Here is a 267,836-nt window from a genome sequence, read left to right as displayed (position 1 = left end):
TTGCAACCTATATAACAATACAGAACATTTTTTAAGGGGTTTTGTCACGCAGTGACAATGTCACCCCAATACAGAACATGAAAAACTTTATTCCGTGTCAGTTGGTGTCAGAAAACAACATGTTCAAATCGCTCTTTCAACCACTTTAAAAGGCACTTGTATCTAACCCCATTGGCCCATTTAGACCTAAAACTAAAAAAGAGGCCTTGTACAAACTCTATGTTTTAAGCAAATTAAAATTGGATTTGTATTGGTTATGGAGACATGGACCTCAACATAATCAATAGCATCCCGAGCGGGTGAAACCTCGTAAAGTGGTTAAGCGCGATGTGTAATGAGCCCCCGTGGACGTCAGCTGCCGTTCTGTTGGTGGGTGGCTGAGGAACGGCATCCACTCACGTAAAGAAAGCATAAAAAAGTAATAAATTTAGTCATCGCCTCCCGATTGTAACTTTGTCAGAAGATTGTTGAGGAATTACTACTGTCATGCAACGAAATACTACACATTTATACGAATAACTTAATTATGTCACTAATTTATACGAACCGAATAAGTTATATACGAGTAATAAGTTTTTGGCAAAAATTTCATTTTTGGTACAAGCTTTTATCGCTGACTGTACTTTTTTTTCCACAGGCAACTTGTACTTTTCTTACGACATACAACTAATACTCATCGAGACAATTCTAAAAACCCAAACACAATTAGGTTTAGTTTGTTTAATCACAGAGTTTCTGTGGCCACCTCCGGTCTCCATCATCAGATCAGCTCGATGACACCATAATATTGCATTGTCATCCGATTTATACATGCATGCAAAATTTCAGCTCAATCGGAAACCGGGAAGTGGGTCAAATTTAACTTGCAAGATTTGATTACACACAGACAGACAGACAATGGTCAGATGAAACTAAATAAAAACTTGTAAAATAGGTAGGTAGGTACCTATTTAATTGTTTAAAGTTAAGGTATAAATGATATAATATTTTTGTTTATTCATATTTACAGTGAAACCTGGCGGCTTAGCACGGTAGCCTTTTTATCGCTTGTCACCATGCCTGTCACGTTCTAACAAGTATGTAAGTGCGAAAGGGACGCGCATAGTGATAGTCGATAAAAATGGAACCGTGCTGCGCCCGCTGGTTAAGTGGGACCTGGATAAGTGAGAAACCTCTATAGCTGGGACGCATGGTGCGGTCCCGACACTTTAGCACTGAATTACCTCTGTTACTGAGAAAAAACGAACCTCTATAACTGGGATTCGTTGTTGTGATTTTATAGTCACATTTACCTCTATAATTGAGACAGAGAGTGTATTTTACCTCTTTTACTGAGACTATATTTATAAGATTACATTTTCCTAATTGTTTTTTAGAATTTTATAGGGAATTGACCTCTGTATCTGAGATAACGTCAATCTATGACCTCTCTAACTTGGACTTCATTGAACAATTTCCGTATTCTTACTAACTCTTAGTCTATCCACTAATTCCGCATTTGCCTAGTTGTGTCTAAATAACTTCAAGTTTGATTAATTAATTTATGTAAGTAGTTAAAACTATCGAAACGAAAGCTGAAATTTCGATAAGTAACACGAAAAAATAAAATTTCATTTATTAAATTTCTAATAGGTACGCAATGAAGTCTGTATCAAATTTCATTTAATTTTGAAATATCTATCCTTCGAAGAATCATTCAAAATAAATTCAAAGATTTAAACAGACTTAAAAGATATTTAGGGACAAGGATTATTTTACCTTATTTATTTTTAAAGATAATCACTAAATACCTTATTAACCACCTCTATAACTGAAATATACTCTATTCTCACCTCTATTAATGGAACCCTCTATAAATGAGACAAAAATTTATTTGTACCTGGCTAACTGGGAGCCTGGGTAAGTGGTAAACCTCTTTAAGTGAGACAAATTTGCTCGTCCCTTGAGATCCCACTTATCCAGGTTTCACTGTAATTTGATTTATTTAATTTAATAGCTTTATTATTTCCAGCCTCATATACTTTAGCTTGTGGCTGTTGTGAATTAACTCCCTCGTTTTTAATCTTGAATATCTTTACAATAAATTTACAAAAAAATACGGTTTTCATATTCCTAGATTCATTTTGTGTTGTTGAACTTGAGTAGGTATTTAACCCTTATCTTGGCATTGTAACACTAAAGGAGCCCACTGATTATCAGTCCACCGGACGGTATCGGCCTGTCAGTTGTTCGGAACTGTCAAAATTTTGTTCTAACTGACAGGCCGATACCGTCCGGCGGACTGTTAATCAGTGGGCCCCTTAACACTCGGGATACATGGGACAAATCTAGCAAGTTCACTTTATTACTTACCTAACAAACTAAATCTTATGTCGTACATTATAGAACAAAATAGTGCACATAAGGGCCCACCAGCCACATTTTATACAAATGTAACGAAAAGAAAGTAATTCAAAATCGGCCCATAATCAGCAGTCGGTATAACGAGTGAATTCATCAAAGCGTCATCACGCGGTAGACAGCATTACGTCCCTTTGTTTGCGATGAGCCCTCCGTTGACGACAGACCGACAGACATGTGCGTTTGCTCTATATTGTGTCCAAATCCCCATTAATCTCAAACTTTTATGAGCTTTTGTTCACCCCCTTTCTATTTTTTTCCCAAACTTACCCATTAAATATAATATGAAATAAACCCTATTTCGTTCATTGAAAGTTCATTTTCAATTGCAGCTAGCGTGACCACAATGCCATGCTATTTTGAAGGGTACTGTATAGAGAATATAGTTGGTTTTCTAGTGGATTAGGAAACAGGGTTAACTTTTGAGTTTATAGACTTTCGGTCGCGTCAATTTGTGAATTGTCATTTTGACATAATAGCGTGCCATCCCTAGCTTATTGGTCGAAACCCGAGGACAGTCTTTACAAATACGCTTCGGTCTCCTTTTCTAGCAGGGAGTCAGATAGAGATGGAGATATAATAATAGAAATAAAAAGCTACTTAGCGAAATATGGCTTTATTATTGAGTGAATTTGATGAAGTATAATAGGGATGGGCTTTTATTCAGACGTCAGATCGGACGTGATGTTTTGAACTGACTTTATTGTCACGGATAAGCGACCCTAAATATCTGTGACCGATTTTGTAGTCATTTTTTGTGTGTATGTAATTATTTCCGTTAACTTTTTTTTTGAATAACATAGGGTTTGTAAGAAGTCATTGGGGCAAGAATTGTAAGGATTTAACCAGTGCGTAATAAGTTACATGACAAATATAATGATACAGAATCGCTAGTTCACTTAAAACAATTCTGTGGGTTCCAAGATTCTTTTTTTATTATTACATAATTGGGTTTTATTTTTGAATTATGTTTAGGGAAGTGGTTATAATAATTAAGCATATTTAAAGACGTAACTATGATGACAAATTGTCAATGTAATGTAATGTATAACACGGATGTTAGAGACCGAAGGTGGCCACGAGTTTATAATGATTGTTTTATAACATAAGCTTATAATATAATCTCATAGGTAGGTACTTATATGGTACTTAGGTAATGGCAATGACAAAAATGTTATATTATGGGGTGTAAGTAGTATTAAAACAAATGATAAAATAAAGTTATTTATTTTATTTATATATATCACTACCTACCTATATTCTAGTCTAGTAGATGGTCGGCTTATATGTAGTAGTTACTGAATTAAATTATATTATAGATAAGTTTATTTAGTACACGATTAATTTATTGAACTAACTACCTACTATAAATATCAAATATTTATTAAAATTTTACACACAACAAAAATAAAATACATACAAGGCTGTTATTTGTAATACAGACAAAGAAACATGTGGGCGTTTTCAGAAATAAATATTGAAAACCTGATTCTTCTACATCTGGACGTTCTTGGGCTCATTCTACTCAGAATCGACAGCATTCTCCATCCCACCATTAAAAAATCCGGCAAGTGTGAGTCGGACTCGCGCACGAAGGGTTCCGTACCATAATGCAAAAAAAAAACAAAAAAAAACGGTCACCCATCCAAGTACTGACCACTCGACTCCCGACGTTGCTTAACTTTGGTCAAAAATCACGTTTGTTGTATGGGAGCCCCATTTAAATCTTTATTTTATTCTGTTTTTAGTATTTGTTGTTATAGCGGCAACAGAAATACATCATCTGTGAAAATTTCAACTGTTATCACGGTTCGTGAGATACAGCCTGGTGACAGACGGACGGACGGACGGAAGGACGGACGGACGGACAACGAAGTCTTAGTAATAGGGTCCCGTTTTACCCTTTGGGTACGGAACCCTAAAAAAGATGTCCCAAAATGTCCATTCCATTACGTCACGTTTTAGTATGAAAATAATTTTCACTTGTATGTGCGTGACGTAGTGGAATGTACAATTTTCATACAAATGTTTGGAACATTTTATTTTATAATCAGAATTGAATATGCTAGTGATTCTGAGTTGAAAGAACCCAAAAACACCGGGATCTGTGAGAATCGGGTTTTCGATATTTATTTCGATATTTATTTCTGTGAGTCAACCTGCATAGTCGCAAATATATGGGACTAATACTAATTACTGTTAGCTATCATTTATTATTACATAGCTACCTACTACGAGGATTTATTATATTTTTTTAGTAATTTCTATTTCTCTGTCGTTTCTAGTCAAAACCGTAAACATCATAGTGTATAGGTACCTACTAATTACGTGATTAATGTAATATACATTATCGGACGGATGAATATATTGACATTACAATCGGAATTCTGTTATTATGACAATATTGACAATTTGCGACTTTGACATAAAACCTGTTTTTATACAACAACTGGGGGCCTAGCCAAGATGACAGACGTTGATAGAAAACGCCTGATATTTAGTATGACAAACGCGAAGTTATCCCAGCTCTTCCAGCTAACCTTTGAGGAAATGTTTGTCATCTTGGCTAAACGCCTGGGAAAGTACAACATTACAAGTATTCATAAGTGTAAAATGAGCTTTTAAACTAATATATAACTGGGATACAGTGAAACAGGCGGATCCATGATCCACACTAAGGTAAATATCATCATTTTAAACATCGCAATCATACCTAAACCTAATAAAAAAATACCTATTATCACTTGAAAATTTTACTCATGCCAATCGTATGTTACGTGCCAAATATACCTTGTTAATTTGGTAGGTACCTACTGACTTAATTTACGTTACAAGGGATAAGGCAATTAATTTATTAATACGAAATCCTATTAGTAATCTACCTACTAATATTATAAATTAGAATGTAACCGCTGAACTTATCGATGAAATGTGTCGTGGAGATAGTGTGAGGCATGGACACAGGATATTTGGCACACTTTCATAGAGTCTGAGGGGCTACCGCGAAAACTGAAATCCGCAAATTGCGGGGATCTTTCTCTTTTATTCCAATGAAGGCGTAATAAGACTGACAGAGAAAAATGCCTGCAATTTGCGAACTTCGATTTTCGCGGTTATAGCCCTGTACGGTTACCATCAGTTTGTCACTGACATAAACGCCGTCGAGAACGTAATTTACTTTCTATACATCCCGTTTGCACTAATATGCGAGTGCGAGCGAGATGTATAGAAAGTAAATTACGTTCTCGACGGCGTTTATGTCAGTGACAAACTGATGGTAACCGTACTGTTCGGAAAGAGAAGAGTCTTCTCTTTCCGCACATACTCCATAAAATGTGAGTAAAATATACAAATATTCTTTTTCACCACACCAGCTCGTAAAGGTTCTCTTTATTATTCAAAAACTATTGAGAAAATTGCATTTCATCCATATCCGAGACGACATGAGCGAAAATCGATTTCTAGAAGACTTTTCTTTCGCTGGCCTGATGTCTACTATTATGATTACTGCAAACTTTATCATGAATAGGTACTTCTTTGTATCAAAGAAAGTTACCCTTAAATTTACAATAGAGTCTTAATTTGTTTCATACATTAATATTAATCTTTTAAGAATCAGTAAATAAACTACTGTTAACGTAATTTATTAAACAAACGGCTGACCCAAGCAACGAGACTTGGAAAATACTAGGATTACAGAATGCTGTAGGATATATGACTCAACAGTTGGTCTATTCGCGATTAAAATTTTAATTTGGTAATAGATTGTAATCGTATTGTTTCATGCGTACCCGCGCGAAACTTAATGTTATGGTAAGCGACGTACTGATAGATTGAATTGGAATGACATTTGGATTTATTAGTATTGCTAGAATGTTGCCTTGGAAACTGTTTCAGCCTTCTAGACTAGTTCGTGTTCGTACTGTCTGTTAAATCTGATAGATGGCGTATTTGAGGGCGAAAAAAGTAAAACGGAAAGGTAAAGTTATTGATTTTTCAGCGGCCATTCTACATAACCTCAAAGCAGAAACAATATTCGAATTTTGAGTATGAAAGCTATTTAATAACTGATATATAGCTGCTGCCTTCAAGTAATTTAATTACCGTTTAGTTATTTCTACACTTGGGGTTATTCTTCTCGTGTGTTTTGGTATTTGGAATCGCTCTTAGTGTGGTATGAAGTCCTAGTACTTTTTTCACTGCATGACGTGTAAACCCCTTTTAACCTATCAAGGTTTGCCAACTAACGGCGCATAGGTATGCAATTTTAAATTAAGAACAAGGGGTTAAAAATTGTAGTAGAAGTACTTAGTAATTAATTAGCACCAACAACTCCATAAGCTAAGTACTTTTAATATATCTAACGATCAATCTGACTTTCGAATATTTTCAACATACTCGTATACTTATATACAAATAGACTTTACCTATTTTCATTCACTCATCAAAATCATTCACATGTCTAGGTTTTTTTAATCTGTACATATTTGCATTAATAGTCTGTCAATCTCAGTGAACGCATATATTTAGTAGTCAATCTATTTCCGTTAGTAGAATAAAGCGGCTAATTTAAATAAAACCGGGCAAGTGCGAGTCGGACTCGCGCACGAAGGGTTCCGTACCATAATGCAAAAAAAAAGCAAAAAAAGAAAACGGTCACCCATCCAAATACTGATCACTCCCGACGTTGCTTAACTTTGGTCAAAAATCACGTTTGTTGTATGGGAGCCCTATTTAAATCTTTATTTTATTCTGTTTTTAGTATTTGTTGTTATAGCGGCAACAGAAATACATCATCTGTGAAAATTTCAACTGTCTAGCTATCACGGTTCGTGAGATACAGCCTGGTGACAGACGGACGGACGGACGGACGGACAGCGAAGTCTTAGTAATAGGGTCCCGTTTTACCCTTTGGGTACGGAACCCTAAAAACGTAGCAAAGTCTGCAGCGATTTTGATAGCCAACGCAGTGCAAGTGTCATAATTATGAAAGTAGTGATAGTGTTTGAAATTATGACGTGTAAATAACACGTGCACTGCGTGGGCTATCAAAATCGCTGCAGACTTTTCTTGGTCTAACTCTAGGCTCGTAAGGTTATCGTCCCGAAGAAAATTGAATTTCGCGCCTTTTTCTACTGACTAAGTTGCTTGGCTGGCTATAATACCTTGCTGTTATGTGTACTATTATTAAAATATGATTTTTGACATAAAAAGTATATATCGCATCCTCGTATCGTAAGTTCATACATCAATAACAACAGGTGTATATTGCTAAATGACTACTCGGTATCCTTTCCCGTCCTATACATGTCGCTGATTATCCTCTCTATAGGGATGTCCCCAATGGTGGCTCTGAAGAACAGCTCGACGATGGCGTCGCTCGGCACCCGCCTCATGCTGGGCAGCAGTTGAACCAGCTGGCTGGCTCGGGATGTGTCTAATGGGTATGTCCTCAATGTGTACTGGAAAAGAACGAATTGCTTGGGAATTATGACCGATTACGTGACCCTACGGTCGGTGTTGCAGATGGATACATAGGACATATCACTAAGGCCGATGTTTGAGCGAGACAACGCTAAGAGTATGTGTGTATTACAGCGACCTCCCGCTCGCACATCGCAGCGACGTGCGAATCGCATCCAGTGTAATAAGGCCACTGAACTGATAGGTCACATAGAAGTAAAGCACTTCTTCGTTTACTCTAGACTAGATATTTTCAAGATCTTAGAAGCGATTTTGAACTTAAATCCACTATTATACAGGATGCAACTAATATCAAACAAATTACAAAAGTAAATTCAGCAAGTCTGTGGAATTATGTCAAAGATCTTCAAAGACCGGTTAAGAGCTTAGATTAATTTAATCTGCTCGTAAACTCACCTCATTGAGAACGACTTGTGAATGATCCTGCAACGCAGCAACCGCAGGCAAGTCCTGTAGTCTTCTAAAACCCTGGCCATGCTTCTCGCCCACCGTCCTAAATAAAGCCACGGCCCTAAGACACGCAAACTCATTGCTATCCGGTCGCAGCTTTGCCACTTCAGCTAGCACTTTCTCGAATTCCTCTATTTCTTTTTCTACCGCAGTATTCTTGAAATTCATTAATACTTTCAAATCTAAAGGGTATAGAAACTGAGCCGCCCCTATGATGAACAGATCCCGCCATGATTCCTCTAATAGAAGCAGTCTGTCGGGTAAGGATAGGGACGTGAACGCTGGGACGTTCTTTGCCCATTTTACGTTCATGAATAATAGTCTCGCGGCAGCTTCACATATGGTTTCAGGGTCTGATGGGGTTAGAAGCGATGGAGTGATCGGCGGTGGGGACGGAGCTTTAGGAGAGCAGTGGCTTATAGGCATCATGAGTCTGTTGTACGCGTAAGGGTGGAAGAGAGTCATAGGTGCAGGCGGTATCATGGTGTGTTTCGGTAGTGCTAAGTCTAGGGCCGGTGGTGTTAACGCGATGTCTGGTGAGGGCATGGCAGGGTCTTTTAGAAAGAGCGCCATTTGCCGGCGGATGGTGGAGTTGCGGGGACCACGCTCATGCTGGACTGCTGTTGGGGATTAAAAATAATGGTGTTAAAATACTGCTAGAGCTGATGATAATAAGACAATGTGGTTAACGTACAAGACAGGAAAACAGCTGATATTTCGTGCGTTCAAATGCCAGGTTTAGGTCTTATTAAAAAAACAAATCCCTTTGTTTGTGGTGTTTAAAACTTAAAGCTCACAGCTGGGAGCGCTAATAGTAACCATGTCCAATAAGCATGTTATCTATAAATAGAAACTTGTCAACAAAAATATCTCACCATCTTTATTCATCCCCGCATCGAGACACTTGGAGAGCCTGCACGCCCGGCACTGGTTCCTATGCGCCTTGTCCACCAGACAGGCGCCCGGGCTGCGCGCTTTGCACGCGTAGCGGCGGTCGCGGCGCACGGACCGCTTGAAGAATCCCGCGCAGCCATCGCATGCGAATACGCCGTAGTGCTTGCCCGAGGAGTGGTCGCGGCAGACGGCGCAGGGTACGTCGTAGAGGATGCGACCTGGTGACACATATTCCTTACTACGTTTATAGATTTGACAGTAGACATTACGTTTAAAAAAAGTGCGTTTAGATCTGGCGAATGACTGCTCATCGTACTACATATCTAATGCTTGATGCACATAACGGTACCTAAATGGCTGACCGTCGCATGGGTTGTCTGTAGAGTGCTTGTTAAAGTATCATAAAATTACCATCTACCTACTCAATTGCAATTCAATCGTAAATTTTCTTTATGTTAACCATATTTTAAAATTTGATTACATTATGATTTAAGGTTTTTCTCATTCGGTAATTAATAAAATTGTTTTGTTTGAATAGTTACAAAGTTGTCCAATCGTCCCTAGTCCTTTCATATCGATGACACTTCTAACTAAACGTTCCTATTACAAAACAAAACCGAAAGCCCTCAAGCCGAATCACATAACGGTCATAAAAGCAATAAATCAGTACTCAGTAAAAGTGTCACAATTATGTGATCACGGGGGCACACGCTCCGCCCAAACGCGCCCCTTCTACAAAATGTTCTTATTCTAAACAGACGTATGTCACTACAAGGCATACAGCATCGGACGCCGCGTTTTCGCAGTGGGATGTTTTCGTTTTGAATGCAATTTTGAAAGGCGCGATGGGCAATTAGAATGCGCTTTTAGATTTTACAATCTTGGGTATTTTGATTGATTGCCGGACGATTTTGAGTGTCATTGGTGAACTAAGAGGAAGGTTTGTGATAAAAAAAATGGTATATAATACAGGTCTTATTTATCAGAATGTGCATATGATTTATAGACGGAACGATTTGATCCCTTAAGTTTAATTTAAACGTGATATTATTGTTTTAAATAGTTTCTAATCGGAAGCTACCTCTAAAAGTCATTTAGTAATTAAATACCGTCTTTACCCCATAATTTCAACTCGCCAAAATCTCATCTCCGACTTTATCCCAAAAAAGTCATCCGAGCTTTCATTCAACGAATTCCAATGCATTTTTTCAACCTCATTCGCTCGCAAACACGGTCCCACGAGCAAGATAATACGTCTTTATAACTACGAGTATTTAAGGCAAGTCACAAAGGCATCTCCTTTCAATAGCATCCGAATAATACGCACTTGCGCGGCAGGAAGCGCGGTGTCTGGTTCAAAAAGAAAAAAACTACCATAGACAATCCTGAACCGACTCGAACAATTTAATACGTCTTAAGCAGGATAATGACAGATCGAGGATAACTTGAAAAACCCCATAACGCAATCGTAAAACGACCTTGACGCTTTATATTAAAGTTTAAAATGCATAATAAAGAATGTCGCGTTGTCTAAAGACTCCGTTTAAAGCCCAGTAAATAAGTTTTTGGTATTCAATGGTTATAGAGTTTATTTGAGTTTGATTTTTGATGAAGTTATGACATCTGCCGGTCTTGGGTCCATTGTTATAGAGTCAATAAATAGAGATGTGCGAAAATATTTATTTAGAAAGATAATTTAACAATAGTAGTTGAGGCGGATCGTTTTATATGGAAATTTAAATGAAACTATGTTACTAATATATAGACGGTCAAGCAAATCTTGTCCGTAAAAAAAGGCGCGAAATTCAAATTTTCTATGAGACGATATCCCTTCGCGCCTACATTTTTCAAATTTGCCGCCTTTTTCTACTGACAAGATCTGCTTGACCAAGTATACTTAGGTATGAAAGCAAAGTCTAAGTTCAGAATATGAGTAGGTTTTACTTTTCATATCTTAATATTACCTACTTATATGACGATATTTACACAAAATAAGGATGTTTTACAAAAAAACGGTAGTGATTATTTACTTAATATACTACCTAGGTACACTTTGGGCCTTTATTGCGCTATATTATTGTTCTCTAATCAGCCACCGATCCCTATTCATTTAAAACGGTTCTAAATTTAAAAACGTTCATTATTAGCCCATAAACAAACCCTAATCATCCTTGTCGATGGTATCATCATCACCCCGTGTGACCGGTCACCTGTGTTCCAACATTGCGTGTCGGTTAACAAACTTATTCGGGCCGACGGACAAAAGCAAAACTAACATCCCCTACGTACTAATTTCATACTAACTACGAGACATTAGCGCCGCGATGGGTGTTGTTGATAAATTTGTAATTAGCAAACTAGGGATGGGTTTAAATATTTTTTAAATTTGGATGTGGGAACATCTATCGCGTGATATTTAGTGGCTGATTGCCATTATGACTGGTTGTGAGAGAATTGCCGATTATTAATGTTGCATGATACTGCGTGGGATGCTTGCACCCTTCACTTTGTAGGTTGGCACTTTACTTATTAGTCATACAATAAATTATTGTTTTAGTAGATTTTGATTAACTAATTTTTTATACTGAATATCAGTTTTACATTCGAAACATACACTTAATAATAATGCTTAAATAAGGTTTAGTCAAAAATCAAATTTATAATAGGTACCTATATGCCACACGCTTTTATAGCTCACTGTTCTTTTCTTTTGCACCTCAATTAGTTTATATATTTCTTTTTCTATAAATTCGATATATACTTGGTCAAGCAGATCTTGTCAGTAGAAAAAGGCGGCAAATTTGAAAAATGTAGACGCGAAGGCATAGGTATTGTCTAATAGAATATTTGAATTTCGCGCCTTTTTTTACTGACAAGATTTGTTTGACCTACTATTTTTTTTTCACTACTAACAGAGACAAATTAATTGTTTCCTGCCAGTGAGAATAATCGGAAACAAACGAGAGTTGTCATCGGGCAGATGCGCTCGTGGGAATCGATGGCAAATTAGTCCTCGGTGTACGCATCTAGTTATCAAGGGGTAGTCGTGGCTACTGGCCCTTTTATATTAGCACCTAATAAGGTAAGTAAGCTTTAATAAATACGAGTATTTATTATTGGATTAGTTTGTATGTACTAGCTTTTGCTCGTTTGCACAAATGGATAATTTGTATCATGATTAAAACTATCCTGTCCTCCCCGGGATTCAAATGCAAGAGTTAGGTTCATACACAATTATTTGGTATGTATTACAATACAATACAATACAATACTCTTTATTGCACACCTCACATACACGTAGTTTACAATAAATGGACAATAACATAAACAAAGACAGTAGAGGTAACAACAGGCGGTCTTATCGCTTAAGAGCGATCTCTTCCAGACAACCTTTGGGTATCGGTATATGTATTGTATATTTAAAAACTATGTCGGGATCAGTTTTGAGCGGTGTACCGAGGATACATAGGTACCTACCTTATGTTATGTATACTTTTAACTTATGCGTACAGAAGTAACTGTTAGGTATGCTGGTTGATTTAAACTTGTTCAACACATTAATAATAACTAATGAGGTACATTTTAAGCTTAGATATACGCATAAGCAGGTACGTATGCGATTAAGTGTTATTTTTAATTAATTTTTATGAGGTTTTATTCTAATGTTATCATTTAACTCGTATCGGCAATCGAAATTAATATGAAATCGATCAATAAGTAGTACTTACTCGACGAAGTTGGCATTGACTGCATCTCCATACTGGCCGGTTAGCTAAAACAAAAAAGAAACCAACAATTAAAAAAGTTCACATTAAGCTTGGTTCACACCGTGCGAACCAAATTGAAGAAACCACAAGTGCACTTGAAAGTAAGAAAATAATCGAAACGCAACAATTGTATTAAAAATAAGTCTTTTGTTGTGTTCGGCATCTTTGAGGGACAATGGTAAGTAGTGCTCGTAGGTAGATTGTTCTAGTGTTCGCGACCATGGCAGGAGTGCACTTCAGACCCTAACTTAGCGCTCGTGTGACCGATTGATGTTTCGTTGTTCAACAATAATTAACGTCTTTTGGCACTGCTTTGTTACTTTGTGGTTTTATAAATTGAAGTAAGTACCTAAATGTGAAAAGAATTCTGATGAAACCATTTTCATAACTATTCCAATCATTATTTTTGATCACAATTTTCAAATAAATTAGAAAAAAAATGTGAATAATTCGTCACATAAATATCATATGCAATTGATATGCAGATAAAGAAGCCTACTTAGATATCTTTAGGGACAAACAATGGAAGGTTCACTAAAAATAAACTAGTGCATAAAACTTTCTCGTATTAAGAAGATTTTGTAAATATTAGAAGGACCGCAGAGCGAATTCCAAAGAAATTCTTTATTCAGATACAGAAGCAAACCACATACTAAAGTAATGTTTCTCCGAACACTAAGCTTGCGTCAACCGGTAGCGAAATCAGTCGGCCGCTCAGATGTTTGCAAAAACATCTCTCTTTTACCATTAAAGTTTAAAATTTGAGTTTTAACAGGTAATTAGGCCTGGATAATCCTCGGCGAGGACAAAAGCTGAACCATAGGCCCGGTGGGACGCAACAAAGGAGGGATAATAACATCGCAAAGTCGGTAGCTTCTGCCAAAAAAAATGGCGTAAAAACTGTTGTTGGTTGTTGGCATTGTGATTTCACGCAGCTGGCTTTGAGAATGCTATCTGTTTATTGGCAATGCTGACCTCTTGGTGTTTAGTATATGCGAATTTGATGAACTGAAAGGAAAATATGAGTAAACAAGACTAGTCGGTACAATTATTATAAAACTTGTATTCAAACTTTTTTACTTTCCTTTTCTTAATTTTTATGACAAGAGTAAGTATGTAATTCCCATAAATTCATATCGGACGTACAAATACCTACTGATTGTATGCAGGGCGGTCACCTCTCTCGGCAACTGACTGGACATATCATAGGTAATAGGAATTTATAAATATATTCAAGATGTTTTTTTTTCTGTACACATTTTTACATGCAATGCATGCATCCCAACTATTTGTGTTTGTCATTACTTTTTTCAGGTTTAAGAATCTTTATTCTCACAAGAAGATATTATATACAAAACTTCACTTAACCCTTCAAAACTCAAACATATACCCTTCCTACTATAAATATCTTATAACAACGACATAAGATCCAATACTGACATCATATGGTGTCAATGGGCACCACCGAGGGGTTAAATGAGAAATAGACATTAATGTACCTAAATAAATAAAAAATCCTTTAAATTTCCGAACTTATTTGGCTTAAAGGACTCGCATCCAGGCCCAAATGGTATTAAAAAAAATCTGAACTTACTTTTTAATTTGTACAGACGTTTTTCACTAGAAAACTCTCGTGGACAAATTAACTTCCAGCCCGCGGAACCGCTACGCATTAAAGACGCCTTTAACGACTTCACAAGTAAGTGAAAATTAATTTTAACATTAACCAGTGCTGTTTATGGTTTTCAATATGGATTTAATTTAACGCTAGGCGCGGGAGATTACAATTGCGTCATGATATGAGGTTGATTAGATATTTGCTGAATTGTTAACAAGCTATTAATTGTAAGATGTTAAAATACATGAAATACTAGCTTTTAACTTGCCCGCGACTTCGCCTGCGTGTAATGATGATTATGACGATTGATAAAAACTATACCTACAAAATGATATCAACTATATATACTATTTATGTTCCTACTCCGGTCCTCAAACTATATTCATTCCTAATTTGATCTAACTCGGTTCAGCGGAAGAGGTAACAAAAAGATGGACAGATAGCGTTAAATACTTTCGCATTTTTATTATTAATATAATAATGTGGTGTAGTAGGGATTGTACCTATTTACCTACAATTGAAAAAAGTATCTAAGTATTATTTCACATGTTTCTGACATACTGACGGACCTGGCACGAAAAAGTGATAAGATTCTGGCCACGCTAACTTTGCACTACCTCTGCAGTAAGAATGCATACACCCTTAAGGATTCTTACTTGACGTAGCACTTGGCATGGAAACAGCGTGGTCCTGTCAGGGGCGTAATACCCTAGGGTCGTCCGTGCTATGGTCCGGGGCGCCAATCTGCCAAGGGCGGTGTACGCCACCCTTGGCGGATTGCATTTTGTATTCCTTCCTTGACTTTTGGGGCGGCGAAACTTATTGGCCCGGGGCGCCGAATTTAAAAATACGCCCCTGGGTATTTGTTTAGTTACCTAACTACAGCCCCAAAAAAGGTCAATGATCTATTGACTAAAATTTCATCTCATTATCAATCTCAAGTTTCATTTTCACTAAACAATATGCCTTTTAATAGTCCTCGAGACCCGCATACTCCAGTAGAAGCAGTTGACAGTTGAGTAGACCCACCGCGCTGCCGCCCAGGAGGTCTGTCATAAATCCAAAATGTTTAGGAATGCCTCTGGTTATAGTAAGTAATACTAGACTTATATCGATCGGAATATGGACCGTGACTACCTTTTTTAATCTAAATCAAAAAAGGAGGAGGTTATCAATTCGGCTGTATTTTATTTCTTTTTTCGTATGCATGTTACCTCATAACTCCGTCATTGGTGAACAGATTTGAAAAAATATTTTTTTGTTTGAAAGTTACAGATAAAGTTGTAAGTTCCAAGTCGTCCCATTTTTATCATATCCCAGTTCTGATGATGGGATCTATAAGGAATCCAGAGAACTCCTCGAATCTAATAGGCATACATATTAAAGCGATTTTTGTTTTTTTTTCATGAACAAACTAAGCATTTACAATTAAAAAGTGCCAATTGATAAAGTGAAACTGCTGTTGAAGACTCTTGAAGTCGGTTTTACTTTTTTTTAAAGATTAATTATTATCCCGGTCTAAAAATAAAAATTATTTTTTTTGACATTATTTTAAGGAATAATGGAAAGCCATAGCAAAATCATAATAATATTATAGTTATACCGGGTGTGGCCCGTAATATGAGCAAACAATTAAACTGTAGGCTGTACTCCTCATACTGACCAACATTTGTTCAGCGACTTTTAAAAATAACTTGTGGTTTGATTTTTAATACACTTTAAAATTTATCCTAAGACGCAATGTATTGCGAATTTTGTTATTTTTAAGGCGTGACAAGCAACGTCAATCAAAATAATATGGCGTGGCGATGGAGTCCATTGAAGGCAATATTTATTTTGTATGAAAAATAGGGAGTCTAAATACTTTATAATTTTTAAAAGTTGTTGAACATAAGTGTCACCCTTTGAGGAGTACAATTTATATTTTAATTATTTGCTCGTGTTACAGGCCACACCCGGTATATGTCTTATAGTTTTCCTGTGAAATAATTCAATTGAAGTTATTAATTATTATTCCACTTACATTTCCTCATGGTTTAGTCTCGAGTCACAATAACATAAAAAAATATATCACATTTTTGTTAAATATTATGCCTTTAAACTAAAATCGGTAGACTAATTAGTCCGCACATTTTTCACAAAGCTAAGTTCATTGATGATGATGTCTTTAATGTAGGAAATTAGATACCTTCTAAAAAACTAAGCGTCAAGTCCAAACAGCACAGGCATTTAAACAATATCCAAATAAATTGATATGTTTTGAGCGTTTGTGATGATAATATTAGGTACACTAACAAAATCAATTTAAAAATTGTGATTTTGTGGGTAGATGTTTTTTTTTTGGTTTATGCCTACCCTCTGTTATGCAATTAAGTAGATATATTTCGGTAAATGTTGTATGAGTGGGACATTTTTTTATCTGTGACCGATTAAAGGCCTGTGCACACCGGCTGCGTGTGCGTGACGTGCATGCGCGCGTGCGGCGTTCTAGTATACTTACGGATTCTTATGAGAGACGGCGTACACCGCTTGCGTGTCGTGTTCGGCTCCAAGTTTTTAGCGCACGCGCACGCGCACGTCACGCACACGCAAGCCGGTGTGCACAGGCCTTAAGAGTAAGTACAAGCCGGCAGCGCAGGAGTAAAATGTGTCCCTTCGGGCGTTATTAATTTATCGCCAGTCGTTGCGAATTCCGTATTCACGCACTTGTATCGTAATTGTCTATACTAAAAAAATTGCGTTGTAATAAAATACTCATTTTTTTAATAACTTATACGGAATTAATTTATAAAAACTTAGTTAACCGTTAATTATGGTGATATTCGCTTAAGCGTTGTGAAACTTAAGTAAGTATAATTCCTTTCCTCAATATCAATTAATAAACCTTCAATAACATTGAACGATTTTTTTATACATAGGCACCGGTTATAATAACGTTTTATATAGGTAACGCACAACATAATGGGCGGATTAAGACGAAACAGGAGCTAAGTTTTAAATATTTTAGGTAAATATACCCGTCTCGTTAACGGAAGCGGCACCTAAAAGTAGTAGGTAGTGCGATAAGGACAAGGCGAAAAATCCTGCTTAAAAATCTCAAAAATCGAGGTTTCGTACTCCTCTGTTTCCTCCTCCAAAACTTAACCAATCGTAACCAAATTTGGAAATCTAAATGATTATGAAATTATCTGTTTCGGACCTTTTTGCTTTTTTGGCTAATTGATATCAGTTTTACTGGAGTCAGTTACGGATCGCTGCCATATATGACCCAAAAATTTTTTATTAAGCTATGAGCTTCATCACATATGATCTCTGAGTAATTCTAAGCATTTCTAGCCTCGGAGGCGATAAGAAGCGTGCGTCTAGTCGAGGAGGGCGGGGTACAAAGATGGCCGCCACCCGTCATCATTCAAAAAAATCTGTTCTGGTCTTAGTGGCTACTAGGGCAAGTTTGGTATCATTTTCGTATAAACCGAAGACGTAGAATTCATTGCTGATATTTGTTTTTTTCAGTTTCATAGTAATTTTGCAAGAAAAACGTAAAAAGATAAAAGTTTGGGATGGAGGTTTTTGCTTTGAGAGCTAATAACTTTTGTATAGTGGCCAAAAGTGTCATACAAAAAATACTATAATAAAGCGCAATTCATGCAGCTTCTAAACATATACATGTTTGGTAATATTCTACTGCAAAAAGATGGTGAAAAAATTATTAAATGACCGCAGCGCGGGTAGTTGGACTCTCGCTAGGCGGCATTTATCTTACAAAATGGTCGAGTACGAGTATCTAAGTAGGGAACTATGCTTACTTTGCTAGATTTTATGATGACGAATAAAATGCTTTCTGTATATTTAATGTCCGCAGTTTCCAGTACACAGACATAATTCTGGTATAGGTTAAAAAAATAGACACAGGTATCCCCATGTCTAAAGAGGAGGGCGGCTCGCTTAACAAATAAGATCATGTACAACCGCAATTTCAGGTTGGGTTAGGTTAGGTTCGTTAGTTACCTTTTATCCCTCAGAGCAGAAAATAGAAGCCCCGCGAGGCGGGGCTTCGTTGGTTTGTCACCAAGTCATACTTGCATAACCTATATTAGTATGACAAATATACAATATACATAGCTGTTATTATTTCTAAATGTAAGCTCTCCGCATAATAGTTATTTGTTTTACAAGGGGGCAAAGTTGTTGTTTAACCGCTCGTGCTAATATTGATACCCGATCAAGCGAAAGATTTCAAAATTGAACCACGAGCGTAGTAAGTGGTTCGAAAAATGGAATCTTGAGCGTTGTAAGGGTTTCAAAGAACGAGGTTTAAACAAAATTTGCCGCCGAGTGAAACACAGAATTAAATGTAAAATATCAAACAAAATCAAACCAAATCAAATCCAAATGAATGTTATGTGCAGGTTGAAGTTATTTATTAAAAACAACAAGTAAGTACCTATAAAATTACTTAAAGTGAGTTATAGCATGAAAATTATCGTGAAAATAAATATTTTGCCTCTTCCTAAGTAGTACAATTTCTCTCATAAATAGTGTTTTAATATTATCAGCAAAAATAAGAGCGCTATTTTATTAGAATAATTTCATTTATAATAGTTATTTCTCGGACCCAATTTCGGACCCGGGTATATCCTTAAACTACGTTCAAAAGAGAGGTATGGGCACTGTAAATGTCATCTCGCTTTGTGTGGTAGGGCACAGCACAGCGGATGTCATTCCAGATCTATCCGAGCAAAGCCCAACTGGGGAAGTACGTACTTACCTCCACCTTACAGAAAACACCGGTCAAATAACACTAGGCCCCACTCAAATCGTTGCAAGTGCATTAAAATTAAAGTGCATAAAATTATGTCTGTATGATGAATTATGTCTGGATGAAAGTATTTTATTCGTCATCATAAAATCTAGCAAAGTAAGCATACCTACGTAGATACTCGTACTCGATCATTTTGTAAGATAAACGACGGTCCGCAAGATAAACGAAAGTCCAACTACCCGCGCTGCGGTCATTTAATAATTTTTTCACCATCTTTTTGCAGTAGGATATTACTCAACGTGTATATGTTTAGAATCTGCATGAATTACGCTTTATTATAGTATTTTTTATACGATATTTTTGGCTACTATACAAAAGTTATTAGCTCTCAAAGCAAATATCTCCATCCTAAATTTTCATCTTTTTACGTTTTTCTTGTAAAATTACTATGAAGCTGAAAAAAACAAATATCAGCAATGAATTCTACGTCTTCGGTTTATACGAAAATGATACCAAACATGCCCTAGTAGCCACCAGGACCAGAACAGATTTTTTTGAATGATGACGGGTGGCGGCCATCTTTGTACCCCCCCTCCCTTTATGGCCTCCCAGGCTTGAAATGTTTAGAATTACTCAAAGATCATATGTGATGAAGCTCATAGCTTAATAAAAAAATTTTGGGTCAACTTCATAACTGACTCCGCTATTTTGAATGCCACGCCTCTCATTGCGGCATAGTCAATTAGGCCATTTTTGAAGGGCTCTAGCGCCTTAAAAAACAAAAATATCAAAAAAAGCAAAACGGTTCGACACAGATATTGACAATATTAATCTATGTTGAAAAAATCATTGCTCTAGCTTCAAAAACCACGGAGGAAACCGAGGAGTACGTTTGTATGGAGAAATGACCACTCCTGTTGGCTCTGGTAACTATGACAGCCCCGCATTAAGTATTTGTTGTTCCGTAGGACCGTAGCACTACGTGGTGCTACGTGCTACGAACGAAGCGACATGACTCGCTAAAATACTTGACAGTAGAGATGCCACTAATATTCGGCAACTATTCGGTATTCGGCCTATTAGCCGTTTGCCGTTTGCCGAATATTTTGTATTCGGCCGAATAATAGGCATCATCTGGATAGGAATCTGTTGCAGCTAAATAAAAGGAAACGGTTTTGTTGGCGACCAGTTTTCATAACAATTATGACTCAAAAATTCGCATCTCGTGCCCAATATTCGAAGCTTCAGCTGAGAAAGGGGCCGAATATTCGGTACTTGGCCATATATAATATACATAATATATAATAACTCCACGGCCGACTTGGCCATAACCACTATTCAGGGTTCAATGGAATCTCTATTTGGGCATTTTTATAAGGAGTAAAGCTGTCACGTGAAATGTTTATATAATACATACATTTTTTGGAAATTTAGCATATTAATTAATTTATTTTGAAGTGTACCTAACAGTTAAGTAATAAATAATATAAATATACGGTAAAAACATATATCTTTTTTTTTAAATTAAGCCCATTCAAAAGAGACTTGAAGGAACTGTCATAGCCAGCATCAACGCGAGAGCTATGGTATATGTAGTTTAAAAAATGCACAGCAATATAACTACATTCACCTCGGCACCATGCCAAAGGGGCCCAATTACTTAGATATATTTTAATTTTATCTTATTTTATTTAGTATTAGTTTTTAGTTTTAATTTAGTTTTATTTTATAGATAAATTAGTTTATTTTCATTTTTAATATTTGTATCTACCTTATCAATAAACATTTTCAGAATAACGAAAAAAAAAAAAACTACATTCATACCAACTTATTCATAAAAAGAACATTATAAGCCTCAACTAGTTAATTTATGTTTTATCCCTTTTTAACAAATAAATAAATCAAAACGACAAATTAAGACAATCGATTGTTAATTAGTGATTTGAAGCTTGTAGCCCGTCCATGAATAACGCCAATGGTAATTAAATAAATACTAAATATAAAACATATTTTATATAAACAAAGGCTTTAAATATAAGAATATATTTTATGTAAACAAAGGCTTTATTTACATATATAGGTATATCTATAATATTTATTATAGTAAAACACTCGCTAGCAAACACTCGCACTGCATAAATAATTTAAAAGAGTTAAATAATAATATAGTACCTATTAATAACTAAATTCGCAATTTAATTAAAATAAATACTTACATGTCAAACTTGGAACATCACTAAACTCACACTAAATATCCGCTACAAATAAAACTCAAATCGCACTACCTACTTAACTTTTGTCGTAACTATAAAGCTTTATTTTTGTCTAAAGCGTAAAAAAAAGAAAAAAATGTCCCGCGAATATATTCCAAATTTGAATTTGAATTGTTGTGTTTACGTCAGAGGCGGTTGACTAAGTGACGCTTGCGCAGCGCCCGGGGATGACGCGGGGTGGTAGGGATGATAAGCTCATTCGGGAAATGGGCTTATAGCGTCGACTGCGAATTTTAATTTTCATGTATTAGTGGTTCTGATGTAGGTACTTACTTCGTTTTATTTAGGCTAGAGCCGAGCTAAATAATTAGAAAAATGGTGAACAATCTTGACATGTCTTTTTTTTGAAAAACACTTTTGAATAATAAGTTACAGCAAATATGTTTACATTCTTTTAATTTTATAAGTAATAGTTACTATTTATTTTAAAGCGGTTTACAATAAAAATATACTTACGTATTGTTTACCCTTTTTTGTGGTTAAAATAACAAGTGTGGGTTGAATTTACTTTGGCTTTTTGTAAGTAAGTACCTAGAGTTAGAACTTAAATGTTTTTTTACCTGTTTACCTACCTAAAAGTATATTAGAATACTTTTCAAATCCAGATAAAGACGTTTTCTCTACATGTGATGGTTTGAAATAAAGATGGTTGATTTTTAGTCAGGCAATCTTCAAAAAAATTCCAAAAGCACTTATAGTTATGTCTTATGTCGGAAGGAAGAGGTGCGAATTAAACTTACATAGGTACAGTCACCTGCAATAATATGTTACTTTTCGAAGCCACAAAAATATGTGCCACGCTCTTATGGCTCTACAAATAAAATAGTGTCAGATATGTTTGCGTCCTTCGTTGTGTAACAGCAGTTATTGCAGGTGGATGTACAAGAACAAAGTCTAAGCTCCCTAACTCTGGCTGTCTATTTTTTTAGATTTAGATGAGATTTGGTATGGAGTTTGAGCCCGAGGAAGAACATACCTAGAATAGATAGTTTTTAGCAGTAGGTATTCTATCAGTCAGTCCTCATCCCAAGCAGACGAAGTCGCGGGCAGAAGTGAGTATTATATAAATAGACATATTTACGGGAGTTACGGGGTAAAAAACATCCGGTTCCAATTTTGACTGACTGGTATTAGCCCTTAAATGCATAGTGTAGGATGCAGCCTACACAAAAAACATCAAATTTTGTACTCGTAATTATGTACATAATTATAAAAACCTATACATGTCTATTTATTTATATATTATTTCAATAGTAAAACTAATCCTTTTTCCGATTTTTTATATAAATATACGCAATATTTAGATTTATAAAAATTACATTCGTTTTAAGACGAAATGTCAGAAAAATTTCAAAAATCCAGAATTTGATGATTTTTTGTATGTTATTTTGGGGTTTGTAATTATTTTACATTTAAAAACTCTATCATAGGTATCTATCATGAAAGAAAAAATCATGCATTTAAGGGTTAATTCAAAATTGACCGCTGACTATAATAGCAAACATGGCATTGTTGAAATCGCAAACGAAGGGCTCATACAGATAATAATATCCCATTGGCATTTAAAATGGCAAGTTGTTCACTAAAAAAAGAACATACTTACGTCCTTTTACGATAAAGGCTTCCATGATACGGTGCCATCTTTGAATCAGTTCCATAACTGAATAGCATGACGTCACGTGCGTGCGGCGCTGTGATTGGCTGACAGTTGACACGCAAGGGGAGGCGCTTTTATTTTTAATTTATGGCCACTTGGCGAGGCACAGATTACCCTTTGTCATTCTGACTCTGGGGCTGCTTTGTGACCGGCCAGTCAGTGATTTGGGAGTAAAGATATGATATGATATAATGCCATAAACCGTCGGGTCAAATTATACACGGTTAATTATTTTCGGTGTACTTACTTGTCGTTCAGCTGTATTGATTAAGGCCAATGTGGCTAATTCCGTCATACACGCGTATTCGGGAAACGAGATAATCACAAGATCTAGAGACGATATAGAGATCAACTAGATTTACATTAGATATCGAGTAGATGTGACTGGGATATCTAAGTCATAACTTGTCGAAATCGTTCAAAAGGACCTCCAGAATCGCGGAAACGTCAAATTTGACATATCTATCTTAGAAATATCTTTAAATTATCCATATCGTAACTTGTTGAGGTCTAGTAGAGATCTAATTCATTTTCCGAATCGAGCCGTTAGAGGCTATTCCATCCACTAGCGTTTTTCGCGAACAACGAACAACATTGAAATTCTGTCAAAAGCAAATGTTTTTTTTGTTACGATTGAAAATCAAAGAAATATAACTCGTGGACGGAATAGGCCCTATGACGGCATTAGCCACATTGACCTTAATTATAAGATTTTGTGTTGTAATAAATAATAATTACCCGTGTTCTTCCTCTTACATCCTACATCCATCAATTAGTGTAGTAAATAAAGGTAGTGGACCCCGCAGTAATTCCTCAGCCAGAAAAAATTTACAGTATGATAAAGTATCAATAAATAAAAAGTATTGTACAAATTTCCAAAGAATAATAATAATAGAATTAAAGTAAATACCTGAAGTCTTAAATCGTTAATAACTTTTTACGGAAAAATGCTCCGTTCAAACTTTTTTCACCAGACATATTCATGTAACGTATTGCAACAATATATGAAATATCAAAAAAAATATCCCAGCAGAAATACCAGTATTAATAAAATATATTTTTTTGGCGTGTCTTGGACCGGAAAATTGCTCAGTCTATTTTTTTCACTGGAATGCCATTTTATTGCCGTTTTATACCTACAAAATGAAAATCTAAAAATTTTCTACTCTCTGTTTTTAATAGTACTATAATACATACATTTGGGTACGCATTTTTTTTGGATTTTTTTACCCACTGCGCCAAATTATATTCTAAGATCATATAAGAAGAAAAAAATGACAGTGCAAATTTTCCGATGAAAATGAGCGTCATAAAAAGGAATTACCTATCATAAAAAAATATTCTCATGTTTGACAAAACTTTTAGATTTTTTTCTAGTATCACATACTGATACAAATAACTTATTTTGTAAAATAATTTTGGACAGAGGAATTACTCGGTTCAATATACGAGTATAATCAGATTTGTTTTTACTTGACTTAGGAGTGTTTTTTTTTTGGATATTTATATGTTAGTCTCGGCTCATACTATACAATAACCAAGCTAAATTTCATCGACTGAGAAATTAATGCATGGGTCTCCATACAACAACTTGCTTCATTTACTACACTAAATATTGACACATTTTTTAATATCGCAAATTAATTATCTCGATTTGAATTCGTCATTGTACCTATAGGGTAGGAACGGTAGGAAATTAAAAAAGTAAAGAAAGTAGACTTAAACATTGTTTTATTAATAAGATAAAAATGTAATAAGTTTACAAATATAATTTAATTACACTAAAATGCATCTAAACCCTCTATCCTTGAAACTCTCGCAACACTCAAAATTCCACTTTTCGAGCCACTCGCTACGCTTAGCGGGTATTAATGCTACCACGAGGGGTTAACAACAACATCTCCCCATTTAAAACAAATAACCATCTCGCACTACATCATAATAAATTAAAAAATGTTATGCAGTTACAACCAGTGTTGCCAGCTCGGATTTTGAAAAAATGCTAGACTTATGTCTAGATTATGCCAAAATTATGCCAAAGCTTTTTTAAATATGCTAAAAAAATGCTTAAATGTCAACTTGAAATTAGATACTTAAAACACATACATTTTTCAAATTTGCTGCCTTTTTCTACAGACAAGATCTGCTTGACCAACTTTATATAATCCGTCGACGTCCATCCGTCCACAAAAGTCAAAATTCATATGAAAATATGAACCACATAAGGCGATGGCGCATGTTGTTGCTGCCAATTTGGTGCAAACTTAGCTTAGACTAAATTATGCAAAAAAATATGCCAGATGCTAAATGGAAAATTTTGGTGCCAAAGCAAGTGAAAATATGCCAGATCTGGCATCAATTATGCCAAGTTGGCAACACTGGTTACAACTAGAGTCGCACCAAGAAAAGTCTGTAGCGGATTTGATAGCCCACGCAATGTAAGTGTTATTTATACGTCATAATTTCATAGAAGTTTGACGTTTAAAATGACCCTTGCACTGCGTGGGCTATCAAAATCGCTGCAGACTTTTCACGGTGTGACTCTATGTTAGATATAACAATGGAACAACTGGGACACACATACATACAACGCGGTTCCTAAACACATCATAGAGAGATGAGCTTATTTTATGTTCAGGAACCGACATGAACAGTCAGCAGCAGAAGTCGCTATACACTCCAGGTGCTCAAAGAGAGGTAAACGTTTAAACTGTCAAAAAGTGGTTGACTGTCATGGTAGTATTTACTTGTGAGCGCTCAACGTGTCACAAATATGTTAACAGTCGCTATTCATTAATTTCTACACTTACAACAAGTCATTGATACCTTAGCTGTCAAAAAACCAATGGTATCTAAGCGGTCAACGTGTCAAATATATCTGAACAATATGGAAAAATAGACTTTAAAGCATACAAGTATGGTTGAATATTGAATAAAAGATAGCCATGCTAATTTCAGGTAAAGCGTTTTGACAATCATCGAAAGCAGTACAGTCTTGTCATCACATACATCTATCTCACGTTTTGCCCTTCAACCATTTGACAGGAGCCTCTCGGTCAACTTACTGCAAACTATTTCTTTTAACAGAATCGTCAAGACGAATGACACATAGCAAAAGCTAACTGAAGCCGAATTTAGAGCCAATTGTCAAGGCACGTCGTGGTCTCAGTAACAGGCGTTTGCTTTACAAAGCAGAGACCGCGGGTTCAAATCTCAGTCGCACGCCCCTAGAGATTACAGGTTTTTGTTTTTTTTTGGGTTTCATTTCTATTATTAATTTGTGTCTTCTGGTTTTATGTTAATTTCGCATTTTTTTGTTGATTAGAGACTTGGGGCGGCGTCTACGTGACAGAGGAGGCGATCCCCGTTCAGGCTCCTATCTAGTCCAACAGATATCGCTTGCCATCCAGCGCGGTAATGCCGCTAGCATCTTTGGCACTTTTGGGCTGGACGGGGGTCGGAATGGGGCTGATAGTGTAAGTAGGATAGTATATTAGTAATATGTTTAGATTTTAAGTTAGGAAATTGTATGATTTGTATGTAAATTATTTAAGTAGATTTTAAGATTGACTTTGATTTGTATTTGATGAATAAATTTCGCATTAGTTTATATAATTTTTGAAGATAATGTCACATGTAGCGTATGTACGACTTTCTATCAGGACGTTGTAGGTTTGAACTCGCAGTGGGCGTTACTTAGATTACTCCTGTGCGGAATGCCATTTGATATTTACTACTCAAAAATCACGTTTGTTGTATGGGAGCCCCACTTAAATCTTTATTTTATTCTGTTTTTAGTATTTCTTGTTACTTATAATAGCGGCAACAGAAATACATCATTTGTGAAAATTTCAACTGTCTAGGTCTATCACGGTTCCTGAGATACAGCCTGGTGACAGACGGACGGACGGACGGATGGATGGACAGACGGACGGACAGCAGAGTAGCAGAGTAATAGGGTCCCGTTTTACCCTTTGGGTACGGAACCCTAAAAATGCTGGTCTCTTCGAAAACTGACTAAATTAAATTAAAGGATATGAAAACAATGCATTTTATTAATTTCAGACATCATGTTTCATAGTAACATTTATTGCTTAAGACCTACACAATCGCTATCTAAATAGAAATAGTCTTAGTTTTATTTTTCAAAACGTTCGGGGTTCGATTCCGGAGCTGAGTACACATTTTTTTTAATGTATGAATGCAGTTTTTCGTGTTACTAAAATCGATGACATGATTCCTAAGAAGAGATCGGTGTATATCTTATAGTATCAGATTTTCCCATACTGGCCGATCTAAATGGGCCACCCTGTATAGTATATTTTACTACAATAAGTGGGCTAAATAAATATATTAACATTGGTATATAATAAGCTCTAAGGTTTGGAAGAACAGCCGCATATGACAGTTAAAATAAAAAAACCGACCATTCTAGTCTTCGAGCAACACCGGCTTCCGACACGTCGGGAGGGAGGGGCCCAAGCGATATCTCACCGTACAAATCATTCTGCCATTTTTCGCGGGGGGAAGGTGCACACAGTCGCACTTCTCACACACTTACATACAAAATCCAATCAAAGGCCCTACCGCGAACCACGTTCGACGTGTTGCCTCTCTATGGCACTTGTAAATTCATACGTGAGTGTGACAGGGAGGCAACACGTCGAACGTGGTTTGCGGTAGGCCCTCTGTAATGACGACACAAATACATAGAAAATGACACACGTCAAAGACAAATCTTGCAAACCTCGATCTCTTTTTGTGTACGGACGAGTGACTAGTGTCACAACACGTACACTAACACATTTTCTTTGAAGTATGTCATTGTATTCTGAGAGATGAGAAGTCGGATTTGTCGCTCGACCGATCCGCAATTTGTACTAAGCGAGTAAAATCGATAAATCCAACAATTACTTGAGACTAAAATATAATAATTGTATTTAAATGTAATTAAACGTATGATATGTAAAAAAAAATATTACATGTGAAATGTAACACTTTCTTTTTGTAAATTTGATGTCCCCGACCTCTTTTTATAACAAAAAACCGAGCAAACAGGCATTTTTGTGCAGCAGTGTTCACGCGCGCATCTGGACTCAGTCTAGTGAAAAATCCAAGTGCAACTAGTTTTATTACCCGCGCTAGATTTTATTGACGCGCTAATCTTGTACCTCGGCAGAGGGGAAATAGTGCGAATGCCGCCTCCCTTCCGTGTTGCTCGAAGATTCTAGTAGAACCTACTTATTTATTGTATAAGTTTGACACTTAACGATAAAATACTTCTTTAAGAAAGGAGGTGTCAATTCGTAGTGCTACAGTATTTAAACAGATTAAACAGTTCAGTTAAACAGATAAAATGTTGATGCTTAGTTACCATTGAAATAACAACTGCTTAGCAACTGGTGGCACCCTGGCTGCTGACGTACGTGATTGGCAGTGCGTGTAGGTATTAATGACAACAGCTTGAATTTGATTGCTTAGTTACCACTGACTTTTTAACCGTTATTGTCATTGTGATTAAATAAGGGTGTATGTGTTAAAGAAAAACTCAGAAGTTAAGGTATTTGTGACGAACTGAAAGCCTACGTGAAAATGACGTCTTAGATGTCCTTATTTTTGTGACGATTGAAGTGTATATGTTTTCGTGGACACCTTGCCCGCTCAGGTATATCTGCTGCTGACTGAACCACTACCACCAGTTTTGACACTGACATACACTCGCGTCTAAGTAACTTACTTTCTATGCATCTCGCTCGTACTCGCATATTAGTGCAAGCGAGATGTATAGAAAGTAATTTACGTAGACGCGAGCGTATCTGTCAATGACAAAACTGGTGGTAGCCGTAATGGATCGGCAGGAATCGGCATGTTACGACCGCAATTGGCTACTTTCCTACTAGTCAAATCAGCTTCTTTTTTAGAACTGTCAAAACGATTTGCTAATATGGAATTTATATGAAAACGTGTGTAGTGACGTCACAGTCAACTCAGAATCCTCTCAGACTCCCAAGGTCGTCCGTTTAAAATGAATCCTCAGCCTGCAAGTAGCTACTTCCGAGCCTCGACAATAATGTACTATTAAAACAATAACTGCTATCTATGTTTTTTCTAATAATGATCTTTATTTCGTGCACGATGTGAAATAAATTATTTTAAGTAAGTAGAGGAAAGTACCCAATTGCATCATTTAATTTCACACCGCTTGGAATTGACATTTCATTTCTAATAGAATGTCATCTCGACTGATACTAGAAATGAGATCAAATACAAATTCCTTTGTTATTCAGAGATGTTCGGAGTCTTTATTATGTCATTACTAAATCAGATTTTCACATCAGATAAAGGCATTTGTTCTTACAAAATAGTTTATCTTTATGCTGGCCTTAATTTCAGGATTTTGAATGCATTGTAGCTATAGGTTTATAGTTGCACCAATAAAAATCTACACCGGATTTGATAGCCCACGCCGTGTAAGTGTTATTTATAATTTAAACGTCATAATTTCATAGAAGTTTGACGTTTAAAATGACACTTGCACTGCGTGGGCATCAAAATCGCTGCAGACTTTTTACGGCCTAAATATAGATACATTATTTATCGTTATTGTAAACTAAACTTTATGATTACCTACGTATGCCCACACCAACTAAGACTTGAAATCGTTCTGGTGTGGGGCTGTCCATAAATTACGTCATCGATTTTTGACGAGTTTTGACCCCTCCCCCCCCCCCCTATAATCATCCAAAAATCATGCTTCAAATGACCCCATTTCCTCCTACTTCATGCTACCGTCATCCGATGCCCAGACCCCCCCCCACCCCTACATTGAAATGACATAATTTATGAATAGCCCCTGTGTCGTAAGCATGTAGTGCCTTTAATTCTTGCTCCTTATTGCCTCATAAAATTATGTAATAAAATATAAAAAAAATATGTCATGCGATATACTCGTATAGGATGTCTCCCGTAACAACTAACAAGATAATCATTTTAAAAAGAAGCCTTGGGCCATGTTTCAATTAAATATTTTATAAAAAATTTATAATCGTTAAGTCTATCTGTAGACCTGTTCTCGCAAGGCACATCATTCACACTATAGATATTTCGTAATTTACCATCACGCTCCGCGATTGCTGAGCCATTTAGGGTCCTAGGTAAATTAAATTGGAATGTCTAATTTAGCTAGAACCTTAAATCGCATAATAATCATGAAGTGTGACTGTAGATATACCTACTTACCATTACCACGTTAAAACTGTTTTATGATATATGTAAATAAAGCCTGACTAGTAATATATGATCATTGTCAAGAGGGCGCTGCTATTCTCATGCAGGTAGGTGTAGGTATAGGCTGACAGTTCAGTATAGTATTAAAAATTAGTTCCTGTAAAATTCCGCAACATGGCGCGAGATCTGATTATATTCGTGGTCAAGCTTTATATTATTAGACACAAATTACATGGAGGAACAAGGTACCTACATTTTATAACACTTATTTCACAATAAATGAGTTTTCTCTTTTAGACATCACCAAGATAGGCACTCATTCTTACTACCTTAACCACTTAAGTAAACCAAATCACACACATAAAAATAAAATGTGAATTTATTAAATGACACAATTAACACTAGTTATAAGCTTATTCTGTGGTTTGTCTTTATTTACATTTTTAGTCACCAGTAGGTACAGTCGGCATCAGATAAAACGGAGCGGCTGAGGTTCTCAAAAATATCTGAACAAGCACTTTAATGCCTTTACAATAGAGGCGAGTATAGTTATTTTTAGCGCTTTGGTCGCTTTGATATACCTACCTCATGGCGACTGCACTTAAGAAAACGCACATCAGCAAGAACCGACTACAACAGTTCAAATCACTTTATGTACAGTCAGCCAAGAAATGGTCTACCATTTTTCGACTCTTTGACTTTAATAGAGTAGAAATTAAAAGTGGTAGACCACTTTCTTGGCTGACCGTACCTATGACATGTATAGTCTGTTTTTTTTACTATAAAGTAGGTACACTCATTTGTTTTTTGCACAGAGAATGTATGGAGCAGTGTAGTACTTTATAGTTATAAAAACAGACAACTGTTCTTTTCATTTAGGTATAAAATATCTCATCGTAATAACTAAATATAGGTATGTAGATAAACCTCTTACTTCATGAAAACTATCAACATCATTCATAAAATCTCATTTTTAACACCACAATATAAATGTACAAATATTAGATAAAATATATAGAGGTGTAGTTTGCAGCAGAAGTTGCTAAGCGGGTGAGGTGTTCAAAATTACATTGACACGCTCTTATTCTCTCATGCTAATTAGCAATTACATCATTTTGAACACCTCGCCCGCTTAGCAATTTCTGCTGCTGACTGCACCTTCTTATTCATATACAAGGGTTTCCTTGTACACCTTTTACATTACCTAAAGGATTAAAAATAAACTAGAGCTGCCATCTTGCAAGTAACATTCTTGCAATGTACTTTTAACGTTTTAGTGGAAACATGAACAAAAAAAATTTTGGTCTCGATCGTATTTTATTTTTAATTGTAAATATGTCAGAACAATATCGCATTGCCAACCATTAGATTGCCACGCAAACATTTTTGTGTGATATTTCTTATTAATTTTCGACGCAGTCTTAGTTAACTTAAATCAATTTGGGGATGAAACACGAGCAAAAAGGAGAGCTTATTGTTGGTTTTAAGTATTTTATAGCGGTCGTATCGTAGCGGAGTGTTGGAGGAGTTTCACGAAGGTCGTCTAAAGTAGATTTCAATATCTACGAGACCGAGTTTTGCTTTTAGATAAGACCTAGCTAGATCGATTTATCGCCCCTGTATAGCAAATTTCGTTGAAATCGTTAGAGCCGTTTCCGAGATCGCCGAAATATATATGTATACTAATAAATAAACAAGAATTGCTCGTTTAAAGGTACTAGTAGAGTCTGGCCAGCAAATCGTGTCACAAGCATAGATTTATAAGGCATAGATGCCTAGTTCGTACACCCCACCCCAGTGAAGCCATTTCAAGTGCGACGTCACGTCACACTCGCATCATCGTATTCGAACGGCCCTCGCAGTACTCAAAGTCAAATCGGTTTGTGTACACCTCCCGTTTAAAAATCAAAAACTACAGGAAAGATGGTTGTTTGTACAGTGAATGGGTGTCACAACACATCATATAATAAAAACAAACCGCCTGATATTACATTTCACGCGTAAGTATCGAGATTAATGTGATATTTTTACATAATCGTAAATACAAAAATCCAAATTTTCGTCAGCCGCCATTTCTTCTAAATGTTGCCAGTGTAGTGAATATGTTTTCCTCCAAATGGGACATGACGTCTACATTCTAAAATAAATACGCTCAATCAAATTTCATTGTATAATTATAGAAAATTATGATTAAGTTAATTATTTAGGTAAGTATTTACTTTTTTCTTATTTTTATTTTGTGTCATGTTCGTTTCAGTTTTCTGACTGATCTACTTCTGTCTGCGAGATGGAAGGAAAAAAATAGACTAAATCGGAATGACGCAATATGGAAACATTGGAAACGGACTAAACACAGTCGAATATGCTCTGTCCTATTTAAATTTATTCTTAGATTATTATTTTATGCACATTTGTTAAATAAATAAAAATAGTAAAAACTTATCAGCTATTTATTTAATCCTCCTTATTTCACAAAGTACAGAAATGAAACAAATCCCAAAATAAACAAAAAGCTTTTGCTACAAAATCGAATCTACACACTTCCAAATTATTAATAACCAAGTGTGGATGTTGTTAAAATTCCTCTACTTTGAGAGAAGTAAATGAATACTGGCAACATATTTTGTATATATGTGTGTGTTTGCTGAGCGTAAAACACGAGCGTTCCACGCACACATCGATCGTGTTTCGGCTTCACTTTTGGCAGGGTAGCCGTATGGGGACTATCTGTCTATGCGTTATTAGTTTAAGGTCACAAGCTATTTTTAAAAATTCTTTATATGGCAACTTTTTTTCCTATCAAATAATCTGTCATTTTCAAGCTGTCATTTAATTTCATAGTAATTTTATTGCCAGGTGCGGTTTTTATTGAAATTCCCCCGTTTTCTTGTGCCTCGATTCGTTGGCCAGACTCTATTAGATAGATATCTTTAGCCGTAGACTACGCACGTGCACCGCGCGGTCACTGCCAGCAGTGCCAGCCCTGTCGGCTATCGGGTTTAACTTACTTATCCTCGTTATCTTGTACATGAATTATTTACGTTATACAAACTGAGTTTGGTCCGTTTGAAGCCCTGCGGCGTACTTAATACCACATATATAGGTATGTGTTTTTTTACAGATAGTGACAGCGCGAATCATGAGACAACGTTTCACACTAGGTAATATGTCCACTGTGACGTTATGATTAAATTCCTATCAAGAAGAGGATTAGATTCTTACCAAGTTTTAGTTTAAAATGCACAAACATAAAATTAAGTTAAAAAAAAAAAAATAGTAAAACAGTAAATAGATAAAATACATTAAGAAATAATAGTATGTAGGTACCTAAACGTTACCAAGTTTGTAATTAACTGAAATTAAAGGAAATATTTTTTTTAAATTTATTTATAATAAACTTTTTTTTTTGCGTTCCCATAAATTTGTCCATGAGTATAGGTAGTTGGTACAACAATGTTTCTTTGATATCATCATCATCATTAGGCCTTGTGCATCTTTACAGATGATTTAAGCAGCATCTATGACTGATATAGATACGGCGATATCACAATCACAACATTGTCATTATCACGGTGACAAATACGACCATCATTACGGCTACCACCAGTGTTGACATTGACAGATACGCTCGCGTCTACGTAAATTACTTTCTATACATCTGGCTTGCACTAATATGCGAGTAGGTACGAGCGAGATGCATAGAAAGTAAGTTACTTAGACGCGAGCGTATCTGTCAGTGTCAAAACTGGTGACAGTAGTTCATATCATATCCGACTCAAATTAGGCCCATAATATTTATAGTGATAAAGTTATCATAGGTACCTACAGTGCCATCAGATTTATCAGAGCGGCCAAGGTGCTTACAAATATCTGAACACGCCAATATTATCAAGACTTAAGTAATGTCTTTCTAAGATATGTTTTAGCATCTTGCCCGCTTCGATATATCTGTGTGGCTACCACCAGATTGGCATTGACATAAACGGTATCGAGAACGTAACTTACTTTCTATGCATCTCGCTCGTACTCGCATATTAGTGCGACTGAGATGTATGGAAAGTAAATTACGTAGACGTTAGCACGTATGTCAGTTTTGACACTGTCATAGACGTCATGGTACGGGTACTTCTAGCGACTGTACATAAGTAACAAGACTCCTCACAAATATCATTTTCCCTGCATTTAAATCACACCGTCACAACCTCACTTTCGTTCACTTCGTACTTAGAAATATTATATGAGCTCTACCTTGGATACAATAAGAGTCACCTACTACAATAAATACACAAAAAACGACATAGTTGGTTAACATGTAATTTGGATATTAATCTTACCTTATAAACTATCTTTATTGTTTTAAGAACGCCTAAGTGGTAATTCTAAATTTTTAATAAGTAACCGGACAAAATGATGAGTACATTAAATGTGTACTATTTACACATTGGCTCTATTGGTGTACACATTCACATAGTTATAGTTTATAGCTTCAAAATGCAAAATGTCCATATAACATCACGCTCCGCGATTATTGCGCCATATAGGCCCAAGCTATTCTTCTGGTTCTTCAATACTAGAATAGAATTTCCAATTTATCAAGAATCCTAAATGGCATAACAACCACGTGTGGTGACTGTATACTTGTACAAAACTCTGGCAAAACTCACTCGGTCACCCTTGAAAATAAATCAAAATATTTAGATGGTCAAGCAAATCTTGTCAGTAGAAAAAGGCGCGAAATTCAAATTTTCTATGAGATGATATCCGCGCGCCTACATTTTTCAAATTTGCCGCCCTTTTCTACTGACAAGATCTGCTTGACCAAGTATAATTAACAATTTAATTAAGACTCATTCTAGCTAAACGCTATATCTAGTGTCTAAACAAGTCTAGACATACTAATAAGTGTCGTAGAGCGGGATTTTGTATTTTCCATCATAAATCTGATTTGTTGATTTGTACAGGTGAGTACTTAAGGGCCACTTCCACCACTACCCCGGGGTTAACCGGTTAAACCTGGAGTTTACATGGTTACGTACAATTTGACACTGGGTTAACGGTTTAATCGGTTAACCCCGGGATACTGGGATGGTGCAAGTGGCGCTAAGTTGGAGCACTTTAATATGTGTCTATTCCGTTTAGCAAAAATATTCTAGAAATAATTTAAACGCGAAATGGAAATGCAAGTCAATGAAGAGTTTAATCCTTGAGATTCTGTAACGTAACGATATTGCTTCGCTGTTATCCATATGTGTCGAAATCTAGTTAAAGGACCCACTCTGTTGCTTACCATTTGCTTGTACCATTTGGTTATACGAATAACCTATCAAACCGTCCTTATGGCAAGCGGCTAAGTGGGATTTTTTACTTGGACGCGACACATATTTCCTCCATATAACCATTAACAAAACAAATCATTTTGCTATTTCAAATTTCCCAAGTAATTTGGACGAGACGTGCAAGCTAGTCTGTATGGAAAGCCCAAGCCTTCCAAAACTGAAAACCAAAATAAAAGTCGATTTTTAATCCTTCGGCAATGCACTGTCGCTTTTCCCTCTAGAATACACCCGGTAAGCCGTCTTCGTTCCCAGCATGCGGTCCAGCAGGCTGTGCTTGGCACGGCGCCGGAGCTGGAGTACCTCGCGGCACAGGTCCTGGAAGACCTCGCTCACTTGGACCACCTGTTCGGCTGCCGCGACCTCACGGAAACTGCACTCGAAGTCTTTTGCCAGGATCTCGCCTTCGTCGGGGCTCACCTGGAAGCAAAGGTTACAAGAAGATTCAGTACTATTCTAAGAGTTCGAAAACGAGTGTCAGCGAGTTCTTTGAGTGACATATTTTAGTTTTGTTCTATCTTAGGCAGGGTGGACCCTATAACGCCGACAGATATTAATATCTATTAAATATTATAAGCCTTTATTGCCCACTAGTGTGTGTGGTACGTCTGGCTGTAGGCTCTGCTTGGCGCGCCGCACGAAGTTGAACGACTGTCGGTCCGTGATAGAGTACACTAGGCGTATACCATCCGCCCACTGTGCGATGTTATGCGTTGATAGATCCTCTGCGCTCTGTGCTAAACATTATCGTAGCTGTACTAACCTGTCTCAGATGCACCATGGCAGCCTTATTGCCCACTAGCGTGAGTGGTACGTGTGGCTGCAGGCTCTGCTTGGCGCGCCGCACGAAGTTGAACGACTGCCGGTCCGTAATAGGCACATACCGTCCGCCCACTGTGCGATATCATGCGTTGATGGATCCTCTGCGCTCTGTGCTAAACATTATCGTAGCTGTACTAACCTGTCTCAGATGCACCATGTCAGCCTTATTGCCCACTAGCGTGAGTGGTACGTGTGGCTGCAGGCTCTGCTTGGCGCGCCGCACGAAGTTGAACGACTGCCGGTCCGTAATAGAGTACACTAGGCACATACCGTCCGCCCACTGTGCGATATCATGCGTTGATGGATCCTCTGCGCTCTGTGCTAAACATTATCGTAGCTGTACTAACCTGTCTCAGATGCACCATGGCAGCCTTATTGCCCACTAGCGTGAGTGGTACGTGTGGCTGCAGGCTCTGCTTGGCGCGCCGCACGAAGTTGAACGACTGCCGGTCCGTAATAGAGTACACTAGGCACATACCGTCCGCCCACTGTGCGATATCATGCGTTGATGGATCCTCTGCGCTCTGTGCTAAACATTATCGTAGCTGTACTAACCTGTCTCAGATGCACCATGTCAGCCTTATTGCCCACTAGCGTCAGTGGTACGTCTGGCTGTAGGCTCTGCTTGGCGCGCCGCACGAAGTTGAACGACTGCCGGTCCGTGATAGAGTACACTAGGCACAGGCCGTCTGCCCACTGTGCGATGTCATGCGTTGGAAGATCCTCTGTGCTCTATAAAGTACAGGAAACAAAATATTAGGGAGTCAATGTACGAAATTTGTCGAGCTTAGCGTTCTTACTTTATCTATTTATCATTAATAGCTGCATGATGCTTGCTTCTAAGTCTTATAGGTTATATAGGTACCTAATAACAATAATCGAAAAATCGTTAAATAAAGGAGCATAGCCAGCGAGGCGACACTCCTCCTTTCGGGCATTTGCGGCTCCGTTCAGCTCAGCATTGCTTCAAGCAATTATTAGGGTTGGCGCAACTTGACCTCCCTTTGCGTGCATGACCACAGATAAGATAATGACTTGAATTTTGACAACCCTAAATGCCGAAAGGTATAGTACCATACATAGCATGATTCGTCCCTGAATCGCTGTCAAACTTCAGTTTTGTAGGAATTGTCCTTTCTGTACGGTAGTACTTTTATTTATGCTGTGGCATAGCATAGCTATGGCCATTATATGAAATTGAATTTAAATTAATTGTGTAGAAAAAAATCCCATAATGTGAATATCCAGGGAGAAAAATAGGCACCAAGTTTGTATGGAGCAGAGGTCTGATGGTCTAAGAGCAGAGGTCTAAGTGAGATAACTGACCTTTGGGCACGTGTCCAAGATCTCAAACAAGATCGGGTCGCCGTCCAGTAACACTTCATGCTTGTACTTGCTGTCTGTAATAAAACAAATACAAGTTGGTACAGGCACACAGGCAGGCAGGCAGGCAGGGTCTGAAAATATCGATACGGGCAAAGTTTCAAAAATGTACACTACCTTAATTTATGGGCAATAAGGTCGTGTATATTTTTGGCACTTTGTCCGTGTCGATATTTTTAGACGTGACTGTAGGCCTAGCACATGATTGGCGCGACAGTATCTCGTGGCGAGATAGACTACCCGCCTTTTTCTAACTTAGTTAACAAAAGAGGGACGGGTAGTCTATCTCGCCGCGAGATACTGTCGCGCCAATCCTGTGCTAGCCCGACTGCAGTAGTTTTTAATTAAAATCCTGGCTATTCAAATAAAAGATTTACAATGAGTGTGATAGGGAAGCCATCGGGGATATTAATATTTCATAAGTGCTGAAGAGGCACAAATGAAAAAAACGTTAATTTTTATTGAGGTGCATAGCAGCCGCTAATAAGCGGCCGCTTGAATTATACTAAAACATAAGTTGCCTGGAAAATACAAAAACTTGTATTTTAGAGATACACTTGTGATTACAGACAGGCAAGTTACTACATATATAATAGTTGGTACCAAGGAAACGAAAAGAGCAAAAGGTATTAAAGTAGGTATGCTAATTGCTATTATACCTTGTTGATGATCATATTCGCCGATGTATCTTTTTGTTAGAAATCGAACCGTCAGAGCTGAAACGAAAAAAAATATCGTTAGTAAATCATTTTGTATGCATTCATTGCCATTGTTTATATTACGAGTAATAACATTAGTTACAAACATTTTGATCTATTTTATAAATATTTGAATAGGTGCGTGTGCCACCCTGTATACAAATGCCATAACATCTCATAATTCTCAGCCCCGCTAATGAATCTCAAGTACCTACTCTCCGGTCGACGTCGTGTTTACGAAACAAACGCACACAGAACAGTTCAACGCCAGTATCTCAGCTTGCAGGCCACTCTGTATACTTTGCACAGGAGCCAAAAGCCCTAAGTGGGGCCGTAGCTAAGGGCTTGAAGTATAGAGTAAAAGGTTAAAAGTGTCAGCTGTAAATAATAGTTCCAAATTTCTCCAGAGTAGCGCTAGAGTAGCTAAGGACGTAGGCGTTATTGACGGAGTGAAGTGCGCTGCCAATTATTTGTTTTTTTTTTAGGTAAATATTCTATGTAGTGTAGTGCCACAAACAGACACTTTTTGATACATGGAGATTGTTTTACCTTCAATAGCTAAAGTCGATCAGACCGTGAAAAGTCTGCAGCGATTTTGATAGCCCACGCAGTGCAAGTGTCATTTTAAACGTCGTACTTTTATGAAATTATGACGTATAAATAACACTTACACTACGTGGGCTATCAAATCCGCTGCATACTTTTCTTGGTGCGACTCTAATAGTTTGTGGCTACTTACTTACACTTTTTACTAGTGTGTGTGTATGAAATGTTATAGCATCTCCCAATTACTTCTTGTTCACCTTTAGAAATAGTGCCCGGTCATCAGAAATCCTTTTGTTATTAGGAACCGCGGCCTCCGATAGATAGCAACTTGAAAAAAACCGGGCAAGTGCGAGTCGGACTCGCGCACGAAGGGTTCCGTACCATAATGCAACAAAAAAAAACAAAAAAAAAAGCAAAAAGAACGGTCACCCATCCAAGTACTGACCTCTCCCGACGTTGCTTAACTTTGGTCAAAAATCACGTTTGTTGTATGGGAGCCCCATTTAAATCTTTATTTTATTCTGTTTTTATATATTTGTTGTTATAGCGGCAACAGAAATACATCATCTGTGAAAATTTCAACTGTCTAGCTATCACGGTTCGTGAGATACAGCCTGGTGACAGACGGACGGACGGACGGACAGCGAAGTCTTAGTAATAGGGTCCCGTTTTACCCTTTGGGTACGGAACCCTAAAAAGGATAATGTAACAAAACAAGGCCTTCAGCTAATCAGTTCTTTGTGACATTATGCTTTTCGAGTGCCAATATTCTACGCATCATGTTACGAGCTAGCACAAAAACACGTCAAACTTCCCTCTCGATTAAGACTTCATACGCAAATGTAGTCAACGTACTGAATGCATGCACCGCACCCACAATAGATACAACGCATAGCGTAAACAACAGGAATAGTGCAATCATTCGTTTTACATTCAATTTAGATACCTTTGCGTCACGATTCTAAAATTAATGTGAGGTCGGCTTTTTACACGGATGATATTTGTTTTGACAACGAGCATGCCATTCCTAAAATAGTCTAGCGGGAAGCGAACGAAAAGTTTTTTTAGAAATGGATTTTCGCTCATGTAGTCTCGGATATGGGTGAATATGGTATCATTAGACCAAGTATAGAAAATGTTACAGTATGTTATATATTTGTGATCTACTCACAAAGCCCTTTCATTTGGTACCCGACATGGTATGTTTAAAAGAAAAAAACCGGGCAAGTGCGAGTCGGACTCGCGCACGAAGAGTTCCGTACCATAATGCAAAAAAAAAAACAAAAAAAAGCAAAAAGAAAACGGTCACCCATCCAAGTACTGACCCCTCCCGACGTTGCTTAACTTTGGTCAAAAATCACGTTTGTTGTATGGGAGCCCCATTAAAATCTTTATTTTATTCTGTTTTTAGTATTTGTTGTTATAGCGGCAACAGAAATACATCATCTATCACGGTTCGTGAGATACAGCCTGGTGACAGACGGACGGACGGACGGACGGACACCGAAGTCTTAGTAATAGGGTCCCGTTTTACCCTTTGGGTACGGAACCCTAAAAAAAAGGTTTGTACTGCCGACTTTATGACGTCACAGCAACTACCCCCACCACTTTCGCGCTTGTCATCTCATATATTTGTGTTGAGAGCATTACACTGAATGCATCGATACCATATTTACCCATATCCGAGACGACATGAGCGAGAACTAACCTAAAGCCTGTGCCACTGCTGTACTAAAAGTCATATGTCTGTAACCGAGTGTCTATAAGCTTTATACTTTTGATACATACTGCCGTATTGGAACTTCAAGATATTCACAAGAGACGACACGTACTAGCTAGATCCATTCTATAGATACGTTATAGTTTAGATATCAACTAGGTCTCTTTTGCAGCGCAATTCGGGCAACCAATGTCATTTTTACGTTAGATAGAGTATAAATATCTATTAGTGTGAATTGGATCTCTACCTATAAGTCATATCCTGTGGAAATAGTTCAAGAGTATCTCCAGAATCGCGCAAATGCAAAGGCCTCCCACCAGGAATGAGTTACTGACTATATTTTCCAACTTCCTAAAAGTTAAGAATGCCTATGTTTTATCCCTTAAATCCCTTTCTTACTAATACATAAGTCAAAATGGTATAAGGACAAACGATTGTTAGGTAATTGAAGTTTGTAGCGCGTTTATGAATAAGGGGGTTAATCTAAGCGTTTTTTTTGCCAATACGTTCCAAATCCGTGATACCGCCCATTTTTTTAAATTGGAGGGACGAAAGTGTTAGCTCTAATCATGAAATGATTAGATACTCGTACTATGGTAAAGCCCCCTCCAGACTATGCGCGTGAATCGCGGGCGAAGCCACGAACGCGAGTGTGGAGTCGATTTCGCTGTCTGCGAAAATCGACTCCACACTCGCGTTCGCGGCTTCGCCCGCGATTCACGCGCATAGTCTGGAGGGGGCTTAAGGTGGGGTAAGACCATAGAGGTACAATAATATAGAGATGAAACGGGGGAGGGGCTAAATGACCGAACGAGATACACTTATAGAACTTTCAGTAGGAGTAGCAGAGAAAGCGGTATTATTGCTTCTCTCACAGTCTCACTTTTAGTTTGTTCCCCACCATAAATTTAGTACGGTTTATGGTGGGCAACAAATAACCCGACCGAATTACGTACATTGTTTTTGGTATAATGCAGGAACGTTAAAACGTGTTTTTAATATTGTCGCATTGCGTAAGTCTTGTCCCTCGCGGAGGCACGCGTATACCACTTCTATAGGATGCTACCTTCTATGGGTAAGATGAACATAGTTTATTTTACTTGTGGCGAGACAAAATTTGTCTATTACTATTTGTCTTGCCCCGATATTAGTCTTACCCCACCTTATGGCTCCTCTACACGATGGGCCAGCGCCAGCCACTCCAAGGGACGCATTTATGCGTTATAGGGAGCAAGTGATATTGCTATCTCATTCTACCGCATGGCTGCGTCCCTGGGAGTGGCCGGCGCTGGCCCATCGTGTAGAGGAGCCATTACCTATTGCAAGTGTTTGATGGGTTGTATTCACCCATCAGATCAGAGCATAGTTGGACGGTACTTTATGATTAAATTATCAATTTAGTTAATCCGACAGTTCATAACTTTATATGACGATATATCAACATTAAAGTCGCACAATGTCAAAACATTTCCAATCGTAACATTCGTAATTATAATGTTAATTTATCTGGAGGTTGGGTGTAGACGTGTGCGCCGATTAAAAAATGATCGGCGGCGGCGTTTGCCAAAAAATCGGCGGCGGCGGCCGGCGGCGTGTTTTCGGCGTGAAATCGGCGTGACCTTGACTTTCAAGTTTCTTAAGAAAAATCATTAATATGTTGTATTTCTTGAAAATTTGATCAATGCAGGTTGCTGGTCAATGAACTACGTATAGTTTGAATATGCTGTGAGTAAAATAAGGTTTGTTAATGAATATAGGATAGGTATAATAACTTGATTGCCCTAGTAACTGGCTTTCATTAAGAGGTTTTCTGCTCCCAATGACCTTCGATCCAATCTGTAACTCTCCGTTTTCTCAAGCTTTCCATGGCTTATCATATTAAAATGACGTACTTTTTACTTTAACAAAACAGAACTCCATACATCCTTGACATTTGCTAGACATAGTAAACTGCTGTGGCTTCTTTTTAATGGTTTTCTTGTCGTACAAGCACCAGGCTTACTGAGACGTATCTTCTTTCTCGTTTTCTCATGGCCGAGGCTCGCGACCACATCTAATTTGTCCCCATTTCGTGCAGTCATAAGCCGTATGGACTGCACGGTGCAGACTGCTACAAGCCGACCTCTTCATAGCATTCGACCATCTCACACATGTTCCATCTCGAGCACGTTTGCCATTCATTCGGCTTAAATTAATGTGTTTCTCCACATCATGCGTTAGATAATATATCCGAAGAAGCTAAGGGCTCACCCATGGCATGTTTGGAATAGATGAGTGGCGATATAGAGCTCTTTCAGAATGGAGAAGTTTGTTCTTCTAGCTGTCCAAGGTATAAGCAGCACTAGCAGTAGGGTGGTTCAAAAGACATTTTTTTTTATTTTCCGACGGGCCACCCCCTTATTTTGTTACACTTATTATGCTGATAAAATACACCAAGTTTCGTAATTTTATCTCAACTACAAGGGGGTGCTCAACCACTTTGAAAATTTTGTATGTTGTATGAAAACCAAAAAAAACAAGTATTTATTATTCAAAATTTTATTTAAGTATCTGTTTTCACATTATTTGCACATGTGATTTATAAGTTTTTAAGTAGAAAAACATTTTTATTTCAATTTTTTATAATTTTTCAAAAGTAAGATTTTTTGAATTTCACCTAAAAAAATCATAAAAAATAGAAATAAAAATGGTTTTTCACCAAATAACTTTTAAATCACACTTTCAAATAATGTGAAAACTACTACTTACATAAAACTCAAAAAAATAATAACTTAATTTTTTTGGATTTCATACAACTTTGAAAAATTTCAAAGTGTTTGAGCACCCCCTTGTAGTTGAGATAAGATTACAAAACTTGGCATATTTAGTCAATAAAACAAGTGTAACAAAATGGGAGGGTGCCGCTTCTTCTAGCTAGAGTTTGAATTTTTCCCATACAAACGTGAACCACCCTAACTAGCAGCAGTCTTCTTTCGTTCGTTAACAGTTGACGATGACTACTTAAGGTTACTCAGTTACTTTAATTGGTGTGTCTAATAGTTTCTGCAACTGGCTATTCAGGTTCATTTAATTAATGATTGATGTATATTTGACAACTGTAACATAAATAATACAAAAAAATCTATATTGTAATTCAAAAACCAACTTAGAATAGCTAATTAACAACACTCAAGGTCACGCCGATTTCACGCCGATCATTTATCGGCGGCGGCGGCGTGGTCAAAAAACCCGGCGGCGGCGGCGCGCCGGCGCGGCGCACACGTCTAGTTGGGTGGCGATTTGGCCCGATTTGCGGCCCGAAATAACTTTTATTTATACATCGAGTGCGATTGCAAACCGATACACAATGTTACGCACTTCTGTGTCTATCGTTTGGTACAACAAACACTGGTAGACGTAGACTGTACAGTCTATTGGTATTTTACACAGACCATTATATTGAACTAGACTACCTACTTTAAGGTGACGTTCGGATGTCAACAGCTGTTGCGGGATCGTTGTTGCCGCTGCTAACTTGTTTTAATAAAATGTGACGGAATGAACGTCATAATCGCGGCAGTAATGCGGCGGCAAACGTCACTCATTTTGTGAAGGAAATTGATTGGCACTACAGCCGTGGCAGCAACGACACCGCAACAGTAATGCAGGTGCAGTTGATACTTGAACGTCACCTTATTAATCAACTAAACAATGATTTGAAATTAGTCGTTGACATGATCGGTATCGGCATTTTATTTGACTATACATGATGTACGTAAGCTGCTTGCAGCTATACTATCTCAGGGCCAAATAGAATCTTGTCAGGCTATATATGTATGTATGTATTTAATTGACTTTATTGTACATAGAAATACCTAGTAAGTAGTAGTACTATATACCTAGTAAGGAAACATTTGTTGTGTCCCATAGACATAATATATATATATAGACGGTGTCTCAGCGAGCTGTCACTGTTGCCACTTTTGTTTAGTGTACGATTAACAATTTAACACCACCTTGCTGTAGCCATGTTGATAAAGTCATATCGATAAACTATCGACATTTCTTACAATTTTAATTTTACTTCAAAGGTTTGACGATATCTAAAATGAACAAAAACGCTTTTATTCTTTATTGTGGTTATCAGATCACAATTTTATCGTCACGCCCCAGCAGGGAACCAAGGGAAAGTTCAGATATTTAATTAAAATACATAAATACCTACTAAGATATGTGTTCCGCAATAATTGAAATATTTTATTATATTCTAATATATTTATTATTCATTAGCATTTCAATTATGTATATGTTTAACGAAGATATTGAAGCTTCAATTAATAGCTATTTCGTTCCGCTGTGTAGCGTTTATCGATATATAACATGATTAAAATCGACTTTTCACATCCCTAAAAGAGCACACATACACGTTTTTACGCACACATACACAGCCTGGATGCATCAAAAAAGGCAACACTTGATTTGAAGTTCACCTTGTCAACAGTATAGTTGTCCTTTTTTGACAAATGGCATTTTAAAAGAGCGAGGAGAGAGAAATGATACTAGTTGCTGCGCCGTCAAATAGAACAATAAACGTAGGGGCCTTGTTGTGTCCCATGCAGCGCGCTTTCCGCACAGTCGCGCTTCCTTTCCATGCGTTCAGATAATGCATCATTGCACCATTACATAATTGACTGTAGGTACAAACTCAACCAAAACTCAAAGAAAGAAAGTTATTCAACACAAAATTGCGTCATAGTGTTATACAAGATCAACACGTTATTTTTCGGACGCTTGCCACGTCTAGCTCAATCTACCTGGTCTGTGGTTTTGTAATCTACGGGAACGGTGAAGCCGAGCGTGACGATTGATAATAAATACTCAACCTACATAGTAATAGTCAGAGTAGATTTATGGTGGATCAACTCTCGTGTTGTTGTTCTGTCTCCTCAGACTACAGTTACCATAGTTGTAGGAAGGGTAGAGGCAAGGAGAAAACTCTTTTATGGGAGAATATTTGCAAACGTGTCCAGCTCTCAGCTATACTGATCACGTGATGCTTTCTATGAAAATTAAAGTACCGGACGCCTCGGCCCGGACCCGGGCCGTTCTAGCGTGACTCATCCTTAATGCTTGGCGTGAAAACTTGGAGTGGTCGGACTCTGCTTACCAATTACACAAAACAAAGGTCAATCAAATTACAAAGCGATCGAGCGAAGCGAATTACAGAGCGAAGTAATTAAGCAAAATCAATGTAAAAGCTAAACCATTCTTAATTTCCATCATCACGGTTCCGCGAAAAGTAACAATTAGGGGCCAAATTCGACACGCACAACTGTCAGATTTCGCATCCACGTCAAAACAACAGTTGATTTATCGCATACTGAGTTATGAATGTTATGATTCCATCAACGGTGGATAATATCATTTGGTACAAACAAAACTCCACTCTAAACTAAGGGTGGTTCGGTTTGGTTTGCTTGTCACCCTAACTGTGGATTGTTAATGTCAAATTTTGACATTGTACGTATTCGAGAACTTATGATTTTTCCCACATCAACGGGAGATCAACACGATACGTCAAACGTCGCTTGTCGAATAGGGGTCTAGGTCATTAAATCTAGCATTGTTTACGATAATACAAAGAAAAGCTTCAATTACAAGTGTTAATGGACGCCGATACGGGAATGGGAATTCCTGTAATTCCTGTAATGCAATAATAGACCGAATGCAATAACTTCCTCAGCCCACGGGAAACGTAGTGAAGGGCTATTCGTTAGCACAAGGACGTATTTCCGGAAAATATGTGTGTTTCAGCACTTGAAACTCTTTCCTTCATACTTACCTATGACAAAATGACATTCAAGTGACCTTCATATTCATATTATGTCATTTCAAGTTAGAAAGTATTTCTATTCTCTCTGTCCCGTATTTATACGTCCATAATTTCATAGAAGATTGACGTTCAAAATAACACTTGCACTGCGTAGGCTATCAAATCCGCTGCAGACTTTTCTTGGTCTGACTCTGTTTTCACTTGTGAGGTGAAAATTTGTATGTACAACACGAAAAAACTATTTTGCATCCTCGCGAAACTTTATTTGCCAAAAAGGTACCGATAGTAGTATTTTTGAGCAAGTATTTTAATAGCAATACCCTTGGTAAAACAAGCGCTGGTGGCCTAGCGGTGAGAGCGTACGACTTGCAATCTGGAGGTCGCGGGTTCAAACCCCGGCTCGTACCAATGAGTTTTTCGGAACTTATGTACGAAATATCATTTGATACTTACCAGTCGCTTTTCGGTGAAGGAAAACATCGTGAGGAAACCGGACTAATCCCAATAAGGCCTAGTTTACCCTCTGGGTTGGAAGGTCAGATGGCAGTCGCTTTCGTAAAAACTAGTGCCTACGTCAAATCATAGATTAGTTATCAAGCGGACCCCAGGCTCTCATGAGCCGTGGCGAAATGCCGGGATAACGCGAGGAAGAAGAAGAAGACCCTTGGTATATAAAACATACTTTTAAGAATTTTCCGGGAATGCACGTAAAGGAACATCACTAGCAACCGCTATAAAAGCCGCCGATCCCTCTAATGACGGTTTTAAGTAAACAACCGAGCAATGCAACCCCTAGTAGGTATTGCAGCGTTACGCTTTGGTAGAAACCTTTTTTTAACCGACTTCCATTTCATAGAAGGAGGAGGTTCTGTATTCGGTTGTGGCTATTTTTTTTTTTTTCTATGTACGTTCACCGATTACTCCGACATCCGTAGTCCGATTTGAGTAATTATTTTTTTGTTTGAAAGGAGCTACCTCCGAGTTGGTCCCATTTTAATTTGGTTCTGTTCTGATGATGGGATCCATGAGGAATTGAGGGAACTCCTCAATTTTTAAAGGCACATGCATGGTGATTTGGGTGTTTTCTTAAGCAACTCGAGCATTTTCTCCCGAAAACCACCACTTTGATGAAGTAGACCTGATGATGATGATTGTTTTGATGATAATGATGATGATTTTTTAAATGTAGTATGTTCAGCGATTACGCCGGCACCTGTGATCCGATTTGAGTAATTCTTTTTTTGTTTGGAAGGAGTTACCTCCACGGTGTTTCCGTATTATTTTTGGTTCTGGTCTGATGATGGAATCCATGAGGAATTGAGGGAACTCCTCAATTTTTAAAGGCACATGCATGGTGATTTGGGTGTTTTCTTAAGCAACTCGAGCATTTTCTCCCGAAAACCACCACTTTGATGAAGTAGACCAGATGATGATGATTGTTTTGATGATAATGATGATGATTTTTTTAAATGTAGTATGTTCAGCAATTACTTCGGCACCTGTGATCCGATTTGAGTAATTCTTTTTTTGTTTGGAAGGAGTTACCTCCAAGGTGTTTCCGTATTATTTTTGGTTCTGGTCTGATGATGGAATCCATGAGGAATTGAGGGAACTCCTCAGTTTTTAAAGGCACGTGTAAAGTGATTTCGGTGTTTTCTAAAGTAACTCGAGCATTTGCTTCCGAAAACCGCCAATTTGATGTAGTGCAAGTGTAGCCAAGTGTAGCCTTACCACGAGTTTGACATTGACATATTCGCTAAGTTAGCGACGCTAACGTCTTCGTAACTTACTATTTATGCATCTCGCTCGCAATATGCCAGTACGAGCGAGATGCAAATAAAGTAAGTTACACATACGCTAGCGAATAAATCAATGTCAAACTCTTGGTAAGCTGGTAAGGCTACTGATCGGGGGTTAGGGTTAGGAGTTAAGGCGAAGCGAAGTTAAGGGAATGGCGGTTGAAGGGCTGCTGGTTCAGGGTCGAGGGGTTCATGGATCAGGGGTTGATGCGCTGTGAGGTAGAGTGATCGGGGAGTTGAGGGATTGGGTCAGTGGCGGGGCGGAGGATGGATTTAGTGTAGTGACAGGAATTATAATTTCCCAGACGGACTCGAAAAAATACCTGATTAAGTACATATTTATTAAAGTAGGTACACCAATTTTGTGTTAATCATGATGTTGTTTTTTATTCATGCGTCGCGCACTTAACAATGCGTTAAAAACTAAAAATGGAAAAATAAAAACTTTTTACAAAAAAAAGAAAACCGACTTCAAAAAGGATGAAATAAAATATTATCCTTTTTAAGTCTATGCGTTACCAACTGATATGTTTGAAGTCGGTGCCAAGCCAAGTAGTAACAATACCCGTCAAAAATAATCAGCTTTAAACCCCATTAGAACTGTACTAATGAGTATTATAAATGTGTAAGTAATTCTGTCTGCCTCTTTGTCGCCTTTTCATGGCTAAACAACTGAACCGCTTTAGGTGAAATTTGGCAAGAACGTAAATTCCTTGATTTGTTTTATATTTTGAAATGTAGTCCTCTGAATAAGGGACGGGAAATAACTCAGTCCCAATCCCACGCTTGCGTGCCGACAAACATGGTACGGACTGTACCAAGAAGGTTTGATCGTGTGTTCTTAGGTACAGTCGACGTCAAAGATATGTTTACACTTTTGCACCGTACTCCTTTGTAATATGTAATATAAGACGAAAAGTGTAAACATATTTTTAACGACGATTGTACCTACAGAAAGTACGTTCATTGTTGTCGTGTAAGGCAATCCAACGTAAATCATTATAGAATCGCACCAAAATCATGGTATGCTTCAAAAGTTGGCTTGGCACCGACTTCAAACATATCAGTTGGTAACGCATAGACTTAAAAAGGATAATATTTTATTTCATCCTTTTTGAAGTCGGTTTTCTTTTTTTTGTAAAAAGTTTTTATTTATGAGTCAATTCCCGACGGCTGGTTTGACAAGTGACAAAAAAGAAAAATAAAAGAACGGGACGTCAACGTAAGAGGATATTTTATGCATAATTTCAAAAGCTTTCCATGAAATAGAATTAATTTGGCTTATATCGATGGCAAAAGTTTTAAACGGCCACTAAGTATCGCTTTAGTAATTGGGAAAACCGCTTTTTGTCGCGGGTAAGTCCGTTTGCATCTTTTATTTTATTATCTTATTTGTTTTCATATCTTTACTTTAGCGTGGCTCTTCTCTTCGTTCGCAGTTTTCTTATTCGGGGAATATTTTTACAATTGCGTTTGTGGACACGGACCAAGGCACATGCTATGTTACCGCGCATAGTTCATTCTACTATTTCAACCCGAGCCAACAATTCCAGCCTGTGTGTGGACTGTGCACCATAGGTCTAAGCCTATTATTCTCGACATCAGTCTGAGCGTGAGCAGTACACCAGAGACCTGAGCCTGTTCCTGCTAAACCATTCGACGACTCACTTTGTATATTTCTCTAGATTAAATTATTGCCCGTAGCCTCTGTTCCTGTCTGGTACCAGTAGAACACATAGCCTGCTAGGAAGTTTTTTTATTAGTTTATAAGGTAGATTTCGGTGACAGTGCTTATATTGTTACTTAATTGATTTCGGTGGCACGGTGCTTATTAAAAATTACCTATATTATTACTTAGCTGATTTCGGTGGCACGTTGCTTTTTAAAAATTACCTATATTGTTACTTAGTTGATTTCGGTGGCACGGTGCTTATTAAAAATTACCTATATTGTTGCTTAGCTGATTTCGGTGGCAGTTACCTTTTTTTTAAAACTATCAAGGCAAGGTGTTTATCCTTTTAAATTGTAAATAAAACGTTTTATCACGTGGCAATTTTGGTATATTTTATTTTAGTACTAACTATGCTACAGTATATACTCGTATTAGGCCCCCCCCACATCTGGCGTCTTTCGAGCGTCGGCGTCTACAATTCTATGGCCGACCGACGCAACGTCGACGCAGCGTCGACGCAACTGCGCAGCGACGTCATTTTCCATAGCGCTGGACCGACGCCGACAGACGCCGACGCTCGAAAGACGCCATATGTGGGGGGGCCCTTACTCGAATATACCTACTAGGAGACGAAATTGAATACAGTAAAATTCGCATAAAAGGAAAGGGGATAACCGCATCTCCATACAAACGTACTGCGAAAAACAAATTCCATAAAATTTTCAAAAGCTCCTGACTCCTAATAGTATTAAAATAATCGGAAAAAGGCAAACGAAGGGGCATAGTCGTGCTTAATGTACACTTGTATAGTAAGCTCCAAATATATAGTAGGGCAAACAAATGTCCATGCAGGGGGGTCAGTTTATGATCAATTGATCACCGATCACGCATCATAGAAAATAAAATCGTCGGGTGACAAGCAAAAGTCACTAAGTACTTTCAATAAATTTAAGTAACAATGCACTTTATTATACTTGTAACACGGTTTATTGTCCAATAATTTCAATGGTGTTAGTTAGTGATTTTTGCTTGTCACCCGACGAAATGTCAGATGCCACGGCGTTCTAGCGTGAGTCATCCGGCGTGGAGTCTACATGATATAGGGCCCGATTCGGATTTTGAAATAGACATCTATTAGACATCACCAAGATACGATAACGATATGTTTAAGATCTAACCTGGCAAATTTGACATTTGCGCGATTCTGGAGATACTCTTGAACGATTTCCACAGGATATGACTTAGAGATCCAATTCACATCTAAATAGATATCTTATTCTATCTAACGTAAAGTGACATTGGTTGCCCGAATTGCGCTTCAAAAGAGAACTAGTTGATATCTAAACTATATCGTATCTAGAATGGATCTAGTACGTGTCGTCTCTTGTGAATATCTTGAAGTTCGAATACGGCAGATAGTCTGTCCATTATGTAACTATAGGCCAAATGGTTCGTCACAACGACAGCGTTGGATAACCCGACACGGCATGTCGCAGTCGCAGCTGTGCCCTGTTCTACCGAAACACCGGCAATGTCACCCAGAAACATTATCACGTTACTTCTGTCTAAAACAAACACTCTTTTGTTTTTTTAATATATATTTATTGCTTTTAACCAAGGACTTTATGTATTTATTCAATATTTTAAATCAGGCAACTATAGGCCCTTATCAAAGCATAAATAATAGTACTAGGTACGAAAGACTCACTCTCTAACAAAACGCGTCTGTTACGATCAGGACAGATATGGCCGCTAGGTGGCGACAGCGCCACGCGCGGCTTATGGCTAGCCACCAAAATTGGTGTGGAATAGATGTACTTTTAGCTACCTGTAGCAAAGCGACGAAATCGCGTAGTGATCCACGCCTGCCCTTTTAGACTAACATATATTTGCATTTTATAAACTTAAAAACTAAAGCGAAGCTAGCAAGCACAGCTAGTGCTTAAATTATTATGAAAATTGAGAAAGTGAAAGTATCAGATAGGTATCAGAATGCACAATGTATTAAAAATCCATTTACACCCAAATTTCAATTGCTTATCGTAAAAAAAATATTAATTCGTACTCAGAGGCGTAGCTAGAGGATATGGCGCCAGGGGCAGGCACCAAATTTGCGCCCCCCCCCCCCCCACACAAACGAAATGAACTACAAAAGGGTTACTTTTTTTTTAACTAAAATTTACTTTTAATTTAGACAATACAGTGTATATGTGTTTTTTTAATACATCGGCAGGCGTGGCTCACTCCGCGATGTTGTCGCTTTGCTACAGGCAGTTAAAAGTCCATCCGTTCGACCCCAATTTTGGGGTTTGCCATAAGCCGCGCGTGGCGCTGTCGCCACCTAGCGGCCATATCTGCGCTGATCGTGACAGACGCGTTTTGTTAGAGAGTGAGTCTTCTGTACCTAGTACTATTATTTATTCTGTGACATCGGTGGGTAACATGTTTACGACCCACCTGATGGTAAGTGGTCACCGCATCATATGGACGTCTACACTCCAAAAGAGTTACAAGCGCGTTGCCGACCATTTTAAAACTTATGCACTTTTTTGGAGATCTCCATACTGTAGCCTCTCGAGAAAAAGGAACTTAATCAATTTATTGTGGAATGAGCTCCCTTTTTTCGACAAATTTCCTCCCGACCACTGTGGAAGGAATTCCTCTTAAACCGCACAGTACGCGACCATTTAGGTTCTAGGCCTCTAGGGTGTGAGGATAAACACTCTGCCTATCCTAATACGGCGAGCGGTGCAGTGATGGCAAGCTGTCACCGTTGGCAACTAGGCAGCATGTCAAACAATTCTTCAGACAACAGCTCATTGTACTTACCTACGAGCGGTAGAGAACATCCTGTATACAGGGTGGCTAAAAAATAACTGTATTCCCGTTGCCAGGGAGGTTCTGGGATTATAATGAGCAACTTTTACTATGGGACCAACCCCTCAGTCGCGAAAAAAAAATTTGGCTGGTTCATACATTTTGGTTGGTCCATTTTCTGTGGGAGGGTAAACTTTTTTTTTGAGATTTCGGGGTTGGTCCCGTAGTAAAAGTTGCTCAGTATAATCCCAAAACCTCCCTGGCAACGGGAATGTAGTTATTTTTAACCAGCCTATATAGGAATCCCCGTACCTACTGTCGTCCGATAGACAACATGTCACAGATATGCAGCAGCAGCTATTGGAGTAGGTTCCGTCTACTACGGCTCATATATATGCGCCTGCCGGACAAAGGGCTAGGGATCCATTTGCATAGGTAGTCTCTTGGACTGTCCATAAAATGGTAACTTCCCGACAGGAGACCCCTGAGGGAAAAGACGCGCTAACACGGAACACAGCTCTGAACTCTCTGAAGCACTCGGCCCGCTCGCCTTATAAAATGAAAGCATAGCAACTCCTACCGAATATCCCTCTGCTTGATAGAAGTTTCTGGCATAGAGTATTCGCACTGAAGGATGGTGGGCGGTAGGGCGCTACCGTCGTCTTTTAAGGTCGAGTTCTAGGCAAAAAAGAGTACCTAAAAGATCGGCTTTCTCTTTGCTTTTCTGAGCTGTGGGCCAGATTACCAGGATGAGAGGTAGTCTTTTGCCCATTTTGGCGCCCCCCCCTTGGACGGCGCCCGGGGCACTTGCCCCCTCCAACCCCCCCCTAGTTACGCCTCTGTTCGTACTTGGAACCTAAAATGCTCTAGTGCAGAAACGAATAATTTTCTGCACAACTTTTAGAACAACAATAACCCTCTTTCAGAGCACGAGAAATGAAAATGAAATTTCGATTTACATTTTTCGCGGTCAGGCTAGTGTAGTTAGTAGGTACGCGCTTTAGCGGCCAAGGCGTAAAACACCAAAAGCGTGCATTTATTACCGGGGCACGATTAGGTAATAAACATGCGCGCGTGAATGCTTTTGCTATTTGTGAATGTGAATGGGTTTGATTGTGTTTACCTACGTTCAAAACAACTGGAGCAAATCCTGTGCAGGCATAACAACCGTAAGTGTCAGAAAACTCGTTCAATTGGTTACCGTATTCTCGCGTAATAAATGCCAAGTTTAAGTTTTTAAATGTGAGGGTTATACTTGGTGGGATAACATCCTGGTGCTACCAATTATCGATATTCGTCTTTAGCTTGCCCGAGTTCTGTTGCAAACAACGAACTAGAATACTATTATAGAAGTCTGACCTTAGCTCAAAAAATTACCCCATCTGAATGGGGTGGGCCAGTCGAGTATTTTACAGATGACGCCAGCATAAGCTAGATTGCATTCAACACATAAAATATGACTTTAAATGCCTATTATATTCTGACAAAAAAGAGTAGAAATTAAAAAAGTGGCAATACTGTAGTGTCGTCCATTTCAAATTGATCTATATCAGATAACGGACGACACTACAGTATTGCCACTTTTTAATTTCTACTGATTTATGTCAGACTGTACTGCCTTTTTCCTCATGTTGTTTTCGAAAGTAAGTAGGTAGGTAGCTTACGTCTGACGGTGCGGCAACCCTTTTTGGGTTTCAACAAAGATAATTATAATATTATAATTTAATATCTGGAAGACAGAGCTTTGCTCGCAAAACAATAAAAGTGCCCTTGTGGCCTATTTGCTGAATAAATGTTGATGTTGATGTTTTGAATTATAAAATCGCAAAAAAATTCTCAGAGTTTTCTCAGAGATAAGACCTAGCCAGGTCAATTTTTCGTTTTCGCCCCCGAAAATCCCCATTATATAGCAAATTTCATCGAAATCGTTAGAGCCGTTTCCGAGATTCCCGAAATATAAATTAATAAATAAATAAACAAGAATTGATCGTTTAAAGGTATAAGATGTAACTTATATAGTACCTACCTGTCATTTGGTTTCTGAGAATATCCTTTAAATTATTTTCCATTTTATCTACACTAAAACTCTCGTTTATTTTTAAAATAATGTGTAGGTACATGGTAAAAACATCAAAATGTATAATTTCAAAACATGTTTCCGATGATTGTCAGTCAGATGGCCCGTTTTTCGAAATTACAAATGTACTAAGAGCTGACTATTATTTATTCAGCTATAAGCATTTGCCCTTTGCCTACCGAAGTATATTTCAGGAAGCCTATATTATATACCTACTAAGAAGAATTTAGTCTACAATATAAAGTGAGTACTAAGTCCGGGAACTGCAATTACCTACAGTTTTCCTTTGAAAGATTTGCCCTTTCGCCGGCGTAGTAAACATAATGAAATTCTCAGTACCGACTGGCAATTGAAAGAGGAACTTTCAAGGATAAACTTAATAAGCGGAATAAAACAGCTTCATTTATTGTCAAGTTGTGACATGACGGCCATACTTATTGTGAAAAGTGGCTGTAGTATCGTCGGGCTTTAAAATTTAGATAGAGTGGGCCAACGCCGGCCACTCCAAGGGACGCATTTATACGTTTAAGGGGCCCACTGACTAACAGTCCGCCGGACGGTATCGGCCTGTCAGTTAGAACATAATTTTGACAGTTCCGAACAACTGACAGGCCGATACCGTCCGGCGGACTGTTAATCAGTGGGCCCCTTAAAGAGGGAGCAAGTGATATTGCTATCTCATTCTACCGCATGGCTGCGTCCCTTGGAGTGACCATAAATGAAAATTGGTCATCTATAGCCTATTTAATTAATAAATGTCAGGTGGGTGCGTGTTGTTTTTACTTCTGTTAGAAGCGGTATTGGATGCCCTGAGGCGTTTCTCAAATAAGACAATAATAATTATAATGAATATTGTTTTCACAAGGCCACATCTCAGTTAATTGCTGCATAAGAATATCAACCATATTTCAAGCTTACAAGGTTCAGTTTTGTATGAAATGAAAGATACAATACGAGTTCATAAAAGTCCCTGGCATTCCTGTTTTAAAACAAAGGGGTAATTAGCAGAATCAGAGACCTGTAAATATTAGGGAATACTAAATTCCATTACGAAGTTAAAAATAACACCGGCCTCTAGATTATGTCGAGCCATGCTTCGTGTAAGATTCCATGGAACCCTATCGATAAGATTTCGTTATGTGTTATAATAAGCACACTAAAAGGGGGGCTATTTCAGACAAGTGTCGCTGCTTTTTAAAAAAGTACTTTTGATAAAGCTATGAAACCGATATTTGGCATGACAACGTTTGATAACTTAGCTTTAAATTCAACGGTATATGTTATACAAATTCCTACAGGTTATTAAGGTAGCAGAACGCGTAATTGTAGCACGAGCGGTTAAACAACCACTTTGCCCCCTTGTAAAACAAAAACTATTATTTTAAAAAGTTGTCGAACTCGAGGTTTTATGTCAATTCAAAGCCGGAGAGTCAATGGTGTGAAAATAGAATTGAAAATCATTAACGCCATTTATATGGTCAGCCAATTCCCCGACAACGTAATACTTTGTGGAATTCCCCAGTCTTTACCGTTCGCTGGTCTCCCGTAATATGTGTGAAATACTGGCAAAACATCAAATAGATTCTTTAACATTCGCTGCGCGCAGTTATGGAATCGCGTGGCGTTGTCTATAATAAAATTAAAATTGTAACAATGAAACACGTTGTTCGCTTCATTAGCTGTTAGAATTTCTAGCATAATTTCGTATGTAGCATGCGTGATGGTTAGATTTGTACAGTTCGGTATATTATTAATATTAAAGCTTATTATGCTTTTATTTAATTAGCCGCTGTTAGGACCGGCGCCCACTATCCTTCGGCATAGGACTGAGGACGCCTCGGTAATATGCCGAAAGATCCCTCACCATGCTCATAGTGGGCACCGGGCCCTGACTAAAATCTTGTGGGCTAAATTAGAACAACGTTCTGATATTTAACCAATAACCGGTGGCAATATTAGATGACCAGAAGCTAAAATTTGATGTTCGATACCGAAAATGCCCGTTTGAAGTAGGTAACTGATCAAACTGATAAAGTAAAACTAAGTACCTCGTAAGGTAAATGGGGTGAAAGAAAATAGAATTGAAAGTCATTAACTCCATATATATGGACAAAGTCGTAGGCCAAGGCTACTAAGCGCCACTTAAGCCGGAGTTAACCGGTTAAACCCGGGTTAGTGAACGATATGAAATTAAAGTATTTGCAGTCTTCTTTGTTACTTTTATCTTTTAATTGGATGACTAGACAAGCCATTTTATTTTTTATTTTTACTTTACACGACTCCCACGTAAACGCTGAGCCTTACCTACGAGTATTATTATTTAATGCACAAATCTAAAACAGGTGGGTACTTATCTATTAATTAATAAAATCTTTTTACAAAAAAAAGAAAACCGACTTCAAAAAGGATGAAATAAAATATTATCCTTTTTAAGTCTATGCGTTACCAACTGATATGTTTGAAGTCGGTGCCAAGCCAACTTTTAAAGCATACCATGATTTTGGTGCGATTCGATAAGGATGTATGTTGGATTGCCTTACACGACGACAATGAACGTACTTTCTGTAGGTACAGTCGACGTTAAAAATATGTTTACACTTTTCGTCTTATTACAAAGGAGTAAGGTGCAAAAGTGTAAACATATCTTTGACGTCGAATGTACCTAAGAACCTCAAAACACACGATCAAATCTTCCTGGCACAGTATGTACCATGTTTGTCGGCACGCAAGCGTGGGATTGGGACTGAAGTTATTTCCCGTCCCTTATTCAGAGGACTACATTTCAAAATATAACACAATTCAAGGAATTTACTTTCTTGGCAAATTTCACCTAAAGCGGTTCAGTTGTTTAGCCATGAAAAGGCGACAAAGAGGCAGACATAATTACTTACACATTTATAATAGTTATTAGTACAGTTCTAATGGGATTTATAGTCATAAAGCTGATTATTTTTGACGGGTATTGGTACTACTTGGCTTGGCACCGACTTCAAACATATCAGTTGGTAACGCATAGACTTAAAAAGGATAATATTTTATTTCATCCTTTTTGAAGTCGGTTTTCTTTTTTTTGTAAAAAGTTTTTATTTTTCCATTTTTAGTTTTAACACATTGTTAAGAGCGCGACGCATAAATGAAAAACAACATCATGATTAAAATTCGTGTATCTACTTTAATAAATATGTAATCAGGAATTTTCTCGAGTCCGTCTGGGAAATTATAATTCCTGTCACTACACTAAATCCATCCTCCGCCCCGACACTGACCCAACCCTCAACCCTCCCGATCACTCTACCTCACAGCGTATCAACCCCTGATCCATGTACCCCTCGGCCCTGAACCAGCAGCCCCTTAACCACCATTACCCGACCCCTTAATCCTCGACCTCTTAACTCCTAACCCTAACCCCCGATCAGTAGCCTTACCAGCTTACCAAGAGTTTGACATTGATTTATTCGCGTGTGTGTAACTTACTTTCTTTGCATCTCGCTCGTAGTGGCCTATTAGTGCGAGCGAGATGCATAAAAAGTAAGTTACGAAGACGTTAGCGTCACTAACTTAGCGAATATGTCAATGTCAAACTCGTGGTAAGGCTACACTTGCACTACATCAAATTGGCGGTGTTCGGAAGCAAATGCTCGAGTTACTTTAGAAAACACCGAAATCACTTTACACGTGCCTTTAAAAACTGAGGAGTTCCCTCAATTCCTCATGGATTCCATCATCAGAACAGAACCAAAAATAATACGGAAATACCTTGGAGGCAACTCCTTTCAAACAAAAAAAGAATTACTCAAATCGGATCACAGGTGCCGGAGTAATCGCTGAACATACTACATTTAAAAAATCATCATCATTATCATCAAAACAATCATCATCATCAGGTCTACTTCATCAAAGTGGTGGTTTTTGGGAGAAAATGCTCGAGTTGCTTAAGAAAACACCCAAATCACCATACATGTGCCTTTAAAAATTGAGGAGTTCCCTCAATTCCTCATGGATTCCATCATCAGAACAGAACCAAATTAAAATGGGACCAACTCGGAGGTAGCTCCTTTCAAACAAAAAAAGAATTTCTCAAATCGGACTACGGATGTCGGAGTAATCGGTGAACGTACATAGAAAAAAAAAAATAGCCACAACCGAATACAGAACCTCCTCCTTCTATGAAATGGAAGTCGGTTAAAAACGCAGACTACGTGGGTACATAATTACTTAATATTCCACATTTTAAGCTTTCTGAAAAGACTATAAATACGTACATCTTTAAAAAGTTGCTGTCTAAATGTTTTACAAATGAACACTGGAACCAGTGTTTGCACAGTAACAAAATTAATTTTTTATTACTTACCTACTTACACATTAAAAATTGGGACTTCTGAACTATGTGTCACACCGGCCAAGAAAATAGGTTTTAGGATAGTGATCAAAAATAATGTATTACTTAAATTAAGTTATTTTTTGAAGTAGGTACTTAATAAATTCGGCATGTATTGTTTTGCATGTGCTTTGTAAAAAAAATACCGTGTAATTTTTTATATCTCGTCAGTGGCAAACAATCATACGGCGAGCCTGATGGTAAGCGATCATCTTGGCCTGCGGACGCCCGCAACTCCAGGGGTGTTACACGCGTGTTGTCGACCTACTCCTACCTTAACCTCTCTTCCATTGCATCCTAACGGAGCCTGAGGGGCACGCATATGGTAATTTTACTCCATGTTCGTGTCGAAAGTGTCTTTGTGTGACGTCCGTGTCTTTGAACGGACCAATCACGGCACGGGACTTCGCTCACCCCGTCCCGCGCACCCCCGCATTTTTGGCATCATCGGTTGCATGAAATAATTGCTCTAAACTCGGTCTAGAGGATTACTAGTCTATATTCTATTCCTTTAACACTATTTCGAATGCCAAAATGTATCTGATTTGGCTTCTAATAAAATAAACCTACGCAACTAATATTATTGAATCCGGCAGGACGTCTGGTTTTCACATAGTTAAAGCCACGACAGTGTTCTACGCGAACTGTAATAATAAACTAACCGATAAACTTTATTTTATTGCTTCTAATAAAAATTCACCTCCGCTCGTTCGACGTTACAAAAGTGACAATAGGGAGCGTGCATGAACTATAGGGGGCAGCACAGCAACCGTCAGATATTTAACAAATAAAAAAAATGTTTGTTTTGTTGTAAGTACCTACGTTCAAATCACAGACCAACGTTCAAACTCTGTTACCAAAAAATACTTCTTGAATATTAACAGCTTATGTCAGCTCTGGTTTACCCCTTTTAAATCTAGGGTAAACCCTCCAGTGAATGAACACCCCCCAGTAAATAAACAAAATCACGTTTTTCGTCTAAAATAAGAAATATAGCAATTTCTTCCACTTGTCTTATTTTTTTTCGTATTAACAACTCTATTTCCTATGCAATGACAACCCGTAATAAATTTATTTTCGACAAGTTAGGATGTGACTGGCGTTTGAAGTTTACGTGTTTCTGGATTTGAACTTTTGTATGAAAATATTAGATCCCAGATAAGAACAGTGTATGTTTGGAGGAACTTATGAAGTGCTTTTTTAATTATTACCAGTACAAAGTTTAGTTATTTGGTTAGATTAAGAGTTGAACCTTCTATTTATGTACACTTTGTCGGCGTATTATGCGATTAAGTCTTTATTTTTTACAGTTCCATTACTGGCTCATCAAATGTTCTGAAACCAGTAAATGAACAGTGTGTTCATTTACTGGTGTCGCGTAGATTTCATTTTTTTCCCAAATGTATATGTAAACGAAATCGTATTAAGCTTATTTTTTGACATTCTGCATAGAAAACGATTCTCATTCATTTAGCCAGTATTGGAACAAACCAAATTTCTATAGTCCATTTACTAGATTTGTCATGCCTATGTATGAACAATACAAACTTTGGCTTGTTCATTTATTGGATTTCTACTAAATCTATGTATGAACAGTGTAACCACGAACAATGCAGTGACAAGTTTATTATTTTAAGCATTATTTGGTGAGCATGACCCCTTTCCATCAAAATATGCACGTTGGTTCTTGTTTTTTTATTTTTTCCTTTTAATATGTATCGGGTTTCTATGTTATTGGTGAATAACCATAATTTTATTACATTCTAATCGATTCGAAGTCAATATGGAGGGATAAAAAGATATAAACGCTATCGCTATACCTATTAAAATAGAGCCGGAAACGGTGTTTGTGATAAAAATGATTTTATTATGCAAATTAAAAAGAGTTAAATAATGTTCATTCACTGGGTTTTTCGGTGTTCATTCACTAGTTTTTATGTTCATTCATTAGGTTTTTGGGTAGTTTTTGGTAAATTCTGGTATAACTCAAAAACTATGAAAGTAATTAAAAATCGCAGAAATTACTTTCTTATATATTAAATGAGGATTGATTAAATTGCAGTTAATTATTCCAATTGTTAATGAATGCTGAGCAATGATTTTTCAAACTTGGATAATTGCTTAAGTGTTCATTCACTGGTGGTCTTACCCTACCTATTACAAACAAATAACTTACTAGAAATAACCTACAAATAACCTACAAATAGCTAACTTGGCACAAACTTGGTAAAGTACGAATGCATGCATACATAATACATAGTAGCTTCATACTTGAAGTTGCTGTTGGCGTGCTCCGACTCTAACGATACTCGCCGTTTAAAAACCGAATTCGGAGAGTGTTCATTTAAATAGAAGTCAAAGCAATTTTCTTAAAAATCACCAACAAAATGTACTGAAACGAATTCTTAAAGTGGGCTGTACGGCAGGTAAAAAGCTTCGGCCTTCGCATTTTCCATAGAACACTTCCTGCCCTCAAAGTCCAATAGCAGCAGCAGGGAGCATTCCACGGGCTGTCCCGTACAAAGGCATTTTATATCCTGTGTTGTGACATTTTTCGGCATTTAATTTTTCTGTGCATATTTTTGACCATTCGTCACAGAAAAGGAAACTCTTATACCTGCAAATCTTCTGAAAACTCGCGTTTGTACGAGACAAACGGTAGACAATTTCATGGAATGCTCCCTTGTCGCCCTAGAACTTGCAGGTAGGGTCACGGCTGCCGACCTAGCCTGACCTACTAGCGAGTGCGATAAACTGGATTGAACTCTTGGCACATGCATTTGACAACACAATTCAGGTCAAACTGTGTCGGATTTTTATACGATTTTGCAGTGTTGTGACCAAAGACGGCATTTGGCTATAGTTTTCTGATACATTGTATACAACCCAATTTTAAAATAGTCCGTTTTTCAAACATGACAGTCCGGTCACCATAATTTATGAATTTTATGATTATCCATGTAAAAGCAGGCGTGGCTCACTCCGCGATTTCGTCGCTTTGCTACAGGTAGCTAAATAAGTACATCCGTTCGACCCCAATTTTGGGGTTTGCCATAAGCCGCGCGTGGCGCTGTCGCCACCTAGCGGCCATATCTGTGCTGATCGTGACAGACGCGTTCAGTTAGAAGATACTTACGTTTTATTTGTCATAATTTGTAGATACGCTATAACAATTGAACTTGAGGTTCGAATAAACCGTATGAGGCTTTGCAGGTGTTTATTAAATCATTTAAAAGCAATATACAAGAGATGTTTATTAAAGAAGCTTAGATTTTCTTTTTACCAATTGTTTTTATGATATTAATGTACATTACAGGTAATTTAAAGCTTTTATACAAATGTAAACTTTTTATGGTATGATGTAAATATTACATGTCCCTTTTTAGGGTTCCGTACCTCAAAAGGAAAAAACGGAACCCTTATAGGATCACTCGTGCGTCTGTCTGTCCGTCTGTCCGTCTGTCACACCCAATTTGCTCCGAAACTACCGGACCAATTAAGTTGAAATTTGGTACACATATGTAAGTCTGTGACCCAAAGACGGATATGTAACGTCAACAAATGAATTCTAAACATAGGGGCTACTTTTGGGGGGTAAACGATAGAATTAAAAAACAAAGTTTTGAAAACTATATCTTGTTACATATCAAACGAAAGAGCTCATTTTGAGAATCTCAAATATATTTTTCTTATAAATTTTCGATAAACCGTTTAGAAGTTATTCAAGAAAATAGACAAAAAATGACCATTCCCCCCCCTCTATCTCCGAAACTACTGGGTCTAAAATTCTGAAAAAAATACACAAAATAGTCCTTTACCTAAAGATGTCAGGAAAACCTATCAGAAATCTAGAGTCAAGCGTGAGTCGGATTTAAGAACAAAAATGCGGTTAACGTTTTTTTAGGGACACAGCCGCAATGGTTTAAGTGAAACGTGATGTAGACAGCTATTGCGAAGACCATATCCGCATAAGGCCGAAGGCCCGAAGCTCCCCAAAGAGGCGTGACTTTAGCTTCAAGCGAGAGTCGGACTGAAGACAAAAAATGCGACTAGGCTGTATCTGGCACAGTCGCAATGGTACTTGTAGTACAGTCAACAGCAGAAGTTGCTAAGCGGCCGAGGTGTTCAAAATTACCTTGACATCCCAACTAGTAAAAAAGTCTCAGATTGCGCACTTTATAAGAGTAGTGAGCTTATAGCGCTCTTATTTTTGTTTTGAACTTATCATCGCTCTTATATTAGTCTTAGACAAGCTAATACGCACTTTAGTAAGTTTAGTCTTATTACCTAGTCTTATATATGTATATAAGAGCATTTTATAATACCATTATAAGCCTCTCGCTCTTACAATAACATTTACGAAGTCTCATTGAACTTGAGAGCACCTGGTCTTATATCCACATTCTCTTAGTTCATTTGATCTTATAATAGACTTTATAAATGCTATTATAAGAATGTAAGACTAATATCAACATGGCATAATACTATTATGAGCCTCTCGCTCTTACAATAACATTTACTAAGTCTCATTGAACTTGAGAGTACTTGGTCTTATATCCACATTCTCTAAGTTCATTTGATCTTATATTAGACTTTCTAAATGCTATTATAAGAATGTAAGGCTAATATCAACATAGCATAATACTATTATAAGCCTCTTGCTCTTACAACAACATTTACGAAGTCTCATTGAACTTGAGAGTACTTGGTCTTATACCCACATTCTCTAAGTTCATTTGATCTTATATTAGACTTTCTAAATGCTATTATAAGAATGTAAGACTAATATCAACATAGCATAATACTATTATAAGCCTCTTGCTCTTACAACAACATTTACTAAGTCTCATTGAACTTGAGAGTACGTGGTCTTATATCCACATTCTCTAAGTTCATTTGATCTTATATTAGACTTTATAAATGCTATTATAAGAATGTAAGACTAATATCAACATAGCATAATACTATTATAAGCCTCTTGCTCTTACAACAACATTTACGAAGTCTCATTGAACTTGAGAGTACTTGGTCTTATATCCACATTCTCTAAGTTCATTTGATCTTATATTAGACTTTCTAAATGCTATTATAAGAATGTAAGACTAATATCAACATAGCATGATACTATTATAAGCCTCTTGCTCTTACAACAACATTTACGAAGTCTCATTGAACTTGAGAGTACCTGGTCTTATATCCTCATTCTCTTAGTTAATTTGATTTTATATTAGATTTCTAAATGCTATTGTAAGAATGTAAGACGAATATTAACATAGCATAAGAACACTGTAAGTACGCACTTTTCTGATCTTACTAAAGCTATAATAAGATCAACAGCAGCACTTTAGTAAGATATTAGAGTGATATAAGATCAAAACACTTATATCACAAAAGAGAAGATCAATATAAGATGGTTTGATCTTAAATCGTTTTTGGGAACACTATTGTTAGTATAAGTAAAGAAAGGAACCGTAATTTATTCAACATGGCCACATCATTTGTATTCAGAATGCTTAAAATACTCTAATAGTGCGCTTGAAAAATGCACCTACATCAATGGCTGACTATCAATACAAAATAAAGAAATAAAATAATTATTAAAATATTCAAATACCATATTTGAGTAGGCGCATAAAGTTAGAAGTGTAAAACAGGGTCTACTTTACAATAAATAATATTTTCCCATGTGAATACTTACCCTGAAACATAAACAGACGATGATAAACAGCACGTTATTATATTTAAACATATTTCATAAAAAGTTTGATAAACACTTACACTAATATGTTTTTGTCACGTTGCAGTTAATTTCACCCGTATATTTATACTTCACAAATAGAATGTTTCAAACCAAAATAAGCTTATTTAGGCTTACAAGATTCTAACGTTTGACCAATATAAGCCTATGTAGGCTTACAAGATACTTACGTTCGACCAATATAAGCCTATGTAGGCTTACAAGATACTTACGTTCGACCAATATAAGCCTATGTAGGCTTACAAGATACTTACGTTCGACCAATATAAGCCTAGGCTTACAAGATACTTACGTAAAAGCGATATTAGCCTAAAGCAGCTTAATATAGTTTTGAAAAAGATTACTGTGAATGCAAACAACATTCAATTAGACTGATATTAGAACGTTATTAAAATAAATACGCTTATGCTTTGTGCCCAAACCCGGGCTTATACGATGATATAAAATCAATATAAGAGCGACAAAATTGTAGTCTAGAGACTGTTGTTAGCGTGATTTTGCTAGTTGGGATGGTCTTATTGTCTTAACTATAAAGTCGCGTCCAGATCATTTTAAACCACTCTCCCGCTTAGCAACTTCTGCTGCTGACTGTACTGATTGATTAGGTTACTATTGTTACGTGTTTTAAAAAGCAGTAGGTATACAGGGTGGCTAAAAAATAAACTAAGTGTATTCCCGTTGCCAACGTGCAATCTTGAAATCGCGAAGAAAAATTTGGCTGTTTCATACATTTTGGCTGGTCCGTTTTCTATGGGAGGATACTTCTATTTTCGCGATTTCGGGGTTGGTCCCATACTAAAAGTTGCTCAGTATAATCCCAAAATCTCCTTGGCTACGAGAATACACTTAGTTTTTGGTCACCCTGTAGGTATTATCTCTCTTCGGCCTTCGCTTTTAAAACACTTTCGGAAGTTGTAGGAAGCGCGACCCGTCGGACGCTCGAGTTTTCAGCTCTACGCATTTGGACACTTGTAGGTACTATTGTTCGGCATTTAATCTTCAGAGATGTAGAGATATGCCACCACGCCAGACAACTTCATGTTACATCTGGTTTTTGATTGACCCATTCGGGTTTTTCAAGACGTTTCACTCACGTCACGTTTCACGTATACAAAAAAATTTTTGAATATTGTGTGATGTACGGAACCCTTGAAACGCGAGTCCGACTCGCACTTGACCAGTTTTTTGTTTTTTAGGGTTCCATACCCAAAGGATCCCTATTAGTAAGACTCCACTGTCCGTCTGTCTGTCACCAGGCTGTATCTCAAGAACCGTGATAGCTAGACCGTTGAAATTTTCACACATGATGTATTTCTGTTGCCGCTATAACAACATATACTAAAAACAGAAAAACATAAATATTTAAAAACGTGATTTTTTGCTGTTTTTTGCGTAGGTAATGGTACGGAACCCTTCGTGCGCGAGTCAGACTCGCACTTGGCCGGTTTGTATAGGTGGTTTTACCAAGAAAGGGTTAGTGGTGTATGTACCTACTTACTATTTTAGTTGTAAGATCTATTGTAAAACCACAACACAATAAATAAATGAATTAATTATTGTTTCTTCCTAGTGTGTGATTGGCCAATTAGAGAAGTCTTCAGCAATCAGTGTGCAAAAGCTCGCAAGAAGAATAGTTGTCCAAGATTTTCTAATTATAAATGGATCTTAGGTGTTTTGAGTTGAACCCAATCTCAATACTGTAAAATTGCTAGCATTTGTTTCCGGGCCTGACATTAATCGGATTGTTTACTATACACTTGTCTTGTTTATTTATCACGGGAATCACTAATAAAATAAACACATAAAAATTGTTTCAGCCGCTTTTAAGATGTGTTACGTGGCATAGACCTTGTTTCTCATATTCAGATTGATACATATGACTCACTCCAATATTTGCGTACCAAAACCGCGGATGTGCCGATAGTTCTAAACGGGACGCATTCGGCTTTTTCGGGAGCGGTATGAATCTCGTATGCGTGGGAAAGTGATAAGATTAAAATATTACAACTGTTGATATTTTTAGAGAATACGTGTTGCTATTATGCGTATAACGCGCGCCGTTCGATCGGCTTTCAATATGTTGCGATATTCGTGGTGTGTTAATGTTGATTCAATGATTTATATAGCCTATTCAGCCGGCGTGTTATGGATGGCTTTATCCATCTTTATCCACCTGATAAAATAATAACTGTCCCTTTTTAACACCGTGGGATAGAAGTGACGGACCCCGTTTTATCACGCTGTCATGTAGACAAGAACGACCATTATATCCGTAACGTTGAATAACCGGGGCACAATTCTGTGTTTTGATAACCTGTGATATATAGTCGGACCAAGCTAACTCTGCACACTGCAAAGTGTGTCCATGTCATCATTAATGTCAAAATATCTGGGAGACCGATCTTTGCCCGGAGAACATGTAAAAACTCAAAAATGTGCATTTTCCCAAAGATAAGACCTAGATAGATCGATTTATCGCACAATTTTAAATATCCCATGACTGGTGCTGTTACTATAGTAGGGGTGTCGATTTTTTTTTGTAATTGCATAGTAAAACGAGGTATATTTTTTTAGGGTTTCGTACCTCATAAGGAAAAAACTGAACCCTTATAGGATCGCTCGTGTGTCTGTCTGTCTGTCCGACCATTCCCCCCTTTATCTCTGAAACTAACTGGGCCTAAAATTTTGAAAAAAATAGGTACCTACAGAAAATAGTACTTTACCTATAGATGACTGGAAAACCTATTAGAAATGTGCAGTCAAGCGTGAGTCGGACTTATGTACGGAACCCTTGGAACGCGAGTCCGACTCGCGCTTGACCAGTTTTTTTTCCTCAAGTAGTCATGAGCAGGTCCATCAGCTGGTGCCAGCCTATCGTTGAATTTTGGGACAGGTGGTGGATATAGTATATATGATGAATACAATTTATTATACATATATACCACCTACTTACTACATTACTGTAAATTATTTTTCACTACATTACCCCGTAAAGGTTCTCTATATTCTTCAAAACTGATGACGTTGCAAAGTATTTAGATGCAAATTTTGAATTGTCTTCGTGTTAGAATTGGCTCTCGCGTTATGATTTTGAATTATAAAAGTATTTAATATCGATATATTTTTTTCTTTTTTTATATCGATCATTTAAATTTGATTTGTAAACTATTTTATAGATAGTACCTACTCGTATTTTCCACGTGTTTGTGTGGTAAAAAATATTGATTCATTCGGTACCTATCAAAGTTTGTTTAACCCTCGTGTCTTGAAGCCCTCGCTACGCTCAAGATTCCACCTCTCGAACCGCTCGTGATTCAATTTTGAAAGCATTTGCTTGCTCGGGTATAAATAAATATAAAGACAAAAAAAAATAAAGATAGAAAGAATAAAGAGTAATAAAAAAACTTTGCCCCATTGTAAAACAAATAACTAGGTATTATTTTAGTGAAATTAATATTGTATGACACAAGATTTAAGCCTACGGTTGAATTAAGATGTTAATTAACCTTTTACTTTTGTTAGTATAATCTTATATAAAACGAAATAAAATTAATGTTAATTATTTACCAACTCGCATGGTACCTATTACAATTAACTAAATAAATAAAACAATTTATACTAAACATTTCTTTAACAAGCAGTTACAGCTTTGCGATCAATTTTGACTACTGATAAATAACGCTTAAAAAAACAAAAACTTAAAATAAACGTAAAGTAAATACCAAAAAATCGCCGATTGCATTAAATCGCACATTTACCACATACCACTTTTTCCAACAGATGGTGCGCCGACCACCGCAACTTTCACCTCCGAGAGAGAGGATTTCTTCCGCCTAATCCCGCGGGACGCCATGGCGAGTGGGGACGGGTCCACGTTCGCGCGCCGCGCGTGCACCGACACTACTCGACGACTGCCGTTCTAAAAATATTTGAAGCGACAGAAGATCGGGCGTGTTTAATGGGTCAAGATCTGTGGCCAAGATCACCGGCAGGGCTGGACCGGAGGATTTACCAGGGTAGTGCTGGAGCGAAAATATGTACGCGCTTTTGGTCATTTATTTTTACACGACTGCCCAAACAAAAAGAGTGTATTGTTTTCAGCGTTCATGTTTTTATTGCTTGTAAAAAAAATTCACCTGTAAAAGTATATGAATTTGAGTTGGGCACTTTAGCTTTTTTTTTTTTCAATTTACCCCGTGACTAAGTGACCGTGAATACCACTCGAAACAACTCCTATAAAGTTAAACGAATGCTATATGAGTCAGGGTCTAGAACGAAATGATTCATTTTATTTGTATAGATTTTTTTATTAACGCTAAGATTTTGTTCTCAAAATTTATACTTTTAGTACTTATAACAAAAAATATCTAAGTCTAAATATGTATTAAAATATAAATTAATTAACATAAAAAAGTTAACTTTTAATGAAATTAGACAAGGTTCACACAGTTCTAAGCATTTCTTCTTAATATAGTTTACCCTCCTTAGCGCCACTTTTGCACCATTCCACTAACCCGGGATTAACCGGTTAAACCTGGAGTTACCATGGTTACCAGTACGATTTGAGACTGGGTTAACGGCTTAAACGCTTAACCCCGGGTTAGTGGAAATGGCCCTTAGCGAGCTAAACGCAACTGTCACTGACGCACTAATATGGAAGAGTGATTCGATATTTAAAAAGCCGGTCAAGTGCGAGTCGGACTCGCCAACCGAGGATTCCATACAAAATTTTAGCTACATATTATAAAAAGTATTAAGAAATCTACAAGAACATTTGGTCACCCATACACTGAGCGAACGATTGGCATCTTGGCTACGCACCCTGAACTCACGGCGCCTTAATTGTGTTTCGGCTCTACAAAGCAGAAATTAAAAATAAAGTAACGAAACCTTTTTAATATAAGAAATACTAGGTATACCAGTTAATATACTCAATATAATAATCTTAAAATATCCTACACGAATTAATAATAATGTAACCGTAAAATCTTATAGAGGTTTCAGTCTCATATTCATTCACCAAATGATTTAACGATGACTTAAATTACGACTGTTTAATAGTCTTTGGCTCATATGCCATGCCACATTAGTATGCGATACAAATTACATTTTACTGCATAACATACTAAAACGTAAGTAGTAGCGGAAATAACGAGTGAATAACTGATAAAGAAGGATTACCTATATTTTTCAGTTTCAGGTTGTCTAATTATGTTTTCACTTCTGAGGTGAAAACTTGTATGTACAACATGAGATCAAAGTTATTTACATCTCGTGCACTTTTAAGTCCTTCCTTCGCTCAAGATTCAAAATAAGATTCACGTAGCGAGTATTGTAGAATCTTTCGCTTGCACGGGAGTTACGGGACTCAAAATAAGCACACGAAGAAATATCAAACTTTGATCTCGTGTTGTACAAATAACTATTGTACATTGCGCAATTTTTAAAATGTCATTGAATGATATTTCTCAAGTATTTATATATGCTCCAAACATAATTCCAAATAATGGGCACCTTTGCACCCGGTACAGCCCGCGGAGGCCTTTTAGATTAAAATATTTTAATATTTAGATATATTTAAGTTACTTTTGTATGATTATTTATGTACCATTAACCTTTTGTATAATATTTTTTTTTATTTTATTTTTTGTGAAAAAAAAAATCCAAATAAAATCTTGATGAATAAAATATTTCTACCCAATATTTCCACCAATCATTTTAGTGACTTTCACATCGTAGTTTTTGTAAATAATAATACAATATAAGTTCACAATAAATAAAGTATTTCATTTAAAATAAAAGAGGCGGCGGTCAACAACGCTCGATTCGATGTCACAGGGCCTACCGCGATATACGAAATTTCGTTATCTGCTTCTCTATCATACTTGCAAATTCGAACGAGTGAAATAAGAAGTTTCAATTTTCGTGTTTCGCGGTAGGCCTCCCGGTTTCAGTATTGACTACAATTTGCTTTTGTATTCGTTCACGTTATTGACTATCAATATTAAAGTTATTTGCTGTACAAGTTCACTGATTCTGTGATTTTCTAGCAGCGGTCGGCAACAAGCGGCCCGCGAGCCTCCCTGGTTAACTTGTATGTAATATTGACAAACGTCTAAGTCACAAATATTACCAAAGTGCGGCCCGCGTCAACTTCTTTAACTACTATGTGGCCCTTGGTAGCTAAAAGGCTGCCGACCGCTGTTCTAGAGTCAAGGGCGGAGCTTTATGACCAGGCGGCGTAGCACGGTCGCGTTTTTATCCCTTGTCACCATGCCTGTCACGTTCTAACAAGTATGTAAGTGCGAAAGGGACGCGCATAGTGATAGTCGATAAAAATGGAACCGTGCTGCGCCCGCTGGGTGGTCACATGGTCAAATTCTCGCGTTCCAGAGAAAAAGAGTTTCAGATAGATGGACAACAAAGTAAAAATGTAGCTTTGTGATCAATAGTGATATCATACGATCGCTAGCACGAGAGCGAATCGGATCACGATGAAAAATCCGTTGATATTTGAAATATTGCATTGATGTAAGCACACAAAATTGCACTTGACTCTTAGCCTGAGACGCAAAACGAAGTCACAAGAAATATTTTAAATAATATAGATATTTTAGTCTAATCAGATTCCCTACATGTTTTATGACTACCATTTAGATGCCATTGTGCGGTCAAATTAGCTCCCTAGAATTATAAGCGGCCTCATAACAGACTACAGAGGGCCTACCGCGAACTACGTTCGACGTATTGCCTCCCCATCACAGTTACGTACGAATTTACAAGTGCGACAGAGAAAACACGTCAAACGTGGTTCGCGGTAAACCTTCTGCACAATGGTGCTACGCCGTAGCCCGTAGCAAGATATTTCATATGTAGCAATTGTAGAGGTAGCAGAAGATTGTGGTAAGCGCGCGCGTTGGATAGTAACTACATGAAGCGAGATTCTGATTATGAAGTTGTAGCATGTTTTTGAAAAAGAAATTGCTGCATGCACTCGGAGTACAGAATTCCAGTCCATCGGAAAATGTCGGAATATACGTTCCACTTTTTAGTACTTTGAAGGGTATTTTATGTAAAGTATTGAGCATGTTACAGGAAACTGTATTGTATAAAAACAAAGAAGAAATTAACTGTAGCAGAAATGTAAAGTCTAAAGTAAAAGTGCCCTTAAGTTTGACTGCTGGACTAGATGGCGCTACTCGATTACCTATACATCGTCATAGGTTGTACCAGTAGTAAAAAATGTTTAGTAGCTATAATCTATATACTTATTAAGTCATCTCACAGAGTACGGCAGTATCTTGAAATGAAAATATTTGTAATGGTGACATAATCGCTACACCCCGTTTTTATAGACTACAATAATAGGTTGTCAATAGCATCTCTAGGTCATCTGTACTTGACAGACTTGTAGAGAAAAAGGTATTGCTTGTAGAAAAAGTGTAAACATGGAAATATCGTGCCCCAGTATTATGAAATAACAGTTTTCTCTTAACGGTCTCTGCCCACTACACCGTATCATACCATGACCGTGCTGTGAACGTATCAGGCACGGAATGTAACGCGATACGGCCTACTATGCCCACTACACCATGTCCGCACATTGTTTCATATAGTACCCGCGTTTTATTCACGAGAGCAATACTCGTCAGAAAGAGCGAGCAAATAGTTATCAGACTGGCAAGAGCAAGCAAGAAATATGACAACACGTTTATAACGGGCTTAGAACGGTCACCATGAACGGTTGTAACCCGTATGCTCACCGTTTCGCCGCCTGCAAGCACCGTTCTTGCAACGTTGCGTACCGTGCACGGAGCGTTTCGGCACCCCGGCGAAATATCCTCGCCGACTTTTTTTGACGGTCTGTGCATGACACGCGACGGGTACGGTCGGTGCCGGAACGGGCTAGTGGGCATAGTCTCATACTTTTTAATACAAAGTAAGTATGAGACGGTCATGGTAGGTATGATACGGTGTAGTGGGCAGAGACCTTAACGGTCTATCTCTGAACTCTGTCACAGTGTAAAAAGTAACAGTGGACCGACCCTTTGATATTTGCGTTAATGCTGACACCGCAGAAGAACGCAGTAGGGTTGTCACAGACTTTTATACAACTGCCCAAGACTTACACTTGACTTACTATAAGACACGCTAGCCCTGTAAGTAGTACCGAGCTACTAACAATGACGATGTATGCAGCTCGGGTGCGCTTGACCCACCCCTTGCCCCTCGCAAGATTAACCTGTCTAGTAGACATGTGTTCACGAGTGAGTGATTTAAATGAACGATATATTTTGATTTAACTCGCTCACTCTTCAACTCACTGATGATTTAACTCGCTCAGTCGCTCACCTATCTCACAGTGTTCCTTGTTACGCTCTTTCCCACTCATGATTCGAATGAGCCGGCCGAGCGTGACGAGCGAGTGAGGGAGTGAGAGGATGCGAATAGGTTTCGGAGCGGTTCGGAAGAATTCGGAGGGTGTCGGAACAAACAGGCGGGATCGTATCGCATGAATCGCTATCTTGGTCGCACTTATGGCTGTGTGTATCTGATTGATTGATATTTCCCTCTACTCACTCTTGAACAGTATAGTCTACAGATCCACTGAGCGAAGTGAGCGAAATGAGTGATACATATCACTGCGAGCGAAAGATTTGAATCGATCTTTTCAACTCAGTGAAGCGTTTTGCGCATCTCTACTGTCGAGCTAGACGGTTTCGTCAAATGTATTGTTTTATAGTCTGTGACTCTCTGGTTATTTTATTAGGTACGAACGAATGTTTTAAATTAATGTAGGTGTAACTGCCATGCAAGTTGATTTGTCGTATATACATAATTTAAATAGCATGTGTTAATAAAGTTTTACAGCATTTCTAACGTAGCTTGACAGTTATGATACCTACATATTTTCAGCATTTCTACGTATAGCAATAACTGCCATCGGAAAGTGCATTCCATTGTTAACCCTATTCCCGTGCAATTAATTCTAAATTCAAATTGATTGTCCAATGTCTCTTACGCCTGTTACGAACTGGGGCAGACTTTAAGACCTGATAATTACAACCATAATTCTTTCGCGTCAACAACTTTGATAATAAATAATAATATATTTCATTTCTTTGCATTGCAATATACATTATCTTAGCACTAGCTTCTGCCACCGACTTGGTTTGCGTGAAAAACTAGCCTATGGCCTTCCCTGTGCGTGTTTGTTATGGAGAGATAGATAGTAGCAAATTTAGTTTAATAAGAAATAGTTTTAGTTTAATTTATTGTATTAATTATGTAATGTAATTATTGTAATGTAAGGATCTTGTTATTCGAAATAAATATACATATATTAAATTAAATTATACCAAGTGGGGGATCCTATTTTAGAGTTCAATTTTCATTTATACCTATGTATGTGTTTTTATTTTACTACGTTATGGCGTTAAAGAAACGTATATTCTTTTATTTATTGATATTAAGTACAGCCCTAGCCATCGCCACGTCACTCTTCCTCATACGCGTGGCCGCAAGCCAAACTTTTCTACCGCCACCGAAATCAAAACCGAGTATGTATCTACGAATCTAGTTTACATTTCGCACGTTCTGGTTCTAGTGTGCTGGCCAGGCCGTTAATACCACGGCCAAGAACTCTTCAATAGGTGTCAGAGACAGCTGATTAGCCGCTACACGTAAAATTATGACTAATAAATACAAGCCAATTACAGTCTAATGCTAATCAATTAGGAATCAGAATAGAATGTGACTTTGTGAATAAAATAAGATATCTAACCGACTAATAGGTAGATTCGTCACGTCTTGTAATATGATATTAACGTAATCTAGTTTCAACGCATGTTTTACATGATAAAATTATGACTAATTTTTTAAACTGTTGATTATTTCTGAGATTTAAACTAATTATGGACTCGAAACTATCAAAATCGGTTAAGCGTGAAGGAGTAACCTAGACAGACGGACAGACAGATAATCTTTTAGAGGGATTTAACACGGATTTACAGACAAAAGTAACCTACTCTTGGTTTTGATCATTTCTTCTAGGCTCATATCGCAATTCCCAACAAATTGAATTTGAATACCATTTTTTTAACTTCAGTGGCAAGTTGTCATTTAAATGGCAAATTACGCGCCTAAACCCATTTAGCCTAAATATAGTATAATGCGACAGCGTTATGTTGTGAAACGCAACTCGAAGAGTGACAGCACACGTTATTAAACGAAAGCGGCCTTAATTAAGTTATAAAATGCGGGGACGCGCCAAAAAACGCTAAATACGCCTTTATTTACGCGCTTCTGAGGCGATTTGGGAACGAGTCTCCTGTACCACAAATTGCAACTATCTTCGCAAGTGCGCATAAACGCTTTAGTTGTCATTGGAAGAGTCACCTTGTCCATTCTTGTTATGGTTTGTTTTTAAGTGGCATATACGGAGCGAAAGGAGTTTTTGAAAGTTGCAATATGAATGGCATGTTGGACGCATGCCAGGGGAATCACACACCGGTTCTTTTAATTGTGCGTAAAGTGTTAAACGAGATATTGACACGCTCTGGGGTTTCGGACGGCACTACGCTAATTGACGGCCTTGGAAATAAACTCGGGCATCACAAATCACAATACAAACACAGGTTTTTTATATATAGTATGTCATTAACTTTGGAATCTAGGACGCTTACCGACCTCGTAGTCATTATCTAAGTATATTGTAGAAAACTCGGGAAAATTAATTCTTCTGAAACTAGCTGCACGCCTCCCACATCTACGACTCGAACTGTGTTAACTCAATCGACATGTCAAAGATCTTTTTCTGCACTTAGTACGTATGAATAGTCCTTTTTTTGGCTTTGCCGTAGTCGGTGTAGATCCGATGAAAACCATATTTATCAACTACTTAATTATATTTTCAGTGTCAATTTAAGTGAAATTAGTTAAAAATAGAAGTTCGTACGCATCCATTCTGTGACGCTCAGGGTATTCTTGCCTTTCATGACTTGTCCAATATGTTCTAGGGCAGGCGTGGCTCATTCCGCGATTTCGTCGTTTTGCTACAGGTAGCTAAAAGTACATCCGTTCCACACCAATTTTGGTGGCTAGCCATAAGCCGCGCGTGGCGCTGTCGCCACCTAGCGGACACATCTGGTCTGATCGTAACAGACGCGCTTTGTTCAGTCTTCGGTACCTAGTACTATTATTTATTCTCTGCCTAGGTGGAGCAGTCAGCGCCCCGTTCGCCATTCGCCGACAACTCGTTCTCTCTTGGGCTGCGTGCTTCGCCTCGGGTCATGATAGCCCGATAGCCGTCAACTCGGATGCCCCTGAGCGCCGCCAGGATTGTTTCGGACAGTATTCTAGTTGGCTAAATTCGAACAATATTCTGTTATTCGGTAAAATGAATGTTGAATCAATTCACTATTTTCGTGAACGGTTTTTACTTGGCAAGGGCCGAGTAAATTCCTAATTTATCATGTACACACGCACGATCAATGTACCACAACTATTTTCACACTGCACCGAAAATTGGCACCGATATCACATGATAAGGATCATTACGGCTGTCCACGGTAGGTACCTCCAGATAATATGTATTTACCTATCTAAGTAGTATCTTCCAGTCATTATCATAACTTAAGATATCTGCTCTTGACGGCGGAGCTGCGACGAATCGCGCGATTCGGGAAATTAATGAGAGATTAACTAGCTACGATATAGTAAAGATATGTGACGTCCCATGGGTAAAGGTACCTTTGGCGGTTGGTGCTTATACGCTATTATTGACGCCGCTCCAATATTATTGCGGCGCTATGTAACGTAAGCTCCAGCCACCATAAGGTACCTTTTCCTTGGAACGTCACATATCTTCTCTATTTCATATCTAGTGAATCTCTAATTCATATTCCGAGTCACGGCGGCGCCAGCCGCCATAAGGTAACTTTTGCAGTGGAACGTCTCATATCTATACTATTTCTTGTGAGTCTTTAATTCATTTCCCGAATCGAGCCGGAATTATAAATGTAGTTAAAGCTCTAACATTTTTGACTTCGGAATACGGTCCATTCAGACGGTTCATACCCTTTCAAAACTGCAGACCTGGCTGGCCGGTAGCGGAGCTAAACTAAATCAACCCTTATCTGTATATTTCTGGCTTAATAAATCCTTTCAAAAAACTAAAAACACTTTTATTTATTTAATAAACGTAACCAGAAATTGGAAAGAAAACCACCATGTTGGTAATAATTTTGATTTATTTTGTACAATTTTATGAAAACAACTCTTAATAATTAGGAATTAAAAATGGTGATATCGAATTATTGCTGTATAAATTGAAAATGTCGGCGAATTTCAAATTTAGTCATATCCGATCGATATTGTCTTAATTTGTATCATATACTCTAGTGCACAAGGTTTGCATTCCGATGCAAAAATAAGGCTATGACTAAGATTGGAAAATACCGACACATTGTACGAATAAAAATGTAATTAATTTAAAAACTATGATTAACTAACTACCGCACCTACTTGCTATGTACATGTGATGACGTATGTGACTATTATTGTAAACCTTGCTGTAATGAGGTTAGGGTTGTCAACTAGTCATTATATCTAGTAACGCCCACCATGCAAAATTTTGTTTTATAATATTTTTCAAACTGGAAGGGTCCGATGACAGATGGCAACCTGAAAATACCAAATGTCGCAAAATTGTATGGAATTGACATCTATCATCGTACACTTCCAGTTTGAAAAATATCATATAGGGATCAAGTAAATAAAATGTCAATAATGATTGATTACTTTAGACCTAAAATGAAATGAGACATTCTAATGTCTGTCTTAAAAATTAAGATCATTACAGGCCATAAAACCACGTCACAGTTTTGACTAGTACGTTCACGTCTAAAAATATCGATACGGACAAGGTGCCAAATATGTATACACTACCTTAATACATGCATATATATTTTTGTCACCTGTATATATATTTTCAGACGTGACTATACGACTACCAAAATATGGCTTACAAAAACTTTCGATAGTATATAATACAATTTTTTCTAAAATCTGTTTGAGGTATGAATCTAGGTTTCACCGGTGCAACCTAGGTTTTACCGTACTTCGGGCCTTTACAGTAACGTACATATACACCGAGGAAAGAATAATCAAGGAAGGAAAGAATAAAACATCTCTTTAAAACATCTTTAAAATGTAAGATCCAGTGATCGGACAAATCATCGCAAAACCATCAAAAATCATTTATAACTCAATATAGGACAAGATTTATTAAACTCATATTATGTACATAGTATCATTATAAAATTTCCAGATTAAGCTCAACAACCGGGCAAGTGCGAGTCGGACTCGCGCACGAAGGGTTCCGTACCATAAAGCAAAAAAAAAACTACAAAATGCAAAAAGAAAACGGGCACCCATCCAAGTACTGGCCACGCCCGACGTTGCTTAACTTTGGTCAAAAATCACGTTTGCTGTATGGGAGCCCCACTTAAATCTTTTTCATCTCTCCTGTTCGGAAATTTCACCTTTCATATGCTGATAACCGGGTGGAAAATTTCATTTCCCACCCTAGGGTGGAAAGTAATTTTTTTTAATAATTTACTTCGAGCAACAGAATATTATTTAGTTAAAAGCTCTCATATTAGCTTCCACATGACTGAAATTGGCGCCGTTTACATTTTGATCGAAAAAAAATCGAAAACCATAGACAATCCGATCTTAAATTGGCATGTATCTGAAACGGCCTTAATGTATACGCGCCTTAAAAAAAGTAAAACTGTATTAATGAATGAATGTAATGTAATGATAATATTACCAATAATCAACCTACATTTCTTGTGTTTGACTTTCATTTCCTCATAGTCGAAATGAAAAGTAGAGTGTTTAACTCGGGTAAAAGTAACCATCTCACCCTCGAACTAATGGCGCTCTCTCTTCGTTCGAGCGCCAAAATATCTCGGGTGAAATGGATCACTTTCCACCCTTGGTTAACAATCTACTATATTCTGTTTTTAGTATTTGTTGTTATAGCGGCAACAGAAATACATCATCTGTGAAAATTTCAACTGTCTAGCTATCACGGTTCGTGACATACAGCCTGGTGACAGACAGACGGACAGACGGACGGACGGACGGACAGCGAAGTCTTAGTAATAGGGTCCCGTTTTACCCTTTGGGTACGGAACCCTAAAATTGTATCATGTTCCATACCATATTTATTTTTGCGATAAATTGTCCTAACTCTGGGCTAAGAACCTTTTGAAACGTCACGAAAAAATAATGACTTAATCCTAACTACAAAAAAATTACAACTTTAGTTGGTGTTCAACTCCCTGACCTAAATATCCCTGTAATAAAAATATGTTTTATAAATTTTTAGTTAGTTAGTTCGTGTACCTGGACCATTGTGTCGTGCATTTCTAGAATATAGATTAACAATAACAACATAAGAAGTGGCGGTATCGTCATGGGTCGTCCCATTCGTTTTTCGTCAAGTTCTTAAATTAGTCCTATTCTGCTTTCGTCACTCATTCTACATTGAAAGCCACCGACGATTGTGACGAATGTAGAATGAGTGACGAAAGCAGAATAGGACTAATTTAAGAACTTGACGAAAAACGAATGGGACGACCCAAGACGATACCGAAGTGCCTATGGCGAGGTGACGAGTTTATGCAAACTTAGAAAGACTATGCGTCTTTGATCAACTCTGAGCCCTCTGAGGGCGAGCAGTACGGGCTTGCACATGCTTTAAGAAACCCTTACGGGAATAAAATATAGCGAGAGAGATGGTGCTGCCATCTATACAACTTTGGGAACAAATCAAATTATTTTATTAGAGATTTAGATTTATGTTTTTTAAGTAGTCACACTATTACATATCGATTATAAACTGAAATAGATGGCATATATTATATTACTAAAGAAAAAGAGACTATAGCCCAAGCCCTCTCGCGCTCGAGAGGAGGCCTGTGCCCAGCAGTGGGACGTATATAGGCTGAGATGATGATGATGATGAAAGAAAGAGAGACCAAGGCCACCAGTGGCGAAGGCCTACGGCAGCGGCAAATATTGATAATAGCGTGTACCTAAATGTCACCCAAGTCGGCTTATCTACCGGTATTTGTTATAAGTTATAAATTAGTTCTGCTCACAACTACTCTTAGGCCCACTTGCACCATTCCACTAACCCGGGATTAAGCGGTTAAACCGTTAACCTAGTATCAAATTGTACTGGTAACCATGGTAACGCCAGGTTTAACCGGCTAACCCCGGGTTACTGGAATGGTGCAAGTGGGCCTTACTAGCGTAGTAAATATCGAAAATAATTATTGGTCTGAGTCACTATGGATTTCAGGTACACATTATTTGATAATAAAAATATTTACACAAATTATACAACGAATGGAACAATTTCATAATTTATAAGGCGAACTAATGGAAAAAATCTCACAAACACTCTATTGAGGTGTAAATACAATGACTTAATTATTAATTAATTGCAAATTAATCTGGAATAGTTAAGGAAACAACCATGAAGTTACTAAATTTAAAAATATAGAGGTAGGTCCTTTGCCATATATAACATGCTAAACGTTGTACTGATAAGGGTCAATTCAATATTATAAGGTCACATCCAATTGCAGTAAGTTAGATGAATATGAAACCCAGAACAAGTACATGTTTACAGTTTTCTGCAAATATGAATAATATAAATGAAAGAATAGCTATTGACAATATGTACTTTCATGATGTCCATTTCGGGAGAAAACGGTTTCCACTACACTAACTAAATCTCAACATATCACTTTGATTTTGATGTCGATCACTTCAGCATAACATTACAAAGGTTTCGCTTTAAAATATATATAATTATTTCAAATGTTGAAAAAAGGAAAACCATAAACCTAGTCTTTCACTGTAACAATACCGACTCGGCCACGACATCGAGCGACTGGCGTCGGCGGCAGCGATAACCATAGGTTGGAGCGTGACACAGCGATCGGACCTTTTGCTCCATGGAGAATGGAATATAGAAATGGAAATAGTTATTTGTACAACAAGAGATCAAAGTTTGATATTTCTTCGAGTGCTTATTTTGAGTCCCGTGCAAGCGAAAGATTCTATAATAGAGAATCTAATTTAGAATCTTGAGCGTAGTAAGGGATTCAAAAGCGCACGAGATGTAAATAACTTTGATCTCGTGTAGTACACAACATTTTTCACCCTAAGCAGTGAGAACATACCTAGAGGGACAGAGATAATAGAACCCAAGTATATCGAACTTGTATTAGACCCCGCATGTTGAAATGACATTTGACTATAAAGGTCACTTGAATGACTTTTTGTCTCACTCAGTGAGCAAAATGCGATTTTGCTCACTCATACTGTCTCACTAAGTGAGCAAAATGCGATTTTGCTCACTGAGTAAGACAAAATGACTCAGTGAGCAAAATCGCATTTTGCTCACTGTTTTTAAGAAGCAAAGTACCCTTGTTCGAGCTGCTGAGGTGAAAAACATTTTCCTTTTTTGTATGGACGAGTACGTCGTATTCTTCCCGCTAAAGACCGATTTTATTGTTATGACAAGAGCAGTAACGTCAACAGAATAGATATACATACTAAAAACTGTACCTAACTAAATTTTCAGTAACCTTCATGACATTATACGATCAACTTTACTTTATTCAATAAGATATTAGTGACCCTACATAACGCAGTCAGTTCTTAGCCGTTTTCAGTCCGTTACGTAATGATGTCTATACCTTACAATTTAACTAAGAAAATTTCATACAAGATTTAAACCTATTGTATTAAACAAAGGATTTTAATTCGAGCGCACTGATCAGTGCTTAGACAGACGATAGGTAATGGCTCTGATTGATAATGTTATTAAATACTTACTATAAATCAGTTAATAAAGACAGTTAACAGTTAATTGTAATGGTTACACAATATTCCTCTTTAATCATATTCCATATCACTATCGAATATAGTACACTCAATAAAAAAAAGTTATCACTAAAAATGCAAAAAACACAAAATATTCGATTAAGAGAACCACTAAAAGTAATTAAGCATTAAATTATTTGAGTGTACTATTTCGACGCCGCTTCACATTTTGGTCCACTTTACATTATGAATGCAACTACATAATAATATTTTTTTAAAGGTCTGGCCGCAAAATTGTACTGTAACGAACATTTTGATGATTATTAACTTTTTGAACGTCATATGTCATATTCAAAATGCCACTCACACGCCTACATCATAGGCGCAAGCGTCAACGCCATTCCAATCATATTATTAAAAATTGGAACCATAATTTGCTTTACACAATATTGTAATCAATAAATGCTTTATAATTTTTCATTTTCAAGATTCCACGACTATGAACGTTCTTAGCGTTAAATACAGAAGGCTACTGTACAATTGTTGGTCAGACCCATAAGGGCCAGCGCCGACTTGAGCGTTCGCGCCAGTAAACGTTGCTCATATTTTTCGTTAACCAGCTCTGTGCGGGCCGGCGAGAGGCCTAACTACATCTAACTAGGACGGCGTCTGTACAGCGATCATGGTATTCCAAGATCATACTATTATATATTCATATAACTTTCTACTATCCTATAAATTTAAGAGTCCGAGAAAATACTAGCTAGATATTCATATGTGTTTGAAAGAGAAAGCCATTATAACTCGCAGTCAGGTAAAACAGAGAAACTGAAAATTTTAAACATCAAGTGACACCACTATCGCTCATTGACTTATATATTTATATAATATCTTCTAAATATAAAAAAGCTCGGGTTAGTTAGACCATTTATAACTCAAGAACGCTTGGATACATTTAAATGATTTCTGATTTATTGGATTCGTCTTTGTCCCGATTATTAGCAAAATAACTATTTAAATATCGGAAATAATCAGGAAAACAAATGGTTAATAACACACAAAGAATACATTTCTCAAGTCAAGTAAGTAAAATTTTATGCGCATTATTATTTCCAATTATATTTTATACGTCAGTTTTATCATTCATTACTATAATCGCTCGTACAGACTAGACGTATTGTGCTCCCAATACATACCAAAAATGTGAACTATTTATTAAAACTAAAACAAATATGCATTATGTGTCTATGCCCTTACAAATTCATTAGTGTATCCCATTAGGAAATAATAAGAATGTACGGTCGAGTTCACAAACATCTTTACCCTTTTAAGGCCCAGCCATACAATGAAAAATCCAGAATCAGCCCTTGAATTTTGAACCTTTAGTGCAGGGAATAAAGTTGATTTTGGTTTTGTTTGAAAATTTAACGACACAAAACAAATGCGACTCTGTTCCAATTGAACATGATTTAAATTTCATCGAACTGAATAAGTACTATAGGTAGGACCTTTGGGCCTTAGGACGTTACAAGCCAAACTTCAAAAACATGTTTACACGACCTTATTGTCAGTTTCTTAGAAGTGTGTACATATTTTGGGAACATTAGCTTGTAAAGACGTTTGCATCTCGACTGTTCAGCCAAAAATTTGATTCCATAGATAAAATATATTGTACCCGATTAACAGCATGGCCGAATCACATGATACTGGTTGCCTAGCCAAGATGCCAATCGTTCGCTCCATACCGAAACCGTAATTTCTCTTTATCACTCTTCCATAGTGCGGCCGAGACACATAAGCGTATCGTTTGTTACGGAGCGAACGATTGGCATTTTGGCTAGTCACCATGATTACAATATTTTAGGGTCGCAATGGAATAGACTATAGCAAGTCATCTGACATACACACACATACATGCATACATGTTTTAAACGCCAGGGTTTGTAGGTTATGTTGAACGATTTTTACTTCGGGTAACACATCCAGTCATATTGAATTTATATCATTAGGAATTACATACCTCTAACTGAACGACCGCTTCTAACTACACTTGCAAAGGTGGCACCATCACACTTAACAGCCGTAAGTTCCATCAATAAACAAGTTCAAACTACACTCGACGTCAAAAAAATCGCACCTCACCAAAAATTCGTTTCAAGCAAGTATAGCTCTTATCTGACGCATTGTACCCTGTCAATATTAGTATCATTTAAAAGAGCATTTAATGAACTTTAAAAAGATAAATCGTCACTGTCCGTAAAAACAACCATCGCCGAACATAGGCGTTTTGTTTAAAAAAGGGCCGAGATCCAATTTTAGTCGGTCCGTTGTTGTGCAATCCGGGACGGGTATAAAATGGAGGGTAAAGGTTAGTTATGGGTCATTCGCTCTCCAGAGATCACTGAGGTCACTAATGAACCATTACTGCAAGAAAAAACCCTTGGACATGAATACCAGACCAGAAGGAGCAGCTCAAGAGGTGGCACTGCCGCAAACAAGACTATGGCAGTAAGAAGTTGCTGAAAGATTTAACATAAGCGGTTTCCGAGTGCGTCGAGTCTTGCTGGGGTTCCAGGTGACTCGTGGTTACATCAGGAGGCCTGGACCTGGAAGACAACACTGCTCTTCCGCTAGAAACAACCGGTACATTGTATCGAACTCTTTGCAGAACCGTTTCTCCAAGGCTGTTGAGCTGCATCAGCAGCTTCAAGCACCTCAAAGAACAGCAGTAAGCATCTCTACGATCGGAAGAAAGCTGGAAGAGAAGAGGATGTTGCCCCGTAGAGCTGCTACAGGCCCCCAATTAAAGCAAGGGCATCGAATAGCCAGGAGGCAATTTTGCCGACTGCACGAAGATTGGACGTTTGAACAATAGAGGAATGTCCTCTTTTCCGACGAGATAAGGGTGTGCCTTTACACCAACGACAGGTGCAGGAGGGTGTATAGAATGCAGGAAGAGCAATTCACTCAAGCCTGCACTGAAGAAACCGTCTGCTAAGGGGACGGATCTCACAAGTTCTGGGACGACATTTCGATCGACGAGTAATCTGATCTGCTGTGCATTTTCCGCACTGAAGCTGGTCACAGCCAGGGATCCTGACTGCTCGGCGTTACATAACGGTGTTCTTGGAGGAGCATGTGATCCCATACGATGGTTTTGTTGGACCCAACTTCCAGTTTATGCATGACGACGCCCGCTGTCACACTGCGTTGTTTGTGTGAGACTAACTGTGGGAGGTTGGGATCACCGTAATGGAGTGGCCAGCAAGGATCCCTGACCTGAACCCAGTCGAACATCACTAGGTTTAGCTAAAACGGTGGGTTCGGTCGCCTGATCCTGCTCCTGCCACTCTCGACAGGGTTCAAAACACCATTATTAAGGTATGCAATAACTTTCCTCAAAAACGCATCGTGGCACTCATGACAGTCATGACTGATCGCATGGAAGCTACTCGGAGGGCAAGAGGAGGCATCACTCTAGGTTTTAAGTTTAGTTTTAAGTTTATTTTTTTCTGTATTTGTTGATTTTGTAGTGTTTTTATTCTTTGCAATTTTAAGCTAAATACACGTTGATTCGTTTTTCCTGAAAATTTTCTTTTTGTATGAGGTAGATCGTCCATTTTATGACATTTTCCAATAGAGAGTTTCACAACCTTTCAAATGAGGCCCCATAGTCTTATCTTGCCTTATATAATACATATAAGGTTTAAAACCGCTTGAAAGAAAAAAGTTAAGATGTGCGATTTTTTTGACGCTGAGTGTAGTATCTTAATGTCACGGCGTTAAGAGGAAAGAGGACGGCCGTTTCTCCATACAAACGTAGTCCCCATTTTGCTCTATGTATATTGACATTATGGATGATCATCATCATCATCATCATCATTTCAGCCTATATACGTCCCACTGCTGAGCCCCTATGGATAATATTTGTACATAATTTGATATTTAATTAACCAATAAAGCTATGACCCTAAGTTCATCATTATCATCATCTCAGCCATAAGACGTCCACTGCTGAACATAGGCCTCCCCCTTGGACCTCCATACATGTCGGTTGGAAGCGACCCGCATCCAGCGTCCCTAAGTTAGATTTTTTGATTATTGTAAAAATTAGGAGATATAAACAGATTTCATACAAAATTTTAAATGCCCCTAATGCTTATAATAATTAAACATAAAAAAAAATCAAACGTAGTGCCATTGCTGTGGTTGATATACAACAAATTGTATCAAAATATTTTCAATAATGTTAATACAGGGCACAGACAAAACATCCTCCAGACCGAGCATAGTAGCGCTACCCCCTCTGCCACGCATACGGTAATTTTACTCCATGTTCGAGTCGAAAGTGTCTTTGTGTGACGTCCGTCTGTTTGAACGGACCAATCACGGCACGGGATTTTCCTCACCTCGTTTGCACCCCCGCATTTTTGGCATCATCGGTTGCATGAAATAATTGCTCTAAACTCGGTCTAGAGGATTCCTAGTCTATGATACAGGGTTACGTTTGTATGAAAACACGATTTCGCGCACCCTCCACTTTCGTCTTAACTGTCTTAAGTGTGGCAGCGCTGAGTCAATAGAATGCTAAACATAAATAAAAAAAAACATGGCATTGAAATTTGCTTATTAAGTTTTCAAATACAATGATGGTGGCAAAGTCCCAAGCTATCTTCATAGTATAAAAACACAATGTTACCGCTATTTTAGGGTTCGTCTAATCCAGCGGTCAGCAACCTTTTAGCAGCCAAGGGCCACATAGCAGTTAACGAAGTGGACGCGGGCCGCACTTTGTTAATATTTGTGACTTTATCAGGCATTGTCATTTGTCAATATTACATACAAAGTAGCCAGAGAGGCTCGCGGGCCGCAAGTGAGAGGTTTGCGGGCCGCTGGTTGCCGACCGCTGGTCTAATCTAAACAATTATTGCACCAACTTTGACGGAACATAGGTACAGTGAAAGTGCCACTATGAACGTTATTGTCATATTAATTGACGGTGGCACTCCCACACTTTGTTCTGTCAAAATCGGTGCAAAGCTACAAGTTAGACCAAGACAAATCTGCAGCGATTTTGATACCACACGAAGTGCAAGTATTATTTATACGTCATAATTTCATATAAGTTTAACGTTTATAATAACACTCGCACTGCGTGTGCTATCAAAATCGTTGCAGACTTTTCTTGGTTTATCTCTAGCTTCCGCATCGGTACAAATTTTTCATGCACTTTAGCAGTCATAAACTCTATGGTACAAGGTATAAAACTAACTAGGAAAGCGGACGCTAGTCGGAATTGTACCCGTCCTGCATGAGAGGCACGGTGTCCTCTCGCTTCCTCTCGCCGCGGTGCGGTATCTTGGTCACTCCCTCTAGCACGCCAATTTCCGATAGGCTGAAAACGAAGGAATGGGTTTCAAATACTACTAATACTACTAGTACAGTCGCCATCAGATATATCGGAGCGGCCAAGGTGTTCACAAATATCTGAGCACGCCTCTATTGTCAAGGCGTTAGAGTGCGTGTTCAGATATTGTGAACACCTTGGCCGCTCCGATTTATCTGCTGGCGACTGTACTAGAACGGCCCCGTTGTCTATAGGGCAGGACGGTCGAGTAAGGGTGACTCACACGAGCGCGTCGTCCGACGTGTTGGGCGTGAAGTACGGGTTGGCGGCCGCGGGCCGGAACTTGTAGCCGGTCATCACGAAGAACACGAACGTTGCCAGCTCGCGCGACATCTCGTCTATCCACGAGTACTGGAACGGCACCGTTATCTGTGGGGCAGGACGGGGCACATATTAAACATAGACCTATATAGTCAGGCGACTGTTTTTATGTGATTATTTATTATTGTATTTGCATGGCTTTTGTCTATATTAGCAAATAAAGATCTGAATACTGAATACAACCAAAACTCACCATAACTATCACAAGTTTTGCTTTGTTTTGTTTTAGAATATATTTAATGCTATTCGTGCACTCTGTAAATAATGTACATACATAATGTTTGTTTGTATTTCTCTTTGTAAGTGAATTGTAATATTATTTTGGAGAAATAAATTCTTAAACCATAAGTTAATAGCCATAGTGAACCTGCTATACTACTACTACTAATACTGCCCTGCTAAGCCAAAGAGCGCTGTCTCAAAAGAAAATTCATTGCTAACTTATACTTTAGTTTCTATTACTGAGAATTCCATTTTCATAATCATTTGTTTTTGAGATAGCCCTATCCGGCTTAGGAGGGCAGCATATTACTTCCTAAATAAGGTTGATTTATGTTAAATATTTTTTTTTTGTAATTAGTGAGTTTTGCTTGTCACCTGACGATATAGGACCTTGACGTCCCTTTGCATGCACAACCACAGATAAGATAATTACTTGAATTTTGACAACCCTAATTAGATAATGACATACATTAGAAACGGACAGCGTGATTCGTCGCTGAACCGCTGTCAAACTTCAGTTTTGTAGGAAGTTTCTTTCATGTTCAATTAGTACTGTTACTTATTTTGTGACATAAGACATTAAGCCTAGAAGAGTTTTCAGGCAAATGTTATTAGGCTAAACTGTATATTTACATTTACCCATAGTCTAATAAAACATGGTCTTCTCTTCCCAGAGTGACAAGCCTACGTCACAATAACATTGCCACGTTATATAGCGCTATTGCATATTATTATATAGCGCTGTCGCATGATGACGTAGGCTTGTGTCGGTCACGTGGTCGGAAGAGAGTACCAGGCGGAGTATATTATTATACCATGTATTTTATGTATTTACCTTGAGCAGATAGACGATGAACCTGGTGAAGTATATGTAGCACACAACCATTATGTAGAAGTGTCGGAACAGCTTCAGTTTCCGCAGGTTGATCGCTGCTTTGCCGTCGGTGCTCGACGCGTCTTGCAAGTGACGTATCGACCTGAGAGCACAGAATAAATAATAGTACTAGCTACAGAAGACTCACTCTCTAACAAAACGCGTGTATTACGATCAGGACAGATATGACCGCTAGGTGGCGACAGCGCCACGCGCGGCTTATGGCTTTCCCCAAAATTGGGGTGGAACGGATGTACTTTTAGCTACCTGTAGCAAAGCGACGAAATCGCGGAGTGAGCCACGCCTGCTGAGAGGTAAAGAGCATTTCTTTAAAAGTTTGTACATTTCGATCACATCTTAGCTTTCTATAAAAATTGGTATTCTGATAAAGTACATGAAGCTGAAAAACTGTCCCAGAAAGTTTCTATGAAACATTCCTTTTTTGTTACCAAATGTGTAAGGAAATCTGGTAAGGGCCACTCCACACTAGCGTCTTTTGAGCGAACGTTGCGCCGAGCAGCAGCAATAGAGTTGACTAGACGCTGACGCTAGCGGGACGGTAGTGTGGGATGGCCCTATTGTTCGTTTTTTTATCATTAGAAAGAACTTCAAAGAAGGTAAGCGATCTTAACATGTCTTTTAATTGAAAAACGCTTTTTAAAAATCAATAACTATCAGTTATGAAAGCAGAAGAATATAAATGATCGTATTAGATTCATAATTGCCGTAACATATTTTTAAAATGCGATTTTCAATTATAAGACACATCAAGATTGCTTACCTTATTTCTAATTCAAAAAAAAAACAAACTATAAAAGTGTTACCACACGACAGGGAACAGAATGGCGCCGCAGCACAGCAGGTCCACCAAGATGAAGGTGTCGCTCCACGCGTTGTGCTCCGCCGCGCCCTCCTCGCTCTCCGCTATTATGATTTCCGCCACGTTCGCCACAACCTAACAATGGAGACATATCCATAATCAGAACCGTAAAAAGTAGTACGGCATTATCCATAGGGGCTATTCATAAATTGCGTCATTTCAAATTAGGGGGGGGGTCCGGAGATTAGATGATGGTAGCATGATGTAGGAGGAAACGGGGTCATTTGAAGCATGATTTTTGGATGATTTTAGGGGGGGGGGGGGGGTCAAAAATCGTCAAAAATAGATGTCGTAATTTATGAACAACCCCATATACGCACATGGATGAAGACTGAAACCGCGGGAAATTAATTGCATTGCGTATATAGTGCCTTAGACAGTGTGAATTATAGGCGCAAACATACGATTATTATGTATATGGACTGTTTGTCTCAAATAAACGTTACATTACATTAAAACAAGGAAAAAAAATATCTCCATTTAAAAACTATACGCTGCGCATAACTAGTAGTTACTAGACGTAATTATTGCAACAATTGCAATAGATTGTTTTAATAAACTAGTTATTTTGCTTTCGTGTTTTTTTCGGCTTTGGTTTACCAGATATTTGCTCAACTATACATTACCATAAAAATCAGCACCCACGTTCTGTGTTGTGTTCAATTTACTCTAAATATTTAACTGAGGGTGGTATTCGTATTTCACCTATCCAATGTCTTTGTCCAATGTTTATTGCGTCACACTTTTTGCTTAAATGAGAGAGATATTGTACAAAGAAATTGGAGAGGTGGAATACCACCCCGATGCAAAAAATGCTATTATTATAACTCGGACAGAGCGCAGCAAAACCATCGCAAGACAGTTGAAACTGGGAAATAGAACAAGATGTTTTAAAATAGATAGATTGTTGTTTAGATATCGTCTTGGGTCGTCCCATTCGTTTTTCGTCAAGTTCTTAAATTAGTCCTATTCTACTTTCGTCACTCATTCTACATTGAAAGCCACCGACGATTGTGACGAATGTAGAATGAGTGACGAAAGCAGAATAGGACTAATCTAAAAACTTGACGAAAAACGAATGGGACGACCCAAGACGATACCGTTGTTTACAGTGTTTTTTTAAATAATTGTTTTAATATTTTATTTTAATTCACAACACAGAACCGACCGGTCTGGCCTAGTGGGTAGTGAACATGCCTGCGAAGCCGATAGTCCTGGGTTCGAATCCCATTAAGGTCATTTATTTGTGTGATGAACACTAATATTTGTTCCTGAGTCATGGGTGTTTTCTATGTATATAAGTATGCATTTATCTATATAAGTATGTATATCATCGCCTAGCACCCATGGTACAAGCTTCGCTGATCTGTGTAAGATGTCCCAATAATTATTAAATTTATTTATTGAATACCTGGAGCGGTATGACGATCATGAACAGTTTTTTGTCCCGGTCAGCCAGGATGTGCTTGATGAAGTTCCAGCCCGTGCCGACCAGCACTATCGTCACGAACAACACCGCGCCTTTTAGCCTGTCAATCAAAACTATATTTTATTATCTCTTATAATATGTGTTATAACTATATGGTATAATAATATAGGCCGCCTGGTACTCTCTTTCGACCATGTGATTGACACAAGTCTACGTTATCATGTGACAGCGCTATATAATAGTATGCAATAGGTAGTGCTATATAAAATGGCAATGGTATTGTGACGTAGGCTTGTGTCACTCTGGGAAGAGAAGACCATGTTTTACTTTATTAGACTATGTCTTAAAAACAGTTGTGCTAGAAACTAATATTATCCATTATTCATAATTCAAAAGAATACCCTATTTCATTGACAGTATATTACGTGTGTAAAGTCTTATGTCGTTATTCATAAACATACATCGGGGTTTTCGGTGCGGGAATGTTTTACACTAGTCAAATAGAAACCAAATAGTCAGATAAGAACTGTAAAAAACGATATTAATTTAACATTTATAAGACCACATTTGGACCTTACTACCTACGTTTAATTTATAGTTGGGTAATTATTTACAATAAACGAAGTTATAAATACATGAAATCATTCCCGTACCGAAAACCTCAATGTATGTTCATAAACGTGTTACTGGCCTGAATTAGCTATGAATCCTTTGTTTTTATCAGTCATCTTGACTTATGTATTTGTAAGAAAGGAATAATAGTACATTATTGTCGAGGCTCGGAAGTAGCTACTTGCAGGCTGAGGATTCGTTTTAAACGGACGACCTTGGGAGTCCGTTTAATTGAATCTGAAGCCAGCAAGTAGCCTTCCAGTCGAGTCATATATAGTGCTTTTCTCAAAAATGGTGCAAGAAATATAAATATCATAGAAATATTTTACAAAAGCAACATTGTTACGTATATATTTTCACAGAAAAAAGCCCTTGCCGCCATTTTATTTTTTTTAATAAAAAAATAAAAGTGTATTTTTCTGCCGAAAATACGCCAACCTATTTGACTTATTTGAGACAACTAAATAGTCGCGGTACTAATCATCTGTTTGGCTGTTTAATGGGCCTGTGCCTTCACTTGATATGGCCATTTCAACTTTTAAAAAGTTTGGAACTCGACAAATAATGGAATTTGTATGCAACATTGCAGTCCCAAAATCGAGACTGCAATGTTTTTAACTTTTTAATTTTTGACTGACCCTAAACTACACGCTTCGCGACCTATTTTTTAGACGGCAAAGTCGACTTTGCCGTCCATTTTTGAGAAAACATAATTTAACTAAGTCTGTTAGCGCGCCCCACTAGAGGACTCGCAGGCCGGGTCCCCCGCCTCCCGCGTCCGCGCCCCGCGCCCCGCCGCCGCCGGCTGTCGTCTCATCGACGCGTCGGCCCGCATTCCTCCAGGGCTCGAGGCCGGAGCGCGCGCGCACCGCTAACAGTACCTTGCGATTTACTTGTCTTTTCACATTTTTGTAATTTAATCACTCAGATTCTGCCCTACTTATCGCATGTGCAGTACTTGCACGAAAAACATCGTTTAAATAAAGAACTTACTCAAAGAGAACAAGATAAACAATTGCATGTCTTTTCAACTGCGATTACTGCATAACTATGTTGTTAACACGGCAGGATTAATACATTAATTGTTAAACTGTAATTGGTGGTAAGTGCTGTAAGTGGTGTCGCCTTCATCATTTCCGAACCTTCGCCAACAAAATCAATCCCATAAAGTTTATGAATAAGGGGGTAAAATCTAAGACAGATTCGTGCTTGGAATTTGACAGCTTATTATTAGATTAGAAAGCTACAACCATGCTACAACATTTAAACGTATGCGTAGCGATTAAAGCGCCCAAACATATAAATACATCCGTCCCTGTCTGTTGTACGCGCTTGTCGCATAATGTGTGTTGTATGTGCTCACCCGTCTCTCTCTGAATACACCCATCTTTGTCAGCAGCAGTATAAGGCAGAAATACTATAGTGCTCGACGCTGCAGTAGTATTTGACATGGGCACTTTATGTCAAAATAATATAGATTAAATTTAAACAGCGAAAATTTTTCTGTATTCAAATTTAATTCTTGTCACTTTGACATAAAGTGCTCATGTCGAATACTAGTGCAGCGTCGAGCACCTTACCCAAAGGCCCCCGAAAGCAATAAGATAAGATTTAAGACAAGTTCGGCCTGGCCAGCCACATAAGGGCTCATGCTAGACAACGTCCATAATGTGTGTTTGTGGTCGCTGTCATCGAAAACGACGAGGACTATATATACTCACAGGTGAGTGATGTAGTATAGTATAGCCCAGGCCGTGACGTGCTCGCCCCGCGTCCTGATGAAGTAGTAGTTGATCCCGTGGAAGGCCAGCGACAGCGCCTTCAGGTACGCCAGCACGCACATGAGGATGTGTATCCGGTACACGGGGTGCTTGCTGCTCTTCAGGATGAAGGTCCAGAAGCCAGCAGACAGCAGGAATATAAGCGACATCGTGCTGTACAAGGCGGGGAGCGGCATCTCGCCCGCTGACAGGAAGTTACCGTCGTTGCTTTCGTATATTTCTATCTGAAATAGATTTTATCTTATACAGGGTGATTTGAGGGGAAATCGATTAACATTTTGAACGCCACAGACGGCAATTGACGTCAACGCTAAATCGTGACAACGACGCCAAAGACGACATTTGAAGTCGATCGTTTTTTGATGAAAATGTACTGAAAACACCCCACTTTTAGGTTGGCATTATTTATTCACAAAACTAAATTTTACCCCCGTGCAGTCAGTGGCACGGCAAATGGATGCGCCGTTTGGCGTTCAAAAGGTTAAAGATATACCAAAGCATGTATAGTTACGGTTTATTCTATTGAACCAGTAATAAACGTTGTTACTTACAACAAAGTTCATAGCGGGTGTGAGCCCCTTGTCGGTCTTCGGGCAGTTGTGGAAGTAGAGGTTGTAGAGCCCCTCCTCTCGCACGGATGCCACGTACATTGCGAACTGGGGACATAAAAGGACATCTGGACTCGAAGTGCAATAGGGAGTTAAAGTCTAACCTAAGATGCTTTATTTTTATACAGTTTAGTTTAGTGAATCAGCCGGGCTAACTCAAGATTGGCCCGATAGTTAGGGTTGCCATAATTAGTCAGAACTGATAAGGGACAGTGGTATTCCAGAGCGCTATTAATAAATAAATAGTATAGGACATTTTTACACAAATTGACTAAGCCCCACGGTAAGCTCAAGAAGGCTTGTGTTATGGGTACTCAGACAACGATATATAGGTATAATAGATAAATACTTAAATAGGTACATAGAAAACAACCATGACTCAGGAACAAATATCTGTATCATCATACAAATAAATGCCCTTACCAGGATTCGAACCCGGGAGCATCGGCTTCATAGGCAGGGTCACTACCCACTAGGCCAGTCCAGTGGTCAAAATACGGGGCAAAAACGGGACCGGTATAAATACGGGACGTGATACTTAAATACGGTGACAGTGCCATATATACGGGACGTATGGCAACCCCACCTATAGCGTGTGTCGCGGTGAGATAGACTACACATCCCTCTTTAATAAACATAGAAAAAGACGGGTAGTCTATCTCGCCGCGAGATATTGTCGCGCCAATCCTGTGCTTGGCCTACAGTAGCCAATAGAAAATCCGTTTCTGAACTCAGATGTGTCTTCAATTCTTTTCAATCACGCGTTACGAAAAAGGGTAATATTGTACAGAATTGTGAGATAATGGTGTCCCATATTAATTGTTCTTTGGTGTATTTAGGTAATAAATGTACACAGCGTTGCTAAATTACTGGAATTTATTCATAACGCATTTTTGCAGTTTGTTGTACCTACTGCATCGATGCAAAATGATGTCTTAGGCCCACTTTCATCATTCCACTAACCCGGGGTTAAGCGGTTAAACTATTAACCTTGTGTCAATTTGTATGGCTAACAATGGCATCTCCTGGTTTAACCGGTTAACTCCGGGTTAGTGGAATGATGCAAGTGGGCCTAATCTGAGCAAATGAAAAATGGTGTTATATGTGTATTAATATTATGCAAAATAATGTAACAACTCACACTGGTGTTATAATAGTCGAAGCCATTTTTCGTCTCTTTCGTTATCGGCAGATGGGCACATGAACAAGGCGGGACGCATTCCGGGCCCTCTGAAAAGTAAACACAAGTTTCGTAATGTTAATAAAGTGATGTTGAGTGTGCCATCACACTTTAGGGTACCTCTACACGATGGGCCAACGCCGGCCACTCCAAGGGACGCAGCCATGCGGTAGAATGAGATAGCAATATCACTTGCTCCCTCTAACGCATAAATGCGTCCCTTGGAGTGGCCGGCGTTGGCCCATCGTGTAGAGCAGCCATTATATAAGTAAAACATCACTTTATTAACATTACGCCAAGACCCAATGGTCATGTTTGCCAGGGCCGGCGTGGCCTCATACAACTTTCTTGTTCCCGACAGGAGCAAGGGTTTCCTACTTAGCTCAGAGGAGAGAGGGCACAGGGGGATTCAAAGAAACATAAGTTAATTCTGTAATATAACTTAGCGGGCTTTTATGCCGATATAATAATAAACTGTTATTGAGAATTAGATTACTTAAGTCTAGATGTCGAAGGTCACGCACGGCGCGGCGGTGACTAGATGTCGTGACGGGCTTAGGTTTGAAAATTCTCAAAGAAATAAAATCGTTTTTTTTTTCAGGACGTTTTGAAGATATCGTTTTGGTCCGTATTTTTCAGTTTTTTTGGAAAAGAAATGAATCTTTTTAACAAAACACAAGCTAAGCAGGTGTAGTATGGATCAAAAATAAATGGAAAAATTCACAAATCTTTTCAAAATGCGTTTTTTAAAATTTCTTATCTTTTTTTTTCGTAAAAATATATAAACTAAGTGACATGGTTTTTCTTTTCCAATAAAACTAAAAAAACATGGCTTTTAGAAAAAAACGGGGCCGGGGGGCTGGCGCGGTATTTAAGTTAACCGTAAGACGGGATAATTCGGTATCCCCAAAGGGGAGGGGAAGGGGGGTTGTTGGACGGGAACGGTAAGGAATTAGGGGTGAGTGCCACCCCAGGCGACTGGGGCAGGGGAGAGCAGACTACTGTACTCACTGTCAAGAGACCGCTTGGTGATGTAAGGATGTCGCCAGAAGCTACTCCGCTTGGCGCGGTCCAGCGGTATCTGCGATCGGTTCTGATACAGATGCATGGCTTTCAAGTCGCTCCCTTTGCAAGTTATGTTTAGCCTGAAACACGGAAAATGAAAAAACAGTCATCCTCATCCACAGCGCTATACCTAAGTTCTTTTTGCACTTACCATGGTATAATAATATACTCCGCCTGGTACTCTCTTCCGACCACGTGACTGACACAAGCCTATAGTTAGTTTTTTTTAGCATTAGAAAGAACTCCACAGAAGCAAGCGTGCAGCTTTTATCAGGCTCTTTAATTGTTAATAATTATTGAATTATCTAATGTAGCATGGTCAATACATATAATTTACTTCAAATTATTACCGCTAAAAGTGCCGGATTTGGAACCACAAGCTTACTTCTGCGAAGTTCTTTCTAATGCTAAAAAAAAACGGACTGTACGTCATCTATATAAAGTGGCAACGTTATTGTGATGTAGGCTTGTGTCACTCTGGGAAGAGAAGACTATAATTTATTAGACTATGGCACTTACATACTTATTACAAAGTGACAACAAATACAATATACGATAGAATATATATGTAGAATAGAATAGAATAGAATATGTCGACACCTATGCAATTAATCTTATTTGCAAACGCACTAACTATAAGAAGCCCCATAATTTAAATTTTCTTCTAGCATATTATCTATTTTTAAATAAATCACGTAAGCGAACAAATCCAGATGAGAATTACTGCCATGTGGCATGGGCTCATGAGATTGCTTATATGGCTGAAGTTTTAAACACAGAGGAAGTAAAGAAGTATCAAACATTGTATTAGTTCTATAACTGAAGTTCACCATCATCTCAGCCATAAGACGTCCACTGCTGACCATAGGCCTCCCCCTTGGACCTCCATACGTGCCGGTTGGAAGCGACCCGCATCCAGCGTCTTCCGGCGACCTTAACAAGGTCGTCCGTCCATCTTGTGGGTGGACGTCCTACGCTGCGCTTGCTAGTCCGTTCATATTTAACCATATTTTAATCCTAAACGGGTTGTTGAGACTCACTTCAAGTTGTTGAAGTCCATCTTAAGGAACACGATGGCGGGGTGCTGCGGGGACGTGTAGCTGCTCTCGCTGTCCTTCAGGAAGCACGTGTCGGAATGTGCCTCCAGGTACGGGCTGATGGCGTCGTTCACTGTGCGGTCGAGGGTGAACCCGTACTGGAAAGTATATATAACTAGTCAATATAAAGAAAACATAAAGATTTATTTTTATTTTTCAAGTAGACATATTACAATGCGCTTATGAACGTCAAATAAAAACTATATCATGCATTAAAGCCAAGTAATCTCGTATGTTGTCTATGAGCCAGGCCTTTTTTCATTCGTTCCGTATAAAATTACTAACATAAAACATAAAACCCAGTTTTCACCCCCAATAGGGTTGTAGTTCAAATATTTTTTTTGCTTGCTTACATTTGAAGAATATATATTTCATATTAAGATTCAAGGGTTTCGGTTGTACGTAGTTTATACAAATTATAAATTAACTACTCATTTGGAAAATTTCCATGCACTATAGCGGCTTAGTGTACAAACAGCAACACTGCTGACTGTACATCAGTGGACTTTATTACAAAAGGCATAAGGTCCACCGATGTACAGTTAACAGTATGGGCGATGGTATCTCTATCAATCAGATGATAGAGTCGAAAACTGGTAGACCACTTTCTTGGCTGACTGTACATACCTCTCCAGGTTCCACGTTTGAGGGTAGTTTGAAGTTGACCATGCGAACATCGAGCACCCCTCCTTGGAAGAACCCGAAGGTGGTCAGGTCCACATAGTGTCGGTAATCATCCTGGAACGTTACAATATTGACTTATTAAGATTCCCCACAACTGTCTTAAATAATGTAGAACTCATTACAGGAGTGACATCGTCAATGGGTGACTCTTCCTTCTCAACAAAGATTTTAAAAACTGGCCAAGTGTGAATCGGACTCGCGCACAAGGGTAATTTTGCAAAAACCGGCAAAAAAATCAAGTTTGTCGTATGGGAGCCCCACTTCAATAATTATTTCATTTCGTTTTTAGTACTTGTTGCTATAGCGGCAACATAAATACATCTATGAAAATTTCATAAATACATCTGTGAAAGTTATCATGGTTCAAGAGTTACAGCTTGGTGACAGACAGACGGACAGCAGAGTTTTAGTAAAAGGGTCTTGTTTTTACCCTTTGGATACCGAACTCTAAAAAAAATTAATTACTGTATCTTAGAAGGCGGCGGAGGCGTTACTACTTAAAAACCGCTCCTAAATAATTGAAGGTGCACTCTCATTTTAAAAGGCCATGCTTTAATTACATGGAACTTGGCTTGAACATTAACGTAATATATCTGGTACCGTAAAATCAGGTAACTTTAGTCCACAACTTACAACTATGGTCCAGATTCAAGTTCCAATATAATATATATAAGTATTTGTTTTTTAATCATGCTGAGCATATAATATACACTAAGCATTAGTGTATCTAACCTCCAAAATAAATGTAACAATTAGTATAAATCGTTTGGCTCGTTAAGAATCAACGTTAAAAACTAGGCCATAGTTGTACTTAAGGACTATACTTACCTGATTTTACGGCACAATAAAAAAATTTTTAGTTGTTAAAAATTGTTATGTTTACAAAGAAATTAGAGTGAGTATAAGTTCTGCTGAAGTTCAGGTTGTCCATACCAGAAGGTTAAGAAGGTTAAGGAGGAGGAGGAGGCAGAGGACCGGACGATTTAGAGATTGCTCCACCAACAAGAGCACAGCTCTTAAATATAAAGAAAGAAGAAAAGTTTTGCATGTGAAACTTCATCCACTCGCTCTTATTTGCATAACAATTTCTTTGACTTCTCGCGATTTTCTTACTAGTGCCATGAATAACGTTGCTCCGCAAGCATGATTATCTTAATGACTTTTTGTTATTTCGTGTCGCGACCAAGTACTAAACATCCAGTTTTAATCTACATCCAATAACCTAACTCTTGTACTTACTCTAATTATCATAAGATAAAATAATTCGCACTGACAGTCATATTTATGTTTTATTAAAGAAGTATCCTTAATTAGGCACTTTAAAGAAATGTATGTAGTGATGCAAACAAAATGACAGGAAGACATATAAATCAACCTCAAAAAAATGTAATACTTAAAGTAGTGTTTAAATAGGTACATGTTATTGTAAGTAAGTAGTTTAACATTTATTATGTAAGGATTTACATTTAAGTATTTGATAACTTTGCCGCTACATACCTTGTTACAGAGACAATTAATATAAAAGCCACTATAACAATTATTTTATTATTTTCGTCCAAATTAGCACAGAAATCCATTTCTTCAACCGTATGTTTTATGCTGTTGACCATACATATTGAATATCAGTATACAAAATCTTATAACTTTAAACGAGCAGTTTTGCATGACTAGGTATGACAAATGTTAATACATACAAAAAAAATAGATTCGCTCAGCAGCATGGACGCTGGTAGTAGGTAAGTATCGTTATATTTCAACAAATAGTGCTATAACTTTTGTTGATGTTATTGAACACAAATCTCTATGTATAATGTTTTCTTATTTTAACTATATACAAGCTGTATACACTATAATAGGGACTTATTTATATATTCACTAATGAAACTTATGTAAATGGCTATACTTACACTAAATTATGTAGTTTTACCTAAGTTTTACTGGCATGCACAATTTATAACTACCAACATAAATATTTGCAGATATATAATAATAATCCACCCCGCCAATAAGCGTTTCCTGGATACTGAATAAAATGGCACGAATAATTTAGCACAGCTCTGACAACAATAACCAACCAACCGCAAAGTTGATAGGCATTAATCCAATATACACATTCATGTTCACTTAATTTTAAATTATAAAATAAACGACACTGTTTGACATGGTTTACCGAATAAGTTTACATTCTGAAGCACGTTATTAAATATATTACTCCATTTAAACTAGCAGGAGCGACAGAAAATAGTAAAATATGTTTATTACCCTTACCGTAAGAGGCAACTTGTGTATTCTGGCTTTTACTGCAACAATAGCAGTTAGTACGATTACCGAAATTATCTTCATTAAATAAACCATGTTTCATGACTAGTCTCGTAATGTTTGGCGAAAAATAGTTTTAATAATTATGTTCTGTTAAATAAGTTATAATAATTTCATTTTCAATGCAATTTACTTGACTGACTGCGACTGTCTATTTGATTCTCCACAGATAACATTATATAATTTAAAAAATGAATTACTGCGCAGCTAAACTCGTTACCACATTTTGAAGCTTTCTGTATGAAATACGTATAGCCAACATTACACCAGAATGAAATTTATATAAAAGAAGTTTCCACAGAATAGATATAAAAATCAATTACGACATGACATCCACATCGAAAAAAAAAAATTTCAACCAGCAGAGGAAAGGAAAATGATTACGGAAATATTCGCGAAATTGTGAATTACAGAATTACACAAAATTAATCAGTTTCACTGATTTGGATTTTCTATCTAACGGATTTCTGTTCAAAAATAAATAAAATATAACTGTTAATACTGTTATTACAGTTAGTAAAATTATAAACTACTCTCTCGCATCTATAAATCAAAAATCACGCTAGAAATTGTGTTTTATTTTGTACAAGGTGTGTCTTCTTAAAATGAAACTAACGTGGCAATGCATGTTCTCGCCGAGACTCTACAAGATTTACAAGGAAGGTGCTAGAGATGTAAGTAATACAACAGTTGTAATACTTTTGTCTATTATGATATGTAAATTTCACTACTTCATGTTAATTGGTGAATGCTGTCTACATTACTAAGCATAAATTTTAGATATGACCGCAATTGTCGGCTAACAGTTTTTTTTAACAAGATAATGGTTATGTAGTCAAGTTGTAACTAATATTTTTTCGTTAATAATATAATATTAGGTTACAATATTATTATTACAACCTGTAACCATAAAAAATCATTTAAAACAAAACTACAAAAAATCTTAAATTATGTTTGTTGATTGGCTTTTTTTCACACAGGAACATATCAAGATATCATCTTTTTTGCATAGAGATAGTTTAATGTCCGGAGAGCAGTATAGGGTCTTATTTCCCAGACAACATGCTTGGTGTCCAAAGCGCTTACAAAATGTGCTTGCCTCTTGGCGAAATAATGCTGCTAGTATTTATTTTCTTTAATAGTTTTTTTAGCAGTGTTTTGTTTAAAAAAAAATATTTTAATATAAACCTAGCTAGCTGGCAATTAGTAGTATTTATTTATCATGTTGCAGTAAGTTTTATAAATAGGCTAGTCCACATAGAACAAGTCACCTCATGGAGAAATTGCCAAATTGCCGTGCAAAGCAGCTCAGTCTGTGTAAATGTCTCCAACATCCGAAATTTCCTCCCAAGGTGGCTCATTCTGTGTAGACCCGCCTAACGATCAGTCAACTGTATTAAGAATCTAAAATTTAGACACACACAACATACTACATATTACATTGGGGCGAATTTACACAATTCCCTTTAAGCCCTTTTTAACACTCTAATCACATTTTCTCTTCATTTCTCTCTTTTAGTAACAGAGATAGTTAAATTTTTCAGTACCATTCTTGCATACATAATTATTGTGCTTAATAAGAAATATTATTTTTTTGAGTAATTCAAACACTTTTGAACCATAGCAGGCGTGGCTCACTCCGTGATTTCGTCGCTTTGCTACAGGTAGCTAAAAGTACATCCGTTCAACCCCAATTTTGGGGAAAGCCATTAGCCGCATGTGGCGCTGTCACCACCTAGTGGCCATATCTGTGCTGATCGTAACAGACGCGTTTTATTAGAGAGTGAGTTTTCTGTACCTAGTACTATTATTCATTCTGTGACCATAGTGCGAATCTGAGTCTATATTGTCCTTAGCATAACAGTATAATTTACAGCTGCCCCTATTTTTTGTCTTACAGACTCTCTACCAACCAGAAGGAATGGAGAAATGGGGAGACAAAATCATCTCAACAGTAAGTTCAAAGTTAACTGACTTGCACTAATGGTAATATTAATATAGGCCGGTAGCTTGAACATGTCATGCTCGCTTAAAAGTCTTTGCTTACGGTGGCGTCGTTGATCGGGTCGCCACTTTCCCGAATGAAGGTTGAGGGAGGCGATGGCTGAGATACGCGTCATACTCGTGAACGGGTGCTGTTTGTGGAGACTGGTCTGTTTAAGCTAACACGAGCTATTATACTTAGTAACTTAATTTTTATTAATTAATTACAGTGAGACGCCTCATTCTGTTCTCGTATGTTTCTTTTCTCTTAATGAATGTATTAATTATACAGGATATTGACTCTTGGAGACCCTATACATCTCTAAGGATAACTTGATAAACTATATAATTTTATAGTTCTGACACCTAGAGACATTTACACCTCTAAATATTATAGATTTCTTTGTGTGTGTTTTTTTATCTGTATTTTGTATGTAATTTGACATTAAGAGACCATATACATCTCTTAGTAATTGTAATACGTTAGATTGAATTGTTAGTTTTATTTTATAAAATTGTTGATGTTATTATTTTTGCTTTTATGTAAATTCAATGTTGACGTGTAAAAGTGCCCTTGTGGCCTATTTGCTGAATAAATGTTGATATTTGATATTTGGTACTCATTTGGGGACAATTAATAGTAGGTTGTGCATTAATTGGGTCTTAATAGGTTAGTAATAGAAGTACATAGACATACTATAGATCGTTTTTTTAGCATTAGAAATAAGGTAAACAATCTTGATGAGTCTTAATTGAAAAACACGTTTTCAAAATAAGTTACGGCAAATATGTAACAATTACGAATCTAATACGATTATTTATATTCTTCTGCTTTCATAAGTAATACTTATTTATTTGTAAAAAGCGTTTTTCAATTAAAAGACATGTCAAGATCGGTTACCTTCTTTCAAGTTCTTTCTAATGCTAAAAAAAACGAACTATAGGGTAGAGAATTCTCTACCCTATAGTTCGTTGCAAACAATTTTTTTTTATAGAAATTACAGGCAAACCAGTGGTTGCATTTCCTGTACTAAAGAGTCAGAGTGAAAAGTCTTAGGTGATTGTACAGAATCATAGGACTACTAATGAATATAATTTAAATGGATGCATTTAAATTATATTGCTAATGCTATCTTGACTCTATCCTATATTATCTAGAATATTTTTTACCCAATGATATGTTGAGTGCTGTGCTTCCGGTGCACAGGATGGTTGAGTTTACAAACATCTTTACTATGCACATACTTTCCAAACACATATACACATTCATTGTCAACACGTCTGTACGACCAATAACATTATATATAACATTATTAGGTAGTACAAAATATTATTTATTGAAAACACATTTACATGACATTACAGTGTATAACTAATGCACCATGAAAGTGAGTTACATTTAAATTAAAGTATTATGATACATACATTTACAATTAAACTGTAACAATTGAAAAACAACTATAATCCGTCCTCTCACAAATCCTCAGACTTGCACTGCACATGCACTGCACTTCTAAGGGCTCCTCTACACGATGGGCCAACGCCGGCCACTCCAAGGGACGCATTTATGCGTTAGTGGGAGCAAGTCATATTGCTATCTCATTCTACCGCATAGCTGCGTCCCTTAGAGTGGCCGGCGCTGGCCCATCGTGTAGAGGAGCCATTAAAATGGCACTGTACTCTACATGAATGTGTTTCAGGCTAGCACCATCCTCAGCATCAGTCTATACACGTCGCCATTCATCTGCTTCTACGTCTACAAGCGCGGTTTCTTTTCCTTCGACGAGACCCGCGTACTTGTTCGGTACATCGGAGGCCTAAGTTGCCTCATCGCCCTATCATACATCCTGCGGGGCTTCGGACGGGCTAGTAACCCTAAATATGTTGAGTTCATGAGAGCGCTGAACACCCCTCTGACCGATCACAAGGCGTACCTGCAAGGGATTAGGAAGTACGATTTTGAATTCCAATACTGGCCCGCTACTTACTTGTTATCGAAGCAGAAAAACAGGTTAGTATTTTTTTTTTATTTATACGGGGAGCAATTTGAATTCTACTTAACTAAGATAAAAACGAAAGCTAAGAGCGGTTTTGAATAATTGCCTGCAAAATAAATCAGGAATAGGTTCATTGTAGTAAGCATCAAAATATATCCTTATTCCTGTGGTAACAATGACCATAACTTTCATTAAGATGCTGACTGTAGCTAACTACTTACATTGCTTTAACAAAATATTGCTATGCACAGTCAGTTGTCAATTTATAATATTGCTATGCACAGTCAGTTGTCAATTTATAATATTGCTATGCACAGTCAGTTGTCAATTTATAATATTGCTATGCACAGTCAGTTGTCAATTTATAATATTGCTATGCACAGTCAGTTGTCAATTTATAATATTGCTATGCACAGTCAGTTGTCAATTTATAATATTGCTATGCACAGTCAGTTGTCAATTTATAATATTGCTATGCACAGTCAGTTGTCAATTTATAATATTGCTATGCACAGTCAGTTGTTAATTTATAATATTGCTATGCACAGTCAGTTGTCAATTTATAATATTGTTATGCACAGTAAGTTGTCAATTTATAATATTGATATGCACAGTCAGTTGTCAATTTATAATAATATTTCTGCAATGGTGGTTCCTGCAGTTTTTTTTACAATGTATTCTTTCCTGTGACCATGTACCCAAACCGCGTATCCAAGTCAAGTTGTATATTTAAAAAAACATAGGTTGACGTTGAGAATTACCCACTTTGTATAAGAATTTCCAGTAATATTGACTTATTTTCAGTTCGACGTGGCTCGCCCGGCACCCTTTCGCCTCCTGCGCCAACCCCGAGCTGCCGGCGTACCAGCGGACGACCATACAGGTGCTGGCCTACGTGGCCACGCACACCTTCGCGCTCCGACTGATATATCCCGGCTCGCTGGGGCTCATACAGAATCTGCTGCGTATGTTTTACATTACATTTTTACTTATGTATTTAACACCAGTCACCCAATCACCGCAATGTATGATCTCTTACCATAATTTACCACTTTGGTACAGTTGTAGTGCATAATTATTTCCCGTTTTATTTTCACGGTAACGTATGTTCCTTGCTATTCAGTCAGTCTCGGTACATAAAGTACTGAGGTTGACTGAAGCACAGAAGAAATATTAGTACTACCGAACAGAAAGGACACTTCCTACAAACCCGAAGTTTGACAGGGGTCAGGGTCGAATCATGCTATCCCTTTCTAGTATATGGCACTATCCCTTTCGACTATTTAGGGTTGTCAAAATTCAAGTGATTATCTGGTATCGTCTTGGGTCGTCCCATTCGTTTTTCGTCAAGTTCTTAAATTAGTCCTATTCTGCTTTCGTCACTAATTCTACATTCGTCACAATCGTCGGTGGCTTTCAATGTAGAATGAGTGACGAAAGCAGAATAGGACTAATTTAAGAACTTGACGAAAAACGAATGGGACGACCCAAGACGATACCGATTATCTTATCTGTGGTCGTGCACGTACAAGGAAGTCAAGTGGTGCTAGGGTTGCCATATGGAAGAATTAAATGTCCTGATAAAAATCCGGACATCACGCTAAAAATCCGGACATTTCTTGTAACAGAGATTTGGCGTAACTTTAACGACGCCCCGGCGGTATACTCTTGGGTCGTCCCATTCGTTTTTTTTGTCAAGTTCTTAAATTAGAACCCCGAGTTGCCAGCGTACCAGCGGACCACAATACAGGTGCTGGCCTACGTGGCCACGCACACCTTCGCGCTCCGACTGATATATCCCGGCTCGCTGGGGCTCATACAGAATCTGCTGCGTATGTTTTACATTACATTTTTACTTATGTATTTAACACCAGTCACCCAATCACCGCAATGTATGATCTCTTACCATAATTTACCACTTTGGTACAGTTGTAGTGCATAATTATTTCCCGTTTTATTTTCACGGTAACGTATGTTCCTTGCTATTCAGTCAGTCTCGGTACATAAAGTACTGAGGTTGACTGAAGCACAGAAGAAATATTAGTACTACCGAACAGAAAGGACACTTCCTACAAACCCGAAGTTTGACAGCGGTTCAGGTTCGAATCATTCTATCCCTTTCTAGTATATGGCACTATCTCTTTCGACTATTTAGGGTTGTCAAAATTCAAGTGATTATCTGGTATCGTCTTGGGTCGTCCCATTCGTTTTTCGTCAAGTTCTTAAATTAGTCCTATTCTGCTTTCGTCACTAATTCTACATTCGTCACAATCGTCGGTGGCTTTCAATGTAGAATGAGTGACGAAAGCAGAATAGGACTAATTTAAGAACTTGACGAAAAACGAATGGGACGACCCAAGACGATACCGATTATCTTATCTGTGGTCGTGCACGTACAAGAAAGTCAAGTGGTGCTAGGGTTGCCATATGGAAGAATTAAATGTCCTGATAAAAATCCGGACATCACGCTAAAAATCCGGACATTTCTTGTAACAGAGATTTGGCGTAACTTTAACGACGCCCCGGCGGTATACTCTTGGGTCGTCCCATTCGTTTTTTTTTGTCAAGTTCTTAAATTAGAACCCCGAGTTGCCAGCGTACCAGCGGACCACAATACAGGTGCTGGCCTACGTGGCCACGCACACCTTCGCGCTCCGACTGATATATCCCGGCTCGCTGGGGCTCATACAGAATCTGCTGCGTATGTTTTACATTACATTTTTACTTATGTATTTAACACGAGTCACCCAATCACCGCAATGTATGATCTCTTACCATAATTTACCACTTTGGTACAGTTGTACTGCATAATTATTTCCCGTTTTATTTTCACGGTAACGTATGTGTCCTGCTATTCAGTCAGTCTCGGTACAAAAAGTACTGAGGTTGACTGAAGCACAGAAGAAATAATAGTACTACCGAACAGAAAGGACATTCTCACAAGAGGAACCGAGACTCTTAGCCACCGCAACTCGGTATTTCGAGTCGATCTCCACACCCACGACTATACCGTCATAGTTTAGTATTAGTAGATATTATTATTATTTGTATCTCCTTTTTTTGGAATCACGGGCCTGTAAATCCCGGTTTTTTTTTTATATAGGCTTGCGTGGGGACACAGATCCAACACGTAGAGGCCCCTTGGAGAGTTTTTATGTCATGTAGAACGCCTGCTGGAACCCGTTCACAGGTGCAACAATAGACACCCATGAACCGGTCTCAGCAGGCATTGGGACTATAGTAGAAAAAGAGAACAGTATACCGGTCTATGGATTGAAGTTTGGGTGGACTATGAGACTGGGTTATTACAAAGACGTACGGACACCTGCCATAACAATGTTTACACAAGTTATCGAGGCAGGCGGTGACTTGCCGCTAACTAGATGGGCCCCTGAAACTGCCGTCGCGAAGACGACCAGGAGCAACATCGGTGTGAGCGGCTCAGGGGTGTCGAGAGGTGTGCGCCGCTTTCTACCCAGTGGCTGTTAACAGCCACTGTGCCAACTCGCGTCTTATGCATCTTTCACTTCCACCCCTGGAGCATATAGCTCTAACGACTCCTCTCTGGACGGCCAATTAAGGCAAGCCAGAGCTGAGAGTCCTGCGGGTCCCCTTGGGGTCCACTCCGACCGACGAAGACACGCCGGAGACGGAGACCCTGACCGACTCTCGGGAGCACTCGGGTCCGTGGGGTCGTTACTTCCCAACAGCTCGCCACAAGCTGCCCTGCGGGCTTATTATTATTATTATTTGTATGTCTTTCCATATCTCGGGACCATGGGGTCCCGGACCTTTGGGAGGCATGCGTGGGGCCGAAGCCAACAGCACAGAGGCCCTTTAAGACAAGTTTGATGTTATGTAATACACCAGCTAGAACCCATCCACGGGTACAAATAGATACCCGTAAATCGGTCCCAGCTGGCATAGGAGCTATTGTAAATACAGTGGAGAAGAGTGCCGGTTATGGTGTTGAAGTTTGGCTGGTCAAAAGATTGGGCTATTGCAGAGAGGTCCGGACACCTGCCATAACAATGCTTCTACACGTTATCGAGGCAGGCGGTGACTTGCCACTAACTAGGTGGGCCCCTGAAACTGTCGTCGTAAAGACGACCAGGAGCAACACTGGTGTAGGCGGCTCAGGGGTGTCGAGAGGTGTGCGCCGCTTTCTACCCAGTGGCTGTTACCAGCCACTGTGCCAACTCGCGTCTTATGCATCTTTCACTTCCACCCCTGGAGCATATAGCTCTAGCGACTCCTCTCTGGACGGCCAATGAAGGCAAGCCAGAGCTAAGAGTCCTGCGGGTCTCCTTGGGGTCCACTCCGACCGACGAAGACACGCCGGAGACGGAGACCCTGACCGACTCTCGGGAGCACTCGGGTCCGTGGGGTCGTTACTCCCCAACAGCTCGCCACAAGCTGCCCTGCGGGCTTATTATTATTATTATTATATAATTATAGGCGAGCAGCTATTTAGCTGATGAGCCTATGTCACACAGTGTTCAGTACTCTATAGTTCAAAGTTTGTAAAGTCATATCACATCACTAGTAACATCAGTCTAACTTATTGTTTAAAAGCCACTTGTCCAATCTGTTTTTAAACACATTGACCGAAGGAGCAGTCACAACACTATCCGGTAGACGGTTCCAAGCCGCCACGACACGGTTGGACAAGGAATGATATGCAGCTTTAGTAGTAGTGGGAGTGCGAACAATTCTTAGGCTGTGACCTCGGGTCTCGCGGCTGATAGTTCTCATATTGATTAAATCGTGAATGTCAGGGAGGTTGTAACAATGGGTAACAATCTTAAAACACTCGATGAGGTCTCCTCTCGCTCTCCTGGCTTTGAGTGTGGGCAGTTTTAGTACCTTTAGCCTTTCTTCATAAGGTAGGCGTTTCAGCTTAAAAGGAATCTTGGTGGCTCTTCGCTGCGCACTCTCTAGAAGGTCAATGTCTTTGACAAAATAAGGATTCCATACTTGGAAAGCATATTCAAGCAAGGGGCGGACATATGTTTTATAAATTTTGATAAAAACTTCAACAGATATGCATTGAAATGAGCGTTTTATAACATACAAGAACGAGTTTGCCTTTTTGACTATGTTATTTATGTGCTCACCCCACTTCAGGTTATTTGTAACTGTCACACCGAGATCCTTTTGAGACGTCACCGCTGCAATTGGAGAGTTTCCTATCATGTATTGGACCATAGGATTTTTTTTACCGAGGTGCAGAACTGCGCATTTGTCAACATTCAATTTCAATATCCACTGCGAGGTCCACTCCGTTAACCGATCCAAGTCAGCTTGCAGCTGGCCCGAAGAAACATGAGGGTCAGCAAAGAACTTGCCATCATCTGCAAAAAAGCACGACTCCGACTCTATTAGTGCTATTAAGTCAGTCACAAATATTCCAAACAGAGTTGGAGAGAGGACAGATCCTTGAGGTACTCCACTCAGCACGTTTAGTGGTTGAGAGAGGCAGTCACCAACTCGCACACTGAAGGTTCTGTCTGACAGGTACCCTTCTATCCATTTTAGTAACTTTCCACGGATTCCAAAATGATCTAGTTTCAAAAGTAGTCTCTGATGAGGAACTTTGTCGAATGCACGTTCAAAATCTAAATATATAATATCTACCGGGAGGTTAAGGTCCATACTTTTGGTCCACGCATGTACACAGGTTAAGAGATTAGTGACTGTCGATCTTTTTTGTACAAAACCATGCTGCTTCACCGATATTAAATTTTCCCTATTGAGGAAACCCGTCAACTCCTTACATATAATTTTTTCCATACACTTGCAGATGATGCTTGTGAGACTTATTGGTCTAAATTTGGAAGGGTCGGTTTTGTCACCATTTTTAAAAATTGGGGTTACTAGAGCATGTTTCCAATCCCGGGGTATACAACCAGAGGTAAATGAGCAATTCATAACTTCTGACAGTTTCGGGGATATCACAGCAGCAGCTTGCTTCAATACAATGCTTGGAAAGCTATCAGGTCCAGCAGCCGAGTTAACATCCAAGGTATTCAGGACATCAAAAACTTGCTTTGGTGTGAAGAGTATATCACATAGTGCGGTCTGAACACGAGCCACCTTATCGACTACAGGATGAACAGTAAAATCCGGTTCCTGGGAGTATGCTTTCTGAAATTCAGCAGCAAAAGCGTTGGCAATGTCTATAGGGTTGGTAAGTAGATCTCCCCTGGGACTTTTAATTGCAGGCGGAATTTCCACTCTGGATGCACTGAGCCTACGAATGTGGGCATAGAATTTCTTGTCACCATTTGATAATATGTTATTTTCATACCGACTCCTACTTTTTCTGGTTTCAGCGACACATCGGTTATTAATGGCCCTGAACCGTTCATAATCCTCATCTGTCTTGCTTACTTTATAGGAGTCCCATCTTAATCGTTTTTCTTTAGTAAGAGCCACTATGTCTTTATTAATCCAAGGTTTGTTGTATTTATTCTGTTTTACTGTAACCAAAGGAGCGTGCTTTTGAATATTTTGTGTAAGAGTAACTTTAAATTCTGTCCATAATTGATCTAAAACAGGCTGACATGTAATAGGTAAGGCATCCAAATCCTTGCAAAGATCATGGTTAAATTTTTCATAGTCGATATGATGATAAAGCAACTTCTGCTTAATCCTAGGGGCATTTCTTTGAGCCAACAATTGCATTTTAAATGTCAGTACACAGTGGTCACTTTTTCCAATAGGAGGCTGATGAGTTATAGTAGAACAAAGAGAGCTATCATTGGTCATAACAAGGTCAAGCAGGGAAGGTGCATTATTGACGCGGAATCGAGTCGGTTCAGATACAAGCTGATGGAGGTTACTGTCCAGAAACATTTGTTGGAAAGTCTCAGCAGCTCCTGACAATTTCTGCACAGCGCACAGAGGCCAAACAATATCAGGGTAGTTAAAATCGCCAGCAATAATTATAGTGTTGTTTTCAGACGCCAAACGCAGATTTTCAAGTAACTTGGAGTCCCGCGTCTGCCAGTCGGGTTCGTTGTCCGAGCGATACACACCAACTAAAAGAAAGTGGTATGAGTCAAACCTAATATCCAAGTAGAGAGCTTCAGCTTCATCACACATGTAGTTCAGGTTTTTCCGAGCTATAATTGGAATGCCATTCAAAGAGTCTCTGACGTAAATAGCGACCCCACCACCTCGCGTTTTGCCGCCCTGCAACCTAGGGCGCCTTAGCCTATCCCGCCTATACAGACTATAATTAGGAATAGCAAAAGTGCAATTTCTATCTCCACTGTGCAGCCAAGTCTCTGATACGATTACAATAGTTGGATTGGTCCTGTTCACTTGCAGTAAGAATAAATCAAATTTCGAAGGAAGAGAGCATAAATTGGTATACATAAAGGTCAGGTCGTTGTATGGGTTGCGGTTGGCTAGTTTTTTATGTTAGTGATTTTTGGCACTCCGCTAACATATTTAATAGTAAGATTAGCCTCACCTCTCTCTGTCCGTTCCTTCAGCTTCTGCCGCAGGTCCGCAAGCTCTGCCCGCTGCAGGGGTGTTTTGTCATCGTATATTCTCACCTGCGGCTTGACCTTGGATTTGTTCTTGAGTACCTTGACCGCTTCCTGACGAGACTTTAGGATGACTTTGATCGGCCGATTCTTATTACTTTCACGACGTCCTAGGCGGACTGCCTTAACAAAACCGCCCTCGCTCGTTGCCTCGCTCAGAATCTCTCGCACAATAGAGTTGTCGCTTGAAGCAGCTACGTTGGTATCGTCTGAATCCGACTCAGTGACGCCTACTATAATGACATTGCACGATCTGCGTTCCCGGTCCATCATTTCAGCAATTATGTCGTTTGACCTTGAATGACAGGAGCTGCACTCGGAGCTGAAGATAACTGCTTCCTGATATCACACAACTCCTCACGCACCGCGTCATACGACTTTATAAGCTGAAGTACTTGGAACAAAGCCTCCCGACATGGAACACACAGAAAAAGCAGGGTTATTAGTCATGTATATAGTATATAGTAATACAATAATTTGTTATGTTTATAACTTACATGTTTGGTATACCTGTTAATGTAAGTTGTCAATAAATAAATAAATGAAAATGAAAATAAACTTCCTACAAACCCGAAGTTTGACAGTGATTCAGGGTCGAATCATGCTATCCTTTTCTAGTATATGGCACTATCCCTTTCGACTATTTAGGGTTGTCAAAATTCAAGTGATTATCTTATATTCTGTGGTCGTGCACGCACAAGGAAGTCGAGTGGTGCCAACCCTAATAATTGCTCGGAGCAATGCTGAGCCGAGCGGAGCCGAGTTCGCCCGAAGTCATGAGTTTCTGAACTGACTGAAGTAGCATGACAAATACGAACGTTTCCGAGAGAGTACGATGGAAAACAATTATGCACTACATCTGTAAATGGGTTCATGATTATTCGCAACTGGTAATAATAGATCTCATGGTTATTAATTATCTGGCCCATGCTTTACTGTATTACCTATTTAATGATCATAATATTCATAATATAAAGTCGTATTAGACCAGCGGTGGAACAAAAATGGGTTTTGATAACATTAAAGTTTTTTCTTTTTTGATATGTTATTGTAAGCATGTTAAATAACATTCATGTAAAAAGTTAGAAAATTCTAGGTGGAGCGTTCGGCCATATTTAAATATTTCAATTATTGCGAAATAACTATGTAAATATAAAATTAAAGTTACAAAAAACTTTAACATATTCAATAACACTTTAATTTATTCACAATATTCGGTTTTTAGAAATCTGGAACAGCTGCTTTCTGGTGAACGTAAAAACACGAATTATTATGTAAATACAGAATTAGAGTAGCTGATATTGCAAAATTACGATATTACCTATCAACTTAGTATACATGTAAAAAGTTAGAAATGTAGACAATGTGCTTGTCTAGATATTGATTTCTGGTTAAGCAGTATAGCCAATATGAATTAAAGTTTGTAGAGTTAATACTACACGGTCATAATAAAGATCTTACTTCTCACACAAAAGATTAGAAATATAAAATCACGGCGACACTAAATACTGATACGTAAGTATGCATTCCGAGCTTATATTAAGTTACATTTCAAACGCGGCGTTTTCGCGCGCCGCGCTGTGCGCCGGGGCAGGAGGCAGCGATCGACGGTCGCGGGCTAGCGGTTAGCGCGGTGACCTTAAAAATACGCAAAGCGTTTATAAAATTATTATCAATGGTAAACAGTTATTTTACACAGTACACTAATGGAAACTTACCTTTCCTTATTTATTTCTATATGTACTAGGGATTGCCCGCGGTTTCGTTTACGTAGAATTCGTTATCGTGTTAAGTATAGAAATAATAGATACATTTGAAAATTATTTTAGGTGCATTGTCATACAGATAACTACCCTTGTTAAAGTATTCTTCAAATTCAATACACAGGTGTCATTTCAATATAATTTTGCGTAATTTGGCGCTTTTAGGTTATAAATGACTAGCGACATATATTTTTTAAGAGCGATCATCTCCGATAATATTTACTTTATCATAAAATCAATTTCAAACTAACGATATTTATCATTTTAAAGTCAATATTACCAACCAACTGATCCAATTTACCTACGGAAACAACTCAAAATTTGCATCAAATTAAATGCCACTTTTCTTATCCGTTTGGAACAATCAAGAGGGCCTTTACGAGCTGATGTGATGAAAATTTTATTTAACCTTCGTCCCTCGAAACCTTCACTACGCTCAAGGTTCAATTTTACGAACCACTCGCTACGCTCGTGCTTCAATTTTAGAATGTTTGAATTTGTGAATGTACTTCCTGCCTCGCACAGCCAAACTGTGGAATGAACTGTCCGATACGACCTTCAAACCTTAAAAGACCCCCATCTTAAACGCGCGTCGGCAACGCGCTTGCAACCCTTCTGGTGTTGCGGGTGTCCATGGGCGGCGGTAATCGCTAACCACCAGGTGATCCGTCTGCTCGTTTGCCTTCTATTTAATAAAAAAAATGTTTCGCTTGTTTGGGTATCAATATTAGCACGAGCGGTTAATCAACAACTTTTCCCCTTGTAAAACAAATAAGGTAGGTGAAGTGCAGGCATATGAGGCCCGGCTGGTAACAAGGCCCAGCATTCAAAAATAACAATTGCTCCCTATTATTCCCAATTATTCTGAATTTGTACTTGTTGCTAAGAAGGCCCACTGTCAGTGCAGGTAAAAAGGTCCAGTCCCGGGCCTTATTGAACGTATGAGATGAAATATTAGATTAAAATATTTTAAGATAATTTTGAATATTTTTAATCTCTTATTAATAAGGTCGATTTGAAGAAACTTCTATAAAATTATGACTTATAAATAACACTTGCACTGCGTGGGCTGTCAAAATTGCTGCAGACTTTTCTTGGTCTAACTCTAATAATTTATCACTTGCTTTATTGACCTAAAGACGGTTATAGAATCAAAAAGTCTAATAACATTGAGGCACTTATACTTTTTAAAGGCAGTAACTATTTACAAGTGATTTTTTTTGTTAATACATAGGTAGGTATTTACGATAGAAGTGCGAAAAATAGATATTTTGCAACGAGTGACAAATTTTAACACACGGCCAAAGGGAGTGTTTTAATGTGCTTATTATAGCACCGGTGTCGTAATGTAGCACCAGATGTACTGTCAAAATTATGTTAAAAGATAATACTTATTTGTTACGAATAAATATTTATACTGTAAAAAATTATCCCACCAAACACATTTTCATGTAAATTGTTGCTAAGACGAAACCATAAGACTCGCACTGTCAAAAAGTTGTCAGATCTCTTGTCGAGCCAAGCTTCAAACTCTACAAGCCCTAACTTCACTAACTCTACACCTTAGTCAAAATATGTGGCTTGGCTGTTTCGCTACCGCCACATGGGCATAAGGTGAAAATTTTATTAAATTCATTATTTTTAGGGTTCCGTACCTCAAAAGGAAAAATACTGAACCCTTATAGGATCACTCGTGTGTCTGGCTGTCCGTCTGTCACAGCCTATTTGCTCCGTAACTACTGCACCAATAAGTTGAAATTTGGTATACACATGTAAGTCTATATAACCCAAGAACATACATGTAAAGTAAATAATAGAAATTCAAATAAAGGGGTCACTTTTGAGATGAATGATAAATAGAAGAAAAAAACACTATATCTTGTTATATATCAAATTAAGGGGCTCATTGTGAGAACCTCAGATATTTTTTTTAATAATTTTAAAATAAATAGTTTAGAAGTTATTTAAGAAAATACGCAAAAAATGACCATTCCCCCCCCTTTATCTCCGAAACTACTGGGTCTAAAATTATGAAAAAAATAGACATATTAGCTCTTTTCCTATAGATGCCAGAAAAACCTATTCGAAATGTGCAGTCAAGCGTGAGTCGGACTTAAGTACCTAGTTTTCCGATCCCTACGGGTTTTTTAAAGACATTTTACTCACTTTTCTCTAAAAAAAAAATATATTGTTAAAATTGTGTAATGTACGGAACCCTTGGAACGCGAGTCCGACTCGCATTTGGGCGGTTTTTGTATTATACTTACAATAGTTCTTGTAGAAACGAAACGACCAAGCCACATACTTTTGGTGTAGAGCTAGTAAAGTTAGAGGGCTTGTAGAGTTAGAAGCTTGGCAAGAGATCTGATAACTTTTTGACAGTGGTTTCGTTTCGGCAACATTTTACATCAAAAAGTTTTTAGTGGGATTTCACTTCTTTTTGTAAGATGCTTATGACAATCTTCCATGCCCTAATTTAAAGGGTTGGGGGTGATTTACTATTAAAAATCCTGAAATAAGTATCTGGGGGCATCTGTTACACAATGTACTTCTTACTGATTCCCTATATAAACCCTTCATCCCATAAGGGTAAACTTTGGGGTTGAAATCTGCCTTCACCCCGTAAGGGTAAACTTTGAGGTTGAAATCTATTCTATATCCTTCCCCATAACAATACCTATCTACATACCAAATTTCAACTAAATCGGTTCAGCGATTATTGATTCCCCATACAAAATTAAACCCCCTCTTCATCCCCTTAGGGATAAAAAATTAATTTCAAGTTTTTGAATTTATTTGTTGTTTGTGTACTAAAACTATCTTACATACCAAATTTCAGCTTCTTAGAGGACTTCAGGAAGTACCCGGTATTGATGATCATCAAGTGAGTGAGTCAGTGACGAAATAGAAGTTTTTAGATATGAATAAAATCTAAAGTATAAGAGCTATGCAATTGATATGCTTAATAAGTCCGAGAACTTTGTTTATCTGGTATAATCCAACCCCAAGTTATGAGGGTTCCAAAACACGACGAAGCGCTTCGAGAAAAGGTAGATAGTGCCCTTATGCTTTGCTCGTCTTGGCAGGGGCACTGCCGTGCCCCCAGATGTTAAAAGATGATACTACTGTAACTAATAAAGATTTATGTTTAGTTACCTACTATTTTCGCGTAAACTAGACAATTTTTATATCTTTAGTTATTAAGGCCCAAAATAATTATTTTCACTTATTATAAATAAATCCTCCTGTTATGAAGTATCAAATATTGTTATTTGTATATGTATAACTCTTAAGTTAAAAACAATAAAATCTGTTATTACCTACTGTCGAAATGATTATTTTTTGCGGGATTAAGTAATACACTGCTAGTGTTCAATAAGGCCCATAATAGGACTTTTAAGGTATATTTTCCAAGAGTATCGTAATATTTTTATAACTATTTTGGTATAATGAAGAAACTTAAATAAATGAGAAACCTATTTGAGTGAGTTTTTCATACTTCATATCCTGTTTATTAAAAAAAACCATTTTAATTTAAGGTGGGCTCTATCTATATAGGCATATACGGCCCACACGGAATATACAATAAGGTAAGTGGCCTCACTTACCTTATTGTATATTCAGGATGTATACCGTGTAATATTGAGCAGTTGGTTTATAATATACATATTATGATATTGACCTTGAATAGGACAGGACATGACAATAGGAACCAGAAATAGGTATAGTTGGTCAAACCATTTGTCAGTAAATAAAAACAAAAAACTATATTCATCCTTTTCTTTTGGGTGCTAGTACTAGTGTAAGTCAAAGATAGTATGATGATTCTCTCTGTCTATGTTTGAAATGAGACATTCCTTTGACAAACTATGTATAGTAAAAAATAGTTGTGAATATCTTGTACATTTTTATTACAATATTAGTCAAGATAATGAAATATAGCTGGTCAAGCAAATCTTGTCACAAAAAAAAGGCGCGAAACACAAATTTTCTATGGGACGATATCCCTTCGCGCCTACATTTTTCAAATTTGCCGCCTCTTTCTACTGCCAAGATCTGATTGACCAGCTGTAGGTATTTTTACGTAATAAGATATTTTAATTTCACGTAATGTCCGCATCTAATTTATATTTGTGCACGGTAAACAAACAAATGAATGATAAGAAAAGACAGACAGTGTTACTGAGCGGGAGGTGGGGCGAGGGGCGAAGTATAGGTAGGCTATGATAGGCTCTCGAGCGCCGCGCCGGCGACTGACGGACCAGCGCGGCGTATGTATGAATTTCGCGCCTTTTTAACTAGATTTTACTATTACAATGCAAGCTACACGCAGAAATTTCTTACTTTCCATAATATGGCTGCGTATATTATTTTATAGTAATAGACTTATTTTTACAGACTCTAATTCAATATTGGATCTTATAGGACAAAAAACGCATATTAATTCTAGAGCATATATCTTATTCTTCTAGCTTTTTAGCGTGCCTATTAACTTAAAAAATGAGATATGTTGTTGTGGATTTATTAAACTTTAATTCAATATCGACAAAATAATAAGCTAATTTGTAGTTTGACAAAGAAGCACGTTAAAAAAATTTCTAATAATTTTACATTATAAAGCGTCATACATATTATAAACAATGGAACTTAAACATTGCACTTTAATTCAATATTAAAAAATCATTACTAAAAATATATAAATACCTAATTTATATCTAACGCTCGTTCTAACTTTTCATCATATATTGCAAATATGCTTATAAATATGTCCCATATCAGATAAGTATCACTTTTTCAACTTTAGAATTATCAAAACTTATAGTGCAAAAATCCGGTCCCACTATTGAGCTATATAGTATTCGTATATATCGTAGTCTAATATAAATTATATTTTAATTTAATATTATGAAATAAATAAATCTAAATCATGATTATTTAGGTCTTTAAGTATGTCAAAACTAAAATCTAAATGTGAGTGACTCATAGGTGAAATAGAGCATAAAAGACAACTTCGAAAATAAGACCTACATATAGTTTGTGACGCATACTGCTTTGCGCAAATTCAAGTACAGATTTAAGACTCATTGTATGATATTCTTGCATTATGTACATATTTGTTTTGAAATAATTAGCCACAACAAACGCAATAGTAAAAAATATATAAATATATTAACCTACAAAACACAACATTTTCAATAATCGAATTTCAATGTGGGGAAGCACTGGTGGCCTAGCGGTAAGAGCGTGCGACTTGCAATCCGGAGGTCGCGGGTTCAAACCCCGGCTCGTACCAATGAGTTTTTCGGAACTTATGTACGAAATATCATTTGATATTTACTAGTCGCTTTTCGGTGAAGGAAAACATCGTGAGGAAACCGGACTAATCCCAATAAGGCCTAGTTTCCCCTCTGGGTTGGAAGGTCAGATGGCAGTCGCTTTCGTAAAAACTATAGTGCCTACGTCAAATCATGGGATTAGTTGTCAAGCGGACCCCAGGCTCCTATGTGAGCCGTGGCAAAATGCCGGGATAACGCGAGGAAGAAGAAGAATTTCAATGTTTAATTGACTCCTAATATTAATATAACTTTTTATTGACCTCACAAACCAGTGCCGCTATGCGAAAACCCAAAAATACTCTTAGAAGTAGACCAAGAACAGTCTACAATGATTTTAATAGCATACGCAGTGCGAGTATTATTTGTAAGTTATAATTAATAATAATAATTTCACAGAAATTAATAATGATTTCGCAGAAATTTAACGTTTATCAATTAATTAATTAAAGTTTATGATAACACTTGCACTGCGTGTGCTATCAAAATCGGTACAGACTTCTTGGTGTAGCTCTAATATTTTTCTAAATTTATTTAGCTAACACAAAGTGTTTCCAATTAAGCGAATTTTTAAAACCAAATGTGGGTCCATACTCGGTTGTAGTGTGTTTTATGGCTAAAAATAAATAAAAACCCTAAATAAAATAAGTTATTTTTAGCTAAAAAAACGTATTATTAACAAAAATCCACAAAAATGGACTCGCCGGAAGATCAGCGCCAACTGCCGGGTCAGCATTATGCTGAGGCGAGCCCATTTCGTGGTAAACAATGTGTACCTAATTATGTATGTCTACATTATCATGTTACTTTTGTATGTTAGACTAGTTTATCACGAAAAATAAATGTAACTATTATGATTTAACAGGCACAGCATTATTCCAAGGCCGCACTCAGCTGGTGGAAGCTTTCAACGGCCAGCGCGCCAAGCTGCGCTCTGCCGACGGTAACGACCTAGACACCATGTTCGTGGACAAACGCGAGGAGTCCCCTAAAGGGAAGACCCTGGTGGTGTGCTGCGAGGGAAACTCCGGCTTCTACGAGATCGGGATTATGACGACCCCGGTCAAGGCTGGCTTTTCAGCGCTTGGGTGGAACCATCCAGGATTTGGAGGCAGTACAGTAAGTAAAGGTTACTACATGGCCTGGCCCAGTTAACTATAGAGTAGGGCGCCCCCTGGGAACGGTGGGCTGACGACGTAGAAAAAACAGCAGGAAAAGACTGGCAAAACAAAGCAGGAGACCGTAAAATCTGGAGGCCTATACCTAGACAGGGGCCTTAACTTACTGAAACAACTTATAACTACATATTCAACCAAACGCAATTGAAAAATATTCGTAATTTAAGGAAAGAAAAAAGGCTAAATAAATTAATAACAGTAAGTAAATGTACCTAAAAGTGGTCTTATTTGTAATGGGACACGCATCTCATACATATTAATTTCCTCTATTCAGACGACGCCAAGATCTACGTTAGAGTCGGAACACGCTAATTTTTCATGCCACTTGCATATATTGCATACGTATTCTTACTGCCAAGTTTGTGTAATGTTAGAATGGTCAGTGTCTGTCATTGTGAAATTTAAGACAAATTCCAAATATTCTTTATTCAAGTAGGCCTATGCGGGCATGCCTAGCATCAACCATTTTCAAATAAAGTCCTAAATGACATTTATAAAAAAAATATTGTTCTAGCGCTTATAGGACTGGAACTATTAGTTATCGACAAGACGCGTTCTAGATAAATCTATGAACTCTAAATTGATAGCAGTCTGTTTGGCATTCGACTATGAATTAATGCACTCAGTTGTTACTTTAATTATTTTATTATATGATTTGCCTGTAACCTAAAACCATCGCAGGGCCTCCCGTACCCGCCGCAAGAACAGAACGCCATGGACGCCGTAATGCGATACGCCATCAACGAGCTAGGCTTCGAGCCGCACCAGATCGTCCTGTACGGCTGGTCTATAGGCGGCTATGCGGCTACGTGGGCCGCTGTTAACTACCCCGAGGTCAAAGCCCTGGTGAGACCTACACTTATAAATTGTAGACATGTTACCCCATAAATAAATGCCATAGCGAGGGCCAACTAATAAGTAGGCATGATCCTTTCTACCGAAAACCCATATAGCTTCTTCTTCTTATAGGGTGTTGGCAAGTCCTATAGACCCTATAGTTCGTTTTTTTAGCATTAGAAAAAAGGTAAACAATCTTGATGTGTTTTTTAATTGAAAAACACATTTTAAAAATATGTAACCATTATGAATCTAAGGCTCACTTGCACCATTCCACTAACCCGGGGTTAAGCGGTTAAACTATTAACCTAGTGTCAAATTGTATGGCTAACCATGGCAACTCCTGGTTTTACCGGTTAACCCCAGGTTAGTGGAATGGTGCAAGTGGGCCTAATACGATCGTTTATATTCATCTGCTTTCATAAGTAATACTTACTGATTTTTTAAAAGCGTTTTTCTATTAAAAGACATGTCAAGATCGCTTACCTTCTTTCAAGTTATTTCTAATGCTAAAAAAACGAACTATAGAACAAGAATATGTTTCCCCATAGATAAATGCCATAGCGAACTAATAAGTGTGTCGCTTAACTTCAAACTCTGGTAAATCCATTCGACCCTCTCAGCAAATATCTACCCTGTTACCTTTTCTTAATACCAAAATTGCATAATCTGACAGTTGGATTTACCCGAGTTTGAAGTTAGGCAAATTAAGGCTTTCTCTGCCTATACTCGTATATAGCTTAATATAAATTTAAATCATTATTTAATGGAACTCAAATGGACTCAAAATAAACTGTAAGAAAACCAAAATTCTGACCATCTCTAAACACCAATCTTTACACAATCCAATATTACTACAGAACACAGCAATAGAACAAGTTCAACAATATAAATACCTAGGAAGTATTATTACCAATGACTCCAGATGCACGGCGGACATCAAGCAGAGGATTGCAATGGCTAAAAAAGCATTCAATAGCAAAAAACACCTGCTCAAAGCACACATCTCGAAGAATGTCAAAAAACGCTTAGTTAAGGTGTATATCTGGAGCATCGCTTTATATGCGTGTGAGACGTGGACGCTAACACAACGGGACAGAGAGCGATTGGAGGCCTTTGAAATGTGGTGTTGGCGGAGGATGCTAAGGATTAGCTGGACAGAAAGGAAGACGAACGAAGAGGTCCTGAGCATGGCAGGAGAGAAGAGATGCCTGTTAGACACAATAGCTAACAGAAGGGGCAAGATGGTTGGCCACTTGATACGGCACGACAGATTCTTTTTAAACATCCTGGAGGGCAAGATTGAGGGGAAAAGAGGCAGAGGAAGACCCAGGCTCACATATCTCAGCCAAATAAAAGAAAAAGTTTCTGTCGTGTCGTACGAGGGAGTTAAAAGGCTGGCCCAGCAAAAAGAAGAGTGGCGATTACTCCACCGACAAGAGCATAGCTCTTAAATAATGATGATGATGATTTAATGGAACAGTGTTGCTTATTGTTAAGTTTGATTTCAAAACGAAACGGAAACGTTTCCGTGAAAATGCAATGGAAAACAATTATGCACTACATCTGTACATGTACTTACAGATGAAATGGAATATGCAAATATGCATGTTTGCATATACCATACTACCCTGCTAAGCCAAAGAGCGCTGTCTCAAAAGAAAAATCATTGCTAACTTATACTTTAGTTTCTATTACTGAGAATTCCATTTTCAAAATCATTTGTTTTTGAAATATTCGTAATAATGGCTTTTCTGCTACCAGGACACTTTGCCAATGTCAAGTACATATATTAGGGATTATATAACAGTAAGTGGTCGATATTCAGTCATCCGTCGAGGCCTTCACGATGCTCTGGAGGATAGCTGGAGCAGCAGTACAAAACATAATGGCGGCCGAGACCTCGAACCGCCGAATGATGTCCAAGGAATTCGTTATTCGTATTTCCAGAAGAATTCTTCATTAACTGCACCCATTGCGCTTGCCATTCACTGCATAATATCCTATCAAAATTATACATTAAACAGCAGAATGCAAATAATAAATAAAAATGGCTGGAGCACGATCCGCCATGTTCCGTGGATCATTCGAAAGTCCGTTTTTGAGATAGCCCTATTCGGCTTAGGAGGACAGCATAGTTCCAACTAGAAGCTCCATAACATCCCCTTTGTATCAGGTCCTGGACGCAACGTTCGACGATCTACTCCCGCTGGCCGAGAACCAGATGCCTTCGTCCTGGTCTCTCCTCGTGAAGGAGGTGGTCCGCTCGCATGTAGACCTCAACATTGGGGAGCTGTTGGCTCAGTACCGTGGGCCGGTGCAGCTGGTGCGCCGGACTGAGGACGAGATCATTTGCTTGCGGTGAGACTATATTAGGGAAATTACAAGACGCGACACTAAAGTGTATTCAACCTTACTTGTCTTCTCATGTAAACAAACACTTTTTGAAGACATTATTGCACTTTTCTCTGGAATATCACAATAATCTTATGTACTTAAAGAAACAAAGTATCGAAATCAACTAATGAATCACTGAAAAATATAATTTCTAATAAAATTTTCATCAATAGGGATGTTTCCACTACTTAAAATAAATTATTTCACACCATGCACGAAATAAAGCACATAGTTATTAGAAAAACCTAAACAGCAGTTATTTTTAAGCACAATTACTATTTAATAAATCGGATAGAAGTATAATAAGTGGGTGAGTTGACCGTGACGTCACTATACACGTTTTCATTTTAATTCCATATTAGCAAATCGTTTTGACAGTTCTAAAAAAGAAGCTGATTTGACTAGTGGGAAAGTAGCATGCAGTAACGAACGGATCACCTAAAAACTCTGACATTACGATGTCTAGATTGTCTATGAAACGTATTGTTGGATTGACAATTTGATGTCACGTTTGTTTACATGACAAGTAAGGATGAATACACTTTACGCACAAAAAAATACTTCCATATTTATTTGATTACCGTAAAATCAGGTTACTATAGTCCTTAAGTACAACTATGGTCCGTTATAACCTTGATTATTAACGAGCCTTTATGATTTGTACTCGATAGGTACATTTATTTTGGTGCTTCTATACACTAATGCTATTTCTATATTATATACCCAACATAATTTGAAAAGTACTTATACCTATTTTACTGAACCATAGTTGTAAGTTGTGAACTAAAGTTACCTGCTTTTACGGTACCTACAACGAATGAATCTGTTTTTGTTGATTAATTTTTGCATACCATTCATCTTTGTTACACTCGTATATGTGTGCTCGTTAGCACGTGCACATATCTCGCTTGCCTAGGCGCTTAGCGCTACTCAAGAGTAACTATACTAAAAGTACAATTTTAACTATTAATTCTATTTTGCAACGCCTAGTTATAGCCTATCAAGCTTTTGCCCGCGACTCCGTCAGCATGGAATTATTAACTTAGGTAGAAAGCTAACCTACCAAAATAATAATTTCACGATATTTTATTCAATCTGCGTTTTGTTGATTCCCCATACAAACTTCAACCCCCCTTTTCACCCCCTTAAAGGGGGATTTCTTGAATGAAAACTACCCTATGTCCTTCCCCGGGACTCAAACTATCTCTACCAAATTTCATCAAAAACGGTTCAGCGGTTTAAGCGTGACGAGGTATCAGACAGACAGACACACTTTCGCATTTATAATATTATATTATAATATGGATTGTCTTCTCAAAGTAACTTAAAGTTGGTCATTGGTCAAGCAGATCTTGTCAGTAGAAAAAGCCGGCAATTTTGAAAAATGCATGCGCGAAGGGATAGCGACTCATAGAAAATTTGAATTTCGCGCCTTTTTCTACTGACAAGATTTGCTTGACCATCTGTATGTTCGAACAGGGCCGGCCAGCTGTCGTCCAACCGCGGCAACCACCTCCTGGTGAAGTTGATCGAGTCGCGCCACGAGATGGCGCCCGAGGCGCTGGAGGCGGTGCGCAAGTACGCGGCGCTGCAGGAGAGCCAGCGGGCCGCGCTGCAGAGGCAGGATGTCGACGAGAATGTCAAGGCGCCTCTGAGGCTGGTACGTACCATACAGACCGTATTACCCATAGACCAGCGGTTTTTCTAAGTGGCCAGTCGAAGAATTTTCAGTAAGTATGTCCTTAGGAAATATATCAACATTTAAATCTTAACTTGTAGGTATTGTAACGTATGGGACTATTTTAATGTTTGGTAAAAAAATCCGACTAATGTGTTTGCTAAGATGGATTAGGTCCCATATCATTTGATTGGTCGCAAGAAACAAGATCGGCTGCCGTAAAAAAAAAACCAACAGTCACCAGCGAATAACCCTAAGTACATAATAATATATGATATTCTCAACCCCGAGTTCCAATCCCGAAATTAGGAAAAATTGTTCATGGACCCAAGCCCGCGAGCCTCCCTGGCTATTTTGTATGTAATATTGACATATGACAATGTCTGATAAAGTCATAAATATTAACAAACTGCGGCCTGCGACCACTTCGTTAACTGCTATGTAGCCCTTGGCTGTTAAAAGGTTGCCGAACGCTGCCATAGACTATAGACTTTTGGTTCCGTGGGGTGGGTAAACTCTGTGGGTTTTTAACCTCATCCTGAAGGGTTAAGAGAACAATGTTAGTACGATTCAAATTAATTCTGAAATCACAATGGACAGACACCGTAATATTTACAAAGCGATCACAAAGAGCGTGAGGGGAGAAGACTATACATAGTTAGGTACTTGCAAAATGTTATACGCCGCGACCAAGTGCTACTGCGTTGCATTCTACACCTATTTTTAGGGTTCCGTACCAAAAGGGTAAAACGGGACCCTAATACTAAGACTCCACTGTCCGTCTGTCTGTCACCTGGCTGTATCTCATGAGCCGTGAGAGTAGACAGTTGAAATTTTCACAGAGGATGTATTTCTGTTGCCGCTATAACAACAAATACTTAAAAAAAGTACGGAACCCTCGGTGGGCGAGTCCGACTCGCACTTGTCCGGTTTTTTTATATGTCATGTTGATCCTTAGAATTTTTATATATATTTTAAATGTACATGAATACAGGTAAACGTGGACGCAACAGAAATAATCACACGCCCTCCCAAACTAGCGTCTATGTATAGTGAATGAGTTGTATTTTTTTAGGGTTCCGTACCCAAAGGGTAAAACGGGACCTTATTACTAAAACTTCCCTGTCCGTCCGTCCGTCCGTCTGTCTGTCACCAGGCTGTATCTCACGAACCGTGATAGCTAGACAGTTGAAATTTTCACAGATGATGTATTTCTGTTGCCGCTATAACAACAAATACTAAAAACAGAATAAAATAAAGATTTAAGTGGGGCTCCCCTACAGCAAACGTGATTTTTGACCAAAGTTAAGCAACGTCGGGCGTGGTCAGTACTTGGATGGGTGACCGTTTTTTTTTGCGTTATGGTACGGAACCCTTCGTGCGCGAGTCCGACTCGCACTTGCCCGGTTTTTCTCTTCTATTTGAGGTAACAGAGGCGTAGTAAAGTAAAAACATTCTTTTTTTTAGATCTCAAAATACATGCGCGACTACCGCTCGAGCCACTGCACGCCGCTGCCCGAGGAGCACTTCGAGGCCATTATGGAGAGTCTCGCGGCCCGTCAGTAGCGGTGCGTTGTTGTTGTCATCCGTGGCGGCCTGCTCGTTCACAAGTGACGCTGTTAAACTGTACCAGGTGACCACACAGACGACGTGTTCTAAATATATGTGCAACTAACTTTGAGGCCATCGTGGAGAGTCGCCGCCCGTCAGCAGCGTTGCGTTGTCGTGGTAATTTATGACGGCACGCTTGTTCACAAGTGACGCTGTTAATATGTACAGAATTGGCGCCCTTCATAATTGTCTACCCGAGGAAACACTTGGAGGCCATCATTAATGGATTCTCGGCCCGTGCGTTGTTGTTGTCATCCGTGGCGGCCTGCTAGTTCACAAGTGACGCTGTTAATATGTACAGAATTGGCGCCCTTCATAATTGTCTACCCGAGGAAACACTTGGAGGCCATCATTAATGGATTCTCGGCCCGTGCGTTGTTGTTGTCATCCGTGGCGGCCTGCTAGTACACAAAGTGACGCTGTTAATATGTACAGAATAGGCGCCCTTCATAACGCTCGTCGTCTACTACTATAACTACTGAGAAAACTCAAAATATCCCTGATCAGATACCACTAGGGAATACTAATATTAGGATTTGGAGAGTCCCTTTTTCAGGGCTAAGAGATTTCTTATGTCTAACTCTAAACACAAACTACGTGGTCAAATATGCAGGGTAATTTGATGAAAATGAATAAATATAACTAAACATAAAGCATGTTGAATTTTTGACGGTCTAGAATTCCGTTATTGATATTTATGGAACTTATGTTATACTATTACCCTGCATACGGTTTACATTATGTGCTGTACTGTTGTGATTTTGGATGATTGTGTCAATAATTTTTAATTAATTTATTTATTTATAACCTTTAACGTTATAGCACTATTGGTTATAGTTAGAGTAACAAAGCAATTACTTCGATATTTTAAAAAAGCAAGGACAGTATGCATTTATTTCTTTGTATGATTTAAAAAAAAAAATTAAACTATGTGATTTCAGATTTACAGCAATTAATAAAATAATTATGTTAAAATTTGAGAGACTTGAAATATTAAAAATGAAAGTGTGTGTAATACATAGCAAAAGAAGGGGAAATTTACGGGCACATCCTTACTTCTAAGATAACAAAAGTGTGTTAAAACTTACAATACATTTGGGAAGTTATTCCCTTATTCATAAACCTTTATCTGTCATTTCACCTTATGTTTTTGTAAGAAAGGGATAAAACATAATTTAACTAAATCAGGCTGGTAAAGTTTTATGAATAAGGGGGTAAGTTTGTCGCTATCTGTTTCATGCTGACTGTACCGGGTAATAAAACTTTACAAGTACTTAAATATGCCTTTTCTTTTGCGATGTAGCTATTTATTAACTTCATTAAATTGAAGGGATGTTTACAAAAACAACATAACTGCTTAGAGCGGTTGACACTTTTTTAAGAACATTGTCAATCGTTTGAGGTGTCAACCAGTGTAGTCAGTTATGTTGTTTTTGTAAACATCCCTTCAATTTCTTAAGTAATGCGACTGATGTAAGATTTGATGTTTTTAAACATTTATATTGCTTTTATTTATCATTCCGATCTATATGTATATGGTATTACTGTTCTCTTCCTAATGCCGTTTAGAAGAGATTGTTTGCTGTAAATTTTCTTGGTAAAACAATAGCTCTAATACTTTTATTTTGTTTTGGTGATACCCACTAAAAATACCATATCCATTTTAGATACTCTGATACTTCAAGTATGAACTCGCGCGCGAGAACGCAACTAATGCTAGACCGCCTGGTGCGAGTGAGAACTGTACGGACCACCCGGCATAATACAATTAGTATGGGAAAAGTAGCATATTTTGCCGCCAAAATATGTACATCCATGAAACTTTGTTTATGCCCTTAATTTTGGCACTAAAAATGAGGATCTGCCGTGTCCTATCAAAATTTTGGCCTCCTAACACCTTTTCGGGGGGTATGTGCTGGGGGTTCATTTTTTTAAAACAGTTCCGAAAAGGGGTTAGGACGCCTAAATTTTTATAGGACTTGGCAGATCCTCATTTCTAGTGCTAATACACCGTGTTTTTTTTGATTTCCGTTAATTTCAAGGGTGCATTCCTGAGCTTAAATCAAGTAATTTTCTCAAAGACACCGATATTCTAATTAACTCCATTTCGGAGATAATCAATAATTTATTTTTTCCCTATAGTGCCTCTACAAGCGTGTACACTTGCCTTAGGGCCGGTTTACATATTGATTAGTGTTTAGAATGAGTTCATACATTTGCTACTAAACTTAAGTACAATCTCAGTCGATCAATATTCGAAATGACATTGATATGTCATAGATTTCAATTGTTTGGTTGAGTTAAATGTAATGCCTGTGTTACAACAACGCTATATGCTACATTTAATTACTTTTTAAACTTAATTTTTTTGACAATAAATATGAAAAAAAAAATTTTTTTTTGAAAATTAACTATGCCATTTAGTTATCTAAAACGTACTTAACCATACCCCGAAGTTAACGGAATTCAATAAAAACACGGTGTATAAAGATCATAAACTAATTTTAATTGATGTACATATTTTGCCGCCAAATGGCCATATTTAAGCTTATTTTACCCATAATAACTTAAATCAATTTATGAACTTGTTACCAATACATAGTATCCTATACAATATGCACTCATTGTTATTGATGTAGTTGCAGAATAATATTCAAATTGTTAATAATAACTATGATTTTATGATCCGAACAGCTAAGGCATGTTTAAAGGTATTGGAAATTTATTTATTCGTGGTTTACTAAGATTAAAGTAAAGATAATATAAATGAAAGTCATTAATATGGTTTTTCTTTCCTAATGGTTTTGATATTGGATGAGATTTTGCGATGGTCAAAAAAATTTATACAGTAGTTTATAAATATGTACCCATTTCTTCTCCTTATTTCAATGGATGGTGAAGATATGTAGACATATTTATGAACTCGACTGTTACATGTATATTTTATGTGAATAATAATTTTAACCCTTTTGAAGTCGGTATGGTATAATTTATTATCTTTGTATGTGTGGAAGAATTAACAGGTTACAGTGGCTTGAACTGACAGGATCTGCACTTGTTCACTGACCCTAAATCAGGCAGATACCATCAGGTTTATGTCATTACTAGCGACCCGCCCCGGCTTCGGTTCATAAGCACAGACAGACGAGCCGGGGGTCTTTGTTTTATAATGTGTAGGTAGTGTCAATGTAAAACCGGGAAGAGGGAAATTATAAAAGTATACACATCAGAATGCACGTTTATTTATTTTCAGAAAAGAATCACAATTTTTTAAAAGCGGGTCACGAGTCACACTTCCGTTTCTTTGGCTGTCACCGTTAAATAGATAAAACAAAAACACATGAAAAATCTTCCAAAAAATGTAGGTAAACAATTTTGTGCGTTTTATAAAAGTTTCCAAAGTTTCAACTATAGACCTAATGTAATAGATTAACTTATTGGGAGACGTTATTATGAGTGCATTATTAATTTGATTGTGATGTTTGTCTTACACTAGTTGATCCAGGCGGCCATTATGGTCGCGTCTTGATCACTTATCGCAGTAAATAAGCCGTCACCTTGCGCTTATGTACCAATTCATAGGAATGTGTCGGTTTTTATCGAGCGCGATAAGTGACAAAATGTGACCACAATATCCGTGCAGTGCGCTCGACGTGCATTTAGTCGACTGTCGACTATCTTGCTCTATAACTTAGTTACAATAATAATGATTACAAATTATGTGTTTGTTCATTAAACTGAGTTATAAACTACGTGTACACTTATACCGTATACTGACTACATTTTTATCAATAAAAATATTTTTTTATAAATGACAACTTAAAGGAATTCTGATAATACAAAATCAGTTGGCGGATACATTTCCTTAAAATAATTGCTGACTTGTCAAAACAACAAAGCATCAATACCAAAATCATTTAAACGTAAAATTAAATAACAAAATTATATTTACATTTTTATCAATAAATAATTACAAAAGAAGAATGATCTAAATATATTTATAGACGAAAATAAGCTCGTAACAAACCATAGTACATAAATTACATAATGGATTGTTTGCATAGAAATTTCTGGAATGGATTACAACCTTTTTTTTATTATTTTGATCGACTAGCATTTATAATTTTTATAAACATGCATCGAGTTGCGCGAAAAGACATAAAATAGAAATTGCGAAGCCTTTTCAAGCCTTGGCCCTTACTCTGCACGCTCAAATAGAGGTAGCGTGTTCATACAAATTATGTTACATTGCCGAGTACAAACAGCAGCCGTAGTTGCTAAGCGGACGAGGTGTTCAAAATTATCTTGACGCGGCGTTATTGTTAAGAGAATAAGAGCGCATCAAGGTCATTTTGAACACCTCGCCCGTTTAGCAACTTCTGCTGCTGACTGTACTGATATACATACACTCAATTGAAAAATACCGCAATGTAATGAAACTCGCATGCGAGCCCTTGCGACCACTAAATGAGCCTTAGTTACATGATTTTTGAACTTGTCAATAACATTTCCTTAGTTTAATTGTTTCATAATCATTGTGCATTATTTCATAATGTTATTGAGCTGGGGGCCGATTTTTGAAATTCGACCACTCGATTTCGTGTATTTTGTTAAATAATATCTCCACTACTAGGCATTTAAATTCTACTAATAGAATTGAAATCGAGTGGTCAATACCAATAGATTCCAAATTTCGATTGCACGTATTTCAAAAATTTTCATTTCGTCGTTTTCCACCCATTTTCGAGTGACGAAATCGAGTGATCGAAATTCAAAAATCGGCCCCCTGAACCGAAGTCAAACACTTACGTTACATGAATACATGAATAATCAATTGAAATCCAATAATAAACGATATCATCTAGAATCTTACATCAACTGGAATAAAAGTCATATAACTTTCAACAGGGTTTCACTGCCATCGATATTATCATGAGACAAATAACTGTGTTACAGTGTAAACTTTATAATACACTCAAGGGACCGGGCGTTTTTGACACTATAGAGAGTTTTCGTAATATAGAGCGAAATTAATATTAAAGTTAAGCAACAGCCAACAAATGTCGACGTTATAGGGAGTGAATCGTTATGCCGGCTGAACCCTCGGCGAGAGCCTCTCGCCGAGAGTCTAGAGCGAGAAGCTGTCGACGTGACCACACCATGTACACACGCGTTGAATCGTGACAAATACCTATTGTAGATTTCAAGAGTTTTACAGTTTAAGTAGTTCTTGGCCTGGAGTTTGAAATGTTATAGATCAGTTTCTTTATTGGTATTTAACAAGTTAAAAATTTAACAAAATCAAAGCTAATAAAATTTAGGTAAGTCGTGTAAGTTTGAGCTCGCCTCGTCGCTACGAATTGTATAAGCCTGACCAGTAATATAATCACCAGACCACCACCAGTAGTATATAATGATCACGCGCCATGTTGCGGAATTTCACTGGAACAAAAACGTTACATACTATACTGAATTGTCACCCTATACATGAGAATATCAGCCCCCTCTTGGCATCATATATATTACTGGTAAGGCTTTTAAATCTTGGATACATCAAGTTAGTAATTTTCATAGACAATAAGACCTATCTATTTAAATTTGGTACCAAATTCGTATTATATTCCAATTAACATGCGATAATCTGCAGTCCCTATTGAACGCCTAAGTTATAAGCAATGACATTTACTTTTACACGATTTGACACTTTAGATACGTTCCGAGAGCCAGGCTTGCGAAAATAATCAAGAAATGCAGAATAAATTGTCATCGGTCTCAGTAGGTAATGATGAAAAACACACGACAGATAGGGTCGCTAAAACAAAACTAACTTTATGGTAAGCCCATTTCGCACACACCTTTCTCGTCGGGTTTGCGAGATTCACCGCTTGCCCTTGGGTTGTAAATGTATGCGTGTCGCGCTTAAACACGATAAAATGGCGTGTTAGGAAATCAGTTTTATTTTAGCGGCCATACTTCTGGCTATCTTTTTAACAAAATATCAAATTACATTTTGAGCAAGGCTACCTGACCCTAGAGACGCGTATAATCTAACTATTTGCAACAAACGATACTAAACTTATTAACAATTACGCTGCTATATGCTGGATAACGAAGATAATTTTGCTTGTTATACTCTATACCCTTTAGAAAATTATAAATTTAAGTTGACTTTTACCGGAATCTTCCATATAATACCTGTGTAAAGTAAGTAATGCCCATTACCATCCATTACTAAACTTTAATTCTGTGTAATAAAACTTATAATTGGTCACTATAAATTTAAGTTGGATAACATTTTGATATGGTAGTTTTCTCCGGTACCGGCGATACCTAAAGGTGCAAAAAAAAGCGCCTAATTGAGCAAAATCGAAGTGAAGTAAAAGCGTCGCAAATACTATTTAAATTGAGCTAAGAGCCAGTCCTGGACACAATAACGAACCATCGCAAGGTTTTATCTGAGTTTGAAAAGGAAAACTTATACAGTGAAACCTGGATAAGTGGGATCTCAAGGGACGAGCAAATTTGTCTCACTTAAAGAGGTTTTCCACTTATCCAGGCTCCCAGTTAGTCAGGTACAAATAAATTTCTGTGTCATTTACAGAGGGTCCCATTAATAGAGGTGAGAATAGAGGATATATCTCAGTTATAGAGGTGGTTAATAATAATAAGGTATTTTGTAATTATCTTTAAATGTTTAGGTAAAATAATCCTTGTCTCTAAATATTTTTTAAGTCTAATTAAATATTTCTTTGAATTTATTTTGAATGATTTTCCAAAGGATAGATTTTTTCAATTAAATTTGATACGGACGGAAGACGCAATGAGTATTAGAAATTAATTAAATGAAAATTTGTTTATTCTTGTTACTTATCAAGATTTCAGCTTTCGTTTCGATAGTTTTAACTACATAAAGTAACTAAATGAAACTTGAAGTCGTTTAGATACAATTAAGCAAATGCGAGATTTGTGGATAGACTAAGAGTTAGGAAGAATACGGAAATAGATAAATAAAGTCCAAGTTAGAGAGGTCATAGACTGACGTTATCTCAGATACAGAGGTAATTCGTATAAAATTCTAAAAAAAACAATTAGGAAAATGTAATCTTATAAATATAGTCTCAGTAAAAGAGGTAAAATACACTCTCTGTCTCAATTATAGAGGTAAATGTGACTATAAAAGCACAACAACTAATCCCAGTTATAGAGGTTCTTTTTTTCTCACTAACAGAGGTAATTCAGTGCTAAAGTGTCGGGACCGCACCATGAGTCCCAGCTATAGAGGTTTCTCACTTATCCAGGTCCCACTTAACCAGGTTTCACTGTATATATTTATCAGGTATTATATCAAACAGTCATTCCGAATAACCCCTTTTTAAGTATGTTGGTTACCCAATGGTCAACCACCCTGTTAATTTGATCAATAAAAAAGTTATTTATGACTCTAAGATAAAGCGGCATTAAATATACCGATCGATCAAATGTACCTACCTAATTTTAGGCAATTCTCTACATCCATATATACTCATTGCATGTCTTCAAGTAGAAACTAAAATAAGAGAAACTTTGCAAACTCAGATCAAACCGTACTACGGAATAAAAGAGCGTGAAGTAAAGCTAACATTCTAGAGAAAAGCTGCGGTACATCGTCCACACAGTCAGCAGACAATACGTGAGCCTTGTCACCAAGACATAAGGACCACATATGGTCATTTGTTGCTATTATAGTAGCCACAAACCAAACTAAGGAATGAGGTCATATTAATCACTGTCTCTCTCACTCTTGCCACGATTAGGCAAGTGTGAATGAAAAGTTTTACGACTCTGGTCGTCAATTTGGCTAGCGGATACCTGTGGAAACCACTGTATGATGCTTAAGCTGTAACCATTCCTTCTATTTATTACTAATTATTACGATAACTAACACGTACCTAATAAAGCTAACACTATGGTACGAGAATTTCATTTTGTCAGTTTCACCGGATTCCAGTATCGTCACTCGTTATTGTCGACTTTAACCGAACCGCGAAACTAAAGTTAAACATATACATAATATTAAATGCGAAACATTATCGTCACTAACACTCATATTACTGTCATACATAAATTTACAACTACGATAAATTACTTGAATGATAATCACAACAATATAATTGTGTATAATAAAAACAGTACAAGCTGTTTGTCAGATAATTATCAATTATTATATAATTTTATAAGTTCTAATCAATATGTTGTTTGCAAGCCCCGAAATTATGGCAGTCATATTTGGCTAGCCAAATGTGAGCATCAAGTCAACTACTAAAGTGGTCTTCAACAAAACTCATAACTAAAACCGTGTTTCGGCCTTTAAATAGTCAATTCCAGAAGTGACCAAATTAGGGGACCAAAATATAACGATTAAATTAGGGGTTTGTAAATGGATAACTTTTTGGACTTACATGATTCGTTAGTTTCCATGTGGCGTTAAGAGCAGAAAAGCGTTGTGCTTCGTTTGTACAACTTGTACAAGCACTCTTAGGATTGACTAGATAAACGCTGAAATACGTTGTGGTATAACTATTTTTGTAAAGACCCTAAGGCAAACCTAGATATGCCACAATTTAGAGGTTTACATACAACAATTACACTAACAAATATAATTACTGCACAAACCCGAACCATGCTTTAATTCACTGTTCCAAAAGTTCCACATTCTAGTTACTTTACTGGGAATAAGGGGCGGTAAAAATACCTTAAAGTGAAAGTAAAAAACCTCTAGAATTCAGACTTGTATCAGTCTTGTCCCGATCTTGATTCGAGCTCAAAGCACGGCAATATCAAAATGCTACACAATTTAGCGCTTTGTCATACTCGACTATATCTGATTTTCGTTTAACGTCACTTGATAGCGTTATACGACAAGGTACTAAAGCGTTAGCTTCTTTACCGTACGTACGATGATGTAATTAACTTGTCTTAGAATTCGTTTAGTCTTAGAAATCGTAAAATATGCGTGGGTCGGTGCCGGTGCCGGCGTTTGAGCTAAATACTAAGTATTTTATCAATTTCAACCGAACTAATCTAGATTCAGATAACAATTTTGACACCGAACTGGTAACTTTTAAACAACCTTACAAAATATAACCTTAAAAATCGTTTAGGCGCCGGCACCGAAACTACTAACTATGCTAATTTGTTTTAGACAATTCCAATTTGGAAAGGGTGAGAAGGTAAAATGCTAAATTATGTACATCGTGGGGGTCGTAGTCGGTGTTCTAAGGTACTAATACGATGGGGCTCGCTTGGAATGCGTAGGTATGGCGCGTATTGAGCTAATAGACAGATTCTACGAACGGGCCGAGCCCTTGACACTACTCTCTAATTTATTGTATGAATAGATAGAGGGAATCATTTTTTCTCGCTTGCGACTTGCAGAGTCAAAATTTAATGAACATAAGAATTAAATATTCGACAAAAAGTTTTATATCAACCTGAGGGTTGCCAGAGAGCTGGCAATGAAAAGACACTTATATTGTAGGCTAAAAAGACAGAATCTGCCTATTGCCCGTACAAAAGCTTTCCAAACGATTGCATTCGTTTTTCGTCAACAAATCTGAAGCAACAGCTTCTCGTTCAAATGGAGATCGTCGAAGGTCAACTGGAGTACCTAAAGTCAGTACAGTCGTCAAATACTTCTAATGTACAAACAGTCAAGACAAGATATAATATCTTGAAGATAAGTAGACGTCACATAAAATAATCCACAAAATTACAACTTCGTAAAAATGGCGTTTAAAATAAGGTAAGGTCTCGGAACCTCGTCGCTGTATGTTGTTCGTCATTCGAAGCACATTCATTAAATCACAGGAACCTCTGCCTGTATGGGTTGGTTGACAACAGTGCCAAACAAGTTACCACGCAGGGCTGACCGAATATTATTACATCTAACGTTTCATTTGACCTAGCGATTTTTTTAAATCGTCGAATAAAACCCAGAGGGGTAAATGGCTATGATTAATTTGAGTTAGATTTTCTTTGACAAAAAGAAAGACCCATGAATAACAGATGTAGGGGAAATTAAATAAGTCAAATGTAACATTAGTTAAATTGCCTAACCATTTTACATGTTATAAGCGATGTAGATGGCATCGATTTGATCGGAAAGGAAGCCGTCCCTGAGGTGCATGCGTTGCTTCTCGCCCCGCGAGTTGATGGGCACCACCCCCGGGTCCACGACCACCACCACGCCCACTATGAGGTGGTGCTCCTCGAGGACCGTGTTGGTGACGAGCGGCACCAGGTTCAGGGCCTCGCTGTCGCTCCCCTCCAGCTCCACCACCACCACCAGGAGGTTCGTCCACGTGAACACGGCGCTGAAAATATTATGCTTTTTCAATACAAACATTGTATCTACCAACCATCGTGATTAATCTTAACAAGTTAGCATCGAGTTTTTATTATTTACAGTTTCAGTTAACGATCCTTCATCACAGCAGTCGATATTTAATACGAACATATACATTTCAATTCAATTGGATACCGAGAAATTCTGTATATTTAAATGATAAAATTTTGATTTGACAAATATTCGGAGCGAATACGAAGTAATAGTAAACTTCGATTGAAAACGTAAGACGTATTTAACCGTCAAGAAAAAAAAAAGTATCAACTCGCTTTAGTAACTAATAATATAATTAAGAGCACACTCACCATTCGGCAACCTTCTTGTGGCACCGCATGACCGAGTTCTCAATGTCGATGGGATGGTACCGCATGCCGCGCAGCATGATGGTCTCGTCGAGCGCGCCCACCACGAACACCGCGTCGTGCGTGTCGTGCGACTCCTGCACGCTGGCGCCGCTCACGCTGCCGCACGCCGACGCCAGCGACTCCGTGTCGCTGTCTCGGATCATCAACGAACTGTCATCCCCTGCGCTCGCAGTCGTACTGATCTCCGTCCTCCTCAAAAACCCTAGGTAACCCGTCCTCGCGTAAACTTCGCCCGTATTCCCGGTTACCAGCTGAGCGCAAAAGTGGTCCGCGTAGTCACTCTCGTCCCCGTATATCGTGAAGTATCCGCTCGCGCTGTGTGGCGATTGAACCCAAATTTCACCTAAATGCGAGTCGCCGCATTGTCCTTTCGTTTCGGGATTTGCTGTGATCACTTTCACACCGGGTAAAAGTTTTCCGGACTCCATTAGACATAGCGAGTGCGGGCTGCCGCGTTCTACTAAAGATACTCTGTCGTTGCGCAGCGCACGCAAGTCTACGTACACCGTTGACGGCTCGGGGCTCGAGGCGCCCTGCAGACAGATCGCTATGTTCACTCGGCAGCCGAAAGAAGTCGAGACGGCGCGAGGACTGAGCCCTAACGCCGAGAACAGCTTCGAGAACGAATTCGTCAAGTTTATCCTCGGCCTCTCCTCGGCGACCACAACGCACGTTCGCACGCAGGCCAAATTAATTCCTTTCGACTTGAGCTGATTGACGGAGCTTCCTAGCCCTTTAGTGCATAACTCCATCACTCCATACGAGCAGAACGTGTCCCTCACTTTGTATTGAGACACGGCGCTGAGCCAAAGTCCAGGATTGATCTCCACTTCAGAAGGCGGAATTAAAATCGAGTGATGTCCGGAATAAATGCTGCTGAGGCACCACAAAGCGAATCCGAGGCCACAGTAAGGGTCTAGGCATAGCGCTATATGTCTGGAGGGGTATAATTCGCAAGCAATTTTCATGGATCGACAGAGAGACGTGACTGCGGCGTGCGACATCTTGATGCCGGCGAGCATTCCTGTAGTGGAGACGCTGAAGTCGAGGTACGCAAGCATTTCTGCTGTGGGCGCGCGGTATAAAATTGGTAGTTTCTTTTTGGGCATATCGTCGGTGTCGAGCGTTATGGGCCAAGCTTTGCTGTCGAGGACGTTGCTGGCCTCCTTGGAGCGCAGCAGTTTTATCACAGACTGGTTTGAGAGGACTAGAGTCGCTTTGCTGACGTCGACGATCATTCTGACCGTGGGGAGGGTGGTGTGCAGGTTCTGCGGGTGCGGCGGCCGGATGGTGACGGGGACGGCGCCCACGTACAGACACCCGTAGAACGCGCAAATGAGATCAATCCCGGGAGGGAAAATGAGCGCTACGTGGTCTCCAGTGTTGACCCTTCCTTTCTCTAGGAGGAGGTTGCCGATCCGCTCGGCCTTCTTGTGTAGTTCGGCGCAGGTCAGGACCTTGGATACGGCGCCCTTCGAGTTGAGGAGTGTAAAGATGACGTGGTCAGAGGTGCTCTGCGCGCGCCATCGCAGGATTTGAGATATAAATTGATACTGAAACAAAATACGTAAGATAAGTCGACACTCATCGAATTGAATGTTATCTGACAGCAATTAAAAGTGTTTTTTCAGTTATAAACGCCGTCTGCGTTGGCCGTGGTCAATGGTTTCTTACCTTTCTAGCAGCGTCTGAATCATCTGTGTATCCCATGTCGCGGCCCTGCGCGGAGGCAAGGCGGTTGCCCTGCACCAGGTTGCCCACGATCACCGACGCCGGCCCTACGTCTACCGACAAATACACCAAACGTGTTAATTAAAAAGAAAAATCAAATTCAAAATTATTTATTTCATGCTATTTACACACATAGCTATACACAACAATAAACATACAAGAATTACATATAAACACATTAAAATTGACAAATAGATATAATACAGTGGTAACCAAACTCTTAATTTTTGCTACCACTGTATCACACTTGTAGGGGAATGTAGTCCCTCACAGTGGAGCATTATGGGACAGTCTGGTTTTTCCGCTATCATTCTCAAGATGGTGTTGGGACTGTCCCGCACCCATAATAACTATTTCAATTCAATTAAAATGTTCTGTAATTTCTAAGTAAAAATCGTGTTTGTTTGTTTAACATCAGAATGAAATGGCGTTGTACGCCCTAAAGAGAGAGTGACACGCAATGGCATTGATCAAAGATATTATAGTCGCACCAATAAAAGTCTGCAGCGGATTTGATAGCCCCCGCAGTGGAAGTGTTATTTATACGTCATAATTTCATAGAAGTTTGACGTTTAAAATGACACTTGCACTGCGTGGGCTACCAAAATCGCTGCAGACTTTTTACGGTCTAACTCTAGACAGATGGAATACCACCCCAACCCATGACACGTTATTTTACTCGCTTAACTGTGCCTCAATTACTCGGAGCAATCGTGATGCGAACGCGCCTGTTTATGAATGACATCATGCCCTGGCATATATATAATTTACCTGAGTGTATTTCCCTCGGCTTCGGCAGGTTAGTGACGCAAGTATGCGGACACATTAGCACATTCGCCGGGTGTAAAGTTCCTTCCAAAAAGCGCCGCTTGCACTCGCTGAGGTGGATCCCGCCGAGCGGAGTCTTGGGCAGGTAGTTGGGCTGCACCAGCGCCAGGCAGTAGATGCCGACCTGGTGGATCGAGTCCACGGCTTGGAGCACGCGGGACATCCATTGGAATGACTAGAATACCGTTTTAATGTTATTTTAATGGACATTGGTTCATTTATTTATTTATTTAAACTTTATTGCACAAAAGAATACTTATTGGACAAAAGGCGGACTTAATGCCAAAAGTATTCTCTACCAGTCAACCTTAAGGCAAAGCAGAGAGATTGTGGGCGGTGCTACTAATCACTAATGTTCATACATATTTTTTAATACATTTGTCACTCCTGTGTTCAATAGTTTACAGCATGTGTATATTATACGAGTAAGTGTCCATTTTGTGAACCTTATTAGTAAAGCGGTTTTATAGGCCTTAACTTGGAGTATGTCCGCAGGAAAGACGTGAACTTATTTAATTGTACCTATGACCCAAACACGTATCGGATACCAATGTCAGTTATATGATATTAAATATTGGCTTCATTTACACACCAGTTGAAAGTAAGAGGGTTTAAGGTATAAAGATCGGTACGGTACGGTATCACGATCTAACTTAGCTTGAGCGGGGGAGTTTTTTTTTGATGTGACTGTTGTAATATAAAGCACCACTGTACTCTAAACAAAAAACATGCCTATAGGAATACGTTTACTTGTAAGTGGCCTAAACATACCTTTTCCTCCCCGGCCTCTGCTCCGCCACGATGCAGATCCTCTCATCCCTCAACACCCGCACAGAGAACACAGCAATGCGGCCTCGGTATATGAACTTCATCGGTTCGACAGCGAGCACTGTCGCAATGATGTCGTCCATGTTGTGTTTGCGGCCCGTCACCGTCATGTAGAGAGAAGCCAATACCGCGTATATGAACATAGATAACAGCACTATTAATATAACATACCTCTTCCTCCCCACAATCCGGCCTCTGCTCCGCCACGATGCAGATCCTCTCATCCCTCAACACCCGCACAGAGAACACAGCAATGCGGCCTCGGTATATGAACTTCATCGGTTCGACAGCGAGCACTGTCGCGATTATGTCGTCCATGTTGTGCTTGCGGCCCGTCACCGTCATCAGGCCTCGTAGAGAGAAGCCAATATCACGGTATATAATCATAGATAACAGCACTATTAATATAACATACCTCTTCCTCCCCACAATCCGGCCTCTGCTCCGCCACGATGCAGATCCTCTCATCCCTCAACACCCGCACAGAGAACACAGCAATGCGGCCTCGATATATGAACTTCATCGGTTCGACAGCGAGCACTGTCGCGATGATGTCGTCCATGTTGTGCTTGCGGCCCGTCACCGTCATCAGCCCGTCGCGGGAGCCGCACACGAACACGAGACCTGGCCACATGAAAGTTTAGTTTATTTATTAACAGAAGAGACAAAGGTTCATTGAATGTTTAAGATGTGGAAAGAAAGTCTAAGAAAAAATTATAGCCTCAAGTTTAAAAGCTGCAGTCCGCAGATAGCGCTGTACAGCGGGATACGTTTCGGGGTTACTGAAGTCTAGCGGTCTCACCCGAAAGCCTGTGTTCGTGAGTCCCAATAGACCCCAGTACTTACCACCAGGCCCCAAGAATCCCAGCAGCCCGCTCCTAACGTAGCTCTCCTCTCCTATGGTCTCGCCATCAGCGTCTAGCGGCCTCACTCGGAAGACTGTGTTCGTGAGCCCCGGTAGACCCCAGTATTCGCCACCAGGCCCCAAGAATCCCAGCAGCCCGCTCCTAACGTAGCTCTCCTCTCCTATGGTCTCGCCATCAGCGTCTAGCGGCCTCACTCGGAAGACGGTGTTGGTGAGTCCCAATAGACCCCAGTACTTACCACCAAGCCCCAAGAATCCCAGCAGCCCGCTCCTAACGTAGCTCTCCTCTCCTATGGTCTCGCCATCAGCGTCTAGCGGCCTCACTCGGAAGACTGTGTTCGTGAGCCCCAATAGACCCCAGTTCTTACCACCAGGCCCCAAGAATCCTAGCAGCCCGCTCCTAACGTAGCTCTCCTCTCCTATGGTCTCGCCATCAGCGTCTAGCGGCCTCACTTGGAAGACTGTGTTCGTGAGTCCCAATAGACCCCAGTACTTACCACCAGGCCCCAAGAATCCCAGCAGCCCGCTCCTAACGTAGCTCTCCTCTCCTATGGTCTCGCCATCAGCGTCTAGCGGCCTCACTCGGAAGACTGTGTTCGTGAGTCCCGGTAGACCCCAGTAGCCGGAGCCTGTGGCCCCGGAAAGCACGCAGATTTCGCCGACTTCATCCGTCTTGCAGAGGTACGCGGGGCCCTCCATTTTGACCACGACGATTACGCCTGCGGGATTAATTGGATGTTAAAATTGTGGGGTTGATATTGTATGTAAAGTATATATATAAATTGTTTTGTGTTGTGACTATTAAGCTCGATTCAGTCGAGTCTTTAGGTCTTTTGAACGTAGCTGTCTAGTGAACCGTATGCTCGACGCAGTGTTAGTGCAACTGCGCAGCGACGTCATTTTCCATAGCGTTACTTGACGCTAACGCTCAAAAGACGTTATTTTGGTGTGGCCCCAAAGTATCGACGATGAATGGGGCAAAAGCCTGCAATTGCAGAGATATATTCCACGAATCTAATACTCATCTGCTTAACGCACAACACTAGGTTTTACAAGCTGGTTTATGCCTATACTTATATGAAAATCTTTACTATGTAATCATTAAACTAAATGAACCGTCGCGAACTAAGACCTAACATAGAGTAGTATAAGTAAAGAAAGAGCGAGATGTATGAAACACGTTAAGCTGAAATTTGTTCTGTAAATTTTAATGACAATGACAACGTAATATCTCGGTTGGAACTGTTCAGTCGCGTTTTGTTGGGACTGGGACTTACACGACGGCATGACCTGCCCGCAGTCCTGCAGCGTGAGCGACGTGAGCGAGTTCTCGGCGTCCACTCGGACCACGCCGTACGAGAGCCCGGACATGGACAGCACGCCGCGGCCGGCGGAGGAGCCCCCGCGGCCCGCGCGGCGCACGCACACCACCAGCGACTCGCTGCTGCACGCGCATGGGCATATGGCGTCACCGCGGACCCCTGGAATGTAAATACATGTTATGGAACTAGCTAAATACTTAATACATAAATGCTGAGTGTTTGGTCACTCAAAAAGGAGAGCAACCGGTCGGAGCACGACAAGGACCAGGATCCCTATTCGACAAGCGTCGTTTGACGTATTGTGTTGATCTCCCGTTGATGTGGGAAAAATCATAAGTTCTCGAATACGTACAATGTCAAAATTTGACATTAACAATACACAGTTAGGGTGACAAGCAAACCAAACCGAACCACCCTTAGTTTAGAGTTGAGTTTTGGTTGTACCTAATGATATTATCCACCGTTGATGGAATCAACACTCAGTATGCGATAAAATCAACTGTTGATTTGACGTGGATGCGAAATCTGACAGTTGCACATGTCGAATTTGGCCCCAGGGGTCACCGCCTGTCTAGTTGACTACTTCCTTGCTACGGAGAGGAACCAGTCGCATGACGACAGCGACCAGGGGTTGGCGCCGTCAGCGACCAAAAGCATGCGCAGCGAGCTCAGCGAGATCTTGTGGTCAACTTGGCAGTTTTCCACTTTATGTCAACATACCCTTGCTTTGGAACACGGAGAGGAACTGGTCGCACGACGACAGCGACCAGGGGTTGGCGCCGTCAGCGACCAGCAGCATGCGCAGCGAGCTCAGCGAGATCTCCTTGTGGTCGCGGGTGGCGAGGAGCCCCCAGTGGAGGTCGCGGGACTTTACTATCGCCACTGACGCTCTGGAAAATGGTAAATCCGTGAAAGTATTTGTTATTACAAGTATGGAAATACTACAATCCCTATAAAATATACCGGGTCTTATACAGATTTAAAACAGTTTAAATTGTATGGAAAATATTTATATGTAACAGTTTTTAGATCACGTGTACATAAATAATGATTTTATCATGTGACACTATAGCGTAGCGCTTATATCATAGAAGCTTTCGCTTCCATTGGATTTTAAATCAGCATTAGCAGCAAAAATGCTATGTCTTCTTGTAGCTCAAAATATAAACGTCAAAATGATTATTACTAAAGTACATCTTATGAAGCAAAGTCCCCCGCCGCGTCTGACTGTTTGATTCGCGATAAACTCAAAAACTACTGAACGGATTTTCATGCAGTTTTCACCTATCAATAGAGTGAATCTTAAGGAAGGTTTAGGTATGTAATTTGTTAAGGTTTACCCGTGCGAAGCCGGGGCGGGTCGCTAGTAATATAACTAATACAATCTACAATGTTATCTTATTTTTAGTAGACAATGATCACGCTATTCGAAACATTATACACTTATGTTATATATATTGTTTGTATAATAATATGATTGCTAAAGTTTCCAGGAACGTATTTTTTCATAGCAGCAGTTCATTGGTGAAGGAAAACATCGTCAAGACACCTGCTTATACATCTGCTTAGAAATTCAAACTTATGATCCCTGTGAATGATGTAATAGTTAACCACAGAAAAAATGATACCTACTTATACTTAGTTATTTTCTATCAATTCCAAATCACACCTCAATCTCATTGTAAAAAAACATCCTCTATACACGGTCATTTTGCTGATGATACAATATCTTATATCTATAGAATTACATAATTGGTCGAAGTAGCTATGGTGATATTCTTATAACGTTATTTTTAATTTAGGTACTAATTTAAGGTGATTTGTAAACTCTATGTTAACTTCGCGTGGCAGCAATTGGCATCGGCTAAGTCAATATTAGACTTATAGTCACTACAGAAATAATACAGAATGACACATTGGGTATGATGAACTCGTGATTCAAAGTGAATCATGTTTTGAATCAGACTTCGCAATTGCAATATTAATAAAGTCAAATTAAAGACTGGCGATGTTGTGTTGAATGAGCTTTTCGCCATGTTAGTGACCTCATTTGTGAAAATAGAGAGAATGGATGAAAATACATACACATCCACAATGCACATACAAATATCGGTCAAAATAATTATCTGGTATAGTTATATTTCGGATAAAATATATTTTATAAGCACATCGCGGATCCGTGGCATACGAGCGCTTAAGGTTTTGTTTATATTGTTATAACCACTAGCCGCCCATACGTCAAACCTTGCCAAGCAAAATGAAATTTTGATTTTGTCAACATAAAGTTCAAATTAGAATAGAACAGGAGACCTTTTTATAGGTCTCTGGGCGGCTAGAGGATAAAAAACGAAATATTATATTGTAATTGATGTCAGTTAACTTCTGATAATACCAATATTGCATTGCATTTTCGTGCTGTGGAAAATACATTAAGGTTACACAGGTTACAGTCGCTTTCGCAAAAACTATAGGTATCTATTTTGCCGATAATCGGATCAGTTTAAGTTACGATACTTTAAATAAGCTTTCCATTACAACTTAAAGGAGACAGTCTTCTTTATTATTACAATCAAACCTAATTGTACTTAGTGATCATATGCATCAATGAAGCATGTCTGACCTTGATCAGCGCATACGGGATGAATATGACATGCATCCCATTCAGCAAACTGACAAGAACCGCGTGCCACAGACCGGTCTCCCGCTTGAAGTTTACCCTGTTTTCCCGTCTTCCTGTAATTTGAGATGACCAGCAGTACAAAACAGTCCATGAATCTAATAGTTACCTGTATTTTGTGATCATGTGCATCCACGAAGCCGGGCTGACCTTCATCAGCGCGTACGGGATGAATATGACGTGCATCCCGTTGAGCACGCTCGCGAGCACGGCGTGCCACAGGCCGGTCTCCCGCTTGAAGTCCAGCACGCACACCATGTGCTCGCCCTCGGTGTAGTTGCACGCCACTGAGAGCATGCGACAGTGCGCCAGCATTGATTGCCTGAAATGATATTAAAGTTAGTTGGAATATGGTTCAAAATTGAGTGACTAGATTTAGCTACTACCAACATTACCAACTGAAAGCCCGTGGTAAATTCATAGAATGGGCGCCATCCCTTTGGAACAGGCCCCTATCACAGGCCCCTGCCTGTGATCACGGTTTCTCGGTCAAGTTCCTTTCGGGCCCCTTGGCATTTTGCACGCTTTGCCTACATCACAAGCATACATTGCTTGGCCAACAAGTAAATAAGTGTGTATTGACGCAACGCAGGTACTGTACTTACATATCGATCCGGAAATGAACAGAAAATTGTCAATGTCATTGGTCAATTATTTTCGCAATAGGCGCCTATTGAAAACTAAAGCGACACCTATTTGTTCAACATCGGGGGGCACGGCAGTGCCCCCGCCAAGTCGAGCGCGAAGCAAACACTGCCGTACCATCCTTTACTGGAACCATTTCGCCGCATTTTCAGGCCCCTATTTGAGAACCTCTGGATAAGACCAGAACGCAGAAATTTTGGTCATCCAGTAAGCTATAATCACATACTTAAAATCCAAAATTTCAAGTCTGTAGGTCATTTAGTTCCGAAGTTAAGCGAAAGCAAAGTTTCGCATTTATGAAACTCACTCATGATCATCAGAATAGAACTAGTACTTCCCATAAACTCAGAGAGCTGAAATTTGGTACAGAGTAAGGGTTTAATGGCCACATAAAGGGAAAACCTAAAAATATTGCAATATCAGTCACGTTTTAAAGATCTAAGAACTGCATAAGTAAGTTTGTAATCCCATATAAATATATGATATTACAAAGTTACTGTTGCAGTTCCTACAAATAGTAGGTAAAGTAAAGTAAAGGTACACTACGATGTACGATGTGAGTATGAATGAAGATATGTTTAGTTATGATATGTGTATACATAGTATGGGTATGAGTACCCGAAAAGAAGGACTGCCTACAAAAAGAGATGAGATCCCATCAAAAACATTACATGTAAAAAGGTGCAAGTCTCGCAACGCTTTTACTACAAAAAAGTTTTGAGATGTAATGTGAAGCCAAGTCGGTTATTTTAATCAGTGCCAGGGGGTGTTAAAACCGTATCAATAAGATATCTTTAATTTGTAATACGTATAATGACTTGGCCATCGCACGTCATCATCATCATCATCACCTATTAAAAATAATTCTAATTGAACATAACGCTAGCGCTAATTGCAGTTTGAGCATTACACATAATATTTACGAGTACGGTACGAGTAAAGCATTATGTGCGATTGCCAAGTCATTATATGATGATTAGTGACGGATTACTGATTATTATTTAATTATTAGATTGAATGAATGGGCAATACGAAAAACTGTTGCTACTGTACAAGAATCAGAACCGGAAAAAAAGAAAAGAAAGATTTGTAATAATAAAAAAACTACTCCTAAAAAGAATAATAATGTGTTAAATAAAAACATCTAATAAAATAAATCAATATGCCCACGTTTCTACAAAAAGCAGTGAAATCCCACCAAAAACATTCTGTAAAAAACTAGCCAAGTCTCGATGGAGCTGCTTGTTTATCTCTAAAAAGTAATGAAATCTAGACAAAGTCGTGCCAAGTCTAAGGTTCCTTACTGCGATTTCTTTATTATTATAGTTAATGTTGTGTGACTTGGCCGTTGAAGGGTACACAAGGGTACAAAACCAGGTGCTCCATGACACCATTGCACCAATCTGCCATTGCACCAAAAAGAAGTGTTTGTTTCAGGCTCGCCCATACATAAGTATTATTGAAATACGCAGCTTTATCAAGCCTACAATTGACTGGTTATTGAATCAACGTTTTCCAAGTGGCAATTTTCCATCGTCAATGGGTAGCGGTTCTGGCGACAGATTGGTGCAATGGTGTCATGGAGCACCTGGTTTTGTACCCTTGTGTACCCTTCAACGGCCAAGTCACACAACATTAACTATAATAATAAAGAAATCGCAGTAAGGAACCTTAGACTTGGCACGACTTTGTCTAGATTTCATTACTTTTTAGAGATAAACAAGCAGCTCCATCGAGACTTGGCTAGTTTTTTACAGAATGTTTTTGGTGGGATATTATTATCGCCATTAAAAATAACTATCTCCGGCCGAACGAAACTGCAAATTTGCCTGCAATGCATCCTGCACCTTGTTACCGGACTCCCTCACTAGATGGCGTTAGTCGACGCATTGCTCAAGTTTCACTGCATGTAAACTTCCATCAAGTTTTGTTTACGAGCTTGTAATAACTGACTTTATACATGTAAACCTTATTCCAGAGACATAAAGTCCAATGATTCACAATTTTATATAACTGCAATTCTGTCACTAAATTCAATAAGGTGGTATTCATGCAACAAGTTATATGAATTTGTATCTTAATACACTGTAGCTAAGGTCGATTTTCGTTATCGATTCATCGTGAATTCGATTCGGTCGTACTATGACAAAGTTAAAATTTGTTAAAGTTTTCGTATACAAAGCACGAACTTTGAATAAGTTATTGTAATGCACGAGACGATAGTCACTTACCGAGATAAATTTGACTTTGATAACTAAATAGCTTTTCGTGAAAATGAAAACTCTAATTGGGTGGTTGAGTTGAGAGTTGAGAGCAACTACCGCAGCTTTCATCAATCTGTGTGTCTTAATTTAGTGATACTTGTACGACCTAAATTGTGACGTCACATTACATTAGTGAAGCTAGTTACAGTGATCGTGCATTGAGCAGTTTTCGCAATTGGCCCCCAAAGATAACGTCCACCACGTTAAAGATAAGTACCTATAAAAACATATTCTTATAAGAAATACTAAAGGAAATCGGACTCTTATTTGACAGCCGTTGGGTATATGGGTCATTCTTGTCTATCTGCGTTTCCACCACTGTCTAATCCCGTATTGGCAATCTATTAGATATGTATAATGGAAATCAGCATGTCACATTGCATAAGTGCTCTGAGTTTTCGTGACAGTCACGAAAGGAACTATTACTACTATAAGCCTTTTATTTATGTGTTGCAGGGTATTACTTCGTGGGTCAGGGGCGAGGCAGCTTCACCAAAACTCCAAATATACTAAGATTACCAAGGCATAGACCAGGCTTTGGTCCTAACCGGGTAATAATTCCGCCCATGGCAGACCCGCCGAGCGCCGACGTGTGACTGATTAACAGTCCGCAGGACGGTATCGGCCTGTCAGTTGTTCAGTACTGTCAAAATCTTGTTCTGACAGGCCGATACCTTCCGACGGACTTTTAATCAGTGGGCCCCTTAATACTGTCACGTGCGCGGCGGGATCAAGTCGCGCGAGGAGCGCCGAGCGGGGAAGCTTCTATATGTACAACCACCTGCAAATATATTACACAACGAAGACCGCAAAAATATCCGACACAATTTTATTTTTATAGAGCCATAAGAGCGTGTCACATATTCGGCTTTCCAAGAGCAATATGTATATTATTGTAGTTGACTATACTTTAACGACACGTGGAGGATACGAAACAACGCCGAAATCGAAGAGTTGGTGGCCGCACCCAATATCATCGGCGAAACGAAATCCCACAGAATTCGCTGGTTCGGTCACCTATTAAGAATGGGAGAGGATCGGGCTGCCAAGAGGGCGTACCTGGGATGACCGACTGGTGGCCGCCCAGTAGGTCGGCCCAGATACCGCTGGGGAGACAGTGTGGAAGCGGATCTGCGTCAGCTTCAGGCAGGCGCAGGATCGGAAAAAGTGGCGTGCTCTCGTTTCGGAGGCCAAGATCCTCTTTGGATCGCTGAGCCATATTAGTAAGTAGTTACTACTTTAGGCCGTACTTTAGGTATATATACAGTGTGGAAAGATAAGTCGGGCCCTGGAGGGAAACTACCTTAAATCCTTAAGCTGGCTCATTTTACTTGAAGGATACATTCCTTTATTTTTAAAAAGAAATATAAAGTCTCCTTTAAGTAAAATGAGCCAGCTTAAGGATTTAAGGTAGTTTTCAGGGCCCGACTTATCTTACCATACTGTATACCTAAAGTATACTTTAGGGGGTTGATCCTTACCGTGTAACAATGACACCCATGGCAGAGCCGTCGACCGCGGAGGTGTGTTCGATGTGCGCCGGGCTGTCGTCGGCGGGGCGCGGGGGCGGGATCCAGTCGCGCGGGGGGCGGGGCAGCTTCTCCGTGGACACCCATTGGAGCGATGGCCAGCCGCGGAACGAGACCACGTCGCCCGAGGATGTCTTTGGCAGGCCTAGGGAAAAGAATACAGTCAATAATAATTGAACACAACAGGAAATTGATTTGTTGTTTTTGATATAGGGTGTGGCGTGTAATATGAGCAAAAAATTAAACTGTAGGCTGTCCTCCTCATACTGATTCGCAAACGAATTATACACCGAAACCATGCTCAAGAATCACTCTATAGAATAGATGGGTGAAAACCGCGTGAAAATCCATTTAATAGTTTTTGAGTTATTTATCGCGAATATACAAACATAGAGCGGCGGGGGATTTTGTTTTATAAGATGTATAGATATATATACATATTTATATTATATATTTTTTTTTAAATTATGAATGGTCTTACTCATGGCCACAGACTAGCCGAGGCGTATAGAACCCAACTAGGGCATGTAGAGATCAGTGATTCATTTCCAACAGTAAGCGAGTTTTAATTGTTCCCAATAGGGCAAAGGAGATATAAATCCCTATATTATATTTACATATTTATTTTAACATTTCATATTTTACCAATAAATGAGTGCGAGTCTAACTTTTTCAGAACAAGAAAGAGCTCAATAGTAAGGTACAGTCGCCATCAGATATATCGGAGCGGCCGAGGCGTTCACAATATCTGAATGAACATTCACTCTAACGCCTTGACAATAGAGGCGTGTTCAGATATTTGTGACCACATTGGCCGCTCCGATATATCTGATGGCAACTGTACAGGAGTTGGGCACTTGAATTTCCACATGAATTCCTAAATGGCCCGTTCGACCGCTTTTCAATTTCAATCCTCCATCGCGTTTTCACCTCATTTTTGTCATTTTATTTTGCAGGATGAATGTAGAGAAGACACATTTTTAATTGAAGTGTTGCTAACAGTAACTCAACAGTAACTGCATTTAGAAGCGCCTAGATTGTTTTTGCAAAATTTTTGTTTTTTAAATTGGAACTTATAAAACAAAGTTCCCGGCCGCGTCTGTCTGTTTGTATGTTTGTTCGCGATAAACTCGAAAACTACTGAACGGATTTTCATGCGGTTTTCACCTATCAACACTTGAGAAAGGTTTAGGTGTATAATTTGCTAACCCGTGCAAAGGTGTGGGTCGCTAGTTTACAATACAACAAAAGAAAATGCAACCAGATGAATATCGAGTTCAGGAGAAGAGTTAAAAAGTTAAACCTAATTTTTAGTCGACAATTTTCGCCCGTCTGTGTTACACGCGTTCGCCTTTTTGTAATTACATTTCACCATCGTTTCTCCGTGTTCTCTTTTGTAACCAATAAAAAGATCACAAAACCAATTTTACACGTCGGCGGTAACGTTCCATATTCCGTAACTATATTTATAACGCTTTCACCCCAGATCGCATAATGATCCATTAGATTAGAGTATCCAAATAACGGAAGTTCCATTTTATATATTGCTTCCGTATCGATCGAGTATAGTTAGTTTTCTTTCGTTTGGCAACGATGTGGCATAGATATCGTTAATCAAGACAACATGCTGTTACAACAAACTATTTGTAATGTTATAGGTATACTATTAGTATAAGACCAGGCGCTGAAGTATAATAAAACTGTCAGTGCCATATTAATTATCCTTTATTAATGAAATATTTGTTCCATTTTTTAAGTCCCCAGACCTGTCGTTCGTTAAAATTTTGCTTATACGGAAAGGTCGACAGCTCTTTACGGGATAATTGAATTGAATTCTTTTTTGTCTAACGTTTTACGATATCATTAATCCAGTTATGTCTTTTTTATGGTTTTTGACAGATTTATATCCGTGCTTTAGTCATTCTTGTAACCTAAGTATTTTATGGTTTAATAAGAACTCTTACGAAACCTACTTTAGGCTCATCGTTTCCGGCTCACACTGAGGCATCAGATGCTGTATGATGCCTCATTCTGCGTTAAGTAAGATGCTCTCCTATCTTTCTCCAAGCTTGATAAGTGTAAGGAAGTGATACTTACAAGAGCCAAACAGGAACCAAACTTGCTGTAGCCCCGAATCTTGTCTCGTCAGCGGCACCTCTATTGGCACAGGCACCACACAAGCATGCAGACACCCGTAGAACGCGCACATGAAGCTGATCGCGTCGTTGATATAGAACACATACCTTTGAGGCACGCGTCGGACGTGAGCGCGTACTGTATCCCACACGAGCTGAGCAGGAACCCAACTTGCTGTAGCCCCGCGTCCCGCCTCGTCAACGGCACCTCTATTGGCACAGTCACCACACCAGCTTGCAGACACCCGTAGAACGCGCACATGAAGCTGATCGCGTCGTTGTTATAGAACACATACCTTTGAGGCACGCGTCGGACGTGAGCGCGTACTGTATCCCACACGAGCCGAGCAGGAACCCGACTTGCTGTAGCCCCGCGTCCCGCCTCGTCAGCGGCACCTCTATTGGCACAGGCACCACACCAGCTTGCAGACACCCGTAGAACGCGCACATGAAGTTGATCGGGTCATTGTTGGGGTACACCAGGGCGACGCGGTCGCCGGGCTTGATGGATGTGTCGCCGGTTAGCGGGCCGCCGCTGCTCGCCTTCGACGTGAAGGATTTGTTGAGCAGTGCGAACGCGATTTTGAGCGAGCGGCTTAGTAATTTGCCTGTAAAGAAACCGGTTTGTAAAATTCATGCTGAAACATTCATTACCAATTTAAGTTAACATGTCATCAAGATTACTACATTTACTACCTATATTTTGTGAAACACCTTAGCTTAGATAGCTAACTTTAAAACGGGATTCCTTTTTGTTGGATTTTGGGCCAATTTTATTTTTAGCATGGAGCAACTTTTAGAGATGTGCACCGCTTGACCTAACTGAATCTATTGTCTATAATATGTGTTATAATTTTGATTCTTAGTCCACTAGAACTCACCATAAGTAAGCGAGTTACTCAATTTCCCATTAGGGTCCAACACCGTAGCCACATTGGCTTTAAACGATGCCGTGCCGTATCTCTGCAGTGCCGCCTCCAGGTTCCTGGGGAGCCCGGCGGGGACAACCAGCTGCTCGCCCACCGCTGGGGTCATGGTGCCACCCTCGGGTTTGGGCGCGTTGGGGTCCTTGGGGTTGGCCGCGATCTCGAGCTCGATGTCGTCATCCTCATAGAATTCGGGTAAAGGTCGGCGTTTGGGCCGCTTTAGTGTGTTGAGCAGTTGCTGGATCTTGGCTGACACCTGGTGAAGGGATTTTTGATTATTGTACGAGAAAATAAAGACCAATAAATGAATATTTACAAATCATAATCTGATTACGGATTTGTATGAGTAATAGTATGTAAGTTCATACCTCCTCTTATCAGAAGTTTCCTTAGGCTTATTATTAGCGGCTATTTGTTAGTGATACCCAACATATTCGCTGTGTGCGTCATGTATTTATATGTAGTTAGTACAATGGCGTATTAAGTTCCACCATCCGGCACCTGTGCCAGTATCGTCAGATTGGTAGCACCCGATTCGGATGGCGAACAACGCGCCCGCTGATGTGTGTTAAGTTTGCAGTCTGTACCATGACGTACCTTCCACCTTCCGGTGCCAGTGACTGTATCGTCAGATTGGTAGCACCCGATTCGGATGGCGAACAGCGCGCCCGCTGATGTGTGTATTAAGTTTGTAGTCTGTACAATGACGTACCTTCCACCTTCCGGTGCCTGTGCCTGTGTCGTCAGATTGATAGCACCCGATTCGGATGGCGAACAGCGCGCCTGCTGATATGCATGTTAAGTTTGTAGTCTGTACCATGACGTACCTTCCACCTTCCGGTGCCGGTGCCTGTGTCGTCAGATTGGTAGCACTCGACTCGGATGGCGAACAGCGCGCCCGCTGATGTGTGTATTAAGTTTGTAGTCTGTACAATGACGTACCTTCCACCTTCCGGTGCCTGTGCCTGTGTCGTCAGATTGATAGCACCCGATTCGGATGGCGAACAGCGCGCCTGCTGATATGCATGTTAAGTTTGTAGTCTGTACCATGACGTACCTTCCACCTTCCGGTGCCGGTGCCTGTGTCGTCAGATTGGTAGCACCCGACACGGTCCGCGACGAGCGCGCCGCCGCGCCGCGCGCCCGCCGATGTGTGTGTTACGTCTGGTTGGATGTCTGCACAGATTACATAATTTTGGATAGGTATTTAAATAAAACAATGTTTCTGAATCGAATAAACCATAAGGTGGTTGTACTTGTCACCTCTATTGACAAAATGACTTAAGTTTCAAGATGACATGTACTGGGACCGCGTCGAGCACCAGTACCACCAGCTTAAGATTTAAACAATAGCTGGTGAATTCAAACACATTAAGGGGTTACATATAGGGACAGAGACCTTCTGATGGAATGGACAGAGAACGAACTTAATCGAATTTTAATCCCTCTTATTAGCCGCAAGGTAGTTTAAAGTGTCCGGCGAACGGATTGAGACCCCTTTAAAATTCCATGCACCCTAGTGTTGTAAATGACCTAGTTATGCTGTACGATGTATAAGACAGTAAATTAAACTCACAAGCAGGTAAATGTGTCATTTCCGAGAGATCTATCTCCGTCCTCTCCCTCATGTGTTTCTTCTCCCTCTCCCGTTCCCGCTCCCGCTCCCTCTCGCGGTGGTGTGGGGGCTGCGGCAGCGGGTGCGGGTGTGAGCGGGGGTGCGGGGCGGCGGGCCGCCGCGCAGGAGGCGACCCCAGCTCGGGGGGCGGGGGGAGGTCTGTGTCGCCGGCGCACGAGTCTTCGTCTGAACTTGATGCTACAAGAAAACAAGATTGATAGAGATGTACATTCCAAAAAGCTAGCATCGACTTGTATCTGAAAATAAACTGAAATAAATGTCCTATACGAAAGAAAAAATATCAAGACCTCCAGCGATTAGAGCCGCGGTAACCAGCATTACCACTTAGCTATCCGGAGCACGAGATACCGGTCGAAATTTCTCAAGTCTATGCAATCTTGTAAAGGCTAAGGGCGCTCTTTGCACCAAAAAGGGTCGTGATTATTAAGGGCCTAAGCTTCCAACGCCTGCTGCACCTCTAGAACATATTATTATTTATTTATTTAAGTACTTACAGAGGTCGTGCCGTTCTCTGTCCGGGCTCTTAGCCATCATGGAGGTCCGCTTCGACGGCATGGGCAGCGATGGCTTGGGTCTGTTCTGCATCTCTGCTAGCGCCTGCTGCACCGCCTCTTGCCGGACCTCTGTAACATTCATGTTGTCTTAGTACTTCTCTTTACTCAGCTATCCATTTTTTTAAATTATGTAACAGATACAACAATCATTCAACGAATCATTATTACAACATATGGATTTTTACATGCCAATTTTCCAAAAGGTTCTTTCTACTTATTCATGCACCAAAAAATTACAAAACTACCCAAAACATCACATAACAACAGATATTCATAGACAGGTATTTAGGGGCGCTATGAAAAAATTGTGACTTCATGACAAACCGATTTTGCGCGCACACATACTCATTGATCGGGTTAAGCTATTGACCGCTCGGCTCTCGGGTTGTGCATGTGTGTGCGTGTCATACGTAAATATGAGGAATTCGGCGTGTTATTAAATCACAGTTTTGTTTTAGCAACTCTATCTTGGCATATGTTTTAACTCGGTAAAAATAGTATAAACACTATCATGCCAAATACTCCATTCCTCAAATCAACGTAAAATCAGAGGGCCTAACGCGAAATATAAAAATTTGGGTCATACACATTTTTTTGAAAACTCGTTCGCGTCTTTCCTGTAGACATCGCAAAGTTAAGGGAATGTAAAGCAAATTTTTACGCGGCACTTTTACAGGCGGAATACATTTTTCCAGTACTTGAGACTCAAATAATACCAGAGTCGTTAACTTTTATTGTACTGTCCACAGAAGTGACTCTTTTCTAAAATGTGTTTGATCCATCTATGGTGAGGATCAGCCACTGATGAGCGAGAAAAAACACCAACAAGAACACGAGTGGATTCTTGCGTAGGTACCAATGGAAATATAGGAACGCAACCTTGTACATTCGTCCACAATTTTACTTGACAGTAAGCCTTAATGCAAAGTCATAAGGTCCACCAAGGATCAGTTAAGAGTATTGCCGCTGTTGCTGCAGTACTACTATCGCTACCTCGCTCATATCTATAGCATCTCTTCAATAGAAAGGAGGATGGGTCAATTATACATAGTGCTGCAGACATTTTGGACTAATCATTGAGTTTTCACTTCTGTCGGCAATCCCGGAGTGCAACTCGTTATTTTTTTTTCATGCAAAATTTTGGGACACGTTTTTTCAGGCGTGAATGTACAACGATTCTGAGTAAAATGAGCCCAAGAAGTCAATATTTTGAAGACACGAATGAAATGTACATTTTTATTTGGAAAACGCTTTTATATATTCTACAGATGTAGCAACACAGCACCCAACTTATTGTGAGACATAGACCGTCCACGCTACATAAGTCGCATGTCAAGTTTTACGTGAAGTATGGGCCATTGTCACTGGCAAAAATGTCAAGTCAGTGCAAATTTAACGTGGTCGGAGTCTAGGGATGCAGCAATATGTTAAGATAAGAATGAGAGGTATGTAACGACTGTTTTAGAGTTCCGTTTCTCAAAGGGCAAAAACGGAATTCATATAGGATCAATGATATCCGTCTATCATAGCCAATTTGCAAAATAGTTGAAATTCTGACATATAAGCAAGTCGGTGATCCAAAGGCGGACGTGTAATGCAAGTAAATTTTTATTTTTACTATAGTTGCAACCCTATGTTAAATTGCTAGTAGGTCTGTAGAAATGCTTACAATCATGCATTAATATCGAGAGGTTAGTTTAAATTATTATCTTTCTTTATTTTATATTAAAATTCCCTTAAAGGCTAAAATGGAAAGCAAGTATGACATATGTACATGCAAAATGGTTGGTTAGGCCTTTAAGTTATTAAATGAAATGGGTTTCATTAATTGCACCAACGGTATATCTAATGGCACATTAAGGGGCCCACTGATTAACAGTCCGCCGGACGGTATCGGCCTGTCAGTTAGATCATAATTTTAACAGTTCCAAACAACTGACAGGCCGATACCGTCCGGCGGACTGTTAATCAGTGGGCTCCTTTAGAATAGAACAGGTACAGGTACAAGGTAGTTTAATTGCTAAACACAATACCTTTACCTACATAAATGAATGGTAAACAGTGACACGGGAGTAGCTTACTGATTGATATGTTTTCCGATTGAATTATAATAAACATAACGCTTTTCCTTTTGCGCGTGTGAATATATTTATTCCCAAGGGCCAGTTGCACCAACCACAATAGGGTATTTGACTGTAATTAAAATAAATTATTTTACACCATGCAAGAAATAAAGCACCAGAAGATTAATAGAGAAACGTAGACAGCAGTTATTTTTAGACACAACTTATATTTTAAAACCCGTATAAAACTATAAAGAGTATGTAATTTGATTGTGACGTCACATGCTAGTGTTTAATATAAATTGCATAGTAGCAAAATTGTTTTGACAGTTCGAAAAAAGAAACTGATTTGACTAGTAGTCCCTATTAACAGACTGATCAACGTCAAGCAGCCGAGAACTATGAAACTTTCCATACAACAAATTTTAGCGAACGCTAAAACGGTGACAAACGATTTTGTGCAACCGACCCTAAGGGCTGATTTAGACGGCGCGCGAAGTCGTATGCGATTTTAGCTATATTGCGGACTGTTGGTTAAGTCCAATTCAACCGACCGATGAAAAACCGCAATGTAATGAAACTCGCATGCGAGTTCACGCATCGTCTAAATGAGCCCTAAGAGTCGGTTGCACAAAACTGTCTGTCGCCACTAAAACGTTCGCTAAATTTTATTTTATGGGAAGTTTCATAGTTTTCTATTTAGTGGCGTTGATTACTCCGTCGATTGCGGTTTGTGCAAATGGCCCTAGGACCGGTTGCACAAACTGTCTGTTAGCGTCGTCGTAGCAGTTAAGTGTAAAAATATGGGTGCACACATCATACCCAAAAATATGTACCAGAGCTCTTATGTCAGTGAATTAAGAACTATGGGACATGTTTTTAAGTAAGTTATATGTACCCATATTTTTAATCTGTACTATACCTACGTTGAAAATTTAAAAGTTTGACTACTATGTATATCATATTTGACTCTGGTTAGTTCGCTGACTGTAGGTCGTCTAAGCTAACTATGCACCGACTTGAACAGAGCAGAGTGAAGGAGTGTCATTATAAACGTCATATTTTCATAGAAATATGACAATGCCACACTTCGTCTTTAAAAAAGCCGTGCAGACTCAGTTTGCTCCGACTATAAAAGACTTTGGAAAGCTTTTTTCACATCTGTACAACCGCGACAATAGTCCCTGTCAGTTATCACCTCGTCTTTCCGAAAAGTTGTTGTTCAATACGCATCTATTAACCACTATAAAGTGATCCTCAACAACACACAATAGTCTCTGATCTCCAGATCAAGTTACGCTAGACAGAGCATATTGGTAAAATACCTGTGTTGTGTGCATGCATTGCTCATGAGCTTGTCGGATACTCTCAGCTTTACGTTAAGTGGTCTAACTGAATGGAGAAAGTCATCAAACGTGTTGTAACAGGTGCGTGATGTTTTCACGTCACTGTCACGTTTACAGTGTTTAGTTAAAAATGTTCTCCATATAAGGTTCATAAACAACAATTACCAAGATCAAAACCCCCTCCAGTTGCAATATCATTTACGCCAATATAGCTGCATATATTATTGAATTTTTTCCTATAATCGCTTCCAATAATTCATATATCGCGCCGATAATCGGATGGCAAGAGTGATTATCCTGTTAGGTCCACTTGAATCATCCCACTAACCCGGAGTTAAGCGGTTTAATCGTCAACCCAGTGTCAAATTGTACTGGTAACCATGATAAATCCAGGTTTAACCGAGTAAGTCTACTTCTTCATAAATGTGAGTTGCAACATGGATATTTTCAGAATGGCGGAGCCATGGCGACGAGGTCTACAGTTCACAGAGTCACTAGTTAAATATGTGATATAATAAAATGTACTTCAAATAACAGTTAATATTCAAGAGGAAGGAATGACAGGTGCCCGTGCGAACAGACATATGGCATATGGCGTCCTTAAAAAGGGGAAAGACAATGACTGGAGTGTCATTGCAAACGCTAGCACACACAGGTGATTCAAACGTTCAAGCTTAGTACCTATAATAGCGCTCTCCTACGGTTACTAGTTAAAGAGGGCCGAAGATCTAAATTCATAATTTCGTTATCAGTAGATTTCTTAGAGGATATAACCAACGGAGACGCCATGTCTAAAATTTTCGGTACAAAATAGTCTGCCGTTTTTTGCGGGGGAGGGGCACATCAAATGTATAGGTACGTCATGTCAGATAAACGTCAGTCCATACATATGGTTGACATGTGGTTGACCATTGGCCGCCTATTTTCGACAGAGGGGAACGCCTGTTAATGGCGGCTCCATTGTTAATTACTCCGAGGTAGATTTGCACTTAAGTGCGGTGACCTTGTGCTCTTTGTAAAAGCTTTAGGGCGTCCGCTGGCTGGCGCGGTTGAACGGAATTTCATGAAAGAAAATATGAATAATGCAAACTTTGATAATAAAACTTCATTACATATCTATTTTTACACGACTGCCCAAACAAAAAGAGTGTATTGTGTTCAGCGTTCATGTTTGTATGTATACACGGTGTAACATGAGTAAACCGAATAATTTTAACAGCGTATTCCTGATCATATGTAGAGACAAAAATGTCCTATAAACTTTTTTTTTAAAACGCCTAGTTTCAGAGATAATATTAATTTAAAAATAAACAAGTATTTGTTGTTACATAATGTAAAAGGCCTTTTTGATGGTAATGTTGCTGCTATGGGACGTAGTCTAAATATCCTTATTGATAGATGTCAAAAAGTGACAAGTAACACTTTGCAATAAGAAGGTTTTACGAAAAAAAAATGTAAAAATCAATTTTAAGTAACAATTTTACCAATAACATTTATTTTTCATGTACAAATACATTCAAAAAATTGAAAAAACAAAACAAAAAAAAAAATTTTTTTTTGCGAAATTTACCTAAACTCATATTACATTTTTTCCTTCTTTTGACCTCAGAAATGCGTGGTTACAATTATTCAGTTTCCTCATGTTACACCGTGTATATAGTAGTAGTAGTAGTAGTAAACTCTTTATTGTACAAAAAGACATATTAAAAATAACATACAATTATATATATACACAATTACATACATACATACAATTAGATATATATTTTTCCCCTTACGATGGTTTGGCAGAGCCAATAGGCTAAGCAAGTTGTGATAATATGTTGGGTTACGACTGTTACGAGTATGACAAAATGGACGGCGAACACAATAACAATGTGAATGGTAGCTAACGCATAATTTACCCGTAATAATTATGTATAGTGTTCGCGTTCTTCTGAATAACCCGATACAGTTTGAATGTAAATATCAAATTGCAGTATTAAATATGAATATACACGCCTTTATTAACTTAGCTTTACTCCGTATATTTGTTTATTATATAGCCTGACAACAGTTTATTTGACCCTCGCCATTTTGCGGATTTTCAATGGTACTAATTTCTTTTACTGGCAACAAGTACTCTTTGACAACGAACGTTGGATGTCATCGAATGTCACCGATGTAAACAAATAGAAAATATCTACGAATATATTCAAATATAAACGGTTTTATTACAAAAATGCCATTAAAAATATTCCAAAGATGCTAAAAAATTGTAGTGAATGCAATCAAATACTTACAGCTTAAAAAAGACGAAGGATTGTGTTGTTTGACTTGTTGTTGTTGGTAAATTTTAAAGTTGACATGACCGGTATTGACGTTTTATAGTGCGGTTGTATTGAACTGGTTATCGTATCGTATAGGAAGTAACTCAAGAAAATTGAAGCAATTGCTGTGATCATGTTAAAAAAATTGAAGGCGATTATAGGAATAAAGGTCCTATAATTGAATTGGAGACTGAACGTTTTATAATAGAGGTTGGTCGTCCTGAAAGCGACACAACATCTGATGAAAATCAGACTTCGTCAGAGTCAGAAAACGAAGAATATATAAATATTAAATATTTAGAATCAGATTTTGACGATTAGGTAAATTGAAAGAACCGAATTCTCTGTAAGGAATGTTTCTGACATTATACGAGTATCAACATGAAGCCAATGCCCACTACCCCAACTATACATGACGTACGCACATTATTGCCATACGTAAGCTGTTTGCAGCGACACTATCTCAGGGTTAAATAAACTGTTGTCAGGCTTTTACATTATATTAACTAAAATTTATCCCATTACCCGGTGTCCAATTTATTGATATATTTAATTCCTTAATTTCAGTGACAATTGATGATTAGCAGCGGTTAAATGCAACCATATCGATTATGAGCTCAAATAAATACCTATATCGAATAGTTGATTGATGTGCAAAGGAAAAGGTGTTACGTTACAGGCTAAATTTTATTTAAACAAAGGGAATAAAGTATGCCGGTGGCAGCAAAACATGTCACAGATCGCTGCGCGTGCGGTGCCGCGGCCGCGGGCACTGCTAGTATGTAATAAGTATATATATGTACTTAGTCTGCTGAACTATTTTGTCAGTAGATAAAGACGTGAAAATCAAAATTTGTATGAGAGAACGAAACCCTCACCCTTTTTCAAATTTGTTGCCTTTTCTACTGACGCTGACGGATCTGGTTGGCCAGTCTTAATATTAGATGCGCACCAGCAGGGTTTACGCGGTTTTCATACTGATCCGGATCCGCTCGCCACTCCCGGGTGCGGGCGGCATATATGCTTAATCTATCTAAGATACCTTTAAACGAGCAAAATTCTTGTTTATGTATATATATATGTCAGGGATCTCGGAAACGACTCTAACGATTTCGATGAAAGTTATTGGGTTTTCGGAGGCGATAAATCGATCTAGCTAGATGTTATATCTGAGAAAACGCGCATTTTTGAATTTTTGACGTTTTTGTGCGTTTTCCGAGCTCTCTCAGATATAATATTAAGTAATAAAAAAATGCCCGGCTCGCATACCGCAGCGGCGTGCGGACCTACTATATCCGCATTCAATGTGAAGACTGCCTTAGTGTGCAGCAAGCAACTAGGTACGCATGGCTCGACATATGTGCGACACATGACTGTATTCAAGAAATAATAATGTTTGAAAATAAACTTTAATTACACAAATCACGGTTGTATTTCCTTTAGGGAAAAATGAGACACTTGAAACGTTTCAAACTAAGGCTTTACTCATCTTAAAAATTCGCACATTTATCACAAGAGTATACTGCATTATTGAAGTGAATTTTTCATTTTTTGATGCCTCATTTTACTTTTTATTTGATGCGGGCTAATGAAGTAGGACTGAATTTACGAAAGAAAAGATAATGTTCGTTGCAATTGTATTTTACGAACAGTAAAATACTGCAGGAATTGTACTAATGAAAGATCTGATTGTATCACAGAATAAATAGGTACTAGTAAAATACAGAAAGTTTATTCGGAAGTGAACCTAACTAGTTAGGTAGATATGTAATTATATTTATTAGTATTAGGGAGAACTACGGAGTACACTATTATTTTAATATAAAATATTTGTGAGGAAGGGCAATTTTGAACGGAGAACTTATTATATATGAAAAAGTCTCTTCTAAAAGGTACCCATAACCATGGGTGGGTGGGTGATAACCATGTGGTTTTTTTTTTAACTTATTCAAATTAGGTACCCACATATTGCTTATTTTCTTTTAGTAGACCAGGAGATATCAATCGAATGTCATTAGAAGGATAAATTGCCTGAATACCTGGATAACCACATTCTTTCCAGAAATATCGCCGAATTAAAAAATATTTGGGTGCTGACATCCTACAATCTACATATTTGGTACCTATCCAAATTTTTATTCTAATTTTGTCAGGTTCACAGTGTTCACATATCGCGTGTTGACAACCCTTAACGTGCGACATCGCTTTGTAACAAAAGGACACTACTTTGTGACAAAAGGGACAACGCACAAAGACGCCTATTTGAAAGGTACAATACCGAAATGGGAATATTCATTTGAAGGGTTGACTTTGAATCAGAAACCAGTCCAGTTTAAGCGATACTTTACATAACTCGTTTGGTGTAAGTGTGATTCGTTCAAATTCAATTCATTTCGTGCATACAATGCACCTATAGCTATCTACGTATATACGTATAATAAGCTAGAATTCTTAAGACAAGTTTAATCGTTTCAGAACAATCATTCGGGGCGCGTTCGCTCACACAAACGCATTCCAATTCGAGAATTAAATCGAAACGAGATTTGATATCTCTCGACCAAGATTTTCTTCAAGAACCCGCTCAATAAGATTTTCTACTAATTATGTATATCTTGTGTTCATACATTTTGGCGTTGTCCATGTCTCTTCAGTAAAAGTTTTAAAGCGGCTTATATTACATATTATGATATAAATTAAATCAGAGCGAGTCCCGTATAATATTCTAACAAACGGGCCTTGCTTTTGGTTTATTTAAGATATCTTAAAACATCAAAAAGGAAATCTGAAAAATAATCTACTTTGGCTATGCTATTAACTTAATACTTTCAGTTTCAGCTTTCACTTACAGCACAAACATGTACTGCATAATTAATTTCCATAATTTTTTCACGGAAACGTACGAACGTGTCTTGCTATTTCAGTCAGTCTCAGTACAAAAAGTACTCAGGTTGACTGAAGTAGTATGACAAAACCCGAACGTTTCCGAGAAAATACGATATAAAACAATTCTGCACTACATCTGTTCTAACGGGTTAATATCTAACGTCAGTCGAGTCAAAGCCAGCTTGCCAGCACAGTTTGCCGATTATCGCCTGTATACCGGGTGCCAACAGTACGGTTACCATCAGTTTGTCACTGACATAAACGCCGTCGAGAACGTAATTTACTTTCTATACATCCCGTTTGCACTAATATGCGAGTGCGAGCGAGATGTATAGAAAGTAAATTACGTTCTCGACGGCGTTTATGTCAGTGACAAACTGATGGTAACCGTACAGGACTTGAGGCGATTGTGACACCTTTGAGTCAAACGACTGGTGCCGATTGGTCTCGAACAGCAAATACTCGGCTATTTACCGAGCGAAAAAGGCAAACGGGTGGAAATAGTGCTGAACGGAGCATTCTAAATTCAATTTTTATCCTGTTAATGGGCCAATTTTTATATTGATGTCGATTTCGGTCATTCGAAAATTCCGTTCAAAATATAGAGGGAATTCTATCTGTCCACCAAATTTTAATAACCTCGTTAGGCGCACCATAAAAATCCTACTTTAATATAAACCTTATTTTCATATAGTAAATAGGGATGAATTATACGTTTGTTTGAGAGAGCAGTGAAACAAATGAAGTGCTTCTTTATTTAGTTTATTTATGGAAGGTTAAGGTTCTAACCATGTTATAACTAGATTGATACGGAGTTTGCATAAATTGTATACTTGTATTTAATGTACCTACATATTTGATCTTCCATGGTAAAAAATAATGCCAATATGTAATCTATAATTTAGATAATGTGTAATTATATTAAAATTATTTTTTCTTATTATACGATGCGTATTTCACTTTAATATTTTTAATTTGTAAGATTCATAAAATAGCGTCTATATATGCAATGAAGTATTATTAATAAAATCTTTTTAATAGACGACATTCAACCGCCCGCCTCCTCTAATTGGAATTTCCAAAACTTTTAACGCTATTTTTAGAAATCATGTTTGGGAAAATCTATTGTACTAGGGTGACGGCACCAGTAATGGACACGGCACCAATTATGGACATTTTTTACGTTGATCGAATTTATTAAGCAACTGTCCCAACATTTTTCAACTGGCAACACTAAAGCATAACCAATAGATGTTTGAGCTGTCATTTTGACATATGTCACCAAAATCAGCCGTTTTGTTCTAAGATGGCTGCGAAGTGAAATCTCGTTGCGGGCGGTGGTCATAAAAATCCGTTATTGTTGTTGAAATCGTTAAGGAGGTGAGTACATATTTGTGCATGGTGTTATCTTGTGTTATGTTGTAATGAGATTTGATGTTATTTTTACTGAATAATACTATATTGCAAGTAAATTGAGCTAAGTTGAATATGTCCAATCACAGCAATAAGTTTTTTGTGGGGTTTGTTCATTACTGGATTCGATATTTTATGAAATTCAGTAATGGACAAGTGTCCAAGCTTAAGCTTTTTATTACTTTTTTAGTTTATTGTGTTAAATTATTTAATTTATTGCACTAAACATTTGAGTTGGGTTGATTTTGTGATTGCTCTTTATTTTCCAATAATGGATGATGTCCATAACTGGGTATTTTTAGTTGTCCATAATTGGGCTCTTTGTTTTGTCTTAGATGGATGGATAAATGTGGTCGGACTGCAAAAACTGCCAGGCTAAGGCGAGGCCGACCAAGCCATACGTCATTATTTTGCTATTATAATCCGTTTTTTTCATCCTATTTTTCGACAAGGTAAATTGTAGCTATCACGTGGTACCACAAATTTGGTTGGACTGCAAAAACTCGTAGCCTGGCAGCAAAAACTGCCAATTCTATTTCTTGATGAGGTAAATTGCAGCTCTCACGTGGTACCACAAATTTGATCGACCCAATCGCCAATCGGCCGGCCAATACAGGATTTGGCCGACCATTTTTTTTTACTCTCCTCAAAGGCAGCTATCGTACCATACAAGTTTCATACGATTTTTCGATAGGTCTTTTTCATGTTTTTTTTATAAATTTGGTCGGACTGCAAAAGCTGCCAGGTTAAGGTGAGGCCGACCAAGACACGTCAACAATTCTATTTTTCGATGAGGTAAATTGTAGCTGTCATGTGGTCCAATAAATCTGGTCGGACTGCAAAAACTGCCAGGCTAAGGTGAGGCCGACCACTTTTTTTTTTACTGTCCCCAAAGTCAGGTATTCTACCATACAAGTTTCATTCTATTTTTCGATGAGGTATTTTTTTGGTGTTTTTTTGTCCAACGTTTTTGCCATTTGTACAAAATCTGCCAGGTTAAGCCTAGGCCGACCAAGTGCGTTGGAAGGTACTAAATGTCAGGTACCTCTACAGGGTAGGTATATTCTATTTTTTGATCAGGTTTGTTTCATGCAGCCGGCAACCGGACTAAAACTCTTATAGTATAACTTAGAAATCTAAATGAAAGTTCAAATAGCGTTAATAAAAGTTGATTTGTGACATCATTTGTTTCATTTATGTGTTCAATACAAAAGTGTCCATTAATGGATGTTCATAATTGGGTCCATGTCCATGACTGGGTGTCCATTACTGAATTTTTGATGTCCATCAATGGTGATTTCGTAAATTTCAATTTATATATTTTTTATTAATTATGTATTAAACATACAAAATTTTTGGTTTTGTTTAAATGTTCCTCATGTATTTAAGTGCCGAAAAAAAAATCACCATTTTTGTATCGTCAAAAAACATCCCAATTTTAAACGAAATTCTAATTTAGTGCGCTTAACATGTCCATGATTGGTGCCGTCACTCTAAGTGATTAAAAAAATGCTATCAAAAGGAAAATCAATCGCCTTGACAGTGTTGAAGATGATAGATTTAGATTAAGATTTAGATTAGATTTAGATTCTAAAGTCATAGATTTTATGACCACTTAAATGCAAAATCTATTTATTTTTGCATAAGCCCAACACGCAAATAGAAAGCTGCCTCATGAACAAGTTGTACCGGTTATAAGCTGTACCCTCCAATGATCGGTAAAAACTACGTAGTAAAAACAGTAGAATAACGGAAACCTAAAATGAAAATGACAAAAGGAATGAAAGAAGACCCAACCGGAAGAAAACCTGGCACCCGAAAGAAAAAAAAAACAAAATGCACCAATGACATCACACCACCATGGCGTTAGGTTCTTTATGTGACTCACCGGAGTGGTACCGACTCTCGTTGCGCGTCAGCCGGCGATTGGTCCTGCCCGGCGGGGAGCGGAGCGCGTGTGCTCTCACTGCCCGATAAAGAACCCAAAAACACGTACCATCAAAATTTAGCTGGCCACATCAACCTCGGTTTATGTGATAAGGCGTAGTGCCCATCTATTTTTGAATTTACCACTTCGCGTTACAGATACAAATAATTTGGAAGCGAAATTAAAACTATAGGTACTAACCTCTGTCAAGCCATTACCGTCAGTAGAAAAAAGCGGCAATTTTACAAAATGTACGCGCCAAGGGTTGTCCCTTAGAAAATTGGAATTTCGCGCCATTTTCTACTGACAATGTTGTTTGACCGGCTATTTATTTATTTAGTACCTACTTAAAGTCACCTAACTAATGTTGACAATAAAATAAGCGAGGAATCCGTTTTAACTGACGCGCCAATGTTTATTATTCATAATTTTGGCTTGGGCAGAAGGCAAGTATATAGAAGGTAATTAAAATGTTTTATCATTTTCGATTCCAAATTTCTGAAAATAAACGTCCATCAGTGAATGTAGGTATGTGACATGATCACATGACCTACGAAGATGATGAATCTTAAAAGTAGAACAAGTGTAAAAGAAAAATGAAAATGGTGCGTTGCACCAACACGCTTCCTTGACCGCATTTCTCGGCACTCCAATATTGTTGGTCCTTTTTGTGAAAAACTGACTCGTATAGTAAAGCAAGGTGTTTTTGGATAGTGTACCTACTAAAGAGTTTAAAATAGACGTCCTGCTTGTTACCCTGCAGCATAGAGCATTTAATAACTGGAGTCGCCTTTAAGAGCGCCCCTCTGCCGAAAACCTTGCACAATTGTGCAAACTTTAGTATGGACTGACGTTTATCTGACATGGCTATTTGTACGTTACGTACAAATCATGTAGAAATCTACTATACATTCGACGTCCCCTCCCCGCAAAAATCGGCAGACTGTTTTGTAAATTTGTACAGAATATGACAGCCAAGGCGTCTCTAGTAACTAAATGCTCTAAGCCCCGCAGACACACAGGATCATCGATAGCGATACAACCACGATACAACTGTCGCTTTTTTCATACTGACAAAAATGGCTTCATGACAGACTATAAACAGATTTTCCGGATAGTCTATTTTACCTATGATAACTATGGCAACATTTTTTTTAAGTTTATTATTTATCAGGACCTTTATACAGTTGTACATATCGGCCCTATAAAGCCGCTTCTTATACATATATCTTCAGAAGTTATGCCAATTACATTAATATAAGTGGACATTTAAAATAAAAATGATTAGAATCTATTTGTTAAGCATAATATGGCAACATTGTCAATGACAGAATGTGCACTAGGCCATAAAATAAAAACAAAAAATGCTTTATGCATTACAAAAAAAGTATCTTGCCGCGTTTCGTTTATTAAAAATTGGAGAATACCAAAAAGCACTATTATACTTATTAATTTTCGTCTAACAGATAATTTATTTATTAATTTAAAAAAGAGCACGATTTACAACACATTCTCCACGTCGTTTACAAAACGTCTAATCTGTAAGATATACATTAGTGTTAGATTCGCTTAGTTATATAATTATTGGAATTGAGCATTTAATGCTTCCAAATAAAATGTGGTAGATTTCTGCCCAGAGTCAGGCAGTTACAGTGGTTAATAACTAACCTAGACTAGAAGGTTGATTGAGTGAATTTACAGTACGAAAGCGGGTGGAGTAGCAAGTATAAAATATTCACTCGGTAGATCAGTAAATGAGGGTATATAGGTATATTATTTAGCAAAACTCTCTTTCCATTCCAATCTAATACATAGACGAATTTCGTTGTTAAAATTCCCAGTGTTGATAAATAAATGTTTGTGCACAACGATTTTATAGAAATAAATATAATTATGGTAGGTAATTGTTACGATTACCTATCATAATTATATTTTTTATTTATTTCTGCATTGTAATAAGTTCCACACAAAAAATCGGTACAAGTTTGACACACATTTAAATCGAAACGAATATTATTTGTAAAATATGTATTACCAATCAAAGAAAGCAAAAGAAAGGTTTCGCCTCTTTATTTGCTCTTAATGTACCTAAATAGTTGACCTATGACAATCAGCGGCCGAAAAAAGAACCTTTTTTTATAAGCAATTCTTTTTTTAGCTTGACATTTCATTCTAACTCGTGAACTGAAATGAACTTTTGCCATAGTTTTTTTTTATATTTCAGCTAACATTTCAGTGGAAAAAAATGGATAGTGCTGAAGTCGAGGTGTTCGTAGAGCGTTTGGATAGCGATATCATTGATGAACATTTACGTACATCGACGTCGTTTTTGCACGACATAATGACTCAAGATCAGGTTAACACTGAACAAAAAGAGCTAGAATCGCATAAACCAGAGAAAAAAGCTTTGATAAAGCGTTTGAATAAACGAGTTTCTATACAAAAGCACACATGTAGCTTCTGCGGTAAAATATACAAGACTCGCTCCACGTTACATAATCATGTGCTTCTAGAGCATACCGACACGGTAAAGAGCAAGTGTGATAAATGCGACAAAATATATCCTTCGCGTCTAAGTCTAGAGAAGCATGAGCGATACATGCACTTGAGGCACCGATGTCCCGTGTGCTACAAGACGTTTAAAGACCCTCAGTCGCTGTCGAGACACTGTGAGGAGTGCAAAATGGTGAAGATAGCGTGTGAAATATGTGGGAATATCTACGCTTCGCTGGTGTCTTTGAGGAATCATGTGAAGTACATGCACTCTTCGAGGACGGGCCACTGGTGCACGCTCTGTCGCCGGGAGTTCGTCAGTGAAGCGAATTTAATCAACCACAGGTTAGTATAACGGCGGTTTTTATAACTTAAACACTGTTACGTACATAAATTTACGTTCCCTACTTTAAAATAAAGTCTTCAGAACGCACTAATTATCTACATATAACGTTTTATAGTGCCTTATATTGTAATTTCAAAAGATTATTAAGCCGAAAAGCTATCCATTGCACAGTCAAATATTTGGCACTTTTGGAAGTGATCTAGGGTCCGCCCTCATTAACCCTTTATTAAATCCCATAAATAACGTCAGCTACGTCCATCCCTCAAATACACTATATTTCCACCATCAAAAATTAAGTCCTTATGATAATTATTAGCATTTATGACTTTATGAGCAGTATGAGCACTTTTGACAGTTCAGTATGTTTTAATTTAGCCTTATAAAACTATCTTTTCTCTGTTAAAGATCGTCAACTACTTGTGTTAGGTCCAATATTAATGAAAATGTACAAATTGCTTGCAGAAACACGGTGCATCCTGCCGGCGCAACGGACTGCAGCTGCGGGCGTCAGTTCCCGTCCCTGGCGCGACTGCGAAGCCACGAGCTGTACAAGCACTCACCCGTCAGCCACAAATGCCGATACTGTCACAAGGCATTCGCTACTGAAACTAGGCTGCAGGGCCACCTAGCGCGCTTACATTAAGATGATTATTGTCACAGCCACGAGATGTGCAAGCACTCACCCGTCAGCCACAAGTGTCGATACTGTCACAAGGCATTCGCTACTGAAACTAGGCTGCAGGGCCACCTAGCGCGCTTACATTAAGATGATTATTGTCACAGCCACGAGATGTGCAAGCACTCACCCGTCAGCCACAAGTGCCGATACTGTCACAAGGCATTCGCTACTGAAACTAGGCTGCAGGGCCTCCTAGCGCGCTTGCATTAAGATGATTATTGTCACAGCCACGAGATGTGCAAGCCCTCACCCGTCAGCCACAAGTGCGGACACTGTCACAAGGCGAACCTAAGAAGCGACACCTAGCATATTATTATTGATTACTAATTGATTGGATTATAGATGATATTTACTGAAACACTATCTACTTAGTTACAGTACTATCGAGCATTTAAGTTTGCGTGTAAAATATACATGTAAATTTTACTCTCAATGTGAAAAAGATATATGAATTTAAAATCGCTTACTTTTAATAATGTCATTTATGTTTGGCAAGTTTCTGAGCTACCTATGTCGACAACTTTGGTTCTCCTGCGAATCTCCTCATTTCTGATTCGGTCACGCACGGAAATAAACTTTCCGGTGTTTGCAATGTAATAAAGTACAGGTAGCAATGAAAAAGATCAAAATTCAGGAAAGTCTTTCCGGTCTTTGCAATGTAAAAGTTCATGTCAAGAAATACTATCACAATACTGTTTTATTTACCACCGAATTGGGGTAGCCAGCACATGGGAGTCATCGCGAGAATGCAACACAGTATTTCCGTCATTTCCGCTCGCATATTCATAAATGCAGCAAAGATTTCCCCAGAGAATATACCATATGTTCCTGTAGCAATCACTGCCCAATAATAGTGAATGGATTCAGAAGGCGTTTTGAGGTTGAAATTCTATAATGAATTGCTGTAGACTTTGCAGTAAATGCTGCCAAAATTAAAGATTTTTCACTTGGTTAATGTGACGATCACCATCCTCAAAACTTTAATTTAAAGCGTGTCTTTTTTTAAATGGATTTTATTTCTTAATTATAGCTGTTATCTTATACTTGGTGATTTTGGGGTCGCGATCCGGAATGTCAAATATGTTTTTGATGGCCGAACTGAACAAGTTTTCTTATGGGAGTGATATGAAAATCGGAAAAAAATCCCCTTGGCTGCCTAGGCCCATACGTTTTGTTTACATCGGGCTCTCGAGACCTCGGTGTATTTTTTTTTTTTTAATATTATGACCATATATTATCGCATTTTTGACATTCAGGACCATTCGGGATCACGACCCCTAAAATCACTCAGTACCTATATTGGATCCCGCATTTTCTGACTAATTCGCACACCAAGGGCATTGTTCATACTTCAACCATTTTAATGTATGTATTCCTGAATTGGAATGCAGCCAGAAAAAGGCCGAAGCGAAATCGTGCAATCCAAAACTCAGGTGAATTGCCAAAGGCAGTGTGATCCGATTTTACAGAACTGGGTACAATTAGGAATCCCGATGCAGGTGATACTGACGAGGTAATACTGTGCTAATTAACGAATTCGTTAGTCAATAGTGAGTGCGGAGTCGTAATAGTTTATTCGAAAGATTTATTTTTAACTTCTTGACCGTATTATACATGCAATCCCTGGAAATCTAGGCGCTTTCCGCCATTCGTTCACAGGCAATTTTAGGACTTGTTTTTCTTTAAAACATCAAGTTAGATCATTTATTTGATTTGTCCCCTAGTTTAATTGTAATGTTCTTAAATTAAAAATGATTTATTAATTAATAATCAATCAATATAACATGTAAATATTTTTAAACAACACTGACACAAAACCTAAATCTAAAAACTAAAACTAAATACGTAAGCTACCCACCTACCTAGCTCCTATTGAAATAGTACCTAACACATTTTTATGTCTGCTAATGCATAAAAAAATTCTTGAGTCACCTTTCCACTACAGTGTACAGTGTACCTATTTAATAAATAACGCTTTGTTATTGTTTGTAAAATTTGTATCAATAAACATAGACGGTAATAGACGGTCTTTTTAATTTACTTGTTTACATTGTAGAATAAAAATAAACTTTTGCGTATTCTTTAACGATGTTCTTGGAATATAATAGTACCTACTGTATTAAAAATAAAAGTGATTCAGTATATTGTTTAGTCATAATCACAATTCCATAATTTATAAAGCTGAGCAAGGTGAATTATATTAATTAATGGTTTATTGTATAATATTTCTTCTTCTTTCCATCCTGTTACCCTGTTGCTGGGGTGTAGGGCTCGAATCTTTTTCGAATTGTATAATATTTAACCAGCGTATTATACTCGTAAGTATTTAAGACTATAATTTCAATATAGTTAGTTATACCAACCCAGTAACCCGGGATTAACAGGGTAACCTGGAGTTACCATGGTTACCAGTACAGGATGGTGTAAGTGGGCCTTAGAAAACTCCAACTCTATCATAAATCATATATGTGACGTTATCAATGGAAAGGGACCTTATTGTCGATGGCGCTTACGCCATTACTAACGATGCTCCGATATAAATTATACATCCGGTGTGCAAAGGCCTTTAGTCATTCATACGAGTTTTTAATTTTAGCTGATTTTATTTGAAAGGGACTTCCGCTTGTTTTATTAGTTACAAGCACTACCATACTTAATTTCCGATGTTTTCAAAATAACAAAATAAACTGTGCGCTTATATGCCATTATTTTTTGTTATCTATTTATTTGTTTGCATTTTATATAAAATACTTGACAACCTACCTACCACTTTCCCTTAAAGCAGGGCACTGACGAGCCTTCCAAATGGATGCCGTTACAATGGATTCATCCAAATGGACGGCATCCTAATTCCTAATATTAAACATTGTACGTTTTTGACATTCACGGACCGATTTTGGATTGCAGCCACGATATTTGGACGTTGGACGGCTCGTCAATGGCCACCTTAATACAAACTCATATGATAACTTTGTCCAAATGAACTTCAATTAATACGCTATTGCGTCACATAGCCTCCGGGAATTCGAAATTCATATTCAATTTCAACTCACTCCTCCATGCAGATAATAATGACCCATATACGCATTTCCATAAATTACAAGTTTCACTGTATCTCATCAGCTTTCAAACAGCACCACATAGTTTTGCAAGCTCTTATTAGAATCAAGTATCCATTACATATGTTTCGTTATTACAAGCTTGGAAGGTTGAAATTCCAATAACACGGCAATTTGTAATGTATGAATGTACGTGAAATGTTGCAGTGATTATCGCTAGCGATTAATTAAAAGGGAGGACTATAAATGTCCACGCCACGCCGTCCACGGCAATCACAAGAGTAAATGATAATTATTTGTAAGTCAGCTGTAAAAAGTATCTTTTATTAAGGTAATGTCCTAATCAAATAAACCTGTGATTGTAATAATAAATTATTGAGTATTGAGGACGAGGGTATTAGACGGTCGGTGAAGGAGCGCTTTTTCAGTCGGCTCACAAACTTTTTCAGTCGGCTCACAAAAGTCCTTAACAGTCTTTTGTCAGGAGGCAACAAAGTGCGCGGCTTCAACGCCTGGGTAATGCCCCTACTCACATACTCCTTTGGTATACTAAGGTGGACTCAGACCGAGCTGGACGCCCTGGATCGGAGGGTCCGATCACTGCTCACCACACATCGCATGCTACAGCCACGCTCGTCAGTTATGAGATTGTACATCCCACGGAAGTGTGGAGGCCGAGGCTTCCTAAACGCCAAGGATCTTCACAACCGCGAGGTGTACAGTCTCAGGAACTATTTCCTTAACAACGAGTATGGGATGCATCGTGATGTGGTGGCTGTAGATAGGAACCTCACGCCGCTCTCCTTGGCAAACGAGAACTGGCGCAAACCTGTGGTACTAAGTACTGCGGATCGCAAGGCGGCATGGGAGAGTAAGGTGCTACACGGGCGGTTCTACAAGGCCCTCATGGGACCCGATGTGGACCTGCTCGCGTCGGTGAACTGGTTACGATTCGGGGACCTCTTCGGAGAAACCGAGGGTTTTGCCTGTGCAATTGCAGACGAAGTGATGATGACGAACAACTATCGGAAATATATCCTGAAGGACGGTACGGTCGATATTTGTCGGGCATGCCGCCGTCCCGGAGAGTCACTCAGGCATATCATTTCCGGTTGTTCTCATCTTGCTAACGGCGAGTACTTGCACAGACATAATCTCGTAGCCAGAATTATTCACCAGCAACTTGCTCTTCTATATGGCCTTGTGGACCGCGAAGTACCGTACTACAAGTACTCACCTGCGCCTGTTCTCGAGAATGGTCGTGCCACGCTCTATTGGGATCGATCTGTCATCACTGACAGGACTATTGTAGCCAATAAGCCTGATATTGTGATAATCTGATAATAGATCGTTCGCAACGTCGGGCCGTGCTCATTGACATCACCATCCCCCATGATGAGAATCTCGTGAAGGTCGAGAAGGACAAGTCCAGTAAGTACCTAGACTTGGCTCACGAGATAACCGCCATGTGGGATGTTGATTCGACGATCATTGTCCCGATAGTCGTTTCAGTGAACGGTTTAAAAGCGAAGAGTCTCGACCAACATCTTGAGAGACTCTCGCTAGGTGGTTGGATCCAGGGACAGATGCAGAAGGCGGTGATCTTGGACACGGCGCGGATAGTCCGCCGGTTCCTCTCTCTGCAGCCCTGACCACCGGTAGCTTGGGCCTTGCCCCGCTGCTGGCGGCACCCTAGGTTAGGTTTTTTATAATGTGTTTATATGTATTTTTTATTGTTTTGTAAGTGTTTTTATATTTTACTTTTATATTCATATTATAAAAACCTAGCCTAAAAAGAATGATGAATAAAGGTATAGTACATTACTACAGAGGCCGGGACAAAAGGGGTTGCCGGCCGAAGACATATAGACGGCCGAGCGAAGCGAGGCCGGATAGGTCTGAGCGCGGGCAACCCCATTTCCCGCCGAGGTATGTATAGTGCTTTTCTCAAACATGCAATGAAATAAATAAAATAAAAAATCCACAAAACCCAAGTTTTATTTACAGAAAAAACTAAAAGTAAACTACACCCAAAACATAACCAACAACGTACCTATATCATTATCACGCGTATGTTTTACACGAGTCGTGTATTTTTACTACCCGTATATTTTCATGTATCTTTGATTTTTTCGCCTTGTATCCGTCTGACTGTCGTTTTCGTCACATAAGTTTACATAGTCTTTCATGTTGATATCATGTTTCACATACATCGTTGCTTTATGCGTGGAGTAAATAAGTATAATTTCCACAGTGTTGACGAATTTGTAGTTACATTCATTTAAAATATGCCACAAAACTGTTTCTAATATACTGTACGCCATTTTTCTTAGTTTCACAAATAATAAAATTGCCATAAGCAACCATATACATACTTCGTCTTTGACTTGGCGGCAGAGGCAGCAAGTTATTTAGTCAATTCTGCTTACGCTGCCAATTCCAACACCTACGATTACAATTAATATTAATTTCATTATTTCGTCGGAACTCATATTAAAGTCAAAAAATCAACAACGCACCATAAATCCAATAAATAGAATGAATATTTTTCAACTTTACCTCCATAACAATTTAAAAAATATAACTACGCGTGTTTGAGTAGACCTTTTTACCGCTAACGTTTAGATGAAATATTTTAAATGTTTTTATTTGTGTAGTTAAATTTATAATTTAAAATTATAAAATTATAGAATGTATTATTTATTAAGTTCATGTTGATTTTATACAAATAAAACTGCAAATTATAGCAAACATTGGTTTTTGTTTTTTTTTTATAGGCGTAGTGGCAGAGTGTCATTACGAACCATAAAGCAAATACTGCCTCTAGTTTTTTTTAATGGATGAATGCCACGATGCTGTGTCACAAATATCTGTGAAATGAAAATTAAAAAAGAGGACTTTGCCGGCCTAGGCCTGCAAGATGTGTATGAAATTCCATTAACGACCTTTTGTCCTAGCCGCACCTGAAACGTCATACTTCGCAGCCTATTATAAGGAACATAACATCAATATTCCATTACATGTTTGAGAAAATTATATTTATTTTATACCTTTAAACGAGCAATTCTTGTATACAGTATGTAACTGAACGAAAAGCATTACTCAAACCCGTTAATGTTAAAGTCATACTGAGCAAATTTTACTATGGGACCATCCCCGAAATCGCATAAAAAAGTTGCCTCTCCCATAGGAAATTGCAACATCAGACCAGCAAAATGTATGAAACATCCAATTTTTTTTCCCTAGTTCGGGGTTGGTCCCATAGGTCCCAGAGTAATTGCTTTTCTTTCAGTTACATACTGTATATATTTAATTATTTACGAGTATATACCTATATTTCGGGGATCTCGGAAACGGCTCTAACGCAAAAGGTCGTTTTGTATTTATTTTTCAGTTCTCGGACAAATAATAGGTAAACAGAAACCGGCGATGTTGACATCTATATTGTACAAGAAATTAGAAATTATCAGTAGTCTGTTCAAAACATTTTATTTAGTGTCCGACCGAAGGTTCGGTTTCGGTTTCGGTTTCGGCCAGTTTCGGCCAAAAAATCATGTTTCGGCTGTAGTTTCGGTTTCGGCCAAAAAACGGCCGAACCTTTCGGCCGGGCCGAAACTTACGAAATGGTACTTCGGAATAAGACCAAAAGTTGGAGAATAAGTACGAGTAGGACAACAATATTAATACCTATGACATATTATACTGATTCATGTATAGGTACAGAAATTAATTGCTTTATTATAAAACACAATTCCACTAATGAGGGCGCCACTGGACGCTCGACGCAGTCTTAAGAGACTGTCAATACCTATAACGCGCACACTGTCTAATTGTTTCGGAGTGAATGAGTGATTTTACCTCAATTTACTATTGGTTTGTGTTCCACATGTCCTCTACTTCAGCTTAGCCTTTGGCCTCGCTGCGCCATGCTCGGCCTGCGGTCTCGCTTTTTAATACATACAATGGACATTGGTTGGAGTCTGTGCTCAACTACTAGTCCTGAAGCCTGAAGCACGGCTTTGACTTCGCATGAAAGTTCACCTCACTGGGGCACTTCGGACTTTTAGGCCCAGGTGAAGATTGGTACCCGGCCTTGCGATATTGTCAACAAAAAATTTCGCGATTGCGTTTTTGGTTGGTTTTTTGGTTGACCCTGTATCTACATGTTAATAACTTGACTGGTGAATGAATAGAGTTAGACCAAGAAAATTCTGCAATGATTTTGATAGCATACGCAGTGCAACTAGTGCAAATGTTATTTATACGTCATAATTTCATAGAAGTTTTGACGTTTAAAATAACACTTTCACAGCGTGTGTTATCAAAATCGTTGCAGAATTATCTTGGTTTAACTCTAGTAATTTTCTTAAAAAACTGCTTAAGTAACATCAATTTCAAGGATATTGGGTGTTGACAGCCCCATAATATGTGTATAAAAGGGGTTTTATGACATTTTTTCAACGATTTTAACAAGTCTACAAAAGTTTCGGTTTCGGTTTCGGTTTCGGCCGAAACTAGAGCCAAAGCCGAACATTCGGTTTCGGTTTCGGTTTCGGCAAAAAAACATGTTTCGGTCGGACACTAATTTATTATATTTATTTTGATAAAAATTTATACCAATTTGATTTCAAGTAGAAGGGCCGTCACCGCCCCGTGCCAGTGCATTTGTGTGAGTGTGATGCCTTGAGATTGTCATCAAACCAGTGTCAATATTTACAAATCTGAGCAAATACCTATGACCAAATACATCTACAGCTCATTTAAATAAAACGACATTAAAGTAGAGGAAGTTGTGCAGGAAGGATCGGAGGGTAAAGTGGTTTTGCATGAATTCTTCGAGGTGGGTGGGACTGGACGGGTTCTTCGGCTCCGGAGACGCTGGAAACAACAAAAAAGGTGAAACTTGGAAAAATACATGCAGGATATGGAGGCAGATAATCTTTAATAGAAAAAACCGACTTCTCAAAATAGTTTGAAATGCCTTATAAATTATTGTCTGGCATTTAACTGATCACCAGATATAGTAATCCACTTTGTCACCTTTTTCTGATAGCATATTTCGTTTCTGTAAGGGTCGCAGTTCTAACCTAACCTAACCTTACCCACTTTTCTAGTAGCATTTCGTTTTGTCATTGCCGTCATTATCGTCAACGCACAACGCGAAGGGGGCTGCCTGATTTTTAGGTCCTCAGTCAATCTCATCCAGAAGTGACCAGCAATCTTCCGAAAGGCAAGTATAAAATTGTTTATCGAATGCAATAAGTATCCAATCAAAATTATTTGATCTTTAAGTACGCCACGCAACGATGCTTTGGGCATCTCGCAATACTCGAGTAAAAAGTGTACATAAAAGATTTTTGTGTAAGCGATACGGGGCGTTTTTTGTCTAACGTTCAAGTGGCCGGTAGAAATCAGTTAGTTCAATGTGATCGGTTGTTTGCATTCGCTTTGTTGTGGTTTTTGTCCAATCAAACAGAGATCCGTTTCTAATCAAAATTCAGATCAAACCATAAAAGACATATATATTTTAACTTACTTATTATATATAAGATGATATACTTAAACAGTTTGACTACCTATTAATAAATTTTGGCCGGCATGTATAGGTAGACATGTAGGTCATTCTCATAAACCGCATATCGGTTATACTTCGAAAATGTCGTAGTTCGACCAAGTTAACTCAGCACAGACTTAAGGGGCCTACTGATTAACAGTCCGCCGGACGGTATCGGCCTGTCAGTTAGAACAAAATTTTGACAGTTCCGAACAACTGACAGGCCGATACCGTCCGGCGGACTGTTAATCAGTAGGCCCCTTTATTTTGAGGTGCAATAATTTTCATATGTTCATAAAGAATACGTCATTTTAAGGTCAGTGCAGAGCTGGCTTTCTCAGACTTTAGTTAGTTAGTACGTTTAGACTTGCTAATTCGGTTTATCTAAATATTAGCGACACAGATATTGTAATCTTATTTTTAACCGACTTCCAAATCCCAAAGGAGGAGGTTATCAATTCGGTTGTATGTTTTTTATTTTTTTTATTTTTATTTTTATTTTTTATGTTTGTTACTCCATATCTCCGTCATTACTGGACCGATTTTGAAAATAATTTTTTTGATTGTATGTATATGCATACAGATTGGTCCCGTTTTTGTCAAAATCCAGTTCTGATGATGGGATCCATGAGGAATCGACGGAACTCCTCAAATCTTAAAGGCATACATATGGTGATTTTTGTGTTTTTATCAACAAATCAAGCATATACATTCAAAAACGTGACATTTGATGAAGTGGAACTGCTGATGATGATCAGAACGGAACTCTTCAACGACGCATAGTTCACCTTTGGCGATTTGTCCTCTTCGTTATGTTTGTTAAGCAAGTTAAGTTTTTAAGCCACAATTTTATCAAGCTTGAGTTCTGATGATGGGATCCATGAGAAATCGAGGGAACTCCTCAAATTTTTAAGGCATGCGTATAGAGATTTTTGTATTTTCATCAGAAAATCAAGCATTTTCATTAAAAACTGTCGCATTTGATGAAGTGGAACTGCTGATGATGATCAGAACGGAACTCTTCAACGACGCATAGTTCACGTTTGGCGATTTGTCCTCTTCGTTATGTTTGTTAAGCAAGTTTAGTTTTTAAGCCACATTTCTGTCAAGCTCGAGTTCTGATGATGGGATCCATAAGGAATCGAGGGAACTCCTCAAATCTTAAAGGCATACGTATAGAATTTTTTGTATTTTCATCATAAAATCAAGCATTTACATTAAAAACTGTCGCATTTGATGAAGTGGAACTGCTGATGATGATCAGAACAGAACTCTTCAACGACGCATAGTACATGTTTGGTGATTTCGAATTTCGATTTTGACTTGGACTGGGACCCGGACTCATACCCGGATCCGGTTGGACTGGGACCCGGACTCATACCCGGATCCGGTTCGGACCCGGACTCGGACTCGGACCCGGAGTCGGACCCGGACTCGGACCCGGACTCGGACCCGGACTCGGACCCGGACCCGGACTTGGACCGGGACTCTGACTCAGAGACCCGGACCTTGACCCGGAAAACCCCTATGATACCTAAACTAAATAAACCGCTATGATTACCTACCATAAAATGTAGGTATAAAGTATGATGATGCCAAACCCCTCCCGCTCAAACCCCCGTACACCGCACCGCATGCGCCGTTAAGTGGGTTAGGTTAGGTTTGAACTGCGATCCTCACAGAACCGAACAAAAGTGGGTTAGGTTTGGTTAGAACTGCGAGCCTTACAGAAACGAAATGCTACTAGAAAAATGGGTTTGATTAGGCTCGAACTGCGATCCTCACAGAACCGAACTGCTATCAGAGAAGTGGGTTAGGTTAGGCTAGAACTACGGCCCTTACGGACACGAAATGCTACTAGAAAGTACTGTTTTTACCTCCTTTTCTACATAGTGCACCATCTACCATAATCTTTCACCGGGCCCCATAGAAGACGGTTTTTTTTTCTTAAAAATTATTGGAAATCGATTATATTTTATATAGTCAAAGTTTGCAGACATGTTAGTTCCAACTGAGTGAAAGAGATAACAAGACGTTCATTTGATTTGAAAGAGAAAGATGGAAGCTAAATAACTTTTATCATTTTAATATCTTCACGTGGCGGGTGATAGTAAGGTTTTATTTACTTTTTACCTGCGAGGTTTCGGATAGCGATATAACGCTATAATAAACAAATGGTTTATAAATGTATAATTTATGCTGTGAAGCTTCTGCCAAATTAGGCCGATAGAATCAAACGTATGTATGTAAAAGATAAATGAGCATACACGACCATAGATCAACGGGCAAATACGAACTTGTTGGGAATTTTCGCCAGTGTTCGCTAGATTATCACTTTTGCAGAAAGACAATGCCGCCGACCAATATTCACCGCATAAGTATTTACTCGCGAATTACGACATACTAAGGTCACCTCGCACTAGCGTCTTTTGAGCGTCAGCACCTAGACAGCGCTGTGGAAAATGGCGCCGTTGCGCAGTTGCGTCAACGTTGCGTCGAGCAGCAGCCATAGAGTTGAATAGACGCTGACGCTTGGGAGATGCTAGTGTGGGGTCTCTCGCGCCGATAAGCCTTTTTGCGGACTCCTACAGGCCTATTCGGATTTCGAGATAATCACAAGATCTAGAGACGATTTAGAGATCAACTAGATCTACATTAGATATCGACTAGATGTGACTTGGATATCTAAGTCATAACTTGTCGAAATCGTTCAGAGTCCTCCACCTCCAGAATCGCGGAAACGTCAAATTTGACATATCTATCTTACAAATATCTTTAAATTATCTATATCGTAATTTGTTGAAGTCTAGTAGAAATCTAATTCATTTTCCGAATCGAGCCGCTAGTCGTGCTAATCAATGTCGGACTATAGTTAATCAAAGCCGTGAGAACTAAAGGATCGATCGTCGCTTTCCCCGCTCTAATCGACTCTCCCTTGAACAGTAAGGCGGTGCGGATGTGCACTTCCTGCAGGCTATGACGCGTGCCGACGTAACGGGGGCGGCGCGTGAGGACACTGCCAACTGCAGCTTACGCATCACCTTACCGTGGACCGATGATAGACTTTATTGGCCCGAGATAAGGTCTGCCAATGATCTAAGTGACTGTTAGTAGACACCATGTAGGGGTGCAACAACAATCTGTGTACAAAAAACGATAACATGGCACGCACTATTGGCAGGCACGGTGAAACGCCATGGGTAAAGAGGTGTTCTGATTTTTTTTGTTGCTCAACCAAAGGTATGAAATACGCGGCGACAAAATTTTGCCTTTTTTTAGGGTTCCGTACCCAAAGGGTAAAACGGGACCCTATTACTAAGACTTCGCTGTCCGTCCGTCCGTCCGTCCGTCCGTCCGTCCGTCCGTCTGTCACCAGGCTGTATCTCACGAACCGTGATAGCTAGACAGTTGAAATTTTCACAGATGATGTATTTCTGTTGCCGCTATAACAACAAATACTAAAAACAGAATAAAATAAAGATTTAAATGGGGCTCCCATACAACAAACGTGATTTTTGACCGAAGTTAAGCAACGTCGGGCGGGGTCAGTACTTGGATGGGTGACCGTTTATTTTTGGTTTTTTTTTTTGCATTATGGTACGGAACCCTTCGTGCGCGAGTCCGACTCGCACTTGCCCGGTTTTTTGCCAATGAGAAATTCCTTTTATGTGCAATAATAACGGCCTTAGCTATCGGCACGTTTCACTACAGAATTTGGAATCAAGTGGATGCGGATTTTCGACTCGAGAAGGCCGGGTTGTGCCTAATCTCAGTCGTGATACAAAGCTACTTTAAAGTGTATTTTAATTAGCGACACCCAAAAAACATACGCTATTGATTTTCCAATGAAACCAAATAATAATATTTTAGTATCTCATGGAAATATTGATATACATTACCATGGAAAACTGTGGAAAAACCTTACTTTGTTGACGACGGGTCAGCCGTAATTGGGTTAAGAATATGTCGAATATATCGGGGTACATATAGGTATGTATATTGCACTAGCTTTTGCGAAGCTATACGTAGATAGGTATCACTTCACTCTGATTGGCCGTCTATTTGAGACGTCTCAAAAGAAGTTGTACAGTCGACGTCAAAGATATGTTTACACTTTTGCACCTTACCCCTTTGTAATAAGGCGAAAAATGTAAACATATCTTTGATGTCTACAGTACATAGGAAACATATTCTCTGTTTCATATAATTTAAGTAGGTATGTCATTAGAGCGTTACTTCGATTGTATGAGACCGACTATTTGTGTGACTGCAGGTTCTTGTGATTCTTTAGTTAAATATATATTCAAAGTAAATAAGGGTTGAAATACATATTTAATAATTACACAAACGGGTCTCTCGCGATATAATTTAATTGTTTTTACCTTTAATTCCGACGTTTCAGCTGAATTGCACCAGCTGTGGTAGACCCGGTTGTGTAATTAAATATGTGTACAATACGCGAGAACTTAAAGTGTTATAAGGGTTGAAAAACACTATATTTGCGACACCATTAATTGACCTGTATTTTCCCATTCTGGGTACCTAGTAGCCTGTCAGTGGCAACGTGTTTCGGAAATAGACTTGTTTATTGAATATGAAACGAAATGGACCTGTCACGGACCACGGCCATTTTATAAAAGTTGGGCGGCCTATCTCGGCGGTCAGGTGGAATGAAGTTGTTTATTAAAAAACTCGAATAGTTTTTTTGTGGAACGTTTATGGTTGTGGCGCGAAAAGTGAATTTCAGAATAGGCACTGTTTTATTTACAGTTAAATGTGAAATTAGCCAAATTAGGTTGTTTATTAATTGAAGAGTGGATGTTGGTAACAATAACAATTAAATCTTAGATTTTGTACATATTAGTTTTATTGCAAACTTGCTACTGGCTTATTGGTATTTATTGAAGTTATAATAAAATGTATTATTCTGTTGCAAATGAATGACAAATTAATATTTTGAACATAACGCCTATATACAACACCCTACTTGAAAATTATAAAGTTACCTTAACAGTGTTTGCCATAACTCAGTAGGTATCTAGTGCCAGTGTCAAGTACCGACCTATAAGCGCGTTTGGCGCTATGTGATCGAAAACACGCGAGGATTTTGGACGTCAAAGGGTTAATTCAGGAATAGCCCATGAAAATGGCCATTCTATGTAGCACCGTCGTCCCTGTCATACTAGGCTGTAATGGCAAAGGAACGAAACCAGGTCAATTGAATCTTATTAATAATGTATGCATGCTCGCCCATCGCACGTAAGCACACCTACCTACTACTGCAAGCCAGTTCCCGTTGCAATCGAGTTCTGGCGAACCAGCGATACTTGGCTATTGGCTCCTCTACACGATGGGCCAGCGCCGGCCACTCCAAGGGACGCATTTATGCGATACAGGGAGCAAGTGATATTGCTATCTCATTCTACCGCATGGCTGCGTCCCTTGGAGTGGCCGGCGCTGGCCCATCGTGTAGAGGAGCCATATGGGAGGCTGACAAGATGACAATAGCTACATTCGCTTACTTTTTGTTATAAACGGAGTGAAAGAGATACTGATAAGTGGGTAACTGGGTAGCAAAATCAGAAAACTAATGGATTTTGGTTCAATATTAAGCTTTAGTATTATGAGTATGTTAATGCAGAATATGAACTAAATGCAGCGTTGTAGTATAAAAATTTCTTTAATATGACACTCCACATATGTAATGTGGGGCCTGTGCATGCTCCACTGTCTCCCAGCACCTTTAGGGACCTAGTGTGCCTAACCAGTCTAATAACGTATTAAAATTTAGTGACAGTTTTCCTTGAACCATAATCCCGTGTCCATAAAGCCTGTACATCGGCGTGTGCCCCGAAACCTGCATTTTCATTGGTGTGGTTCGGTCACAGACAAAACATCCAGTCGCGCTCCCCTCTGCCACGCATACGGTAATTTTACTCCATGTTCGAGTCGAAAGTGTCTTTGTGTGACGTCTGTGTCATTGAACGGACCAATCACGGCACGGGACTTCGCTCACCTCGTTCCGCGCACCCCCTCATTTTTGGCATCATCAGTTGCATGAAATAATTGCTCTAAACTCGGTCTAGAGGATTCCTAGAGACCCATAGAGGGTTCGGCCTTTAACCTGGCCCCCTTGAGCGTTCGACTCACCCCCGCACGGTATGTGCATGTTTGTAAGAGTGACATTCCATTTCCAACTGCAGCTGCAATACTGTTCATTTTACTATGGAAATTGACAATGACAGCGACGCGTTTTCATAGTAAAATGAACAGTATTGCAGCTGCAGTTGGAAATGGAATGTCACTCTAATAGGACCATCCACATGTATCTAAATTAGAATCTTTTGCACTGGCCATTATGGCTACGCATTGTATTATTCAACGCTCTGAGCAAATTGTTCAGTTTTAATATTAACACTTTCATACACATGCATGTATTCAACATCTCAATCAAGTTACAATACGATTAACCCGGTTTTTATAACGTGTTTTGTTTGCGTGCGTTTCTCAAATTATATTGTCTCATTTCTAATGCAAAAAAGTGCATAATGCAATCAATGATAAAAATGTAATAGTATTTTATACAATCGTGATATAATAGAGAGCTTTTCAGTCGAGTACCGTGTTTAGGCAACGAAGCTTGCCGAGTGAGAAATTTAAAAAAAATTAAGCTTTTATAAACAACTAAGAACATTTTTTTTTAAATAACTATTATATAGGTGCATGTAACATCTAAATTTCAAAACAATCGAACCACTAGTTTAGCTACAAAAAAATAACAACGATATAAAAAAAATTATTTTTGGCCCAACCAAGGGGATTCTAGGCTTGAAATTTGGTAAAACAGTATCTTATAATAAACGCACCTAAGAAAGGTTTCATTTCAGCCAGGGGCAGTTTCGCTATAGGTTTGCGGCCAGTCCCTTTATTTAGAATTAACAAAATTGTTCTGTGGAACTAGACGAACTAATTTGCATCGGGGCTCGTAGTAATAGAATTTAAAACCATTAAAATAATTCTATACTGAATGGGACATTTACCCTTACAAAGCGAACAGAAGCTGTAGCAAGTGTCGGTGATGGGAACTCGGGAAGGGGCGAAACCGGATTGGGGGCGGATATCTGTGGTCGCGGCATTGTAGCGTCACGACTCTGAAAAAACCCTATCACGAAAAGACCAAAATAACCACTCATAGTTAGTGTTTATTATCTTGATTAATTGATCCAAGCTCCTGGCGGTTGTTCATTTGTGAGGGTCAAAGTAGAAGGCCAGCAAAGATGTAAAGCTTTTAGTGAGCGTGAATGCGGCACATGCGGCAATTTAGCTGGTATGTGATCTGTACCTAAATCAGTATACTCAGAGCGGTTCGTAAATCAATGGGACGGAACGACGCAGCCAAACCTCGTTATCTACGGCGCAGCGCTTGAGACTCATGTATACCATAATACCATTATAGTATGGGAAATGCTCAAATAGATACAGATCCGGGCGTCAAATATGTTTTTGGGCATACAATTTCCAGATATAGCTAAACACATCGGCTTGACTACGCATTCCGTCAACAAATACTAAATCAAACTGCACCCGTGTAGGTACTGTAGGTACTTTAGGTACTAGGTACCTATATCGGTATCGATTCCATTTTCCTGTTTGCAGAACATAAACTGAAAAATCATATTTAGGACATTGCTATCCGAGCTTATTACTCGTAATTTTCCGTGTATGTCCTTCACCGAAGCTAACGAATGATACCTATATATATATATATATACAGTAGGGTGGAGTGAAAGTGGCCAAAATTTTTTTTTTCTTTTTTTCATGTTTCCTGTATCATTAATCGATGATCCTAAGTAAAACCTCTGTCCATACCAAAAATCAGACGTCTAGGACTTAATCTTCAGGTGGCGCACCTTGAAGGTAGTTTACAAAAAACTTTAATCTTTACGCTTAAGTGGCTCCCACTATTCGAAGTCGATTCACGATTTAACTTTATAAACGCGGTGTTTTTAATTGTATCGAAGTGTCATCTCGTATATGAATCGGTTTTATTTGAAGTAAATACAATTAATTGCTTGTGGCGAAGAAGTGAAAATTTTAAGTAAAGTGTTACAAAATGCCAAAAACTCGAAAAGATTTGAGGTGTCCTGTGTTTGGCGATCCACAAAAATTAAGTGGTAATATGTTGCCGACGTATAGTGATGTGATTAAATATTACTTATGGCACAGAAACTATCTACTCGAGTTGAATAATGGAAAAGATCCTTCAGTCAAAGATATTTGTGAAATAATTGCTACCGATATCGAAAATATATGGGCTAAAGCATCTATCTCTACAATTAGTCATCAACAAGTTGTCGCAAGATTGATTGTGTATTACAACAAGTATAAAGGTGTAAAAAAACTGCGTAATGACTCCAAAAAACAAACCGTTTATGAAGATTCTCTGAAAAGTTATTTGATATCGCAACATGTAAATGTATATCCAGAGAAGTACCTATGCAAATGTGTAACTAAAGTGCCTGTTGCTGAAGAATTATTCTTGCAAGACCAACGAACTGATCGCAAAATGTATATAGGGACTGTTGACAAGGTCAGTGCTGGAACTGTCAGACGTCCAAATTATATTTGAAGCAGATGAAGAAGTACTAGGAGCACACATGGATTTTTGCACAAACTGGTCATACTTTCGCTTCCTAATTTCGCCTCGCTGGATAGATTGGGTCATCACCTTGTCAACAGTCCCTATATACATTTTGCGATCAGTTTGTTGGTCTTGTAAGAATAATTCTTCAGCAACAGGCACTTTAGTTACACATTTGCATACTTCTCTGGATATATATACATTTACATGTTGCGATATCAAATAACTTTTCAGAGAATCTTCATAAAAGGTTTGTTTTTTGGAGTCATTACGCAGTTTTTTTACACCTTTATACTCGTTGTAATACACAATCAATCTTGCGACAACTTGTTGATGATTAATTGTAGGGATAGATGCTTTAGCCCATATATTTTCGATATCGGTAGCAATTATTTCACAAATATCTTTGACTGAAGGATCTTTTCCATTATTCAACTCGAGTAGATAGTTTCTGTGCCATAAGTAATATTTAATCACATCACTATACGTCGGCAACATATTACCACTTAATTTTTGTGGATCGCCAAACACAGGACACCTCAAATCTTTTCGAGTTTTTGGCATTTTGTAACACTTTACTTTCAATTTTCACTTCTTTGCCACAAGCAATGAATTGTATTTACTTCAAATAAAACCGATTCATATACGAGATGACACTTCGATACAATTAAAAACACCGCGTTTATAAAGTTAAATCGTGAATCGACTTCGAATAGTGGGAGCCACTTAAGCGTAAAGATTAAAGATTTTTGTAAACTACCTTCAAGGTGCGCCACCTGAAGATTAAGTCCTAGACGTCTGATTTTTGGTATGGACAGAGGTTTTACTTAGGATCATCGATTAATGATACAGGAAATTTGAAAAAAAGAAAAAAGTAATTTTTGGTTACTTTCACTCCACCCTAATATACAGGGTGATCAATCCAAATGGGTCAGTATGGAGAAGTCAGAAACTATAAGAGATAGCGAAATCTGTTCTTAGGAACCATGGCTTCGATTTTAGATTTAATAATAATGGCATTCAATTTTTTTTTTAATCTATCATACATAACCGGGATTCGAACCTGGTGAATATTCTTGTTGTTTGTTTGTATGGCAACTTTTAAACGATGCGTGATAGGTGGGGGGTGCTCGACCAAATATCATAGAGGGCCCCGAGACAAAACAAACTACATTATAACAAATTCAAAATGGCCGACTTTTTTTTAATTTTTTCAAGTTGGTCCGAGCGCGCTGAGATTTGGCATGCGGCGAGCCTGGGGGCCCAAGATTACCATGTCAAAAAAATTTTTTGGAAAAATCCAAAATGGCGGCGGAGACGGGCAAAGTCAAATTTCCAAGTAGGTTAAGCGAGCCCGAAGGACGAGTTTCAGGCCGAAGACCGACCCCGGCGGAGGGCCGAAGGCCCGGAGCCTCCACCCCGACTCCCAAAACGCGACTCCCAATAGGAAAAGTGTTGGGTCGTGTTTAAGCTCCAACTTCCCCCTTTCGTGTGACGCTTCGGGCCTTCGGCCCTACGCGGAGCTCGGCCTTCGTTTACTCGGCCTCGGCCTCGCGTTTTGGGAGTCGGGGTGGAGGCTTCGGGCCTTCGGCCCTCCGCCGGGGTAGGCCTTCGGCCTCCCGGCCTGAAGTTCGCCCTTCGGGCTCGCTTAACCTACTTGGAAATTTGACTTTGCCCGTGTCCGCCGCAATTTTTGATTTTTCCAAAATTTTTTTTTGACATGGTAATCTTCGGCCCCCAGGCTCGCCACATGCCAAATCTCAGCGCGCTCGGACCAACTTGAAAAAATAAAAAAAAAAATCGGCCATTTTGAATTTTTTTAAATGTAGTTTGTTTTGTATCGGGGCCCTCTATGATATTTGGTTGAGCACCCCCCACCTATCACGCATCGTTTAAAAGTTGCCATACAAACAAACAACAAGAATATTGACCAGGTTCGAATCCCGGTTATGTACAGCTTGGCAAAAAAGAGTAGAAATTAAAAAGTGGCAACACTGTAGTGTCGTCCCTTTCAAACCAATTTATATAAGAAAACGGGACGACACTACAGTGTTGCCACTTTTTAATTTCTACTCTTTTTTGCCAGGCTGTATCATAGATTAAAAAAAAAAATGAATGCCATTATTATTAAATCTAAAATCGAAGCCATGGTTCCTAAGAACAGATTTCGCTATCTCTTATAGTTTCCGACTTCTCCATACTGACCCATTTGGATTGATCACCCTGTATATATATATATATATATATTCTTGATAATGGTAAAATCAGATATAACTATTTAAGTAATTAACTTGAGAGATCATAAACTCACAACTTTTGTTTGGTAGCCAATGAAACTGTACGTAAATGGGATGCGATAAAATGTTTACATTGCATCAGATCTTGACGACCGGTCTGGCCTAGTGGGTAGTGACCCTGCCTGCGAAGCCGATGGTCCTGGGTTCGAATCCCAGTAAGGGCATTTATTTGTATGATGATACAGATATTTGTTCCTGAGTCATGGGTGTTTTCTATGTATTTAAGTATTTGTATATTATATATATATCGTTGTCTGGGTACCCACAACACAAGCCTTCTTGAGCTTACCGTGGGACTTAGTCAATCTGTGTAAGAATGTCCTATAATATTTATTTATTATTTATTTATTTATTTATCAGATCGTTCACAACAGAATTATGTAAAATGAATTTGTAAATGTACTGCGAAGAAAATATTTTCAATATTTCTACAACTTTACATATAGTTAAGCTATTTACACAAATATACAGTGCAGGTACCTACACAAAAATAACGCACGTTAAAATTAGTATCTACTTGGGAGGTAACACTTACGTATTTTTTTGCATGTTTGATTTTGCACGTCTACCACCAGGCTAGAGTAAACATTATTACGTGTTCCTTTACGAAAATATGCAGTCAGTGAAGTAAAATAACATAACACGATTATATGCGACCTAGATACTAACATAACGTTTGCTCTTTTAGGGGAATAGGAGATAAAACGATAACAAGATAACAGGGCAGGGGGCCTGGCAAAGTGACAATAGTCCTAACCTAATGGACATAGACTAGGAATCCTCTAGACCGAGTTTAGAGCAATTATTTCATGCAACCGATGATGCCAAAAATGCGGGGGTGCGCGGGACGAGGTGAGCGAAGTCGTCCTGTGCCGTGAATTGTCCGTTCAAAGACACTGACGTCACACAAATACACTTTCGTTTCGACTTGAACATGGAGTAAAACGTGAACGTGGCAGAGAGGTAGCGCGACTATGCTCAGTCTGGAGGATGTTTTGTCTGTGCCTAATAGAAAACGCGATTAGAAACCTATGGGATTAATGATATACGCTAACAAGCCCTTATATCGTTGTCCATATCCGTCATTTTGCTATTTGTGTTTGTTTGAAAGGGACAAACTTTTACAGTGGTTCGCTAAGTTTTTTTTAATTACATGGACATGCAGACGAAACTTTTCGTAGCATAGTCAACGCGGTACCTTTTGTAAGGTGTATTAAGCAGTTCAAACAACTTTCAGTATGCGGACGATCACGAAACGCGATAAAATTGGCTCTTCCATATTGTATGAAAAACGCAGCCAAAGTGTACAGAGCTCGCTTTTATCCCGCTTATTAGGGTTCCGTACCCAAAGGGTAAAACGGTACCCTATTACTAAGACTTCGATGTCCGTCCGTCCGTCCGTCCGTCTGTCACCAGGCTGTATCTCACGAACCGTGATAGTAGAACCGTTGCAATTTTCACAGATGATGTATTTCTGTTGCCGCTATAACAACAAATACTAAAAACAGAATAAAATAAAGATTTAAATGTGGTTCCCATACAACAAACGTGATTTTTGATCAAAGTTAAGCAACGTCGGGAGTGGTCAGTACTTGGATGGGTGACCGTCTTTTTTTTGCTTTTTTTTTTGTTTTTTTTTTGCATTATGGTACGGAACCCTTCGTGCGCGAGTCCAACTCGCACTTGCCCGGTTTTTTACTAGTCTTGCTCGGTAGAATACAAAAGTAATAACCAATAGGTATATTGAGGATGGCTGTAAAGCATTACGCTTGCAGCGCCGAGTGTCGCATCAACAAATAAAACGGTGTTTACACAACGCAACCCACTGACCCTTCTGAAACTCTTGCGAAATGCACCGTCTACTACTAGATTAAACCATACCAAATTAACATTGCTCTCACCAAAGCTAAACACGCGTGAAAATGAGCTTTATAACAAAGATGATAGAGACTGGTCGTTAAAAAAGAGATGAATTAGTAATGTTGCTGCATGTCTACTGATGCATTATATGGTGTTAACCGACCGAATGGGATACGTGCTTTGTAGAAAGGGAGGAGTACTGATGCGCTGTCGTATTTAATTTTATTGGGTGTGAGCTTATGGCTGAAGCCGTAAAAGTTTGCTAGTAATCACAATGCATGTGCAAGTCGCTCGTGAAAATTGAGGTTTCATAATGACAGTGGGTAAGCTCCATACTGACTATTGGTGCATTTCTTGAATCACGCAGGAAATTGTATGTGTAATTATTTTGATGACAGCAAAAACCATGCAGTTTCCTAGCATTACCATAAATCAATTTTTTAAACATGCAGATACGTCTGCGAGCGATATTCCAAATATTATATTAAAGGAAAAAATGGAAAAACCCGCAACCTCCGTAAAAAGTACGTTAGCTCTACCAATTGAGCTACGGAAGTTTTTCTTATAACAAAACTTGCTTACAGTATTGAGTACAGCCGGGTACATACATATCATGTATCACCTAATAAATTACACCAGTATAGTCTGAAATGCCCGGGCCCGTATGCGGTTGCGCTGCGAGCGGTCACCGGGTCCGCCCTTCGCGAAGTTTATGTTTTAACGCTCGAACTGCAGTAACGACAACGTGTTATTACTTATTAACCCTTTGAACGTCGGCCGTCGAACGTAAGCGATATACTTCTGCAATAGTTAAGCCGTCGCATATGGGGGCTATTAGCAGGCGTGGCTCACTCCGCGATTTCGTCGCTTTGCTACAGGTAGCTAAAAGTACATCCGTTCCACACCAATTTTGGGGAAAGCCATAAGCCGCGCGTGGCGCTGTCGCCACCTAGCGGCCATATCTGTGCTGATCGTAACAGACGCGTTTTGTTAGAGAGTGAGTCTTCTGTACCTAGTACTATTATTTATTTATTCTGTGCTATTAGCGAGATGCAAGTACATACCTAAAGTGTCAGTCAATGGAACTTGCTAACTACGTAAACAAGTCACTAGTAAATTCATCATTCTTTGACAATTTCAATATGGCGGTTTGTTTACATTTAAAATTCAAATTCAAAACATGTTTATTTCCCAGGTGCAGTACAGTGATCCCCACACTAGGCTTAGCCTGTGTGACGTGGGGATCTAAGCCAAACAAATTATTATATTTATATAATATTAAATAATTATATTAAATCTAGTACATTAAAATTAAAACTAATAATTTTTATAAGTTAGCAAGTTCCATCAAATGATACTTTAAAGTACCTAATGATACTGCTGCATTACTGTTGCAGTATTGCAGCGCTACATTATTTACTGCCGACTTCATTTTTGCTGCAAATGTATTTATTTACACTAACTACAGCAAATATGCACCCCAAATAACGTGAGTCAAGCGTGCAACTTACATTAACAAAAGGTATATTCCATATCTTATGTATATCACACTTGAGAGCAGTGAAAACTGGTCATTTGTAGAAACAAATATCAAAATAAGCAACCAGTTCATAATGCGATGTCCCTAAAGCTACATTTGACGTTGATCCCACAAACTCAATGTTTCAACATGACTAAAACAACTCAGGAAGTCCCACATTAAAATGCCCTCATAGTCAGTCTTACAAAAAAACTATCTGGATCGATTTCTTCGCGTCATCCCTCGATAACCGGTTCTATGATTCACTCGCGTCTCTCTGCATCAATATGAGTTGGAAAAGGACAATTATTCTCCCCGCTTAGTCGAACGCCCAGAAAACCAGTGTAAGGTCTCGGTTCGCGCTTCGCGGTTTATAGGGCCATCAAAGTTAAAAATTTTCGCCGCCATTGACTTGTATAAAGTCAGTACATTTAGTGCCCAGTAGGTACGCTATGACTTTGTATCAAGTTGAGGCTTTGGTCAGATTTGTTTACGTGCAATTTTTTGGTTGCCGTTGATGACGATGACACTCTATTACTAACAGTGTTGCCAACTCGGATTTTGAAAAAATGCTAGACTAATGTCTAGATTATGCCAAAGTTTTTAGTAATATGCTAAAAAAATACTAAAATGTCAACTTGAAATTAGATACTTAAAACACATACATTTTTCAAGTTTGCCGCCTTTTCCTACTGACAAGATCTGCTTGACCAACTTTATATAGTCCGTCGACGTCCATCCGTCCACAAAAGTCAAAATTCATATGAAAATATGAACCACATAAGGCGATGGCGCATATTGTTGCTGCCAAGTTGGTGCAAACTTGGGTTAGGCTAAATTATGCTAAAAATATGACAGATGCTAAATGGAAAATTTTGGTACAAAAGCAAGTGAAAATATGCCAGATCTGGCATCAATTATGCCAAGTTGGCAACACTGATTACTTACTTCATTGACATGGCGGCGAAAACATTTATTGTATCATCATCAGACACATCTGTCGACTTTTAAATTGTCCAATAGGTAATAAAGTAGTTATCCATCTATCTCACTCTAACAGCTAGCCGCTTCTTGCTCTTGCAGGTCAACGAATGTTGGACTCACCTCACCCGGTAAGGAGTATGGGAACATTGTGTGCCGGGCCAGAAATTGATTGACTTGTTAGTTTTTTAATCACTTTACTAATGTATTGCTTATAGCATAATAATGCAGACAGGTACTACCATTTCGGTCTAATGGCTCCTCTTCACGTTGGGCCAACGCCAACTCCAACGAGGGACGCATTTTATGTTAGAGGGAGCAAGTGATATTGCTATCTCATTCTACCGCATGGCTGCGTCCCTCGTTGGCGTTGGCGTTGGCCCAACGTGAAGAGGAGCCTTAATAGGTAGCTAGAGTCGGACCAAGACAACTCTGGCTAAAGGTTAGCTGGAAGAGATCCCTTAACGGGATAAGTTCGCCTTTGTACACATTTATTGTATTCTCTCTGTGTTATGTACTTGTTTTGTGCAATAAAGTGTTAACTACTACTACTACTACAACTCTGCATGGCAATAGCAATGACCAATTTCTTCGAGAGTAAGTATGAAGTTTATAATCTGTACTCTATTCAACTCGGTGCAAAGTTAGTTAAGACGGACCTTCCCTCCCGTTCTTGCAGGGGAAGCAGAGCGAGACAGAGCACGGCCAGGAATGGATTCACTTGTTAGTTTTATGATCACTTTGCTAATATACTCGCTTGGTTGTGCGGTTTGATGTGCCAGCTGATTTCCCTGAGGATTTAATATCAATTAACGTATTAAACAAACTTCGGAGAATTATAAAAATAGGATGCCGTCATTTTTAGGGTGTCCGTACCCAAAGGGACCCTATTACTAAGGAGTCTTAGTCCGTCCGCCCGTCCGTCTGTCACCAGGCTGTATCTCACGAACCGTGATAGCTAGACGGTTTTTTTACTTCGTAGAGTCTTTACATTTGCGCTGGTTTGGTACATACGTGCAAAGAAAGCAGCCTTCGTCTTAGGTAAGGCATTATCTAAGAAATATACCCAAATATAATAAACACACCCATGTACAGGCCATTATAATGCGAGAAACGAACTTTGAAATTTTTAACGCAATTTTAAAGTGTTAAATATATACCCCCTTATTCATAAACGTTTACTAAAGTTAACAAGCCGATAATAATCGTTTGTCCCTTTCCGACGTATTGGTATGATGGAAAGGGACAAACGATTATTATCGGCTTGTCAACTTTAGTAAACGTTAGGCCCCCCCCACATCTGGCGTCTATCGAGCGTCGGCGTCTGTCGGCGTCGGTCCAGCGCTATGAAAAATGTCGTCGCTGCGCAGTTGCGTCGACGCTGCGTCGACGTCGGCCATAGAATTGTAGACGCCGACGCTCGAAAGACGCCAGATGTGGGGGGGCCCTTAATGAATAAGGGGGATAGAGTTCAACTACCTTACAAGGTACTAAACTGCATTTGATACTGGTCGCTAGAGATTCAGACGGAATGTTTCTGTCTGCTCTGTTTAGTTGTGCTGTGCAGTGTACAGTACAGGCCCTAGGGATACCATTAAGATTCTTAGGGTTGGCAGAAATAATGTACCATTAATTATGTATTAAGCAGAAACGCCGGCACATTATAATCTGACTAATACGTTCATTTTGAGTAGCATGCGTACTAAAATAACGTAGCGTCCATAATCGTACTTATAGGTCTATAGTCTATCAAGCCATTTCAATGGTTTTGGTTTTCATTTGCTAAAATTTAGGACACCCTACTTTATTCGATATGCCTAAATGTTGAAGTTTGCACGATATGGCTGGTGTTCGCTAGGCAGATCATGAAACGATCGTTTCATGATCTGCCTAGGAATATCTCGAAATGCCCGATTTTACGATCTGCCACCGATAGCAACATACTATAAAACCGGCATATAGTATATAGTAGCCTTATTTTTTGTGTAAGCGTTCAATGGATGACCGTATTGGCGCGTGGCCTACTCCGTAGCGTTTTTGCGAGCGCCTGAGTCATCGCGTACTCATATTCCGAGAACCGATAGGCGTCTGACACAACGAATCATGAATATTCACACCTAGTATACATACTTACACATATATTATACACTAATGGTCAGTTGTATTGCTGTTAGTACTATACTTGCCGCAAAAATAAGTGGCGAGTCAGGTCATAATGCCATCAATATTGGAGCGGCGTTAATAATAGCGTAAGCGCCAACCGCCATAAGGTACCTTTACCCGTGGGACGTCACATATCTACAACTGTAAATAAATGAAGATTAGACGTGTATTCCTGATTTAAAATACAATTTCGCGATATAAGATTATACCTGAGCAGCTTAGCTGACGTTTCGTAGGCCTTATCCCTTTGTAATAGAGTTCAAGAGAGGTCAGTTAACTGACTTAACCGTGTTGTATGGCACAGTCACCAGTAATAATATCTTGCACAATGAACATAAAACCGTGTCAGAAATTTATTTTAAAGCGCTGTTTTGGGAAACATATTATTGCAAATGTACAGGAATAAAAATTGAGCGAGTTTATTAAATGCTTAATAAAATAGTTTCATAATATTGCATTATTTATGGTATCATTGAAATGGACAAGATTCCACGAATATTTAATTTAAAAGTATTGCGCAATGGCGCGCTGCATAATTATAAGTATAACGTTTCTCTGAAATATACACATCCTTTTCAGTAAAAAATAATAGTTACGTACAATAATAATGTACGAAGTTAACCCTTAACATGGCAAGACATGAAATAATGTATCCACCTATCACGTGGAATGTTTTTGGGGATAGTCATGAGTAAAAAAGTACTATATTTAAGAAAAAAAAATTAAAAGCATTCTGAAAGTAGGGTTTTCAGGACGTCCGTTAAAACGGACATTGCCACGAAACTTATATATTGATTGCTCCCAAGGTTGTCCTAAAAAACGGACAATGCCGTTATACAGTTTAAGAATATAAAAATTATTAAAGAATTACAGGGCAAGAAAATTTAAAATTATTTCAATAACACACTAGTGAATGTTTGGAAAAAATGTTTGATTAGATTATTAAGAAGAAAAAACTTATGGGAAACATAATAATACTATATTTACTTCTAGTGTTGATGTATTATATAACCCACGTACAGATATATTAAACCAAAAATATACATTTTAAAGCTACGCATATATGGGAAATATGCTCATAAAGCTAGTTACACATTACAATTATTGTAAGTAATATTACTTTACTTAAATGACCACATCGTTGTGTCGTCTATGGTCTCACAGTTGTATGTCTTGCTTGTTTTCTTATCACCCGGACTATCTGGAACCTAAGCTGGTGGTAGAGTGTAGCTGTTGTTCCTGTAAAAGCTTAGATATTTTTCAGTCTCAAGGGCCTCTGGCAACATTTTGGGAATATATGGCTCCTCTTTGGCGAGAACCAGAGTCTTATCTATGTCATGCTCCCAGACCGCAGGCTTTAGTTGGCGGTGCTTGACATCATCAGCTATAATAATATGTTCTTGTACCCGAGTAGAAATGCTTTGCTTCGTCTGCCCGACATATGAAAGACTAGATTCGAAATTAGCTATTTACTCTCCTGAATTTCGTAGAGATTACATTTTACAGGCCTCAGGAACTGTAGCATCTTCATCATCGACTTGAAATAGGTTTTAACCGTAGGACATTTCAAGATGTGCCAATAATTTGGATACTGAAGCGAGTTATGCGTTTAATTGCGAGGAATTATTTTTTTAGATGGAGTACTAGAGGACAGGTCGTGTTTAGGTCATCAGGTCGAGTACTATGAACAACTTTTTTCCCACAAGGACTACGTTAGACTTCGTAATTATATTTAAAATACAGACAGTGCCATTCACAATGAGGCGCACTAAACTTTAATAGCATGACAATAAGAATAAAAGCACGCGTGTTCGTAAATGAACATATATTTGTCCATCATATTTGACATCCTCATAGAAAGTGACCTGGCTCAAAAAGAGTCAGATTGGGGCAAGGCAGATGTACAATCTGCCTCTAGTAATATTTCGTCATTGTCGTTTTTTTGTTATCTTACTCTTCTGAGTCAGATGGTGGAACCACCTGAAATTAAAATATAAAAAATATATACATATACATATGTATAACATAACCCCAACGCAACAATAGCCTATAAAACGACGATAAATGAAATAAAAGTATATACCCTATGTATGGCAATGTCCGTTTTCTGTCACAATCTTGTCTCCGCACAAGCCGGCACTGTCCGTTTTTTAGGACGTGCTAAATGGTACTTTGTTACCAGTACTATCGACAATGTCACAAAAATGGGACAAGATTTATTTCGCAATTTTTGACTTAGAATTAATCTATGATTTAATGAGCTTTATATAAAATAACAATATCTAACTCATCTAGTAATAATATCAACAGAAAGAAAACACTTTGGCTATTTACTTTATATTCGGCGTCAGGAACACACTCCGTCGCAAATTCAGCGAATTTCAAATTTCAACTGCCGCCTGCGCATAAACCGAATTTTGTCTGATATTGTCTTAAACTAGGAAAAAAAGTACAATTCTCGTACTTTCTTTAACGTACTTCCTTTTCTAGCCTGCACTTAGTGTTTAAACTTCGCGCCACATTTAGTACCTGTACTAAAAAAGTGACAGAAACGTTTTAAGGGTTAAGATGTAGTTTTGGCTGCTGTCATAGGTGGCGCTATAGGTACGGTCCTGTTTACTATATGCGATTATAATTATCCCATCAAAAACATTAGGTACATGTAAAAAGATGCAAGTCTCGCAACGCAGTATGTCTGCTACAAAAAAGGTTTGAGATGTAATTGTTTAAACCAAAACGATTATTTTAGTAAGGTCTGAATAATTAAAGAGGAGGAAATTTCCAATTATAGTCCTTAGTTACAGAACTAAATCTCCATAATTTATACATTTAATTATAGTGTTCTATCAATATTAATACTTTTTGAGAAAAAAGTAATATCTTCTTTGTCCGCCTTTTTTTGTCTAGATATATCTTTCTTTTTCACCATTTTGAGCGTGTCTACTAGACTATATGACAAAATCCTAACAATTCACAAGTCGATGTTGTTAATGCTGTCCTGCTTACTCAATCGTCGAATAGTTGAGTGTAAAGGGGATAGGAATGCCGGCACCGGACTGTGGTGCGGCCGGTATGCCGCAGACCGCCCGGTATTTCGGATCAATCGCAAATCCGCTTTGACGCGGTTTATCCTCGAACATAGTTGAAATTGATGAATTAGTTTAACTGTTTTACCTGTTATTTGAGAGTTCAAATTGTAACAATGGGTTCAATTAATAAATATTTATTGTAAGCTCACACCTAAAAATAACAAAAAAAAAGCTCGATAAAATTATAATGGCTCCTTATACTGGGCGTTTTTAAAAATATATATTGTAAACCCTATTCTCACAGATCCTGGTGTCTTTGGGTTCTTTCAACTCAGAATCACTAGTATATTCACGTCCATACAAGTGAAAAATTTTCTCATAATGTCCAGATTTGATTTATTAAATAAATATCGAAACCTGATTCTTTCAAATTTGGACATTCTTGGGCTCATTCTACTCAGAATCGACAGTTCCTCTCTGTGCTGCCCTGACCTGGCAGCTTGGGCCTGCCCCGTTGCCGGCGGCACCCTAGGTTAGGTTTATTAAAACGTGTTAATATGTATTTTTTATTGTTTGTTATGCGTTTTTGTATTTTAGTTTTATATTCATATTATAAATGACCTAGTCATCCTTAACATTGGTTAGTTCACCCGAAACTGTTCACTGAAACTTAATATATAGCTTCCGAGTTATTGCATTAGATTAGATATTGTACTGAGCACAGAACGTTGTCGGGAAACATTTACCAGAAGTTGACGCTATACCGCCATATAATAGCGAAAACACGATTCTATAAGTACTATCAGAGCTTACACAGGCTTAGAGCAAATAATATTGTAAGGTATATTCGCGTATTTATCAATATTTCGTCTAATCCGCCCAAAGTAATAAAGTTGGAGAAGGAAGGCTAAAGTTGCACAAGCCGTCTGGGCATACAGATACGTCTGTACCCTTACCATGAGTATCACAGCTGTGTCCTTAAGCTTCAGCAGGAAGAATCCTACATTGTCACGACGCGATTGCATTGCAGTCCCGTTCGCACACTGGCATTGACCGCCGGCATCATGTGGCATAGAGGTAGAAAATGGCGTGTCAATGTGCGAAATTATTCGTTCGTCCTTATACTGTAACAATTTTTTTTATTATTAGAAAAAGGTAAGCATTTTACCACTATTTCCCCGGATGATAAGTGATTACCTATCGATTGCGTCAACTAACTCGCAGCAGTCGCAGCGCATTTCGCTTGCACCAATTCAGTATCGAGCGAGATGCACCGATTGAGTCTGCAAGTTTTCGAGTTTGTGTGGTAAGGGTGGACAGATAAACATCGACTGTAAAACCCGGATTCCTCGACTATCGATAACGTTGCGCAGTGACAGATAATTGCGTTTACGACTTAGAATGTCAGATACAAGCGGACTTGGATAAATAAATTGATGACGTAAGCTGGCGAGCATTTCTGAGCTCGTTGGGTCTTTTGAGTCTTGTTCAGAGCTTAAGTTTATGACTAAGCTCTATTTTATATCCTAGTAAACTAAAATAACAGTTCGATTGGTCAATTTACTACTAAATAATCCTGCTTTTGTATCATCTACCTTTTGTCACTTCTATTTTCTATTTATCTATTAGAAATTTACTTTATTTCTAATAAATAGTTATTACAATAAAGTTAGCAGGTCTTGACGTACGTGGCGTGTCAGTGGTGTTTATCTATGAGTTAAACTGTAGAATGAGCTGTCGCCGCGATATTTCCGGACCGATACGACCTTCAAACCTTCAAGAAAATAATGCTCTCCTCCCATCTTGAAATTCGGCAACGCACTTGCAACCCTCCTGGTGTTGCCGGTGTCCATGGGCGACTGTAATTGATTACTATCTATGAAGGTGATTCATCTGCTCGTTGCCTCATATATCATTAAAAAAAGTCTGAAAAAAGGCTGTAGCGGCCTTCGCGCGTCAGCTTACGATTTCATTGCTTTTATTAAGGGGCCCACTGATTAACAGTCCGCCGGACGGTATCGGCCTGTCAGTTGTTCGGAACTGTCAAAATTTTGTTCTAACTGACAGGCCGATACCGTCCGGCGGACTGTTAATCAGTGGGCCCCTTTAGCGTCCTATTCCAAAGCTTGTGAGCTTTTATCCTTTAGTGTATTACAAAAAATGTGTAAAACGTATGATTATTGCAGATAATTTGTGTCACAGAATTACTACACGTGGGTACCTGATAAATTCAATATTTCGACACAGAAGAAATAATAGTACTACCGTACAGAAAGGACACGTCCTGCAAACCCGAAGTTTGACAGCGATTTAGGGTCGAATCATGCTATTCCTTTCTAATAAATAGCACTATCCCTTTCGGCTATTTAGGGTTGTCAAAATTCAAGTGATTATCTTATCTGTGGTCGTGCACGCACAAGGAAGTCAAGTGATGCCGACCCTAATAATTGCTCGGAGCAATGCTGAGCCGAACGGTGCCGAGTTCGACCGAAGTCAGGAGTGTCTCCCCACTGATTTCGACTCGGTGCCGCTGGGCTTACATTTCACCGGAAAATGCTATTAGTTACAAAGTCAACATTTTATTCTAAATAATAAGGTACACCGGCTATTTTCGGTTTATTCGCGTGCTGCTCGTGTAGGTACATAAACAAAGAACTGTTAATGATCAAAAAAAACAAACTAAACTAATTACGACTTGGAGGACGTTTTATATTTATTATTAATAGGCCGAAGGCCCTTTATTTCAAGTTTATTGATAGTTTGTATTATTATTTTTAAGCTAATATAATGTTTTATGTTTATTTAATTGTGTGGTAATAAATATTAACCCTCAAACAGGTAGTGTATCTATAGGTACCACATAACTAATCACGTTACTAAATTAAATATCAATGCCCTTTGTCTCGTCTTGGCGGGGGCACGGCCGTGCCCCCAGAATATCTGGGTGACTTAGCTTTGCTCTGAATGCAAAAATGCGCGTTTTTCCAGAGATAAGACCCAGCTAAATTTATTTTAGGCCTCGAAAACCTCCATATAGCAAATTTCATCGAAATCATTAGAGCCGTTTCCGAGATCCACGAAATATGTATATGTATGTACAAACAAGACTTGCTCCTTTAAATGTATAAGAATAGGTATACACGCTCGAAAGCAATTGAGTCATATGTCGTATAGAAGCAATATCAGCAAAATCCACTTTAATACCACATGTTTAGAGTACCAGCTCACTTATTTACGCAAGCTCAGCAAAAACATCGAATACAGTGTAACCTCGCTATCTCGAACCTCGATAACACGAAATCCTCGTTAACACGAAATAAAATGCCTTCCCTTCAAAGCCCAAAAACTCCATAATTCGAAATATTTAACCTCGTCAAAACGAAGTAACCAACGATGGCCTTCACGGCTATCCAGTACAAATTTATAACTCGTAAACTGAAATTTTATCTATATCTTATATTCTGGTCGTTTGCCCCAAGACTTTTGCCACTCAAATATTATTCTCCTTCATAAGAAAGGTGATAAATCAGATATTGGAAATTATAGACCTATCAGCTTAATATCTCACATTTACAAATTATTTATTAAAGTTATCGAAAACAGAATAGCCCCCCTGCTTGACAAACACCAGCCTCCAGAACAAGCCGGTTTCCGTCCAAGTTTTTCCACTACAGATCACCTTCATAGCATCAATCAAATAATGGAAAGATCCAACGAGTTCAAAATACCACTCTACCTGGCTTTCGTAGATTACAGTAAAGCGTTCGACAGTGTCAAGCATTCTGCTGTATTCTCCGCAATGCGTGAGCAACGTATCGAAAATGCTTATATTGAACTCGTTGGAACCATATATCAGCAAAGTACAGCAAGCATTAAATTGCATGTTCTTGGCCCTAAATTTCGCATTGAAAAGGGAGTCAAGCAGGGCGACCCTCTATCTCCGAAATTGTTCACCGCATGCCTACAACAGATTTTCGAAAAGCTAGCGACCAGGTGGGAAGCAATGGGCATTGACGTCGGCGGCAAAAGGTTGACTAACCTGCGTTTTGCCGACGACATAGTTATGTTCTCCCACACTGCACCCCATCTACAACAAATGCTACAAGACCTTAGCACGGCAAGTCTTGAAGTCGGACTCGTAATGAACAGGGCCAAAACCCAGTTAATGACCAACGGCGCGAAACATACGGTCAGCGTTGATGGGCAGGATATCCAATATGTCGATGAATACATCTATTTGGGCCAGATAGCATCCTTCGATAACAGGCAGTCTAAAGAAATCGATCGACGCATCGAAAACGCCAGGAAGAGCTTCTGGTCCATGAAGGCGCTAATGAAGGGCAACCTTCCACTGACACTAAAACGCAAACTCATCGACATGTGTATTCTGCCTATCCTAACTTACGGCGCCCAAACTTGGTCATTAACGGAAGCCCAGAAGTCCCGACTCAAGATTTGCCAGCGAGCAATGGAGCGCAGCATATTAGGAGTTCGCAGAACCGATCGGGTTAGGAACACCGATCTGCGCTCCAGAACTGGTATAGTAGATGTGGGTGTTAAGGCCGCTAAGCTTAAGTGGGATTGGGCGGGACACGTCTGCCGTATGCACCCGGATCGGTGGGCCAAAGTGGCTACCGAATGGACACCGCAGATTAGCCGGGGCAGAGGTAGACCAAAAAAGAGATGGCGGGATGACCTTGACGCTTTTTGCAGCGACTGGCGGGAACATGCACAAAACCGTGACGAGTGGCGGAAGAAGGGGGAGGCCTTTGCCCAGCAGTGGGACACAAACTAGGCTATTAAAAAAAAAAAAACTGAAATTTACCTCTATAACTCGAAAAACTAGACGTAGGTATTCTTATATCACCTCTACATCTCGAAATTATTTATCAACAAACTTCTGTAACTTGAAGGTTGAAGGAAATAATAAGACCGTACTTTATGCGTATGTATATTACTGAATCGCAATTAAAAAGGGATTGAGATAGCTGTCAATCCATATTGATTTAGACGTAAGTGTATGGAAATCTGTCATTTCTAATCCCTTTCTGATCGCGGCATGATAATAATTACCTCTCTAATGCGAATTTTCATTCACTTTACCTCTGCAACTCAAAACCTCTTTAAGGCGAATTAAAACTCTCTAAGGGCCACCTCACATCTAGCGTCTTTCGAGCGTCGGCGTCTGGTCAGCGCTATGGAAAATGACGTCGCTGCGCAGTTGCGTCAACGTTGCGTCGACGTTACGTTGAGCAGCGGCCATAGAGTTGTAGACGCCGACGTCCGAAAGGCGCTAGATGTGGGGTGGCCCTAAGTCCATCCCCTCTATAAGGCCAAAACTCGTCAACACGAACTTTTTGGCGTTTCAGATTCGTGCTACCGAGGTTCCATTGTATTATAAGGTTTCGGGAACGATCGATCGGTGTCACGGCCAGTGCAATGCAGCGTGGTGATTGCGTTATGCAACTCGCCATAGCTATTAAATACCTGACAGACTAATATTTGAAATGAATACGGTGGTAATTGGTTTGCGTCAGTCAGAATTGACTTAGCCCTTGTTATACTGAGGGAAGTAGTGTCATAAGACTCATAAGGTTCAAATTTTGGTGGTATTTATCGTGTCGGGTCGCGTGCAGCGAAGTCGCGTTCGCAAACGCTTCATAATCTGTTGAGCTAGTGATTCAATACAATAGAACAATCCGTCTCGTCTGTAATCACTAAAGGTGGCCACTGACGAGCCTACCAACAGTCCAAATAGCGTGGCTGCAATCCAAAATCGGTCCGTGAATGTCAAAAACGTACAATGTTTAATATTAGGATACCGTCCATTTGGATGAATCCATTGTAACAGCATCCATTTGGAAGGCTCGTCAGTGGCCTGCTTAACACCTTATAAAACAAAGTTCCCCGCTGCGTCTATCTGTATGTACATATGTTCGCGACAAACTCAAAAACTACTGAACGGATTTTCACGCGGTTTTCACCTATCAATAGAGATTGATACTAGAGGAAGGTTTAGGTGTATATTTTGTTTAGGTTTTGTGTAACCCGTGCGAAGCCGGGACGGGTCGCTAGTGCTACATAGAATAGAGCAAGGAAGTGCAGCGGCCGTTCTAATTAGGGAACTGGCGATAACTTAATGGAAGCACTCTTGCAGTTAGCACGAAAATGGGTATGTGGTTTTCACTGAAAGAGTTTTAATTGCGTCCGTTAATGCATCCCGCATGTAGGACATGCGAAAGTAAACTTTAATATTGAGGTGTAAGGATAAATTTACAAAAATTAAATGTATAACTTGAGGTAATAAAACATTTTGTAAGTGGTCGTAGTACTTGACTCTGAATTAAGTGCTTCCTAATCGGAACGACAGTTTTCTGACAGTGTGCAGAGTGTTTAGTTAAGTCTCTAATCCGGATTAGCCTATCGTTGACACTAGTCTAAATTCCAATTCAGTGCCGATGTAATTTTCAACCAATGGGAATAATTATCGCAAAAAGAAAAGACATAATGAGATTGAATTTGTAGATTATTCATATAGAGTGGTGAAGGTGATGAAAACTGTACATAATTATCAAATCAACCATGAAAATATTTTATGGAACCTTATTTATGGAATTGGACAATACATAGCCATAATCGAGTAGACTGTTCAAATGTTTACTTACTCCTGTTTACTTGATGCTTATGTCTGTGACCGTGACTCAAGAGCCTAGTGTGTCTCCCGGCTTACGCCTCGCGTGCGCCGACGCATGATTTTTTGCCGCATCACGTTTCAACCACTATGAATCGCGTCTCGCCTCGCCGGAGCGTCAATCTCGCAAAAACGGATGCTAGCGCTATCATTACGTGATATGACCCTTTCACAGTTTTCATTATTAATGATCATTTTCTGATTTGAATTACCTATTAAACGTGCATTAAATACATTATTGTTTTAACATCTGATTTGTGGCTAAGTATTATTTGACCAGTATCAAGCTATTTAAACATAGTGGAACAGCCTTAGAAATGAGCAAAACGCGCAACCCTTCGACCAATTATTTTCATATTTTTTAAAACATCTTCTCAAAATATAATTGTAATCACAAAATACACCAATGCAAAGTTTTACATACTTTAAAGTGACACCAATATCAAATAGGTGGTACAAAACCTACGCTAAGAGCTAGAATCAATCCAGTCAGATTTCTGAAAAGATGTGATTTTTTTCGACGGCGAATGTATGGGAAATGTAAAAGGGAAATTCAAGAGGCCGGTGGGGCGCCACATTTTAGCCTGGCCTCATAGGGTTCTTAGAAGCTTAATAATTAGCTGCGGTCTAATAATTATGCATACAACACAGTTCTAAAGATCCTGGTCTACGAGTATAGTCCAGGGATGTTGCGGATATTCGCATCCGCATCCGCGGAACTTCCGCATTATATTCAACATCCGCATCTGCATACGCATCCGCATAAAATCGATGCGGAGCATCCGCATGATGCGGATGTCGACCAAGTCGGTAACAGTAACGTATTAGCGGCGGCGCCGGCGGCGCAAGGGCTAGGTAATTTCGTCATTATTATATAACGAAATCGTCTAGATTAGTGTTGAGTCGCTCACTCGTGAGGCACCTCATTTGTACCACTCATTTTGTTAATTTGTCGCAGTACTTCATACCGCAAAAATGTCTTACTTCACTCCTCTATTCATTTTACTCATTTACTCGCGCGCATCACAAACACCTCTTGCCACACAAATCATTCACACACTTCAAATTTCAAAAAACTCTTATCCTTTCAAATTCACTCGCGAACCTCAAATACTCATACACTCTTCACAACTTGCAAAAGAGTGGCACGAGGCGCTAGGTCCTCGCATGCTCGCTGACATTCAAAACTCAAAATGTCTCAAATGAAGAAACGAGTAATGGCCCACACTGTCAACTGCCGAACTACAAACCTTATTGCAACGACAAAAGGTCCACCGAGAAATGCGTTGAGTTTGTACCACTCACTGCCTCTTTGTGACATGAGACATGAACGTGTTTGAGGTGTACCTCAAAAATTCTTTCAAAATGAAACAATGAATTAGAAATACCCAAAGAGGGAGTGAGACAGACACGCGCCGTACTTCAATATCGCCTCGCGTCACCACGAAAATACGTTAAAAATTAAACTCGAAAGATAACAAGCGTAAGCGCTGCAAGCTTTCATAGATCTTACGCCTTTTTGATCCTGACTTACTTGTCAAAATGGCCGAATGGCGCGAGAAATGTAAGTCATTAGAACGTAGTTCGGCGTGTTGCTTCTCTGTCGCACTTGTAAATTCGTAGGTAAGTGTGACAGGGCGGCAACACGTCGAACGTGGTTCGCGGTAGGTCCTCTGACTGAGCATGTGAGCATTTACGAAGCATGCTTAAAAACAGTAAAGGATTAATACCGACCAAAATATTATTTAAATTATTGAAATATAATACGGTCCATAATGTGGTGCTGGTGTATACAAAATGTAATCATTTACATTAGTGTAGTCATTAAATAGTAAGTGTAATAAACATGTACTTTACGTAATGATTTGAACTTGTTATTGTTACTTTTACATTTTGTTACCGTTCTTCGTAAACAACTTCGAAATAAAAACCCTGTTTATCGCGTTTTTTCGTTAACCTCTATTCTACAGCTCGAATATGCAAGAGCGATAGAGAGGCATATATGCCTCTATATCGCTTCCGCACACTATCGAGCTAATATATTAATATAATAGAGGCAGATAAAGCAATTTCGATTGTCGTTTTTGCGTTAGTGCCTGCCTGTAATTCAAAAATATAGTGATTATTAATTGGCATGTTTATTTATAGACCTAATTATTCTATTTCTTCACTCAACAATCTCATCATGATAAAAGTAAAACTGAATTCACAGGAAATAGTGCGAAACGAAACGTAAATCATAGGCGGCTGTGAGCTGAGGGCCTACCGGGAACCACGTTCGACGTGTTGCCTCCCTGTCACACTTACGTACGAATTTACAAGTGCGACAGAGAGGCAATACGTCGAACGTGGTTCGCGGTAGGCCCTCTGACAGCTGACTGAGCTCACAGTGACGGAACAAATAACAAAAGTTTGCAACGAGTTCATCGTGATGTTCAGATAATTTAGTTTTGTCTTATAGTGGTAATACTAATATATATACCGAAATATCTAAACAGGGACATTGTTTACACGTTTAAATATACCCGTGGCTCTACCTTGGTGTCTTTTGCATGCAAAAATGTAGTGAAAAATATTGCCGCCTGCGTTACCGGCGGCGCGAATGTTAGTGTGCTTTTATTTACATCACTTTGCTGTTAAATCATCTGAAGTGGTAAGTTAGTTATTTTTATATATAGTGATATCTAATTAGAAGAAAATATGGAATTTGTTCTCCTTAGTTTGTTAAAAAACAGTCTTACAGTTTTAAGGTTACTATTCTAATTGAAATATATTATTATTAAACTGTAAATAATATCAAGTAGCAAGGATTAAAATTGAACAAACAATAAAAATAATTTACAGCTAAATTAGAACCAGTTTCATAAAAGCATCAAAGTTTCTATGTAGGATGTGGGGGCTAGGTCCTTGGTTAGATTCTTATTTCTTAACTTTATCTGTCTTCTGTTGTTCAAGTTCTTTTCTTCACCTCGAGAATTGCATTCAAATTAAACATTTTTATGTGTAAAGGATGTTAGGAGTATAATTATATTATATGGTTTGGCCCAGGACTGTCTCATACCAAACATAGAGAAATTCATCATATACACCCAAAAGAATAGGATGAGTATAACTTTCCTGGTTCTTACTGACTGACAAGTTGCGTTTGACTATAAAAATAAATCCATTGTATCTAGTTTTTGTTTGCCGATGGAGTTCAGAGAAATTCAGAGAATATAGTAGCCGATACTGAAAATATGCCAGTACCTCACCTCATTTGAAGTAAGACATTGTAACACCTCATTTTTGAAAATGAGGTACTCATACAAACTCATTTTAAATTGATGTCCTACCCATCACTAGTCTAGATCCCGAAAAGTCGGCCAAGTTACTGTTTATTAAATAAAACGCACCTATATTCTTGCTTAAATACTAAACGTTTCATTTTTTTGAATAAAAAATGCAAAAAATGTAATATTTGACGTTTTTTATTTAAGTACCCAATCTTGACATCCGCATCTGCATCCGCGGATGTGAGGCTTTAAATATCCGCATCCGCATCTGCATCCGCGGATGTCGAAAAATCTGCATCCGCAACATCCCTGGGGTATACACATAGAGTTGACAGATAAGACAGAAGTGGGGTCGCTTAAGGCTAATCTGTGACTTCATGCCAAGCACGCACACATAATAACTAGGTAATGTGTGCGTGACGCGCGTAAGGAAATCGACATGAAATTAAACGTTTGTCTCACCAATCCTACCTCTTCGTATCTATCAATTGTGTGCGTATTGCAATAAAAATGTATGTGAAAAGGCGTCACAAAATTGATAAACCTATCGAGGCCCGTCTCATACTATATTTATGCCATTTTCAGCCAAAACGGTACTTACTGTCGGTTGGCAATAAGGTGCTATTTCCATAAAGGTTTAATTTTGATATTATTACATTATTTTTACATTATCCGGCGTTTCAGCTGGGTTGCACCAGCTGTGGTCACGGATGACTAAATATGTATGTATGACTAAGTAAAGGTAAGTAAATATGATAAATCATTAAATAGTAAACATGTGTACCTACAAAAAGCGAGTTTAATCGTATTCATATCCATACATATACTTATTTTTAACTTATTGATTAATACAACAAAGAATGATTTATTGTATACTCTGAGATATTTAGAAGGTATTTTTCTTATATAATTCCGTGTTTCTATCGCGAAGCAAAACAAAAGGTGTAAAGATAATTCAATGAAATTACTTATTAAATGAAAATGTTTTAACAGCACAGCGAACTTGACGCTGCTAATTGAATTGTAGTCTGTAATTATCTCGTTGTTTTCTATTGAAAATACTTGTTGATTTTATTTATTGTAGACGTTTTTTAATCTTGTTTATATGTACTTACATTAATAAGTGAAACGCGCGGGTTCATACTCCTGCTTTTAACAACGAGTTTCTCGTAACATATGCACGAAATATCATCAGATATTTACCAGTCGCTTTTCGGTGAAGTAAACATTGTGAGGAAACCGGATTCATCCCAATCGGTTCCCCTCTGGGTTGCAGAGCGGACCCAGGCTCTGAGCCGTAGCGAAAAGCCGGGACCACGCTGGGAAGATAATGAATGGTGCCTCTAGTGATTAACAAACACAGATAATGTGTACACTTAGATAGTCAGACAGGATTAGCAAAGTTCACAGTGTAAATCCTGCAAAAAATTAGATTGTTTATTTTCTATGTCATTCGAATATACAGATATAAATACAAGCACTCTGAGCAGGTCTCACCTTAATGAGCAACGACGGCCTTACCGCGAAGCTAGTAAAACAATAGACGCGTGCGCATCGCTGGCGTAAATCAAAATGGCCGATCACCCGATGCCTGAGTCAGTAATTGAGGAATACTTAATTAAGGTGGCATCATCCTGTGATGCCTTTAATACCAAGTCACATACCCTATGTCTTAGAGCCTATTATGTATTACCTTATATCGTAAAAATCTAAAACCATTTATAATTTAACAATAACTGTTATCGGTCTGTTAACATTTTAACATTTCTATTATATGTATATTTATACTATGAATTCTTTGATAAGATGGAAGGATGGATATATAAGAAGACCTTCTAAAGAAATTTTCCACTTATTTACTCAAAGCTAACAACAGATCCCTCTTAGGGATAACTTCCTTTGTAAGCACCTCAACTTCCGTGAAATCCTATCTAAACCTACCATCGTGATTAATTCTGAAAATCGCGTAAAGTAAAAAGCGTAGCTTACCTAGCTCTTTAGCTGAGCACTGATGATACTCGAAGATAAGTACTATAAGGCCTGCAATGACGTCAGCGGGCAGGTGCGTTCCACTGACACAGAAAATGTCGCTCGGACCCGCCAATCCCCCTGGTTACCAGATCACGGTGTTTACCATCCGGGTAATTAAAATGTAACCCTACAGCTTCGTAATAAAGTTCACTTTTAAAGTTGGGACAAACGATGTTCGGGAAAACTGAATTCATTACAGTTGCCTCCAGAAACTCGCGAACTAAATTGACATGAGTTTGACAAATAAAATGATACCAGGAATAGCAAAGAAAAAATAGTCAGGGGTATATGTCGATAAAATGATATCGATAAGTAAGATGCACTTACTACCCATGTGATAGTTATACGAGTAAAGGGGTCACAAACGATTTCGATTTGTTTGAATGTGACGAGAAAAGTGGTTGATTCGATTGTAAGATTGTGACGTTACCAATCAAATCAGGAGGTGCGGATGTGAAACTGAGAAATTTCAATGTTAAGACGAAACAGGAGCTGAGTTTTAAATATTTTAGGTAAATATAATATACCCATCTCGCTAACGGAAGCGGCTCCTAAAACTAGTGCGATAAGAACAAGGCGAAAAATCCAGCGTAAAAATCTCAAAAATCGAGGTTTCGTACTCGACTGTTTACTCCTCCAAAACTTAACCAATCGTAACCAAATTTAGAAATCAGCTTTTTTGGCTAATTGATAACAGTTTTTAATACTACGCCTCTCATTGCGGCATAGTCAATGAGGCCATTTTGGCCATTTTTGAAAGGGTCTAGCGCCTTAAAAAAACAAAAATATCAATAAAAGCAAAACGGTCCGACACAGATATTGACAATATTAATCTGTGTTGAAAAAATCATTGCTCTAGCTTCAAAACCCACGGAGGAAACAGTCGAGTACGTTTGTATGGAGATATGACCACTCCATAAATCTAAAATTGGTGATTTAATTTTATACAATGTGATCGGTAGATGAGATTGATCGATAATTAAACTAGACCAAGAAAAGTCTGCAGCGATTTTGAAAGCCCACGCAGTGCAACTGTTATTTAATACGTCATAATTTCATAGAATTTTGACGTTTAAAATAATACTTGCACTGCGTGGGCTAATAAAATCGCTGCAGACTTTTTTTGGTCTAACTGTATTGGTGTAACTGTATTTGTTGTAACTGTCCGACCTAATTGTCAACTTGAATGTCCAGTTTAGGGACTGGTCTTCTTTACAATTGAAGCAATAGGGATCACCGAGACGATTTAATTTTTACGTCCACACCACACAAAATAAACGAGAAATCTTATCTTATTTCCCCGTCTGGGTCGGCCTTATTTGTATTTTGAGCCAAAATCACTGTTTCTATGTTATCACCCACAACTTGTTACACTAGCTGTAAGTTTTCCTAACAAATAAAATAAAATAAATAGAATAAAATATTAACTTAATTACCTACAATATGTCTATCTATTATTATTAAATTGCACAATTTTCGAAATACCAAGTAACATTTGTAAAATAATTTAAATTACTTAAAAATACATTTTAACTGACCGGGCAACAGTAGCGCCGCTAGCGGTGAATTCTCGCGTTGTTCTCTAATTCAAACTTTTTTGAAAATATCGATATGAACAGCACTGGCCAAACTGTGGTATCATTTGTGCACATTGACCTGTCAATTTAGTTCGCGAGATTCTGGAGGCAACGTCCGGACACCTTCATTTGTCTTATTTAATCAATCAGCTTTGGGTTCTTTTGTGTCCGAAAATAACGATACCTTTTATTCGTACGGTACTCATATTCTTGTATCCAAACAGTATGAATCCTTTTGGTATACCTGCCTGAGGTGGTAATCAAACTTTAACAGTGTGAAACAGAAACTAGCTAATACGAGTAACAATCAAAATTAAAAGTAGGTAGCGGATCAGACCGGTCTTACCCTGCTAAGGCCCAAGGTCCTACCTATAGTACTTATTCAGTTCAATGAAATTTAAATCATATACGATTGGAAGAGAGTTGCTTTTGCTTTGTTTCGTTAAGTTTTTGAACAACGCAAAATCAGCTCTATTTCCTATTCTGTAGGTTCAAATTTCTGTGGCAAATTTTGCATTTTTCATTTGTATGGCTGGGCCTTAGGAGGTTACCCCACCAGGCCCCAATTTCACCGAGGTGACAGGTGCGACAATTGTAAAACATCACTGTTGCTGACGTCACAGGCATCCATGGGCTACGGTTACCGCTTACCATCGGGCGGGCCGTATTCCTGTTTGCCACCATCATTGTATTATTAAAAAAAACTTTATTATATCGGAAATAAACAGATATTTCTCTTGCTAAGTTTATGACAATTGTCACAAGAAACACGACAATTGCCACGAAATTCCGACATACCTATAACTTATTTCCTGTCAAGATTCACTGACAATTCTACAAATATGTCGACTAGAAAAAATATATACATAATTGTAATACATACAATTGTATCAAAATGCCCGTCATGTTTGTAAATATTTTTATAGAAAATATTTTATAAAATTGTAATATGTCACCTGTCGCTTGACAATTGTCGCTCGACATATACATATATACATATATATGACATATGTCACTGACAATAAAATTGTAGCCGTAGTGAAATTGGGCCGGCCTTACTCGCTCCTCGCTGCCGATAAAGCAGCTGCCTTACGGTCTAGCCAATGGCTTTAAAGTGGCCTGTCAGCCTATTTAATAGTTAGGAGCAGTAATAAAGAAAATTAGACCACATTGCGGTCGAACACCGACTGGTGGCCTACTTAACCATAATTAAGTATTTACGGACGCTATAAAGCTTTAAATAAGAGAACCGTCAAACTATTGGTCATATGTCATTGGTTGGTGGACTTTATGCCAATGGCATTAAGGTTTACGAAGACTCATTTAGTTGTGCTGCTTAGGGGTCATCCATTAATTTATTTTTTTAATATCATATTAATTTATTATTATTTAACTTAATAGTTTATTAATATGAATGAGGAATAAATGCCACCATAGTAAACTACCGTATTTGCCAGATTCGCAAGTTTTCTATAGGCTAATCGTACCGGTCAATAATAATTGCCACCATAGAAAGTTAACGAAAATGGCAGATTCGTTAGTTATTTACTGGTGTTTAACTTAATGTATCCATTAATTACATCACACATTAGGGGGGGGGGGACAAGAAAATGTGACATGTGACAAGGGGGAGGAGGGAGTCACACTTTGTGACTTCACTTTAACTTCATCAGTAACAAAAAATATTTAAATTATTTTATTCGCTGTACGGTTTAAAAACAAGTTTTTGGAACGATATTAGTTTTTACTCGTTTTAATTTTCTGTCCCAATAAGTTTTGTGTTATAAAATTACTAATATGTATTAATTTTGTCAAAGATTGACCCCTTATTATATAGTCACCAAACCACGTTATAAATGTTGCAGTGAAATGAAAATAAGGATTGGCAATAAGTAATACGTACCCTAAATTCCCTTTAACTAGAATTGTAGTGTATGTGTAGTTACTAACGCACTTAGTATAAGCTATGTATCAAACAAGGACAAACAATAATAACTCTTTCGCTGCTACTCCTAATGAAGATACATAAGACTATCCTGTTCGGTCACTTCCCCCCACCTTTCATGTTTGTATGTAACTTCTGTTAGATCAATAATTACATGTAATCAATATTCATATTTTATTAGATAAATATGTAAGTAAACCCCTTTGCAGAGCATTAAAATCGTAATTCCACTCTAAACTCAGGGGATTTCTGGACGCATTCATCATTTAGAATCTTATTTAGTAAGTATACGGCGAAGTTGGGGACCGGTGGCGAAGCTAGGTCACTTTAGAATATTTATTTCTACGCAGCTCTTTTTATTGTCAATTCAATGAATATCTACTTCTTAGTAAAACATTTTTAGATGGCGAAGTTGTGCCCCAGCGGTGAGGTTTAGGATTTGCCCTAATTGTCAATGACTTACAAAAGGGCTCCAGGTGTTCAGCCCTAACAGCAGAAACCAGATTCCCCCCCTCCCCTCCTGGCATCGACAGACAGGCCCGCGCGAAAATTCCGAGGCGCAATATGGCCCTCAGGTAAAAAAGTTTGGAGAGCCCTGACTTACAACATAGATAACGAGGTTTGATAGTCACCTGCGACCTGCAATAATGTTGCACAACGAAAAATATGACACTATGTTATTGTTGGCCCATAAGAGCGTGTCATATATTTGCGCGTTTCGTTGTGCAAGATATTATTGCTGGCGACTAGAGTAGGTATTATCGTCAGCACAGTTCACTGTTTGTAGGTCTTATCGACTTGATTAAGCGCCACTTGCGATCACACTAACCCTGGGTTACGCGGTTAAATCGTTAACCCAGTGTCAAATTGTACTGGTAACCATGGTAACTCCAGGTTTAACTGATTAACCCCGGGTTAGTGGGATGGTGCAAGTGGCACTCAAAGACCAATAATCAAGTTAGTGCTGGTATAGTAAAAGTAATTAACGTATGTGGAACAATACCCATTAAAAATATTCACGAGATACAACGCACAATGTTGAATTCTAACCCCCTTTATTTCAAAGCTTTTACTTATATGCCTCAATAAGTTAATGTTTTATCCCTTTCTTACAAATACTTAAGTCAAAATGGCTGATTAAGGTTACGGTTTTGAATGGTAGACTTTTTAGAACACATTAGGCTGAATAAAATTTCTGATTCTGAAAGGGTAATATGGTCACCTTTTTATCATCTGCCACCATGTCTGTCACGTTCTAACAAGTATGAAGGTGCGAAAGTGTCTCATGACATGACAATTGATAAAAATGCGACCATGATATCCGTGCTGGTTTTTTAGGGTTCCGTAACCAAAAGGTGACCCTATTGCACAAAATACTGATTTGTCATACGTCTAGTGCAGAAAATAAAGAAATACACAAAATCGGCATAACGTCAAGCATCATCCGAAAAAAAAATCTATTGGTGTGTAGTAAATCATCTTGTCGCCCATTTGCATAGTTTGCATACTGTCAAAGTGTAGCACTAAAAGCAATACGTTGTCAGTACTACCCGCATGTCTTGCACGTACTAAACATAGGTAACGGAAAACCAACGACTCGTAGGATAATTACCTTAAGGTGGTTCGATTTTCATACAAAATTCAATCAAAGCTCATTAAGTAACTACACACTATTAGTACATAAATATTTCCGCATTTATCTTCCTTCGAATATTCGTTTGCGCGAAATTAACAGGAAAACAATGTTTCATACAGAAATCATGCAAAAATCATAGTTAAATTTTCATCAATTTTACGTATGTGTGTGTCACAAATGTCGTGTACAGATACATTTGCGACGTTGCCATACCATTTCCGACGTTGCCGGGCTGACCACGGCGCGAATTTGGAGTGCCGTCATGTTTAGTGCAATTTTGTTGACACTGACGTTTGACAGGTACTTAATTGACCTAAGCGAGAATAAGTACCCGAAGTTCGTCAGCTTAGCTAAGAACTATCATGGCGTGTTATGCAAACAGTCGCTTTTTTGCTTACAAACGGAAGATTCCCGGTTCGATCCCCAGTCAATTGTATGCTGGAACATAACTTTTTGTATTTTTGTTACATCTAAATTTCGTATTGTTTTTTTATTTTTATTTAATTTTTCTTATTATCATAAATCGATTGATTAAGTATGGTATGGGCTACACGTATTCGTTTATTTTTGACAAAGAAAATTAGAAATTATACTCTACCTAATCTCTCTTATTTTTACAATCAGGACATCCTCACTGCAATAAAAAAGAGATATATAAAATTTCCTGTGGATAAAATAATGGATTTTGTCTATGAATGAAAAACACAATTATTACTATAGTTTGTTTTTTTTAGCATTAGAAATAAGGTAAACAATCTTGACGTGTCTTTTAATTGAAAAACACATTTTAAAAATAAGTTACGGCAAATATGTAACAATTATAAATCAAATACGATCATTTCTATTCTTCTGCTTTCATAAGTAATAGTTTTTTGATTTTTAAAAAGCGTTTAAATCTGTGTGCCTAGCCAAGATGCCAGTCGTTCGCTCCGTAGCGAACGTTAGGGTAATACCTGTCTCTATCACTCTGCCATATTAATGCGACAGACACGGCTGCGCTTCGGTCGCTACGGAGCGTAAACCATTGGCACCTTGGCTAGGCACCCTGGTCATCTGGAAAGCGAAACACATACGGAACGCGTTTCTATTACTCAATACAGTGGCCAGTTGCAGATTCGGCGGTAAACTTAACTATACCTAAATCTGGGTGCCTAGCCAAGATGCCAGTCGTTCGCTCCGTAGCGAACGTTAGGGTAATACCTCTCTCTATCACTCTGTCATATTAATGCGACAGACACGGTTGCGCTTCGTTCGCTACGGAGCGTACACCATTGGCATCTTGGCTAGGCACCCTGGTCATCTGGAAAGCGAAACACATACGGAACGCTTTTCTATTACTCAATACAGTGGCCAGCTGCAGATTCGGCGGTAATCTTAACTATACCTAAATCTGGGTGCCTAGCCATGATGCCAGTCGTTCGCTCCGTAGCGAACGTTAGGGTAATACCTCTCTCTATCACTCTGCCATATTAATGCGACAGACACGGCTGCGCTTCGGTCGCTACGGAGCGTAAACCATTGGCACCTTGGCTAGGCACCCTGGTCATCTGGAAAGCGAAACACATACGGAACGCGTTTCTATTACTCAATAAAGTGGCCAGCTGCAGATTGGGTTTTAAAGTTAACTATACCTAAACCTGGGTGCCTAGCCACGATGCAGGCTAGTAGAGTTCTCTTTCACCTTCAGCAGAACCGGGAGATCCAAACCTACCTACTTTTCATCTAATAATCTCAAGAATCAGTGCATGATTCAAACTTTACCGGTTGCCGTGGTAAGACCTAGGATTTACCATATCGGTGTTGGTAAAAGCCCGAAGTAAACTAGTAAGATTTAACATTTCGGGCTTTTACCGATCGGCATCGGTAAAACCTAGGTTTTACCGGTAAATCCTAGGTTTTGCCGTACTTCGGGCTTTTACAGTAACATATATATAATAATTGCTCGTTTAAAGGTAAGATAACACAAAGGAGAAACAAAAAGAAATTACCTACTCGCACCAGTCTTGAACCCCAATCCTCTTGCACGTAGTTATTTCCACGAACATACCGTTACGCTATTGCAATGCAACATACTTACGTTGTGTGAAATTGTCTACTACAAGGATCACGGAAACACTGTTTGCATGTGTGAGTAATACTAGGAAAAAGCGTGACAGCAACACTCCGTCGAATTAAAAAGGTGGTTTTTGCACAATGAAGTATTCAATGTTTACTTTAATTGTTCAATATTTATTTAAAGAGTGCGCGAAACATACTTTTAAGTATACAAATACCATGACCATTTCACAAAAAAATAAAACCTGAAATTTTGCAAAAGTGGTGCCATCTAGCGAGAGTTAAGGTTTGAGTAACCTAGGCGAACCACCTTAAGTTCCAGAATAATACGCTTGTACTTCAGGGTGTGCCTATTACTGTGTGCAAATTGCGAGGGTTACAAAAAAAAATAAGTTCTCGGAAATTTCAGGAAAATTTTATAGGTAATTATTTATATCAGGCATTTACTTTCATTTTGAAAATGGAAAAATTTCGATCCTAAACCAAAATTATGAAAAACTTTCGAAATTCACTTCTAAACAAAGATCTTTTAGAATGTCTCCTTCAAATTCGCATTTTAATAACAACATAATTATAAGAGTCTGTTAAATTAGGGCCCCTACTAATGTATGTATGTACTTTTATTTTGGATTGGCAAAAAGCTTATCTCAGACACTGTATGAAATACCTCATAGATGAGTCATACTCGGCAAGACCCGTTTAAACGAAAACTCTACGGACGAGCCGACATATAACTTTCTCGTTCATCTTGTTTATTATTTCGATTTTGAATTCTACCACGTAGAGAATAGAGTTGTTTTGTAACAACGTAGTCCAGGAGTAGACATTTTCATAGGACGCAGAAGCGCTATTAGGCCGGGAATTACTAGCCTGGCTTAGTGGACCTACTAGCAACAGTAAGACGATGATACAGTCACCTGCAATAATATGTCACACAACGAACGCCGTAAAAATATCTGACACGATCTTATTTGGAGAGCCATAAGAGCGTGTCACATATTATTGCGGTCTTCGAAGAGTAACATATTATTGCAGGTGACTGTACATTCGGAGCGAACACGGGCGAGCCACGGTGCATTGCAATTTGTACGCAGTATACGGGACATGTAGGTATTAAAAACCGGGCAAGTGCGAGTCGGACTCGCGCACGAAGGGTTCCGTACCATAATGCAAAAAAAAAACAAAAAAAAGCAAAAAAAAAACGGTCACCCATCCAAGTACTGACCACTCCCGACGTTGCTTAACTTTGGTCAAAAATCACGTTTGTTGTATGGGAGCCCCATTTAAATCTTTATTTTATTCTTTTTTTAGTATTTGTTGTTATAGCGGCAACAGAAATACATCATCTGTGAAAATTTCAACTGTCTAGCTATCACGGTTCGTGAGATACAGCCTGGTGACGGACGGACGGACGGACGGACGGACGGACGGACGGACGGACAGCAAAGTCTTAGTAATAGGGTCCCGTTTTACCCTTTGGGTACGGAACCCTAAAAATGGACATAACGCAAGAAAACTCGTATCGCGACACTACTCGTATACGCAGACAAATACCGACCTTTCTCCGCGTGCTAATGGTCAATTTTAGGATGACTAATAAACGCGACCAGATTTCGCGGAAGTTACTTATCGGATTGCAGTTATGAGCGCTCTTAACGCGGGCTAATAGGGTCGTTTTTTGTTTAGTATTACTGCTATATTGTATAGATTTATAGAGCATCTCATGGCCTATATCCAGCGCCAGGCATGCGTTACAAATTGCTGACGGAAAGATGTATATGTTACAGATACAATGCAATGCTATTTATTAACAATGAACAGTTGGATTGAAGCTAGGTTTACTGTAAACATTGGATTGTTCTAATGATGAGTAAGACCAAAGAGCATTAAAATATACACACCTTTATCTTGTTTCTACATCAGAACCTAGCTTCAATATAGTTTGATATACTTTTAATATGATAATAGGGAATACTTGCGATTATTTCATTTTATTTTTTATTTTTCTACATATGATAACGTTATACCTGCTATAAAACAAGAAGTAAGCGTAGACTACATAAACCATAGAGCCGAACGCTTATTTGCCATACAAAAGGTTTTAAACATCGGAAAAGTCTTGGCTACTTATTCCCACTTGTACATTGTTAAATATAAACTTTCTTAGTCTCGTTTCGCATTCGCATATTTTCGAGTTCAGTTAAATATAGAACACTTTTCACCGCTGGGAAAAGCAAAAGCACTTTGACAGTTTCCGGAAAAACAACAGTCTATAAATAGAGAGGTGGACTCATTTAGACTTCATTGTTGATGGACTCGTAGTTCGGTGACCCGATTTCGATTCGACTGTACAATCACATCAATAAATAAGGGATTATTGGTGCATTTGTGACAAATAAAGTGCATTGAGGATCCGAATCGAGGTGACCCTCATCGCGCATGTGTTTTATTGCCCGTTTTCGGGCCAAGTCGACTGTGCCGTTCAAGGATCGGGTTATATAGCCACGAGCGACGCTGTCGCTATAACACAGGTAAGTCATAGATGCTGCTTAAATCATCTGTAAAGATGCACAAGGCCTAATAGTGATGATGATGATGATTGGTGCATTTATTGCATTTCTACCGTGCACACTATTCAAGACAAGTCAAGTCTTTGACAGATTTTGAAGAGTTATTGCAAAGCGTTCAAAACGATATTACATTTTTTTGCTCCTTTTGAGTGATTAATAGAATCAGGCGTTACTTTGCGGAAATTCATATTGAATAAACCAAAAATATCATTACATATATAGTTCCTACATGAAAACATACGAATTGAAGGGTACGCAGTACGAACATGGCACTTAATTTAGTAACATTTTGACTTAATAAGTACATTGTCGGCGTTTTTAAAGTTAGAAAGGATGTAAATATGTACGGTATATATCTTATTTTTCAAAAACGTGAAACATGTTCCTTTCGGGTACCCTTCAATTATTAGTGGATCGTAGAAACAAAATTTTAGCTATTATATATTTTAGCTCCAAGTGTTTCCATTAATTCAGCCTGATTGAACTCCGTTCCTCCGCTGTACCTATTTTTATACAGATTCAAAGTTAATCACAGAAACCGGTAGCACACAAATCCCCCTGCACAGTACCGGGGAAAATGAAACTGGAAATTCTATTATTGCACTACGCTTGACATCCCGTATGTACAGAACTCTATTGGAAACTAATATCAGTTATATTTGACCAACTTTGAGCTTGATACAAAGCGTGGCCATCAGAACGAATAATTAACTAGTATTGATAATTCAGTGTTGTCATAATCTCGTACAATACAAACAGATATAGTTATTTGTTGGTTATTATTTTACATATTATTATTCGTCGAACTAGTTAATAATGGTTTTGTTGAAGCTCACCTGAATGATATTGCGTTTTATTGACATTTATTTAATGTTTACACGACTTTACTTACAATATTGCAATAAAATAAATCGGGTGGCGAATGGCGGAGTTCAAATCATAACTGACCGTCACTTCTCGACATACCTATGATTGAATTGATTTAAATTATATTTCACAATATACCTACTGGTTGATTTTGTCAGTTAAACGCAAAAGGTCAGTTCTGAACAACTGACAGGCTGATATCGTCCGGCGAACTGGTAATCTGTGGGCCCCTTTACCCTTTACGCGAATATTCAAGATCTGTGAACATCTCCGACCGATATGTCAACTTAGAACAAAGGAGAAAAAGAGTTTACGTAGGCGGTATTCTCTTGGTAAGGGAGGTCAAGGCTTCTGCGCTGGTTCATAACTACATACATTATGTACGTCTCTATTTTGTTTGTGTACGTGATTATGATGCGATATGACTGTATTTTGAACAGCGGCGAATGAAATAATGCTCGCGCAGCGGTGCAAGAAGGCACCTGTCATTCATATACTCGTACCATTCACTCTTTTAAGTTCAATTTTACCCACTGTTAGCTGATTCGTTCAATTTTAATGGAACGAGAATAATAAGATAACCGGACCGTAATGTATTTAGCTGGAAATTTAATTTCACATAGGAAAATATATTTAATTGAAATAATAACGTTACGAGTGCCCTATTCGCTGTATCCACACAAAGCAAAGCCTAGCTTTACTGTAACAAGTATTCCAGTATTCATTTATGGTCTGCTGGCGTAGAAATTTGGTTACATACAAATATTGGCAACCTGAAAACTTAGGATTTCAAGCCTTACTCGTATTATGTAAGGTGGGTATTATATTTTCATTCATATGAAACATGCGCCAACGCCAACGTTATTTTCACTAAAAACAATTCTATTGTTAAAAAATATATATTGTATGTAACATTATATAATTTACAAAAGATATATTAAGGCTGATGTGGAGAAGACCGTCTACAAGCTTTATCGCTTTTAACACATACTCCACTTACAGAAGGTCGGTAGAACAGACAAAGGGAAACTTTTCCTCTCTGACTGTGTCTGAGCGACGTACGTGTACAAATACAAGACTTCTTGCCCTACAGTCTTACTTGCAAACAATTTAATACGCCGGTCTTTCCCACATTGGCCTTATATTATCAAATCATGCATTTTTGTAAATACTACACGGCCCAATTCGAACTTTAAGATACGTCAGTTAATAGATCTAGAAATATGTCAGTGTCAAATATGACGTTTCTTCAAACAAAAACGTCACTTCTGACACTGACACATCTAATCCATATCGTTTCTAGATCTATTAATTGACGTATCTTAAAATCAGAATTGGGCAGACAGTCGTCATCTAATAAAATATGAACAAGCAAAACGCCAAACAAACACCTGGCCCCAATTTCACCACGGTGACAGGTGCGACAATTGTAAAACATCACTGTTGCTGACGTCACAGGCATCCATGGGCTACGGTTACCGCTCACACCGGGCGAGCCGTATTCCTATTTGCCACCATCATTGTATTATTAAAAAAAAACTTTATTATATCGGAAATAAACAGATATTTCTCTTGCTAAGTTTATGACAATTGTCACAAGAAACACGACAATTGTCACGAACACGAACGACATATAAATCATTTCCTGTCAAGATTCACGGACAATTCTACAAATATGTCGACTAGAAAAAATAATTCTTGTTTCACAACATAATTGTAATACATACAATTGTAGCAAAATGCTTGTCATGTTTGTAAGTATTACTATGGAAATATTTTATAAAATTGTAATTTGTCACCTGTCGCTTGACAATTGTCGCACGACATATGACAGTGACAATTGTAGCCGTGGTGAAATTGAGGCCTGAACATGATGACTCGTCATAAAGCTAACCGTTGTTGAGCATGCTCAGGCATTTATGGGCACGGTTGCCTGTTACAATTTATTTGACAGTACAATCGCCATCAAATTTATCAGGATCATTCCATGAATTGTTCGACTTTTCCCGTTCAAACGCGAAATTGCTAAGCATTTGTTTGCAGGTGTAGGATTTCCTTTTTCTTTGACAAATGGTCAAAAATATGGCAAGAAAAATAATCAACGGCTATGAACGCCGGAAAAAAGAATACGCCGGTATAAGGGCGCGTGTACACGGTGCCGCCTCCGCGCCGACACCGCACCGCCGCCGCACCTCCGCGCTATGTACACGAGACGCGTGAAGCCCGAGCCCGTGCGGCGGCAGTACGGTGACGGCGCGGATGCGGCACCGTGTACACGCGCCCTAAGAATACATGAAATAAATTGTGTTTATATTGTACGGGAAAGTCTGTGGAATGCTTCATCAGCGGCCAAGGTGCTCATAAATGCCTGAACGTGCACTCTATCTTCTTGATAATAGAAGCTTCGTTCAGACACCTTGACAACCACAATACCAAAGAGTACATTTGTGCTAGGATGCAGTGTGTTGCAAAAGTGACTAACAACTATCAAACATTATCTACTCACAACACTCATCTACATGTGCGCCATAATTTATTTCTAATATTTGGCTCAATTACAAGGTATAGTCAATTAATATGGTTATAACCCCTTGAACACCAGTCGTATCGTGAACGGTGCGTCATTGTCAAGCTCGAGTTGACATTTTTAGCAGTCAAAGGGTTAAATATTTTGTCTCTCCAAATCGGTTACCAAGTAGCGTTATTGTAATCGAGCCATATTGAAAAAAATAACAATTTTATAAGTAACAGTTTATCTTCACTAAGGTGCTTTAGGTTATATCATAAGTATATGGTTAACGTGTAATTTGATCAGCGTTTTTTTCTTTTTCAATAGTCCTCCTGATTCCTGATTGAAGTTATTTGGAATCAAATTATTACCACACTTTTTTTCGAACACCTTAAACTGAAACCTAGAGCACCTTGCTACACTAGTCACAAGCGTCACAAGCACACGATACCTGAGTGGTATCGCTTCTCATTGTGCGTGACGCGCCGGTGCGTCCGCCGGTTCCTCGTGTGCAGGCGGCCGCTGCCGCCGTCGCCACGCGGCCCGCGCGGCGGCTGGTTGCCTGCTGCAGAATTAGGTAAGTTGGGTAAGGTGTTAGTTAGGCAGAAGTCTCCAAACATTAGAGCAAATATCTAAAGTAAGGAAGCGAGGCAAGAAAAATTTCGTACATTAACCGGCCATTTCCTGTCTCTATCGCACGCGTATATTGCTGCCCGACTCGCAGTGGCATTGACGGCCGGGAACATCGGCGGGAGTGCGTAAATAGATAGGAACAGGCAGGTCAATGTAAAAAATCCTTCTTGCTTAGCATCCTTATTTTAGAATGGCTTCAAGGGCTCTGCTTCCTTTTTGTGGAATTATCAATTTTCGCAAGCCTAATTGGCAGGCTCAAGGGCCAAATCCGGCCGTGATTTGGAGACCACTTTGTTAGAGGGATATATAGGATAGTGGGTGGGTAAGGAGTGAGGATCATCCTTCCTGGTAAAACCTCGTTCGAGTCGATATTGTTGCCAAATTGCGCCAAGTAACATTGATGGCGTGATACCGTTGTAAATTATAATTGATAATTTTGTACAAGATCGTATAAAATTAACGAAGCATCGTTGTGCGAATGATATTCCCACATTGATACTTTCATTCGTCCGTTATATTATTATCCACTTATGTTTTAGTGTTCACTTGTTATGTTTAGTAAATACATACTATTCATTCATTAGCTATATTGTGGCAAGCCAGCTTTGTCAGTAGAAGAGGCGGCAAATTTGAAAAACGTAGGCGCGAAATACTGATCTCCCATACGTATTTTGATCTTCGTGCGTTTTCTACTGACAAATATGGCTGGCCAGTTATATCACTTATATCCCATACGAGTACGTACAGATGTATCTTCAGATCATCTGGCAGACAATCTGTCATTGTACAGAGGGAATAAGGTAGATCTGATGTTTGTATACGTATTATCCGTACAGCTATTATATACAGCGATATAAGCTGAATAACTATCTTAAAATTTTTTTTGTTTCCATTTACGAAATAACCTCTGGAAATAACAGGTACATTATATTTCTGCATTAATTAATTATTACTACAGAAACTTATATCAGTGATACATATCATTGTATGTCTTAAAACTACGACTGCGGTCAAATGTCTATATAAAAAAAAAATGCAAAATAAAAAGTAAAACTAAAAAGTTTAAGGTAGTGTTAAAACATTTTAATCAGGTAGATTAAATATGTGTGGAATGTGTGGATAGAGGGTGAACCAATGTGTGCTGTGTTGTTTTCAATGAGATCCGGAAAAACTGCGGACTAGGATATACAGTGTGGAAAAAACATATTGAGCACTCCAGAGGAACTACCTTAGTAAGACGAAAAAACACTTGTAACTCTCAATTCTCAAGGACAATTTAAACAGGCATGAAGATTACATTATATTATATAGTATGCGGTTACCAATAGGCGAGTGGTAACTGTTTAAACTCACTCCTTATCGTGAAGAACCCCAAATTCTCTTAAGAAATTTGAAAGTACCTACAGAGTGATTTTGTTATGTCTGACCATACTGTGAGGAGTTAACAGGTAGGTTGTAATTAAACAATTTTTATTATGGGGCCAGCCGCGAAAACACAAAATGTATTAGCCGTCTGATTTCATTCACATTTCGGCATGTTTTCTATGGAATAGATATTTTTTTGTCACGATATTCACCCCCCCGAGTATAGTCAGACAAAAAAATCACCCCGACATCAAAAAGTCCGATTGTCTTTGAACATTGTCAACACTTCATTTCATAGTTTAACTCTAACTGAATACAAACCCAGTAAACCGATTACCGACTAGTGCATATGTTAGACGTACGTCTCCTCCGGCTCTAAAACCCCTACCATGATACGACGGCCGTATTCGCTAGAACTCACTCGTAGTGTCTCGCTCGCACCAGTATGCCAGCAAGACACTACGAGTCAGACGAAATCGCAATCGCTCTCGAGTTTACGCAGTCGCTATAATATCCGCAAATTAAAATGACGACCTGGGTCTCAAAAGTCGTACCTAAAACTTCTCATTCACACTTGCACACTCGTAACAGGAGTGAATGAAAAGGTGGTTTGAATAGTACCAAAGTGTATAAACTGGCAAGGCAGAGGGCGAAGACGCCATGGGGTATTCATTTTGCGTGACAATGTTTAAAATATTATTGATTAAGGTCAAAGTGGAGTAGGTCGTCTAGCAGGTAAGACCGTCTACACGAACGTCTCTTTAGTCTCTTCTAACTCTTGCGTTAGTACGCATACCTCGACTTGCATAAGTACGGCAGAGCAGAAGGAGCCAAGCTCTTCCTTTCTCATTGTGTCAGAGCGAAGTACGTATAGAAATACGCGAATTCTTATACTACGCGAGTACGATCTTCCCAACCAAACTTTTTAAGCCGGTCTATCGCACATTGACTTTATTCTGTGCTCATGGTAAGGATAGATCTCCCCAGCTAAACTATTTGGCTGTTCTCAGTTTGACTAACATTTTGCTTAGGTGCATTCAAACTTAGTAAATTAATACTGTTGCGCTCTGCTTGTTACAAGTTCGGTTCAGTTTATTTATGAGGCAGATTTTGACTGGAAATGAGGTTAGTTATTATTTGAAGTTCAGTTCGTAGTCCTGTTTCTGTTGTTGTTAATTTCTATTGCCGCTATAACGACAAATACAAAAAAGTTCGGAACCCTCGGTGGCCGAGTCCGACTCGCACTTGTCCGGTTGTTACTTATTCTGACACTGTTGCACTCCACTCGCCTGTGTGCACGAACACCACCGGGCGTATCGAGCGGCCATTGTTGTCACCGATAAAACAACAAATATTGTCGCACGTTGTGTTATCGTATTGTTCGAGCGCTAAACGCGAGCACCTTTTAGAACGGCGTGATTCAACCGCTGTCATAGTCATATCATAGACATAGGCTAGGAATCCTCTAGACCGAGTTTAGAGCAATTATTTCATGCAACCGATGATGCAAAAAATGCGGGTGTGCGCGGGACGAATTGAGCGAAATCCCGTGCCGTGATTGGTCCGTTTAAAGACACGGACGTCACACAAAGACACTTTCGACTCGAACATGGAGTAAATTTACCGTATGCGTAGCAGAGGGGGTAGCGTGACTATGCTCAGTCTGGAGGATGTTTTGTCTGTGCGTCATAGACTACGGTCATAGTGATTTAAGGTAAAAGAGCTCTAGCACACTAGAGTTAGACCAAGACAAGTCTGCAACGATTTTGATAGCACGCGCATTATTTTAAACGTTAACTTCTATGAGATTATGACGTATAAATAACACTGGCACTGCGTGTGCTATCAAAATCGGCGCAGACTTGTCTTGGTCTAACTCTAGCCGCCTAAAGGCCCATTACAAAGCTTCCCATTCCCAATGTATTTAGAATCTTTACCTCGACCAATTACCTTAGCGATTTTTGATTTTTGGGCAGCTAGAACGTTCTGGCTTAAAGAAACGTCACTTTTGACACTGACATATCCGATCCGTGAGTCGCCGTCTTTAGCAAATTTTTGACTTAGGCCGTAGAACGTATCTGAAGTTACAATAACATTGGCTAAAACTCGAACACGCGCAACCAAACAGTAACCCCAGGTACCGAGTTCATTGACCCCCACTGATAAGCCGAGGTGCTTATCAGTCGTCCCTAAAACCCTTTCGGCACTAACATCTGTTCCGATAGGCACATCAAAGGGCACATGATAGTCGTATTGATTTTACCGTTATTCGAGAGAATAATTAATGGGTCGCATTGTATGGAAAATTCCAATTCGACCCATGCCGCTGTGACCTAGGTGGCCGAGCGGTTTATAGGCATCTGCCGCGATTGCAGAGGACGGTGGTTCGATTTCAACCCCGGGCATTGGTGGCCTTGGTCACTTTTTCCTTTGTATATGATATTTATTTCGGTTTTGCATATTAGATTATTCACCACCATCCATCTTCCGCGGACAGGCGGCCACCTGGCTGACGACGGTCCAGAAAGATCTGAAGGAGACCGAGATGAACGCAGCAACAGCGCAGGATGGAGAAAAATGGAAAAGACAGACAAGGAGAGCTGACTTTTTTCCCATCATCCGGGAAAAAAGCTTAGGAGAAGAAGATCCATCTTCACTAGATAGATGACTGGCAGTCCTCAACTGTGCGTTTCTCCAAAAAATTCCTGTCTCACACAGCTTAACTGTGGAATGAACTGCCGGCGGTATTTCCGGACCGATACCTTTAAAACCTTCAAGAAGACAGCGTACTACTTAAATTCCGGCAGCGCACAACCCCTCTGGTGTTGCGGGTGTCTATGGGCGACGATAATCGCTTACCACCAGGCGATTAGTCTGCCCGTTTACCCCGTATATCATTAAAAAATCAATCTCCTGCACTCAATTTGGAAGAGCACTAACATCTTCGACGGCATACAGTCTGGATTTTATTTATCTTTAAGGGCTCATTTATAGACGATGCGAGTGTTATTCATTACATTGCGGGTTTTGATCGGTCGGTTGAATTGGACGTAACCAACAGTCTGCAATGTAACTAAAATCGCATGCGAGTAGACGCGCCGTCTAAATCAGCCCTAATAGACCAATCAGTGCAGGCCATTCGAGACGAACAACGCGACCCCGTTCTGTATACCGTCATCCGGTCAATACTCTTGAGTGGTGTCATCTCAAGTCTTTGGTGTTTTAAACTTAATAGACAAGACTTGATCCACCACAATAAGTAGTAGTAGTACTAAATACTTAAGTGCACTAAATAAATACGTACAAGACACGCAGCTTTACAATAAATGTGTACAAAGGCGAATTAAGCCCTTAAGGGATCTCTTCTAGCTAACCTTTAAGCAACTGAATTTAATACTTTTAATAGTATATCATACAGAACGCGACGCTCCGTCCGTCCGGAATGGAATAAATTCACCCGTTACGGACGATTGATTTAAAATTTAAAATGACAGAATATCTGTTCGATATTCCGTTGATCATTGAATAGGGCTATGCTGGGAGGCTTTCAGCGTGATCGCATCAAAAATGAGGCCATCCTCAACGGAACCAAAGTAACCGATGTAGCCCTCCGAATCGCTATACTTAAGTGGCAGTGGGCGGGGCACATTGCTCGTAGAACCGATGGCCACTGGGCGGAAAGGTTCTCGAGTGGCGACCACGTACCGGAAGGCGCAGCGTGGGTAGACTCCCCACAAGGTGGACTGACGACCTGGTAAAGGTAGCGTGAGTCCGCTGGATGCGGGTGCGCAAGACCGGTCATTGTGGCACTCTTTGGGGAAGGCCTATGTCCAGCAGTGGACGTCCTCTGGCTGATATGATAATGATGATGATTCCGTTGATCGCATACGTTCAACGCTGCGTTTATCGCATAAAACAACCGCGCGCTTAATAAAGGTGAGCTAAACGCTCAACACGTAGACGCAAACTATGCCAACTTATTGCCAACTATGCCTCTTCATAGCTCGGGGCGGGGAATATTTGTCTGAACTCGCAACTGCGCGGCAATGCTGGGAATATCCCCGGTGCAGATCTATCTATTTACGCGGAACTATTTGGTTTCAATGAATAGCCTCATTTTATGATTTTATCTCTTGTTTTTTATTGATATGCGAATAGAGTCCGTCTAAACTAACTTTGCACCGTCTCGGACAGAACGAAGTAAAGGGAGTGTCATGATCAATTGATCATACTCAACCCCAACCCCACCCCGAGTTATTGTTGCGGGCATGACTTCGTGTAACTTAGTTTATTGTAAAACCATTACCAAACTATGAATTAAAAACAGGTAATACGCTTCATAACTTTCATAAGTACTTAGTATTCTTAGTAATGTTAAAATCATTTTTGTCTTTACCTATATTTAGGCTAGTGTGAAACATCCGTGTGTAACTCTCTTGTTGTAAAAATGATTTTACAATCCGACATTTTATTAGATGTGAATGAACGCGATAAGAGCACTTCATTAAGCACCTCACAGGCTTGGTGCACTCGAAATGGCTTTCCTCAAAAGGGAAATAAGTTTCCACGGCGTTTCTATGAATGCTAGCGGAAATAACGCTAGAATGAAGAGAAATAAGATTTGTATAGAAACTTATTTTAAAGTGTGTAAGTATAAATGTGGAGATTCTGTTAGGATGCAGGATAAAAATGTTTCCTATTAATGTATATCCTCGTAAATCCCCGCTTTCTTATAGCAATTAAAGAAGGTAAAATTTAAAACCGCAAGAATTATCCTGGATCTTACTTACCTATAGGTTTAAATTTTTAAAAGTATATGTTTTTAATATCAGTATCGTTAATGCTAACGATTCTAAGAAAGAGAAAACAATTTAATTAGAACAAAGGAAACCCTCAAAACCTCGTGATTTTGTATAGAAATAACAAAAATATACCCAAATTACAAAAAATAGATACAATGGACTGGCAACTATGCACGGCCACAATAAATAAGCCAGTGCCATGGCCAATGCCTAAACCGGCCGACCGCGATATCGCCCGACAAGTGCCGTTAATTGCACATGTACAATAATGTGTACACAAACGCTAATTACAATTAAAACGATGCGTCCATTGCACAACACGCGGATACATCCATGACTCGCTGCCCGCGACTTGTCGGCGTAGAATTATTTTTGTGATAAATCGGTACACTGCGGGAAGAAGTTGATAAAATTTAAGAAATTTTAACCTCATGTAATTCTAAATTTAGTTTCTTCAATTTTATATCTCGAGTAGTCAACTCAAATCCTATTAGTCATATGCCTTATAGGGAACGGTCTAAGACATAATTCAGAGCCGGCAACCAATATAAATTTTTAGTACGTTGTTAGACGTTACATTTATTAGGAGTAACGTTTTAATTACGTCATTTCAAATTAGGGGGGGGTTTGGCCATCGGATGATGTTAGCATAACGTAGGAGGAAACGGGGTCATTCGTAGGGGGATCAAAAATCGTCAAAAATCGATGACATAATTTATGGTCAGCCTCGTGATATTGAAATCCCCAAAACTGTGGGCATTCAGTGGCACAAGCCTACCTCTTCAGCACAATGACGTCATCAAAATGACTCCGTCTCGTTTGGGTGGAAAATTCAGTATTCGGCACGAAGTCCACCATGCCATGCTTCCAGGCCATTTGGATGGCGTCATTACGCTGATGTAATTATTGTAGGTGTCTTGAGCCACTGTCTCCCAGCAGTCTTGGGGCCCTAATACTGTACCCTACTACATTCTACCAAGTGTTAGTAGCGTTTACCGGCTCTGAACTATGGGTCTACAAGGGCAGGACTATATGTCCTTCCCCGGGAGTCCCGGGACTCTAACTATCTCCATACCAATTTTCATGTTCGATTTAAGCGTGAACAGGTAACAGACAGACATACAGACATATGGAGCGTTTAAGAAGGCCACGAGGCCACGCATAGGCATTTTGTGCAAACTTCATTACTCTAAGTTAAGTATGTACTTAATACATATTTATGAATAACATGAGTTACATTGACATTGCAGCACGTGAGGTGGATGCAACTAAATTAAACGGTCGCGCTATCATACTATTCGTACGAGACCACCTGAAATAATGTGGTGACACAGTGGAGTTTTGTAATTATGCAATATGCAGTCAGTGACTATGACTAGACAAAGAGTCAGCCAAATTGTTTCAATAGACCACAAATTACTCGTACAATTATTAGTTCACTTCAACCGCAGTTGTTTCTATGTTGTGTGACGATTTGTGTACACTTCTATGTTGTGACAATTTGTGTACTTCTTCCGAGTTCTATCTAATGCTAAAAATAGGACAGATTTTGCGTCACTATGTAAACTTAAAAATAAACATTTTTTTCAGGTTTTGAGTCAAAACTTTTGACTATTTCAAACTATACCTCCGTTCTTCCGTGTAAACAAGGCTATATCACACCTGCAATAAACTATGTATGCCAGCGCCTCAGTATTTATGTTTATTAATAATTATGTTTTACGATGCTAGTTAAATTTCACTAGAGTAAAAAAGGCAGTGCATCTCACGCAAAGCAGATAACGATACAATTAGTCGGGTGCGCGTCTACCGAACGGTCTTGTGCGACGAGGGTCACGCTTACGTGAACTGCGGTTTTATGGCAACTGAGGACCCACCGCGGGAAACGAAAATCCAAATTTTAATATCTGCTCCACTATCGCACGAATAAGGAAGAGCAACAGAGGGGAAAATCTGCAGATTATCTATAGCGAAATTTCGACTTTCGTTTTACGCGGCAGGCCCTCTGATCGGCACGATCACGTAGAAAGAGGGACAGTGACTGTAACAGTGCCATTAAAATCTCGTTTACACACGCTACACGGCGAGAGACAGCAAACGTGACAATACAAAAATCCTGCCACCGTCTTATACTATGCTGCGGAGAACATCTCTGTGCTAAAACCTAGCTCACGTCTCCGAGTGACTTCTGCGGCGTTCTTTCTTATCCTAAAAACAGTTCTTCTCTTATATGTTCCTTATATATAAGTGCACACACCTTACTTATTTCAGTAACTGATGACAGGGACGCAGCAGTACGTAGAGGTGAGATGCAGATATCTCTCCCTGTCTTAAGTTACTGAATTTTAAGTAAGGTGAAGCGTTTTAGTGCTGCAAAGCTGCCGCGCGGGTACCGTTCGGTGTGAGTGAACCCCACTAATGGGTACACAGTGCGTAATATTATGTTAGAATCTTACGCGTACGCGGCATGAGGCATGATATTGAAAGATTGTTGCATTTACAGTCACGAAAGGAGATGAGAAGTAATTTTTTACGCACAGTTACGCATAATGTACTAAGAGTATGTTGTAAACGTGCTTAGAGGCACTCGATTACTTTTTTATAGTTAATAGTGGGCCTCATAACCAACGTGTGTGTGAACTCCAAAGGTGCACGTATATGCGTTGGTTAATACGCAGTGCACGAAAGATCCGGTGCAAGAAAGGTCAGCTGGAAGTTATCTAATCTATCTATAAGCTATCTGTTTAAATTTGTTTATTCAAGTGGGTTGGTAATCTTGACGAAAACTGACGGCAATTGGACAATATTAACAATGAGGGCACGACATTTACGCTCTACCAATAATTTAGCATTATCAAAGTTCTTTATAATAAGGTCATTAGGATGCCTCTCTAGATGCCCTAGCCCTAGAGCCTAGATTAATCCACAGATTAACACGCGTATTCGGGAAGCGAGATAATCACACAAGATCTAGAAACGATATAGAGATCAACTAGGTTTACATTAGATATCGACTAGATGTGACTTGGATATCTAAGTCATAACTTGTCGAAATCGTTCAAGAGGGCCTCCAGAATCGCGGAAACGTCATATTTGACATATCTATCTTACAAATATCTTTAAATTATCCATATCGTAACTTGTTGAGGTCTAGTAGAGATCTAATACATTTTCAGAATCGAGCCGTAAGTCGATTTGAAGATTTTGTAGCATAAGTAAAATTGCGCTTATATTGTTCGGAATAATCTCTATTAATCCACCAAATTTCATCGAAATAAAATAAAACTACAAAGTGCCAAAGGGAGTGAAAATATGCCAGATCTGGCATCATTTATGCCAAGTTGGCAACACTGCCAGTCCGATATATCTGATGGCGACTGTACCGACCATTGTAATCTATGAATCTTTGCTGCTACCGTTTGATTCACTCCGCTAGTGCTTAAAGTGACATTCCATTTCCAACTGCAGCTGCAATACTGTTCATTTTCTATGGAAATTGACACTGACAGCGACGCGTTTCCATAGTAAAATGAACAGTATTGAAGCTGCAGTTGGAAATGGAATGTCACTCTTAGCGAGCGCTTGACCGATGCACTCCATTTGGCATTTGCGACGTCCGTTCTGCAATTGATGCTGGGAGATTTTAGTTACGCGTACCTGTACAAATGAACTAATGAATATAAACCTTATTTCGTTGCAATAAGAACGTCTCTATATGGTCAATTAGGTACAAAAGGATATAGTAAAACGATTTTTAAAGTGTCATGTAAGTTTTACGGAACTTATTGCCATCCAATAATTATAAAGCTTAGCAAAACTTTGTTAAATTCTTTCTCTTGCTAAACAAACGCTAATGTCAAAACAAACGGACAAACGATTACAAACGTTTCTTAGATTTGATATACGTTTATGAATAACCCCATAAATCTGCACGAAAAAGTACAACACCATAATACTATTTTCTCTCGCCTGTTCTATGTAGGTACGGAGTGAATATCGTGCATAGGACCCATACCACATCCATGTGACCGAACAATTGTAGCGTCGGTCCACAAGCAAATCTAGTTTAGGCTCCAAAAAATGGTCAGAGCGAATCGGCTTAACGTTAACACTTGATTCAGCGTCGACTTCACTGAGACGTTTTTTCGTAGCATTTAGATTAAAATGATCCTTACCACATCGGAATAAATACCTACCGTTTTCAAGAGGTAAATATTCGTATTTGTCTAAGTAAGTTATGGCTATCAATCGAGGATATAAAGACTTTCCTCTGCACTACTCTACTACGCCGCCGCACTTTTCAACAAGTAGTCCTCGTTTACGAGTACAAGTTAACGGGATGTCAAGAGAGCCACGCTTATGGGAGTTTTCAGAAAATAGTGTATCCAATTAGCGTGAGTTATTAAGAAAAGTAAGAGCAGTAGGTCTTAATTTGACCCTCATGTAATATAGAGCGAATAATAGCCTCAGAGGATCAGTAGCTTTTAAGCTCTGTCAATGGCCTTCGTGAACTGAACGCGACGCCCTTTAGATGTAGCAAGACGGTTTATAAACATATTAATTATAATTATCTACATCGTCTCGTCCTGGAGGCAAGAGGAAAATTTAATTTTCGCGTCAGCCATCGCCCGATAAGCTAATATTCTGTGTTTCCTTTGCGTACCGGGATAAGCGACTAGAAAGCTGAAGCGACGAGCCACCGTAAATATATTTTACCTGCTTGCTCCTACGGAGCATGAGGCCTCAAACGACTAATATAAGCATGACCTCAATATTAGGAACAGCTATAGGCTGTCGCAGATCAGGTTCGGTTGGGAAACTATCCGGGATATGTCCGGAGACTGTTTCGACAGGAGTCATCGATCGACACAACGTTAGTCTGCCTGCGTTATGTTTAGGTACAGTTGACGATGACGTCTGATCTGATACATCGAGGTGCTAGGGAGGGAATATATGAAACATTGTCGTGTTTAGTGAAAACTTGGTTTATAGTGACCCACATACAGTCCTGATAGTATTGATATGGGCTGCACGCTACAAGGTTTTGTAGTGAGAACAGATTGATACTTAATATGACATGTGAATGTTTCAGTCACAGAAATTGCGACCTCAGCAGATGCACCATTCATAAAAAAACAGTAGACCATGGAAATGACCCGTAACCGTTCGTATGTTAAAGACATAAGACACTTGTTTCAAACGATCGGATTCTTAAGTATCTTTCATTACCCGACTACGGCAACGCAAAAGGAGGGTTATGATTTTGACCGGTATGTATGTGGGTATGAATGTATGTATGTTCATCTGTTCCCTCATAACTTCTAAAGTACTTATTTTACTTATAGAGGCGAACATAATGTACAATACAGTTGAGTTTGAGTTATTTCATTAATCTTAAATTATCGCAGACAGGTAATTGTAGAAATGTACCAATAAAATTGTATGAAAGAACTGCATTATATTTTTTGCAGTAAGAAAATATTATGGCATGCTCATGACCTAGTCATTTATGTGTAACTTTATAAAAAATATATTTATTATTGAAGAATGTCCATGACATAGCCTAATATCAAGACATATAGCTGTCATTTAAACAAATCGGGCGACACGGATGGTGCCCATTAGTGTTACTCTAATTGAGAGTGCTGTTATTGGAGTACCGTGAAGTGTGGTTACTGTGCGTGTGGTCACCAACTAAACCGAACAAATAAAAAAAGCAGTACCGTTTTTATCGGAAAGTAATTTTTGCTAATCATAAAATATTTTTAAGTATTGTAATTTGTCTAAAAAATTACGTTAGTTGACAAACAAAACATATAAGAATATGTTGAGAACGCGCGACCTTAAGTAAAATTTTATAAGTAACTCAATGAGTTTTGTTTGCCAACCGATACCATTTTGTTTTTATGTATAGTACTGCCAGAGATTATTTGCCCACATATGCGAAACGAGATGTGAGCCAGCAAAAATTACCAATCGATATTATCTAGTGGCCAGCCAACTTTCTCTGAGGTGTACTACAAACGCGTACTGCCTGATAAGGATAAAAAATATACAAACAAACATAGGAGAAAACGAAACAGCGCTATCGATGGACACTGGACCATTGGTTACATTAGTAAATCAGGTTTTTTTTTGTTGAAGGTCGGTGATTAATTTAGTAAGCGAACCGTTGCGGGCAGGCAATGGAACTCGGTAACTAGCACATCGGATGTAACTCTATTGTTATAGATAACCATATTTTTAATCCAGTCTCAAAATGTATTAGGACAAGAGCCGAAATATTTACTTTGAAGTGCTGTCACTTGAATATATGTAGACGTCATTTGCGTTCCCATATGCAGAAATTCACTTTCGGTCAGCACTGTTCTCCGCAGTCGTTATATGGACTAACTGCTGTATAACTTGACAAATCTTATCTCTTTTAAAAATTCATTCCAAAGAGAACAATGTGAGACCAATGATTTTATTTTTCATTGTGACAGTGTCTCCTTCTTCTTTGTCGTATCCTCGTGACTGAGGAACGTGACGACTGTGGACACTCTTCACCAGTGCTTTCCAAGCTCTATCTTAGGTCCGGTGTAGGCTAACCTGTAGTAATGTGGTTTTAGTCTCTGACCTTATTCTGTCATGTGTGTGACAGTGTACGACGTACTATTAAAAGAATAAATAAATATTAGGCCCAAGTTACTTTTAGTACCAATAGTCTATTTGCTGGTCCCAATCATTTCATCAACGCACAAGCCGATGCGCCCGGAGAAAGAAGACAGTAAGTATCTATCAACTTCATACGTACATACTGCTTCTCTATACTATACCGAGGTTCATTGCACCCGGTCCAAATACGAACCACAATTGCCCAATTGTAGACGCTATGTCGACGTAACAAGGTACAGATTAGTTCAGTTACAAAGTGAACTATACAGATTCTGTGCCCTGCCAGTTTGACCCCAGTTGCGGAATCGAGGCGTCATCGTTTCGCGATTGTCCAGTGTCCATCTTAGCGGCCAATTGACACTTGACCCCAGCGACACTTGCCGCGACCTTGACGTACACTGAAGCCAGTTAGTCTTCTCACTTGTCGCTCGGTTATCGCTGTCTATAACCATAGGGACAAGCGAGAATCAATCGAATGACAAACGCAGACCGCTGGGTCCCTGAGATGTTGTACGTCCTTGGGGTTTAAGTAAAATATAAACATCCGATTTAAGCCAGAAGTTAGTGACAATGAGCAAATATAATCCAGCAGCTTAAAGCTCAAGAAATAGAAAAAGTATCAATAATACGTTGTATTTTATATTTTATCAAACCCAGAGAACCTACAGCACGTATACTGTACGCGTTCTCAGAATGCTCGGAGATACGTAGTTTGCGTTCTATTTATTTTTACATTACCTCTCCTTTTCCGAGTACAGTATAAAATCACTCGCATAGCGCATTCACATTACGAACAGTATAATCGCATAAAGGACTATTATTGACAGTTTATGAGTTTAAAAACATATATTAATCAAACTTCTATGAATACAAAAAGTTTATTGTGGCACATACTCCTTATAACTTCAAATTCAGTGCTGAGTTAACTTAGACAAACTTAAGTTACACACGTTGGCAGTTTAAATAATGCATTTCGATGTGGTGTTACATGGATTTTACCGCTTCTAATTACTGGTTAAGAAAAAAACTCCCTAAATATCTCAAACTGTCACCCAGCCTATTATCTCCAAGCATTCTGAGACGCAACTTTCTTCAATTAGTACTAGGCGATGTTAGTTATGCTTATGACATATAAAAAATACTCAAGAAAATACGCCAAAATAAAAATTTCAAACGTTCAGCAAGCCCCAGACTATAAGTCCCAAACCGTCCTATTGTGTTACGATATCAAAGTAATTTCAGTTGTCGTAGGGCGTATTCCCTCCAGTAAAAATACGATTTGCCAGTGTAGCCAGACATACCTTGTGGCTGCTGCTGGTAGGGCGCGAGCAGCCGGGTCCGTTTCTTCTCATAGCCCTTTTGTGTGATATCACCTGTGAACATTGAGTTTAGCGATGAGGTCGAGGTTAGTTCTGGAGGAACTGGGTCAGTGATTGGACTGATTAGCACAATGAGTTGTTTTTAAATATATTTTTTTATGTGGATTAATTTATATTTGTAATATGTAAAGTTAGAATGAGGCAAGTTCGAAACGATTTTCATAGCATACTCTTATAATAATTAAAAATTCGAACGTAGGGGCATAGCTGTGGTTCATATACCTACATACATCAATTAGTGCCATAATATTTTCAATAATGTTAATGACCAGAGAGGAAAATAAGGACTACGTTTGTATGAAAAGACGGTTTCGTGCGGGTCCTCCACTTTCGCCTTAACAATGAAATACAAAGGTGGAAGAGTAAATAAGTACGGCTGACTTTATATTTATATAATTATATTAACATATGGGGCATTATCTATGAAAATGGACCTTATTGTCAATGGCGCATACGCCGCACAGCGTCGCTCGGAATTGTATTTATATCGGAGCATCGTTAATAATGGCGTAATAAGGTCCCTTTTCATAGATAACGTCACATATAAGAAGCTTGATGGGAGTTTTCAGAAAATAGTGTAAGTACCCAATTAGCGTCAGTTGTTAAGAAAAGTGGTTCTATCAGTTTTGTAACGATAATTATTAAGCAATAAATTTCAATAAAAACTTTGTTTTTGTGTTGTTTCAAAAACGTAATTATTTATATGAGCCTAGAGTGTCCCACTGCTGGGCAAAAGCCTCCCTCCTTACTTTCCACGTATCCCAGCCTTGACCCGTATTCCATCAGTTCAAACGTAAAAAAGGCAAAAAGTTGATTCCCATAAAGATTACACGCTTAATTGTCCGTTCCTTAAGACGTAAAAAAAAGTTCCTTAAGACGAAACAGGAGCTGAGTTTTAAATATTTTAGGTAAATATACCCGTCTCGCTAACGGCAGCGGCTCCTAAAACTAGTGCGATAAGGACAAGGCGAAAAATCCTGCGTAAAAATCTCTCAATATCGAGGTTTCGTACACGACTGTTTCCTCCTCCAAAACTTAACCAATCTTAACCAAATTTGGAAATCTAAATGATTATGAAATTATCTGTGTCGGACCGTTTTGCTTTTTTGGCTAATTGATATCGGTTTTGAATACTACGCCTCTCATTGCGGCATAGTCATGATAGTCAATGAGCCCAATTTGGCCATTTTTGAAGGGCTCTTAAAAAGCAAAAATATCAAAAAAAGCAAAACGGTCCGACACAGATATTGACAATATTAATCTGTGTTGAAAAAATCATTGCTCTAGCATCAAAACCCACGGAGGAAACAGTTTTCTGAAAACTCCCCGATATGGAATGATTATATGTCTGTACCGGTAAGTAAGTAAATATTCTTTATTGCACCAATAATCATACATACCGGTCAACGTTAGATCAACTTAACACACATAAACTACTATTTGTATGTATTGTATGTTTAATACACTGTGACCTTGTCCAAACCTGTAGTCGATATTCGTAACTAGTAGACAAAAAACCGGGCAAGTGCGAGTCGGACTCGCGCACGAAGGGTTCCGTACCATAATGCAAAAAAAAAAAACAAATAAAAAGCAAAAAAAAACGGTCACCCATCCAAGTACTGACCGCTCCCGACGTTGCTTAACTTTGGTCAAAAATCACGTTTGTTGTATGAGAGCCCCATTTAAATCTTTATTTTATTCTGTTTTTAGTATTTATTATTTATTTATTTTTTTTTTTTTGTGACAGACGGACGGACGGACGGACGGACGGACGGACGGACGGACGGACGGACAGCGAAGTCTTAGTAATAGGGTCCCGTTTTACCCTTTGGGTACGGAACCCTAAAAACTGGCCGACTTAAATATTAATACTCGTTACTTGCCCATATAGTAATTATTACAACGAATAATCTCAGAGTCTAGGTACGACAAGATGAGAATATAAGACAGGGTCCTGGTCACCACACTTAAGAGCTCCAGTACTAGGGCTTTCATGACCGGGATCCCGGGATCCCGCGATACCGGGATTCACGGTATCACGGAAATAGGGCAGAAGCTAGTCAAGTTATTCAATTCAATTCAATTCAATATTTTTATTTCGAAAAAAAAAATCCATATTATTGTTAGTACAAGGCTCAACAACACTTATAAATCTATGTTAGTGATTAGACACACAAATAAAACACTTAAAAATCTATGTCAGTAGTTATAAAATAGGTATGTAATTTATAATATTTATATATTGTTAGCAGTGGAATTCATCGTTAATTAAGTCCAACTACAGTTATAATACTCATTAAAATTAATAATGTATCAATATAACTTCGGGTGGAGACAGATATTAAATTTGATCGGGCCATTTATATATGATTATACAAATTTGAAATTAATACGACATGCCTGTAAGTGCAGGTTTCTGATTTAAATCACTTACTTACTTACTTGGTTGGCGCGATGACCCAAAATGAGTCTTGGCCTCCAACACAAGAGCACGCCACTTTGATCGTTCCAGAGCGGTATCCCGCCAGCTTTCGCCGACTCCGAGCTCACGGAGATCTGCCTCCACTCTATCTGCCCAACGGTATTTAGGACGACCAACAGGACGGCGTCCATTTGGCCGACCCAAGTAGGCCTTTTTGGCTGCCCTATCTTTACCCATCCTTTCGAGATGGCCAAGCCAGCGGAGACGATGCGCTTTGGTCTCACCTATTATGTATTAAATAATTTTGATCACCAGGATACTGGCTATGGGGCGATTAGTTACTGAATAACAGGTTTCTAATTATTATTTATTTATTTTAAGATAACTTACAATAAGAATTTTGCAATAAAAACCTGCCATACTTTCACGTTTGAGGGCAACATGCGCCATCTTCTGAAGAAATTATCTATATTTTTTTAGTTATGAAAATACAATGTAAATTAAAATTAATATGTTTTAACAGGAAAACTTGGTAAGACGCTGTCATAAGACGCTGCACGCTGTATAAAAAAATATAGGTATAGTGGAATATATAATAATGATAAAAATCACAGACAAGACAATTTAACAATATATTATGATTGTAATTTTATTATGTAGTTCGATATCTGCAAACTATTTAAAAAAAGTGCCGTTTGAATATGCACATTCAGATTTACCATATCATGCATTGCCAGATTTTTTTCATGAGCACACTATTTTTATCATAATTCATAACATCGTGCATAAATAAACAAGGTGATAAACGAAAACTAATTGCATAAGCACATCATTTATTCCATATGCATTGAATATAAAATACATGCGATTATGGTAGCGATAAAAATCGTGATAAACATTGATAAGGAGCATATCGACACGTTATTAGGCTACACACAGTGCTGATTTTTGTTGACTTCCCTATCAAAATACATATACATTTGAAGTCAGTTCTCTTGTAGTCACTGTGTTTCGACAGTTGGCTTAGCCTTAGCCTAATTAGCTATTCATAAATTACGTCATTTCAAATTAGGGGGGTGGGAGGGTTTGGCTATCAGATGACGGTAGCATGAAGTAGGAGGAAATGGGGTCATTTGAAGCATGATTTTTGGATGATTATGGGGGAGGGGGTCAAAAATCGTCAAAAATCGATGACGTCATTATGGACAGCCCCTATGTCTAAAATCACTTCGAAACTTATGTGAAGGTATAAAGTTTTCGAAAATTTTAGTAAGGTAGGAAAATACAAGGGAACCATTTATTTTTGAAATGGAAAATTTGAGGGAATTTTGCAATTTTGGAAAATTTTTGACGGCATATCAGTAGCTACAACGCGTGACTGAGGTTATCTTATTGTTAGTCACAAGAAAACGACTCTCATACTCATATCATAACTATTCATAACAATATCCTTTTCCTTGGTGCTAACACAACCTGACAGATCTCTCCAATGGTGTTGTTTAAGTCATAATCCGTAAGTGAGTATTAAGTTTTCAAGATTTCATCCGGTAATTCTATCTATTTAAGTATTCCGACCGAGGTGCTAATCTCAAAAAAATATAGCCAATAATAATTTAAACTTTAATGTATGTACTTGGCACTTTGCGGGCCAGCAATGTTTTATGACAATCTATTGCCGGCGCGCCTCGCAATGTTCACGCGAAGTCTATGATGAAAGTAATGACAATATGTCCACGTGTGTTTGAGAAAAGTTCTTACAATACAACTAACAGTAATATATAATATATATGAAAAAATATGTCTGTTTGACACTACGTGACAAGTATCAAACGTTCACAATCTTGGTTAGCCAGAAAATAATAGAAAATGTCGGTAAAAAGTCAAGTACGGGTACACAAAAAGTAAACAATAGCAACACCGATGGTGGTAAAAAATAGATCTGTCGCGAAATGAGAGTGTTGATGCTTTGTTCGATATACAGGCGACGACAAAGTTGTTTTATCAATTCGCCTTATTGTAAAGGAGCAAGATGCAAAACTGCCAATACATTTATGACGACGACTGTACAAGTTGAAATACGATTACTTAACATGTTTGTTCGTTGATTTCAACAAGTGAGATATAGTAATAATGGAATCACTGTCAACCCGGGTGATCACGGATATTTTATTATTTTTCAGTTAAATAGGTTTTCAATACCAGAATTCCGGAGTTAAAACAGGTATAGAAAAATGACCATTTAATTTTTTTAAGGTAACATCAGGCCCATCAACGTGCACACTAGCGCCACAGTTAAATAATCGTAATTATTTAAATTTAACGAAAGATATAGAAAAAACCGGGCAAGTGCGAGTCGGACTCGCGCACGAAGGGTTCCGTACCATAATGCAAAAAAAAAACGAAAATATGAAAAAAAAAACGGTCACCCATCCAAGTACTGACCACGCCCGACGTTGCTTAACTTTGGTCAAAAATCACGTTTGTTGAATGGGAGCCCTACTTAAATCTATATTTTATTCTGTTTTTAGTATTTGTTGTTATAGCGGCAACAGAAATACATCATCTGTGAAAATTTCAACTGTCTAGCTATCACGGTTCGTGAGATACAGCCTGGTGACAGACGGACGGACGGACGGACGGACGGACGGACAGCGAAGTCTTAGTAATAGGGTCCCGTTGTACCCTTTGGGTACGGAACCCTAAAAAGGGAGCCGCTACGTACTGTATTGTTTATTTAAGTACCTTTTGAACACATCAAACTAGTTTTATGTGTAGCTCTATGCTATATCTTGGTAAAAAATTGCGGAACATAAATGAAAAAAAATAATAGATTTGCCGCACGAATTCACAATAACGTTCGTAGCACTTGCTCCTTCTCCAAGGCGCGCTCGCGTATTGGTGAGGTGCTGGGGGTCCTTGGGCCTGCCCTTGCCTAACAGACGGCACTAGCTGATAACACCTAGTTTCCGAGATGTCACAAAGTTTCACTGTGTCCGCTTGTTTCAACCTAGGACAGCTGACCCATCTATATAAATAATATGATTTATATAGTAGATATTCCGGTATTGAAATATCGTATAAATCGGTTCGATATTCCGGGACGTATCTTAAAGCTCGAATCAGGCTGAAATCTCGAAACCGATAGATTTCTGCATTATCGCAATTCTGATACCAATGTTCCCATAACATTCAACACGAGTGCGCTTCGCAACAATGGCGGGCATTTTTCAAAGGTATTTCGTTCGCAGAGATGTGAATAATTTCATAATCGGAGTAGTTCATTACGAGTTATTAATTATAGTTAGGAGTTCTCGTGTTACAGCCATTTCATTGCCAGTGAAGATTTGAATCAATTATAAATGCTCCAAACTCTTATAATAATTAAATATCTGGGAGACCGAGCCTTGCTTGTAAAACAAAAATGCGTGTTTTCCCAGAGATAAGACCTAGCTAGATCGGTTTATCGGCCCCGAAAACCCTCATATAGCAAATTTCATCGAAATCGTTAGAGCCGTTTCCGATATCCTCGAAATAGATATACCTACATATAAATAAACAAGAAGTGCTTCGTTTAAAGGTATCAGATTATTAGATAATTCGAAAAAATCTAACGAAGGGGCATAGCTGTGGTTGATATGTTATACATATCTATTTAATTGTGTCAAAATATCCAAAAAGGAAAACAGGGACTACGTTTGTACAGTCAACGGTAAAAATATGGGTCATCTCAAAAATATGTCCCATAACTCTTATGTCAGTGAAGTAAGAACTATGGGACATATTTTTGAGTAAGTTGTCTACACCCATATTTTTACCGTTGACTGTACAGTCGACGTCAAAGATATGTTTACATTTTTTGCCATATTACAAAGGATTATTAAGGTGCACAAGTGTAAACATATTTTTGACGTCGACTGTGTGACAAGGCGATTCAGCGCAAAGTTCCACATTCGTCTTCAAATGTTTCACATTACTAAAGCCGACCACTGACTAACAGTCCGCCGGACGATATCGGCCGGTCAGTTGTTCGGGACTGTCAAATTTTTGTTCTAACTGACAGGCCGATATCGTCCGGCGGCCTGTTAGTCAGTGGTCGGCTTAAGTATTCATATAGTAATAGTAATTTACAAACCTATAAATTAGTGCGACGGTTGGTCGGAGGATGAATAGATAGGTACCTAGTTTAGTTTTGATATAAGCATAAAATAGCACGGTCCCCTGGTGCCGGCGTGTCCTAATTGAGTATTAACCCATTGACACAATATGAGGGGTCTGTACACTCTGTACTGTAGGAAGGGAAAAACGATGCTACTGCGTTATTTTTACCCAACTATTGTAAGTAAAGGGGGTTATGATTTATGATGTTGTGATCTATGTTGGTGTAGAGTGTGGTGGCGTCATAACTATTGAGAACATTTGGTAAATGCGCTGCCAATAGCAAGAGATTCTAGGCACTTTTATGACTTGTACAAAAAACAGTCAGGTTCAAGTTTTTAATGTTTTTTAATAATATAATACAGGGCTCTCCAAACCCCGGCCCGCAGGGCAAACCCGGTGTCGCGAACATATCGCGAACCGGCTAATAGTTGCCAGCGTCATGGGGTAGATGGCGCTCGCAGTCACGTTTAAGTTAAAATAACCGCTTCTAGGTTATTGTGATTTTTTAGGAGGACAAGAGGGTAGACGCCGAACGATAGGGATAAGAGGAGGTTATATGTGCGAACAAATCTACGGAGGGAGAGAATTTTGCTTTTGGATCAATTCAACGAGTTTCTTATGGTGTTTTTAGATTAATGATGTGTCTCTTGTAAATTGTGAACAACGTATATCAGTAATCAGAGTGAACAGTGATCCGAAGGAATTGTTGATGGCTAATATGAACTTATGGTAACTAGTGTGAGGAATGGGGTCGCTATAAGGGGAGGTTTGGAGGCGACTACGAAGTTCAGGAAACCAGGTGGATAATCAGGTGAAACTAATTTTATATGTAGGTAATAAAGTAGGACACCAGCAATGAGTGAATCGTCATCTCACTAACGTCCAGGCCTCATATAGGTATGTCGTATGATTACATATCGTTGACCAATCTCAGTAAAGGCATCATCTCATTCGATAGGTTAATAACAACTGTGGTGAGCTTGACGACATGGTGGAGATGCTGGGATTATTTATGTACATGCATAATCATCATCAAAAGTAACATATGAAAAGTCAATTTATGTAATTATGCACGTACAACTTAAGAGTTAATTTTTTTGTTTGTTCAGGTCAATTTAATGTTTTTTTTCAGGCATGAAATGAAACCCATATTTATGTAATCCTATTTTTGCAAAAAGGCGTTAAGCTGGCGAATATGTTAGTGTTTCACCGGAGCACATATGCAATTAAGTGCCTACATTTTATTGAACATTCTTGCTCTTTGATATACAAGAGATTACAAATATCAGTAATATATAGTTTAAAAAAAAATAGGTATCTAAACACAAAAATTTCCTTGGTATATTATTTAAATGCAATAATATAGTTTCAAAAATTCTTCTTGTAATACAAAATACTAAAAAGCTCGCTTTAATCTTTGAAAGCAGTGTGTTAATTAATCAGTCCTATAGAGTGCAAATTTGGAGTTGATTCCTCATGTTAAGCAGTAGAATAGAATTACAAGTGATGGTTTTGAATGATAAAAATATTTGAAAGCATTAAGTTATATATTTAACGTTTTACAGTCAGTATTTGTCACTGGTTGATGTGATAAAAATGTTTGTGTCACCAGGGCAGCAAAGTTTGTTTTTAACCGACGTGCCTTGAAACCGTCGCAACGCTCAGTATTCCAACATTTCTATGTTATAAGAATGAGAGAGTGGCAAAGATTGTACAATATTGGTATGTTTACTATAAATTCTGTCAGAGAGGTGTTTGAAATCAGTTTTTAAACACTAGCTTAGTAACACTACCTTCAACAAGAGCCATGGAACTGCTTAAGTCTCAGATTTCATTACTTTGAAACCAACCATTACGTACATTTCTCATTGAACATGTCTAAAAACGTGGGGGACGAAATGGACATTCAACTCAAGTTTTAACGCCCTAAGCAGTAGAAACTTTACACGTATCAGTAATAATCCAATATATGTAGAAACTGATATACATATATGTCATGTATCAAAGAAAAGGTGAAGAAGCCAATATTTGATAAAAATAACTTGATTTTTTCTCAAAGTTGTGAATAATCTCATTGTTCTCTTAAATATCATATGATTGGTACCGTTACCATACCCACTCATGCCTAACAAGTTTAAGTTGAACAGGAGGTTTAATCGTAATCTATATTTAGGTGTCTGTTATGATTATGTTCACAAGAACATGGTTTCATTTTGATATTTATTATGTTTGATGATGTAATTGACAAGTTGCTTTACTTGTTTAGATTGAGTTACCTGACCAATCTTTGATAAAATCATGCACTAATAAAAATTTACGAGATTTTGGATGAAATAACAGTCTTAAATGATTCACGGTTAAGGGAAAGGTAATCACGGTTCATATCCCGGTCGATATAAATACATTTTGAATTAAAGTTTGCTGGTCGATTTGTGAACCAGCATGGATCCTCTCAAACAACGACTTTATTACCTGAGCTAGAAGATTCAAATTATGCAGTTGACCAACAATTTAACATTACTACATCTGCATTATTATTAGTACATCTGTTTTTAAATTGGGTTCTTAAGTGACGATTATGACGTTTTTCGTAATTTAATTAAGGTTTAAAGAAATTTTATCTTGCCGAGTACATTTTTATTTGTTACATAATATTAAGTGAAAATTTATTGATTTTTTGCAAAATTGACACAAAAATAATATATATGTAGGTAGGTATAATTTTTTTATTTATTTTGCCCGCAGCGACTTACACAAGTAAGTACGCTTTATATTAGTTCCCATGCGCGAGCGCAGGCGCGAGGTCTCAGGATAACCAGTACTACAGATCGCGGAATGCGTAGCGACTATGTGTGTTGGAGATCATGGTTACTGAGCTAGCTCGGGTGCGCCATTAACTAGCCCGCTCTCGGCAGGCGATCAGAATAGTACATAGCATGGTATAATAATAGTCAGTAACACAGCTTATAAAACAGAGGATGTACTTATAACTAAAGAAACATTTTATATTTACATTTATAAAAAAAAAAATATATATATATATAAATTCATATTTCAGTGTTCAATGTAATGTTCAAACAATTCAATGTAAGACATAAATGAAATCGCATAAATGATTAGATCTGTTACAATAATACTCGATTATTTTTGGCATCTATGCCTTTGCAATTTTGTTTGTAACGTTGCAGGAGTTAAGATCTTAATATTAAAATAATAAGAATCATAATCTCACATTCATTGTTCTGTGTGGCCGAATAGTTTTAGAACCAAATTGAAAGTTTATTTTAATGTGGGTAGTTGATATTATGGCTTACCAACTGTTGTTGCTTACAAACCAGTTTAGGACTGACCTCCGATCTTGTGTATTTTCTATTACATCGGTATCTAGTTAAATTGGTGATAAACAATATTTCGTGATCATGATGTTCCACGCCAAGTTAATTCTTACTGGCTTGCATGCTTTTCATGCATTGCTTGCAGAATACCCGCTTCATCACAAATTATCAGCTCAGCCATGATTAAACTAGTTGTGAGCGCAAGCGTGGTCAATTGACAACAATTTATACTGCGTATCTTTTCATGAAACGAATGTATCATGTTTAACGTATTAGCCTTATACTTATATGATCAATATTTTTACAACAACACAATATTCTTTACTTATGTAAAGGAACTTAACACATCACTTATACTATTGTGTAGAACGGGCGGTCTTATCGCTAAAAGATTGATATCTTCCAGACAAGCAAACCAGGCTATTCTAATGGTATGTTTTGCTGATCCATATTTTCACTGGGCTTTAATCAGAATCATTGAGTTTATTTAAAAACTCGAATTTTACACTCACCTAGTTTGAAGGACTAGATCCACTCATATCATAAGATGTTAATTTGGAATTTCTTGCCTCGTCGTTGTTTGTTGTTACAATCGTAAGGAATTGTAACGGATTGGTTTCTTAGAAGTCGGTATAATTTAGTTGTAATGTGCCTGGATGAAAATGCAGGAGGCAATTCAAATCAGATTACAATTTGATGTCATATGTACTCGTACAATGTACATACTACTCAAACTCAAAGGACCAGGAACATCATTGGAACTCAATCAGAATCACTCAGCCATTCCAATGGTACCAGCAAAGTGCCAAAATTGCCACTCGCTAGATTAAACAATAGTAACATACTCAATTGGCATGCATGATATTTCTGTTCTGAAAGAATAAACGAGTAAAATGATTGTAAACGAATCAAAAACTGCCGAATTAATTTAAACAATATTTTACTTACTTTACTTATGGATTGCGTATATCAGCGATACATTAAGGTTCCAAAGACTTGTCTGTCGATGTAACAAAGTATAGCATCTCAATTTATTCCCAATTAAAATTCCAATATAGATTGTTATCAGAGTATATGTCTTCCTATTATTACTGAACCATTGATTCTTAGTGTGGAAAGTCCATAGATTAGTGATTAGATATAGATTAACGAAACTTCTGAATTGTGTATGTATGTACATACGATGAGACGATGACCCAAACCTAAAGGGTTAAAAATGCTAAAATAAATTATTATTGAAAAGACTCCCAATGAAAGACATACTGATTGAATGGCCTACTGGTTTCTATATTATCTGCTAACTGATTTAGATACTTCTAAGTACATACTTTACTTTTACTCGAACAGAAATAGATAAGGGAGTGGTAGATAATTTAATGAATGCATAACTAATTTGATTTTGTTAAATGAATTGGAATCAAGCAACACATATTAATTGATATCGCCTACGCAATCGAGATACTAAATACTAAAGTATACGACCCTACATATTCATAATAATTATAGAGACAGTACAGTAGTAAGAGTAGTAAGAAGAGAATGGTGGATAGGTTTCTGAATAAGAGAAATTCTCAAGTATTCGGTTATTTAAAAAATGTGATAAAGTATTTTTAACAATGATAATAGTCATTATCCCACTCAGTGCAAGTAGTTATGAAATGAAATGATGGTATAATGACAAAGACACAAGAGCATTTGTTAGAATATATTACCTATGTATAGGTAACGAAAAGGAATAGCAGGTATTCGCTGCGTGCAAAGCAAGTGGTGGGGGGAGCCGAAACAAACTCAGCGCTTGATGTGGCTAAATATGACAAGTTTGCAAGCAAGTGTTTCTGTCAATTCACATACTTTTCAGTTATTTTGTTCACGTTTCTTTTGCCTTAAAAATCGTATTTACAATAAAAATGGGCCACGATAGATGTTGTGTGGTAAACTGTAATAATACTAGACGGTCTAGACGAAACATAAATAATAATTTTATAATTTTCAACACTAGGCTAGCTATATCTTATTTCGTCTGTCAACACAGCTTTTGCTTAGATGTTAATAAAATAGTATGGATAATACAGTGTACCAACATTAGGTGATTGTAATATTATGTACTTAGTTATAATGCCTGTTATTGAAAACTCTGCAAAAGCTTACCTTTGGAACGTATATAGTTGTCTGTCGTCTATCACGGCAGACATTGTGATGCGAGTGAACATTATTTTTAACACAAAATGTGTTGATTTAAACCTGTGAAGACGGAAGAAAAGGGTGATAGGTAAATTCAATTAAGTATTAAACTTTTTACGTTATAGTAAAAGGAAGAGATTAATCATGAGCCAAGTAATTATTGGTGTATGATCGTGGCATCAACTGTTAGCTTGATTATCAGATTTAATCAGAATATTGAGATATAAAATGCAGGCTGCAGCTACACAAGAATCAGAATCACAATTAAAATCAGATGTCATATAATGAAGTTCAATAGGTATCTGTCTTCATTAATTTTAATATTGCTGTGAAATATCGGAGTGTTAAGGACATGGTATTTGTTTTATGTACGACTACTACAGTTATCAGCCTTATTCGTTGCACTATCCTCTTGAGTCACAGTGTACAGTTCACCATCAGTACCTAGATATGCTAGCCTGTAATGTGGCTTTGTCTTTAATATTTTTCTGTTCGCCCACCGTGTGGCCATACGTTTATCCCTATCCCTACGCTTCCTTGCCATGTGGCCAGTGATTATGAGCTTCTCCAGACTATAGGGTGCTCTTCTGCCTCGATAGCAGAAGAAAGTACGTGCGCGATGAGTACAAATAGTGGATAACCTCGGTTTCATGTTGAGTTCGTCGAGACTTGATGCAATTTCACCTACTGCGTTCAAGCATTCTTCGCCAGTACCACATCTCAAATGCATCTGTCCTATGGTGGGTTTCAGTTTTTAATAGTCTAGGTTTGGACATGTACAGAAAGTTCGAGAAAACAAGGCGTCCGCATTAGTGTGATCTTTATTGTATGTTCTCCCATATGCATACCCTGCCGAGTCGTTTCACCGTACCTTTGGCCACCTGAACTCTTCTGACCACCCTTTGGTCGAAAACGCCATCGTCGCTTATTTAAGATCCCAAGTAAACCAACAACTTGCCTCTAGATCGTGCAATTCATTAGTACCTACTCTTCATTTTAACAGGAATATCGACATACATCAACTCCGTCTTATTTCTTTTGATCCTAGGGTATGAATCTGGTCTGGATGTATGAAGTTAAGGACTCATATCTGACATGCTCAATTTTAGAAGCAAAACCGCAAGTTACTTTCCACAGGCACTTAATCTAATTATAGTCATGTCATTTGCTTAACTGAGGTTATTGATACGTTGGCTACCAAGTCTACCAACTCAGACACCACCCTCACAGCCTTCATTGGAAGGCTTGACTCATTATGTATTCACCGATGTTAGTGAACAGTTGCACTCCTTGATCAACTTTAAAAAGATAACTCGACGTGTTATCCCTATTTCTCTCATAACCCTGACATTTTACTCCAGTTAAGGAAATCAAGTCTTTGCGAAAGCCTTTAAAGAGTATACAGACAGACACCGCGCCCACTGTAATTTCTATTAATTGCCACATTGAGTATTTGCTACTGAGTGAGTACTCTTCTATGTCTCTCATGGTTCTCAAAGCTGTGAAGTGGAAATTCGTGAATAAAGGAAACAGAGAGGGTCAATTTGATAGACACAACAGTGAAAATACCGTAATACGGGAAGCTGGCGATTATTACACTTGAAGATCTGATCAGTTACATCAATTCAAGAATAGTTGTAAAGTTGTAATGAATCGGTACCTCGGTACAGCTTGCTTTGCTGTTTCTACAATCGTTAGCATGACTGATATATATGTATAACACGGGAAAGTAAATGTAACGCAGTAAAAAATAATTGTTGACAGGTTTTGTAACTAACCAAGATGAAAATAAAGTGCTTAGTTTATATTTGAGTGTAGCTCAGGTTAAATCCATAGATGTCTTTCAGACCTAATAGAGAGGCTGACACGACTGTCCCAACTTATTTAAACTAGATTATTTCACGCCAGCATCAGAAAATGATAATTAAAAACTGCAGTAATTTTTGGCACAATATCTATTTGATAAATCAGAACGAACTGCAAGAAAAGGTGTCTTGACTCGAAATAAGTGCCTAATTTGAGCTTAGCTTAAGAAAAAAAAAATGTTCTCTCGAGTTGTAGATAAAGTTCTTTTTTACATTTTGATTTGTGATTAAATGAGAATAGCGTAATTCTTCCTTGGCTGGGGAGGGCTGCCGGACATGAAGTAGATACACGTAGGGATGGATATGTCAGCAGTAGGTTTAATGAATAAGCAGGTAGATTAAAATACTTCACATAGTAGATTACTGCCAGTAGTATTAAGTAAAGAGAAGTGGGAACTTAGGTTACATATACACGTCACGTTCGGATAAGACGGTTGCTTTTGTCTGTGTAATAACTATCGTTTGATCGCGCGGTCGCCGCGGTGTTTAATAAAGTTACAGTTGTTTAATTACGCAAATTATGCTGGACATTATGTATACGTCTGCTGTAGTAGATGTTGAGACCCTTGAAGTAGTGAACAAGTTATTAACGATATCACAAGAGCAAAGCAGTATATAACATCACAGATGGTAGTCATAGATAAAATATAACGCGAATTGAGTTCTCACTGTCTAACAACACCGATGTTTGGTATGAAATCGGTGTTGCCACGTTGTAATTAAGGACTGCTTGGAGCAATTTGGAACTGAACGCGCGAGATTGTGGGAAATACAATAGTAATAGTCATAGGTAGACAAAGAGATCAGTAACGGACCAGAGATGACAAATAGCAGCCGTGATCCTACTCAGCTCAGCTCAGACATCGTGCTTACGATGTCTGATGATCCGATGGCTTAGTCGCTCACACCAATCTCAGGATCCTGCTTTCAGTCTCAGATCAGAGATCAGGTAGTTTAGCACAGATATCAATGAATCATATAATTATTATATCAAAGATCATATTATTAATCAGTTCAGCACAAACATTGATGAATGCTCAGACCAATCTCAGGATCAAATTATTAATCAGCTCAGCACAAACATTGATGAATGCTCAGACCAGTCTCAGGATCTTGTTCTTTATCAGCTCAGCACAAATACAGATGAACAATCGGATCAGTCTCAGAAACGGTGCGCCTCAGCACATCTCTACAACATCATCAGAAATTGTATGAAATCTCAGGTCATGCCGATTCACAGCGCCAAAGCCTAGAGAGGTATTCAGAGGATGAACAGCTCAAATACATTATTATTCACATTAGTGTTCTTATCATCTAATTGTTGATTTATTTACATGTTTGCCTATAGACATCTAATTTCAATTAAAAGAGTAGCTTCTTCCTGCGAGGCGGGAGTGTCGCGAACATATCGCGAACCGGCTAATAGTTGCCAGCGTCATGGGGTAGATGGCGCTCGCAGTCACGTTTAAGTTAAAATAACCGCTTCTAGGTTATTGTGATTTTTTAGGAGGACAAGAGGGTAGACGCCGAACGATAGGGATAAGAGGAGGTTATATGTGCGAACAAATCTACGGAGGGAGAGAATTTTGCTTTTGGATCAATTCAACGAGTTTCTTATGGTGTTTTTAGATTAATGATGTGTCTCTTGTAAATTGTGAACAACGTATATCAGTAATCAGAGTGAACAGTGATCCGAAGGAATTGTTGATGGCTAATATGAACTTATGGTAACTAGTGTGAGGAATGGGGTCGCTATAAGGGGAGGTTTGGAGGCGACTACGAAGTTCAGGAAACCAGGTGGATAATCAGGTGAAACTAATTTTATATGTAGGTAATAAAGTAGGACACCAGCAATGAGTGAATCGTCATCTCACTAACGTCCAGGCCTCATATAGGTATGTCGTATGATTACATATCGTTGACCAATCTCAGTAAAGGCATCATCTCATTCGATAGGTTAATAACAACTGTGGTGAGCTTGACGACACCCGGCCCGCGAAGCGTTCCAATCCGGCCTACCGACAGCGTTCCAATCCGGCCCGCGGGAGCCAGGCTCCAGGGATTCAGCCCTAACAGCAGCACACGTCTAGTGATGTGCCGTTCCCGGGAAAATTCCCTTGGTGGGAAAATTCCCGGAAACGATCCCGGGAAAATTCCCTTGGTGGGAAATTTCCCGGAAACAATCCCGGGAATAATTCCCATATGAAGGGAAAGTAGGGGAATTTTGAAATGACGCATAGATATACTATTTTATAATCAGAAATTCAGTCAACATTTAGCATCTTAAACTTTTTTTAAAGACATTATAAGCTGTATCTCACCCGCCTACGTAAATTCCCTATACTCCCGGGAAATTTCCCATTCTTCCCAGGAAATTTCCCATTCTTCCTGGGAATTTTCCCATAGTTGCTGGGAATGATTTCTCGGTCAAGTTTTTTTACAATAATACGCCATTATTCAACAAAAGACGCGGCCGAAAGGTACTGCAACCAAACCTTCGGCCGAAACACGATTTCACGTGCACGGTGACCACTGACCACTTAGCGTGGTCAAGTGCAATCTCGTCTTGAAAAGTGATCTGCTTTATAATACATATTATATGATTTATATGACACGCTCTTATGATTTTAATAGTAAGTTTGTATCGAAAAAATGGAGTGAAAAAGAAAGATTAAAATACTGGCAAAAAGATTAATTATATCACATATTATTAATACACAAGTTTCTAATATTTTCACTTTTCGACTCATACAAGCAAGTTTATAAATCAATCAATTTCTCGCCATAAATTAAACATGCTGAACAGTTTATATTTCACAATATTATCATAATATTGTTTAACACGCCACTGAAATTCAACATTATGCTGAAAATTCTACATAGTTTAATTAACCACCAATTTGAGGGTATTATGCACGTTCATAGTCTAATAAAACATGGTCTTCTCTTCCCAGAGTGACACAAGCCTACGTCACAATAACATGGCCGCTATATATAGGCTATCACATATTATCATATAGCGCTGTCGCATGATGACATTGATGACGTAGGCTTGAGTCAGTCAGGTGACCTAGAAAAGACGGGAAGAGAGTACCAGGCGGAGTATATTATTATACAATAATGCACGTTATTGCCAGTGAGTGATAGTTTTGAAATACAAGGATGTACAACTTTTATTGTCTTTGTGTGTCCGTTGTTTTGTATAGGTACCTAACCCACTCTGGGTACTCCCTTCTGCCTGCGATTTCAACTATATTTCGTACAAAGTATATGCAAAGTTTTGGACATTATTTGTCTCCTATTAGGATCGAAAGATCTCGTGATTTATGAGTAAAAATACCACATAAATTTCCAACATTAACAAAAAAATATATTTACATATATCACTTCACTCATTGCGCTGTTATTACACTAAACTTGTTGTCCGGATGCTAAATTGTCCAGTCAATTGTTTAACTGTCACGATCGAACAATAATAAGTCTTAACGTCTTCCTGCTAAAGTTCATTTTAAAAATTCCTTTAGAGGCTATTATTACTGAGATTGCTGTTAGCGCCAGACAAAGGAACAGGGGGCGTCCATAAGCTTCATATCATTTAATTAACATGCAACCGGCTGGACTTTTAGGAAGGATTAAACCGACGTACAGTCGAGTTCACAAATATCTTTACAAGCCAATGTTCAAAAAATAATTTACACGTCTCTAATGCTCACTTGCACTATCCCACTAACCTGGGGTTAAGCGGTTCAACCCAGTGTCAAATTGTACTGGTAACCATGGTAACTCCAGGTTTAACCGGTTAACCCTGCGGGTTACTGGAATAGTGCAAGTGGGCCTAAGCGCCACTTGCGCAATCCCACTAACCCGGGGTTAAGCGGTTAAACCGTTAACCCAGTGTCAAATTGTACTAGTAACCATGGTAACTCCATCTTCAACCGGTTAACCCCGGGTTAGTGGGATGGTGCAAATGGCCCTAAAGGTGGTATTCCACATCTCCGATATCTTCGTCCAATGTGTATTTTGTCTCACATTTTGCTTAATGAGAGAATGAAACGCAATGACATTGGACATTGGACCAAGATATTGGACAGATGGTGGTAACCCTAAGACAGTAACAATAAAGTCGCTTATTTTGTACGGTTAAGAAACAAATGGGCCTCTACAGACAAGACTTTGAAGTCAGATTTGAATCAGAACATAATATTTAAGGAAAAACTCTGTATTCAACTCTAATTTTGTATGCCGTAATCCGTGTAAAAATGCTGTTTTCAGGTTTATTCAGGAACAACGTACATTCGACCGAATTAACATAAATAACTCTCGTGCTCTCATCAGTTGCACTATTTTAAGTAATTTCATATTAAAATGCCTGGAATAGCGTACCGGCTTTCGTTTGAAATTGAACTCTGTTCCTTACGGACTAAAGTCCCATTTTGAATAGCTTATTGTTAGTAGACCGTTCCACGCCCCATTAGTATTTATAAAGAGTAATTATTTGATAATTCGCAAGGCATTTTATAATTAGCAAGATCACGAAACAACACGGTCCATCAGTCAATACATAAATAGCAGGCATAGCGTTGCTGGAACAAATATTCGCATGGCACTGGCATGGCGGCCGATTAAGACATAAAACAATTAAAATTATAATCCATCGTTTTATATCTTTTTCGACAAGTAAAATATAAAAACCGGACAAGTGCGAGTCGGACTCGCCCACCGAGGGTTCCGTACTTTTTAGTTTTTGTTGTTATAGCGGCAACAGAAATACGTCATCTGTGAAAATTTCAACTGTCTAGCTATCACGGTTCGTGAGATACAGCCTGGTGACATACGGACGAACGGACGGACAGACAGCGGAGTCTTAGTAATAGGGTCCCGTTTTACCTTTTGGATACGGAACCCTAAAAACATACGTATACATATACAGTTCTTCTTTTAGGGCATTTTCACTTTGTCCGATCCAATTCGGGTGCCGGATGCGACCATAAAGAAGTCAAAATTTAAAAAGCACCTTTTATATAATTATGTACCTACTTTTTTTCTTATTGTTTAACTAAAAGTTTTGTTGTTAAAAAGAACCTTGAATCAAAAATAAATGACTTCATGCCATAGGGCCCTTTCTAGTACATAGATGCATTTCTCCAAGGATCATCCAACATCCGATATCGGACAATGGGCGCTGCACATAGGGGTATTTCACTAGAAAAGCTGGCCAAAATGATTTATGTACATTTGTATCAGGAGTTCTATTGTGTGAATCCAGATATGCTATTTTAATTTATTTTATTCAACTTTTATACATATGCCGGTTGGTGTAGTGTTGTATCGTTTATATACCGGTCAGTAGCAGAATAAAACATTCTTCAAGTTTTAATTATTTGATAAACAGCTACTATCTGATCAATCAGACGACCCTTCATCACTTTCACCTGTTGAAACTGATGATGTCATCTGACATCGCGTTTGCGTCTATGTTTGGGCCAAGCATCATGTCCCTAGCAGCAAGGCTAAATGGTTTCGCTGATTTTAGAGGCTTAGGCCTAATGCTGCTCAAAAACGGATCTGACGTAAGTAGCAGCCGATTTAAGACGTCCAAATTGCACTGCTCTCTCGAGAACTTCCTTGAAAAGCTCTTCCTAAATTCTCGGAAGTGCTTATTTCTGGCCTCGGCTGCCTCTTCGGACAAATTTCCTATAGGGAGATGGGCATATTTCATTACAACAGGACCATGCAGTAAAATTTTGTGCACGGTTGGGGTCATTTTATTCATGACTGCATCAAGTTTTTGTAGAAATTGGGGTTCGTTACAGTCTTTCATCATACGAAAAATACTCACTACTCTCACGCCAGAAGGACCTGCCATGATAAATCAGAAAATTATTTTTTCCGACCGCAAAAAGAAACTTTGTTTGGTAATATCGCTCAGTGTAAAAATTCTCGTAATTCGTTAATGGGCACTTCTGGGCACCCTAATTTTAAATAAAATTACTAGAGAATTAAATGTCCTGTCGAATAGAACTACAAATTTAGCCCAATATAGCCCAATAGAACAACTTTCGGCCTTTTGAGTTCAAGTCAAATTCGTAAATTCATAGTGCAAGAGAGTACTTACTGAAATTTGATATTAAATGTATATAACCCTTAGTAAGAAAATAATAATAAACAAATTAAATTAAGCATACCTGGTGAATCCATTTCCCGAACAGACATTTTAAAATATCACCTTATTTGTTGTCTAAACAACGCATAACAATTGTAATATTTATTATCGAATTTCCGCTTTCGTAGATGTGTTTTAGTAAGAGCGGTTAAATGACACCGATTTCACAAATACCCACCACACGCAGCGAAAAATAAATATTGTTCTAGTATCTATGAATTATATGACTAAGGAGTTCGGCTACCCTTTTCCCGGGATTCTACGTCTTGATACATTCTACTAATGGCCAGCTTTTTTAGTGAAATACCCCTATGTGCGCTGGCTACCGAGCTCTTAGCGCCACTTGCACCAACCCACTAACCCTAGGTTAAGCGGTTAAACCGTTAAACCAGTGTCTAATTGTACTGGTAACCATGGTAACTCCAGGTTTTAACGGCTAACCCAGGGTTAGTGGAATGGTGCAAGTGGCCCTTAGTCGGTAACAATGCAGTAAAAGAGTAACAAAATCACAGATGAAATTATGAGTCGTCAGCAGCAGCAGTTGCTAAAGCGGGCGAAGTATTCAAAATGATCTTGACGTGACTTTATTGTTAAAAGAATACGAGCGTGTCAAGGTAATTGTGAACACCTCGCCCGCAACAACTTCTGCTGCTGACTGTACTGAAGAGACATTCATCTGTGATTCGCACAGTTTTTCGTAAAAATACTAATGAGGTGTGGAGCCATGTAAATAAAGGTAACTTTGAGTCACTAACAATTATATACCTAACACTTATTCACGCACACAAACTTCAGTTGATAGAAACAAAGTCATATCGGTGTGGATCCAGAAATATCACTGGTTTGTTTTCATTGGAAAAAATTGTATAATTTAGTAGTTTCCTATAGCAAAAAATTATTCTGTTATTCATAACAGGTGTGACCTGTAATACAAGCAAAAAATTTAACTGTAGACTGTACTCCTCATACTGACCAACATTTGTTCAGCAACTTTTAAAAATAACTTGTTGTTTGATTTTTTATTACACTTTTCAAGTTTATTCTAAGACGCAATGCATTGTGAATTTTGTTATGTTTAAGGCATGACAAGCAACGTCAATCACAAATGATATGGCATGGCGATGGCGTCCATTGAAGATAATATTTATTTTGTATGAAAAATAGGCAGTATAAATACTTCATAATTTTTAAAAGTTGTTTAACAAAAGTGTCACCGTTTGAGGAGTACAATCTATGTTTTAATTATTTACAGGCCACACCCGGTATATATTTACTTCTCTTATTTTTAACATTTTTGGGTCATTCTTTTTTTACATTATATAGAGATATTTACAGTCACTTGGTATCTATTTCGGAATAATCTATTCAGTAGTTTTCAAACTGAAGCAGTTCAAAATCAACTCTGCATTTTTATTTAAATTTTTTTATTAAAATTTTTTTAGACCAAGTACCTTAGTGAAATTATTATACATAGTATGTAACATACAGGTAATCTACTCACAGAGCCCTTTAATTTTGTACCCCACATGATAGGTTTAAAAAAAACTTGCTACTGCCGACTTTATGACGTCACAGTAACTACCCCCACCATTTTCGCGATTGTCATCTCATATATTTGTATTCAGGACATCATACTGACTGCATTGATCATATATCTATCCGAGAGGACAAGACCGAAAATTAATTTCTAGAATGCTTCTAGACAAAATACCAACTTACTATTTGTATAAGTATCTTAAGATTCTAGGTCCAGTCAGCGTCATGTCATATAGAATGGTGTACCAAACTACTTGAATGCTTTGGATGTTACCTACTATACGACGCTGACTGTACAATAGTTTAAAATATTTGGAAGCCTACATTTGTAACTACATTATTTTGTTTGCCAAATCCAATCAAATCCAAATACAATTAATGTATTTGTGTATTATAAGAATTGTACATCTTTTCTTATAAGAATGAAATTTGAATTGGATTATTTTACAAACTCTTAGTAAGATAACTCTTTTGCTTAAAGTGGCATTCTATGAAACTTGCTAACTATGTAAACAAACCGCCATATTGAAATTTTCTCTGAATGATGAATTTACTAGTGATTTTTGTTTACATACTTAGCAAGTTTCATAGAATGAAACTTTAATTGATTTCTCAAACAAATGAAATTCATCCTTATTTATTTTATTTTTACGGAAAATTTTGTGTAGTAGGCCTACAAGGTAACAAAGAGAATATTTTATGTCATACAATTTTGGGCAGAGCGAACAAAACACATGAAGATTAAGCTTTTGTGTGTTACTCATAACAACCCCACGTTGGTAAGTATGAGATAAGTATGTTAAGAGGCCACTACACAAAGGGCATGTTTATCTTAGGCCTTTATACTGGAATCATAAATAGATACTGTGTGTTTGAATACTGAATGGTCAATGGTAGTATTTTGCTGTTTGGATCAGGGTAAAACCACCCAAATATAGTCCACAAATTAACTCAGGCTAAGTGATATATATTTCCCACATACGGCACTTCAAACGTCCGTTCTATTTTCTATCAGTAAGACTGACATTTGATTGTCATTTCAGAAATACTGTGTAATATTTGACCCTTTTTTGAGTATGTAATAAAAAGTATAAATATCAAGGTTATATTTGCTTTAGTCTGATTTTTTTCTTTCATTTATAAACTTATTTTGCTGCATAACCATACCTTCAAACAATAGTCACACACACCTGATTGAAGATATACAAGCTCATTTTGGACTATAGCTAACAAGGTTTTAGACTAGTTAGGTGGCTTTATGGTATTATTTTTCAGTGACTATAGGCCAGTATGTAGTAATTGGCCACTCCTTACAAGTCAGAAATATTATAAAAAGTGGCCAATTACTCTATACTGGCCTATAACTATAGCAGCTACCTAGTATTTAACAACAGTATTATATTATAATTTTACCAATAAATCTCCTAGTCAGGGTCAGTAATGTTATTGTTTTTATTACATAACATAGCAATGAATATTCATATATTAAGTTGCCCATCTTTCCCCCCTAACCATATTTGTGTGCATTTATGGCGTTTATCTTTGTAGTTATTTATATGTGTCCCCTGATAGATGAAGTTTATTGACTTATCAATTGACAGTTCAAATAGGTATCAAATAGCACTTAAACTAGATAGCCTGGTCTAGGTGCCTATCAACAACATCATATAATTTAACTATACTGCACTGCTACATACTTATGAATCAATAGTTTCCAAGAAAATTCTTATCAAATGATAAAGATTTCTAACTAAAAACAGTGTATATCATGTATCTCTAACTGTAAAATCGAATTCGTAAACGCCAATTTGTAAGCACTTAGTGCCTCATTCAAAACACAGACGCCTATATTGTATTTGAGTATGATGTGAATATGTACAAGGAGTATGAGTAATACTGCATTGTGCGAGCGCGAGGGGTATTTTATTTGTGGTCGACAAGTCACTCACACCAGTTAATAAAGAAAACACATGCTAAACTACATTTATGTACTTTGTAGACGACACAGAAGCGCCAAAGAGCTGATTTAGTGTAAAATCTTCGCGGTATGTAAGTTTGCTGCAAAGTTTCTACGATCGTTCGGAATATTTCCCTCCGGCTGGGGTGCCATCGTGCATACAATTGCATTCCTTGACAGCCGATGTGTGACAAAACGCGTAACAACTCGACCGTGAGCCGTAGCCCCGATACCATTATCAGTACCCCAAGAACTAAGAAAACACAAGACGCTACTCTCGCGCTCGTTAAAAACACCGTCAGCTGTCACAGATTGCGTCAATACTAGATAAACCTGTTCTGTGCCATCAACAAATATTTTATGCCCCAACGGACACAATTGTCCTTACCCAGAAAAAAACAACCACACAATAATAATGGTAACAAAATAAACTTAAGTTAACAAATTATCGATCTATGGTGATCCGCAAGTTACTGCACTCTTACCTTCGGATAACTCTAAGTCCAATTCAGCTAATTTGTCTCTTATCTCGTCCGGCAACTTTGATATATCAACACTTAAGTCAGCCATCGTGGTAAAACACTCTTTTCACACAAAACAAATAAACTTAGCGAGAACACTTCAAGAGACCATCGTGACACATGGCCATCTTGAATTTCGAACAATTTGTGACTCCGAGTGTACTATAGTATAGGGACTGTTAGTCTTTCATTAGAACACTAGAGGGCGTCTGCAACAGATCAAAACAGGTTTGTTCTCTTTTAGGGAAATCATATTGATTTACATTTTATCCTTTAATTTCTCATTTAAATTCCTTTAATTATGATAAATAGCGAAATTTACGATGTCTTTCTATAATATTGTTAAGGTTTTTAACGGTAATTTTATCACACGCTTTTTTAAATCAAGAATATGTGACACTGTCTATGGTTTTCACATACGATTTAAAGCAACTTTACACGAAGTGAAAAATTGGTGTTCAGAAAATTGGTTTAGAGTTAGACCAAGAAAAGTCTGCAACGCTTTTGATAGCATACACAAGTGTTATTTATATGTCATTATTTCATACAAGTTTGAAGTTTAAAATAACACTAGCACTGCAAGTGCTATCAAAATCGTTGCAGACTTTTCTTCAAAGAATATAATACTCACTAGGAGAAGAACGATAACTCCATACAAAAAAATGTCCCCAAACGTTTATACGTTTATACTAGTAGCGCCGCGTTGTGTACCAAGAACTAAAGTTGACAACCGGTTTAGCCTGGCGGGTATTGGTAGGTAGTAATTCTGTTGATAAACATATTTGTTATTCTTCATATCACGAAATATATGAAAAATGCAAATATTACCCCTTGTTTTTGGTATTATCAATTGATTTAAATAAAAGGCATATTTATGTTTATAACATTGTATAATTTTATTTATTAAAAATATGTTTTACATATAGAAATATACACTGAAAATTAAACCCTGACAACTTAATAAAAAAATTGACATTAATAAAGCGCATTCACAAAGTTTCCAGTGTAATACAAATAACATTAGGCATGCCTACCTATTACACTTTACACACAGATACACTACACTTTACACACGGCATTTTACACAGATTTCCAACTTGTATTCATACATTCCTTCACGGTTAATTAATACGCTTTCCAGATGCATTATGACTCGGTTCCTTCTGAACCCACTAAAACTGTCACTCTGGCTGCTTCAACAGCCGTTGCTCCGCATTTAGCACATTTTCTATGTGCATTGCTGTAATCCATGTAGGTACAGACTTACAGTCTTAAGTGGTAGTACCGCTACGTTGTATTTATTATTTAAAGGTTTATAAAATAAAATTTTCGTTATGAACTTTAACCACAGCAGTTGGACAGAGTCACATATATTTTTTATACAAATATATTTTTTATTATGGTGGGTAGACGTACCTACCCTCCATATATTTTATGGACATTGATAAAGACCAAAGAATATAATACTCACTAGGAGAAGAACGGTAACTCCATACAAAAAAATGTCCCCAAACGTTTATACGTTTATACTAGTAGCGCCTTCGTTGTGTACCAAACACTAAAGTTGACAACCGGTTTAGCCTGGCGGGTATTATAGGTATATAGTAATTCTGTTGATAAACATATTTTTTATCTTCATATCACGAAGATAAAAAATATGTTTATTAAGTTAAGTGTTCCAACCTATTTTATGAAATTAACCCACACATGGCCCTTTACATCTTGCGACTTTGCCTTTTCTCACCTAAATTTTTGTACATCCTACGTTGTGCCCCTCTCTGGAAATTCCCCGTTGTCACTGCAAACATTGACCAAATTTTAAAAGACACCGTCGCCAAAATTCTTAATGTTACATTCACACCCTCCAGTTGGATTCAAGCTACCCTTCCGATAAAATATGGTGGTCTTGGTATCCGTTTGACGGGCAGTCTAGCTCTGCCGGCCTTTTTATCGTCTGCCTATGGCTCGCTCACCCTTATGGCGGTATATTACGTATCCCTTCAACCGCTAATGTGTCGGTGTCGTGCCTGGGGGACGCTGAATCGGTTTGGCGGGCAGACCACCCTGTCGAACGGGTACCAGAGGAGAAATCCAGCCAAGCAGCTTGGGACACCATTACCATAAAAATACACCACCAATGCCTTTTCCAGAGCTGCGACAACGACCACGAACGGGCGAGGTTACTGGCCGTTTCAGAAAAAGAATCTGGGCATTGGCTGCACGCACTTCCGTCGCGAAACCTTGGCTCAACCCTAGAGCCATCAGCCTTGCGAATCGCTGTTTGCCTCCGCCTGGGCTTAAAGGTATGCGAGCCACACGCGTGTAGGCGGTGCGCCCAACCGGTGGATGCGTTGGGGCGGCACGGTCTGTACTGCCAAATGAGTGCAGGGCGACTTTACCGGCATGGCACTCTGAATGACCTGATCCGCCGCGCTCTTAGCACCGCTTCCTTACCCGCGACTTTGGAGCCGTCAGGCCTCTCTGCCACCGACGGCAAGAGACCGGATGGTTGCACTCTGGTCCCTTGGAGCCTTGGCCGTCCTTTGGCGTGGGACGCTACCTGCGTCGATACACTGGCCCCGTCCCACGTCGAAGGGTCTGCTCGGAAGCCCGGGACCGCCGCGGACCAGGCCCAGACTCTCAAGCGCCGCAAATACGCTTTCCTAATGAACGAGTACGAGTTTGCGACGCTTGCAATGGAAACGCTGGGCCCATGGTCGACTGACACAAAAAAATTCATAAAAGAAGTGTCGGTCCGGCTAATAGGTGTCTCGGGCGACCACAGAGCAGGCTCCTTCTTTGCCCAGCGTTTAAGTCTGGCGGTGCAAAGGGGCAACGCCGCCAGCATCCTTGGCACCATTCCAGAGGCAGGAGACTTTGGTGAGGTTTTTTATATTTAATTCGTGGTTTAGTTTAGTTTTAGTATAAGTTAGTCAGTAAGCTAGATTAGTTAGTAGTTTTATGTTAATATTGTAGTGAAAATTATAATTTATTAGTTATTTAGATTATTATTGTGAGATAAATGAATAAATCTATATATAATAAAAAAAAAAATGTATCACGAAATATATGAAAGATGATTGTAAAGAAACCCTTGTTTGTGGTATTATCAAAATTGATTTAAATAAAAGGCATGTTTATGTTTATAACATTATAGTATTTATTCAAAAATGTTTTACATATAGAAATATACACTGAAAGCTGGCAACTGGCAACTTAATAAAAAAATAGACATTAATAAAGCGCATTCACAAAATTTTCAGTATAATACAAATAACATTAGGCATGCCTACCTATTACACTTTACACACAAATACACTACACTTTACACACGGCATTTTACACAGATTTCCAACTTGTATTCATACATTTCTTCACGGTTAATTAA

General features: G+C 38.5%; 6 protein-coding genes and 1 long non-coding RNA gene across 7 annotated transcripts; 3 read left to right on the top strand and 4 right to left on the bottom strand.

The window, feature by feature from the left end:
- Positions 1–7,679: 7,679 nt before the first annotated feature.
- LOC134679062 (nuclear receptor subfamily 2 group E member 1) lies at positions 7,680–10,351 on the bottom strand. The gene is made up of 4 exons (XM_063537903.1): positions 10,347–10,351; positions 9,210–9,466; positions 8,281–8,954; positions 7,680–7,862 (listed from the first exon to the last, which is right to left on the bottom strand). Exons 1-4 carry the CDS (start codon positions 10,349–10,351, stop codon positions 7,680–7,682), a joined length of 1,119 nt encoding a protein of 372 aa, XP_063393973.1.
- A 25,700-nt stretch (positions 10,352–36,051) lies between these two features.
- On the bottom strand, positions 36,052–69,270 carry LOC134678497 (ras-related and estrogen-regulated growth inhibitor). The gene is made up of 5 exons (XM_063537072.1): positions 69,113–69,270; positions 38,730–38,786; positions 38,014–38,087; positions 37,243–37,419; positions 36,052–36,285 (listed from the first exon to the last, which is right to left on the bottom strand). The coding sequence occupies exons 1-5, from the start codon at positions 69,198–69,200 to the stop codon at positions 36,052–36,054; spliced, it is 630 nt and encodes a 209-aa protein (XP_063393142.1). The 5' UTR covers positions 69,201–69,270.
- Positions 69,271–87,168: 17,898 nt separating this feature from the next.
- LOC134678736 (protein GPR107) lies at positions 87,169–100,877 on the bottom strand. The gene is made up of 12 exons (XM_063537416.1): positions 100,687–100,877; positions 98,362–98,472; positions 97,678–97,832; positions 96,584–96,717; positions 95,534–95,622; positions 94,336–94,440; positions 93,725–94,008; positions 91,374–91,491; positions 89,907–90,037; positions 89,044–89,185; positions 87,889–88,034; positions 87,169–87,653 (listed from the first exon to the last, which is right to left on the bottom strand). The coding sequence occupies exons 1-12, from the start codon at positions 100,771–100,773 to the stop codon at positions 87,545–87,547; spliced, it is 1,611 nt and encodes a 536-aa protein (XP_063393486.1). The 5' UTR covers positions 100,774–100,877; the 3' UTR covers positions 87,169–87,544.
- Positions 94,807–130,404, top strand: LOC134678789 (uncharacterized). Its single transcript, XR_010100245.1, has 2 exons — positions 94,807–94,880; positions 129,315–130,404. It is a non-coding gene; the product is annotated as an uncharacterized LOC134678789 (long non-coding RNA).
- On the top strand, positions 101,091–130,404 carry LOC134678773 (phosphatidylserine lipase ABHD16A). Its single transcript, XM_063537473.1, has 9 exons — positions 101,091–101,411; positions 102,638–102,691; positions 104,421–104,731; positions 105,522–105,682; positions 120,235–120,488; positions 121,229–121,393; positions 123,561–123,745; positions 125,261–125,441; positions 126,927–130,404. The coding sequence occupies exons 1-9, from the start codon at positions 101,343–101,345 to the stop codon at positions 127,023–127,025; spliced, it is 1,479 nt and encodes a 492-aa protein (XP_063393543.1). The 5' UTR covers positions 101,091–101,342; the 3' UTR covers positions 127,026–130,404.
- On the bottom strand, positions 130,293–264,615 carry LOC134678765 (disco-interacting protein 2). The gene is made up of 18 exons (XM_063537464.1): positions 264,413–264,615; positions 240,233–240,304; positions 225,926–226,039; positions 155,700–155,828; positions 155,146–155,382; positions 154,627–154,745; positions 153,525–153,825; positions 152,940–153,251; positions 150,461–150,653; positions 146,180–146,392; positions 144,114–144,283; positions 143,349–143,552; positions 142,569–142,790; positions 141,622–141,830; positions 140,322–140,553; positions 139,494–139,603; positions 137,760–139,372; positions 130,293–137,422 (listed from the first exon to the last, which is right to left on the bottom strand). Exons 1-18 carry the CDS (start codon positions 264,495–264,497, stop codon positions 137,170–137,172), a joined length of 4,788 nt encoding a protein of 1,595 aa, XP_063393534.1. The 5' UTR covers positions 264,498–264,615; the 3' UTR covers positions 130,293–137,169.
- Positions 169,872–171,508, top strand: LOC134678757 (zinc finger protein 366-like). The gene is made up of 2 exons (XM_063537454.1): positions 169,872–170,538; positions 171,002–171,508. Exons 1-2 carry the CDS (start codon positions 169,946–169,948, stop codon positions 171,180–171,182), a joined length of 774 nt encoding a protein of 257 aa, XP_063393524.1. The 5' UTR covers positions 169,872–169,945; the 3' UTR covers positions 171,183–171,508.
- Positions 264,616–267,836: the final 3,221 nt, after the last annotated feature.

The sequence above is a fragment of the Cydia fagiglandana genome, chromosome Z (genome assembly GCF_963556715.1).
Source record: "Cydia fagiglandana chromosome Z, ilCydFagi1.1, whole genome shotgun sequence".
Lineage (NCBI taxonomy): Eukaryota > Metazoa > Arthropoda > Insecta > Lepidoptera > Tortricidae > Cydia > Cydia fagiglandana.
Note: the sequence above shows the minus strand (reverse complement) of the source record. Positions and strands in the feature narration are given on the sequence as shown.

Excerpts from the sequence above, each read along its gene's own strand:
- LOC134678497 (XM_063537072.1), bottom strand. The coding sequence starts at position 69,200 with ATGGCGTCCCGCGGGATTAGGCGGAAGAAATCCTCTCTCTCGGAGGTG. Across the intron at positions 38,088-38,729 it reads CGAATATGATCATCAACAAG|ACAGCAAGTACAAGCATGAA; the intron begins GTATAATAGCAA and ends GTTTTATTACAG. Across the intron at positions 37,420-38,013 it reads TCTTGGACACGTGCCCAAAG|AGCACAGAGGATCTTCCAAC; the intron begins GTCAGTTATCTC and ends TGTACTTTATAG.
- LOC134678773 (XM_063537473.1), top strand. The coding sequence starts at position 101,343 with ATGAAACTAACGTGGCAATGCATGTTCTCGCCGAGACTCTACAAGATT. Across the intron at positions 105,683-120,234 it reads GCTCATACAGAATCTGCTGC|GCACAGCATTATTCCAAGGC; the intron begins GTATGTTTTACA and ends ATGATTTAACAG. Across the intron at positions 125,442-126,926 it reads TCAAGGCGCCTCTGAGGCTG|ATCTCAAAATACATGCGCGA; the intron begins GTACGTACCATA and ends TCTTTTTTTTAG.
- LOC134678757 (XM_063537454.1), top strand. The coding sequence starts at position 169,946 with ATGGATAGTGCTGAAGTCGAGGTGTTCGTAGAGCGTTTGGATAGCGAT. Across the intron at positions 170,539-171,001 it reads GCGAATTTAATCAACCACAG|AAACACGGTGCATCCTGCCG; the intron begins GTTAGTATAACG and ends AATTGCTTGCAG.
- LOC134678765 (XM_063537464.1), bottom strand. The coding sequence starts at position 264,497 with ATGGCTGACTTAAGTGTTGATATATCAAAGTTGCCGGACGAGATAAGA. Across the intron at positions 153,252-153,524 it reads GAGTAACTCGCTTACTTATG|GCAAATTACTAAGCCGCTCG; the intron begins GTGAGTTCTAGT and ends GTTTCTTTACAG. Across the intron at positions 146,393-150,460 it reads ATGGGTGTCATTGTTACACG|GCAATCAATGCTGGCGCACT; the intron begins GTAAGGATCAAC and ends ATATCATTTCAG.
- LOC134679062 (XM_063537903.1), bottom strand. Across the intron at positions 8,955-9,209 it reads TGCGGGGATGAATAAAGATG|CAGTCCAGCATGAGCGTGGT; the intron begins GTGAGATATTTT and ends AATCCCCAACAG. Across the intron at positions 7,863-8,280 it reads CACAAGTCGTTCTCAATGAG|TACACATTGAGGACATACCC; the intron begins GTGAGTTTACGA and ends GTTCTTTTCCAG.
- LOC134678736 (XM_063537416.1), bottom strand. The coding sequence starts at position 100,773 with ATGGTTTATTTAATGAAGATAATTTCGGTAATCGTACTAACTGCTATT. Across the intron at positions 89,186-89,906 it reads ATTCTGTTCCCTGTCGTGTG|GTCGATACGTCACTTGCAAG; the intron begins GTAACACTTTTA and ends CTGTGCTCTCAG. Across the intron at positions 88,035-89,043 it reads TCATCGTCTATCTGCTCAAG|ATAACGGTGCCGTTCCAGTA; the intron begins GTAAATACATAA and ends CCTGCCCCACAG.